At 39.9% G+C, this 260,892-nt stretch overlaps 4 protein-coding genes, 4 long non-coding RNA genes and 1 pseudogene across 11 annotated transcripts, besides 24 other annotated features; 3 read left to right on the top strand and 6 right to left on the bottom strand.

The window, feature by feature from the left end:
• Nucleotides 22,534–22,583: an enhancer, noted in NCBI's record as "active region_5448". NCBI's record gives its function as "activates an Ori minimal core promoter by ATAC-STARR-seq in GM12878 lymphoblastoid cells {active_cell/tissue: GM12878}" and the evidence as "EXISTENCE:reporter gene assay evidence [ECO:0000049][PMID:35858748]".
• Nucleotides 26,571–26,620: a silencer, noted in NCBI's record as "silent region_3864". NCBI's record gives its function as "represses an Ori minimal core promoter by ATAC-STARR-seq in GM12878 lymphoblastoid cells {active_cell/tissue: GM12878}" and the evidence as "EXISTENCE:reporter gene assay evidence [ECO:0000049][PMID:35858748]".
• Nucleotides 26,771–26,880: a silencer, noted in NCBI's record as "silent region_3863". NCBI's record gives its function as "represses an Ori minimal core promoter by ATAC-STARR-seq in GM12878 lymphoblastoid cells {active_cell/tissue: GM12878}" and the evidence as "EXISTENCE:reporter gene assay evidence [ECO:0000049][PMID:35858748]".
• Nucleotides 43,172–53,411, top strand: MMP7 (matrix metallopeptidase 7). Its single transcript, NM_002423.5, has 6 exons — nt 43,172–43,326; nt 45,936–46,162; nt 46,247–46,395; nt 48,855–48,983; nt 50,518–50,679; nt 53,115–53,411. The coding sequence occupies exons 1-6, from the start codon at nt 43,219–43,221 to the stop codon at nt 53,141–53,143; spliced, it is 804 nt and encodes a 267-aa protein (NP_002414.1). The 5' UTR covers nt 43,172–43,218; the 3' UTR covers nt 53,144–53,411.
• Nucleotides 62,485–62,654: an enhancer, noted in NCBI's record as "experimental_18559 CRE fragment used in MPRA reporter constructs". NCBI's record gives its function as "activates a minimal promoter by MPRAs in K562 erythroleukemia cells, with activity observed for both the introgressed and non-introgressed 11:102382081 variant alleles {active_cell/tissue: K562}" and the evidence as "EXISTENCE:reporter gene assay evidence [ECO:0000049][PMID:34662402]".
• LOC102723838 (uncharacterized) lies at nt 75,118–106,664 on the bottom strand. The gene is made up of 3 exons (NR_135076.1): nt 106,551–106,664; nt 80,055–80,139; nt 75,118–75,412 (listed from the first exon to the last, which is right to left on the bottom strand). It is a non-coding gene; the product is annotated as an uncharacterized LOC102723838 (long non-coding RNA).
• Nucleotides 88,132–107,228, bottom strand: LOC124902740 (uncharacterized). The gene is made up of 2 exons (XR_007062865.1): nt 107,154–107,228; nt 88,132–88,311 (listed from the first exon to the last, which is right to left on the bottom strand). It is a non-coding gene; the product is annotated as an uncharacterized LOC124902740 (long non-coding RNA).
• Nucleotides 96,969–97,018: a silencer, noted in NCBI's record as "silent region_3862". NCBI's record gives its function as "represses an Ori minimal core promoter by ATAC-STARR-seq in GM12878 lymphoblastoid cells {active_cell/tissue: GM12878}" and the evidence as "EXISTENCE:reporter gene assay evidence [ECO:0000049][PMID:35858748]".
• A 4,652-nt stretch (nt 107,229–111,880) lies between the features above and the next one.
• On the bottom strand, nt 111,881–121,000 carry TMEM123-DT (TMEM123 divergent transcript). The gene is made up of 2 exons (NR_135053.1): nt 120,870–121,000; nt 111,881–112,471 (listed from the first exon to the last, which is right to left on the bottom strand). It is a non-coding gene; the product is annotated as a TMEM123 divergent transcript (long non-coding RNA).
• Nucleotides 120,791–120,900: an enhancer, noted in NCBI's record as "active region_5447". NCBI's record gives its function as "activates an Ori minimal core promoter by ATAC-STARR-seq in GM12878 lymphoblastoid cells {active_cell/tissue: GM12878}" and the evidence as "EXISTENCE:reporter gene assay evidence [ECO:0000049][PMID:35858748]".
• Nucleotides 121,021–121,310: a silencer, noted in NCBI's record as "silent region_3861". NCBI's record gives its function as "represses an Ori minimal core promoter by ATAC-STARR-seq in GM12878 lymphoblastoid cells {active_cell/tissue: GM12878}" and the evidence as "EXISTENCE:reporter gene assay evidence [ECO:0000049][PMID:35858748]".
• TMEM123 (transmembrane protein 123) lies at nt 121,154–177,587 on the top strand. The gene is made up of 5 exons (NM_052932.3): nt 121,154–121,395; nt 125,051–125,107; nt 171,713–172,003; nt 172,227–172,380; nt 175,028–177,587. Exons 1-5 carry the CDS (start codon nt 121,296–121,298, stop codon nt 175,050–175,052), a joined length of 627 nt encoding a protein of 208 aa, NP_443164.2. The 5' UTR covers nt 121,154–121,295; the 3' UTR covers nt 175,053–177,587.
• Nucleotides 121,631–121,920: an enhancer, noted in NCBI's record as "active region_5446". NCBI's record gives its function as "activates an Ori minimal core promoter by ATAC-STARR-seq in GM12878 lymphoblastoid cells {active_cell/tissue: GM12878}" and the evidence as "EXISTENCE:reporter gene assay evidence [ECO:0000049][PMID:35858748]".
• Nucleotides 122,101–122,150: an enhancer, noted in NCBI's record as "active region_5445". NCBI's record gives its function as "activates an Ori minimal core promoter by ATAC-STARR-seq in GM12878 lymphoblastoid cells {active_cell/tissue: GM12878}" and the evidence as "EXISTENCE:reporter gene assay evidence [ECO:0000049][PMID:35858748]".
• Nucleotides 143,870–144,019: an enhancer, noted in NCBI's record as "active region_5444". NCBI's record gives its function as "activates an Ori minimal core promoter by ATAC-STARR-seq in GM12878 lymphoblastoid cells {active_cell/tissue: GM12878}" and the evidence as "EXISTENCE:reporter gene assay evidence [ECO:0000049][PMID:35858748]".
• Nucleotides 144,100–144,159: an enhancer, noted in NCBI's record as "active region_5443". NCBI's record gives its function as "activates an Ori minimal core promoter by ATAC-STARR-seq in GM12878 lymphoblastoid cells {active_cell/tissue: GM12878}" and the evidence as "EXISTENCE:reporter gene assay evidence [ECO:0000049][PMID:35858748]".
• Nucleotides 144,784–144,961: a silencer, noted in NCBI's record as "fragment chr11:102299689-102299866 (GRCh37/hg19 assembly coordinates)". NCBI's record gives its function as "represses an EF-1alpha promoter that drives an FKBP-Casp9 reporter gene in an ReSE screen in K562 erythroleukemia cells {active_cell/tissue: K562}" and the evidence as "EXISTENCE:reporter gene assay evidence [ECO:0000049][PMID:32094911]".
• Nucleotides 153,035–153,084: an enhancer, noted in NCBI's record as "active region_5442". NCBI's record gives its function as "activates an Ori minimal core promoter by ATAC-STARR-seq in GM12878 lymphoblastoid cells {active_cell/tissue: GM12878}" and the evidence as "EXISTENCE:reporter gene assay evidence [ECO:0000049][PMID:35858748]".
• A 17,661-nt stretch (nt 177,588–195,248) lies between the features above and the next one.
• Nucleotides 195,249–226,705, bottom strand: BIRC2 (baculoviral IAP repeat containing 2). Of its 3 annotated transcripts, none has more exons than NM_001166.5 (9): nt 226,543–226,705; nt 223,170–225,321; nt 222,976–223,075; nt 210,945–211,023; nt 210,203–210,251; nt 205,371–205,613; nt 196,169–196,423; nt 196,021–196,062; nt 195,249–195,929 (listed from the first exon to the last, which is right to left on the bottom strand). In NM_001166.5, exons 2-9 carry the CDS (start codon nt 224,062–224,064, stop codon nt 195,736–195,738), a joined length of 1,857 nt encoding a protein of 618 aa, NP_001157.1. In that variant the 5' UTR covers nt 224,065–225,321; nt 226,543–226,705; the 3' UTR covers nt 195,249–195,735. The 3 variants fall into 3 exon arrangements, with proteins under 3 accessions (NP_001157.1, NP_001243095.1, NP_001243092.1); NM_001256166.2 differs by having other exon boundaries at nt 223,170–223,918; NM_001256163.1 differs by having other exon boundaries at nt 226,074–226,545.
• Nucleotides 198,379–198,963: an enhancer, noted in NCBI's record as "H3K27ac-H3K4me1 hESC enhancer chr11:102245687-102246271 (GRCh37/hg19 assembly coordinates)". NCBI's record gives its function as "activates a minimal SCP1, AML or CMV promoter by ChIP-STARR-seq in naive and primed H9 embryonic stem cells {active_cell/tissue: H9 hESC(naive and primed)}" and the evidence as "EXISTENCE:reporter gene assay evidence [ECO:0000049][PMID:30033119]".
• Nucleotides 198,964–199,549: an enhancer, noted in NCBI's record as "OCT4-NANOG-H3K27ac-H3K4me1 hESC enhancer chr11:102245101-102245686 (GRCh37/hg19 assembly coordinates)". NCBI's record gives its function as "activates a minimal SCP1, AML or CMV promoter by ChIP-STARR-seq in naive and primed H9 embryonic stem cells {active_cell/tissue: H9 hESC(naive and primed)}" and the evidence as "EXISTENCE:reporter gene assay evidence [ECO:0000049][PMID:30033119]".
• Nucleotides 212,419–212,468: an enhancer, noted in NCBI's record as "active region_5441". NCBI's record gives its function as "activates an Ori minimal core promoter by ATAC-STARR-seq in GM12878 lymphoblastoid cells {active_cell/tissue: GM12878}" and the evidence as "EXISTENCE:reporter gene assay evidence [ECO:0000049][PMID:35858748]".
• Nucleotides 226,084–226,153: an enhancer, noted in NCBI's record as "active region_5440". NCBI's record gives its function as "activates an Ori minimal core promoter by ATAC-STARR-seq in GM12878 lymphoblastoid cells {active_cell/tissue: GM12878}" and the evidence as "EXISTENCE:reporter gene assay evidence [ECO:0000049][PMID:35858748]".
• On the bottom strand, nt 234,516–256,435 carry BIRC3 (baculoviral IAP repeat containing 3). 2 transcript variants are annotated; one of them, NM_182962.3, is made up of 10 exons: nt 256,348–256,435; nt 252,019–252,082; nt 248,557–249,458; nt 248,354–248,453; nt 245,789–245,867; nt 244,974–245,022; nt 242,678–242,920; nt 237,699–237,953; nt 237,118–237,159; nt 234,516–237,010 (listed from the first exon to the last, which is right to left on the bottom strand). In NM_182962.3, exons 3-10 carry the CDS (start codon nt 249,407–249,409, stop codon nt 236,817–236,819), a joined length of 1,815 nt encoding a protein of 604 aa, NP_892007.1. In that variant the 5' UTR covers nt 249,410–249,458; nt 252,019–252,082; nt 256,348–256,435; the 3' UTR covers nt 234,516–236,816. The 2 variants fall into 2 exon arrangements, with proteins under 2 accessions (NP_892007.1, NP_001156.1); NM_001165.5 differs by having other exon boundaries at nt 248,557–252,082.
• Nucleotides 253,453–253,562: an enhancer, noted in NCBI's record as "active region_5439". NCBI's record gives its function as "activates an Ori minimal core promoter by ATAC-STARR-seq in GM12878 lymphoblastoid cells {active_cell/tissue: GM12878}" and the evidence as "EXISTENCE:reporter gene assay evidence [ECO:0000049][PMID:35858748]".
• Nucleotides 254,184–254,263: an enhancer, noted in NCBI's record as "active region_5438". NCBI's record gives its function as "activates an Ori minimal core promoter by ATAC-STARR-seq in GM12878 lymphoblastoid cells {active_cell/tissue: GM12878}" and the evidence as "EXISTENCE:reporter gene assay evidence [ECO:0000049][PMID:35858748]".
• Nucleotides 255,134–255,183: an enhancer, noted in NCBI's record as "active region_5437". NCBI's record gives its function as "activates an Ori minimal core promoter by ATAC-STARR-seq in GM12878 lymphoblastoid cells {active_cell/tissue: GM12878}" and the evidence as "EXISTENCE:reporter gene assay evidence [ECO:0000049][PMID:35858748]".
• Nucleotides 255,444–255,643: an enhancer, noted in NCBI's record as "active region_5436". NCBI's record gives its function as "activates an Ori minimal core promoter by ATAC-STARR-seq in GM12878 lymphoblastoid cells {active_cell/tissue: GM12878}" and the evidence as "EXISTENCE:reporter gene assay evidence [ECO:0000049][PMID:35858748]".
• Nucleotides 255,789–256,988: an enhancer, noted in NCBI's record as "BRD4-independent group 4 enhancer chr11:102187662-102188861 (GRCh37/hg19 assembly coordinates)". NCBI's record gives its function as "activates an origin of replication core promoter dependent on BRD2, P300/CBP, MED14 and CDK7 cofactors, and independent of BRD4, by STARR-seq in HCT116 cells {active_cell/tissue: HCT116}" and the evidence as "EXISTENCE:reporter gene assay evidence [ECO:0000049][PMID:35650434]".
• Nucleotides 256,445–256,804: an enhancer, noted in NCBI's record as "active region_5435". NCBI's record gives its function as "activates an Ori minimal core promoter by ATAC-STARR-seq in GM12878 lymphoblastoid cells {active_cell/tissue: GM12878}" and the evidence as "EXISTENCE:reporter gene assay evidence [ECO:0000049][PMID:35858748]".
• LOC124902739 (uncharacterized) lies at nt 256,676–258,024 on the top strand. Its single transcript, XR_007062864.1, has 2 exons — nt 256,676–256,833; nt 257,347–258,024. It is a non-coding gene; the product is annotated as an uncharacterized LOC124902739 (long non-coding RNA).
• Nucleotides 256,815–256,884: an enhancer, noted in NCBI's record as "active region_5434". NCBI's record gives its function as "activates an Ori minimal core promoter by ATAC-STARR-seq in GM12878 lymphoblastoid cells {active_cell/tissue: GM12878}" and the evidence as "EXISTENCE:reporter gene assay evidence [ECO:0000049][PMID:35858748]".
• RNU6-952P (RNA, U6 small nuclear 952, pseudogene) lies at nt 260,090–260,197 on the bottom strand (annotated as a pseudogene).

Genomic DNA, 260,892 nt, shown 5'->3' with positions numbered 1-260,892 from the left:
CCCTCTTCCATTTAGCCTAGTCCTAAATGAAAGACCTAAGTTTGCCTTTGGGTCTTCTGTTTCTTTTCAAATGTTTATTGCAAAACACCTTAGATGTCCATTTCACAAAGCAAATGGCAAAAAAACTATGCAGTTTTTCATTCAGAATTCTGTGTATAATATTTTTAAATGCTCACAGGGTCTTCAGGGTGCTTTTATTTATATATTATCCAGATGTTTTTCTTTATTCCTGTTAGTTATTTTTCTTCTACAGACAATGATATTGAAGGTTCTTTGTGAATATTCATAGCTAAAATTACCCAATGAAGTGCCATTTGAGAGGAAATGCATACTGCTGGCCAATAGGTTGGTGTTTTAGACTACCATAATGGAGCTTAGAAGAGTCCAAGCCAAAAGATCGTCGGCATTTCTCCCCAGTAGGTCTGGGTAAAAAGTAGAAACAGCATCTTCTGATCATCTGTCATCTGCCAAGTCTCCTGTCTTTGGTCTCATTCCAATCCCTACGTGGCTTGTCAACATGATCAGTTTAAAAGGTATCCTGTTATACTCAAAATGTCATAATTTCAGGTTTGCTCCCAACACCTAGACCCTTGGAATTGAACTAGAAGCAGAATTGGGAAGCTTGCTGGTAAATAAATTACAATGGGAAATTAGTGAATGGCTTTGGGATCCAAAATAGGACTCTTTTTTTTTTTAATGCAACATCTCTTCATTTTAATGTCTTCTCCATTAGTCTTAACATTCTTTCCTTTAATCTAATGTATCATTTAACATGTTTGGAGATGAAAGTAAACTTTTGTTGCACAATGCAGCATGTTGTTCTGACAAGAGTTTGAGGAGAGATGAGAAGAGAAAACATGGGAGGGAGTTAATGAGAAAACAATTGCAAAACATCAGTTAAGAAATGTAACGCTTAAGTCCATCTCAGATCATTTGCAGTGAATGTCCATAAAAAAAAGAATGTCTGTATAAATAGTTAGCAATTTGTTTATTCTTGGAAAGTCCCAGGTCTGTAATGCAGTGATAAACAATGTGAGTTTTTGAGTTGGGTATTAAATGTGTTTACAGCTGCCTCTATAGAGAATGGATGTCAAAAGTCCCATTACAGCCCATTCCACTTGAACTGCAGACTGCTCAATGATTGTAGCATGTCACTTTGCCAGATTTTAAATGTATTTCCATATATGAATCAGCAATTTCTGTGAGTAATTTTATCAGTGGTTTCTTTTGAAATGCTTAATTTCTAAAATTAGTTCATCTTTACAAACAGCCAATTCAGCCTTTTTGAAGGATCTAGCTACCCCCCCATCTCTATCCTTAATATTCACTCTCAATTCACTAGAAAATAATTACTAAGCGCCTACTTTGTGCTGGCACCAACCTATGCTCAGCTGCTTTCTTGCATAAACTCCTGCCCTCAAGGAGCTTACATTCCATTAAAGAGACACACAATATTCAAATGAATAGAGATCTATAATGAAAGATAGTGAAAGTGCTTTGAAAAAATAAATAAAGCAGTGCAAGTAATAAAGAACGTTGGAGTGCCATTTTATAAAAATATGTTTAGGAAAAGGACATACTGGGTCCAGGGTATTCATGCAGAATAACTAAAGGGAGGGAGGAAGCTGTGGAAGTCTCTAGAAGTTTCAGGTAGAAGAAGCAATAAGCGCAAGACCTTGAGGTAGGTAGGAAGGATCTGCACCTGTTTTAGGCACACCAGGAAGGCCAGTGTGGCTGGAGACAGTGAGGGAGAAGGAAAGTAGAAACAGATCAGATCAGAGAAGCAGCTAACCAAGCTATGGAAGCCTTGCGGGTCCCTGTGATAAGAAGGGTTTTCAGCAGGTTCATAACATGATCTGACTGCTGAGTAGCAAACAGATTATAAAAGCACATGATGGATTCAGGGACACTAGACAGTGCCATTTGCCAGGGTAAAAATGATGGTGGCACTGACCAAAGAAGTGGCAGTGAAAATGCTAAGATTGTCAGATTGAGGAATATTTTCAAGGTAAAGCCAACAGTATTTGTATCTAAAGTGCATGCAGAATTTAATAAAAAGAGAAGGATCCACAATGACTCCAACGTTTTTGGCCTAAACAAGTGAAAGAGTAGTGGTGAAATGGAAAGACCAAAGTAAGAGCAGGTTTACGGGGGCTGGAGGTCAAGAGTGTAATTTTGAATTCATTGAGTTTGAGATGCCTATTACACATCCAAGGGGAAATGTCCATACATAAAAAGCTTAAGTAGGTAGATAGATATAAAAAGCTTGAGTTCAAGGAAGAGTTTGAGACCCAATAGAAATTTAGGACTTAAGCCTTAAATTGTTATCTACATTCCTTTTGATTTCCTCCACATTCTATGTGGAATTTAGGACAACGTAAATCATTAAAATATAAGAAGGCAGGTGAAAAATGATCTCAAGATTTTAATTATTGTCCGGTGTTAGTAAGCGCATCCTTTCCCACCTCAAGAACATAGTTTAGTTTTCAACAAAAGTTGCACACTTTTTTTGAAGTTTTTGTTTTTTAGTCTTCATTTTTCTATTTCTTGTTTCCAAAATCAAAGAAGAAATCAGAAAAGAAAATATAAAATCTTCAAGATTGTTCTGAATGAAAGTTGTTGAAAATCTTAAGGATTGTTCTTCAGGAACTAACAAGATCCTATGCTAATAAGTATTACTTATTAATACAGTAATAAGTAGCCTAAGAACTTATTAATACTTTAATAAGTAGCTTAGGAACTTACTAAGAAGGATAAAAGAATTTTTGAGATTTAAAAACATCTGTTTTATTCTTACAGTAAAAACAGTTCTGTTTGTTATCTCATCACGTCCTATAGAGAAAGTGAGTAGCAAGTTCCCTTAATAAAGTTTTCAAATAAGGCAGTTTTTTCAATTAATTTTTTAATTAACTTCTAATTTAATTGCATTATAGTTTGAGAATGTGGTCTGAATGATACAAGCTTTTTTAAATTTGTTGAGACTTACCTAAATTTGTCTTCTGACTTACCATATGATTACAAATTTTTGTAAATGCTGTGTGTTCAGATATACGTTTTCAGTAAGTGAATTTTCTTTTGCACAACTTGTTCTCCTCGGATGTCTCACTTATTTCCCCTGTGAGCTCACATTTTCATGGAATCATCAGTGTCCCCAGCTAGGAGAAGTGTGAAGGCCTGTATCTTTTTTGTTCCCTGCTTGATGAGCGCAGAGGCTGGGATGGGATTGAAGCACCTCTGGGCAGCATTCTTGGTAATGAGGTCTGGACTCAACCCCTGTCATTCTCATTCACTCTTATCAGTGAATCCTCCTCTCAGGGACCCCTCAGAAATTCAGTCTTAGGCTTTGAGTATTTCTGGGGGCTGCTACTATGTCTATAATGGCCTCCCCAGCCATGAGGAACAGTGAGTCAATTAAACTTCTTTCCTTTATAAGTTACCCAGTCTCTAGCCTGGGGAGGAGTGAAGGAAGGGATCTCTCAGGAGCTGGTGAGGCTGACTACACACCTTGTTATGGACATCCCATCTCTGCTGACATCCAACATCAATTTCACATTAATTTATTCAAAAATATTCATTGAATCCCTATTTGACCCTTGGGTTACATCAGGAAACAAAACAAAATCCCTTGCCTTTGTACAACTTCCAGTGTACAAGGAGAAGACAGGCAATAAGCAGTAGACATAATAAGTCATCAAATTATACAGCATGTTAGAAAATAAGGCTTATAGAAAACATAATAACTGTAGGGCAGTGCCCAGACATTTGAGAATCATGAGCTGGGGAGGTAGCTTGTAATTTTAAGTAGATCAGCCAGGAAAGCCCTCACTAAGAAGATATAAAATAGCTTCTTAATGAGAAAGAAAATCCATTTTCTTTTCTGGGTGGCTCTGTGTTCCCATCCAAATCTCATCTCAAAAGGTAATCCCCAGGTGTTGAGGGAGGTACCTGCTGGGAGGTGACTGAATCTTGGGGGTGGTTACCTCCATGCTGTTCTCATGATAGTGAGTGAGTTCCCACGAGATCCGATGGTTTTATAAGTGTTTGGCAGTTCCTCCTTCTATTGCTTTTTCTCTTTTTTTCCTGCCACCTTGCAAAGAGGTGTCTGCTTCCCCTTCACCTTCTGCCATAATTGTAGGTTTCCTGAGACCTCCCCAGCCATGAGGAAATGTGAGTCAATTAAACTTCTTTCCTTTATAAGTTACCCAGTCTCTGGTATTTCTTTATAGCAGTGTAAAAAAGGACTAATACAGCAAATTGTTACTGGTAGAGTGGGGTACTGCTACAAAGATACCCAAAAATTTGCAAGTGACTTTGGAACTGGATAACAAGCAGAGGATGGAACAGTTTGGAGGGCTCAGAAGAAGAAAGGGAGATGTGGGAAAGTTTGGAACTTCCTAGAGACTTGTTGAATGGTTTTGACAAAAATGCTGATAGTGATATGGACAATGAAGTCCAGGCTGAGATGGTCTCAGATGGAGATGAGGAACTTATCCGGAACTGGTGTAAAGGTTACTCTTGCAATGCTTTAGCAAAAAGACTGGTAGCATTTTGTCCCTGCCCTAGAGATCAGTGAACTTTGAACTTGAGAGAGATTATCTGAAACTAGAACTTACATTTGAAAGGGTAGCAGAGGATAAAAGTTTGGAAAATTTGCAGCCTGATCATGCAGTAGAAAAGAAAAACCCATTCAAGCTGGCTGCAGAAATTTGCATAAGTAACAAGGAGCTGAATATTAACAGTCAAGATAATGGGGAAAATGTCTCCAGGGCATGTCAGAGATCATCACAGCAGCCCCTCCCATCACAGGCCCGGAGGCCTAGGAGGGGAAAATGGTTTCATAAGCCAGGCCCAGGGTCCCCACTGCTGCTCTGTGCAGCCTCAGAACTTGGCGCCCTGCATCCCAGCTACTTCAGCTCCAGCTGTGGATGGAGGGGCCAAGGTATAGTTCAGGTTGTTGTTTCAGAGGGTGCAAGCTCCAAGCCTTGGTGGCTTCCATGTGGTTTTGGGCCTGCAGGTGCACAGAAGTCAAGAATTGAGGTTTGGGAACCTCCGACTAGATTTCAGAAGATGTATGGAAATGTCTGGTTGTCCAGGAAGAATTTTGCTGCAGGGGTGGAGGCCTCATGGAGAACCTTTGTCAGGGCAATGTGGGAGGAAAATGTGAGGTTGGAGCCCCAACACAGAGTCCTCACTGGGGTACTGCCTAGTGGAGCTGTGAGAATAGGGCCACTGTTCTCCAGACCCCAGAAAGGCAGATCCAACAGCTCACACTGTGCACCTGGAAAAGCTGCAGGCACTCAATGCCAGCCCGTGAAAGCAGCTTCAGAGGCTGTTCCCTGCAAAGCCACAGGGGTAGAGCTATCCAAGGCCTTGGGAGCCCAGCCTTTGCATCAGAATGCCCTGGATATGAGACACAGAGTCAAAGGAGATCACTTTGGAGCTTTAAGATTTAATGGTTACCCTGCTGGATTTTGGACTTGCATGTGGCCTGTAGCCCCTTTGTTTTGGCTAATTTCTCCCATTTGGAATGGGAGCATGCTATCTGATACTGTATCTTGGAAGTAAATAACTTGCTTTTGACTTTACAGGCTCATAGATAGAAAGGACTTGCCTTGTCTCAGATGAGACTTTAGACTTGGACTTTTGAGTTAATGCTGGAATGAATTAAGACTTTGGGGGACTGTCAGGAAGGCATGATTAGTTTTGAAATGTGAAAAGACATGAGATTTGGGAGGGTCCAGGGGCAGAATGATATGGTTAAGCCTTGTGTCCCCACCCAAATCTCATCTTGAATTATGTTCCCCAGGTGGGAGGAGCCTGGTGGGAGGTGATTGAATCATGGGGGTGACTTCCTCCATGCTGTTCTCATGACAATGAGTGAGTTATCAGGAGATCTGATGGTTTTATAAGTGTTTGGCACTTCCTCCTTCTTTTGCTCTTTCTCATTTTTTCCTGCCGTCTTGTGAAGAGTTGCCTGAATCCCCTTGATCTTCTGCCATGATTGTAAGTTTCCTGAGGCCTCCCCAACCATGAGGAACTGTGAGTCAATTAAACCTCTTTCCTTATGAATTACCCAGTCTCAGGTATTTCTTTATAGCAGTGTGAAAATGGACTAAAGCATATATTTTACCCAATATTGATAAATCAAATAAAAGCTTCAGCTATTTAAAAAAATTACTAAATCAGTCAGATCTGCCAAAGATTTCACGTTACTATGTAAACTTAAAGTCTTATCATTTTTTTGAGCTAACAGTCTTTGTAAAAAGAATTTTTTAAAAAATCAAGTACATTTAACATATTAAAAATTCAATTTTCTTATTTTCTGTGAATTGGGGAAATATTTGAATTATATAAGGGCTTACTTATCTCTATAAAAATAAGATGAGAGCTTCTTTAAAAGACATTATAATCTAATTTATAAATACTTTCTAGTATTAATACTTTCTGAAAGCTGAAAAACTTTTCCAACTCTTACAATTAAAGGGCAGTATCTTTCCCAATGACAAATACTAATACATATAGACACATTGATATGTAGAGAGCTTGTGGCTTCAGTCTTTCAATTGTGCCATGAGTCAAGAATAAACACAGAAATACAAACACTAACTAGGCTCGATATAAAAAATCTAGTCTTCTTCCCAGTGGGCACAACGTTCTGAATTGATTTGAGTTCACAAATAGATGAACATAAAGAAAAACAAACAAAAACTTACCAGATTCTCTGTTGTTTTTTACCCAACAAAAAAATCTTCTCCATCATGTACGGCGATCACCAAATGGTTACATCATAAAAACCAAATTCCCAATCATTGCAACAACCAATTGAGAATAAGTTGTTGACTATAGGCAAACCAGAAACAAGAACTAAACACAAAATTACTAGAGAGAGAGGGATAAAACTAGATAAACAGAGAGTGAGTTAGCAAAGCCAAAGTTCTACTATTACTTGGAATTTACTCTGGCAATCAAGAAAAGATGTGCCGACGTTAAGCAACCATTGGTAAACTTCTCCAGCAACACAGTGTAAGGTGAGAAAACCTTCTTTTCTGTAACCATCCTAGGTTCACAGTTGAGACCTCTTAACAAAAGACAGATTCTCAAGACAAAAATATACAATTTATTTAATATAAGTTTCACATGACACAGAAGCTTTCATTAAAAAAATGAAGACCAGAAAAAAAATGGTAGAATCTGCATATTTTTATATTAAGTTTGATGACAAGTGAACTGTCATGGAGAAATATATTTGGACAAAATGTATGATCTAATAGTAATAAAATGGGGAAAACAGCAAATCTTTGCAATCTCCTGATGAGTTCTTCCTGCCTGCTGCACAGACAAAACTGATTCATGGAGACCATGGCACTGCAGTAAAGAAAGAGTTTAATTGACACGAGGCTGGCCCTGCCATGCAGGAAACAGAATTATAATATTACTCAAATCAATAGCCCCAAAGGCTCAGAGTTTAGGGTTTCTGTGGAGTTTGGTGGGCAGAGGGCTAGGGAATGGGTGCTGTTGATTGGCAGGGGATGAAATCATAAGGGTGTGGAAAACAGTCCTCAAGCCCTGAGTCCACATCTGAGTGGGGCCACAGGTTCAGTTGAGTCATGAGTCCATGTTGGGTCTGTCAGAAAGTGTCTCAAAAAAAAATAATCTTAGGTATTACAATCGTGATGTTATCTACAGGAGCAATTAAGGAAGTCACAAATCTTGTGACCTCTGGCCACATGACTCCTGAGCAGTAAAGGATTATAGAAAGATGCCTACATCTTAGCAGAGTTCAGCCCACCACCCCACATAATCCTATTCTTGGGGCCTTTCATTAGTCTTACAAAGATGGTCTTTGGTCCCTAAACAAGGAGGGGATTTGTTTACTGAGGGATTATTCTCATCCTTGCTTGCAAGTTACATTATAAACAGGTTGGGTGCAGTGGCTCACGCCTGTAATCCCAGCACTTTGGGAGGCCAAGGCAGGCAGATTACCTGAGGTCAGGAGTTCAAGATCAGCCTGGCCAACAAGGTGAAACCCCATCTTTACTAAAAATACAAAATTTGCCAGGTGAGGTGGCGGGCGCCTATAGTCCCAGTTACTTGGGAGGCTGAGGCAGGAGAATGGTGTGAACCTGCGACGCAGAGCTTGCAGTGAGCCGAGATCGCACCACTGCACTCCAGCCTGGGCGACAGAGCGAGACTCCATCTCGAAAAAAAAATAAAAATTAGCCTGGCGTGGTGGCAGGCACCTGTAATCCCAGCTACTCAGGAGGCTGAGGCAGGAGAATTGCTTGAACACGGGAGGTGGAGGTTGCAGTGAACCAAGACCACCATTGCACTCCAGCCTGCGTGACAAGAGTGAAACTCCATCACAAAAAAATAAAAAATAAAAAAAATAAATTTCTCCCAAAGTTAAGTTGGCCTATGCCCAGGAATGACCAAGGACATCTTGGAGGTCAGAAACAAGATGGAGTCAAGTATGTCAGATTTCTCTTATTGTCATAATTTTGCAAAGGCAGTTTCATCTTGTTTGTACAGATTATTCTCAGTGTCATTTTATCTTCAAAGATAAGGACATTCCTTTCCTCCAGGTATTGGGAGGGCACCCGGCCTCTTTCTTCAGGGAAAGATCAGAAAATCCTTCCTAGGTTTCATGGTCTGCTTCAGGAGAGAAAGACTGGGAGGAAAGTGGAGTGAACTTCCTGCTTTTCAAATGTCTTCAGCTTAAAATATTTAATATGCCAAGGTGCTATATTTTGGAGTAATGTGTCCTGAACCCCATCAGAAGTTTACTTTGTCAGGAAAGCCCACTTGGGCTTTTCAGTGGAACCTTCAAAATTGCTAAACTATAATTTTTTACAAAGTAAAATCATGACTCTCAAACACATGTAAAATGAACCTGTGTCAAATAATTTGTTGATTTAATTAATTAATGAGGAAACAGAATTTGGAGAATGAGGAGAATTTGGAGATGTATACATGCAACTAGGAATGCTAAAATGGTTTTGCTAATAAATGCAAAACTGATTGATATCCCATAGGTCAGTAAACATTTTCAAGTTTTATCTCTATAATGTTTTATAAAACATAATAAAGTTTTATCTCTAAATGCAATATGCCTTTGCATTTCTGTGAACAAGAATCAATTGCGGCCGGGCACGGTGGCTCACACCTGTAATCCCAGCACTTTGGGAGGCCGAGGCGGGCAGATCACAAGATCAGGAGATCAAGACTATCCTGGCTAACACGGTGAAACCCCGTCTCTACTAAAAGTACAAACAAAATAGCCTGGCATGGTGGTGGGCGCCTGTAGTCCCAGCTACTCGGGAGGCTGTGGCAGGAGAATGGCGTGAACCCAGGAGTTGGAGCTTGCAGTGAGCCGAGATCGCGCCACTGCACTCCAGCCTCGGCGACAGAGTGAGACTCCGTCTCAAAAAAAATAATAATAATAATAAAAATAAGAATAAAAAAAAGAATGATTTGCATTACTGTGGACAGGAAAAACCTGCATTGTTATCAGTTTTCTACAACTTAGTTTCTATTTCTAGGGAGCTATAAAATAGCCTAGTCATCAGAGAAAGTCATAGGTGAGTCATCAGAGAAAGTCATAGAATCAGATACTCTCTGGAAGAGACTTACTTTCATGTATGTGTCAGGGCGATGAAAAACCAACACAGGTACCTTGTAAGCATTCCACTAGAGTTAGCCATTATTTGAAAGTAAGCTCTAATATTAGTTCCTAATATGCTGGGACTTGGGGTTTCAATTCTTTAATTTCCTTTTGAAGTAACTTCTACAATTAAAAACTATACATTGAAAGTTAAAATTGAACAGAAGAGAGTCCTCTAAGTCAAAGCACTGCTTTCTCTTCCCATTTTGAAAAACACTATTCTTCATAAAACTGGTTACTGGGTGAACCTACTGAGAGAGGGGACATCTGAGAGAAGGGACACTGCTTGGGTCAGGGCTTTTGAGGACAGGTGATATGGCTCAGAAGTTCATCTGAGCACCTAAAGGCAGTGCTTGGCATCTGGTAGTTGCTGTTCCTTCAGGTCTGGGAAAGTGCGGGTGGGTCCAGAGCCTCCAGGCAAGAACTAGAAGATATTCCTCTGTCTGTATTCACCCTGGAACCACCCTTCAAACCCACACCTGATAGGTAATCGGAGATGAGTACTGAGGCAGTACAATGCCAAAATAATGGGCTAAATAAAAAATTTTCATCAAGTACTTTTGGGTACAACCACAGTTTTATCAAAAACATAAGAAACTCTTGGCATTTGAGGTTTTGACAGTTGAGGTTTCAGCTTTTTGCAAGCACAAGATGTCCAAGGACATGAGTTTGCCATTTTGCTAAAGGGCAAATTTGGTGCACTTGCATCATGAGGATGGTATAGATGGGAGAAGTACATGAGCAGTAAATCCCTCTGGCCCGTGGGCATCCACATTATAGCATGGCTTACCCATATCCCTCACCAGTGTCAAGTTTCTGCTGTATTTTTAACTATCTTTCATATGCTCTACACTCTAGGGAACAGAAAAATACAAATACCATATAATTGGACAGGAGGTTGTTATTTAAAAAAAAAAAAAAGAATGCAAAGAAAGAAAGGGAAAAAAGACAAATTCCTTACCATCAAAGAACATTCATTTTCATTGGGAAGGCAAGATGAAATTAATAAAATGGTCAACACCAGAGATAACATAGCCAAGAGCTGAAGTAGTTCTATAAGAGAATTCCAGAAAAGTCAAGGGGCCCATGAGTGATTTTGGAGGAGTGAGGTTTTGAATTTCATCCTGAAGGAAGTACACAATTTGGGCAGATGGAAAAGGAAGAGTGGGCATTGCATAAATAAAAAGGGGAGTTGGAACAGGAAGATAGTACCAGGAAATGGAACTAGTTTAGAATGTGCATGGTGTAGAACAGGAAAAGGATAGCCTTTGGTGTCAGAATTAAAGTAAATAGAAAGTAAAATTTTTTCATAGGCGACAAGAAGAAAATAGCATTGAATAAATTCTACATTGTGCCAGCTTCTTTCATCTTATTATTTAATATAATCTTTTTTAAAAAATCCTTTATGAAGGAAAGATCAGCATCATACCCACTTTACAGATGAGTACACAAAGGAGACCCAAGGAGTTAGGGGTCGTGACCAGCTAAGATTTATATCCCAGTCCCCAATCCCTGTGACTCTCAACTCTTCTGACAACTCTTAGTGCTTTTTTTTTGAGACGGAGGCTCACTCTGTCTCCCAGGCTGGAGTGCAGTGGCGTGATCTCAGCTCACTGCAACCTCTGTCTCCCAGGCAAGCAATTCTCCTGCTCAGCCTCCTGAGTAGCTGGGACTACAGGTATGTGCCACCATGCCCAGCTAACTTTTTTGTATTTTTAATAGAGACGGGGCTTCACCATGTTGGTCAGGCTTGTCTCGAACTCCTGACTTCAAATGATCTGCCCACCTCGGCCTCCCAAAGTGCTGGGATTACAGGCGTGAGCCACTGCGCCTGGCTCTGCTTTTTCTAATTACACCTCATGGAGATGCCCCCAAAGAAGAGGTAAGTATTTGACTACGTTCTGGATGTTAAACTCCTGAGTGGCAGGAACTTATTGCCCAGCATTTAATTGATGCTAAATACTCATTAGATGGGTGAATCAAATTATAAATCAGCGGAGAATCCATTCTTAGAAGATAAATGGTATAAATACACAATAAAGGGGAAATCATCATAATTTTTAAGGGAATTATGAAGAGTTAGGACTCTTATATTGGGCTTACATTGGAAAGATCCTGAAAATCAAGCTGAAAAACTGGAATTTATTCCATAAAAAAAATGTAGGTTACAAAATGCAGTTTTTCACTGGAGCTATAAGATAAAGGTGGTGTTTAAAATAATATTTTAAATTAATTAGTTCTCCTCAAGGTAACTGAAAGGAACAATTACTTACATACCTTGTGTGAATATAGTGGACTTTCATATCTAGAGGAGGAGGAGGAGGACAAGGGAGAAGAATCACAAGGAGCAGGAAGAGGGGGAAAGGAAGGCAAAAAGAAGAATAAGAAGACAAAGAATAAAGTCAGGAAAGAGAAGATGAGCAGCAGGGGCAGTAACAGTAACAGGAGAAAGAGAAAGAGGAGTGGAAGAAAGTAAGAAGGAGGAGAAGAAACAGCAAGTGACAAACCACATCCTTCTCTTAGGAAAACATTGTAAGTTTATTCAACAGACATAAAATTACTCTGAGAAATTGCTTACAAAAGTTTACAAATGCTTTCAAGTTCTGTAGAAATCTCATTACAGACAGGTAGTAAACAGTTTGCAGGCAGGCCTTGGCCCATGGACCACATTTTCGGTAACCCTGGGCCATAGGACACAGCCATTCAAAATAATGTGCCTTCATTTCAAACTTGTCATCATATGAACAATATTATTCAGCAGGTTTCCAAACTGAGGATGCTGTGACTAAAAGTTATCATCTGTAAAGTGTGTTAATATTCTATACACTAGTTTTGTGAAATATTTTAAAATACCACAGAGAAGGAAAAGAAGGAAGGAGGAAAAAATAAAATTGGCGATCCATTTCATAACTGCACCAAAAATTATTTGAATAGGGCTTTTTCATAAAATATCACAACCAAGTGTCAAAATTCCACTGAGGAGGGAATAAAAGAACACTAGGTTAAATTTACCAGGTGAGAATTTAGTGAGGTGCAGCAGTCCCCCTTTATTCACAAGGGTTGCATTTCAAGACTCCCAGTAGGTGCTTGCAGTGGGGGGATAGTACCAAATCCTATATATACTATTTTTTTCCAATATATACATACCTAGGATAAAGTTTAATTTATAAATTAGACACAGTAAGTGATTAACAATAATTAATATTAAAATAGAACAATTATAGCAATTTACTGTAATAAAAGTTATTTGAATGTGGTCTCTTTCTCTCTGTCTCTCTCTTTCAAAATATCTTATGTTCATAAAAATAACCTACTGCGGTTGACCGTAACTGAAACTGCAGAAAGTGAAACCACAAATATGAGGGAGCTACTTTATAAATAAGAATGTTCTTTACAACGAAAACTGTCAAGTACTTCAATGTAATAGCTGTCATGCCAAGAAACCCTGCCTAGTAGCCTAGCATCATGAGACTTAACCTTGCCTATTAGGAAGTCAGCCAATTTCTGCCTAAGATTTAATTATTCTTCTAACAGAACCCAAACTTCTAACACAACCCAAACTCCAAAACATGACCACGTGGCTAATCTGCCTATGGTGTGCCAAGAACTTCAAGGCAGTAAAGCTTAGGAATTTAAGTACCAGAGAACACGAAACCACAGACTATTAAAAAATATAGTACAGACAGTCCCCAAGTTAAAATCGGGTGTGTTTCAAAACTTTCTTCATTGGCTCTTCAGAACTCAGAATACTTTTCCCATAATGATGATATTATAAACTAACAAAAGGCTAATACATGCATATGTAAGAGAACTACTGTGTACTAGGAATGAAAAAGTATAGAAAATTGCCAAAGTATAAACTTTTTAATGTTCAAAAATATATTTATGAGAATACATAGTGAGCACATTTCAAATATTTAAACTTAATGAGGGAACCATTAGGATGGTAAAGGCTGTTTAAAGAAGTATATGCAAGACTGGTGTATCGAATTAGTAAAAGAAAAGATGCTAAAATAAGATTGCTAAATTAGATACTGGGTAGATTAACAGCTCACCAAAGTGGTATAAAAATTATTTTAAACTGAGAACATCTTAATCTACAATCACCAAAAAATAAAAATAAAACATTATCTACACTTATGCAGGTACTCCCAAAAATACACCTGCCTTTGACACTACCCACACCCCTTCACCCAGGGAGTTTCCTGTTTCAGAAAATACTGACACTCAGCACCAGGAAGTATGAATTTAGCTGCCTATTAGCATCAAAAAGCCAAATAGAGCCTTTCATACTTTCCTATTGATGCCCTAAACCTCCCCTCCATTTTTGCTAAATTGGAATACAAACCTTTATCTCTGGCTACTAAACAAGTTACTCATTACTGAGTACTTCTGTAGGCACAAAAACTTTTGTTCTGTTAATCTATTCTTAGTTAATCCAAAGGCCTAGACCATTCAAACCTAAGAGGGTTAGGGGAAAGTTTTCCTCCCAACAGAGCAAAACCGGCTAATGTCGTAAAGAGCTATAAAATCATAACCTCTGGATTATGTTTTCTACTGAAGGGGTTCAAAACATGCTACCCTCAAAATATGCCACTTGGCATATTGCTTATTTCAAGCTAAAGTAAATTAAGAAACAGCCAATGCAGAAAAAGCTCTTCACTTCCCCCTCACCTGTTTAAAATAATGTATAAACTTCCCCTTCTGTAAGGAAAATTTACATTTACAAAGAAAATTTCTATTAGTAAAGGTATCCATACCAGGAAGAGAACAACTCTAAGACAATTTTTATTGCCTGAGAGACTCTTATCCACATAAGAAGGTAAACTATATTCACCCTACATTTCCTCCTCTCACCTTCCCATCATTTGCCTCCACCACTCCCCAGAAGTTCCAAAGCCCTATTTTTTCCTATAGCTTATGCTGACATATGTCTCAGTTATCTGGGTACTTCCTTGAGTCTCATTTTTAGTGGGATTCCCACGCATATGTCCATAAATTAAAGTTATTTTTCTCCTACTAATGTTTTTTATGTCCATTTAATTCTTAGACCAGCCACAGAACATAGAAGGGTAGAAGGGAGCATTTTTTCCTCCCCTACACAATCACACAGAAATCAATTTCATCTCTACCAAATGAAAATTATTTTCAACTCTGTAATGATAGATGTTAATTCCTAGAATCTAGTCCTAATCAATAGTAAATAGTAATTTTAACAAAAGAAATGACAGGATTTTTAGGTGCTGCTTTCCAGGTGGAAATTTCTGCGGCCGGCAGCACTCCTGCCCCAGCTTCACTCCACTCAGGGCTCACTGCTAGACTTGCCCCACATACTCGGCCCAGCAGGCTGTGCTGTGCTCATGCTGCCAACCTGGATCTCACACCCATCAAGGGCAAGCCAGGAGCACCAGCTGCTACAGCAGTAGGGGGCAACTCCAGGGGCCACCTCTGTACAAGTCTGCAGCTGGACCAGGAATACTGCAAGTGGCCTCCACCTTGGGCACCAGCATCTGGATGAGAGGAACATGGTGGTGCCTGAAAAACTCAGAGACATCAGCAACCGTGGAACCCAAAGGGGGTGTTACAGCTCCAGCTTGGGGAGTCCTGAGGTCTGGGCTCCAGAAGGGTTGCCGCTCTTCTCTCCCATGGACCAGAGAATGGGAGCGTGTCAATGCCCACAGCTCAGTGAGCCAGCCAGGAACATGTTACAGTCTTTTTTGCACCAATCATTCAGCAGGTCCCAGGTTCTTGTCCTACGTTCGAGAAGAATGAGTTATGCAGCCAACCAGAGGGTGACCAAGGCAGAGAAGAGTTTTATCAAATGGCAGAAGAGCTCTCCACAGAGAGGGTTCCCAAAGTGAGTAGCCCCTACCCAAAGTTGGGTAGTCCCTCCATGTGGCTGAGTCTGGGGTTTTTATAGGCTCAGAATGGGGGAGATGTGGGCTGTAGGTACCCTTGGAAAAGGCAACATTTGATTGATTAAAAGGAAGTTTTCAGAAATAACCAATCAGAAAAGAGCGGGCACACAGAAATAGTTCTCGCTTAGGTTGTGGACTCTATCTGGAACCCGGAGCCAGGTTTTCAGGCTTCAGGCTGTTTTTGGCTTGAGGGTCAGGTTTCACTGCAGACCCACCCCTGTCTGCCTAGGAATATGTCTGCCTCCTGCTGTTATCAGTAACATCATTCTAAAGCATCAGATGTCCCTCAGGTCAGCTTATTAGACAATGCTTTTATATGAGTTTGAAAGGACACAACTATCTCTACGTTTTCTAAGTCTGGAATAGTTTTCCTTAATGATAAATTTCTAAACAGTAAAATTCATTGAAAAATTTTAAAATTTATCCTAATTTAGCATCTTTTAAAATGTAGATTATTTAAATAAGATGGTTGGGGCATCATTATTTTTATTGTTTTCCTAAGTTGGGCTTATTGAGGTACATATGGTAAATTTCACCCATTTTAAGTGTACAGTTATGAGTTTAGGAGGTCAGGTAACCAACACCACTATCAAGATGTAGAATGTTTCCATCACCCAGAAAAGTTCCTTTGTGCCCGTTTGTAGTCAATTCCCTCAGCTTTCTCTAGTCCGTGGTAACTACTGATCTGTTTTCTGTTCGTATATTTTCTCTTTTCCAGAATGTCACGTAAGTAGAATCAGTTCTCATCAATGCCAATTTTTGCATTTGTGCTTTAGCTTTGGTTAGTCTATTCATTCTGCAAACATAAACATATCAGAAATATGCATATGCATTACACAAATAGGCAGAAAACTAGAGGCAGCATTTTGGTTGTTGGGTTTTTGTTCTTGTTTTTGTTTTTGCTTGAGACAAGTCTCATTCTGTCGCTCAGGCTGCAGTGCAGTGGTGCGATCATAGCTCACTGCAACCTCTGCCTCCTTGGCTCAAGTGATGCTCCCACCTTAGTCTCCTGAGTAGCTATTACCACAGGTGCATGCCCCCACATCTGGCTAATTTTTAAATTTTTTTTGTAGAAACAAGAGTCTCACATGTTTCCCAGGCTGGTCTCTTTCTCCTGGGCTCAAGCGATCCTCCTGTGTCGGCCTCCCAAAGTGCTAGGGTTATAGGCATGAGCCACCATGCCCAGACTAGAGGTAGCATTTTGAACTAATTAGTCAGAATGCAAATACAACTCTGTGAAATAGCTGAAGTATTGTCACTAAATTTTTATCAATAAAATATAAAGAGGATCATCCCTAAGAAAAAATCTAATTTAATAGTTGCATATAGCAGGGAATACAATTCAAGTAATACCTGCAATGTTAACTTAGTAAACTAAATCTCGTTAGGAAGATTCCCCTCCATGACACTATTATGGTCACTGTCCTCTGTACATACTGCCACGGCCACAGACACCACGTAAACCTGCCTGATACCCTTACCATCTTAGGCAGCAACCATACAGCCTTCAGGGATGAGCCCCAGGAAGAGGGCTTCCAACATGGAATTTCCCACCCTTGCTTTATTACATGGCTACTGCAGAGCCCAATATGAGAGAAGTCAATCAAGTGGTACCTGAAGGCAGCAAGTACACTACATTTTCTGAACTCTCTTGTCATGAATTTTTCATTGCCTCGGTCTAAGCTAGTCCTTGTACTGGAAAATAGGCTGCCTGGGAGACTTCCCAGAGCACTGACTATGCCCAGAGCACTGACATAATGACATAAAAGAGTGCATTTGTATTGACTGCCTTCCTACAGCAGGCAAAATGGTTGTCGCAAAGTCACATCTTTCCTTTTTCTCAGAGTTGGCAATCTCTGAAAAGTGGTTTGTGAAGCTCGCTCCACCTAGAAGCAGGGTGATATATGGGAAGAATATAAAGTTGATGGTCACTCCTCTATGTTCAAATCCTGTCCGACTTTATAAACTTGCTCAAATTACTCCTTGAGTTTGTTTTCCTGAATGAAAAATGGGGATGCTAAACACAGTAAACCGTTTGCAGAAATGGCCACAGTAATTCTTACCAGCCCTGTACATGTGCCCACTTAAATGTGAATTTGCCACTCCTTTTATATTGAAGTGGAATTTATTTTTTTATTCCTTAAATCTAAACTTCAATTTGGGCTTGAATAGGGCATTATCAAATGTAATGCAAGCAGAGGATTGAAAAATATGTACACATTGGAGCTTGAGTTGTCTTGCTGTTAGAAACCCTGAGACCACCATGTGAAGAATTATCAGCTAGTCTTCCAGAGAATGGGAGGTTATACAGAGAGAAGTCAGCCATTTAAGCCATTTTAGCTGCCTCAAAAGTCCCAGCCTTCCCAAACATCCCAGCCAACCATAGATACCCAAAAGCTAGATAAAATGTTTATTTTAAGCCACTGTGTTTGGAGTGATTTATTACATAGCAAAAGCTGATACAATAAAATAATGATTACTAATGTGCATAAAACGTGTTACATGGTGTTAGTTCAATAAATGACTACACAAATAAATATTAAGTGACTTAGTACAATTTAAGCTTGTTGTAGAAAAGGAAAAATTATCTCTACCACTGAAAATATTTCCTATCACATAATAGCCTCCTAATAATTTTTTGAATACATTGACAGAGACTAGTTGCCATTCTTTCTCACAGCACAGAATTGCTTTAATGTAATGAAGAATATATTTCAAGATCTCTCAAGGGCCTGTAGGGTAAAGAAGGAAAGCTTCACCTTTGCCCTCTGAAGGTTTGCTGAAAATAAACTGACAAAAGGCAGATTAATAGGAGAAAAAGTCATAAAAAATGTATTTAATGTGCATAAGCATGGGAGAATCACAGGAAAATGATTGCCCAATAATCCAATGAGGTCCGGATGCTTATATAGCCTTCTTCATACAGCACGGAGTAAATAACAAAGTTCCTTTGAGCTCGGAGGGAGGTGGTGAGAAGGCAAGGGGCAGAACTTCACAGTGAACAAAGGTAGTCTTATTATCCAGTTAAAGCTTCCCAGTTAATCTCCTGGAGCTGCCCTCAGAAGAATAGATGGAAAGTCTGTTTAGGCATGGTGATGACTCCCAGTATCTCCTCTTCTCTAGTGGTTAATCTTTTCTGGTTATTTCATGTGATTCTTAGGAGGGATATTTTAAGACAATTGCAATTCTCCTTGTAAGAAGCTTTCTTAGTCAGAGAAGAAAATTCCACAGAGTCCCTTCTTTCTTCATGAAGAAAAAGGATCAGAGAGACAGGGAGGAAGGGGAAGGTCAGAGAAAGACCTTGGTTCTGAGGCTTATTTCTAAGCTCCTTCAATTTTCTTTAATTCCAAGCACTCAACATGCCAAAGCACCATATTTTGGGGTATTGCTTTCTGTACCCCAAAAGGCCTCACAACTAAATTTTCAGTATATCTAATATTTTTTACTTAGATTTTCTGTTCTTTAAAGGTACACTGTGGTCTAGATCAATGTGAGTTACTAAATCCATATTGTTGGTAAAGTCTACTATTGCTATTTTATAATAGGATAGAAAAAGATTATAAAGTATCACCAAAGTTCTGAAATGGAAGTCTTAATGGAAAGGACTGCTTCTTTACCCAGGAAGAGGGTAAGTTTTGAAGAGTGTCTCTGTCTCTCAGAAATAAGATCCAAGGGGAAAAAGAAGTTCGGTAAGGTTTCCAGTAACTTCCAGCTATAACACAAAATGGAGGGAGTCAGGATGTTAGATAAGCCAACTGCTTTGTAAGATTTTACTTTGTTAGATTGGGAACATTAGTAGTTTTCCCAAGCTCGTTATCTATGCTATACTTATTTCTAAATAAGAATAAAACCCTTGAAATGAAACAAGCATGTATAATATACATTCTTTTTTGTTTGATTCCTTTTGCTCATCATTATGTCTGAAAGTCTTATTCATACTGCTGCATGTAGGTATAATTTGTTCATTCTCACTGTTGTTTAGAATTTAATTGTATGAATATATTACAATGATTTGTAATATGTTTGTCCATTCTGTTGCTAATGGACATTGGGTTGTTTCCCTGCTTTAACTGTTGCAAACGGTGCAACTATGAATATTCTTGTGAGTATCTATTAGTGAAACTCCATGTGGTAGAGAGCTTCTAAAACAGTTCTTAATGGTTCCTGCCTCTGGCTATTCTTGTCCTGTGTAATCCCCACCCTTGTGTGTGAAGTGGATGTAGTGATTCATAACAAACAGAATATGGCAAACATGATGGAGCGTTGCTCTCTAAGATTAGGTTATTAAAGGCCATGACCTTGGACTTGCTGGGGATCTCTCTCTCTCTTGCTCATTCTCACTCTCACTCTTCTTGCTTGCTTTCTCTGATGAAGCCGCTGCCTTGTTTTGAGCTGCCCTATGGAGAGTCTCAGTGGCGAGGAATTGAGGACAGACTTCTGTACGGACCTGAGGTCATCATTCCAACAACACATGAAGAGCTGAATCCTGACAACAACTTCATTGGTAAGCTTGGAAGTGGATTTTCCCCCAAACAGGCCTTGAGGTGACCACAGCCCTGGCTGACTGCAGCCTTGTGAAATACCCTGAGACAGAAGACCCAGCTCAGCCACACCTGAACTCCTGACCCACAGAACCTGCTATAATAAATGTTGTTTTGGCTATTACGTTTTGGAGTGATTTATTATTAGATAACTAATACGTATGCATTTGGGAAAGTAAAGGCCTAAGAGTATATGGAAGTGGAATTGTTTGGCCATAATCTATGCATACGTTCAGCTTTAATATATACCACTAAATTGTTTTCAAAAGCAGTCATTGTCATGTACACTCCCAACAGCAGTGTGTGAGAGTTTTTATTGAGTTCTACTGAATGATCTTTGTTATTAAGCTTTTAGTATATGCCAGCCACTAAGTGCCTTACATGTGCTGTTTCATTTAATCTTCACAACAGTTCAGTGAGGTGGGTATTACTGTTTTCTCCATTTTCAGATTAAGTGAACCTGCCCCTGTCATTTACTAAAAAGAGGCAAGCCAGGATTTTAACCCATGTCCAATGCTCTTAGCCATTAAGCCTCTCCTGAGACAGATTTCAATGCAATTATAGCCACAGAGAAAACACATGTGAAAAATAACCATCATAGCGCACTAAAGGAAGAGCAGCATTTCATCTTGTGCATAAGTTAACCATCAGCACTGCACAGGGCTGATGAGGAGAAGAGGCTTCCAGACGGAGTTAGCAAAGGAAGAAAGATAGGCAATTTGGAAGGAGGGAAAGGATGGCCCAGGAAGGCTGGGAGGTAAAGAATATGCAAGCAAGGTCAAGAGCTCTATGCATTTGGCTCACTCTGCCCTCTGCATTTCCAGCCTCATGCAGCGATGTCATCCTTAGCAGTGAGTTGTCTACTTTTTCCGTAGCTCTCCCCAGAATAACACAGACCCCAGGGTCTTAAATGAAGGAGTGATTTTTCCAGATATTTCACCTTTCCCAAGGGAGAACACTACTCAGTTGTCTCTCCTTGGAACTCCTTCTTTTGCTGTTTATTGTTTCTGAGTGTGATTTTTTCCTTTCTTCCTCATTCCGCTGGTGCTTGTCACCACTCTGATGGGAATTCCTCTTAAAATGCCGGCAGTCTCTTTGATAAGCCTCGCCTTGCAGACCTAAGGTAAACTCCTGGAAGGATGCCCTGAACCTCTGGCTGTCTACCCACCTTCCACAACCCACAAATGGAGTGTTTCTGTGTACAGATCATCGGTTTTCCCCTCTTAAAACACTTGGACCTCCCCTGAGGGAAGAAAACCCTGGGAAACTCAATCACCCTCTTTGAGATCCAAGACAGGGCCTGGCCTTACTTTTTGGTGGACACTTATCTGAGCCAGCTTATAGCGTTACATTTTAGCTCAAGCGTCTCCAGATTTCCGCCTTTGAGGCCACACATTTCTCTAATATCCAAATACAATGACAAAATCCCCCATCCTGACTGGTTCTCTCGTTATCCCCTTCCTGCCAAAACAACACCAGCACCCAAATCCTTCTGAGAATACCTCTGTTAGGGGGATGCCTGCATTCTCTGCATTGTGTACACCATCTCCTCTCCAAGCTCCACCCCTGAGCATTGTCATGATTGTCTGTGCTTGTCACCCTTCCTGAGTCTGGAGTTCTTCAATGTGGACACAGCTCCTCCTCAACTCCATCTCACCTCTTCACAGTGTTGATGAGGGCAGCAGTTTCAAGAGGGAGATCACAGCAGAGGAGAGGAAACAATTTACAAATGAGTATCAGACCTCACTCTTGTAACCTTGCCTGGCCGTTCTCATCTCAATATTGTTTGCTCCTGTTTCTCTTCATGGGCCCTAGTCCCTAACAGTTGCTGTGGCCTCTTTTCTCTCCTCTTGTGTCTCTTCTCCCTTTTCCTAATTCTCCACATTCAGTGACCCTATAATACTCCTTGGGACCACTATGAAGAAGAGAAAAGGCCTATTGCTTTATTACATCAATCAATTTTACTTCCTTTGCCTCCATTTCCTATTTCCTGGATCATGACTTTCATAATCCCAAAATGCCATAAATTATATTCTCAAGAGAAAACTGTTCACTCTAGTCTTCCAACTTCAGTGGTAGCCTGGATCTCTGAAATTATTATTTTTTTAACAGCTTCAAATTTCCAGTTCCAGTTTCTTAGCTTCTTGGTAAAAGTACCTAGGCTTTCCCCTCCCAGGAGTTCGTAGGTAGAAGGAGAACTGTTAACACTCTAGTCTCCCCGTCTCCCGGGAGGCAAACACAGGGGCTAAGGCTCTTGTTTTATCCTCTTTCATGGGTAATACTGTGAAGGAAGGGCAGGATTTCCAGCCCAACTGTTGTAGCCATGAGTGAGAAGAATGTCAATTGAGAAGTGAGAAGAAAGCGTCAGTGTACAGGGGATGTAGACTGCTAAGCAATGCATTGTGACCAAGCACCACATGCCTGAGACAAAGCAGCTTCAAAGTCTCCCTGGCTATCTGTGAAAACTCCAGACACAAGCAGGATTTTGCAGCTTGAGAGAGCTGCCTACACGTTCTCTGGACTCCATTGGAGCTGCTATGGTCAACGTGCTATTATAAGGGATTCATGCTTCACTCCCAGAAGGGCCCTTGATGACATCTGTCCCACTTTCTTGCATCATTCATCAGGCAGTGAAAGTTAAATAACATGTCTGTGATCCCACAGCTTCTCAAATAGAGTCTAAAACTCAGACCCAGCGTATGTTCCCAGAATCCAAAAGTAAAAAGGCAAATTGCTAGATGGGTGGAGACTGGGGTAAGGTGGCAGTGGCTACAGCAGGAGCTCACAACGTTAGGCAGTTAGTTATGTGATTCTGTTATTTGTCCTCCTTTACCTTTCCAATGACACACACCTTATTAATGCATCACTGGCTATGGGGTCTGTAATCAGGCCAGTAAGAGCTATGTGATTTGGAACAAATTATTTACTTCTCTAAGCCTCAGTTTTCCCAACTGCAAAATGGGAATAATAATTATAGAATTACTGTTACGAGAATTGAGATAATCTAGATAAAGATCTTAGCACAATGTCTAGTTCATCAAAAGCAATCATTTAATAATTGGTATAATATTAGAATAATTTGTATTTTTATGTTGCTTCTAAATCCCTAAGGACCTGCCCCATGTAGTGGTGCTATCCATCTTGTTACTTGGTGCCAGGTAATAAGAAATCTGGGTTCTAGTGCAGTTCTCCTGCTGATGAGCTCTGTGTTCTTGGATGACTTGCTGCATCTTTTCAGACTAACTAAAACTCAGTCTGTATTTTATAATCACCATATGCCAGAAATTCTAAACAATATCATTGACCAAATCTTCCTTCCCAACTAATCTTGTATAGGTCTATGTTCTAAACAAATGCTGAAGTGACTGTGGAATTTTGCTAATATATATGTATACTTCAAACTAGCACATATTTATCACTTAATAGATATTGTGTCCCACATGGAAGTTAGTTTGGAGGACTTCTAGCTATTCAGTTAGCCTCGGACAAATGAGGACTGAGCTGCACACACATCCTTTGAATGTGTGTCCATAATGGCTTCTGCTCACTCTGGCACAATTTATTCTGCCAATTCCTGTGCACTACACATGCCTGCATTTAAACAGTTGATTCAAAATTAACAATAGAAGCATGGGATTATAAAGATGGGAAAACAGATCTTGAATTTCACCAATTTTGCCATTGTCTGTGACACATAGAGCTTTTATTTGTATTTAAAATTTTTCCATTGTAGAGAGAATATGAAAATTGCATGATAGCGTTGTGATTTCTGGAATTGAGGCACATGGGATTTATTATGACTTTGACAAATTTAATCTTATGTTTAAGACTTTTCTTAATTATTTATATATTGCTTATTCCATGTGAAGAAACTTTTCAAAATTAAAATTAATAAAAAGTGTGTTCTTCAATTAACCATGAGTCTAAATAGATTGACACATTGTTTAACATAAATACATAAAGATCAATTATGATGAAGTTCAGGCTCAAAAATAAAAACTGTAACATTATTTATTACTATGATGATTGCTAGGGGGCATACATTTTTTCCTTTTTTCAACATTAATATAATTTTCCCTTTTGTACTTGAATATGTATTTTATTTTCTATTTGTTTTCCTAGCATGCTTATCTATAAAATGTTCACTAACTGAAAATTTTGCTTCCTCCATTCTTTTTCAGTTTATATATATATATTGAGACAGGGTCTTGCTCTGTCTAATTTTTGTATTTTTAATAGAGACGGTGTCTCCCTACGTTGCCCAGGCTGCTATCGAAGTTCTGAGCTCAAGCAATCCTCCCACCTCAGCCTCCCAAAGTGCTGCAATTAGATGTTGGGCCATCCCACCAAGCCAATAACTTCCTGATTATTATACGAAATAACTTTGTTGTATAGAGAATGGGCTGTCAAAAGATGGTCCAATCCATGGGCCGTATATGCTAGGTTTGCTGCTGCCTCTGCCAACCAGCAGTAAAGGGATTGGACTGGTTCCAGGGTTGAAAAGGAGTGGTCCCTGGGTGAAAGTTAACCTAAATGTATGTGTGTGTGTATGTATATATATATATATACACACACACATATATATACATATATATATATATAGGCATGGTGTTTGACCACACAGTAGTGTTCTTTTAAAAATGTATTTGTTTTAATTAGTTGATACTTACAAATCAGGGTTCTCATGCAACGTTAACATTTTCTGACATCTCTTGAAAAATCAGACAATTCCATCACAATCAATTAGAGCTGAGTAGCAATTGCCCCACTCAGCATGGCTGTGGCTCTCCAGCTGAATGCAGTCACCACTTCTCCCTTATCACCACCCTGACCCGGAGGCTGACACTTGGACACTTGGTTGCCAATTAGCACTTGGTTTGCCATGAACTACTGTACAAATTGAAGGTGTCCCCAACTTGTTCTGTTCTCCCTTGAGGCTCAGGGAGGCCATATAATTTCCCCCAGATTACTCAACCACCTCAGATCTTCTGAGGTAGAATTCCCAGGTTCTTTCCAGTGCACTACCTGCCTATTGCATGCGTGCATGCATGTGTGTGTGTGTGTGTGTGTGTGTGTGTGTGTGTGTGTGTCAAAGAGACAGTACCACCTCATAGCCCATGTCAGTGCAACAGCAAGAGGTATACATAGAAGACTTGGTCTCGGCATATTGAGATTTTATTTTTCAGAGGAATCTTTGCTGGATCAAGTTATGAGCCATATTTTTCTGAGTCCTCTATCCCTTGCTCCCTCCATTTCTCCTCCCTTCCGCTTCTCCTTCCATTTCTCCTCCCCTCCCCTTCTCCTTCTTTCAACAAGCACATGTCCTTAGCTGCTTTATTGGGCACCTATGATGCATCAGGTACTGCCTAATCACTATAACATTCATTCTCACAACATCCCTGCACATACGTCTTCTCAATTCTATGCACAGTTCTCAAACTGCATGTTGAGAAACCTGAGCTGCAAATGTGAACCCACAGAATACTTCAAATTTTCAAGGGAAATACAGTGACACTCGATGTTTGCTGGACACTTCACAAACTGCTCGAAGTAGTTCACAATTTCAATAGTAGATGACGCTATATTCCATTAGATATCACTGAATTTTGCAAAGCTGGGTTTTCTGCTGTTGCTGTAATAAAAAGCAAACACTGTGAGGCCGGGTGCGGTGGCTCACGCCTGTAATCCCAGCACTTTGGGAGGCCAAGGTGGGCAGATCACGAGGTCAGAAGTTCGAGACCAGCCTGGCCAACATAGTGAAACCCCTTCTCTACTAAAAATTAGCTGGGCATGGTGGCAGATACCTGTAATCCCAGCTACTGAGGAGATTGAGGCAGGAAAATCACTTGAACTCGGAAGGCAGAAGTTGCAGTGAGCCAAGATCGCGCCACTGCACTCCAACCCAGGTGACAGTGCGAGATTCCGTCTCAAAAAAAAAAAAAAAGGAAACACTGAATGAAAATCAATTGACCTTATTCCAAAAATCAAGAAATTGTATGGTATCCAAAAGGCACACAAATTCCATCCATAAGGAATTGTGACTATTTAAGAATAAAATTAAAATTTATTTTTTCTTTCAGTTTATGGGTATTTTTTTTAAATAGCTACCAAGTTGTTGGGACATACTTAATAAGTTGATTTAGACCTAATTAAATAAACAGGACCGTTAATAAACAGGATTGTTGGTCATTTTTCTGGCCTAAGGGCACTATGAAAAAAATCACTAAGACCCGGGAGGCCAGAAACAAGAAAGTTTTAGACCTTCTATATTAACATGTTTGAGGTAAGAAATTAGGCCCAGGGAAGTTAATACCCTACCCACATCTAAATTTTGAGATTTCAATCCAGAGGTTCCTTATTTCAAAGTCCATGTTGTTTCTACCACCCTACATTGCCTCCTGCATGTCAGGCCACAAACCAGTTCTGTGAACACAAACCAGGGTCATGATCGGTCACCGCCTCAAGGGACTCATAAATGTGGTCAAGTGCGTTGTGGGTGCTGTACCAACACCTCCAGCATCATGCTACCCACACACATTATTTATAACCAACCAGGAACTTCAATTCTGCTTCCCCAATTCTCTGTCTGGCTCATAAGCATACTCCAAACACAGGTCCCTAAGGAAAAAGAATGTCCCTTATACAAAATAACTCTGCTAATAATGTATGGCAATGTGACATCATTTTAGGCAATCTGTGATGAGGCTACACATGCAGGTTGGGGAAGTTCAGTCAATGAAGCAGGCCCTGAAAAAGAAGAACTGGTGGAGTTTTGTATTTACCAAGCAGAACACTTCTAATGGTACAAACACCTTAGGAAATTCTCAGACTGAAATAACTAGTATGTAACATGATGTCAGACTTCCTTCCAAGGAATATATAAAACATTAGAGAATTCTTTCCTTCACCACAAATGAATACAACTTCCTCAAAACAAAAAAGTAGGCAAAAGAAAATCCTGATGGCAAAAGTATTGAATCGATTATTAAATGCCACAAAAAAAAATGTAGTGGCATGCTATATAATTTAATCATGATTTGCATTGAGAGGAAAAAGACCAAAAATAATCAAATGCAAATTATCAAAAAAAAAAAAAAAAAAAAAAAAACAGCTATTGAGTTTAAGGAAACGTAGGAGACTCTTCACATGACCAAGTAGCCAAACCTCTCACGTCACCTATGTCTTTTGCACCAATAGCTCTTCCCCAGCCCATACTTTCAGCCCTGTGGGAGTTCCCTATGACTAATGTAGGGTAGAAAAAATATTATTCCCTCTACCCTCCTAGGTTCTCTGGCTGAGGCCCTAAAAATTAGACCAACAAAGACAAATTCACAGTAAAAAGACAAACGTTGATTAACATGTGTTTACACAAAGGAGCATTCAGTGATGAGTACCTCAAAGCAGTAGTAAGAACTTGGATTTAAATAGCATCTTAACAGAAGAACAACAAATTTTTAGAGAAATGACAAAACAAAAGAAAAGGGCTTTGAGTTTCTATAGCTGCAAATTATGTGAAGGGAAATGCACAAGGGAACTAACTAATGGAAGATAATAGCTAGTTTACAAATTTATGTCACACTTTTAGGCAAATAGGGAAAAGGCAGAGAGCTTTTCTTGTATCTGCTTCTTCTCAATTGCCTTCAGCTTAATATGATCCTTATGCCAAAGTGGCATGTTTTGGGGTGGGATATTATGCTGCCCCTCATTCACTAAGTAGGAAGAAAAAGTTCATGCCTGGCTGACTGAAAATAGGCTACTGCTGCACTTTCACCTCACACAGGGGGACTGTGAAAGGTGATGGGGAAGAGTACTGCTTCCAGTAAGCAGAGCGCTGAGTACATTTGGTGTTGATGATGATGATGATAAGCAGTCACCAACCCGGCATGGCGGGGGAAGTGAAGTGATCATAGTTAAGAGTGCACATAGATTACTGGGTAATCACAAGTTGCTGAGCTGGTTTGTCACATTCTGGATGAAACAAGATACCAAGATTATAAAATCAGAGACAGAGATGTTTGGGAAAGTAGCGCCTGAATGAATTTATGGAATTTTAAGCATAAAATGTGTGGATCTTTGTGTCTCAGATCAATGCCCAAAACAGAACATCTCCTGAGGAGGAAGCACTGAACACCTGTGTGGATAGGATGAGGCATCCACTGGGGGTCAGCCGGCCTGTGTCCTCAGCTACCCAAGGAACAACACTGGGTCCACAAACTGCATGGCCATGGTAATAGGCATGGAGGCAACTCATGAGCCCTGCTACAGTTGACCTAGCCTCTGCTGCTGCGGCTGCTGGAGGTCTGACTTGGCAGCATTAAGGATTGAATCTAAACCCTCAATATGGTACCATCCTTCAATGGCACCAACCAGTCACTTGGTTACAAGTTAATTAAGTCAGAGCCCTTCTACCTTGTAGGGGACAGCAAATCATGCTTATTAGGACTGACAAGGATTACAGGCATGGGTCTGCCTTCATTGCCCTCAGTGCATCCGTCAGAGAGCCCCTGCTAAATGTTTAAATCCTCTGTATATTTCTTTACCTCAGCAAATACCTTTACCATTGTGCAGCCCACATTGCCTTCCAGTTTTGTATGTCTGTAAAATCCAGGTCTTATTCTTCATGAGTTCCCCATTCCTACCACAGGGCCAGACCACATAGCATAAGCTTTACAGATATTTGGTAAGTAAATGAAAGAATAAAAAGTGCATGCAGCTGGGCACAATGGCCCATGCCTTTAATCCCAATGCTTTGGGAGGTCAAGGTGGGAGGGTCATTTGAAGCCAAGAGTTCAAGACAAGTCTGGGCAACATAGCAAGACTGTTTCTACAAAATAAAAAAAAGAAAAATAGCTGATTTGGTGGCATGTGCCTGTACTCTCAGCTACTCGGAAGGATCCCTTGAGCCCAGGAGTTTGAGGCTGCAGTAAGCCATGATCACAGCACTGCACTCCATCCTGGTGACAGAGTAAGATGCTGTCTTTTAAAGAAGGAAGGAAGGAAGGAAGGAAGGAAGGAAGGAAGGAAGGAAGGAAAGAAGGGGGGAAGGAAGGGAAAGAGAAAGAGAGAAAGAGAAAGAAAGACAAAGAAAGAGAAAGAGAGAAAACTCATGCAAATACCCAAATGAGGGATACTAAGAGCTGTAAGTAGGGCAGTAGCAGTGGGTTTGGAGAATCCTCTGTCCTTTGACTCTGAGGGCATGCCCCCTCACAGTTACCACACCAAGAGTGGGGGAGCCTTTCATAACTATAATGGGCTCAGGATACAGGGAGAATCAGAACAGGTAGCAATTTGGTTGGCGAAACCATTATATTATATATTCATTATTAATAGCCATGATTATCACAATGACACAAAAACCTAGTGTTAGAAATCTCGGCAGGGTGCGATGGCTCATGCCTGTAAACCCAGCACTTTGGTAGGCTGAGGCAGGTGGGTCACCTGACGTCAGGAGATCAAGACCAGCGTGGCCAACATGGTGAAACCCCATCTCTACTAATAATACAAAAATTAGCTGGGCATGGTGGTATGCGCCTGTAATCTCAGCTACTCAGGAGGCTGAGGCAGGAGAATCCCTTGGACCCAGGAGGTGGAGGCTGCAGTGAGCCAAGATTGTGCCACTGCACTCCAGCCCAGGCAACAAGAGTGAAACTGCATCTCAAAAAAAAAAAAAAAAAAAAAAATCTGTCATTCTGTCATGTGTCTCTATAGTCCTAGCACCTGGCATGAGACATATACTAACTATATGTTTGTAGAATGAATGAAAAATGTCTGAATTACTGAATGAGGAGTAACATGGAATATTGAAAGGAAAATGAGCTTAACAGAGAAGCAGGCTTGAATTCATACCCAAGCTCTACATGTGTTAACTACATAACTTTTGGGATGAAATAGATACAATCATAACCTCCTGTATCACACAGAACTTATTTGGTTGAAAGTGTCAGAAAACCAGCCCAAACTATCAATAACAAACTAAAACTGTGGGAAATTTTATTGACTTGCATAATTGGGAAATCCACGTAGTGTAACTTCCATTAGGTCTGATTGAAAAAAGGGATTCAAACTCTGCTACTGGGAATCTAATGACCTCTGCTTGGTTTTATTTGCATACAGATTTTCTCCAGGTGCTAACAAGATGGCCACTATGTGTTCCAAGTTTGTATAGTCCTTATAACTCACATTGCAGAAAAAGAGCAAGACTGGCTGGATGCAGTGGCTCATGCCTGTAATCCCAGCACTTTGGGAGGCCAAGGTGGGAAGATCGCTTGAGCTCAGGAGTTGCATATCAGCCTGGGCAATATGGCAAAACCCCGTCTCAACTAAAAATACAAAAATTAGCTGGGAGTGGTGGCATGCACCTATAGTACCAGCTACTCAGGAGGTTGAAGTAAAAGGATTGCTTGGGCCTGGGAGTTTGAGACTGCAGTGAGTTGTGATCACACCACCGTACTCCAGCCTGGGTAACAGAGAAAGACCCTGTCTCAAAAAAAAAAAAAAAAAAAAAAAAGGAAAGTGACCTTCTCTCAGGCATTGTCTACATCAACCCGGGAAGCAAATACTGTATGTATCACGCATGGGGCAGAAGAAATGATATGAGACAGCTCCTGCCTCAAGGATTTCAGAGTCTAGACAGATGTGCTAAGGTGTAAATTGTGCTATAGTGAGAGACATGCAAATATTGAAACATGAATAATGTTTCCTTGGGACATGAGAGTGATTCAAGAGGGAGCAACATCTAACATGTTGTAAAAGACAAATGAGATTCTCCAGACAGTTAATTTTTCTGGTTAGGGTGCAGTGGGTAGGGAACTCAGGAAGGAGAGTAGGAAAGGCACAGTGTGGCGAGTTCAGGAAGCCAGATGTAGCTTGGTATAATTAAAGCATTAAGTGAGAAGAAGTGACAGAAAATGAGGCTGGAGAGGTAAATGGTTATCAGATCCTAAAACTCTTTTAATGCCACATTAAAATAATTTTGTCTTTATTGTTAGGTTTCAGCTTCACAAATGTAGGTCACTTATACCTTCAAGGGTGAATGGGAGGTGGAAAAAGGGTCGGTAATGGAGAGACAAGGTAAGGGCACAGAAAAGTGGTTCAGACCCTTAACCAAAAGTGTTTAAGAGCATAGAAGTGATTAAGTCTAGATTTCTAGACTCAGGCATCAGATTTTGTCTGGTTTTAAATCCCAGCTCCAATATTTAGGAGCTCATGAGACCTTGAGCAAGTTACTAAATCTCTCTGTGCCTTGTTTTCTTCATCTGTAAAAATGAGATTAACAATAGCTACCTCATAGGATTGCAAAGATTAAATACTCATAAAGCATTAGAACAGTGCCTCAAAAAAAAGTTCCTGAAGTATCTGTTTGTTAATTCTTTTATTGTGTTTTTGCTTAAAGACTTAGTAATGGAAGATTTTTTAATTAAAGATATTATTAATTAAAATGCAAAATTGGCATGAATTATTAAAAACGAAGCCTAAGATATCAAAGAATTTTCCCCACCTATGGAGAGATACTTCATGCCACACCCTTAGGATAGCCAAGGGCACCTGAGTAGAGAGGTTTGAGAGGCACAATTATAGGCAACAAAAAATTAGTAACAAGACCCTCATCATGTAATAAAGGCCAGAGACAGACTAACACGTCCCTAGGCATTGGCAAAGCAGAGGGTAACTGAATGAAAAAAGTAGGGAGATGGGAACAGTTAGGAAGAGCTCTTTTTCTCCAAAATGACTCTTATGTATTCCCTGATGCTTGACATCTCTTGAAAAGGAGATGAGCATCCTCGGTTATAGACATAGAATTAAAATCTAAGTGGGAGTGTTAATGGAGGCTAAAGATCTCACTGAGGCATAGATAACCTATATAGATCCTAAGAGCTGATGAAGGAAGAATGAGTCTTGGGGAGCTTGGAAATTGAAGAGAGGAGGGATAATACACTTCAAGGAATGACTAGGATGTGACATAGTGTTAGACTTCCTTCTGAGGAATATCATTCAGTTCAAAGAATATTTTAACTTCCATCTTGATTTCATTGTTGACACAATGATCATTCAGGAGCAGGTTATTTAATTTCCAGGTATTTGCATGGTTTTGAAGGTTCCTTTTGGAGTTGATTTCCAATTTTATTCCACTGTGGTCTGAGAAAGTACTTGACATAATTTCAATTTTCTTAAATTTACTGAGACTTGTTTTGTGGCCTATCAGATGGTCTATCTTGGAGAACATTCCATGTTGCTGAATAGAATATATATTCTGCAGTTATTGGCTAGGATGTTCTATAAATATCTGTTAAGTTCATTTGTTGTAGGGTATAGTTTAAGTTTATTGTTTCTTTGTTGTCTTTCTGTCTTGATGACCTGTCTGGCGCTGTCAGTGGAGTATTAAAGTCCCCCACTATTATTGTGTTGCCATGTATCTCATTTCTTAGGTCTAGTAGTAATTGTTGCATAAATCTGGGAGCGCCAGTGTTAGGTGCATATATATATAGAATTGTGATATTATCCTGTCGGACTAGTCCTTTTATCGTTATATAACGTCCCTCTTTGTCTTTTTTAACTGCTGTCGCTTTAAAGTTTGTTTTATCTGATATACGAATAATTACTCCTGCTTGCTTTTGGTGTCCATTTGCATGGAATATCTTTTTCCACCCCTTTAATTTAAGTTTATGTGAGTCCTTATGTGTTAGGTGAGTCTCTGAAGACAGCAGAAATTTGGTTGGTGAATTCTTACGCATTCTGTGTCTTTTAAGTGGAGCATTTAGGCCATTTAGAGTCAATGTTAGTATTGAGATGTGAGGTACTGTTCTATTCATTGTGCTATTTGTTGCCTGATTATCTTGGTTTGTTTTTTTTTTTCATTGTGTTATTGCTATATAGGTCCTGTTAGATTTATCCTTTAAGGAGTTTCTATTCTGGTATATTTCAAATATTTGTTTCAAGATTTAGAGCTCCTTTTAGCAGTTCTTGTAGTGCTGGCTTGGCAGTGGCAAATTCTCTCACTATTTGTTTGTCTGGAAAAGACTGTATCTTTCATTTATGAAGCTTAGTTTCACTGGATACAAAATTCTTGGCTGATAATTGTTTTGTTTAAGGAGACTAAAAATAGGACTCCAGTCCCTTCTAGTTTATAAAGTTCCTGCTGAGAAATCTGCTGTTAATCTGATAGATTTTCCTTTACAGATTACCTGATGCTTTTCCCTCACAGCTCTTAAGATTCTTTCCCTTGTCTTGACTTTAGATAGCCTGATGACTATGTGCCTAGGCGATGATCTTTTTATGGTGAATTTCCCAGGTGTTCTTTGAGCTTCTTGTATTTGGTGTCTGGATCTCTAGCAAGGCCAGGGAAGTTTTCCTTGATTATTCCCTCAAATACGTTTTCCAAACTTTTAGATTTCTCTTCTTCCTTGGGAACACTGATAATTCTTAAGTTTACATGTTTAACACGGTCCCAAACTTCTTGGGGGCTTTGTTCATTTTTTTTTTTTTTTCTATTTTCTTTGTCTTTGATGGATTGGGTTAATTCAAAAGTCTTGTTTTCAAGCTCTGAAGTTCTTTCTTCTGCTTGTTTGATTCTATTTCTGAGACTTTCCAGTGCATTTTGCATTTCTCTAAGTGTGTCCTTAATTTCCAGTTGTGACTGTTTTTTATTTATGCTATTTCACTGGTGAATTTTCCTTTCATATCCTATATCATGTTTTTGATTTCTTTAATTTAGACTTTACCTTTCTCTGGTGCCTCCTTGGTTAGCTTAATAATTGACCTTCTGAATTATTTTTCTGGCAATTCAGAGATTTCACCTTGGTTTAGATCTATTTTTGGTGAGCTGGTATGATCTTTTGGAAATGTTAAAGGACCTTGTTTTGTCGTATTACCAGAAGTGTTTTTCTGTTTCTTTCTCATTTGGGTAGACTACATCAGAGGGAAGATCTGGGAATCAAGGGCTGTTGTTCAGATTCTTTTGTCCCACGGGGTGCTCCCTTGATGTGGTATTCTCCCCCTTCCCCTAGGAATGAGGCTTCCTGACAGCCAGACCTCAGTGATTGTTATTGCTCTCCTGGGTCCAGCCACCCAGTGTAGCTACTGGGCTCTGGGCTGGTAGTGGGGAGTGTCTGCAGAGAGTCCTGTGATGTGATCCATCTTCAGGTCTCTTAGCCATGGATACCAGCACCTGCTCTGGTGGAAATAGCAGGGGAGTAAAGTGAACTCTGAGGGTCCTTGGTTGTGTTTCTTGCTTAGTGTGCTGGTTTTGTGTTGGTTGGCCTTCAGCCAGGAAATGGCACATTCAAAAGTGCATCAGCTGCAGTCCTATAGGGAGGATGCAAACATGCCCTAGGGACACCTGGTTAAGTATTCAGGTTTCTCAGGTGGTGGGCAGGGCCATAGAGCTCCCAAGAGATTATGACCTTTGTCTTCAGCTACCAGAACAGGTACAGAAAGACCACCAGGTGGGGGCAGGGTTAGGTGTGTCTGAGCTCAAAACTCTCCTTGGGTGGGAGTTGCTGCAGCTACTGTCAGGGATGGGAATGCGGTTCCCAGTCTAATGTATTTATATTCCCAGGGGGATTATGGCTGCCTCTGTTTAGTCATAGGCTTCACCCCACTCCCACTCAGCCTTCAGTCCTAAAGACTAGTCTCACTCCCACCATGTCCCCTCAACAGCACTATTTCCAGGCAGCCGGTGACCAGGGCTGAGAACTTGCCCCAGATCATGAGCCTCCTTGTTGAGAAAGCAAGCCGACTCACAGTTTTTTGGCGTGTCAGGGAGTTTGCAGAGGTGATCCAGTTCCTTCAAAGGGTCTGTGGATTCTCTCAGCTTTCCTGATATATTCCTGCCATACTTCTTGGAGCAAAAGTTCATGATGTGAGTCTCCACATGCTCTGTCCATCAGAGTGGGAGCTGAAAGCTAGTCCTGCCTCCTACCTGCCATCTTAATCCAGTATCCCTGGCTTAATTTTTTTTTTGTTATTTGTGTAGAGACAGGAGTCTCCCTATGTTGCCCAGGCTGATCTTGAACTTCTGGGCTCAAGTGATCCTCCCACCTCAGCCTCCCAAAGTGCTGGGATTACAAGCATGAGCCACTGTGCCCAACTTGAACCCAGTCTTAAACCTGCAAATTCCCTCAGCCATAACCACATGAGAAAAATGAGTGAAGATACCACCCTTGCTGAACCACAGATCTGGCCTCAAAAGAACCAGAGAGTGTGGTGGTGTGGTCCAGCCAGAGTCCAGGGGCTGCCCTTTCGACAGATTAGTTAGTGGCAAGCTGATTCGGTGTGTTGGGTATCTCTATCCCTCCTCCTCCTGAGTCAGCCCAAGCTCTAGGTGCTTGGATTTCTTCAAAAATTATTGCTGATTTTAGCTTTGTAAACTGCATAAAGCTATGGATATAAACAATACAATAAAAAGTCCCAATAAATATTTTGGCTCTAAGCATCAATCTAATTCGTTTTCAATATTAATCTAAACATGAGAAAAGAGAGGACAGGGAAGGTCAAATATTCTTAGAGTAACTCATTGAAAGACAAAAATATTCTCAGATAGTCCAAGTAATTACTCAGAGAATTTTTGCCATCACAGTTCTAGGCATGATCTGAAGTAAATTATTTGCTTCTATTTTTTTAATCATGAAATAAAATATAGTCATAACTATGATTACCTCTATACAAACTCTAAGGGGAATTCATGTTATCTGATGTAGCTGAGCAGCTAAGTTCTTGTTTCACCAGTAGGCACAGAGTTTCTCTAGAGAAATAACTGTCTTTGTTTAAACAACAACAACAACAAACCTAACTAACTGCTTGACAATGGAAAGGAAGGCCTTGAGTGCTTGGATTATAAGGAGACAGCCTAGAGATTAGTAAAGGGCCCCTAATTTTAAAAAAGGAATGAAAGTTCATTGGAAGGACTGAAGGAAAATAGAATAGGAAAAGCCAGGGCAGGATCAGAAGATCTATTTGGTGAAAGATTTTTTTTTTTTAAGAACAGGGAAGCTTAATATTAATTTTTAAGTTATCTACAGTATGATCCTGGGCTGAAACTTGCCTCTCCCTACTCCCTACTCACCAGTAAAATCTATTATACAAAGCTACTTCTGTGAGTCTGTATGGAGGAGGTCAAGCATACAGTTACATCCCACTTCAGAGTTCAGGCTGGGACAAGGATTATTACTTCACTTTCTTTCTGAAGTGTAACTTGTAAAAATTGGCACTGATGGAAAAAATATCTAGCCCCATTTGAAAGTTTCCCTGCCCTTCCTCTTGCAAGCAGGGGAGAGGTACTTAGTTAACTAACGTCTAAATTCTTCATAGGCTGCAGTTTGGGGGGAAACGAAGGAATAGACAGAAAGGAAGAATAAGTGGTTTTGATTTTGCTTCCTCCCTTTGGTGGTGGAGAGAGCTAGCTTCTGATAGCATGGCATCTGAGGAAGGCTGTAGTCTCTCAGACCATCCTCTCCTTCACTGTCCTTTCCTCTTTATGCTCCTTCTTCCTGTAGTTCTAGAACTTTCCATCCACTGATGCATGAGCCCCAGGGCAATGGCAGCTGCACTGAGAGGCAATGTTGCTGCAGCAGTTCACACTTGCCTTGCAAAAGGCTTAGATGTCACCTTGTTATTTGCCCCTCACCCAAATAGAGGGAGGGCCACCCATATCAACAGGTGTGTCCACTAAGGTGCTCCACCACCTTCCCTTTCTCTGCATAAATCCTGCTGTTGAATATAAAATGTTTCCATTTGAAATTAAAATCCTGTTACTTTTCCTATCTGATTTACCCTATTTCAATTTTCGTGACTTTTTCCCGTGAATTTGTTCCATTGTTCATACTGTACACCCAAAGATTTTATTGACATAAAGACGATGTGCTTTTCTTGTTTAAAAGCTTAATAGCTTCTATAGTAAGGAGATTAGTTTGGTTGATTATTATAACAAATCACATTGAAATATTTAAGATAGTTACTTCCTTGTGTCTCAGAAAACATTGGCATCAATAAAAATTATTGGAACAGAATCATTTAAACCTTGTATCTTTCCTTTATACATGTCTGATCTCCACGCTAGGTTCACAGATGGGGAAAAATGATATTATATTACATACAAACTTTCAGCATAATAATGACAACAATGACATCAATACTAGCCAGCATTTACTGAGCTTTTACTGTGCTTCAAAAACACTGCTAAGTCTTTTATACACTTAATCTTCTCATTTAATCCTCACCACAACCCTAAGGAAAAGTACTATTTCCATTTTTCGGATAAGGAAGTTGAATTTCATAAAGGTTAAATATTCAGTCACTGTAACACAGAAGGAATCTAACCGGGGCTGAATAACTCTCCTTTAACATAATTACAAGTTAAGTCAGTCTGCTCAGATCACCAAAGCAGAAAATCACACTACAGCAAGAAGAAATCAAAGGTATGAAAAGGAAAGCTATCAGAATCAAAGCATCTGGAACAATGACCTAAATATAATAGCTAAAACCATAAAACTCTTAGGAGAAAATGTAGAAATAAATCTTCGTGACCTTGGATTTGGCAGTTGATTCTTAGATGTGACACCAAACGCATGAGCAACCAAGGAAAAAAATAGATAAATTGGACTTCATCAAAATTAGAAACCTTTGTGCCTCAAAAGACATTATCAAGAAAGTGAAAGACAACCCACAGAAATTTGCAAAATGTTTGCAAATCACATATCTGATAAAGGTTTGATATCCAGAATATATAAGGAACTCCTACAACTCAAAAAAAAGACAAATAACCCAATTAAAACTATAAGCAAATGACTTGAATAGACCTTTCTCCAAGGATATACAATGCACAACAACCATGTGAAAAGATGTGCAGCATTATCCATTAGTCACTAGGGAAATACAAATGAAAACAACCATGAGATACCACTTCGTGCCTACTTAGATGGCCATGATCATTTTAAAAATTAAAAATAAGATAAAAAATAACAAATGTTATTTTGAATACAGAGGATACAGAGAAATTGAAATCCTAGTACATTGCTGGTGGGAATGCAAAAGGGTATAGCCACTATAGAAACCAGTTTAGTGGCTCCTCAAAAAGTTAAACCTAGAATTACCATATGACCCAGCAATTCTACTCCCAGGTGTATACGCAAAGTAACTGAAAACAAAAATTCAAACAGGTATTTGTACACCAATGATCATTGCACAATTGTGCAGAGCAGCCAAAAGCTGAAAACTACCTAAGTGCCCATGGATAGATGAATGAATAAACAAAATATGCTATATCCATACAATGGAATATTATGTAGCCATTAAAAAAGAGTGAAATTCTGATAAATGCTACTACAACATGAGTAAATCTTGAAAACATTGTGCTAAGTGAAATAATCCATACACAAAAGGACAACTATTGTATGTTGACATTTATAGGATGTACCTGGAATAGTCAGATTGATAGAGACAGAGCAGAGTAGAGATTACTAGTCTGGAGGGAGAGGGGAGAAGAGAGCTATTCGTTAATGGATACAGAGTTTCTCTTTGGGATGGCAAAATAGCTCTCGAAATGGATATTGGTGATAATTATATAACGTTGTAAATGTACTTAATGAAACTCAATTGTACACTTAAAATGGTTAAAGTGGTAAATTTTATATGATGTATATTTTACCAGTTAAGAAAACATAGTTTCCTTCCTTAAAAATAAGTCACTCATAACCTATGGACCAGATCACTCTCATTAGCTCCAGACCCAATTTCCAGCTGAAACCTTGAACCCGATGTCCAGGATGTCCATGATGTCTTTACTTTCCCACGACCACATCTGTTTCCCTCACAAAATCAACTCCTAGTTTCTTTTCCTATAAGCCATGTTTCCATATTAACAGCTTGACCACCCACCAAGTCTATTAGGCTCAGATCATCCTTGATTTTCTTCTCATTCCTGCAGCCAATCATCTCCCCAGTTTTGGTTTTGTTTTGTTTTGTTTTTATCAATCCTACCTTCTACATACGTCTTGGATTTCCTTCCTCTTTTTCATCACTATGGTCACAATCTTAGTTTAGGGACTCATCTTCCCCCTGTCTCACCTGGATTATTGTCATAACTTTTTGCTTGGTCTATCTGCCTCTCCAGTATCCCTCTAGAGGGCATCATCTCATCTTCCACAATCTGTCTTTACAACCACCAGTAGCATTTTCTTACAGCATTTCAAATCTCATCATGCTGCTTTCTTCCTTTAAAACATTCCCTGATGCCCTTGGGATAAAGTCCAAACTCCCTGGCACACGAGGCTCGCTCTCAACAACTTGACCCCCACCTGCTTTTCCAACCACTCACCATCCCGGACCACAGCCACATTGACTGCTCGCTCTACTGTATCCATGCTCTTTTCCCATGTCTTCTTCCTGGAATGCCCTTTTCCAAGGGAACTCCTATTTACCCTCCAAAATCCAGCCAAAATGCCACCTCTTGTATGGATTACTCCTCAGTTCCCACAAGAAGGATTAACTGTTCCCTTCTCTTTGGTAGCTTTGCATATTATAAGCGAGTGTCATTTTGTTTTAAAAGTATTTACCTCCCGATATTGCCACCCTAGAGCACGAGCTTCTAAAGGCTGGAACTGGGACTTGATTCCACTGGGTCTTTTTTCCTAATTACAATTTAGATGAACAAGAGATTTCTTTCTCCTTATTCAAGAGTGAATATTGAAGGAAGTCACTAAAATTAATTTAAAGTGTTTGTAATTTCTAATGCTCTTTGAATTGCTAAAAGTAAACAGAAATGTAAAATACAAAATCTAGAAAATACCTTTTTTAAGACTTTATTTTTTTAAAGCAGTTTTAAGTTCACAGCAAAATTGAAAGGAAAGTACGGAGATGTCCCATATACCTCCTGCCCCCACACATGCATAGCCTCCCCCATTATCAACATCCCTCACCAGAGAGGTACATTTGTTTCTGTGTGTGTGTGTATTTTTTTTGTTTTGTTTTGTTTTTTTGAGACAGAGTCTCACTGTATTGCCCAGGCTAGAGTGCAGTGGCGTGATCTCGGCTCACTCCAATCTCCACCTCCTGGGTTCAGGTGATTCTCCTGCCTCAGCCTCCTGAGCAGCTGGGATTACACGCACCTGCCACAACACCTGGATGATTTTTGTACTTTTAGTAGAGACAGGGTTTCACCATGTTGGCCAGACTGGCCTCAAACTCCTGACCTCAGGTGATCCGCCTGCCCCGGCCTCCCAAAGTGCAGGGATTACAGGCGTGAGCCACCGTGCCCAGCCTATATTTGTTACAATTGATGAACCTACACTGACACATCATAATCACCCAAAGTCCATTGCATTTGTGTTCACTCTTGATGTTGTACATTCTATGTGTTTGGACAAATGCAAAATGACATGAATCCACCATTACAGTATTGTACAGAGTAGATGCACTGCCCCAGAAATTCTCTGTGCTTTGCCTATTCATCCTGCCTATCCCACGTCCAGCCCACACAACTACTGATATTTTTACCTATTTTTGCCTTTTCCAGAATGTTACATAGTTCGAATCATACACTAAGTAGCCCCGCAGATTGCTTCTTTCACTTAATAACATGCATTTAAGATTCTTCCATGTTTATTCATGGTTTCACAGCTCATTTCTTTTTAGCACTGAATAATATTTCATTGCCTGGATGTCCCGCAGTACATGTATTCATTCACCTACTGAACGACATCTTGGTTGTTTCCAAGTTTGGGCAATTATGGATAAAGCTACTATAAACATCTATATGTATGTTTTTGTGTAAACATTTATTTTTATCTCCTTTAGGTAAACACCAAGGAGCACCATTGCTGAATCATATTGTAAAAGTATGTTTCATTTTGAAAGAAACCATCAAACTGTCTTCCAAGGTGGCTGTACCATTTTTCATTTCCACTAAAACATCCTGCAATTGCCACTGTCAGCGTTCTGGATTTTGGCCTTTCTAATTGGTAAGTAGTGGTATCTCATTACTGTTTTGATTTGCATTTCCCCAATGACATATGATGTGAAGAATATTTTCATATGCTTATTCACTATCTGTATATCTTTTTTGGTAAGATGACTGTTAAGGTTTTTGGCCCATCTTTAAAATCAGATTGTTTGTGTTTTTATTGTTGAGTTTTAAAAGATACTTGTATATTTTGGATAACAGTCCTTTATTGGATATGTCTTTTTTTTTTTTTTTTTTTTTTTGAGAGAGAGAGAGAGTCTCCCTCTGTCACCCAGGCTGGAGTGCAGTGGAGTGATCTCAGCTCACTGCAACCTCTGCCTCTGAGGTTCAAGCAGTTCTCGTGCCTCAGCCTCCTGAGTAGCTAGGACTACAGGCACGCATCACCATGTTTGGCTAATTGTTGTATTTTTATTAGAAACAGGGTTTTGCCATGTTTCCCAGGCTTGTCTCAAACTCCTGACCTCAGGCAATCCACTGGCCTCAGCTTTCCAAAGTCCTAGGATTACAGGCGTGAGCCACCGCGCCTGGCCATGGATGTGTCTTTGCATTCATTTTCACCCAATTTGTGGCTTGTGTGCTCATTCACTTGAGGAAATGCCTTTTGATTTTAATTCAATGCAAATATTACCAAAAACGTGATATAATTCCATTTTTAGCTTATTCAAGTAAAGTTCATAAATATTCATTATTCTACAAATATTTATGGTGCACCTTATCACATGTCAAACTCTGACTAAGGATACCAATTACTCTAGTTAAACTGTGACCGTACAGAATCAAGACATCTCTGTAAAGAGAGCAAATTTAATTAACTGATCTGAAAATTTTACCTTTGCTGGCTCACAGTGCTCAATTACCATGTAATTGAAGTGATATGTGATTAATTAAATTTTTTAGCTCCAGCATATTTGGAGTGTTTCCCATGATGTATTAGAGTCAAAAGCCATGGTGTTCTCCCAAGTAATGTATAATATAATAAAAGAGACAGACCTATTACAAAATGAATAGGCAGTGCAGTGGGATAGAAAAAGCACTGAGCTACTATCTGTGTGAGCTGGGAGAAGTATAATAAGTTAAATTATCATCTTGGCCTCACTTTCATTTTTGGTAAGAATGGAGTCATTGGGCTAGAATCTGTAGGTAATGGATTCTTACTGCTATACGTAGAATAACCATTTTGTGTACTAAGGACCAATGCAGCCCTACCTGTAGCTGGGCAGCAGCCAGAGTCAGAGTGATTGGAAGAAAAAAATTGGATCTCCAAGTTGAAGGTCTAGCCTTGGAAGAATCTGTTACTATAAAATGAGAAGCAGAATAAGTAAGCCAGATGAAGAGTTAAACCCGTGCTTGTAGATTTTTGTTGGCTTGGTATTTTTTTGTGTTTAATTCAAGAAGAATTAGAGGCAGTGTTCCCCATTAAGAAAAGACATAAACTGATTAAAAGGAGACCCAAAGAAGGGAATTATCACTGCTCTGCTAAGGGACGTGGAAGGTGAGGGGACACAGCACAGTTGTATATAGAGTGGCCACTAATCCAGCCACACAGCAGCATTTCCATCTGCCTCCTGCCATCTTTCCCCTGTATGGAGAACCACAGGATTTTGGTGATGTTCTATTTCTTGACTTTGGTGACGGTTACAGTATTTGCTTAATTATTATTTCATTATTTACATGTTTTGTGCACTTTTCCAAACCTTTTAATTGTTAAGAATATATGGTACCATGTATTTAAGAATACATGGTACCATATAATAAGAATATATATTTAAGAATATATATTATTCTTTAAGAATATATGGTACCATAATGTCCTGAATGATACCTATGAGAGCAGTCATTTGACTTTGGCAAAAAAATGAGGTTTCTCATGGAGTCAATTTATGCAGCAGACAGAAAAAAAAATCCTTTGAAAGACAAATACATTGTGTGCTTCCTGCCAATAACGATGTAATACTTCCTCGTTTTAGTTAATGAAAAATAACACATACTTTCAAAGTTCTGTAGACTCTAAAAAGAAAGAAAACACTCAAATGAGTCACCTATTTCCACATTCGAGGCTGAGAAGCTATATAAATTTCTGCAGTCACTAGCAGAAAACACCAAATCAACCATAGGTCCAAGAACAATTGTCTCTGGACGGCAGCTATGCGACTCACCGTGCTGTGTGCTGTGTGCCTGCTGCCTGGCAGCCTGGCCCTGCCGCTGCCTCAGGAGGCGGGAGGCATGAGTGAGCTACAGTGGGAACAGGCTCAGGTATGTCACAGCCCACTTACTTAGGGTTCCATTCTTTTGCCATCTGCATTAAGAAATGTGTTTTTCAATTATTTCCCTTCCCATGTTAGCATTGCAGTGGAATTTTCTTTGGGGTGGTTCTTCGGATTATAAAAGCAATATATGTTTTCATCAAGTAGCCATTAAAAGCAGGTTTCAGAATCTGCTCAAATCGGGCTTGAGTTCCAACCCTCCACTCACTATGTAGATAGACTCAGGAAGGTCATCAAACTTCTCTAAGCTTCAGGTTTCCAATTTGGAAGTTGGAGATAAGAATGGTATCAACCAAATGAGGGTGTTGTGAAGCATTCAACACAATACCTGAAACATTGTTTAAATTAAGTTCTTATTTTTATTTATTATAACTTGAGATTCTTTTTCTATAGTATACAGAATATTGCCTCTTAAGATACAACCTGTAAATATACTGTTTGTGTATTTACAATACTGTTTGTAATGGAGATATCTGAAGTCAGAAAACATGGGTAGAAATTACAACTCTCCAACAAGTCAATGACAATAGACAAGGCATTAACATCTGACTTTGTTTTCTCATGTGTCCAGTAGAAAAAATAATATTATGTGTTTTATACCTCATGGGGTATTCTAGTAAGTAAATGAGGTGATAACAAAACCAACTAGCATGTATGTAACAATTGTAGATTATAAAGTACTTATATAGACATTGTGTCATTTAATCCTTAGTTCTATAAAAAGAGGAAACCAAAGTTAAACTGATTAGTGTACTTATTAGTGGTAGAGATAGAAATCAAGGACAAGTGCTTCTGGTTCAAAAATCATGTTCCTTGCAATATGCTTCTTAATAAGCAGTCTAATAAATATAAGCAGTCTACTAATTATTATTTGGTTAACTAATGGGATGATTACTTATAACTATTATTTGTAAATTTAGGCCTTAAGCATAAGAAAAGTCAATTTTTAATTCACATTAACTTAGACTTTTAAAAAGTTCCAGTTATAATAAGTTAGATTGAACCACATAAAGTTACTAGTATTTAACTTTTAAAATCTCCAAAACAGTAGTTTTATATGGTTCCACCTAATGAATTCTCCAGAAAGAGTACTCTGCGTTTAGTTTCTTTACTTAGAGTGAAGGTTGGCAGAAACTTAGTCTTCACTTGGAGGGATGTTAGCTAGGTTTAACAAAAAAACAGGAAAAGTCATCTCAACAAAGCAGAGAGATTTCTTCCAGAGGGTGTCTTGGTAAAGTCTGTAGCTCTAGAAGGGATTAAATGGGTTATTTGTTTTTAAATAAAGGATCAGTTATCAATTGTCATGGATGAACAATAAGTATTTGTTGTATTTAATGAGACAATTGTTGGTAACAGGAAAAAAAGACACAATATTAATAAGATTTCTTACATAAATTGCATATTCCTGGGCGGTCCTAAGACAGGTAACCATTACCATCTACTCCAAATAAACTGCAAATTAGTGAGCCAATGTTTAAATCATTTTAACAACAATATTATCAGGCATCATATAACCCTACACATGTTTCTAATGTATAGAAGTCAGAACACTTGAGTTCAAATACTGGTTCCTTCAGTTACTCACAAGGTGATCTTGTGCAATTTATTTCACTTCTCTGAGCTGTGTTTCTTCATGTATAAAATAGGGATAACAATGCCATACTTGTTTCATAGAGTGGTTATGAGGTTTACATAAAATAAATATGTAAGTGCCTGGCTCTAGTAAGTGCTTAAAAATGTTCCTGTGAGGTTGCTATTGTTGTTAGTTCATTCACTTTTGTTGTTGTTGTATTTGTGCTGCTGGATTCCTATCCTCATATTCAGATACTGAGAAACTTTAGAGAAATTCCCAGGAATCCAACCTTGCATGGAATAAACCTGGGAGTCCTACTGTATACTGCAATCTCCCAAAGTGGGTTTGACTAGAGATTTAACAGCAGAAAGAAGGGCTGGGAATGGAATGAGCAGAAAGAGGGAAAAGAGGACCTAGGAGTCAGGAAAGTCAAGTCCAGTTCTGCTACTAATTTAAGGTGTGAACCTGGGCACATAAATCATTTAGTTGCTATAAGCTTTGGTTCCTTCACCGGATTATTAAATTGAACTATTTAATAATTTCCTAATATCTTTTCCCAGAGCTAAAATTTTAAGACCCTTTAACTTTTAGCTGGAACCGCATCTCAGCTGGACTTTAGATAGGGCTGGTTGACCTCAGATCTCCCCCACAGGGTCTATGATAACACAGAGAATGTCCCAGTCGTACCCCTGAGGACAGACTGGTACATGCTTCCTGATTGCTCTTACACACTTCTAGGCTTTATAAAGTGTACAGTGTAATTCTCCCCAAAACATTTAAATGGATTTTTTAAAAATTGAGGGATTCTTTTCTTTTGCTCACGAAATGGCACGCCAGTGCTTCATTAGCAATATTAAATTTTCTCCTCACTAATGCACACTTATTTTTCTCTGTGACTATGTAATTATTCTGTCTTCAAATCATTATTTGAATTCACAGGAACCAAAGGCAAGAGATATATAGGCTTCTAAGATAAAAGAATATAATAAACAAGAACTATAGATTAATTACTCTCTTTTCAATAGGACTATCTCAAGAGATTTTATCTCTATGACTCAGAAACAAAAAATGCCAACAGTTTAGAAGCCAAACTCAAGGAGATGCAAAAATTCTTTGGCCTACCTATAACTGGAATGTTAAACTCCCGCGTCATAGAAATAATGCAGAAGCCCAGATGTGGAGTGCCAGATGTTGCAGAATACTCACTATTTCCAAATAGCCCAAAATGGACTTCCAAAGTGGTCACCTACAGGTTAGTTTTGCTCTGGCTCATTTTGGCAAAAACAATAAAGCCTGTTTCCTAGGGGTCAAACATTGTTTTCTTGTTTGCTACTAGGATCGTATCATATACTCGAGACTTACCGCATATTACAGTGGATCGATTAGTGTCAAAGGCTTTAAACATGTGGGGCAAAGAGATCCCCCTGCATTTCAGGAAAGTTGTATGGGGAACTGCTGACATCATGATTGGCTTTGCGCGAGGAGGTAAGAAAGATTCCTGTAGGCTAATCCTGTGTCCTGTTTTGTTTGTTCATGGTTTATATCAGTGCTCTTTTCTTATGAAGATTAAAATCCTTTAATGAGATATGATTGGTAGATAGATAGTTAATAGATAGATTTAGCAATATTATTATAATTTTTATAATCTGGTAATATAGAGCCACTTTTTATAGCAGCAGTTGGCAAACTATGATGCATGAGCCAAATCCAGCCCACCTTCTGTTTTTGTAAATAAAGTTTTACTGGAACACAGTCAGGCTCCTTCATTTCCCTATTACCTATGACTGTTTGGGCTCAGGCTGCAACTGTGACAGAGATCACAAAGCTTAAACACTTGTTATCTGACCCTTTACAGAAAAAGTTTGCCAACCCCTGTTTTGTAACGTGAATTATTATTTATATATACAGTCATGCACTGCTTAACAATGGGAATACACTCTGAGAATGAGAACTTTGGCAATCTTGTCACTGTGCTAACATCATAGAATACACTTACACAAACCCAGGTGATACAGCCCACTATCCACCTAGGCTACATAGTATAGCCTATTGCTCCTAGGCTGTAAATCTATACAGCATGTTACTATACTGAATACGGTAGGCAACTGTAACACAGTGGCAAGTATTTGTGTGTCTAAACGTATTTAAACATTGAAAAGGTAATGTATTGAGCTATGACATTATCACAACTACTATATCACTAGGCTATAGGAATTTTTCAGCTCCATTATAATCTTATAGGACCATTGTATATGTGATCTGTTTACTGAAAGATCATTATGTAGCACATGACTATATGTTTACAATATATCTACCTAACATCGATATTAAATCAACAGAAAGAGTCGCAGCTTCCAAAGGCCTCAAGAGTCCCCTGAGAAGTGGTATATGACCTGTTGCTAATGCCTTTCATGTGGCAAGGAAGTAGGAAATGGAAACTTTCATATTAAAGAACTTAAAAATATATAACACAGCAGGGTGTGGTGGCTCACGCCTGTAATCCCAGCACTTCGGGAGGCCAAGGCAGGTGGATCATCTGCGGTCAGGAGTTCAAGACCAGCCTGGCCAATAGGGTGAAACCCCATCTCTACTAAAACAAAAATTAGCTGAGCATGGTGACGCATGCCTGTAATTCCAGCTGCTTGGGAGGCTGAAGCATGAGAATCGCTTGAACCTGGGAGGCAGAGGTTGCAATGAGCCAAGGTCACACCACTGTATTCCAGCCTGGGCAACAGAGCAAGACTATGTCTCAAAAGAAAAAAAAAAAATATATATATATATATTTTTTTTTTTTACGTGGGTTTTTCTATATGTAAAACCCATTTTTTTAGTATATGTGTTATATATGTGTGTGTGTGTATATATGTATATATAAAACCCATATACATAAATTGTTCTTAATTGCTAGTGTTTCATGGTGCAAATTTAGAGAAAAATGTTGCCCATTTCAGTCTGTTCTATGTGGAATGGTCCGGCTACTGTAGCTGAAATTTGAACTTCAACCCACAATATTGACAACACCGAAGAAAATGTTATGGGAAAGCACTAATCATGGCACTACAAGTTTTTTAAGAGCTAGATAAACTGGACTGGCCTCATATCACCTCGAAGATAACCAGCTCTGCATCACACATTAAAGGACTATAAAAAGCCATTTTAAGAGATCTTGAGCATGGCTCTCTAAGAGACTATTTACTATGCCCACGAAGAATAAGCTAGGTTTTTAAGAAAAAAAAAAAAAAAAACCTATGAAATGGTGCACAAATTACTTGCCAAATGTGGTATTCATATTCATTCTCCCTCCCACCACCCTTTGGCCGAGCAAAGTGGTCAAATTTAACAAAAGCTTAAATGCAACCTTAAGTTAGATATAACTGCATTTTAAGTCCTGTATCCAGTAAGCTTTCAATATATGGTGATTATCAGTGATGAGCAATGGTTCTGTGAAAGGAAAAGTGTCTGGGCCAAGAAAGCACCCAAACTACCCTGTGAGTGCAACCGACAGCACATAACAATGTCAGCTACTTGCACTGGGCTGCCTTTTTTTTTTTTTTAATTTATTTTTTGAGATGGAGTTTCACTGTTGTCACCCAGGCTGGAGTGCAGTGGCGCGATCTCAGCTCACTGCAACTTCCGCCTCCTGAGTTCAAGCAATTCTCCAGCCTCAGCCTCCCAAGTAGCTGGGATTACTACTTGGTGGCATGTGCCACCATGTCCAAATTTTTGTATTTTTAGTAGAGACGGGGTTTCACCATGTTAGCCAGACAGGTCTCAAACTCCTGACCTCAGGTGATCCGCCCACCTCGGCCTCGCAAAGTGAGCCACCATGCCTGGCCTGGACTGGGCTGCTTTTTCTAGCCTCAATAATCGTATAAACTGAAAAATAAAATGACTGGAGAAAAAAAAAATCAGTCACTAAGAACAATCACTCCATTTTCTTTCAGCTCATGGGGACTCCTACCCATTTGATGGGCCAGGAAACACGCTGGCTCATGCCTTTGCGCCTGGGACAGGTCTCGGAGGAGATGCTCACTTCGATGAGGATGAACGCTGGACGGATGGTAGCAGTCTAGGTATAGCATCTCATGTCTCTTCTACTCCACATCCGTTTTAAAATCCTGGACTTACACTAAGTTAAATAATTATATTAATTTATAATAAGTATTGAGCCCTTGCTAAGTGCCAAACACTGTACTATATGCCTGAAATGCATTATTTCATGTAATATACTCATAATGCTACACACAGAAGATGGACACTCAGGCTATGGAGTCAAGCACCACTGATCCAATTTGCTGTACGTCTACCAATTACTCTGTGTCATTGGGCAAGTTATTGAATTTCTCTGAGCCTCAGTTTCCTCCTCTGTGGAATGGAAATATAAATAGTTCCCACATCAAGGAGTCTTTAAATTAAATGAGATAATGCTTATACAGTGCTTGGAATGTATTAATAATTAATTAAATTATAGCTCTTTCTTCATATTTCCAAAAAATACATGCCCCAAATGGAAAAGAAAGAGAAGTAGAAACTATGATATTTGAGAAGTATATGCAATTCTGGAATTATTCACTATTTTCCAGAAAGAACCAACTCCATGATTTAGTATATCATATTTATCATTTTACATAGTAGGATATTATAGGCACATGAGAGAACTAATGGAGAAGAGCTCTGGCATAAATAATCCCAATTAGAGACAATTTTTTTAAGGCTACCAACTGGCCCTAAAAGGGAAATTTGTACTTGTGTTTGGCAAAAGGAATTCACCATAGCTTGCTGTCTTGCTGTGAAAATCTATGTTAAATTGTGATGCTGCCTCCCATTTGCATCTGGCATATTCTTTTCATTCTTCTTTCTTCCCACTTAAGGTAGGTTAAAGGCAGCTTCCTTCAATTCAATGCAACGCCACCAGAGCTCAGGCCACTCCTCAAACGCACGGGCTCACACCTTCCACATACTTGCAAAGCCTTTCAATGAGTATGAGGGAGAACAAAGGATATATGTAATACAAGTTAATGAATCAAAATCAAAAACAAAGCCCAGCATTGCCTAGAGACCCTGCCTTTCAATCTTCGCTTTCTCAAAGCCACCATTCTCTCTTCTGATATCCAAAGTCACTAACATTTATTGAATGGCCGTGACTTCCCAAATATTGAGAAACTCTAGCTATCATGACAAATCTAGAGGGCAGAAATTACTGTCTCTGTTTAACAGATGAGAAACTGAGACTCAGCAACATCAATTAATCTGTCCAGAGTTGTCCAGCTAGTAAGTAGTGGAGCTACATTTCAAACCTAGGTCTTAGTGCTTTTAAAACCTTTGCTTTCCACTGCAGAGTATTGCTGCCTGAATGAAAGAAGCAAATAAAAAAAATTACACATTTTTAATAAGCAGAAGTAGTGATGAGATTAAAGCACTCCTATTCTGATTAACCTTCTAACCCCTCTCCACTTTTGAAAGCCTAGAAACAAATAAGTAAGCTACCGTGGGCTAAAACTTGGGTATTTTTCTTTAGTTTTTTTAAATTATGATATCATATATATAATATTACATAATGTATGTAGCTATTTTTATCATTACTGTTTGTCACTTCTTCGGTTGTAGGGATTAACTTCCTGTATGCTGCAACTCATGAACTTGGCCATTCTTTGGGTATGGGACATTCCTCTGATCCTAATGCAGTGATGTATCCAACCTATGGAAATGGAGATCCCCAAAATTTTAAACTTTCCCAGGATGATATTAAAGGCATTCAGAAACTATATGGTAATATTTATTATTTCAAATAAGAGGATTTCCCATTTTCTTTTTAGAGTGGGGTAGGAAAAGAAAGGCTGGGAAATGGGTATTTACCTGGAAAACCACACTGGAACTCATATCAAAAAGCCTATTGAGGGGAGGAATTGGGGACCTTAGATACTTAAAATATAACTAGGCTGTAATATACTATGAAGATGTTGATTGTGAGTTTCAGTAACATAGTATCATGTGGTAAAATTATGCAAATGATATTGTCCAGATTTTCTTCAAGCTGCCACCCACTGCTCTTCCTCTCTCAGTTTAAATAGTTTAGGAGAGTGTCCCCTGTAGGGGTGGACTGAAGGGACAAAACACCTTTCTTCATAGCTGCCCACTCCTAAGGATTCAATCCTAGATAATTATAAGTGACCCTGCTCTTCCTGTTTGCACGTACATGTAGAGAAAGCGGTTAACCACGGACAGAAACTGCTTATCATTCCTGGTCTTGATACTTATGTATATCCCTTGCCCCAGTCTATGCTTTTTTGGTTTAATCAAGTTCCAAATTCAGTTTTTTTAAGTGCACTGATTTGGATTTACTGTATTGAGTCAGCCAAAAGTAGTATTTGAGAAAGAAATCAAAGGACAAGAATAAAAAGCTCTGTCTCTGGATAAAGATAAGGAAAGTAAGATTCAAAGAGGCTAAGTGGACTGTCCAAGGTCATGTGACTGTCGAGTGCTTGAGCCATGATTCCAAGTGAGGGCTATGTGACTTCATACTTTTTCTACGACATATTCCTGCCTATCACTACCCAGTAAGCTTTTTATCCTAGTAAGAATAAAAGAATACAGAATGACATCTTTAAATCAGCAGATATAACTAAACCTAGCCAGTAAAAATATCAGGATGAAGAGAATACACTGCAAAAAGATCACTTAAGATTCTTCAAATGATCACGTGAGCAATGAAAGTGCTTCCACATAATAGAGGACTGTCCTCAGGGGAGAAATATTCCAGTAAGACACTGGATTTAAGATATCAGTTCAACCTAGCATTTGCTATAAATCAGCATGTCCCAAACTGTATTCTCAGAACACTAGTCCTACAGGGTGATTCCCAGAAAAGGAGGCTATGGAGAAATAAGTTCAAGAAACACTACCTACTGTATTTCAGGTGTATAGACTATTAGAGAGTATGGAGTATTGAACAAATGTTTAACTCAGTGTTTCCTAAATTATAATCCTTTTTATGGGTCTCAATGAGTCCCATAAACTAGCACTTCAGAGAACACACTTTGGAAAATGCTGTGTAACTATTCCCAAAAGTTACGACGTAAAGAACCACTGCTGTCCAAAAGATTCACAAAATGCTGACTATTGTTCGTAAAGTTATCATGAACAAAACTGAAAATACTATCCTCCCCTTACATAAAACTGTGGAACTCATGGAATATTCTATAGCAGTCTATAAATATTTTAGAACCCTAAGAAAAATACAAAGAGACTAAAGAAGGTCTGAGGCATGCTGATTAAATTTAACAGGAAGAAAAGAGACTAGTGCATTAAAACCTTAAGTATTAGACAAAAGGGCATCTCTGGTCAGAGTTGGAAACAAGTAACTTCTGGACAAATGGAAATAGAATTTAATTATGTGGGCTGTATATGTAGGGAGTTAATCTAAAAAGTAATATGAGCAGAAAACATAGATTCCAAAGAAAGTGATTAAGATACAAGATTCCTAATGCTATACTCAGAATGATAAAAATAATAGCTGGCTGGGCGCGGTGGCTCACGCCTTTACCCAGCACTTCGGGAGGCCAAGGTGGTTGGGGATCGCTTGAGGCCAGGAGCTCGAGACCTGGACAACATGGTAAAACCCCATGTCTACTAAAAATACAAAAATTAGCCGGGCGTGAAGGTGCATGTCTGTAGTCCCAGCAACTCAGGAGGCTGAAGCATGAGAATTGCCGGAACCCAGGAGGCAGAGGTTGCAGTGAGTCAAGATCACACCGCTGCAATCCAGCCTGGGCAACAGAGTGAGACTCCATCTCAAAAAATAAATAAATAATAGCTAACATGCATTGAGTACTTGCAGTATCCCAAGACTTCACATGGATTAACTCATTTAATTCAAGAATTCAATGAGACATTATTATCCACATTTTACAGATTTGTAATCTGATGCTAAGAGAGGTTAAGTAGTAAACTACCTAAGGTCACACATCTAGTAAACTGGTAGAAACAAGATGCAAAGGTACCTGAGCCCTGGGCCCACACTCCAGTCAATCCTGCCTTCTTAGCCTCTGGAGGTTGTTCTTCAGAATCTTTGTCCCAGGGACAAGAAATGGTCTGAGTGAATAATAGATTATACTTTCTGTGACATTTCCTTTGCCTGTATAATCTTAGGATGGTTTTTATGCATTTTCTACATATCAGAATGTTCTTTTTTTTTCTCTCAATAGGAAAGAGAAGTAATTCAAGAAAGAAATAGAAACTTCAGGCAGAACATCCATTCATTCATTCATTGGATTGTATATCATTGTTGCACAATCAGAATTGATAAGCACTGTTCCTCCACTCCATTTAGCAATTATGTCACCCTTTTTTATTGCAGTTGGTTTTTGAATGTCTTTCACTCCTTTTAAGGATAAACTCCTTTATGGTGTGACTGTGTCTTATTCATCTATACTTGCAGTGGGTAGATGTCAATAAATGTTACATACACAAATAAATAAAATGTTTATTCCATGGTAAATTTATTTATAGTTTGGAGCACTCTTTCTGTGAAGACATACTATACAATGAAACGAAAGACTAAGACAAAAAAAGAATCCCACCACACTATTTTGAGGTCTTCCGCAGCACCTCACCCTTCCACCCAAGAGGGAAGGTGGGAGCTCCACCTCTTTATTGTTCATTAGTGTGGCCCAAAGTTACACTAATTTCCCCTTACCTTTGTGGCCCGTGCTCTCACACTGAGTCCTCTGGAAAGTCCAATTCTTCCCACAAATGTCTGAGAATTTCCAACAACTTAAGACTTACCACCTCACGGTCACTTCCAGCTCCAAGTTCCTACCTGCCCCTCACCTCCTGATTTTCCTGCAACCTCTCCTGCTGCAGCCACTCTCTAGGTTCCCTTCCCTTTTCCCCATGCCAACGCAGATGTTGGTCTCACCCTGTTCTCTTTAACTTTCTACAGACCAGTGCTACAGGCTTTAATGAGAATGTAGATGTTGCTGGAGATTTGCATAAATAGTGGAATTTTCTACTGTGCAAGGGTCATGAAATTGAACAAAACTAAAATTGGATATTATGGATATTATCCCCATCCTTCAAATCCTTTTTTTTTTTTTTGGAGGCAGTGTCATTGTTACCCAGGCTGGTGTACAGTGGCACGCGATCTCGGCTCACTGCAACCACCGCCTCGTGGGTTCAAGCGATTCTCCTGCCTCAGCCTCCCAAGTAGCTGGGATTATAGGCACATGCCACCATCCCTGGCTAATTTTTGTATTTTTAGTAGAGATGGGGTTTCACCCTATTGGCCAGGCTGGTCTTGAACTCCTGACCTCAAGTGATCCACCAGCCTCAGCCTCCCAAAGTGCTAGGATTGCAGGTGTGAGCCACCGCACCCAGCCCAAATCCTTTACTTATCCCCGATCAGGAATTTCTCATTGGCCACCTGCTTCTGCAGGCTGCAGCCTCTTGCCACCTGTCTCCCAACTCCTCTTGTCTTTAAACCCCACTCCTTCTCACTTCCCCAGAAACTCATTTTCCTGATGTCCTTCAGCTCAGGTCCTCCCTTTCCACACGTAGAAACCCACTGTGTTTCTCTGGGTGAAGCACTCTCTATGCAAGGTTTAACCTTTTAGCAGAACACGGAGCTGGCAAGGGCTTTGCTGTTTCAGCCTTCTCTTTCTTCCTCCTTCTCCACACTCCCAACACCCATGAATGGCTTTCTCTATAGGGAGATGAACAATTGAAATTTACTTTCTTACTGATAAAAATTATCCTTCCCACACATACCCTAAAAGCAGATCAATATCCCGAAATTCGGAACTATCCTGCAGCCTTAGGAAGCCATTCCAAGAATAGATCAAATGAGAGGAGAATCCACAATCCAGGCAAAAAATTAAGTATATGTGAACAAGCGTTCAAAGACCCTTTTAAAACATAAGGAAATATATAAATATGATGCTAGAATGAAAAGGAAGTTATGTCATTAAATTCAAGTTCTTCATTTTGTAGAAGACAAAACAGAGATTAAATGATTTCCCTAAGGTTCACAGTAAGCAAAAGTGGTGATTTAAGCATTTTGTTGTTTGTTTAGCTCTTTGTATTTTGATTTTAGACAGCAGGAGGCAGTATCTACCTTGCAGCTAAAGTGGATATCTATTGTTCTTACCTGCCCAGCATCCCATCACCCTACTTCTGGGGACAAGAAACTGCCTCTTCCCTTTGTGTACAATCTTCATGAGATGTCACATAGGTTGCCTCAAGCTGCCTGGGCTGAGAGAAGAGTACAGGACCCAAGCTTGGCCTATCAGACACTCTCCCAAAAACACTGGAGGGGTTATAGGTGGATTCATCCTGGCCATGGGGCTCTGGAGACACTGCCTAGTGAATCCTGCACCCAGACAGATTCCCTGAAGCTGCCCTGGGCCCTGTCCTTCTCATAGCTTAGGTGTAGGGCTTCTCTTCCAGATTTACAACTGACCGCACTGCCTTCCAGTACATTTTGTCTATTGCTTAAGTTATCCATAGTTAGTTCATTTCTGTGGTTTGCAAATTCTGGCACAGTAGCTTAGTTGGCTTTCCTAGGGTATCTGCACACACGGGCTCCGTTCTGTATTTCACCACATATTATCCTTCAATCTTGACAATGAAGTAAGCTCTAACAGAGCATAGAAGTAAATAAAATGTTCTTTTTCTGATCAAATAGCATAAAACTAACTGGTAAACAAAAATTTTTCCTAGCAAATAAGGACCCATTTTTTTAATTGTGGTAAAATACATGTAACATAAAATTTGCCATCTCAACCATTAAGTGTACAGTTCAGTATTGTTAAGTATATTCACATTGTTGCACAAGAGAAAAAGTCCTTAACCTCAGCACTATTTGCATTTTTGACTATATAATTCTTTGTTGTGTCCTATGTATTAAGAATACTAGGCCAGACATAGTGGCTCATGCCTATGATCCCAGCATTGTGGGAGGCTAAGGTGAGCAGATTGTGTGAGCCCAGATATTAAAGACCAGCCTGGGCAACATAGCAAAACCCTATCTCTACAAAAAATTTGACAATTAGCCAGGCGTGGTTGTACGTACCTGGGCTCCCAGCTACTTGGAAGGCTGAGGTGGGAGGGTTGCTTGAGCCCAGGAGGTCAGGGCTGCAGTGAGGCATGACTGTACCACTGCACTCCAGCCTGGGCAACAGAGCACGACCCTGTCTCAAAAGAAAAAAAAAGAATGCTTACAGTTAACCCTGGCCTCTATGCACTGATGCCAATAGAATATCCTCAGTTCTCTCAACCAAAAAAGTCTTCAAACAGTACCAAATATCCTCTAAGAGGAAAAATAGCCCCCAGTTGAGAACCACTGAGCTAAAGAGAATAAACTATTTCATTGTATTATACTTAGTATCCCTTCTACCATTTTCACCCAGGACCCTATCATACTCTAATTCTGTACCATCCCATGAGAAAGGAAAACCAGTAAAAGATTAAGGTGACATTGCCTGTTTTTGACACTTATTTGAGGAAAAGATTGTCATATTTTAAGAAATAAAAAACACCTGAATTCCAGCTGGGCACGTGGCTAACGCCTGTAATCACAACACTTTGGGAGGCTAAGACAGGTGGATCATTTGAGGTCAGGAGTTCAAGACCAGCCTGGCCAACATGGCAAAACCCCCTTTCTACTAAAGATACAAAAATTAGCCAGGTGTGATGGCAGGCACCTGTAATCTCAGCTACTTGGGAGACTAAGGCATGAGGATCACTTGAGCCCAGGAGGCAGAGGTTACAATGAACTGAGATCACGCCACTGCACTCCAGCCTAGGTGATAGAGCGACACCCTGTCTTAAAAGAAAAAAATCTGTATTCCAAAGCCAGGGTACTATGTATTTATAGAAGTCCATAAGACTTGGGTGTATTTTGTAAATTACTTGTTATTTTTCTGGTTTTAAAGTCAATAAACTCCAGTTTAAGAAAGAGGTCTTAGCACATGAATTTGTCTTCCCTCCCTTCAAAGATTTCTTTTAAGCAGTAGTGAAGGAATAAAACAGAGCAGGAGGAGGTCTGCAATGGACAAGGGATTTCAATTAATTTCTGTAAGATCTAATACAGCTAATAGACAAAACATACCAGCCTCAGCCTAGGATGTACAAAGAGGCCTACAGTGAAAATGGGAGTTAAAATTGTCCAACTCCTCAGAGGCTTTGAAATCTCAGTTAGAAGGTTTAATGAAGGCAGGGTGAAAAATGGTATTAGGCGATTAACTGTGTATGAGTACATGTGTATAAGACAATTAACTTCATTTCATCCCTTTAACAAAAATGGCAGAGAGCCAGATGTTCACTTCCAGGCAAAATATCAAAGGGTTCTTTGCTAAACAAGTTTTTTAAAAAAATTGAGAGAGAACAGGACATTTAAATTGGGTTCTGTGCCTCTGAACAAAATAACCATATTTTGGCTTTGAGGCTGGGAATAGGGAAGGCTCCATCCATCTGCTCATCCTAACTTAAATGTACGAGTGAACAAGAACATCCATGGACACCAGGCTCCTAGTCAGCTTTCTTGTTGCATTGTTCTGTGGTGGACAGGTCTAGGCAAATCTACCCACAAAGGCTGAGGAAGCTGTGGGGCTGAAGAAAGAGGCTGACAAATCCAGTTTCTCAGAAAGAAACATTTAATAGTGACTTACAAACAGAAGCCTTATCTTGGGCAGCCATAAGACGAGAGGGTGGATTCCTGCACCATTACCCGCAGAACCAGTACTCACATGCCATAGGGAAAGGGTATACATGCTTCAGAAGGGACAGGTAGGACAACCATAGCACAGTAACGTCAAGGTTGTTTTGACCAGAAATTTATGGTAAGTACCTTCTCTTACACAAGGAACAATAAATAAGCCGGAAATCTTGGAAGCCTTCACAGAACTGGGGTTAATGACAAGATAACATGGTGGATTAACATCCAAGATGGAATTGCTTTAGTCTCCACACCCCTTATTTAAATGAGATTGGGAACAAAATAACAACTCATTGAAAAAGGTGGTGATACCAAAAAAATTCACCCCAGAAAAAACAGAAATAATTTACAGAATAGAAGAGGTATGAGAAAAAAAAAATAGGACATTCTCACAGAAATTTGGGACGACATTACACACATAAAAAACAGTAACCAGCCAGGGGCGGTGGCTCACGTCTGCAATCTCAGCTCTTTGGGAGGCCAAGGTGGGCAGATCGCTTGAGGTCAGGAGTTCGAGACCAGCATGGCCAACATGATGAAACCCGTCTCTCCTAAAAATATAAAAGTTAGCCAGGCGTGGTGGCAGGTGCCTGTAATCCCAGCTACTTGGGAAACTGAGGGAGGAGAATCGCTTGGACCCAGGAGGAAGAGGTTGCAGTGAGCCGAGATCGTGTCACTGCACTCCAGCTTGGGAGACAGAGTGAGACTCCATCTCAAAAACAAAACAAAACAAAACAAAACAAAAGTAATACTAAGATTATATTAAAAATTATCAGAGAATAAGCTGAAACTTTTGAAAATTGAATTTATGATTGTCAAGAGAGAAGTATAATGTAAAAGAGTTGGAAGATAAAGAAAGCCACTCAGAATGAAGAGCTGAAAGACAAAAAAATGGAAAATAGGACAGAAAAAGGAAGAAGAAAAGATCAATTCAGGAGGTCCAATACCCAATTCTGTCAGCTTTGAAATATGTCAACTTAACTAAGCTAAACTTTATTTCCCAGAATTCCTTTCTCTATGTTTCTTGTTAGGGCTGGCCACAAGAAAAATCTACATGGAATTTGGACCATGGAAGTAAAGTAATACTTGCTCTACCAAGGTTGATATGAGTCTGGTGCTGTTGCAGCTCATGCACAATTTCGTGGTTCTGCTCATTCACATTGTGAGCACAAAACACTGCAGGCCCAGGGCTCCAGCTCCCACATTATCTCTTCCTTCAACTTCTCCAACTCCTGAGTTAGGCCTGAGTGTGGATCCACACAATAATACTAGTATCTTCTATGGGGCACACACAGAAGCAAGGTTAGAGACCTAGCAACAAGGAGAAGCCATCACAAGCACCTGTGATAGAAGGAGAAAAGTTCCAGCTTGTTACTCATTTCACAGGTCCCAGGTGTCCTGCTCTCCCCACTTTACTTCTATCTTTTAACTGCTAACACCTGTCCTGTAACTTCAAGTTCAGCACCAGATGCAGAAGAAACAGCCAAATCAAGATCGTTTTACCAGCTCCCACAACGGTATGAGTATAAATCCCTATAAGTCCCTTATTTTACATCATTCTTAGTGGTTCTGCTCCTCTCATTGAACCTTGTCTGCTACAACAGCCAATAAGATTTCCAAAAATGAAGAATAGACAAAATAAAGAATAGACAAAATAAAGAAAAGAAAATTATCAAAGAAATAATTGGACATTTTCCAGTCTTGAGAAGGGTGAATGGTTTGGAGAAAAACGAATCTTCAAACGAAAGAGCCAACATCACGTTAAAATTTTAGAACACCAAGAATAAAGAGATTTTAACCATGCCCCAAGATTTTTTTTTAAAAAAAAAAAGGACTCCAACAAAATAGAATTAAACTGACATCAGATTTCTCATCAGCAAAAATGATTCTAAGCTAGACTGAATTAAGGTCTTCAAAACCCTGAGGATGAGTTATTTTTTTCCTAGAATTCTATATATACCCAGCCAAACCATCTATCCAGTGTGGTTGTGGGTTGAATTGTGTCCCCAAAAAGACAAGTCGAAGTGCTTATCCCTTGTACCTGTGAAAATGGGACCTTATTTAGAAATGGGGTGTTTGCAGAGGTAATCAAGTTAAAATGAGGCCATACTGAAGTGGAGTGGGCCCTAAATCCAATGACTGTTGTCCTAAGAAAGCCATGTAAAGACAGAAGAACACAGAGACACACAAGGAAAACGCCAGGCAGTAACAGAGGCAGAAGCTGGAGTGATGCAACTACAAGCCAAAGAACGCCAAGGACTGCTGGCAACCACCCAAAGCTAGGAGAGAGACATGGAACAGATTCTCCCTCAGATACCAACTTGGCTGACACCTTACTTTTGACCTCACCTTCGGAACTGTGAGACTTATTTTAAGCCATACAATTTATGGTACCTCTTTATGTCAGCCCTATAAAACTGATATAAGTGTGAAGCCAACATAAACTCAACTTGTACGACAGGAGTTCAGAAAGTCTATCCCTTGTGTACATTTTCTGAGATAACTAATTTAAAATATATTGCAAACACAAAGGATGAAATCCAAGAAAGATGATGTGAGATAGGGAAATGATGGAAAAAGAATCTCTGAGTGATAGCTGTGCTCCAGGGCTAGAAAGCAACCAGTCCAAATTACAACAGTAAGTCAATGGGACCTAAAAAAAAAAGATGGTTTTTAAGAAAAAATGAAATAGCTACTAAACAATACATGAAATGGTGAGTGAAAATCTGTAAAATATATAGGCTGTGGTGAAGGGACATAAACTTCATCTCCCAATGGAGAAAAATGACAATCAGATATCCAAGGGAAAATGAGGAATTATAATAAAAATCATGATCCAAATATAAGGCCACAAACTCAAACGTGACAGGAGTAATTCTCAAAGAGTAATCAGAGTAATTACTCAAAGAGTAATCAGAGAAGTTGGAGAAAGGATAGCACATTTGAACTGAAGGGAAAATTCTCCTGTGAGAGGCAGGGGTCATGTCGGAACCAGAGAGAAGAAGTATGGTTGTAGCTCACTGCTCAGCCCTGAGCTGAATAATGTTGACACGGTGATTAATTTAAATGCTCTTTATTGGTTGTTTAGTATTCATAATGAGCACACTGATAAAGCTCAGGCAATTTAATGATGGATAGAGAATGAAAAAGTTGTATCAATCATGAAAATGTAACAATATGGGAAGTTGGGAGGTGAAGGGAAGGGAGAGATGCAGAGAATGCCAGAGGCTTTGAGAGCCTCCTATTACAGGGTGGGGAATGGAGAGATGCCCCTGAAACTAATGGAACAAGAAGCAAAGATTTACATAGATCATGTAAAGTTACAAGCAAAACCAATAATGATATAACTCTCAAAATTGGGGCAGAAAGGAAGGACAGCAGAGAGTAGAACTAGTGAGCAAATTCTCTGAGTAGAGAACACCTAACACTGATAAAGAAATAGTGATATAGGCTGGGTGTGGTGGCCCATGACTGTAATCCCAGAACTTTGGGAGGTCAAAGCGGGAGAATCACTTGAGCCGGGGACTCATTTCCAAGTCATCAGTTCCCTTCTCTAACAGTCTTTCTTCTCTAATAAGTATGTCTGACCTATAGCAGGCCTTCATGCCAACTGTGTACTATCCCATCTCCTGTCACAGCTGTTTGGAGCAGGGGCAGACACCTGACCCACGCAGGACCAACATGGCAACGTGGTGAAACCACATCTCCACATAAAATTTAAAAATTATGGCCGCGTGTGGTGGCTCACGCCTGTAATCCCAGCAGTTTGGGAAGCCAAGGCAGGTGGATCACTTGAGGTCAGGAGTTCAAGACCAGCCTGGCCCACATGGCGAAACACCATCTCTACTAAAAATACAAAAATTAGCTGGGCATGGTGGCAGGTGCCTGTAATCCTAGCTACTCAGGAGGCTGAGGCAGGAGAATCGCTTGAACCTGGGAGGCAGAGGTTGCAGTGAGTCAAGATCGCACCACTGCACTCCAGCCTGAGGTATAGAGCAAGAACCTGTCTCAAAAAACAAACTGACCAGATAGATAGATAGATAGATAGATATATAGATAGATGATAGATAGATACATATAGGTAGATGATAGATGATAGATAGATAGGTAGGTAGATAGATAGATGATAGATAGATAGATAGATAGATAGATAGATAGATAGATAGATAATTAGCCTGGCATGGTGGCACGCACTGTAGTCCCAGCTACTTGGGCGGCTTTAGTGGGAGGATCACTTGAGCCCATGAGGTCAAGGAGGCTGCAGTGAGCCGTCATCCCACCATAGCAATCTAGCCTGGGTGACAGAATGAGCTCCTGTCTAAAAAAAGAGAAAGAAAGAAAAGAAATAGTGATGTAAGCATATTATTCAATAACATGGAGGTAACTATTTTTAGACAACTAAAAATAAAAGAAAATGTATTACTTCTGGTGGGGGAAGGAAAAAGAGAAGTTGCTTTTCCTTCTGGGAACACTTTTCCCTGTGGGTTTCATTTTCTAATTTATATAAAAGTGTTGTTTTTATTAAAAATTAAATAAATGCAATATATGTCCATGGGAAAATTTTTGAAAATAAAAATGCATACAAAGAGGAAAAATAAAATAATTTAAAATCAAACAGAAATAATTACTGTTGACATTTTGAGATATTTTATTTATAAAAAATGTGAGGAAACAAGAAAGAGGAAGGCAAGAGTGTTGCTCATATGGTATAATTACAGGTGTGCTAAGGAGAGACTTTGATATCCAATGCTTCCTCCACTTCTAAGCAAATGCCTGAAAATTTATTCCACAATTGCAAACACATTTTTGAAAAAAAAAAAAGGAAAGAAGTAATATATAAACACAAATTTATACCAAGAAGAAAATAACTGATACTGATCCTCTCCTGAGGCCACATGAATGGGATGAAATTATGATTCTCTGAATGGGGCAGAAAAGACAAAAAGATCTTACATGGAAATGACCAAGACAAATATCATCCAATTTATGCATTTTCTTAAGGCTGAATTTAAAATACTTTAGGGCTGCTAAAATTATAAACTAGTCTTTCTGTGATTGCTGTTCCAGGAGACGAAATCATCTTTGATGTGCCAGGAGATTAAATCTTTTCTGATTTCCATATATGTCTCCTTTTATCATTGCCTAGCTAAACTCTCCTCACCCTCTCAAAACCCACTTTTATTCTATGGTTAATCTGTGAATTTAGGATGCTGGAGAAATGGGTGAATTTCCACAATTATTCAGCACATTGCCAATTTCACAGATTGTAAAACATACATTTGTACATGTTTACACTGCTAAAATAAGATGGCATCTTACAATAGCTGCTGGCAGTTCTCCTGAAGAGGATTTGGTTTTGTTTATGCCAAACATATGGGGCTCTATCAACCTGACATCACTTGATATTAAATCATTTGCTTGAGATTGTTTAGGCCACACTGTTTGTGTGAATTCCATCAGCAAACCTGTAGGAGTGCCAGCTTAGCATTCATACATTAAGGCATTATGATGTTTTTTCCTCCAGTTCCTCAAACTACAATTGACATAGTCATTTGTCCTTGCTGGGTTTTCGTTTGTTTGTTTTTTAAACACAGTCTTGCTCTGTTGCCCAGACTGGAGTGCAGTGGCATGATCTCGACTCAGGGCAACCTCTGCCTCCTGGGTTCAAGCAATTCTCCTGCCTCAGCCTCCTGAGTAGCTAGGATAACAGGCGTGTACCACCACGCCAGGCTAATTTTTGTATTTTTAGTAGAGATGGGGTTTCGCCATGCTGGCCAGGCTGGGCCTTGCTGTATTTTTGGTGTAGCAGGTTTATTTCTCATTTATCTTTGTACCACAAGATTAGTCATTGGTGTCTGAGCTTCATGTCAGTGTTTCCTATCAGACTCTACTTCTTTAACATCTCTTCTTTTTTAATGGCACACAAAGAAATTGTTCATCCTACAATAGATGATATTTTATTTCTTGGAAATGTGCTAATTGGAATACCAAGTTTAGATACAGTACATGAAAAGACACCAAAGTTTATACAACAATCTGTTCTTATTTTAAATGCCAATTCTCCAGAACTGTTGGTTGCCTGTCAGTCTCTTAAGAACAAACATAAATAACTCACTTTCAAGTCATCAGCCCCCTTCTCTGACAGTCTTTCTTCCCTGAGGAGTATCCTGACCTATAGCAGGCCTTCATGCCAGCTGTATACTATCCCAACTCCTGCCGCAGCTGTTGGGAGCAGGGGCAGACACCTGACCCAGGCAGGACCAACCAGGTGCTTTCTCCATAGGGAATTGTGGAATTCCATTCACTTACTCATTCAATATGTACTGATGGTTTACCATTGTCTTAGTCTGTTTTGTGTTGCTATGCAGAAATACCTGAGGTTGGGCAATTTATGAAGAAAATAGGTTTTGGCCAAGCCAGGCACAGTGGCTCATGCCTGTAATCCCAGCACTTTGGAAGGCCAAGATGGGCAAATTACTTCAGGTCAGGAGTTCAAGATTAGTCTGGCCAACATGGCAAAACCTTGTCTCTACTGAAAATACAAAAATTAGCCAGATGCGGTGATGCACACCTGTAATCCCAGCTACTTGGGAGGCTGAGGCAGGAGAATCACTTGAACCTGGGAGGCAGGGGTTGCAGTGAGCCGAGATAGTGCCACTTCACTCCAGCCTGGGTGACAGAGTGATTCTCCCTCTCAAAAAAAAACAAAAAGAGATTTATTTACCCCATAGTTGTGCAGGCTATACAAAAAGCATGGCGCCAGCATCTGGTTGGCTTCTGGTGAGGGTTTTTGTGCTAAGTCTTAACACGATGGAGAAGGTCAAACAGGAAGCAGGTGTGTGTGAAGCAGGGCCCAAAACTGAGGGACATCATGGTTTTATAACAACCTACTCTCAAGGGAAATAATCCGTTCCCCTGTGAACCAATCCAGTCTCCCAAGAACAACAACTCATTCACTACTGCAAGAACAGCACCAAGCCCTTCAAAAGGAATCTGCCTCCATCACCCAAACATCTTCCACTAGGCCCCACTTCCTGACACCACCACACTGGGGGTTAAATTTCAACATGAGATTTAGTGGGGACAATCTGTATCCAAACCATAGCAACCATTTTCCAGGCCCTGTTCTAACCTGAAAGACACCATCCTGAACAGAGCAAGCCCTTGTATGCACATAGACCCCACAAAGTAACCACAGTGAATAGAGAGGCCTAGAGACTGGGAGCTCTGAGCTGAGTCTCGCTTGTGGTGAGATCCCACAGGAAAGATCCCTATATTTCAAATAAGCTGCTGAAGATCCCAGAAATACTGTAAAACTTTTCTTTCCCACGCCCTGGTTGTTCATTGGTTTCTTTAGGATTTCATAAAGCATTCTAATGTTCTTCCAATAAATTATTTTTTGGCCATGCTAGCACAAAAACAAATGAATCTAACTATAAAGGGAAAAAATAGAATGTAGTAGTATTCCTCTCCTTGTTGGTGTTATTCACCATTTTTGCCATGAAACTTTCCAGAAAAATAGAGTCCAACAATGCAGAATGAAGACCAGATCAAAGGTGACTGAAGTGGTATATAAAAAAGTAAGTTAATTATTTTTTTCTCCCAGTGCCAACCTAGTGTGAAGCTAACCACAGCTGTTCTCACATCGTTGTTGTTGTTGTTGTTAAGTTGTTGTTGTTGTTGTTAATGTAAAAATAATCATATGAAACAGAAAAAATATTGAACTATGTCTGAAGTTCTGTTTTGATCCTAATTATGCTCTAACTAGTAGGGAGGACTTGGGCTTTCTTCTCTTAGCTACGGATCATCATTTATTTTAATTCCCTTCCTTTATAAAGCAAGACTTACGATCCTTCTAGTTCTAAAATTGAACGATCAACTAAAAAGATACTATTTGTTGATAATCTTTTATGATTTTAGAATCCTTTACATGTCAAAATATTTTGTTTCACCCTGGAGTAAATTTACGAATGCTACCAATTCTATTATGAAAAGCAAGGATATGAAGGAAAACGTGTGTTATCAGAATCACTCATTGGGGCTCTACAAGGGAAACAACCTAGCTTACAGAGTTTAAAACTGATATAAAAGGAGCCACTTCTCTTCACCTGGCTACTTCTGGAGTTCTTCACCTCTCAGTCTATATGTCTTGACGTCCAGAATACCTTCACTGATCTCACACTCACCTAAACCTGCTTAGATGCTCCTCTTAAGAGCTGCCTCGGTAACTAACATTTTACCCCTCACATTCATCACTTACCTCATTGAATTAACAATCTTCTGTTTAATTAAGGAGTCCACTCTAGATTGTCAGCTTCTTAATGGAATTGGATATATATATATGTGTAAAAACAGTTATTTCGGAAATTAAATGAAAGCTTCACTAACATAAACTTCCATTAAGGTTATATTCAAATTATTAAATCATTCAAGTCACTCCCAAAATACAGAAAATTGAGTTATCCACAGTACATAATTAGATCAATGCCTAAGAAATTAAGGAAAAAGAGAACTTTAAAAAGAACCACAGGTGAGGATTCTAGGAAGATGGCAGAGTTGGAACTACCAGAAATCTAGCTCCTCACCTAGATGACAATTGCACTGGAAGAATCTGTCTGATGTAACTATGTTAGAACTCTGGAGTCAATGCAAGGCTTCCATCTTCCAGGGGACAGCTTAGATAGTAAATTGTAGTGAATTTTGGTGAATTTCAGCTCTTAATACAGTAGCGGCTACCCATCCCCCACTCTAAGCCCAGTGGCAGGCAATTGTGCACCTGTTCCTGGAGCAGCTTTATATAATACAACTTTCATACAACTTTGAGAGCCAGGGTGGACGAACAGGACCCTGTCCTGCAATTATTAGGTATTTGTGCTCTGATCTCCAGATTGCTGCTTCTGATCACACAAAGAGGTTATGGCCATTGTTTTTGCATCTCCCTCACTGTTGCAAGCTCTCCCCAACTGACTGAAATAACTTCCAGGGGATTTAAACGGCCAGCACTTTTTCCTCCTTCATTTTTCTCTTTTTCCCCTTTTGGGACCAGACACTGAAGACACAACCTTAACAGACAACTGCATATACAAGGGAAATCAGAAAGCCATCATGCATGCTCTAGGGTAGGCTCAGGCTCAGAAAAGACCTGAGAAGACCTTAAGTTTATACTTCATGCTGATCCTTGGCACAGAGACCACCTATAAGAATACAAAAAAAGGCCGAGGGTGGTGGCTCACGCCTGTAATCCCAGCACTTTAGGAGGCCGAGGCAGGTGGATCACGAGGTCAGGAGATCGAGACCATCCTGGCTGACAAGGTGAAACCCCGTCTCTACTAAAAATACAAAACAATTAGCTGGGCGTGGTGGCGGGCGCCTGTGGTCCCAGCTACTCGGGAGGCTGAGGCAGGAGAATGGCGTGAACCTGGGAGGCAGAGCTTGCAGTGAGCCGAGATCACGCCACTGCACTCCAGCCTGGGCGACAGAGCGAGACTCCGTCTCAAAAAAAAAAAAAAAAAAGAATACAAAAAAAAAAAAGGCAAGGCAAACCCTAGGGATGGGAGAGAATCTGACTTCCAGAATTACCATATCATTAGATTCAAATGAGATCCTTTGGAGGAGAAGAGGCATTCTGGTTTTTGAAATATATGTATTGCTATAATGCTTGGAAAGAAATAAATACAGAGTTATTTCTAATTAAAAACAAAAATAAAGGAACACAGGGAAACCCTGGGTGGTGTTAGATATTTCTATTACCTTGATTGCGGTGTTGATATCATGGGTGTTTACTTATGTCTAAACTCAACCAATTGTACACATTAAATATGTGTAGTTATCTGTGTATCATTTATAACTCAGTAAAGCTTTTTAAAAATAATTTCAGGTGGCATAAAAGAGCTACCACAAACAAAGTCTTATTGAAGTTCCTTGGAGAAACCAACATTTACCTATGAAGAAAATGAAGAAGCATAAATTAAAAAGCAGTAATTCAGAGTTCTATATACCTGTCACCATGAACTTTCTGATGTTTCTGGTCATTTTCCGTAAACTGGAGGCCATTATCCTTAGCAAACTAACACAGGGACAGAACACCAAATACCACATGTTCTCACTTATAAGTGGGAGCTAAATGATGAGAACACATGGACCCATAGAGGGGAACAACACACCCTGATGGAGGGTGGGAGAAGGGAGAGGATCAAGAAAAATAACTAAAGGATACTCGGCTTATCACCTGGCTGATGAAATAATCTGTACAATAAATACTTGTGATGCAAGTTTACCTACGTAACAAACCTGCACATGTACCCTGACCTTAAAAATTAAAAAAAACAAACAATTAGTTTATATTTTCTTTTAATTTTTACATAAAAGAAATTTCAGGTGATTCCTTTGGCAAAGAGGAATTTTTGATTTCATTCACTAGCGGATTGAAGAACTTCTTTCTGTTTCTAATCAAAATGAAAAGGGATCATTGAAATTTCACTCAGGCTTTTCTTTTTGCTGAGGCACTGACAGGGTTCTTTGAACTGATAGAACAGACCTTAAACCAACTAAGATCAAAAGAGACAAAGAAAGCCATTACATAATGGTAAAGGGATCAATTCAACAAGAGGCGCTAACTATCCTAAATATATATGCACCCAATACAGGAGCACCAAGATTCATAAAGCAAGTCCTTAGAGACCTACAAAGAGACTTAGACTCCCACACAATAATAATGGGAGACTTTAACACCCCAGTGTCAATATTAGACAGGTCAACAAGACAGAAAGTTAACAAGGATATCCAGGAATTGAACTCAGCTCCACACCAAGCAGACCTCATAGACATCTACAGAACTCTCCACCCCAAATCAACAGAATATACATTCTCTTCAGCACCACACCACACCTATTCCAAAATTGACCACATAGTTGGAAGTAAAGCACTCCTCAGCAAATGTAAAAGAACAGAAACTATAACAAACTGTCTCTCAGACCACAGCGCAATCAAACTAGAACTCAGGATTAAGAAACACTCAAAATCACTCAACTACATGGACACTGAACAACCTGCTCCTGAATGACTACTGGGTACATAACGAAATGAAGGCAGAAATAAAGATGTTCTTTGAAGCCAATGAGAACAAAGACACAACATACCAGAATCTCTGGGACACATTCAAAGCAGTGTGTAGAGGGAAATTTATAGCATTAAATGCCCTCAAGAGAAAGCAGGAAAGATCTAAAATTGACACCCTAATATCACAATTAAAAGAACTAGAGAAGCAAGAGCAAACACATTCAAAAGCTAGCAGAAGGTGGGAAATAACTAAGATCAGAGCAGAACTGAAGGAGATAGAGACACAAAAAAAACCCTTCAAAAAATCAATGAATCCAGGAGCTGGTTTTTTGAAAAGATCAACAAAATAGATAGACCGCTAGCAAGACTAATAAAGAAGAAAAGAGCGAAGAATCAAATAGATGCAATAAAAAATGATAAAGGGGATATCACCACTGATCCCACAGAAATACAAACTACCATCAGAGAATACTATAAGCACCTCTAAGCAAATAAACTAGAAAATCTAGAAGAAATGGATAAATTCCTCGACACATACACTCTCCCAAGACTAAACCAGGAAGAAGTTGAATCTCTGAATAGACCAATAACAGGCTCTGAAATTGAGGCAATAATTAATAGCTTACCAACCAAAAAAAGTCCAGGACCAGATGGATTCACAGCTGAATTCTACCAGAGGTACAAGGAGGAACTGGTACCATTCCTTCTGAAACTATTCCAATCAATAGAAAAAGAGGGAATCCTCCCTAACTCATTTTATGAGGCCAGCATCATCCTGATACCAAAGCCTGGCAGAGACACAACAAAAAAAGAGAATTTTAGACCAATATCCCTGATGAACATCGATGCAAAAATCCTCAGTAAAATACTGGCAAACCGAATCCAGCAGCACATCAAAAAGCTTATCCACCATGATCAAGTGGGCTTCATCCCTGGGATGCAAGGCTGGTTCAACATATGCATATCAATAAATGTAATCCATCACATAAACAGAACTAATAACAAAAATCACATGATTATCTCAATAGATGGCAGAAAAGGCCCCGATAATATTCAACAACTGTTCATGCTAAAAACACTCAATTAACTAGGTAATGATGGAACATATCTCAAAATAATAAGAGCTATTTATGACAAACTCATAGCCAATATCATACTGAATGGGCAAAAGCTGGAAGCATTCTCTTTGAAAACCAGCACAAGACAAAGATGCCCTCTCTCACCACTCCTGTTCAATATAGTATTGAAAGTTCTGGCCAGGGCAATCAAGCAAGAGAAAGAAATAAAGGTATTCAAATAGGAAGGCAGAAAGTCAAATTGTCTTTGTCTGCAGATGACATGATTGTGTATTTAGAAAACCCCATTGTCTCAGCCCAAAAACTCCTTAGGCTGATAAGCAACTTCAGCAAAGTGTCAGGATACAAAATCAATGTGCAAAAATCGCAGGCATTACTATACACCAATAACAGACGACAGAGAGCCAAATCATGAGTGAACTCCCATTCCAATTGCCACAAAGGGAATAAAATACCTAGGAACACAATTTAAAAGGGATGTGAAGGACTGCTTCAAGGAGAACTATAAACCACTGCTCAAGGAAATAAGAAAGGACACAAACAAATGGAAAAACATTCCATGCTCATGAGTAGGAAGAATCAATGTCATGAAAATGGCCATACCACCCAAAGTAATTTATAGTTTCAATGTTATTCCCATCAAGCTACCATTGACTTTCTCCACAGAATTAGAAAAAAACTACTTTAAATTTCATATGGAACCAAAAAAAAGCCCACACAGCTAAGACAATCCTAAGAATAAGAACAAAGCTGGAGATATCACACTACCTGACTTCAAACTATACTACAAGGCTGTAGTAACCAAAACAGCATAGTAATGGTACCAAAACAGATATATAGACCAACAAAACAGAACAGAAGCCTCAGAAATAACCCCACACATCTATAACCATCTGATCTTTGACAAACCTGATAAAAACAAGCAACGGGGAAAAGATTCCCTATTTAATAATCGTGTTGGGAAAACTGGCTGGCTATATGCAGAAAACTGAAACCAGACCCCTTCCTTACACCTTATACAAAAATTAATTCAAGATGGTTTAAAGACTTCAATGTAAGACCTAAAACCACAAAAACCCTAGAAGAAAACCTAGGCAATACCATTCAGGACATAGGCATGTACAAAGACTTCGTGACTAAAACACCAAAAGCAATTGCATGCAACAAAAGCCAAAATTGACAAATGGGATCTAATTACACTAAAGAGTTTCTGCACGGCAAAATAAACTATCATCAGAGTAAACAGGCAACCTACAGATGGGAGAAAATTTTTGCAATCTATCCATCTGACAAAGGTCTAGTATCCAGAATCTACAAGGAACTTAAACAAAGTTACAGGAAAAAAACAACCCCATCAAAAAGTGCGCAAAGGATGTGAACAGACACTACTCAAAAGAAGACATTTATGTGACCAAAAAACATAGGAAAAAAAATCTCGTTATCACTGGTCACTAGAGAAATGCAGATCAAAACCACAATGAGATACCATCTCATGCCAGTTAGAATGGCAATCATTAAAAAGTCAGGAAACAACAGATGCTGAAGAGCATGTGGAGAAATAGGAATGCTTTACGCTGTTGGTGGGAGTGTAAATTAGTTCAACCATTGTGGAAGACAGTGTGGTGATTCCTCAAGGATCTAGAACCAGAAACACCATTTGACCCAGCAATCCCATTGCTGGTTATATACCCAAAGGATTATAAATCATTCTACTGTCATGTGTGGTGGCTCACACCTATAATCCCAGCACTTTGGGAGGCCAAGGCAGGCAGATCACCTCAGGTCAGCAGTACAAAACCAGCCTGACCAACATGGTGAAACCCCGTCTCTACTAAAAATACAAAAATTAGCTGGGCATGGTGGCAGGCACCTGTAATCCCAACTACTTGGGAGGCTGAGGCAGGAGAATCACTTTAACCCGGGAGGTGGAAGTTGCAGCAAGCCGAGATCACACCACTGCACTCCAGCCTGGGCAACAGAGGAAAACTCCCTCTCAAAACAAACAAACAAAAAAAATCACTCTACTATAAAGACACATGCACACGTATGTTTATTGCAGCCCTATTTACAATAGCAAAGACTTGGAGCCAACCCAAATGTCCATCAATGATAGGCTGGATAAAGAAAACGTGGCACATATACACCACGGAATACTACGTAGCCATAAAAAAGAATGAGTTCATGTCTTTGCAGGGACATGGATGAAGCTAGAAACTATCATTCTTAGCAAACTAACACAGGAACAGAAAACCAAACAAAAAAAAAATTCTGAGAAGAAAGCACAGGGCAAGTGCTTCATGATATTGGATTTGACAATGATTTATTGGATAGGACACCAAAAGCCCAGACAACAACAACAAAATGCACATACTGGACTTCATGAAAATGTAAGAATTTTGTGCATCAAAAAACACTCTCAACAGAATAAAAAGGCAACCCAAAGAATGGGAGAAAATATTTGCAAATCATATATATGATAAGGAATTAATATAGAGCATATATAGAGACCTCCTAAAATTTGACAACAAAAAAATTTTGATTTAAAAATGGGCAAAGAACTTAAATAGAAGTTTCTACAAAGAATATATACAAATGATCGATAAGCACATTAAAACATGCTCAACATCACTAATCATTAGAGAAATGCAAATCAAAACCACAACAAGATACTGCCTCACTCACATCCCCTAAGATGGCTTCTATTTTTAAAAGCTGAGAATAAGTGTGGGTGAATATATGAAGAAATTGGAACCTCTGTGCACACTTCGAGGGAAAATTGTATAGCAGTTGTGGAAAACAGTACAGTGGTTCTCCAAGAAATAAAAGCAGAATTATCATATGATGCAGCGATTCCACTTCTGGGAAAGTACGCAAAAGAATTGAAAGCAGGGTCTCAAAGACACAGTTGTACACTCATGTTCATAGCAGCATTATTCCCGGGAGCTAAAATGTGGAGGCACACAAGTGTCCACTGACAGATGAACAGATAAACAAAATGTGGTATATATACACAATGGAATGTTAGCCATAAAAAGGAAGAAAATTCTGGATAAAACTTGAGGACCTTAGGCTCAGTGAAATAAGCCAGTTACAAAAAGACAAGCACTGCATGACTCCACTTACATGAGGTACTTAGAGTATAACATTCATAGAGATGGAAAGTAGAATGATAGTTTCCAGGGCCTTTGGGGGAAGGGGCAATAGAGAATTATTGTTTAATGGGCATACAGCTTCAGTTCTGCAAGAAGGAAAGTGTTCTGGAGATTGATGGTGGTGATGGTTGTACAAGCATACGAATGTACTTAATACCACTGAACTGTACACTTAAAAATGATTAAGACATTAAATTTTATGTTATATATATTTTTCCTCAAAAAAAGAGAAAAATTTACAATGAAAAAAGATCATAATATAAGTTAAAATTCAATTTGTAAAATACTATGTATTGAATTATCAGTTCTATTTTTTAGTATATTTTAAACATATTTTTTAAATGTATAAATATAGTATAAACATATGTTTAGGTGTGGAATGATAAAGAACAAAATAGTATGCATGGTCATATCCAGGTTTTCCTTATATGTGTTTTTATAATGGACAGGAATTTATTTTGTAATAATAACACCATAAAATATTTTTCAAAAGCACATAAAAAATAATTATCACAAAGTTTCTTTAGGCAAAAAGTTTCCTTAATAAGGAAGAGAAAGTTAGAAACAGGATATCTCATCTGAAAAATGAAGTGTGACTGTTAGGAAGAAACAATAACACAAGTTACCATGGAATAAAAGTGTCTTTTAAAAATGTTTGTATTAAAAAGGAACCAGCTATTTATCATTGCAGAGTTAATAATTTAGTGAAGAAATTATAGCTATTCCAGGTTTAGTTTTATTAGGCTGAAAGAAATCATTTTTAATAACACATCACCGTTGTAGAACTTCTTTTCTTCAACTTCATGTCTTCTGGAATGTTCTTGACAATAATTAAACTATATTTAACCACACATAGCAATGCACTTCATGTGACTATAGATGAACAAACTAAGCCATTGCTAGGGCTTGAATGTTTGTCTCTTCCCAAACTCATGTTGAAACTTAAACGTCATTCTAACAGTATTAAGAGGTGGAAGCTTTAAGAAGTGACAAAGCTGTGGGGGCTCTGTCCTCATGAGTGGATTAATGCCATTATTGCAGGAGGGAGTTTGTTATCATGGGAATTATAAAAAAACAAGTTTGGCTCACTCTCTCGTTCTCTCTCGCTCGCTCTCTCTCTCTCTCCCTCCCTCTTGCTTTCCACCATAGAATGATACAGCAAGAAAGTCCTCACCGGATGCCAGTCCCTTGATTTTGAGCTTCCCATCCTCCAGACTCTGCAGATGTCAATTTTTGTTCTTTATATATTACCCAGTCTGTGGTATCTTGTTATAGCAGCACAAAACAGACTAAGACAGCCACTGAAAAGGCCAACTCATTTTCTCCTGGTGTTTAGATAGGATGGCATAGACTACTAGATGCCTACTCAAACATTCATTCTCCACTTCTTTTTTTTTTTTTTTTTTTTTGGAGAGCCCCAATTTTTAGCTAAGAATATTGCCATTGTAAATCAAAGACCATTTCTCAAACTTTCTTAACAGCAAGTATACAGGAATGTGATGTGGGATATCTAGGAAAGCTTAAAGGGACTCTGTTGGTCTTATGCTTTTCTGCTTTTCTTACATTTTGCAGCCTGAAAAGCTAGCAAATTTTATTTCTCTTTTATCTAACAGTCCAGCAGTGCACAGACCTGGGCGGGTGCGGGAGCTCTCCTCAATATGAGGCTCCCAAGCTTGCTCTGCTTGTCTCTGATTTCCAGCCAGCAGTCAGAAATATAGAGAGAAATGAAATTCTATTTTTTAAGCCACTGCATATCTACATCCCCTTGTCAAGAAGCTTAGCTCATTCTCTACTGATGTTAGTCCTCAAAGGACTGCATGGAGCAGGGGCCACTGCTGGTATGAAACTCCGGCACAGAGCTCTTCTGTAAAAGTGAAATGAACTATCTTTTCTTTAAATCATTAGGTTCTGGGGTCTGTAGCCTATTCTAAATAATGCATATAGCAAATAGATCAGGCACACCTATCTTGCACCAGCAGGAAGAAGGCTATGAAATCTGAACAGCCTTCTACAAGCACATATTTCTAACACTTGCAAAAAGTAGAGAATAATGAGTAAAGGACAATAGACAAAGAATTGCTCACAGAAAATGGAACAAGTTCTAACCAAGAATGTATTCCATTGCCAGGGCAAGGAGTCTGTTTTTCTGCCCATTAGAATTTCGCCATTGTTATAAACCACTGAGTCCTGCTCATTTCCCATTTCCCAATTTTCCATTTGTGAAAGAGAGATTTTATTGCAGATATACCATTCTACAACATCATTACATACTGGATGTAGGTGTGGGAGGCAAGAGCCACCCTGTCACTTGATGGAGAGGACAGCACATCACCCAGAGATCCTGGACTTGGAGATGGATGCAGCACCCAGACAGGACTTTGGGTTGTTGGTATGTGGTGATTACGCTCCACTGCTGAGAAAAAATGGTGAGCCTGGCTACATGGAGGGCCAAAGGAGTGGGCTGTGATGGATCACTATTTTCTCCAGTATCCATTCTCCTCTTCCTTTCAAAAATAGAAACACCAAGTTTTAGTTAAATACATGGCCAAGAGCTACAGACCAGAATTCCCCAGCCTCACTGGTCTCTTCCTCCAACCAAGTCTAGGCCAACAGAATGTAAGCAGACGTGAGGTGTGCAACTCCTGTGTTGCCTCTGTAAAAATGAAGCATCTGCTGGATGCAGTGGCTCATGCCTGTAATCCAAGCACTTTGGGAGGCCAAGGCAGGTAGATCACCTGAGGTCAGGAGTTTGAGACGAGACTGACCAACATGGCAAAACCCCGTCTCTACTAAAAAGACAAAAATTAGCCAGGCATGGTGGCAGGCGCCTGTAATCCCAGCTACTTGGGAGGCTGAGGCAGGAGGATGGCTTGAACCTGGGAGGCGGAGGTTGCAGTGAGCCAAGATCATGCTGTTGCACTACAGCCCACCAGCCTAGGCAACAAGAATGAAACTTCATCTCAAAAAAAAAAAAAAAAAAAAGCATTGTCCCCAGGACATTCTCATTCCTCCTTCCCAGCCCCTGGAAAATGGCAGCTGCTGGACAACTAGGAAAGCCTTAAATAAGTTGAAATTTTAATTTACAGCCAATAGTTCAGGTACACAGGCTGGTACCAAACTGTAAAGGAATGCTGAACAATAAGGATAATGTACTAACTCTGTAATCTGTCTCTGTCCATTCCATTTTAAAATTCTGAGATATCCTCTTTTTGTTACGAACATAGCCTTTCTTTTGTAAAATGATGGTAATAATAGGCCATAGATTATTTTTGATGTTCTTGCTTTACAAAATAAGTGTCAGCATCCCAGTTTTTAAAAAATGATATTAATCCATGAAATCCAAAAATCTGGGAACCATCACAATAGGATACAGTGACAAGGAAGTCTTTAGGTACAGAACTTACAAGATCAAATATATTCTCTAGGAAGTCAACTAAAACGTCAGTCTAGTGAGTTATGAATTCTACTATCCATAATCCTGTCAGAAAATGGTGGGAGAGCAGCGCTAGCAAAGACTATAAAAACTATTTACTAAGATAGCAAAGTACCATTAAAGAGAAATTCCTCCTTTCATGTGATTTTCTTCACTATTATTTACAAGTCTGTTTACAACATATTTTTAGAAGACATAATTAATATTCAGATATTTCATCAACAATGAAGTCCTTATAAGTAAATCCAGAGAATTACAATTTGTTCTGAGAACCACACAGGGAATGTGATTTCACTATCATTCTTAGTCATTCAACAAGCATTCATTGAGCCAGGAACTTGGGGAATGAAGAAGGATACAAAGATAAAAAAAAAACACATAGATCCTGCCTTCAAGAATATCAAAGTCTGATGAATAACATGGCTATGTAAAAAATAACTATAACACATTTTGGCTGGGCGCAGTGTCTCACACCTGTAATCGCCGCACTTTGGGAGGCCAAGTGGGGGGGGGGCGGGTGAATCATTTGCGGTCAGGAGTTCGAGACCAGCCTGGCCAACATGGCAAAACCCCAACTCTACTAAAAATACAAAAATTAGCCAGGCGTGGTGGGGCACACCTGTAATCACAGATACTTGGGAGGCTGAGGCAGGAGAATTGCTTGAACCCAGGAGGCGGAAGTTGTAGTGAGCCGAGATTGCACCACCACTGCACTCCAGCCTGGGTGACAGAACAAGACTCCGTCTCAAAAAAAAAAAAAAACTATAATACATTTTCAGAGTTATAATAGATGATATACAATGTGAGAGGGAGAAAGTCCTAACACTGGGATTCTATAAGTTGATTTTTTGTTTGTTTGTTTGTTTGTTTGTTTGTTTTTTGAGACGGAGTTTCACTCTTGTTGCCCAGGCTGGAGTGCAATGGCGCGATCTCAGCTCACTGCAACCTCTGCCTCCCGGGTTCAAGCTATTCTCCTGCTTCAGCCTCCGGAGTAAGCTGGGATTACAGGCACGTGCCACCACACCCAGCTAATTTTGTATTTTTAGTAGAGGCGGGGTTTCTCCGTGTTAGTCAGGCTGGTCTGAAACTCCCAACCTCAGGTGATACGCCCACCTCAGCTTCCCAAAGTGCTGGGATTACAGGCGTGAGCCACCGCGCCCGGCGTGGGATTCTGTAAGTTGTTTTCGTGAGTTTCTAAGCTACATTCTATCAATTCTAGCATGCCGCACACAGGTCCAAAACTCCAGTTTGACATAAAGTGTTTGGGATAAGCAGAATCTTTCTAACAGGCTTGAGGACCTCCCCCCCCACCACCACAGCCTGGAAATACTTTATTTTCTTGTGAGATAGCCTAAGACTCTTCTTGCCTAATCTTTCTTCCTTCAGATTCCAGACCTGCATCAGAGTCTGAAAGCTCTCCCTACCTAGTCCACTCCTTCACCCGTTATCCTTCACAGGTGTTTCCCCAAAAACCTCTTTTATGTCGAATCCGATCCTCTTGGTATCAGCTTTTAGAGAACTTGAATTAACAGAAGGAGTGTCCAGTTATCGAACATTGCATAAAAAGAACCCTAAACCGTAGCTCAAAACAACAATCATTTTATTATGTCTCATGATTTGGTAGGCCAGGAGTTCAGGCAAGGCTGCCCTAGGTGATCCTTTTGTTCTGTGGGGCCGATGGGCTGGTTGGGAGGGGCTGGGATGGCTTCAATCACACGTCTGCTGCGTTGCTGGAGATAATTGGAAATCTGGGCTCAGCTGGGACTGTCAACCATACTGCCTGCTCATGGCATCTTCTCCACCATGGAGGCTGTATGACTTTTAAGATCTAGCCATAGAAGTCATATAACCTCACTTCTGCCATACTCTTCTGATAAAAGTAATCAGAAACACAACCAGAGTTAAAATGAGGCAATATACACCTCCTCCTTGAAGCCGGGAATGCCAAAGAATTTGCTGTTATGTTTCTAAATCGCCACATGAGGGCACCCTTTCTCTTATGAAACCACTAAGTTTCATCAACTTCAGGAGACTATCATTCAAACCAGAAGAGATGTATTAATTCTAACCAAAAGAATACTTGCTACCACAAAAATGCTGTATGGATCAGCAAACATACGTTCTAGTTTATACCCTCTTTTGTCATTACAGTTCAATTGTCAATGCCCCAATCAACAAAAAGGGAATTCAGATCTAGTGCTTTACACTCCAGATGACGTGAATCTAAAGACCATGACCCTGGTGACCACATTAGTTTCTTTAACGGTAAAGTCTGTATTTCCTACAAGTATAGAAGGCTGTCATGAAACGTAAACCCTGGCCACTGACTCTGATCATTTTTGGTGTGCGAAACTGTTACTCCTTTGGTTACTAGCAAGCATACAGAGGAGAGTAAATTGCACCTGAGCCTAACCTCCGACTAAGGGGCTGCTGTGACCTACTGTTGCCTTTTGGAACTTTAACTGGGGAGGTAAAAAACATGGAGTTATGATTACCAAAGGATAATGAGTTAAACTTCAAAGGAATAACTCAGTCTTATATCCCTGTCATCTTTTGCTGAGGCATCTTCATAAAGACTAAGCACGTTACGACCATGCAGCAGTGACTTTCCTTGGTTACAAAGCAAGAGTGGATTTGCCATCCTAGTCGTTGATAATGGTGAACATCAAGTTTGTTTTGTGTGCACGCATATGTGCTAAACATTCACTTGAAAGATACCTTGAGAACTACTTTGGCATAATACAAATGCATTTGACAGGCTTTTTTGTCTTGCCTCTCAAATTAGCAAATTTCCCTAGCCCTGAATAAAACCAAGCAACTACAGTATATAGAAAAATTTAGGAACCCTAAATAATGGATTGAAATTCTATTCAAACTTAACACCTAATTGTACTTTTTTAGTTATCAGTAACTAGACTATGTCATTCAGGGATCAATCTACCTCAAAGTAAATAGATTAAAATATCTTAATCTAAGAAATCATTCAGTTATAAAAGATATGATTAACCTAGCACTTTTTTTTCAAGTTTTTCCTCCTCTACCATAATTTTGATATGAAAAGTGGAGTTCTTGGCAGAAAAAGCAGAGTCTATGTCTGAATCATTCAGAGAAACAATGGTTAGCACAGTTTAGCACATAAAAGTTGTCCAACAAATATTTGTTGAAGCCAGGCGCTGTGACTCACGCCTGTAATTCCAGCACTTTGGTCAAGGTGGGTGGATCACTTAAAACCGGGAGTTTGAGACCAGCCTGGCCAACATAGCGAAACCCCATCTCTACTAAAAATACAAAAAATTAACTGGGTGTGGTGATGCACACCGGCGACAGAGTGAGACTCTGCCTCAAAAAATAAATAAATAAAATAAAATATTTGTTGAATGATCGGTTGAATGAATGAATGGATAAGTGGTATTTATTTGTGTTAACTTACTCAGTTAGGATTTTCATTTACACAGCTTCCAGAAGGTAGTGGTAGAAATTAAAAATAATAGGTAAGATAGAGGCTAATTTAAATTTGAAATAGCTATATGGTGTCTATTCAGCTTGTTAACGATTAATACTTAGATGTTAATTATAATTTACTTAGGACAGATTTCCTTTGAACTTCATTTCTTACGTGTCCATATCAGACAATTAGGTCTTTTTAGGTAAACCCCGATATTCTGGTTATCTTAATAACCATTACATCACCAACAATGATTAAAAGGTATTACCTTAATTACTTTCAGGCAAGGAATTTATCCACTTTGTTCAGCAGCAAGAAGGGCACATGACACAGAGTAAGCACCCGTTAAATACCTGTTGAATAAGGCACTTAATTATTAAACTCCATTTCTCAATGTGAGTACATAACAAAGAATGTGCAGCCATCCCTAATCCACCCTACATACCTACATTCTGATCACTACAGCAACCCTGAAAAGTAGGTATTATTTTATTCATTTCATAAATTAGGAAATTCTCACGGCTGGGATGTGACAGCACTTGCATTTGAAGCTATATTTGTATGTTTCCAAAGTCTTTTTAATTGCCTCCCCAGGCGCAGTGGCTCACGCCTGTAATCCCAACACTTTGGGAAGCCGAGGTGGGTGGATCACCTGAGGTCAGGAGTTCGAGACCAGCCTTACCAACATGGTGAAGCCCCATCTTTATTAAAAAAGAAAAAAAATACTAAAATAAATTAGCCTAAAAAATTAGGTGGTGGCAGGTGACTCTAATCCCAGCTACTCGGGAGGCTGAGGCAGGAGAATTGCTTGAACCCAGGAGGTGGAGGTTGCAGTGAGCCAAGATCGTGCCACTGCACTCCAGCCTGGGCAACAGAGCCAGATTCTGTCCCGAAAAAATAAAATAATAATAATAATTGCCTCTCCGATAAGATAATCTTAAGGACATATACATATAGAAAACAAAAACAAACAACAATTACTGGATATCTGACTTTGTGTCTGGACTTAGTCATTTGCCTCGTGATTGTCCCTGATAGCCATGTTCAGGGACAATCTATTTTCATATAGAATCATCCATCAGGGCCCCGTACTGCCTTTTGGCTCCAAATTCTGCCTCTTGGGGTTTTCCTATTAATTGTTGTCAACACAAAGACCAGACCACCATTCCCTATTCAGCCTGGGTTTCCTGTCTTTTCACAAACCAATCATTCAGCCACCAACAAATAACCAGTCCTTGGTTCTTTTTTTAGTAGAGACGAAACCACACTCGGCTAGTCCTTGGTTCTTTGAAGAAAGACTATGCTTACCTGAAATAACAACACAGAATTGAGCTCTAGGCAAATTTGTCCTCATAACCCAATCACTTTCTCTGATGTGTCCTCAGAAAATGCAAAATATTTTAATACTGGCCTGATGATCATAATTCTTCTCTACTCCAAAATCCTAAAGATATTCTATGTTTTATTTTTAGTTGTTGAGACAGGGTCTTGCTCTGTCACCCAGTCTGGAGTGCAGTGCAGCCTCACTGTTGCCTCAACTTCCCAGGCTCAAGTGATCTTCCCACCTCAGCCTCCTGAGTAGCTGGGACCACAGACACATGCCACAACACCCAACGAATTTTTGTATTTTCTGTAGAGACGGGGTCTTATTATGTTGCCCAGGTTGGTCTTGAACTCCTGAGCTCAAGCAATCCTCTCACCTAGCCTCCCAAAGTGCTAGGATTACAAGCATGGGCTACCATGCCCGACCTATATATTTTTTTCTAGCAGTTACAATCTTTCATATTTAAGTCCTTACTTATTTTTACATCTCTCCCTTAGGTAGGAATCTAATTTTTATTTTTCCATAAAAACTAATTTTTTCTCCAAAATAGACCAAATTCTCATGTGCCTGTTTCTGGGTTCTATTCTGGTCTATTCGTATGTTCCTGTACCAGTACCACATTGGTTTACCTACTACGGCTGAGTAATATGTTTAAATATCTGGTGGAAAGGGGCTGTCCCCTCTTTTTCTTTTTTTTTTTTTTCTGATTGTCTTAGGCAGGGGTTAGGGAATTAGGGTTCATGGGCCCAACCCTATTCACTAACTATTTTAGTAAGTTTTATTAAAACACCACTACTCTAATTTGCTTCTTTTGAACACTGCAACAGCCAAATTGGGTAGTTGCATCCAGCCACCAAAGATTAAAATGTTTAATATCCAGTCTTTTGTAGAAAAAGTTGACCAATCCCTGGTCTTAATTTACTCATGGACATGTATACTTTTACATGAATTTCAGAATCATTTTGTAAACATTCCCAGTTCCAAGTTATTGATTGTAAGGAACAGAAACTGATTCCAAATTAATACAGAAATGAATTTTATTGGGAAAGATATCAGAGAGCTCAAAAATCAGAAAGAAGATTAGAGAAACAGGCTCAGAAAATGGGCAGGAACCATGGGAGGCTTGACAACAGAGAAGGCTACACTGCTGCAGAGAGCCTGGTTAGGACACCACCAGGATGCTGCCACAGAGAATGTTCTTGCAAACCGTCCCTGCATCACCCTACCACTCACACAAGCTTCAGAGTTCCAGAAAGGAGAATGTTATGTCCAAGTTAGGATTACATACTCATATCCTAGTCTCCAGAGAGAAAGAAGGTTCTGATTCTTCTCCTACTTCCACAGAGAGAGGCAGGGCTCTGCCCTCTATCAAGACTTACTCAATGGAGGGTTCGTTCAAAATATGAGAAGGCACATTCTCCCTAAAGTAGCTATAATTTTGCTTGGAATTGTCCTAAATTGAGGGAAAATGGTTATCCTTAAATACTGCTGCCTCATTCATGAAGATGATTTTTCTGATTATTAATTCAGGTTTCTTTTTGCCCTTTGGTAGAGTTTCAAAATGTTCTTCTGTGGTAGTCTTGTGAGTTTTTGTCTATTAAGTCTTGATATTTTACCGGGATTTGGGATTGTTTTAGACAGTATCTTCTTTTCTATTATCTTTTTAATTTTATTATTTCTAGTACTGAAAAATGTTGCTGACTTTTGTATATTGATCTTGCAATCCCCAAGCTTCTTATTACTTCTAAGAGTTTATTGATTTACTTTAATTTTCTATGTAAATAGTCATAGCAGTCATAACACTTGGAAATGACAATTTTATTTCCTCCAATCCAATCGTTATATTTCTTAGTGTTCTATGTCATGTTATTACATTGGCCTGAGCCTCCAGTGTGAGGCAGAACATTATGATAGCCAGTATTCTTGAATTATCCCTAATTTTAAAGCAAACATTTTTCAAGATTTTCCAGGTAAACAGTAAATACCTTTTTATCACATTAAGGAAATTTCTTTCTGTTCCTAGTTTTCTGCTAATTTAAATTGTAAATAAATATAGCACCTTATGGAATGCTTTTTATGCTCTGTTGAAATGTTCTAGGTATTTCTTTCTTTGGTTTCTTAATATGGGAAATCACATTAATAAATTTTTCAAATGTAGAATTATCTCCTTGCGGTCCTAAGAATTAACTATAACTGGTCATGGTATGCTATATTTTTAAATCATGATATATTATTTTAGTAATTACCAAATTCAGTTACCTAATGCATATTAGTATTCTTGCATTTCTGTTCAGAAGTGAGAACTATCTGTAATCTACTTTATTGCACTACTCTTATCAAGTTTTGATATTAGGGTTATATTGGCTTCATAAAAGGAATTAGAAGTCTTTTTTTTTTTTTTTTGGCAGAGTCTCGCTCTGTTGCCCAGGCTGGAGTGCAGTGGCATGATCTCAGTTCATTGCAACCTCCACCTCCTGGGTTCAAGCAATTCTCCTGCCTCAGCCTCCTGAGTAGCTGGGACTACTGGCATGCACCACAACGCCCGGCTAATTTTTGTATTTTTAGTAGAGACAGGGTTTTGCAATGTCGGCCATGCTGGGGAATTTTTAAAAGTTGAAATGATTACAAAGATTACAATTTGTTCTTTAAAAAGTTAATACAAATAAAAAAATAGCCAAGTTGACTGACCACACAGGAAAACTCTGGTTTTACTTATAGTCCTGAGATAATTATTAATAGTTGCCCCTTTCATTCTCGAAATATCACTATTGGACAATAAATTATCCGCTAGGGTAAACCTACAATAACTGACATGGATTTGATGTCACATACTTGCTCTATTACTGTGATAAATTCCCCTGGCCTCTCTGAGTTTCAGGTTTCCCATCAGCAGAATGGAAACTGTGACATTTACCTTCCTGGGTAGTTTGAAGAACAAATGAAATAAAGCAAGTAAACTGACTAATTATTTTTAAAAGTTAGTTAATTTCAGCCGTGGGCATCCGCAACAATTCACAGATTAAAGCAAAAATTCAGCACCCAGATTCAACCCCCAACAGAATTCCAAAGCCTTCTTGACCAGAAGCAGGAAAGTTCATACGAGGTTAGACCACTAATGCCCAGCCCCCACCCCTGCCACCTGCAGCCCTATCTACTAGGTAACTGGGGATATTCAGGTTTGATCTATGGACCCTGAATGCAGGCTCATTGCAATGCTCCATTCTGAAAATCAGGGAAGTCCAAGTTTAAAGACATCATCTTCAGCCACTCCTCAGACCCATCATATGTCCTGCCAATTGTCTCATTCATCAAGTCCTTCTCCTGGGTATTTCCTTGCACTTGTTTATCCTCCTCTCCACAAATATGTGGCAGGGTGTAAATGCTCACTATTTCAGTACAAAATCTTAACTGTTTTTGTTTTTCTTCCCTTTTTTTGATGGACAAGAAAGTGAAATGCAAATATTTTCCCTCACTTTGGATTAGTAATCCCTCCCTTTCCTGGAGGAAAGAGGAACATGTTTTTCAAGTTATGAATCTGATGAATTATAAAAGCATATGGTGAAAGAACAAGAGGGAGAAATATCCACCCAAACTAGAGATGACTTTAGAGGTCCTGAAGAGAAGAGATCTGTAGGTCTAGAAGCAAGAGGACCCATTCTCTGCTTGGGTCATTACTATGGGAAGCAAGACTCCAGGCAGGAGGTACTCAGTTCATCTAGGAAAACAAAGCCCTAGGCAATGGGTTGCAGAGCTTTGCCGAATAGTCCAGTGTCCTAAATATGTCACGGAAACTGCCAGATGCTGCCAGACCTGCCAGTATTGTGCAGACACAGACAATGGGCATGTCAGCATTGACTGATGTGGGAGATGACCAGTGACTAAGGAAGGCCTCCGGAGCCTTGGCAGAGTAAGGGAGTGTGACTGAGGTGGGACCCAAACCTACTGGAGTGATTTACATTCACCTTCCTACCAGCCTAATGCGTGGCAGCTTGGAGTCAAAATTAGGTGGATTCATAGGTCATAAACGTTATACTTCTCTCACACTTGAGCTTTCCGACTTAAGAGTCAAACATTATAATACAGGAGATTCCTAATTCAGGGTGTAGATCTAGTAGTTGAGAGACTACCCCCGGAGGAAAGATTTCTCTGCTCACCATTCCTTGGTTACCCTTCCAGATTTATTTTGGCCACACTCCAACCATGCTTCAGCCTCTCACACCACACTGCTCACCAGCCTCAGCCTTGATTGTCAGCCCCAGAAGCTGGGCCAGGTTTTCAGGGTTGGGCTTCAGTATCTCCTCTCTTGCCCTGTCTTGATCTGGTTCATCTCAAGAACAAGACACTTGCAGGATGCAAGGAGTTTCACCTCTTCAGTTTCACCTTTCAGAAGCTCTGGGGTGGCTGTGTGCCCCCCTGTGACTCTCAAATCTGTATCTTCAGCCCTGCCCTCACTACAGAATAGCAACTCGTATGTATGAGAATTCTACTGGACATCCCCTTGAGATTCCTACATAAAAATCAAGAATCAGATACTAAAAACGAACCTATTAGCTCATGCTACCCTGCCCTTTGATGTCACCATCTCAGTGATTAGAACCACGACCCAGTTGCTTTAATCAAAAACCCAAAGTCACTAATTCCTTTAAAATGTTCTTAATTCACTATCTTCTCCAGTCCCATTGCTGCTGAGTTAGGTCAGGGCCTCATCATCTCCTGTTTGAATTATTACAACAGCCTCCAGTTTGTCCAGTTTCTATATACACTCCACAAAGCCAAACTGATGATTCTAAAACACAAAGTGACGGTCAGTCCCCTTTTCACACTCTTCAGAGATGCCCTACTACTCTTGTTGTATGTCTTACAAATTATGACCCCTGGCCAAATCCAACCTGCAGCCTAATATTGTACGGCCCTCAAGCTAAGAATGGATTTTGTATTTTTTTAATGCCTGCAACCAAAACAAAACAGGAACATCCAATGGTGGCCATATCTGGCCTTCAAAGCCTAAATTATTTACTAGCTAGTCCTTCACAGAAAAAGTTTGCTACCCCACTAAAATTTAGATAGCCCCACTCTGGCCCTCCTATAACCACTTCCCCCCCTCACTCAGGACAGGAGTCTGTATGGGTCCAAAGGGCTGTTCTTCCCAGAGCCTGTGTCCTCCCTACTTACAGACAACACTCCTGGAACACCCAGCCCAAAGAATCTGAGTCTGCTTCCAGACCCATGAAGCCACCAGGCTGCCAAGGCTCATTCTTAAGCCTTAGAGGAGGCCAAAAGGCAGATGTTTTCATGAGGATAGGACATAGCTTAGACATGCAGGCTGGGCTATTCACAGATGTGTGTGAGGATCTTTAGGTTGGAGGAGAGGAAACAGGAAGACAGCCAAAAACCTGTACTTCTGCTCTTGCCCTGAACCTCACAAGTGTTACGACAAGCCTGCTTAGGATGCAATACTTTAAAATTCCCTTGCATGGTAGCTAAGGCTCTTCATGATATAGTACTTGTGGACACTGCACTCAAGACAAGTGTGAACTAGGCTGACTCTTCATACACCATGCTGTTTTATCAGCTCCCATGTACTGGCCTTCCTTTCATTGCCCATTCTCCTAGTGGAATCTTCTCATCTTCAAGACTCAACTCAAGGGTCAACTTCTCCATGAAGCCTTTCCTACTCTCTTATAACTGAAACGCAGGTTCAGTTGCTCACTGCTTGCAGAGTCCAATGAACAAGAGCAAGGTCTGGTATAAAAAAAGTAACTTTTATTCCAAAGCTAGTTTAAGGGAAGAAGTATAGGCTTCCTGTCTTAATGTTATTGCTTTGCTTTTGGAGCAAAAAGCGGACACTTTAAAAGCCAGGGGAGGAAGCAAGCAGGCAGGGAGGGTCCATGTGATAGCTTGGTACCTGATCTATCAGGCAGTTGAGTTGGCATCTTCATAGGCAGAAATAGGTTGTAAAGGTGGCTGAAAACTCTCCAGGTGGGAGAGCATTTCCTGGCGGGACTTTGGGTTATAACTCAACAGTTATCTCTCAAGGCAGCCTCCTGGTGGATGAGAGGCTATAATTGCATTTCTAAAGAGCTAAGTAGGAAGCAGGAGAAAGGAAGAAAGAGAAAATAAGAGAGAGAGAGAAAATAATTAAACTATCTCTTAGAAAAGTAGGGGTTATGGGTTACATTTCTCTCATAATCTCCCATCTTTTCTCCTCATTTAGTCTTAGTAGCCTCAATGCCCCTATGAAAATATCTATCTGAGCACCTGTGACACTATTATACCTAGTTCATTGTGTCTGTTTTCCTCCATTAGGCTAGACTCTCATTGAGGACAAACACTTGGTCTAATTTGTCTCTATAACCTAGTCAGTGTAGTTGAATATACACATAATATATCCTCAATGACTGTTGAAAAAATTTATGAATAAATGAATATGTATGATCAGTAAACCTTACCACATCCTGGGATCCCTTCTTAAAGTATATAGATACTTATATACGCCAAGTGACCATGGGGTCCCATTTTTGTCCATACTAAATTAGAATCAAACTAGAGTCATAGAACTATAAGGGAGCAAAATTTTATCTCTACTCCCTGGGGTTTTTCAGCTGGGTCTGAGAATTAAGTTGACATAAGACAGATCAACAGAAGAAAAGCACGCAAATTTGTTTAATACAAGTGTTATGTAGCACAGGAGTCTTCATGAGGAAATGAGCACCCAAAGTCACAGTTAGAGTTGAACACTTATATTCTGAATTTAACAAAAAAAATTCAAAAACTTATGAAAATGTGACAAAGTTAAAGGGCTTGATCTAGGGTAGTTAACGGGGTAGAAAAGAAACTAGGAAGATAAGGGTTAGTTTAACAAGGTTTGATTGTACAGATTTCCCTCCCTATATTTTGCTTCAACTTCCCTTCCTCAATGATAAGAATAACGTTTCCTTCTGGTATAGGGAAAACACCTTTCACATGGGAATTTCATCTCCTGCTTTCAAGAGATAGAAAGAAAGAGTGATCTTGCACCTGCTGTTTTTCAAGTACCTTTATTTCATAATAGTCAATATGCCAGAGGAGCATATTTTGAGGCAGCATGTTTTTAACTCCTTTATTTCTCCCATCTGAAACTTCCCTAGAAGTTTCATACATTAAAAGCTGAGCAGGTGGCGGTGGAGAGAAAAACTGGGTTAGTAGCTGAGTGGCAAGAGATCTGCAAAGGGAGAGAAGAACATAGATTACAAGTATGAATCATCAGGAAAGAACAAATCTAAGGACATTTCATCATATCCCATTAAGCCAGTCTCCCATCCCTAGAAATAGGTCAGTCCATTAAAATCGTGAGCCTCATTTATCTGATGGGGAGAATTAATATTTATCTTGCCCTTTAAATGGTGCCAATTAAACACTATTTGTCCTAAGTTCTTTACATAGAAGCAGCTTTCTTCACCAATGATCAAGCAAGCTCCTCCTAGTCTGACTGTTAGTGAATCTAGTCCCTGACAATTTTGGAGTGAAATAGCATGATCACAGCTCACTGCAGCCTTGAACTCCTGGGCTCTAGCATAAATTTAACTTCTGATTGGAGTGCTTCCAATGTTTGCATAGTAATACTGAACTCTTGTGCATTACTATAGAAAGACTTAGAATGGCCTTTTCCAAAAAGTAAGTTCCAAAGCCCAGGAACAAGATCTCAATACTGAAGAGAACTTAGAATTGTGATATACAAATGAGTTTTCCATAATGTCACTTCTGGTACATTTGTGTGGCACTACTTTGTCAACAGCTGAGCCCACACTTGTAATCTGACTGGCATTTAAAGTGGAGTATCTGGCAATGGGAGGCATCGGATATTCGAGTCTGCATCATCCTGACCATATAGATGGGAATACCATATATACTTTGTTGCCACATAAGATAAAAAGACCAGTGTTGTTCATGGATGAGGTTAGAGTGGAACTTGTGACCCACCAGTCTGGGGTTTGTTATGTTTTGACACATGTCATGTTGGCATCTGCACATCCCCATCTTCCTATGTCCCTGTTAGTCTGTAGGAGCAGAACTGCTGCAGAATACCTGATATAGGAGTCCTGCAGTTTGGCTTTGGCAGCTATAAGGTGTGGTTTTGTCATCTGACCAAGTTAATCTACATCTTTGGTTTATTCATATATAATCTTTGGTTTTTGGAAGCCCAGTTAGGGGCTGAACTACCCTGCGTTGCACAGGGCTGGCTTGTAGGCCAGCTATGACATCCAGTGATTTGACAAGTGCTTGTATCACAAGAGTCAGTGCCAGGACCATCTGTGACCTTCATGAGAGGTTGAAGATGTCACCTATAGAACAAACCACAGGATTTGGTTCCAGTATACCCTTGGTATGTCACCCAGGAAGGGTCCAGCACCACGATTATTTTCCATACAAAGGAAAAAATGTCCCTTTAATGACTTACTTGAGCAAAGGAGAGCCTTCAAGCTTCACAGAGATTTTTCTCTATCAAATTAACTCACCAAAAGAAGTAGAAAGATATTATTTTCTTTTCTCTTTTTTTCTTTGAGACAGGGTCTCACTCTGTCACCCACGCTGGAGTGCAGTGGCATAATCACAGCTCATGATAGCCTCAGCCTCCTGGGCTCAAGCAATCTTCCCACCTCAGCCTCCCGAGTAGCTGGGACTACAGGAACAGAACACCACACCCAGCTAACTTTTTGCATATTTTTGTGGAGATGGGGTCTCACCATGTTGCCCAGGCTGGTCTTGAACTCCACTCGCTTAAACCTCCCAAACTGCTGGGATTACAGGTGTGAGCCACTGTGTCCAGTGATATTATTTTCTTGGTCATGGATACCATACCCTGTCATACATCCATTTGCCAAGTTGGTCCACCAGGCACTTGCACTGGCAGAAATTAGTTAGGTTATTTTGCATAATCTGGATGGCACTGGCATAACCAGCAATCAGATTAGTTAATGTGGCCAAGTTTGGAAAACTGGTGTAAGGGGAGTTAGGTCTGCACTTAACCTGTTGAGAAAACTGTCAGGGTTAATAAAAGAGAGACACAGTTTCAAAAAAAGGTCATAGTGGAGGATCGGAGGGCCAATCGAAGAGACAGAGACAATAATCTCCACAGTCAGCCCTTAAATAAAAGGCCAATAAGTCAACACGATGGAGGGATTGGTGAACAGGTCTGTTCATAGGTAGTCTGTGGTGAAGGAAGAGGGTTTGTTTGTTGTTTTCTGATCTCTTGTTGTTTTTATATTTATTGAATTTGAGAGGCTGAAAAGAGGAAGAAAATATTAATAGGTGTAAGCAAAGTTGCTTGATCTGTGATCTTGGGAAAAACTGTCTACTTCATGATATTGTTTGCTTCCTGGGCCTGGGTCTCGACTCTGGAAATCCTTACTTAAAGGTCACCTGTAGGGATGGTCTTCCAATTGCCCTGGGAGTGGTAATCTGGGTCTGGTTTGGCATGACTTGCACGAATCCAGGAGGATTTTTCTTTTATTTTGATAGCAGTGTAGGTGGTCAGTGGTACTTTGCAAGGACATTCCCAGTTAGGTGACAGCGTATGTTTTCTTCTAAAAGCCTTGATGTACTCTGATTTCCCAGTCAAAAGGTTTATAGTAAGGTCTGTCAGTCAGCACAAGCCATGCCCCTTTTACCTGTTGATGATATGCTCTAAATGTAATAGGGTCTGTGTATATCTAGTCATAGCGTCAAATTGTTCACTGAAGTCCCTGTAATGTTCATTCAATCCAGAAATGGAAGGTTTAGAGCTGCCAGTAGGCATGGGGCAACCAAACACTATTTCAAAAGAGGTTAATCCATGTCTTCTATTTGGAGTATTCTAGATTTTTATAAGGGGTAATGGTTTTGTTTTTGTATGTTTGTTTGTTTGTTTGCTTGTTTTTATGGAGTCTCGCCCTGTCTGGAATGCAGTGGCGCGATCTCAGCTCACTGCAACCTCCACCTGCCGGATTTAAGCAATTCTCCTGCCTCAGCCTCCCAAGAAGCTGGGATTTCAGAGACAGGGTTTCACCATGCTGGCCAGACTGGTCTCAAACTCCTGACCTCAAGTGATCTGCCTAGCTCGGCCTCCCAAAGTGCTGGGATTACAGTGCTGAGCCACCGCACCCTGCGCATTTTTTTTTTACAAGGTGTAATGCTTTCAGCCAATTAAGTCCAATTTCTTGACAGACTTGTCCTAAAGTTACTTTTGTGTCTCAGTGTTTACATTCCACTTGCTCTGAGGATTGGGAATGATATAGGGTATTAAATTTCAATGAATATCCTAGAACTTTTGCAAACAACTGTTTTATTTCTGCTGTAAAATAAGTTCCAGTGGTCTGATTGAATCTATAATAGAACATCCAAATGAAGAATGATCTGTTATTTATTATTTATTAATTGATTAATTTATTTTTGAGACAGAGTCTTGCTCTGTCTCCCAGGCTGGAATGCAATGGCACGATCTCAGCTCACTGCAACCTCCATCTCCCAGGCTCAAGTTTCCTGCCTCACCCTCCCAAGAAGCTAGGACTACAGGCATGCACCACCACACCAGGCAAATTTTTGTATTTTTTGTGAAGATGGGGTTCTGCCATGTTGGCCAGGCTGGTATCGAACTCCTGACCCAGATGATCCACCTGCCTCAGCCTCCCATAGTGTTGGGATTAAAGGCATGCGCCACCAGACCAGGGTAATTTTTGTATTTTTTGTACAGATGGGGTTCTACAATGTTGGCCAGGCTGGTATCAAACTCCTGACCCCAAATCATCCACCTGCCTCAGCCTCCCAAAGTGCTGGGATTACAGGCGTGAGCCACCACGCCTGACCTGTTATTAATTTCTTTACCACTGTCATGGTGTCAGCACATCTAGTCAGATAGCGTTCAATCCATCCACTAAACATACAGACAACAATCAAACAGTAAGAAGAGCCTAAAGCCTAATGTCTTAGAGGACTTGCTGAGGCACGTTGGTCTCCTCCAAAAATCTGATGGGATTTATTAGAAGTGCACTGAGAATAATTCAGTTAGAAATTTTGTAAATACCAAGGCAAAACCAATTATCTTTTCATTCCTTAACTATCCTCTGTCTGTACATATGTCCCATCTGAAGGGAGATAAGTGCTTCAAGCCAAGAAGTTAAAAAAAGGGGGGCCACAGGAACTCCATTGGCCCCATGTATAATACACCTGATAATTATCTGACATTCTTTTGTATTCATTTGTGGGTTTTTTGTTTGTTTGTTTGTTTGTTTGTCGCACTGTGCCCATTCTCTGGTAATCAATAACACCAGTAAGCAATAAAGGCAGGTTAATAAAGGGTGGAAAAGAATAGGAGGGTTCTTTGGGGCTGCATTCTTAGTGGCCTTCTCCACCCTCTCGTTCCCTAGAGATATACTATCAGTCTCCTTAGGGTGAGCTGAACAATGAGCAATAGCAATTTGAATAGGGAGGTGAACAGCCTGTAATAGAGCAGCAATTATATGCTAATTGGAAATAGGATTATCAGCAGAAGTTAAGAATCTGCTGGACTTCCAGATTGCCAATAGTGTGGCAGACACCCAAAGCATATCTGGAGTCAGGGTAAATAGTGGCAATTTTTCCTTTTGCCATTACACCAGCTCTAGCAAGATCTATACATTCGGCAGCTTGGGCTGACTTTACAGTGGACAAAGAGGATGCCTGAAGTGTTTCACAAGGGAAAACTATGGCTTCACAGTTATGTTTCCTGGAAATGTCATCCACAGAAGCCATTACAAAATAGAAATAAGTCTGGATTGTCTAAAGGAGTATCTAGGAGGTCTTCTTGTGGCTTTGAGACCTTTTCTATAGCTGCAAGGCAAACATATTGAATGGAGTGAGGCTCTCCATCATCAGGCAGGGGCAGTAGAGCAGCTGGATTTAAAGTGTTACAACAATGCAACATGATGGAGGAGCTGGTAAACAGGGCCTGTGCATAGGTGGCCTGCCATCTGGAGAAAGGTGCTGTATCTTATGAACTTGTAAGAGAACAGGCAGCATGGGGAACATATGGATGAATGAAGGAGTGTAATATCAGAATATGCTGGCTTTGTCAATTATTAGGGTGGTAGCTGTGGCTACTGCACATCGGCATGGGGGTCCAATTGACATGAGAAATATGCTACAGGGTGTATCAGAGAGGCAAAAAAATTGTTCCAAATATCTGCAGCAATCCCATTGTGTCATGGTGAGATGGGCGAAAAGGTCTGTCAAAATCAGGTTAGCTGAGAGCAGGGGATGTGGATGTTAATTTTAAGGCTCCGGAGGAGATTTATGGATCTGCAGGCCAAGAAAATGGGCTCAGAATTAATATCTGGGAGGAGGGTATAAAGGAGCTTAGCAAAGGCAACAAAATTAGGAATATATTGGTGGCAATAACTAGCTGCTCCTAGAAATTTACATAGATGTTTTTTTGGGAGGGGAATGCACAAAACTGACTCTAGGCATTTTGGGGCGAGCTTTTGAGTGCTCTGAGATATGACAACCTAGCAATTCAATCCTACATAAGTAACAGTTATTTGCACCCACTGAAGTTTAGGTTGGAAGGCTTTATGGCCTCTGTTGAGCTAGTGCCTTTAGGAAAATGAGGGAGTCTGGAAGAGTGGGTTGCTTAGTTCAGTAACAAACTAAAAGATCATATCGGAATAATGAACAAGAGTAGAGCCTTGGGTAAAGGACACAGAGTCTAAGCTGACTTTAAGGACTCGGGAAAACACTGAAAAGGACTCATGGTATCCCTGACCTATATGAGTTCATGTTCATTTTCTCCCTCTAAATGTGAATGTAAAGAGAAATTTTGAGTCAGGGCGCAATGGAATTGAACAGAAAATTGAGCAGATGTCAATCATTGTAAATCAGGCTGTATCAGCAGAAATTGAAGTAGAAATGTCAGCTGGATTAGGGACTAAGGGGTGGTGAAAAATCACAAAGGAGTTTATGGGCTCTTAGATCTTGTACAAATCAATAGATTTTATTCCTGTCTGAATCAAATGTTCCTTATTTCTTTACTGGCAAGATTAAGGTATTACAGAGTAAGGAAGGAAATAAAGACAAGAACACCCTCTGTAAAAGACAGTCTATTATAAGTTTGTTGACCTAAAAGGAAGAAGCTGAGGCAAAATTAAAGAGTTTTTCTGTGCCAAGGCTGAGGATTGCAGCCTGATTCCAGGTTGCCTTGGCAAGCCTTTGGGAGAACAAAGGAAAGGCTCAAGTTTTTAAAGAAAAAGGACGAATCAGGAGAGGGAGTGATTACAAAATACGTTCATCAAGAATTCTCACTGATTTACAGAAACACATTGGTTAGTGATTGTCTATACGTTGTTAAACTATAGGGTATATGACATCTTATGGCTGTATGGCATCAGTTAGTCTATAGCTCATATAGCACATATAGCTTCAAGAGGTAATTCTTTAGCTCAAGGGCGAATGAAACCTGACTGCTGTTATATTATAAATACCTCTCTGGGCCTGATAATTTAAAGGAGTTTGCATTCCTTAGATAAAAAGGGTTTTTTTTTTTTCTTTCTTTCTCAGGTTTAATTTCTTGCTCTGCATTTTGTGAGAGGGCATACTGAGCTACTATCAGGAAAGATTTATTCTTTTCCAGGCAATAACTACAGGCTCCACACACAGTAGCAATTCAATCTCATTGGCATGTGAGGCTGGGAGATGAGTTGAGACATCTTTAAAGGTTGCTTCCTCTTCAGAGGATTTAAAATCAAGATGAATTTCCATTAGGGAAAGGAGGAAGTCTAAGGCCAGGGAAATAAAAATGCTTCTCTCTTTACATTGTATAACACATCTCCACCTAACAGGTTTGTTGGTGAGGACTCAGAAACTAGAAAACCTTGACTGAAAACACTCCCACAGGGTTGACAAGCATTGCATATTGGTTTCTAGAGAAATACAATTATAATTCAGCATTAATCAGGCTGCACTTTGGCCCACTTCCTTGTTGCTGAAAGGCACATAGCACTAGAATCTGAGCATCTGCAGATGTAACCACATTGTTCCTCTGGATAGGATTGCTGACATTAGGGTTGTAAGACTGTTTAAGAGTTGATTTGCATCCCCATTATTCCTACAGACAGGATCTCTGACATAAGAATCATACGTTTTGTTTCATACCCTGAATTCCAGCATAGAGGAATGGGATCAGCATGAAAATACAGCTTCTTCAACTCCCATGTCATTAGTTTACCCTGTACCCTTCAACCAATCAACAATCTCCACACTTTGGCCTACTCCAAAATCCTTAAAAACCCTAACCCCAAAATCCTCAGGGAGGTGGATTTGAGGTTTCCTCTCATCTCCTCGTTTGGTGGCCCTACAATTAAACCTCTTTCTCTGCTGCCCCCAATATGTGTCTCCGCATATTGATTTGCTGTATACATTGGGCAATGAATCTATTAGAGTTACATGATGGGTGTTAAGAAGGCCTAAGGGTATTGCAGTGGCCTGATACATGGGCAATGAAATACGTTGCCCAGAAACTCCAATAGCTTGAATAGAAGCAGAGGTGACAGGGAGAGAGATCCTCTGAGCAGATGGTAGGGACAGTTGCACCAGTGGCAATTAAGTATTACAGTTCCCAGCTGGCCCTGTGGCCCATGTCTATAGTCTGAGGCTGAGACAGGAGGATTGCTTGAGCCCAGGAGTCCAGTCTGTGCAACATAGCTAGAGTTTGTCTCTTATAAAAAAAGAAAGAGAATTTCAGTTCCCAATCCTCTACTGTAAGTTTAATAGTGGGATCTAGGGGGTGACTGAAAATTAGCTGACCCCATCAATCGATGGGGTATTGTCCCACAGAAGAGAGAAAGCTGACCTTGTGAAGGTGCTGGGGTCTAGGGAGATTGTTATTTAAGCTTTCCTTTCTCATAAGTCTAGGACAGCTGTTTTTCCAATGCCCTTGTTTTTTACAATATCTGCAAACATCTGAAGACAAAGCTCTGTGGTTGGGGAGAAAGGTGAGTGGGTTTTGAGTTTTCCCTGGAGTTATGATTTTGTTTTTGTAAAGAATCAATTTTCAAAGCAAGTACTATTGACTTTAATCCGTTTTTCCTCTTATTTTCCTGCAAGTTATTTTTAAAGAATTGCATAGCTCCTTCTATAATAACATTCAGAGAATGACCTGTCCAGCCAATGACACTATTTTGGATTTGCCTCTTTGTATCAGGGTGATTTCTAACCAAGGCAGAATTTAAAAATTGTTCATGTCCTAGGGCTTCAGAATTTAATGCAGTGAACCTTTCAAAAGTTTGTATAAATCATTCCATATAGGCCTTAAGATGTTCCCCTTTCTTCTGAGTACATAATTCAACCCTAGACCACTTCACCTTAGAGGAAAAGGCCTCTAATATTGTCCCTATCAGGCCCCATAACTCAGCCATTTCCTGGTCAATTGTAGGAGGACCTGGGAGAAGTTCTGGCCACTTATTCCCTCTAGAGGTAAGACATTCATTTGGGGGCTTTCTGGAATGTCTGATAACCACAGTATAATCATGGGTGTAAAGAACACCCCTTAGTAGCCAGTGGAGGTTCCTATGAATGGGGTTATAAATGGCCACTAATCTTTCTAACTCCTCTCTAAATTTGATAGGCTCTTTCAAAAGTGGAGACAAAAGGGCTTTGTAATTTAGAAGATCTGTTTCTGTCCAAGGGACATGAATTCTTTGCAGTAGGGATCCAGGATATATTCACAGGAGGCATTGTATAGGAAGGTCTGTGGCTGAGGAGTCTGATTACAGAACACCAGGAAGTAGGAGGAGTTGTAAGGTACAGCAAAGCAAGACTAGCTGCACGTACCAGGGCCTGTGCCAGGTTTATTTTCTGGCTGTCAGCATTGACACAAGTGACCTGTATACTCTGAGCCTAGAGATCAGGCTGGAGTGCTCTCTGAAAATTTTGCAAGGAAAGGAAAGATAAAGCAGGCAGTTGATGTTTAAAGGATTTTCTAGGGAAGCTGGAGTTTTAGAACTTACATAAAAATTTGTGGAGGAGGTGGGACTGGATTTGGAGGAGAGTTTAAGCCAGTGGCCCAGAGATCAAAAGATCTTCTGGAGGATCAGGGACTGGAAGTTGGAGATAAAGGGGTATATAGGAACTGAAATTGTCTCCTTGCAAGTTTCACCCATTGTTCTTGGAATACATGTTTGCCTTCTTCACATGAGAGATTCCATATTTTTCAGAGAAAAAGATCTCATACTTCTCCCACCCTGAACCACTTTTCCAAGCTCCGTTCCTCCAATTCTTACTAACATGTTCCTAGACCTTTCACCATCTCCTTACATGCCCTGTTCTCAACATCCTTCTGATATTGAACAAAATATTCAAGAAGAGCTGTGAAACAGATGAGTACAACATAATTGAAACTGATAGCCTTAGGCCTATTCTAACAGTGTAAACATTTCAGAGCTCAGGGAATCCCTAAAGATGATCTAGTCTAAGCCCTTTACTTCACAAATGAAGAAACTGAAGTTAATTACTCATCAGAGCAAGGCACAAGACAGGCTCCTGGTCCAGTAGATAGTCAGGAGTGGACCCAAGCCTGGAATTTCAAGTTAATTATCTTATTCTATTTGAATTCTTATTCTGATGCAACACGGAAAACCCCCTGTTAGATCTGCAAGATCTAGCTCCCTGCCAAAGACTATTTATTCTCTCTAAAGAGATGATGAAATTATTTTAGAAAGAGGGCCAAATGTCCTATTTGAGAGGAATAATTTATAGTCATTTTATCTGTTTCTCATGAATTATCAGCTTCTTGGTAGCCTTTTAAAGAAAGGGTTAATAAAATAGTTTACAACTTGTTAAAAGAGCTATAGAAAATTATATTAAGTTCTTATATAAACTCTTTGTATGATACTTAAATTTTTTAGGTCAAACATAAACTGAATCTCAGTAAAAATTATAAGACAGAGGCAATTCAGCTTAAACCATAAGTGGTCCATGTCATACATCTTTTATCTCCTATAGAGAGAAAAATAAACTTAAGACTAATTTTTTAGAACAAGAAAGGATAACCCATTTGCATCCCTATTTATCACTTCCTTTCACTGTGTTCACTTTTTTCAGGAAAAAGTAAACCAAATCAAGTAGAAAATGTCAAATTTTTAGTGAAGACATTTAAACACTTCAAAAGGGTGAGCAGTTACATTCCTTTTAAAGAATTCTATCTTAATATTGATGAGAGAATAGTTAAAAAAGGATCATAAGGCCTCCTTTGCATGTAATATGTATAACGTATAGTGAGACAATTTGTAAATAATCTAGTGAAAAACTGGTTTTACTAATCTGTTTCCCTAAAATAAATCTGCCTATTTGTAATTGAGAACTTCCTGGAAAATGAACAATAAACACATAAAAGTTTTACTTTTATGTGCATTACAAACTTCGGCTGTCAACAATTTGCACAAATTATTTTGGGAAGAATCTTCTTATATACTCTTCCCTCTGAAAGACTGGTAATTTAAAATAGGAAAATGCACAATCATACAGTGTTAGAATTGCATTAGAGAGTCACATAGAGACCACTCTAGATTTTTTTTTTTTTTTTTGAGATGGAGTCTCACTCTTGTGGCCCAGGCTGGAGTGCAGTGGTGCAATCTCGGCTCACTGCAACCTCCGCCTCCTGGGTTCAAGCAATTCTCCTGCCTCAGCCTCCCGAGTAGCTGGGATTACAGGCATGCGCCACCATGCCCGGCTAATTTTTGTGGTTTTAGTAGGGATAGGGTTTCACCATGTTGGCCAGGCTGGTCTCGAACTCCTGACCTCAGATGATCCACCCGCTTCGGCCTCCCAGTGTGTTAGGATTACAGGCATGAGCCACTGCAGCTGGCCCACTCTAGATTTTTATCTTGAGAATTGCAGATAACCCTATTGGGTCAGTTTTCTTACACTGTAATCATCCTCACTTTTGATACTTCCATCTACTTCAGTGGTTTTCAAAGTGTGGTCTGGTAGCATAGACAACACCTGAGGACTGGTTAGAAATGCAAATTTTCAAGTCTCACATTAGACCTACTGAATCAGAAACTCTGGCGGAGGGGGCAGCCCCCATATTTTCATAGGTCTGCCAGGAGATTCTGATGCATGTCAAAGTTTGAGGATCAATGCTAGTCCTCTATAGCAATCCACCACATTTTGTTCCTTTATCCTTCCAAAGTTTTTACCCTTACAGGAACTATATCACCCCATAGAGATAAGAAAGGAAAAAGCAGCCCCTGACAACTGAAAGCTGGCCTGGCACTCATATTTAGGCCTTGGTGTGGAACATAAACAGTTTCACTGAACATTAACGTCAGACCAGAGCACTCTGTGATCATGACAAAAACAAGAGCACTCCATCACGATGTCTGAACAGAAAAACAAACATGTCCAAACCACAAAAATAACCAAAATATCCCCCATCCTAGCTAATATGAGAGGATCTTGCCTCTGCCAATTAAAGTTTTAGACTCAGTTTATTCCTGCCCCCTTCAATAAGATTTGTTAAAATACCCAGTCATAAAATTGCCTCTACTCCCTTGATAGCAACCAATCCTGGCAAAGCTCCACTTCTCAGTATCACCTAATACAAGCCCAAATCCTAAAATAAGCCTTTCTCACTCGCTTCTACTAAGATGTCCCAGGATGTGCAATCTGCCTTGCTATAAACGTAACCACCTAATGGGCTTGTTACAGTAGGTAACTAGTCAGACATGAGCAGGGCAGCAGAGGACCCCCCACCCCCAACACCACCGGGAATATCAGGCAACCATCAGGTGATGGTCAGGTGGTTGTTAACCATCTCTCTAAAATGATAATTGGTCACAGCCAGTGCCAGGGGAAAGGCAGTTCCCCAATAGGTAGAAAAAAATCTGAAACTGGTGATCAGCAACTTTCCAATAAGATCTTAGGAACTGAGCAAATGGGTCCAAGCATGTGAACTAAGAGGCAAAATGGTGGAGCTTAACTGCTATAGGACCTTCCTCTAGGAACACTCTACTGGTAAGGGAAGAACGACTTAAGTGAGCATGCGTGCAACTCCAGTAAACACACTGTGTATGCAGCCTCTCCCAAGCACTGGCAGGGCACTGCGCATGTGGAGAGCACGCCCCAAGGTAAGAATCAGGGCAGAAGTAATGCAAGGCCCTGGAAGTATGCCAACATATAAAAGCAAGTCAAAAGGTCAAACCCTGCACTTGATCTTGAAACCGCCTTTGCAAAATTATGACTGAGCCAGTGAAAGAGATCTAACTTAACAGACTCCATCTTGCTTCTAACCTCCAAACCGTCCTTGTTCATTCCTGGGCATGGACTGAACTAACTATGAGAGAAACTTAGTTTATAGTTTATAGTTTAAACAAAGACAGTAACAGCCCTTTCCTAAAGCGGACCTCCTTCTTGCCTGGGGACTAGACTGCCTTTGTAGGACTAATATTAGCCACAAGATTATAAATTATGGTTTAGGAGTCATGCAGCTGGAGGCTACAACATTCTGACCCTCCCTAAACTGCTCCTAAGATCCGTGCTTGAGATGTTTTGCAGACCCTGCACTTGATGGATCAGCTGGCACCACCCAGATCAATAAACTGGCTCATCTGATCTTGTGGTCCCCACCCAGGAATGGACTTAGTACAAGAAGATGGCTTCGACTCCCTATTATTTTCCATCTCTGACCAATCAGCACTCCTGGCTCACTGGCTTCCCCCCATCCACCAAATTATCCTTAAAAACTCTGCTCCCCCAGTGCTCCGAGGGACTGATTTGAGTAATAATAAAACTCTGGTCTTGGCCGGGTGCGGTGGCTCATGCCTGTAATCCCAGCACTTTGAGAGGTCGAGGCAGGAAGATCATCTGAGGTCAGGATTTCGAGACCAGCCTGACTAACATGGAGAAACTCCATCTCTACTAAAAATACAAAATTAGACGGGCGTAGTGGCGCGTGCCTGTAATCCCAGCTACTCGGGAGGCTGAGGCAGGAGAATCGCTTGAACCCGGGAGGCGGACGTTGTGGTGAGCCGAGATCACGCCAGTGCACTCCAGCCTGGGCAACAAGAGTGAAACTCTGTCTCAAAAAAAAAACAAAAACAAAAAACAAAACTCTGGTCCCCCGCACAGGCAGCTCTGTGTGAATTAGTCTTTCTCTATTGCAATTCCCCTGTCTTGATGGATCAGCTCTGTCTAGGCAGCGGGCAAGGTGAACTCCTTGGGCTGTTACAATCTCTCAAGTCACCTGTTTGGCCCTCTTCCAAGTGTACTTTATTTCCTTTCTTTCCTGCTCTTAAGCTTTTTAATAAACTTTCACTCCTGCTCTAAAACCCTCCTTGGTCTCTCACTCTGCCTTATGCCCCTCCGTGGAATTCTTTCTTCTGAGGAGGCAAGAATTGAGGTTGCTGCAGACCCATATGGATTTGCCGCAGCCAACATGCTTTGGTGCCGTGTCACTAGGATACATTCTGCTGCTAACAGGTTCTTCCCGCCCACTGCACAGACAAAACCAATTCACTGTGACCATGACATTGCAATAAAGAAAGAGTTTGACATGATGCTGGCCACCACACATGGGAGACAGAGTTATTACTCAAATCAATTGCCATGAAAATTTGAAGGCCAGGGCTTTTCAAGTATAGTTTGGCAGGCCCTGTTGGTGAGGGTTGGTGGGTCCAGGTAGACCCATTGGTCATCAGAAATGCAAAAACCTGAAAAGACATCTCAAAAGGTCATTCTTACATTCTACAATGATGATGTTATCTGCAGGAGTAATTGGAAAAGTTGCAAATCTGTGACCTCCGGAATAACAGCTGGTAATGTTTGCGTCTATCCCTTAGCCGAATTCAGGCTCCTCACAGCCTCCTAACCTAGTGGCCTTTCATAAGCTTTACCAAGGTGGTTTAGTTTTGGTCAAAGGCTATTATCATTTAAACTGTAAACTAAATGTCTCCCAAAGTTATCTTGGCCTAAGCCCAGGAATGATTAAGGGCAGTTTGAAGGTTAAAGGCAAGTTGAAGATTGGTTAGATCAGATCTCTTTCACTGTCATTTTCTCACTTAAAATTATTGCAAAGTGATTTCACAAACCCAACTTGATCAGTAATAGGTGTGCTCCTGTTGGTCTTTGGCTGGAGGGCATTGACAGAGGATTATTACAGCAGCTCCTGGCCAGTGCTACTTTAGAGCAGTGCCCTTCCATGAACAGCTGGTTCCCAGTCCAAGGCAAGTACAGAAATTAGGAGTTGTCAGAAGAATTGACAGCAATTTGACAAAGTAATTTTATGTCTGTTGGTTGGATCCAAAAATAGAACACTAGGCTTGTGTTTCCCTATGCCAGTTTAAATTTCATTTAGCTAGTAAGTTTTAATTGTATATTACAGATGACCTGCAGTAGATTAAAAAAGAAAGAAAGAGGCGGGGCGTGGTGGCTCACACCTGAGGACTTTGGGAGGCTGAGGCAGGTGGATCACCTGAGGTCAGGAGTTTGAGACCAGCCTGGCCAAAATGCAGAAACCTCGTCTCTACCAAAAATACAAAAATAGCCAGGCATGGTAGCACATGCCTGTAATCTCAGCTACTCGGGAGGCTGAGGCAGGAACCTGGGAGGCATAGGTTGCGGTGAGCCAAGATTGCGCCATTACATTCCAGCCTGGGCAACAAGAAAGAAAGAAAGAAAGAAAGAGAGAGAGGGAAGGAAAGCAAGCAAGCAAGCAAGCAAGCAAGCAAGAGGGAAGGAAGGAAGGAAGGAGAGAGAAAGAGAGAGAAAGAGGCTCCTCATCAGAAATAGTTTGAAAAGCAATGTTGTAAACCGTGTCCTAACACTATCCTATTCTCTAATGCTTTTCTTTCCAACACTGCTATTACATTAAGATTCTTAAAATTCTGCTTTTAATGTGTAACATTCTTCTCAAGCATCTTTAACATTACAATCTCCTCTGTTTTCTAGTTGAAGATGGAGAAAACTAATATATTTTGAGTACCTACCACATGCTATAAATTGTGCAAATCTAAATATACTCCAATACCCATGACTTTATTTTTTTAAATTGTGTTAAATAAATTTTATCGTGTATGTGTATTTAAGGCATACAACATAATGTTGTGGGATACATATAGATAGTAATATGGTTTCTATAGTGAGGCAAATTAACATATCCATCATCTCATGCAGTTACCCATTTGTGTGTGTGTATGTTCACGAGGAGCTAAAATCTACTCATTTAGCAGAATTCCTAAATAAAGTACAATTTTATTAACTATAGACTTCATGTTGTTCATTAGATATCTAGATTTGCTCATCCTACACATCTGCTACTTTGTAAACTCTAACCTACCTGTCTCCATTTCCTCCCTCCTCCCAACCCCTGCCCTTCCCCTGGTAACCACAACCACAGTTTTTTTTCTCTCTGTATATTTGACTTTTTTTTTTTTTAAGATTCCACATGTAAGTGAGATTTTCGCTGGTGGAGGGTGTCAATGCCTGAAGGGTTGAAGATCAGGAGCAATGACTGGATTACAGAATGAAGAGGACTTACTGAACAATTCGCTTCCAAAAGAAAAGGGAGAAGAAGAAATCCAAGAAGACATCAGCACTTTCACCTTTTATGTCTTCTAGGTTTGACAGGGGTCTGCTATTCCACCCTCAATTCAGGTGAGTCTGTTAGCAGCAGTGAATCTGAATCTGTTTGGGTCTGCAGCAACCTCAATTCTTGCCTCCCCAGAACAAAGAATTTGACTGAGGGGCATAAGGCATAAGGACAGATCAAGGCAAGTTTTAAAGCAGATGTGAAAGTGTATTTAAAAGTTTTAGAGCAGGAACAAAAGGAAGTAAAGTATACTTGGAAGAGGCCAAGCAGGTGACTTGAGAGATCAAGTGCGTGGTTTGACCCTCAACTTGGGGTCTTATACGTTGGCATTCCGCATGCGCAGTGACCTGCCAGCACTTGAGAGGGGCCGCTTGTGCACTGTGTTTACTGGAGTTGTACGCATGCTCACTTGAGGCATTCTTCCCTTACCAGTCGAGTGTTCCTAGAAGGTCTTACACCAGTTAAACTCTGCCATTTTGCTGCTTAGTGAACATGCGTGAACCTGCCCGCCCAACTCCATCGGGAAGATGCTGATCACCAGTTTCAGGTGTTTCTACCTATTGGGAGACTGCCTTTCCCTGGCGCTGGCTGCAACAAATTGTTATTTTGCAGAGGCAGTTTAACAACCGCCTGACCATCAACCTGATGGTTGCCAGACATTCCTGATGAAGGGGGGCCTCTCCGGCCCTGTTCATGTCTGCCTAGTTACCTACTGTAACAAGCCTTGGCTCCAGGTCATTTGTGCTTCTCAAGGAAGAAAACCAGAGTTTGCTTTGGTAAATGTCTCCATGGTAAAAGCCAACCTCTTTGACCTTTTTGTGTTTCTGCTTTCACTTACTTTTTAGCCTCTGAAAAATCCTAACTTCCTCATCGATTTACTGAAGTCTTCTTCATTAAATGTCATTTTATATTATACTTTCTCCAGTGTTTTTATGCATTTTCACTGTGGGGTCAGCCAAGAAAAATGACTCACTGACTGGTAGTTCTATTTACTGTTCATCTGGAATTTCACTGTTTTCATTTCAAAAATGTCTTCTTTATTTAGTGTGTTAAAGCAAACTAAACGTGGCCTGAGAAGGACTCCATACCTCTATATTTGAGTCCTTGTGGATGAACTGCTACCTAACTTAATAGGTAGGCAAGATTGAAAACCTAACTTAGGAGTTATGTTCCTGTAACAATCGCTGAGTCTTGGCCAATCCCAGCAGCCATGGCTCAACCAGTCGTTTACTGCTGAGTGTTCAAACTGTGTTCAAATAAGGCAAATGCTGAACTGTAACCAATCCAGCTGTTTCTGTACCTCACTTCCAATTTCTGTACATCACATTACATTTTTGTCTATAAATTTGTTCTGACCGCGAGGCACTCCTATGACAGAGGTACTGTCAGAGGTGCTTGAACCTGAGCAATTGTATCTTAAATAGGGGCTTGATAAGATAACGCTAAGACCTGCTAGCCTACATTCCCAGTAAGTTAAGGCATTCTTAGTCACAGGATGATACAGGAGGTCAGCACAAGATTCAGGTCATAAAGACCTTGCTAATAAAACAGGTTGCATGCAGTAAAGAAGCCTGCTAAATCCCACCAAAACCAAGATGGTGATGAGAGTGACCTCTGGTCATTCTCACTGCTACACTCCCACCAGCACCATGGCACTTTACAAATGCCGTGGGCATGTCAGGAAGTTACCCTACATGGTCTAAAAACAGGAGGCATGAATAATCCACCCCTTGTTTAACATATAATCAAGAAATAACCATAAAAATGGGCAACCAGAGGCCCTCGGGGCTGCTCTGTCTATGGAGTAGCCATTCTCTATTCCTTTACTTTCTTTGAATCTCTTTCGATTTAGGCTAGAAGTCCAATGCACTTATCCATCGCACCACAGAGCCTGCTTGCTATTCCTTTACTTTCTTAATAAACTTACTTTCACTTTGCCGTATGAATTTGCCTTGAATTCTTTCTTGTGTGAGATCCAAGAACCATCTCTGGAGTCTTGATCAGGACCCCATTCCGGTAACAGTACTATTATTTTCCTTATATTACAGTTGAAGAAATGGAAGTTCCAAGAAACTAAGGGACCTAGGCTTGTAGATAGAGGAGAGGACAGATTGAAGGTCATGCTGTCAGGTGGCACAGCAAATGTATAACCAGGAAGATATGCAGCCATGCATCTCTGGGGTCAGCACACACTTGTGTCTCTTGAAGTCATGGGTTTGGTTCCAGGGTGGCTGTTGTTTTTGGCAGCTGTATAGGACACTAAGGACACCCTTGTCAATTGAACTCTCCCTATTTTACCCAAGAGGAAATAAATTTGTGGTTTGTGCTCCACAATTAGAAGTGGCAGAAATAAGATCAGAAGCCTTACCTTCCAACTCTTATCAAGTGTTTATCCACCGTACTACACAGCTTCCTTAATCCTGAAGTCAGACATTTTATTGGTGTTTTATAAACTATCTGAGCAAACCGATGTGGGAGATACACAGATTGTATTATTTATATAGAAATCCAGCAAGCTGAAAATTGTTCTCACCCTGGGTCAGTTTGTTATTGTAACATTTACAATTTACAGCAAGCAATAAAACAAGATAATACAAAACAAAATAATCTGAACAATATGAACCCTGAACGAAGTAACAAATGTCCAGTTAGATTCTATTATAATGCCACCATTATTAGAGCCACTCCAGCTTTCTAGTATGCCAGAGGGCCATGTGAACTAACTGGTTCTACAAGAAAAAAAAAATGTTTTAAGTGTGAGTAAAACTTCCTCCATCTGCTAAGGCATACTGATCTTCTGTAAACAGGTACAATAAAATATAATATAAATAAAAGCCAAGGCTTCCCTGAATGAGAGTGTGAATTATCACCTCCCATTTTCAGCTCATCTCACCAGTCTCTTGTGTCTCAGGCACCAGCAAGCCACCTGTTGGTCCTTCCCAACAAGGCTATGCAGGAGGACAGGTCTCTGGATGACCTTGACCCACCCAGATTTCTTACAGAATGCACTGAGAATATGACATCCTGACATAAGGAAAAAGGCCCGGAACCACCGGGCTATATTCTGCAACACTTGAGCTCAGCAAGCCCCTTTGCACCCAGGATATAAAAGCCCAGGGTGGTGTGCTTTCGGTGTCCTTAGCTGTATTGTGACATGGGGTCTGTGCAGATAAGACTCCACCCCACTCTGGACGGCTTTCCTGAGCTCTGGAGGACCAGCTTGTCAGGGATCCTAGGCTTTGGTTTATCCTTGCTGCTTATCTGTGAGTATTAAATCTGTTTGCCTAACTTGGTATGTATGAGTGTTCTATCCCACCAGACTCATACAAGTGGTAGAGAACCTTTGCAGGCTAACCCTTATTAACAAGAGTGAAGATCAGGCCTTGAAACAGATTCAAATCCGGACACACTACCTCTAAGACTCGGGTACTCACATGTTCTAGCTAAGTATCTAAGTACTCCACTTAACCCACCTGCGATAAACTTGAGGTTACACAAGGAAGGAAACCTGCCATGTTCACTTTTGTCTCGCTACCACCTACCACAGCCCTAATGCATACTAGGAGGACAATACCTATCTTTGGAATGCTGTCACATTAGATAATAAAGGACTCAATGAGTTAATGGATGTCATGGTGACTAAAAATCAGGGATAGAATGGTTCACATGTAGCGTATTCCTCCTGTGGTCACAGACAATGTCTGTGTGGAAACATTAGAAGATTTCAGTTCATCTCAAACCCCAGATAAACCACTAGTGAGATATGGCTGATAAAAATGGCACAGCCTTAAGATTGACTTAACAGGAGTATGGTGCTCAGAAGAAAGAAGGTTAATAGGGGAGTCTTCACTCCTGTGTCACTTCCCAGGCATTCTAAATGCTGTGCTCAATCTAATGGGAGCTGGTCCTTCTTTTGTCCTTTCTCTTCACATTGTTTATCTTCCACTTCGAAGAAGGCTTTCCACCCCAACTTTTCTCTCTCTACCATCCTTCTTGGAGTTCTTTCTGGTTCCACAATAACAGTCCCCACACTCTCAACTTATATCTGTTTCCCTGGAATCCCTATTACAATGCTATAGCACTTACCTTTTTGCTTAATCTTTTAGCTATTTATATACACATCTTCTTCAACACTGCAAAGCACTGCTCAAAAGAAAGCAATTTTCATTATCTTTTGTTAGATTTGCTCCATGTATGTTTTATATCTATTACTTCTCTTTGCATCATTAGATTGTAACCTCTGCATTTCTTTGTAAATTACATGTTGCCCCTAGCTAGTTGTTCTGAACAAAGAACAAATGTTGCTAATCTGGTGATCTACAAGCCATAATAAGAGGAAGCTGACATGTTAGAAAGGAACAAGAACATACACTCCAAGACAGGAATGAGGTTTTGAAACATCCCTTAGTATATAACTACATACATGTATTTTCTAGTTACATTATTTTCATGTCCACAACTTGGTAAGCAACTCAGGATATAAGCAGATAATTCCCGGAAAGGAAATAAAAATGGCTAATAAACATAGGCAAAGATGTTCCATCTCAGTGATTAAGAAGGGAAGTTCAAATTAAACAAAATGAGACACCGTCATTTGCCCATCACATTGCCAAAAAGTATCATCACATTTATGTTAGTAAAAATCAGAAATAACTGAAATATCTGTCAAAAGTGAAATGCTAAAATGAATTACATCCATGCTCTGAATACTTCGTAGCCATCACAATGAAACATATACATTTGTGTATACATATGGAAAAATGATTATGACATACTGTCAAATTTTTTAAAAGCAAGTTGAAAAGCATGTATTTTCGGGAAAAACCCATATGTTCTATGTTTCTATGTTCATATAAATACATATTCAAATATCTACGTAATTGTAGGTGCAAAACCTAAAACTAAAACAAAGACACAAACAGAAACAAAGGTCTGGAAAGAAAAACACTCAAGTGCTAACTGTGGTTACCCCTAGGGAAGTAAAACAGGAAGGATTTTTTCTTTTTATTTTAGATACTTCTGTGCATTTTTTTGTTCAAAACTAAAGTAATACTTTTGACTTTCTTTGAAACGAAAAATAAAACCAATAAAATTTGTAGTCATAAAAGTAGTTATAAAATGTTTTAACTATTCTAGACAACAGTGACCCAACTTCAGGAACTGCCTGCATGAGTAGTCTAAGTATTCTTTATAACTCTATGCTTGCAAAATTATTTACACATATTTGTGTCAGTTACAGAAATCTGAAGCCCTATGTGGTAGCCTAGAAGAGTTGTTTCTATATTGCAGATGAGGCAAGAAAGAAACAAAAAGAAAACAAAATTTAATACTTTATAAATTGACAACCCAGGGACAGGGCCCTCAGAAATAATTTACCTGATTCTTGTTTTATGTTAGGGATCAGACATTCAAATGCAAGTATTAGAAATTAAGAAGCCAGCTGGGAATAAAACAATACGGAGAGTACAGAGAGTTCAAATACTGCATAAAGGGAGCAGCCATTTCATAACTCCTGTTGAAAGGATCGGTCTGGTATTACCAGATTGTTCAATGTTTCCAGAGAAACCAGGAATCAGAATTTTTATATCGATACTCTCGGGTTTTAAATTTTAGCAACCAAGTTTTTAAAATCCTAAATGCTGTGTTGATAAACACTGTGAAAGCCACACAAAACTTAACTCCCGGCTGGATGTGGCCTGCAGCCTCCTGTTTGCTATTTTGGGTTTTCCCATCTTTGAAGCATTCTAGTGGACAAATTCTAACACAAAAGTCCCCAACCTTTTTGGCACCAGGGACCAGTTTTGTGGAAGACAATTTTTCCATGGAGAGGTGGGGGATGGTTTCAGGATGAAACTGTTCCACCTCAAATCAGGCATTAGATGCTCATAAGGAGTGCACAACCTAGATCCCTCATGTGTGCAGTTCACAATAGGGTTCGTGCTCCTATGAGAAGGTAATGCTGCAGCTGATCTGACAGGAGGCAGAGTTCAGGCGGTAATGGCTCGCCCACTGCCACCTCCTGCTGCGCCGCCCGGTTCCTGACAGGCCACGAACAGGTAATGGTCTGCGACCCAGGGACTGCGGACCCCTATTTTAACACATCCTTCAAGACTCAGATCAATTCCCTCTTCTTACAGTAGCCCTTTGCCTGTGGTATTATAGACTATTAGAATTCAAAGGCAGGTGGATTGCCTGAGCTCAGGAGTTCAAGATCAGCCTGGGCAACATGGCGAAACCCCATGTCTACCAATAATTATATATATATATTAGAGTTCAAAGATATTTCAGAAATATCTTATTAAATCTCTCATTTGTTGTAGTAAGATATATAACATAAAATTTGCCATATTAACCAATTTTAAGTACACAATTTAGTGGCATTAATTACAGATGCAATGTTGTGCAACCACCACCACTAGCTATTTCCAAAAATTTTCTGTCACTCCAAACAGAAGCTCTGTACCCATTAAACAATAACTTCAATTATTGCCTCCCCCAGTCCCAGACAACTTCTAATCTACTTTGTTTCTGACTTTGCTTATTCTAGGCACCTAACATAAATGGAATGATTCAATATATTTCCTTTTGTGTCTGGCTTATTTCAGTTAGCATAATGTTTTCGAGGTTCATCCATGTTGTAGCATGTATCAGAACATCATTTTTTCATGGCTCATTAATATCCCATTATATGTGAATACCACAATATCACATTTTCTTTCTTTTTTTTTTTTTTTGAGACGGAGTCTTGCTCTGTTGCCCAGGCTGGAGTGCAGTGGCGCGATCTCAGCTCACTGCAAGTTCCACCTCCCGGGTTCACGCCATTCTCCTGCCTCAGCCTCCCAAGTAGCTGGGACTATAGGCACCCACCATCACACCCAACTAATTTTTTGTATTTTTAGTTGAGATGGCGTTTCACTGTGTTAGACAGGATGGTCTCGATCTCCTGACCTCATGATCCACCCGCCTCAGCCTCCCAAAGTGCTGGGATTACAGACGTGAGCCACTGCGACCGGCCCACATTTTCTTTATCCGTTCATCTTCTGATGGACAATTGAGTTGTTTTTACCTTTTGGAGATTGTGGGTCACGCTTAAAACATTTGTGTACAAGTATGTGTTTGAATCTCTGCTTTTGATTCTATACCTACGAGAATTACTGGGCAGGGTATACTGGGTATACTGGGTATTACTGGGTAATGTATACTGGGTAATTCTATATTTAACTTTTTGAGGAACAACCAAACTGTTTTCATAGTGACTGTACATTTTACATTCCCATCATCAATGTATGTAAAATGCTCATTTTTAAGACGAAGAACCCATGGGCAACGCCAGTGAGACAGCTCAATCATAGACACAGGAAGTCAGCTGCAATGCACAGCTGACATCAGAAACCAGGTATCTTGACTCTCAGTGTAGACACAGCCCTCTTTCCAAGGTTAAATCCATTAAAATTTAAACCAGATGATTAGGCAAATGGCTGGAATGTTTACGCAAAGACCTGGTCGCTACAAATAGATCACTTGATATGTTTAGAAGAAAGAATTTGAGTAAGTTCTAGACTTTTTTCTCCATCATGGAATATGGTTTTCTTTTACCCTTTTCTTCCTCAGGCCTAGGCTCTAAAAGTAGATTAGATCATATTTGTTTTTAGCCTCGTATCTTATTGTAGGATAGTCAGAAAATGTCTTTTATCATTATTAGAACTATAATTCTAAAATAACAGCTTAAAAAATTCCTTGAAATGTCATACATATTATTTCAGAAAAGCTGAAAAACTCAGAAAAGTAGAAAGGAAAAAAAAAAGATCACTCAGAGAATGGTCAACCAGAAATATGACTATTAATCTTTACCTTTTTTCCAGACTTTTTTTTTCTAGGAATGGTATTTTTGTTTGGTATATATTATTGGAATTATAAAATCTTAAAGCTTACGGCAATTATTACGTTTTGGGGTGAAGTTTAAAAATCAAATAAGGAAAAATAGATATTAAGTTCTACATTTAGTTAGTACTTCTTCCTACCAACTTACAGCCCTCACAGTCTGGTGACAGTTTTGGTGGAGTGCTATTACTTACTTGCCCACGTGGAAATGGGTCATTTACTTAAATATAACACCTGCAGGGACATGGCCACACATTATACTATTTTGCTTTTTCTTCCATGCCTTATACAATGCTGCACATACAATAGATGCTCAGAAAAAAGCTTTTGGATGATTTTTATTGATTTCATGCCATTATTAAGGTTAATACCCTCAGAATCTCCATAGGCAGTAGTAGCCCAACCCAGGCCCTGCAGGGCCCAGTCTTGGCGACTTTCACATTCCAAGAAACTTGGTTTAGAAATCAAAGGTAATTTAAAAGTTATTTGAATCTTTACTGTCATTGCTTGAAGAATATTAAAAAGAATTCAACTTGTAACCTATAATGGTAGTCTTAAATCCTCCTTGGCCCCATTCTTCTTCTTTTTTTCCCCCCTTTTCTTTTTTCCCTTCATTCCTCTTGCTTCAGTATGTCCATGGCTGACTTAAAGCCCCCCTCTCAAAATCTCTGCCAAAATTCTCTCCGAACTTGATTCCTTGTGATTCTTGGTTTTGCTTTTCATCCCCCTTCCTTTGGCTTCTATTCCTTCTTTCTTCCCACCAGGAAATCACAGCCCTTGGCATCATCTTGGCACTCACACTTGTTTCTTCACTCAGCCCTTTTCTCCTTGGTCACTGATTCTGCTCCATGAGCAGTCAGAAATGGAGCTGGCAAGCTCAGCCTCTCAGCTGGAGACACTGGAGTCAGGGCTGAAGGGAGGAGAGAGGAGAAGATCACAAAAGCTTATCATCTAAAGTCCTTTCTTTTATTCTCATTACACAGTGAAATTCTAATATATTTACTTATTGGGGGTGGGCTACATGAAAGGTATCTGGAAAAAATATGTGGCAATTATAAGGGTAAAATGACAAAATTTTCTTTGAGGAGGGAGAACACTGCCTACCCATCCTCCCCTCTTTAGGGTGTCACCCTGACAACATAATAGTTCTGACCTTTTGATTTTACATGCAAGGTCATGGGCCTTCTGACCTTTGAAACTGTCAACACTTACCTCTGGGATTTTGCTGAGGTTTCTCATCGGTACAACGATGGGTGTAATGAGACATCACACAGTACATCCTTTTGTCTCTCATAGAAATAAGAGGTTTCAGGCCAGGCGTGGTGGCTCACACCTGTAATCCCAGCACTTTGGGAGGCCGAGGTGGGCAGATCATGAGGTCAAGAGATCAAGACCATCCTGGTCAACATGGTGAAAACCAGTCTCTACTAAAAATATAAAAATTAGCTGGGCATGGTGGCGGGCCTGCAGTCCCAGCTACTCAGGAGGCTGAGGCAGGAGAATTGCTTGAACCTGGGAGGCGGAGGTTGCAGTGAGCAAAGATTGCGCCACTGCACTCCAGCCTGGGTGACAGAGCGAGACTCCGCATTAAAAAAAAAAAAAAAAAAAAAAGGAGGCAAAAGGCAAAGTATACCTGGTATATGACCACTAGACTGGTAAGGGAAAAATGCCACAAGTGAGCGTGCATACAACTCCAGTAAACACAGTGCACATGCGGCCCCCCTCAAAAGCCAGTAGGCCACCGCACAGGCAGACAACCCCCACAAGGGAAGAAAAAAGGGAGAAGTAATGCAGACCCCAAAAGAATGCCAACATATAAAACTCCAAATCAATGGTCAAACAGTACACTTGATCTCTCAAGTTGCCCACTTGGCCGTCTTCCAAGTGTACTTTATTTTCTCTCATTCCTGCTCTAAAGCTTTTGAATAAACTTTCACTCCTGCTCCAAAATTTGCCTCATTCTCTCACTCTGTCTTATGCCCCTCGGTCAAATTCTTTCTTCTGAGGAGGCAAGAGTTGAGGCTGCCGCAGACCCATACGGATTCACCACTGCTAACACAAGTAATACTCAAAATGCAGTATTCCTGGGTGAGAGCAAACTTAGGGATCATCCAATAGCGCTTACTTCCCTCTTGACCCATGTAGATACCAACAGATGATCACTGAAATATTGTATTCAATTTGGCTAACTCTGTATGCGTTCCTGATGAAGGTTGCTATAAGAGATTCAGAAATGACAGAAGGACAGTAGGACAGAATTCAAAAAGTGTGGGTTAGTATTCCAGGATATGGGATGTGAAGCTACCACTCACCCAGTTGCTCAAGCCACAAACCTAAGAGGCTTAATTTCTCTTTCCCTCAGCCATCATATCCAATTGACTCTACTCTCAATCCACATCCTAAATCCATTCACTTCTTCCATTGTCACCACTTCTACCCTAGTTCAAGCCCCCAACAATAGCCTCATAACTGGTCTGTTTCTACTCTTGTTCCTCCACAGAAGCTGGTGTGATGTTTTTAAAAATATATAAAGCACAAGATGACTTGCCAACTCTCAAATGGCTTCTCATCACATTTTGTTTTGTTGTTCTTGTTCTTTCCATACATCATATTTAAAATAAAATCTAAATTCCTCATCTGAAAAGGCCCAGATCTTCCCTTGTACCTCTCTGTTCTTATTCACTGAGCTTCAGGCACATTGGCTTTCTTTTTATTCCCCCAACACACTATGCTGGTTGAAATGTACTTCCCCCTTGTTTTCACATGGCTCCTTCTAAGGACTCAGTTTAACTGTTACCTACTACAGAGGACTTCCCTGACTGCTTATTCTGAAGTCACCACCCAGTTGTTCATCACATCAGTGTGTTTTCTCAGCACTTATTTCTAGTTGTTTCTTGTGTGTGTATATGTGTGTGTATTTGTGTGTTCAACTGCTCAATTTTTGTTGAATGAATGGACTGGTAAGCCCTACTTCTCCAATTTTTTAGATGAGCAACAGAAAATATTGAGCAGGGGTTAAGACTAACAACTTTCATCTTTTTTTTAACCTTCTCCACAACAGCAGTTTTATCTTTTGTCAATTTCTCTGTCATTATTAGCAATGAAACTTTCCCTATGGAAAGTGGTTAGGTTCAGAGGCAGCAAAGAGGAATGGCCTGGAGACTTGCAACTCACTCCATATGTAGACTTGAAGAAATAAGAACACCAAAGGATCGGGGTGGAGAGCAGTGGCTTTAAACAGAGAAATAAAATAGGCTGAGTTCCTATAGCCTCCTACAGAGAAGACACAAAAAAAGTCAAAGTAGGAGCTGATAAATAACGGGATTTAATTAACACTGGAAAGGCCCATGAGGCTTCCCTACATGCTCCCTACAAAACCTCTGAACTCACATCTCTCCTCTTCCTACTGTCCTCAGAGCACAACATAATCCTGCCTAGAACTGACACTGAAAACTCACATCACCACCTCTCATCTGGCCAAATCCTTCAGATTCAGACAAAGCTCCCCCACTCCCTTTCTGAGAAGTCACCCTTACAAACTTCAGTCCACACAGAACTCTCTCTTTCTGATCTCGTTTCAAGAGGAAAATCCAATTGCATCAGAGTTCATTGTTCTCTGCTTATTTTTTTGTTTTGTTTGTTTGCTTGCTTTTGGAGACAGAATATCATCATCACTCAGGCTGGAGTACAGTGGCGCAATACTGCTCACTGCAGGCTTGACCTCCCAGGCTCAAGTGATCCTCCCACCTCAGCCTCCTGAGTAGTTGGGACCACAGGCACACACCACCATGCCCGGCTAATTTTTTATTTTTTGTAGAGATGAGATCTTGCTATGTTGCCCAGGCTGCTCTTAAACTCCTGGGCTCTTGTAATCCTCTCAAGTAATCCTCTTGACTCAGAATCCCAAAGTGCTAGGATTATAGGCGTCAGCCACCATGCCTGGCCTGTTTGCTTTATCTTTGCCTTTACTTGTTTTATTTTCACTTTTGCTCATCTGAATCTAAGAATCCTGTAAGTGTTGAACACAAAATACTCAATAAATTTTTTTTGATTAATTATATAGATTCACACTCTGTCTGCAGTTTCTACTGTAAAGGAGGAGACAAGAAGGAAAAAACCTAAAGGTGAGGGAAGAAGAAAGTGCAAGAAAAATTGGGGCTCTAGAATACAAGGGAAAGGAAGCAGAGGTGCAGGAATGGGGAAGATACCCAGCAAATGAGCTTTCATTGTGAAGACTTAATCACAGTTTATAACATGTTGTCAATCTGCTAAAATGGAAGTTGACAGGAAATTGGCAGAAACAGAGAAATGGACACAGGCCAATTTACTCTCTTTTGTTAAATCTCTCCAGTGCCTTGCCTTATTTGCAACTACTTCAGTCTCAAAGCCAGGCAGATTCTGGTTCTTTCCTTATGCAAATATTGATTATTAACAGACTAATTCATACATAGCTAGAAGATAATTATCTGTGCACATTAAGCCAGATGAGCCATCCTCTATCACCTGCTTCTTTTTAAAAATGAATCAAAATTTACTGTGGGATATAAGTAAATCTCACTGAGAAAACATGAAATCTCTCTATCTTTTTACAATCATAACAAAAGCAGCTTTTACCATTCATTTTTAGAAACCAACTCACATTTTTTCCCTTAACAACATGTGTAAATTTATTGTTCTATTTTTGGGGGTGGGGGTGTACTTTTTTTCAATTGTGGTTATATATACATAAAATGTATCATCTTAGCCATTTTTACATGTACAGCTCAGTAGTATTATGTACATTCAAACTGTGTGTAACCATCGGCCCCCATCCATCTTCATAACTCTTTTTGTCTTGCAAAATTAAATGAAAACTCTGTACCCATTAAACAAAGCTCCCCATTCTTCTCTCCCCAGCCTTTGGTAGCCACCATTCTATAATACTTTCCGTCTCTATGGGTAGAAACCAACTAACTTGTAAAGGACTCACTAGTGTCTATCATTTTGTGAGGCAGATAGACTTGTGTTATTCTCTATTGTTTCCCAGCACCTAGCATAATGTCTGGTACATGTCATGTGTTCAATAAATGTTTGCACACTGACTAAGTGAATGAATGATAGTTCCAACTCCTGGTCCGCCCTCAAGTGACCATAAGTTAAAGACTCAGACATACAGGAAATACAGGTTGGATGCAAAGAGAATATTATTGATGGAGAAGGACACCAGCATTTTGCTGCTCTATTTGTCTCCACCCAAAATTCATTCCACAAATATAAACTGAATGCTTCTATATGATGGAAGTGCATTAGAGCCTCAAATACAAAGATGAACACATAGACTGTGCCTCCAATGTGTGCTTTCCCACGACCACTTCATAGCATTGATTACACTCTAGTATAATCGTGTATGTACCTGCCCTGCCACTATACTGTAAGCTCTGGCTAGGACATTGTCCATCATATAGTAAGCACTCAATAAATAGTTGGCGAATCATCTAATGGAGACTGTAGCCCACTGTGGGGAAAAAGACCCACAATCATACAAAGTCAGGATCCTTAGCTGTACGAAAGAAAAGCTGCTGACTCTTGCTGATATAGCAGAAAAGGATTATATTGAAGATATTGGGTAGTTCTCAGGTGTGTTGGAAGGTGTAGAGATTCAGGACTGGGGCCATTCCTCTGGGAATAATGCACAAAACCACTGCAGAACTAGCCCAGCAAGAAAACTATCACCATTGCAGCTCTCTGTCAATACCACTATTACATCAGAAACTCCATGTTGCAACCACTGAGAAACTAACGTCACTGCTAGTGCTGCCAACTAAGGCAGCCGCCTGGCTATTAGGGCAATTCATACCAGCAAGGCAAGGAGCTCCATAATGAGCCACTTTCCTCTGGTTGCTTATACCTGAATTTAAGTTTGATATGGATGAGCCTGACTGGCAAAGCCTAGGTTATATTCTTGAACCCAGTTGTAATGGAGGCTGGGAAACTGAGTTCTAAATAAAAGAAAGTAGGCTGGGTGCGGTCGCTCACACCTGTAATCCCAACACTTTGAAAGGCCAAGGCAGGTGGATCACTTTACTTCAGGAGTTCAAAAACAGCCTGGCCAACATGGGAAACCCCATCTCTACTAAAAATACAAAAGTTAGCAAGGCATGGTGGCACATGCCTGTAGTCCCAGCTACTCAGGAGGCTGAGGCACGAGAATCGCGTGAACTTGGGAGGCGGAGGTTGCAGTGAGGTGACATTGTGCCCCTGCACTCCATCCCGGGCGACAGAGCAAGACTCTGTCTCAAAAAAAAAAAAAAAAAGGAAGTGATTCGTATGACATGAATCCAGTAGCAATATGCGATAGGCACTTGGCCAAAATATGCATTCACTTTTTTATTCTCATGGAACTTGTATTTTTGTAGGACAGACAAAAAATAAACACATAAATGAACATAATGATGGATAGCACTGGATGCCACAAAAAGAAACAGAGCTGTAAACTAGGGTATTCAAGAAGGGCTTTTCTCAGATGAGCAGTGTTGAAGGATGTGAGGAAGCAGCAAGTACAGAGGCTCCGGGATGGAAACTGACTTGACATTTCTAAAGTGCTGCAAGGAGGCTGGAGCTGAGAAGTGAAGGAGAGGGTAGAAAATGAGGTGGTAAGGGCAGCCATGGACCATGTCACGTAGGCCTTGCAGGCCATGGTTTCAGACTTTGTTAAGTGGCAAGGGAATGGCATAATCTGACATGTTTTAAAAGAATCACACTGGCTGCTATGTGGAGAATATTTTATAGAGAACAAGGTTAGAGACCCAGTTGATCAATGTATGAGCAGAGGGATCCAAGCACTAAAATCTGCCCAGATGGGTGGGGAGATGGGATATGAAGGGAATCTTGAGAGAGGAGTAGAAACTGCCTAAGAGAAAAGGTTAGAGGGCATCTTGGGCAAAGGGAAGAACAGGAGCAAGAACACAGGGGCGTGGAAGGCCCCAGCATATTTGGAAAACTTTGAGTGCTCTAGTGAGGTTACAGAGAGGGATCCAGACATGAGGCTGGAAAGGAGGAGAGACCTAAATGGCCAAGGGCTGTTCTTTTAACTTTTCACATCACCAAAGTAAAATGTTGGTACAGTGATGGGGGCTGAACCTGAGGCATAACTGGGGCTACAACTTCTCTGGGAGGCTAGTCCTCCCAATAGAGTTTCCAAGAGAGCAGGAAGGCCACACAGTTCCTTGCTCTTTCCCCTCTCCTCAGACTAGAAAAAACATGGGCAATCCACAGTACTGAGCTGTTAGTATCAAAGATGGGCACACCCACTCACTGTGGTGTGGCAATCAGATAGCAGAGATCTGAAGGTGTCTCCAACAGGTCAGTACCCGGGAAAAACTGTCCAAGTAAATAAATATCTTGTTCTCCACACTGTCTTAGTCCGTTTCTGCTGCTATAACACAAATACCTTAAATGGGATACTTTATCAACAAATTTATAAACAATAGAAATCTATTTGTCCCAGTTCTGGAGGCTGGGAAGTTGACAGAGCAAGGCCTCAACAGATTTGGTGTCTGGTGAGGGCCCTCTGCCTCACAGATGGCGTCTTCCTGCTGTGCCCTCACAGTACAGAAGGGTGAAACAAGTTCCCTCAGGCCTCCTTTACAAGGGCACTAATCCCATTCATTAGCAACCAAATCACCTCCGGAAAGCCTCACATCTTTTTTTTTTTCTCTTGAGACAAGTCTCACTCTGTCTCCCAGGCTGGAGTGCAGTGGCGTGATCTCGGCTCACTGTAACCTCCACCTCCCAGGTTCAAGCGATTCCTGTGCCTCAGCCTCCCAGCTACTCGGGAGCCTCCCGAGTAGCTGGGATTATAGGCACGTCCCACCACGCCCAGATAATTGTATTTTTAGTAGAGGCGGGGTTTCACCATGTTGGTCAGGCTGGTCTTCAACTCCTGACCTCAAACGATCTACCCTTCTCAGCCTCCCAAAGTGCTGGGATTACAGGCATGAGCCACTATGCCCACCCAAGTCCCACATCTTATTATCATCACCTTGAGGATTAGGTTTCAACACATGAATGTGGTGGGGATATAAACATCCAGACCTCTTATTCCACCCCAGATTCCCAGGCTATAAGTACACTGAGCCTTAAAGGAAGTATTAGCTGTGGGTTGGTGAAGAGAATTCCAGAAGGAAAGAACAACGTATGCAAATGCCAGGAACCAGAAAGCACCCTTCTCCATGGGCAACAGAACCAAGGCTGGAAAGACAGGTTGGGCCTAGATTGGGAAATGCTTGGATAATGGGGTAGTCACCAGAACGGTTTATTCCTAAACCAGATTCCCCAGTTAAATAGAATAACCAAAATCGAAATGTGCAATGCTTGCTTTTTGTCCATGATAAGCTGCAGGGGAAACATTTGCAGGTTGGCTGACTGAATCCACAGATGGAAGTCTCTGTAAATTTAGGACAGATTGTCTCAGTTAATCTCTAGGACCAGTCAGACCTCTGTAATGATGGATTTGCCTGACATGAGAAAGTTCTACCTCTCATAACACAGTTTTCAAAAGTTAACTGCAATGTGGCCTTTATGTGATGAAATCTGGCTCAGGTGCCAAAGATCTGCAACATTAAGACCTTTGCAGGTGGGGATTCACTGTGATTTTAGGTTCCTTGGATCCTTCAGTCTTCTACTTCAGCTGAGGGTTCCCACCCAAGCCAGGACTCAGCCTTTGTTATTCTCATGCATTAGCCACAGGTAGCTATGTCACTTCAGAGTTCTGAGCACGATGAAAATGCAGACTTTACAAGCACTTCAAGTCAAGACAAGTGATTAGCATTGGCTCCAAGGGTTTAAAAGGAACTCAGCCAAAAACTGTTCAAAACTGGCCATTTCATCTGAACTGGGACAGCAGGGCACAAGGAGAGAAAAGGCTGGTTGGATTAATGCAGCCCCCGCTTTCCATGGCTCTACTGTATTTCACTGAGAGTTGCTACCAACTCCTGCGCGCGCCCCCACCCGCCCACTCCACTAATCTCGTGTCTTAATCAGAGATACAGGGAACCCGTGGAGAAGATGAAGTACAACTGGGATAAGAAGATCGTAGGTGTTTTACGTTTGAATTTAAGCAACAAATCTGTCGAGCTGTTTTTCTCCACTTCCCCCTTAGGCTGGGTCACGCGAGGGGAAAGCTCCGACCGCCCAGGACTCCTTAGAGTGAATCCCATCCCCTCAAGTTCCTCTCCAGAATCTCCCCCTCCTCCCGCCTTTGCCCTGCAACTCCTCCCTCTCACTCTGAGTCGCACGCACCCCTGTCCCCTCCCTGCCCGCAAAACTACTCTTCAAAGGCTTCCTTCCGGGCACCGCGAAGCCAGCGTGCTCAGCATTCAGGGAGGCAGCGGCGCTCGCCTTCATCCAGGACAACAAAACTGCCATTTCCGAAGAGAAAGGAAACGGCTCGCGGTTTCTGGGGTTCCCAAGCGCGCGCCTGCGAGGGAGGCCGCGAGCCGAGTCGCCACGCCCAGAACCCCGAGCCCGCCCCCGCGCCACCCAGCCCGGCCCCGCCGCCCCGGCTGCGCACGCGACGCCCCCTCCAGGCCCCGCTCCTGCGCCCTATTTGGTCATTCGGGGGGCAAGCGGCGGGAGGGGAAACGTGCGCGGCCGAAGGGGAAGCGGAGCCGGCGCCGGCTGCGCAGAGGAGCCGCTCTCGCCGCCGCCACCTCGGCTGGGAGCCCACGAGGCTGCCGCATCCTGCCCTCGGAACAATGGGACTCGGCGCGCGAGGTGCTTGGGCCGCGCTGCTCCTGGGGACGCTGCAGGTGCTAGCGCTGCTGGGGGCCGCCCATGAAAGCGCAGCCATGGCGGGTAAGTGGCTGCGGGGGTCGTCAGCCCCGTTCGTGGGAGGCAGCGCGCTGCCGAGGCTTGGGTTCCCAAGTTGGGCTCTGGTACAGAAAGTTCCGCGTGTGTCTGGCCGAACGCTCGGGGCGGACCCAGAGGTGACCGGGCGGGGTGGGGGAAACTGAGGTTTGGACCAGTCACCCGCTGGCCCCGGGGCCGCCTGCTGAGGAAATTGCCTGGTGCTTCCCCTCTCGCTTTTTGGATGCGGCGGTCGCAGGCCGGGACGGGTGCGCATAACCTGTTGAGTTACCGCAAGTTGGTTTTTACAGCCTTTCCCTGAAGTTAATGTTTGCCGAGGTTAGAGTTTCTAAGGCTTCCGTTTGTAAACAAGATTAGCTGAGTTGAAAAATATGTCTACCTAGGCCCGCGGAAACGTCTCCCAGTTAGTCGGGGAGCTTTTCAAGCGTCCCCCAGGCATTTCAGCGTCTAATATTATGCAGTATTATCCAGATGAATTACAATCTTTAGGTCCCCCTGACGCTCGAAGTTAGACTTCGGGGCTCTTGGAGCTAGTTGGGAGCTTTTGGGGAGCGCGCCCCGCCCTCGCGGTAGTTGAGGCGGCCGCCCCCATGGCGGGGCGCTCTCCACCCCTCGTGTGCCATAAACACCCGGCCGAGGCGCGCGGCAGCTGCGCAGCGTTAAGGGCACAGCTGCACGGTCGCCGGTGGCCCTTGTCGTCGCTAGTAAGGTCGTAACAGGATGATGTTGACTTTGCTTTTCTGTGTAGGGCGGAATTTGTTTCGTTTTAGGCCCTTGGCCCTTTGGAGACTTCAAACAGCCCTTTTTGGATGAAACCAGGAAGTTGGGATTTGTTGTGTAAATACTGTTTTCCTTTGTCAACTGTTAGAGAAGTCAGGTCCCTAGGTAATGGTCAGTAAACTAGGATAAGTTAAGTAACCCAAGGTTTTCATGGTTTTAAGTTCTATCCATCCACTGTATATGTTAGCCTTAGGTTCGTTTTATCCAGCAAAAGAAAAAGGCAGTTTGTAAATCTGGAAGGTTCAGGCACAACACTTGCTTTTTCTGGAATAACCTGGGTGAATTAACAATTTTTCTTTGTTTTGCTGAAGTTTTTTTGTTTGCTTAATTGTGCGTGTGACAAACTGGCTTCGCAGACCTAATTTTGAGATCATTTAAGAAAAAAAGTGGTAAAATCATGTCCATCGTGTATCTTGGTCCTAATTTTATACCAATTATCTCATGAGGTGAGGTCTCCATTTTTAAAAATTTGTTGCTGTGTTTGTGAAGATAAGCCTTACTGTTTCAATGAATTACCGATTAGAGAAACTGTGAGTGACCATGCTTTTCTTTCTTTTGCCCTGATAACACAGATTTTTTTTGCCCTATTTTAGCACTGTTTGTTCTGTTTATTACTTAATGTCTTACTAGAGGTTAGTCCCATTTGCAAAACTTGAAATGCTCTACAGTAGGCGAGCCCTGAATTCATAAACTAGTATAACCAACCAGAGGTGGAATCTGTTTCTACAGACTATATAATGTCACCTTGCAACTAGACTAAAAGGTATACAATAGAAGATTTCTCAAAAAAGCTAGTAACTGTTAATCGTAGTCTTCATGTATAGTGTAATCTGTATACAATGTCATTACGAAGTATAGTGATTTTTAGCCATCATACTAAAACTCTTAATGGCTGATTTTTACTGGGTACATATTCTGTGCATCCCACGCTATGCTAATTTAGGTCCATAAATCATCCCATTGAATCCTCACAGTATCGTCCCCATTTTATAGATAAGTAAGCTAATTTATGGCAAGTAAAACAATTAATACATGTTTGGTTTCAGATCAAAATCCAAATTTTCAATTAACCATTTCACCACTAAGCCGCGTTAGATGATGATGGCTCTTGAAGTAGATAATACTTTTATTCCACAGTATTACCATTGCCTAGAATATTGTGGGAGAAGATAAAAACATTATTGAAATTCTGCTTTTAAAATATTCTTCACAGTCAGCTGCATAGCTTTATAAATATCAGTTGAAGGAGGAGGGAGACTATGAGCAAGTTTGCAAATCAGCAAACAGGATTTATTGTAGTATTCCAATGAATGACATTAACATTAACAGGATGGGAGGGGCGGCTGTTAGTCATTACTCTTAGTGGCAAGTGACAGAAACCCACCTTGAACAACTGTGGAAAGAAGGGACTTTTTTGACTTGTAACTGAAAAGTGCAAGGATTGAGGTGGCTTGAAAATGGCTGTATTCAAGTGTTCAAATAAGTCGCCAAGAAATTAAGAAATCATCGCGTTAAGAGCGACAATAGCAGGGAAACAAAAACAGGCTGTTGTGTTAGCCCAGCCAAAAGATGATGGTGAGTGGCAATGGAGATAAAAGGGTGGATTCTAGATCTATGGGGGGTTGGGACTAATCACTTGCTGATGGATTGGAGGGTGGGATGAGGAAGAGAGAAGAATCAAAGGATGACCTCTTGGTTTTGGGGTTGAGCAGCTGGTAATGCAACAATTGGGAAGGTTGGGGGAGGAGCAGGTTTATAGTAGAAAATCAGTAGTTCCATTTTGGCACTCATATCTGCAGGCTTAGGAATCAAACTATCTGGTCCAATTCCAGTCTCTGCCACTTTGTATCTGGGCGGCCTTCTCTGGGCCTCAGTTCTTGTCTGCAAAACAATACTCCTAAGAATTGTTGAGAGGGTTAGATGAGCTAATGCACATAACCCTGGCTTGTGGTAAGCACCTAATAATGTTGGCAATTGTTTGCTATCTGCTGCTAAATACATCTACGTAGTCTGTTGACCTTGATCTTTTTCAAGTTAATCTTACACTGTATCCTTTTGTGATAAATAGATGATAGTCCCATCAAGAAGAAGAAATTCTCACAAAGAAGAAATTTGCCCAAGAAGTAAAGATAAATCCTTCAAAGTTACTGCTTTTCTTTGTACTTGGAGGATTTTTTTTTAAGTGGGGGAGAGTTCATCTTTGTGAAAAGGACACAATAATACACTTGCTCTCTCCCTATGTGTTATACATATTTAATCTTCATTAGACAAAGACTCAAAACGAATAAAGCACTCTGAAAAGTTGCTTAATTGGGACATAGAAATCTCTTACATTTTTTCCAAATCTAAAGGTGTACTAATTTAAAAATTAAAACCCTACTGAGAAGGTGCAGTTAAATAAGAAAATCCTATTTTATCCCTCCATTGTATGAAATTAGGGGTGTTGGTTGGGTGGTGCAAGACCTAGAGATGCCTGTGAGTAGAATCGGCCTCTCCTGAAATGGTCCACTCCACTCAGAAGAGCAGAGTCCTCAGTGGCAGAAATTGGCCCATCTGTCCCCAATTGTGTGGGTAAATGAATTTTGGCAAAGCTGTTGCATTCGGTGGCTGGTATATAGTAAGTACTATGTAAGTGTTTGTTATGTAAGCTAGATGTTTATCTTGAAAAACCTGGTAATACAGTCCCTTTTACTGACAGCTTCAAGATATGTTTCATAACAACAGGGGCCAAAGTAGAACTTCCTGTGGAATAATCTACCCTCCTGACACCACTACCCCTACTCCCGCTAGGCAGAAAACCACATACTGCCAGTATTCTTAGTTAAATGTTCTTTCATAACAGGATATTTCTTTATTTTTACAGCATCTGCAAACATAGAGAATTCTGGGCTTCCACACAACTCCAGTGCTAACTCAACAGGTGAGTTTTAAAAGATTAAAAAAACAAATTTTCATTTGTCTAGGGTACATGAAGTAATAACAGCCAGGGAAGTAGGCATAAGCTGGTTCACTGACCTGTTTTAACCCTGAGTTCTTCACCCATGAATCCCAATAACCTGCCCTAGTGCCCTATAGTAGACATCAGTAAGTGATAGTTCACTGGATTAATCTTCCTCAGTCTTGTAAAGATGTCAATAAATTCTAAAACAAAAAGTGTATCGGAATTTCATGTTATGAATTTTTGAAGCACATTTTTAGATGTGAGGGTTTTGTAGTTTGCCTGTAGATATGAAATGTCAGCACAGAAGTCTGCAGGTCCTATTGATGAAACAAGTCACTGTAAACTAGTCAGCCATGGCAGCCTTAATATACCTCTGCTGACTCTAAGGAGACCCTACTTACATTTCACCCATTAGGCAGACTCAACCCAAACACTTGGTGAGGCCCTTACCCTGTGATTTTAGTTTGGGACAAAGCCTTGGGCCTCTGAGTTCACTAACATGGAAAGATGCAAGAACCAGGCTGATGTCATCAATATCAGTAGTAAATCATCAAGGTACGTTTCTTGTAAACAATTTTTAAGTTATCTTCTCACTGCCCTTAATCTTCACAGTTGACTGAGTTGGAAACTAGAAAAAGGTACACCAATCCTATCACTAACTTGTTTTGTTTACTTTTAGTCAGGGAATATTTATGGACTCTAATGAGCTAGCACATCCTAGGTTCTAAGAATACAAAATGGACCAAGCCTTAACTTCTAGGAGTTTTTGTTCTTTTGTTTTTTATTTTGTGGCAAAATATACATGACATAAAATACATAAGTAACCATTTTTTTAAAGTGTAAAGGTCAGTGGCAGTAAGTACCTTCATGCTGCTTTGCAACTTGCTGGAGTTTTTATTCCTGTGGGGCATCCCAGTGTTTCACTTAGTTTATGTTCTTGGTTTACTGCTGTTCTTTGTTTCATTATCTCTGCCTTTTTGACTGGTGTCTGGTGGTACGTAGTCAGGACATACTTTAATTCTAGTTTTAGTAATTCTACAGAAAACGTTTTCATTGAGAGGAAAAAAAGTCTAGAGGGATTACTCCAAAATGTAATAGTGGTTATCATTGGGTAGTTGTGAGAGGGTCTTAGTTAAAAAATATTTTATTACACTATTAGATAGCTTTTCCTTTTGTCCTTTATTGAATCTAATTCTGCACTACTGAACTTTTAACCTTGGGTAGACAAAGGAGGTAGAAGAAACATAAAGACAGTAATATTAGCAATAGACACCATTTTTGAATGCCTACAACTTATAAGATACTCCTCATACATTTACTAATTTAACAGTGGTGAGGTAGGTGTCATTTCTGGTTTACACATGGGGAAATTGAAACTCAAGAGTGGTTAGGAAATGCCCAAGATCACATGACACTAAGTGTCACATTCAGGATTTGAAACCCAGTTGTATTCTAAAACCTATGTCTCTTTATCACACTGTCTGAAGTGTGGTGTGGCCTTACTTTTAAAACATGCTTTTCACTGTGAATGATTATTAAAAATCAACTGAATACTTTGAGGGCAGCTCCAGAGTCAGTGGGATGATTTCAAATGCCCCTTCTAGCACAGGGAAATTTTTTGAGAAAGAAGAAAAGCATTGCCTCAAATTTTTCTAGAAGGAGAACAGATAATACAACTATTAAAAATGTTTTTGCACAATGTGTTTTACGCCTCATAACTGTCGCATTCCTCTTTGTATCTTGAAAACACTTTTGAAACATGTTAAGTTTGTGTATTTTTATAGGATGGATGCTTAACTGTTTTTCTTTTTAGTTACATAGACCATTGTTGAAGCTTTGTTTCTTTGAACATACTGTTTACCAATTTATTTGGTGCTATTTATTTAGTGCAGTTTCTGTGGCGCCATATTTCCTCTCACTAGGAAAATAGCATCTTTGGCAAATTCCATTATGATGTGTATTCCAGGAATGTACTGTTGGAAAAAGCGGAGACTGCCTGCAGTACTCCTTAGAATGTTGGGTGTCTATCACTTTTATAGGACTCACCACGTTGGAATTTCAGAGAATCTTTTTTTCTCTTGTTTTGGTCTCCAAGTTCCTTGAGAGTGAAATCTATGATTTATTCATCCTAACATCTCACTCTATGCCTGGTGCATAGTAGGTATGCAGGATATGTATGTTTTTGGTTGGTTGAACTCAATTGTGGAGCAACATAGATATTTTGTAATTGCTGACTTGCCTTATCAAAACACTAATATATACATTTTGCAGATGTGTACTGGTTTATGCTCCAATCCTATACATTATTACAGCTGTTTTTCTGTTTATACAGTAATATAGGTACTTGAAGTCAATAGGAATAAAGGTTGCTTTCCAATGTACCACTGAGTTACATGTAACAGTTCTATTTTTTTATGTCCTCTAATCATTATTTGAAGACAGCTGTACTTTTGACATTCTTGTCTGCAGGGACTTGTTTGACACACTTTCAGCTTATATAGAAAATAATTTCCCCTTATTTCATTTGCAGTCAGAGTATTTAGATTCTGTGGATGGATGAATTTACACTTTATAGTGCAAGGAAGACACATGCCCAGATTATTTTTCATAATGGGTTTGAGCAAGGATGTAAGGAAATGTGGCATGGTCTAGATTGGAGTGCACATCTCATCAGTAACTAGAACAGCAGCTCAATATCATTCAGGATACAGCCGTCTCCTTGATCACATAGCATTGATACTTCCCAACAGAGGGATCTGAGAGGATTGGGTTACCATCATCCAATCTGAAGCTCTTTTCTTGGACATAACTTGCACCAACTCCTTTCCAAAGCCGTTTATCTCTTAATCATGTATGTTCCATTTATTACGATTGCCATTAGTTTGGTTATTCATCCTTGGCCTAGTCATTTGGGCCACTCTAGTGAGGTTAGTTTTGTCCATATTCATGGCAGGGATGGGTAGTTGTGAGAGGGTCTTATTTTAAAAATGTTTTATTACACTATTAGGTACCTTTTCCTTTTATTCTTTATTGGATCTAATTCTGCACTACTGAACTTTTAACCACCATTTTGAGCACTTGGACCTGGCTTGCATTTAGATTTCTACAGAAGAAGGCAGTGGAAATTTGGGAACAGCTTATTCTGTATTCCAATTTTTACCCCCGATTGCAACAATGAAAGTCTTACTGAAGTGGAAAGAATTTATCAGGTATATAATCCTGTATGTCACACTACCTTCTTCTGTTTACTTTAGATAAAATGTTTTATGTGTGAAAAGAATATTAGATGGAAACTTTCTGTGAGTTTGTAAGTCAGTCAAAGACAGGAACCAATTGGCCTGACAGGTTGCTTTAGTTGCAAATGGTGATACAGATGAATGATTGATTGACTGATTGATTGATTCACTGATAGATGCAAATGTTGATAGATACAAACAGTGATAGATACACAGAGAGACATAGAGATATCAATACTAGTTTTTAACTAGAGATTGGATGTAGAAAAGAATTTTTCTAACTAAAGAATTCATAGTACACTTAACTGCTTCAACTCCTCAGAAAGTTAATTGTGTTCAACTCATGTTTTTGAGATTGCGTCTGAAAATTGATGGTAATTTTTTTTTATACTTCGAGTTCTAGGGTACATGTGCACAACGTGCAGATTTGTTACGTATGTATACATGTGCCATGTTGGTGTGCTACACCCATTAACGCATCATTTACATTAGGTATTATCTCCTCATGCTATCCCTCCCCCCTTCCCCCCACCCCACGACAGGCCCTGGTGTGTGATGTTCCCTGCCCTGTGTCCAAGTGTTCTCTTTGTTCAGTTCTCACCTATGAGTGAGAACATGCGGTGTTTGGTTTTCTGTCCTTCGGATAGTTTGCTGAGAATGATGGTTTCCAGCTTCATCCACGTCCCTACAAAGGACATGAACTCATCCTTTTTTATGGCTGCATAGTATTCCATGGTGTATATGTGCCACATTTTCTTAATCCAGTCTATCATTGATGGACATTTGGGTTGGTTCCAAGTCTTTGCTATTGTGAATAGTGCTGCAATAAACATGTGTGTGCATGTATCTTTTATTTATTTATTATTATTATACTTTAAGTTCTATGGTACATGTGCACAATGTGCAGGTTTGTTACATATGTATACATATGCCATGTTGGTGTGCTGCACCCGTCAACTCGTCATTTACATTAGATGTGTCTCCTAATGCTGTCCCACCCCACCCCCACCCACGACAGGCCCTGGTGTGTGATGTTCCCCACCCTGTGTTCAAGTGTTCTCATTGTTCAGTTCCCACCTATGAGTGAGAACATACGGTATTTGGTTTCTTCCTTGCCGTAGTTTGCTGAGAATGATGGTTTCCAGCTTCATCCATGTCCCTGCAAAGGACATGAACTCATCCTTTTTTATGGCTGCATAGTATTCCATGATGTGTCTGTGCCATTGTCTTAATCCACTCTATCATTGATGGACATTTGGGTTGCTTCCAAGTCTTTGCTATTGTGAATAGTGCCACAATAAACACACGTGTGCATGTGTCTTTATAGTAGTGTGATTTATAATCCTTTGGGTATATGCCCAGTAATGGGATGGCCGGGTCAAATGGTGTTTCTAGTTCTGGATCCTTGAGGAATCGCCACACTGTCTTCCACAATGGTTGAACTACTTTACCCTCCCACCAACAGCGTAAAAGTGTTCCTATGTCTCCACATCCTCTCCAGCATCTGTTGTTTCCTGACTTTTTAAATGATTGCCATTGTAACTGCTGTGAGATGGTATCTCGTTGTGGTTTTGATTTGCATTTCTCTGATGACCAGTGATGATGAGCATTTTTTCATGTGTCTGTTGGCTACCTAAATGTCTTTTGAGAAGTGTCTGTTCATATCCTTTGCCCACTTTTTCATGGGGTTGTTTGATTTTTTTCTTGTAAATTTGTTTAAGTTCTTTGTAGGTTCTGGATATTAGCCCTTTGTCAGATGGGTAGATTGTAAAAAATTTTCTCCCATTCTGTAGGTTGCTTGTTCACTCTGATGGTAGTTTCTTTTGCCATGCAAAAGCTCTTCAGTTTAATTAGATCCCATTCGTCTATTTTGGCTTTTGTTGGCATTGCTTTTGGTGTTTTAGTCATGAAGTCCTCGCCCATGCCTGTGTCCTGAATGGTATTGCTTAGGTTTTCTTCTAGGGTTTTTATGGTTTTAGGTCTAACATTTAAGTCTTTAATCCATCTCGAATGAAATTTTGTATAATGTATAAGGAAGGGATCCGGTTTCAGCTTTCTACATATGGCTAGCCAGTTTTCCCAGCACCATTTATTAAATAGGGAATCCTTTCCTCATTTCTTGTTTTTGTCAGGTTTGTCAAAGATCAGATGGTTGTAGAAGTGTGGTATTATTTCTGAGGGCTCTGTTCTGTTCCATTGGTCTATATCTCTGTTTGGTACCAGTACAATGCTGTTTTGGTTACTGTAGCCTTGTAGTGTAGTTTGAAATCACGTAGCATGATGCCTCCAGCTTTATTGTTTTGGCTTAGGATTGTCTTGGCAATGTGGGCTATTTTTTTGTTCCATATGAACTTGAAAGTAGTTTTTTCCAATTCTGTGAAGAAAGTCATTGGTAGCTTGATGGGGATGGCATTGAATCTATGAATTACCTTGAGCAGTATGGCCATTTTCACGATATTGATTCTTCCTGTCCATGAGCATGGAATGTTCTTCCATTTGTTTGTGTCCTCTTTTATTTCGTTGAGCAGTGGTTTGTAGTTCTCCTTGAACAGTTCCTTCACATGCCTTGTAAGTTGGATTCCTAGGTATTTTATTCTCTTTGAAACAATTGAGAATGGGAGTTCACTCATGATTTGGCTCTCTGTTTGTCTTTTATTGGTGTATAGGAATGCTTGTGATTTTTGCACATTGATTTTGTATCCTGAGACTTTGCTGAAGTTGCTTATCAGCTTAAGGAGATTTGGGGCTGAGATGATGGGGTTTTCTAAATATACAATCATGTCATCTGCAAACAGGGACAATTTGACTTCCTCTTTTCCTAATTGAATACCCTTTATTTCCTTCTCCTGCCTGATTGCCCTGGCCAGAACTTCCAACAGTGTGTTGAATGGGAGTAGTGAGAGAGGGCATCCCTGTCTTGTGCCAGTTTTCAGAGGGAATGCTTCCAGTTTTTGCCCATTCAGTATGATATTGGCTGTGGGTTTGTCATAAATAGCTCTTATTATTTTGAGATACGTTCCATCAATACCCTGTTTAATGAGAGTTTTTAGCATGAAGGTTGTTGAATTTTGTTGAAGGCCTTTTCTGCATCTATTCAGATTATCATGTGGTTTTTGTCGTTGGTTCTGTTTATATGCTGGATTACGTTTATTGATTTGCATGTGTTGAACCAGTCTTGCATCCCAGGGATGAAGCCAACTTGATTGTGGTGGATAAGCTTTTTGATGTGCTGCTGGATTCGGTTTGCCAGTATTTTACTGAGGATTTTTGCATCGATATTCATCAGGGATATTGGTCTAAAATTCTTTTGTTGTGTCTCTGCCAGGCTTTGGTATCAGGATGATGCTGGCCTCATAAAATGAGTTAGGGAGGATTCCCTCTTTTTCTGTTGATTGGAATAGTTTCAGAAGGAGTGCTACCAGCTCCTCTTTGTACCTCTGGTAGAATTCGGCTATGAATCCGTCTAGTCCTGGACTTTTTTTGGTTGGTAGGCTATTAATTATTGCCTCAATTTCAGAGCCTGATATTGGTCTAGTGAGGGATTCAACTTCTTCCTGGTTTAGTCTTGGGAGGGTGTATGTGTCCAGGAATTTATCCATTTCTTCTAGATTTTCTAGTTTATTTGCGTAGAGGTGTTTATAGTATTCTCTGATGGTAGTTTGTATTTCTGTGGGATCAGTGGTGATATCCCCTTCATCATTTTTTATTGCGTCTGTTTGATTCTTCTCTCTTTTCTTCTTTATTAGTCTTGCTAGTGGTCTATCAATTTTGTTGATCTTTTCAAAAAGCCAGCTCCTGGATTCATTGATTTTTTTTTTTTTGAAGGGTTTTTTGTGTGTCTGTCTCCTTCAGTTCTCCTCTGATTTTAGTTATTTCTTGCCTTCTGCTAGCTTTTGAATGTGTTTGCTCTTGCTTCTCTAGTTCTTTTAATTGTGATATTAGGGTGTCAATTTTAGATCTTTCCTGCTTTCTCTTGTGGGCATTTAGTGCTATAAATTTCCCTCTACACACTGCTTTAAATGTGTCCCAGAGATTCTGGTATGTTGTGTCTTTGTCCTCATTGGGTTTAAATAACATCTTTATTTCTGCCTTCATTTTGTTATGTACCCAGTAGTCATTCAGGAGCAGGTTGTTCAGTTTCCATGTAGTTGAGCGGTTTTGAGTGAGTTTCTTAATCCTAAGTTCTAGTTTGATTGCACTGTGGTCCGAGAGACAGTTTGTTATAATTTCTGTTCTTTTACATTTGCTGAGGAGTGCTTTACTTCCAACTATGTAGTCAGTTTTCAATAAGTGCGATGTGGTGCTGAGAAGAATGTATATTCTGTTGATTTGGGGTGGAGAGTTCTGTAGATGTCTATTAGGTCCGCTTGGTGCAGAGCTGAGTTCAAGTCCCGGATATCCTTGTTACCTTTCTGTCTGGTTGATCTGTCTAATGTTGACAGTGGGGTGTTAAAGTCTCCCATTATTATTGTGTGGGAGTCTGAGTCTCTTTGTAGGTCTCTAAGGACTTGCTTTATGGATCTGGGTGCTCCTGTATTGGGTGCATATATATTTAGGATAGTTAGCTCTTCTTGTTGAATGGATCCCTTTACCATTATGTAATGGCCTTCTTTGTCTCTTTTGATCTTTGTTGTTTTAAAGTCTGTTTTATCAGAGACTAGGATTGCAACCCCTGCTTTTTTTTGTTTTCCATTTGCTTGGTAGATCTTCTCCATCCCTTTATTTTGAGCCTATGTGTGTCTGCACATGAGATGGGTCTCCTGAATACAGCAGAGTGATGAGTCTTGACTCTTTATCCAATTTGCCAGTCTGTGTTTTAATTGGAGCATTTACCCCATTTACATTTAAGGTTAATATTGTTATGTGTGATTTGATCCTGTCATTATGATGTTAGCTGGGTATTTTGCTCGTTAGTTAATGCAGTTTCTTCCTATCATCGATGGTCTTTACAATTTGACATGTTTTTGCAGTGGCTGGTACGGTTGTTCCTTTCCATGTTTAGTGCTTCCTTTAGGAGCTCTTATAAGGCAGGCCTGGTGGTGACAAAATCTCTCAGCATTTGCTTGTCTGTAAAGGATTTTATTTCTCCTTCACTTATGAAACTTAGTTTGGCTGGATATGAAATTCTGGGTTGAAAATTCTTTTCTTTAAGAATGTTGAATATTGGCCCCCTACTTTCTTCTGGCTTGTGGAGTTTCTGCCGAGACATCCGCTGTTAGTCTGATGGGCTTCGCTTTGTGGATAACCCAACCTTTCTCTCTGGCTGCCCTTAGTATTTTTTCCTTCATTTCAACTTTGGTGAATCTGACAATTATGTGTCCTGGAGTTGTTCTTCTCGAGGAGTATCTTTGTGGTGTTCTCTGTATTTCCTGAATTTGAATGTTGGCCTGCCTTGCTAGGTTGGGGAAGTTCTCCTGGATAATATCCTGAAGAGTGTTTTCCAACTTGGTTCCACGCTCCCCGTCACTTTCAGTTACACCAATCAGACATAGATTTGGTCTTTTCACATAGTCCCATATTTCTTGAAGGCTTTGTTCGTTTCTTTTTACTGTTTTTTCTCTAAACTTATAATCTTGCTTCATTTCATTCATTTGATCTTCAATCACTGATACACTTTCTTCTAGTTGAATCAGCTACTGAAGCTTGTGCATGTGTCACGTAGTTCTTGCACCATGGTTTTCAGCTCCATCAGGTCATTTAAGGTCTTCTCTATGCTATTTATTCTAGTTAGCCATTTGTCTAATCTTTTTTCAAGGTTTTTAGCTTCTTTGCGATGGGTTTGAACATCCTCCTTTAGCTCGGGAGAAGTTTGTTATTACCGATCGTCTGAAGCCTTCTTCTCTCAACTCGTCAAAGTCATTCTCCGTCCAGCTTTGTTCTGTTGCTGGCGAGGAGCTGCATTCCTTTGGAGGAGAAGAGGCGCTCTGATTTTTAGAATTTTCAGCTTTTCTGCTCTGGTTTCTCCCCATCTTTGTGGTTTTATCTACCTTTGGTCTTTGATGATGGTGACGTACAGATGGGGTTTTGGTGTGGATGTCCTTTCTGTTTGTTAGTTTTCCTTCTAACAGTCAGGACCCTCAGCTGCAGGTCTGTTGGAGTTTGCTGGAGGTCCACTCCAGACCCTGTTTGCCTGGCTATCACCAGCAGAGGCTGCAGAACAGAAAATATTGCAGAACAGCAAATGTTGCTGCCTGATCCTTCCTCTGGAAGCTGGGAGGTGTCTCCCAGTTAGGCTTCTCGGGGGTCAGGGACCCACTTTAGGAGGCAGTCTGTCCGTTCTCAGATCTCAAACTCTGTGCTGGGAGAACCACTGCTCTCTTCAAAGCTGTCAGACAAGCAAGTTTTAAGTCTGCAGAAGTTTCTACTGCCCTTTGTTCAGCTATGTATGCCCTGCTCCCAGAGGTGGAATCTACAGAGGCAGGCAGGCCTCCTTGAGCTGTGGTGGGCTCCACCCAGTTCGAGCTTCCCGGCCACTTTGTTTACCTACTCAAGCCTCAGCACTGGCGGACGCCCCTCCCCCAGCCTCGCTGCGGCCTTGCAGTTTGATCTCAGACTGCTGTGCTAGCAGTGAGCAAGGCTTCGTGGGTGTGGGACCCTCTGAGCCACGTGCAGGATACAGTCTCCTGGTGTGCCATTTGCTAAGACCATTGGAAAAGCGCAGTATTAGGGTGGGAGTGTCCCGATTTTCTAGGTACTGTCTGTCACGGCTTCCCTTTGCTAGGAAAGGGGATTCCCCAACCCCTTGTGCTTCCCGGGTGATGCAGTGCCCTGCCCTGCTTCGGCTTACGCTCTGTGGGCTGCAGCCACTGTCCGACAAGCCCCAGTGAGATGAACCTGGTACCTCAGTTGGAAATGCAGAAATCCACCTATCTTCTGCATTGCTCACACTGGAAGCTGTAGACTGGAGCTGTTCCTATTCGGCCATCTTGGAACCCGTTGCTGGTAATTTTTAACATCATCCAATTTTGTTTAAAGGAATGAAATGTAGGAAAATAATGCAATATTATGCTCACTTACTCAGTGAACAGCTGTTAGTTTGGACTGCCCACTCCGTTAGTCACTGTTTTAGGCACAAGGCATGAAGTGGTAAATAAGATGAATAAGTTCCTGCTCTCATGAAGATAATATCCAGGTGGAGAGACGTAGACTATAAGGAAGTAAACAACTAAAAAGATGATTTTGGGTTGTGATTAAAAATAAATAAACTGGGCACGGTGGCTCATGGCTGTAATCCCAGCACTCTGGGAGGCTGAGGGGAGCAGATCACTTGAGGTCAGGAATGCGAGACCACCTGGCCAACATGGTGAAACCCCCTCTCTACTGAAAATACAAAAATTAGCTGGGTGTGGTGATGTGTGCATGTGATCCCAGCTACTTAGGAGGCTGAGGCAGGAGAATGCATGATCCCGGGTGGCAGAGATTGCAGTGAGCCGAGATTGTGCCACTGCACTCCAGCCTGGGTGACAGAGCAAGACTTTGTCTCAAAAAATAATAATAATAAATAAACAGGGTAAAACACCTATCTGCCTCCATGCATAAAGAGGGTGATGTGGAAAAAAGTGACTAGGAAGGGCTGTAGATTGGTTGGTCAGGGAAGCCCTCTCTGAGATGGGGTCATCTGAGCTGAGACCTGCATGACAGGAAGGAGCCAGCCCTACAAATGCTAGGGGGAGGAACATTCCAGGCAGAAGCCCTGAAACAGGATGAGGAACATGTATTTCAATAAAAGAATTATATTTTGAGCCATCAAAAACAGAGCAGGCCCCAGCAGACAAGGTCAGAAATGTGGATTCTGACGACTTAGAATGTGGATTCTTGTTAATGTCTCTGGGTCTTTTTAAATTCTATAGTGATTCTAAACCACTGTGCACTCTCATACACCCTGTACTCTCAAGACAGCAGATACAATAATAAATTGGAACTGCACTGGTGCTTTCTTTCCTGAAGTATGCCTCCATTCTTAAAGTTGTAAATAGGACCCAAATTAAATGCTTCCAATTCAGATTAAGGACTACTGCTATTCTTTATTGCGATGTGAACTATGAAAGGGAACATTTAACATTTTAAACGTAAAAAAAATTTTTTTTTTTTTTTTTTGAGATAGAGTCTCATTCTGTCACCCAGGCTGGAGTACAGTGGCTCGATCTCAACTCACTGAAACCTCCGCCTTCTGGGTTCAAGCAGTCTCCTGCCTCAGCCTCCCAAGTAGCTGAGATTACTGGTGTGTGCCACCGCACCCAGCTAATTTTTGTATTTTAAGGGTTAAAGAGATGGGGCTGGGCTGAGTAACCAGCCTGTCATGTAAATTCTGGGAAAACCCAGGAAACACTGAATTTGCCTGTGGGATGGTGGGAGTAGGGAGAAGTCATGATGAATGGGTGTTAGAAGAGATAAACAGTGAGGGAAAGTACACAAACTGAAAAAGCACACAAAAATCCCAAAAACGAAGTGCACAACAGCAACAAAACTAACAGGAAAACAAAACTTGGGGGCATTTTTAAAATATTTGGTTTTTTTCCTTTTCAAGAACAGGAAAAACAAAAGATGGTGTAGAACATAAAACATAGGCCAAAAAAAGTAGACCTAGGCCAGAAAAATCAACTACCAAACTCTGGGTTCCTGTTGTTTTTCCATAATGCAGCCATCTGGCTCACAGTGGGTTCAGTCTAAATTCTAGTGTGAATAGGAGAATGAATTCAATTGGCATTTAATACTTGACATTCTTTTTTATTGTCTTTCTTTTGCATTAAATACTCCTTTTTCACAGAGAGCAGGCAGGCTTGCTCTAGATTCCCATGACTTCCTTCTTTCAGACTAAAATTGATGACTTACCCCATCATGTTGAGTAACACAAAGATTTCTCACGAATAATTTTTCCCAGATGTATGAAGTTCTTAGGAAGAAACTTTGAGTTAAGCAGTAAGTAGAGTTAAACAATAATTGGTACTGAACGTTAACTGCATGGCTCTTCATCTCTTTGTGTGTCCGTGTTTTTTAAATACATAATTTTGTTTACAATCTTATTAGTGAAGTAATTCATGCACCAGTCTTCTTGGCTTTGAATTACATTTATTTATAAGGAGTTAAATTGAGGCTGGGTGCGGTGGCTCACGCCTGTAATCCCAGCACTTTGGGAGGCTGAGGCGGGCGGATCACTTGAGGTCAGGAGTTTGATACCAGCCTGACCAACATGGCAAAACCTTGTCTCTACTAAAAATGTAAAAATTAGCCAGGCGTGGTGATGCACGCCTGTAGTCCCAGCTACTCTGAAGGCTGAGGCAGGAGAATCACTTGAACCTGGGAGGTGTAAGCTGCACTGAGCCAAGATCATTCCACTGCACTGCAGCCTGGGCAATAGTGGGAAACTCCATCTCAAAATAAAATAAATAAAAAATAAGGAGTTAAACCAAGAATATTTTCATAATGGCTTTTGGTTTCTTCGTTTTGTCTTTTTGTTAAGGAAACTTCATGCATTTTTTTTTAAATACCTTCACTGAGATGTAATTCACATACCATGTAATTAAATTTATATAATCACACACCCCATTTCAAGTGTACAGTCCAGTGATTTTTAGTATATTCACAGGTATGTTTAACCATCACCACAGTCAAGTTTCGAACAGTTTCATCACCTCAAAAAGAAACCCTGTGCTCTTTATTTATCACCCCCTTATCCTACCTGCTGTTCCCCCACCAGCCCTAAGCAACCACAAATCTACTTTCATTTTCCCGTTCTGGACTTTCATATGAATGGAATCATGTAGTGTGTAGTCTTTTGTGACTGTCTTATTTCCATACTTCATTCTCTTTTATGGCCACACAATTCACGCTATGGGTATGTCACATATGGTTTATCCATTCATCTGTTGATGGACATTGGAGTTGGTTCCACCTTTTGATATTATGAATAGTGCTTCTATGAATATTTGTGTAAACACTTTTGCGTGGACATATATTTTCATTTTTACTGGGAATATACCTAGGAGTAGAATTGCTAGGTCATATGGTAACTTTGTTTAATGAACTGCCAAACTGTTTTCCAAAGTAGCTACACCATTTTAGATACACACCAGCAGTGTATAAGGGTTTTATTTTCTTCATATCCTCACCAGTCCTTGTTGTTGTACGGTTTTTTCGTTGTATCTAACCTAATGTGCATGTGATGTGTTTTTGATTTGCATTTCCTTGATAACTAATGAGTTGAACATTTTTTCATGTGATTATTGGTCATTTGTATATTTTCTGTGAAGAAATGTTTATCCAAGTCCTTTGCCATTTTTTAAATTGGGTTGTCTTTTTGTTAGCTTGTCTGTGTCTGTTATTTTTTGTGATTATAAAGATAATACAGGTTCTAGTGGAAAATTATTTATTTATTTTTATAGAGATGGAATCTTGCTTTGTCGCCCAAGCTGGTCTCAAACTTCTGGGCTCAAGCAATCCTTCTGCCTTGGCCTCCCAATGTGCTGGGATTACAGGTGTGAGCCACTGTGCCCAGCCCGTTGTAGAAATTCTGGAAGCAAAGTATATATTTTTAAATAATTATTCAATGTACTTCCACCACAAAGCTATTGTATATTGTGGTGACTATAGCTCACAATATGTTGTATACTTGAAAATTGTTAAGAGAGTAGATTTTAAGAGTTCCCATCACACATTGATGGCCAGTTGATTTCAGACAAAAGTGCAAGAATACACAATGGGAAAAGGATAGTCTCTTTAATGAATTATGTTTGGAAAACTGGTTATCCACATGCAGAAGAATGAAATAGCACCCTGATATCAGACCACATGATTTCCATATGGAAAAATCAACTCAAAATGAGTTAAAGATTTAACATGAATCCTGAAGTTGTAAAACTACTAGAAAAAAATAGGAAAAACTACACAACATTGGTCTGGGCAATGATATTTTAGATTTGGCCCCAAAAGCACAGGCAACAAAAACAAAAATAGACAAGATTACATCAAACTGAAAAGCTTCTGCATAAAAAGGAAACAACAGAATGAAGAGACATCATACAGATTGGGAGAAAATATTTGTAAGCCATTTATTTGTTAAAGGGTTAGTATTAAAATATATTAAGAACTCAACTCTATAGAAAGAAAATAAATAATCCAATTTAAAAATGGGCAAGGAACCTGAATAGACAGACATTTCTCAAAAGAAGACATACAGATAGCCAATAGTTACATGAGAAATTGCTGAATATTAAGAATCATTAGGGAAATGCAAATTAAAACCACAATGAAATGTCTTCTCACACCTATGAGAATGGCTATTCTCAAAAAGACAAAAGATAACAAATGTTGGTGATGATGTGGACAAGGGGGACCCTTGTACACTGTTGGTGAGAATGTAAATTAGTACAGCCATTATGGAAAACAATATGGAAGTTCCTCAAAAAATTAAAAATAGAATTACCATGTGATCCAGCAATCCCACTTCTGGGTATTTATACAAAAGACTGGAAATCAGTATGTCAAAAAGATGCCTGCACTCCCATGTTCATTACAGCACTATTCACAATAGCCAAGTGTATTTATCTGTTCTCGCTGCTATAAAGAAATATTGGAGACTGGATAATTTATAAGGAAAAGAGGTTTAATTGAGTCACAGTTCCACATGGCTAGGGAGGCCTCAGGAAACTTATAATCATGGCAGAAGGCACCTCTTCATAGGGTGGCAGGAGAGAGAATGAGTGCCAGCAGGGGAAATGCCAGACACTTATAAAACCATCAGATCTCATGAAAAACTGTCACGAGAACAGCGTAGGGGAAACCACCCCTATGATTCAGTTACCTCCCACCAGCTCGCTGCCATGACACTTGGGGATTATGGAGATTACAATTCAAGATGAAATTTGAGTGGGGACATAGCCAAACCATATAATTTTACCACTGGCCCCTCCCAAATCTCATGCCCTCAGACTTGATGCCTTCCCAACAGTCTTCCAAAGTCTTAACTCATTCCAGCATTAACCCAAAAGTCCAAAATCTCAACTGAGATAAGGCAAGTCCCTTCCACCTATGAGCCTGTAAAATCAAAAGCAAGTTAGTTACTTCCTAGATACAATGTGAGTACAGGCATTGGGTAAATACACCTGTTCCAAATGGGATAAATTGGCCAGAACAAAGGAGCTGCAGGCCCCATGCAAGTCTGAAATCCAGTAGGGCAGTCATTAAACCTTAAAGTTCCAAAATGATTTCCTATGACTCTGTCTCATATCCAGATCGTGCTGATGCAAGAGGTGGGCTCCCATGTCCTTGAGCAGCTCCACCCCTGTGGCTTTGCAGAGTACAGCCCCCTTCCCAGATGCTGTCACTAGCTGGCGTTGAGTGTCTGTGGCTTTTCCAGACACAGTGCAAGCTGTTGATGGGTCTACCATTCTGGGGGCTGGAGGACAGTGGCCCTCTTCTCACAGCTCCACTAGGCAGTGCCCCAGTGGGGACCCTGTGTGAGGGCTCCAGCCCCACATTTCCCTTCTGCACTGCCCTAGCAGAGTTTCTCCATGAGGCCTCCACACCTGCAGCAAACTTCTGCCTGGACTTCCAGGCATTTCCATACATTCTCTGAAATCCAGTCAGAGGTTCCCAAACCTCAATTCTTGACTTCTGTGCACCCACAGGCTCAACACTACATGGAAACCACCAAGGCCTGGGGCTTGCACCCTCTGAAGCAATGGCCTGAGCTGTACTTTGACCCCTTTTAGCCATGGCTGGAGCTGAAGCAGCTGAGACGCAGGGCACTATGTCCCCAGGCTGCATAGAGCAGGGGGCCCCTGGGCCTGGCCCAGGAAACCATTTTTCCCTCCTAGGCCTCCAGGCCTGTGATGGGAGGGGCTGCTGTGAAGGTATCTGACATGCCCTGGAGACATTTTCCCCATTGTCTTTTGGTGGTTAACATTTGGCTCCTTGTTACTTATGCAAATTCCTGCAGCCGGCTTGAATTTCTCCTCAGAGAATGGGTTTTCTTTTCTGTCACATCATCAGGCTACATATTTTCCAAACTCTTACGCTCTGCTACCTCTTGAATGCTTTGCTGCTTAGAAATTTCTTCTGCCAGGTACCCTAAATCGTGTCTCTCGAGTTCTAGTTCCACAGATCTCTAGGGCAGGGGCAAAATGCCACCAATCTCTTTGCTAAAGCATAGCAAGAGTGACCTTTACTCCAGTTCTCAACAGGTTCCTCAAATCTGCATCTGAGACCACCTCAGCCTGGACTTCATTGTCCATATCACTATCAGCATTTTGGTCAAAGCCGTTCAACAAGTCTCTAGGAAGTTCCAAACTTTCCCACATCTTTTTGTCTTCTGAGCCCTCCAAGTCTCTAGGAAGTTCCAAACTTTCCCACATTTCCCTGTCTTCTTCTAAGTCCTCCAAACTGTTTAAACCTCTGCCTGTTAACCAGTGCCAAAGTCGCTTCCACATTTTCAGCTATCCTTAGAGTAGCACCCCACTCCCAGTACCAATGTACTAGATTAATCTGTTCTTACACTGCTTTGAAGAAATACCCAAGATGGATTAATTTATAAAGAAAAGAGGTTTAATTGACTCAGTTCCACATGGCTAGGGAAGGCTTCAGGAAACTCACAATCATGGCAGAAGGCGCCTCTTCACAGGGTGGCAGGAGAGAGAAAGTGCCAGCAGGGAGATGCCAGACGCTTAAAAAACCATCAGATCTCCTGAGAACTCACTCACTATCATGGGAACAGCATGGGGGAAACTGCCCCCATGATTCAGTTACCTACCACCGGGTCACTGCCATGACACATGGGGATTACAATTCAAGATGAGATTTGGGTGGGGACACAGCCAGCCCATATCACCAAGTTGTAGAATCAACCTAACTGTTTATCAGCAGATGAATGGATAAAGCACATGTGATACATATACACACAATGGAATACTATTCAGCTTTAAAAAAGCAAATGTGCAAATTCTGTCATTTGAGACAACATGGATGGAACTGCAGAGAGTAGAATGGTGGTTCCCAGAAGCTGCAGGGTGGGGAAAAAGGGGAGATGATGGTTAAAGGATACAGAGCCTCAGAGAAGAGGAAAACTTTCTTTTTTCTAGTTCTATTGCACAGCATAGTGAATATAGTTTATCGTGTATGGTACCTTCCAAAATCGCTGAGTAAAATTTCAATGTTCTCACCACAAAAATAAGTATTTGAGGTGATGGATATGTTAATTAGCATGATTAAATTATTCTACATGTATTCATAAATCATAACATCACTTTATACCTATAAATTTATACAGCTGTAATTTGTCAGTTTACAAAGATAAGTATGTGAGGTAATGCCTATATTTATTTAGCGATTCCACATTGTGTACATATATCAAAATATCATGTTGTACACCATAAATACAGTTTTTTTTTAAGTATCCCACCGACTATTTTTAGTTTTTCTTTTTTAATCCAATGACATAAGCACAGTTTCCTAAAATGGGAACTGACCCTCTCCTACAAAACATTTCATTATGGTTATATCTTCATGACATGAAAACAACTAGTTGAAAAGTGATGACTTTTTTAGTCTATTACCTGACTGTTCAGTAAGAATTGGTTTGACTACTTTTTTCACCCCACATTGAATTTGGTTCACTAGTTTAGTGGTCCCTCCCCCATGTCATCCCCACCCAGTATGTGTATTATGTTGTATTTTGGGGAAGATACAAAGAGAAAAATTGCTTTGCTGTTAATTGAATTTGGGCAAGCTACTTAATCTCTGCCTTCTCACTTCCTGCTATGAAATAGAGCTGATTATAGAAAGATGGCTGTCTCATGCGGCTAAGAGAGTATAGCCATCTCATGGGTTAAATGAGGTAACATGTAAAGCACCTGGCACAAAACCAGGACCTAAATAAACGTGTTTTTCCTAGCTCTGTGGCCACACTTACCTTTTTGGTTCCTCCTTTCTCTGCCCTCTCTGCCATGAGACCTTTGCATGTTCTGTTCTCACTACCTGAAGAGCTCTTCCTTTCATCTTTGCCTTTTTCTGGCTACCAGTTACCCTTTCAGCCTTTAGATTGCTCAAGCTTGTTTCCTCAGGTCCAGTCCTAGACCTCTAGGCTTATAACTGGGATACCAGCCTTCAGAGGAGTTTGTGGTTTACTGGCTTATAGTAATGTAATGTGATGCTTCATCTCACTCTGCCTCCCCAACTAGAAAGTCAGCTCCTTCAGGGGGAAGGCTGATTTTACTCACCACCACCTTCCCAGCACCCAGTGCTGTTTTTGTTGAAACAGTAAAGGATATGCGAATGCTATGGGAGGAGTAAACCAGTTTTTGAGTTTTTTGCTTGCTATACCAGCCTTAGTTGTGAGATGGAGCCCCTTGGTCAAAACAAATCACCACCTGCACTCTGGTCTTCTCACTTAACAGGGGAGAATTGCCACAGTTGTCTTCTGTGGTCCCGGGCAACTCTGTTCTTTGCCTCTTTGTTTCCATAAAGATGAAGCCCATCCAGAAAAGGTACTCATGCTGGCTGGGAGAGGTGGCATGGGGAAGGGGATGGACAGAGCAATTTGGAAGATCAGAGAGGCCTCTGCCCCTACGAAGGGCCATGCTTGCCACCAGTCTTCCTGCTGTGTGGTGCTCCCATCGCACAGGCTGCTTCTGGAGATGCTCGGGTTGTTCAGGCCCTGTGGCTTTTGGCAAGGCAGGAGCATCTGTGCTTCTGCTGACATAAAAGAGGGTAATAAAAGTGACACAGGAAAGCGGTGTTGTGAGGCTTTAGTGATGGTGGAGCAGTGTTGCTGAAGTCCCTCAGGGAGTTTGGATTTGATTGCAGTGAGTCTGGCTACATCTGAAGCCTATAATAGTTTACAGTACAAGATGCTATGTATAAGATGTCAAACATTTGCTTGGTAGAATGCTATGATTGTCAGGAGTTTACTTTTGCACTGAAAATAGTCTTGTTGGTTTGGTGTAAGTAGAGTCACATTGCAGCACACACACAGGCATTCATGCTTTTATGTTTGTTAATTGTAAGGAAATGTTTTCTCAAGGCAAGAGTCAAAGGTTAGCAGAGTGCCAAAGACCTTCTCAAAGAGGAAAGTCTCATTTTAGAAACTTCATTTTGTACGCCAAAACTTGCCTTTCAGTAGTCTCATGTAATGTTTTTGCTGACATGAGTTGAAAAGTGCATTCTGTTGTAAAGGAGGAAAAAAACTGAAGAGGAACCGTAAGCGTGATTATGAAGAAGAGAAAAGAGCAGGAAGAAAGTAGACATCATCCCAGATTTAAATTTCATATTGTTAAAATCATTTGGTTGCAAGCAGTAGAAATTTTCTATAACTAACTTAGATAAACAAGGACTTGTTGGACACCTGCTGTCCAACATTCACAAAACCTAAAGAAGAAAACTGAACTAGATCTAGTGTGGCTAGGGATTTCAGGGACAGGAATTAACAAATCTCCTGAGGAGGCTGCCATCAAAATGACTGTGTTAACTGTTGTCCATCCTGGTGTATTCTACTCACATTTCAGACTCCTGCGAGAGGCTGATTGACCTGGTTTGAATCTCGTGCCTACCCACTCGTAGTCCCTCCAGACCCCAGGGGGTGAGCGAAGGGTGTTTGCCTGAAGGAAGAGTGGAACAGGAGCTGGGCAGGGAAAAAAGAACAGATGTTCATTCTACTGGCCACATAGCCACAGTCAGTGGTAATGATTTTCCCTGGCCAGACTTGGTGGCCAGTAGTTACTAGTCTCCTTTCTCTTCAGAAACATCTGCTCTTGTCAGAGTTATAGCCTATTCTTGATGAGCTGCAGCAAAAATGTACCACTTAAATTGGAGATGGATCATTTCCTGAGGATCTCAGAATATCTTTTTCAGTTAGCTTTATAAAGTAATTGTCCAGATGGCCATTTAATTTGTGATATGGGATAAAGTAATCTAGGGGAAAAAACACTTCTTTAAAATGACTTTTTTTTTTTGGGGGGGCCGGGCACACTGGCTTACACCTGTAATCCCAGCACTTTGCGAGGCCAAGCTGGGTGGATCACCTGGGGTCAGGAGTTCGAGAGCAGCCTGGCCAACATGGCAAAACCCCGTCTCTACTAAAAAATAAAAAAAAAAAAAAGCTGGGTGTGGTGGCAGGCACCTGTAATCCCAGCTACTTGGGAGGCTGAGGCAGGAGAATTGCTTAAACCCTGGAGGTGGAGGTTGCAGTGAGCTGAGATTGTGCCACTGTACTCCAGCCTGGGTGACAGAGTGAGACTCCATCTCAAAAAAATAAAATAAAATGACTTTTTTTAAATTGTGAAGAATATAGGTTAAGATTATATTGCAGTAGTAACGTAATAATATATTCAGGATAAAAAATTGAAGTTAGATCTGAAATATCAACATCCTAAACTAAGAAAAACCTTTTAAATTAATGTACTCTTGTTTTTTTCTTCTTAGCTAATAGTAAATAACGATAGACTCACACTCCCAGGAAGGGTGAGGAAGGGACAATTCAGACCTCTCTAGACTCCATGCATGGCCTGGTTAAATCACTTTTTTTTATCAGCATCTCATTTTTCCTTCCAGCAAGTTTATATCCTCATTGAGGAAGAGTGTCTTGCCAGAAGATTATTGTGATAATTTTTATAAGATATGTATATTCTTTTCTGAATCTCAGAGTAAATATTCTTTGTCTTCCTAAATGAACTGGTAGAATGTTTACATTTTCATTCTATTTCTGTAGAATTTTTTTTTTTTTAATTGAAACAGAGTCTTGCTCTGTTGCCCAGGCTGGAGTGCAGTGGCGCGATCTCGGCTCACTGCAACCTCTGCCTCCCGGGTTCCAGTGATTCTCCTGCCTCAGCCTCCCTAGTAGCTGGGACTACAGGTGTGTACCACCACGCCTGGCTAATTTGTGTGTTTTTTAGTAGAGACAGGGTTTCACCGTATTGGCCAGGCTGGTCTCGAAATGCTGACCTCGTGATCCACCTGCCTCAGCCTCCCGAAGTGCTGGGATTACAGACATCAGCCACCGCACCCAGCCATTTCCGTAGAATTTATAGCCTCCCTGTTGCAGTGAGCTGAGATTGTGCCACTGCACTCCAGCCTGGGCGACAGAGTGAGACTCTGTCTCCAAAAAAAAAAAAAAAAAAGAATTTATACCCTCCCTATTTCTTCTCTCCCACTTCTGCCTTCTCTTCCACTTCTGCCTTCTCCCCTTGTTCCTCATAGTCCTTGGGCATGTGCTACTTCAGCAGAGACCTGGGTCCTCTTTTGTGAAATTCAGTCAACAAAAAGCTCAAGGAACAAGTTAAGACTGAAGACTGATCGAGTTCATGTAAGTGTGGTAGGATTGCATGGTGCCATTTGATATTAAAAGGCATGTATTGTTTAAGAAACTAAACAAAAGCCAACTGTGTTTGAACAACAATGTTTGTCAGTGAGCTAGCTAGATATGGAGGATAAAGATATGTATAGTGTGTTCCAGCCACAGACTAGATTGTGAAAAAGAGAACCAGCAAAAAAAAAAAAACCCGCAAAACAAAAAACCCTGCAACTTAATCTCAGAGTTCTCTCCTGTAATAGACAGTAATACATTTATAGTTAGAAAACTTCAATTTGGTTTGGCAATATCCCAACTATAGAACTTCAAATAACTGATATATATACCCAGACACAAAACTTTTTATCAACTGAATAGCCAGTTGTGGATTTTGAGCAATAAATGGGGGGGGGGGGGGAACTACTTTAAAAACATTAAGCCATGAGTTTATTCAATCTGTATCTTTGTCTTCTAGTAAGTAAATTTGCTTTCATTGTTAAACAGCAGCAACAAAGGGACACCAAAGATCTTTGCATACCTTACTTGGTTGTAAACTTTTTGAAGTCAAAGGTAATTTTTCTAACTTCTTTGCAGTAGCTAAAACTTACATAGCAGCCTCTTTAAGCAGGGAAAATTATTGTAAAGAAATTGCTCTTAGATAACTTTCCACTCAAGGGTTTTAAGCTTTTTGTTTTGTTTGTAAAATCTTTTACGATGAGCACTTTGTAAGTCTACTAGTTAGCTCAAAGCAGTTCTCCTTGAGGACCCACATCTACTCCAGGCTGGGAGACAGAGCGAGACACCATCACTTAAAAAAAAAAAAAAAGATAATAAATATAGAGGGAAATGAATTGTGATGCGGGCGTAAAAGTGCTGTCTGCATCGGCTCCCTTCTATTACTGCTTCCTAAAGTTGTTGTGAGGATTAAATGAGTTAATGTAGGTAAGCATTCAGAACAGTGCCTGGCACATAAGTGCTATGGATGTGTTAACTGTTATTATTGTTAAGAACGATCTAAACACAGTGGTCAGGAATGGCAAAGTCAAGAGTTCTGATAGGATACTATGGTTATTTAGACTCAAAAGCAAAGCTGCCAAAATCCAGCTGACCTTCCTTTTGATATTTAGAGGAAATTCTGTTACCTAAGACTGATATTTCATTATAGCCACTCAACAAATGTTCATTTGTACATTCTATGTGTTGGGCACTGTGCCAGGTACTGGGGGAGCTACAGAGACATGACATAAATATCACCATGAGGTGCTTAAAATTTAATTGGAAAGTTAATAAGAACAAAAATAACTATAGTAAAAGGCCAGTATGCTAAGTACAATAATAAAGGTGCAGATAATGTAAGTGAGCACTCAGAAGAGGGAGAGCTTACTTTCAGTTAGGAAAATCTCGAGGGCCGGGCACAATGGCTCATGCCTGTAATTCCAGCTCTTTGGGAGGCAGATTGCTTGACTCCAGGAGTTAAGACCAGCCTGCACAACATGGGGAAACCTGTCTCCACAAAAAATACAAAAATTAGCTAGGTGTGGTGGCACATGCCTGTAGCCTCAGCTTCTCGGGTGGGTGAAGTGGGAGGATCAACTGAGCCTGGGAGGTTGAGGCTACAGTGAGCTGCAACCATGCCACTGCACTTCTAGCCTGGGCAACAGAGTGAGACCTTGCCTCAAAAAAAAAAAAAAAAAGAAAAAAGAAAAAAAAAAAAACAATCCTGGAGGAAACAGTGCTTGACCTAGGTCTGAGTGGATGTGGCATTGATAGATGGACAAACGAAAAACAGACAATGCTTTTTATCAGTATCATTGGAGGACACAACATGAACAGTGGTGAGGGGGAAGGAAATGGGTCTATGCTCAAAAGAAGGTCCAAGCCAACCATCTTTATTATTTGCACATAACCTGTTATAAAATGATACTGCTCGTGTTCATAACAGTGGACCGTAACCATCTGTTGAGCATGATGCTGTTGCCAAGCGTTGTTGTTCAAGGTGTTTCATCCTTGTTCTTACATTCCATACAATAACCATATGAGTTAAGTGTTATTTTAGCTATTTTAGAGATGAAAAAAGAGCTACACAGAAGATGACTGTGCCACAATTTCAGCACAGAACTGGTTGGCGTAAAAGCCTCTGTTTCTTTCTGATATTCCTGGGTGCTGCTTGGAGATCACAAGTATTTGATTGACAGATATTAGACACATATGCTATCATCTTGAGAATAGAAATGGATACAAATTAGGATATTCTTCATTCTTGCTTCTGTATTTTCAACAAACAGGTTTTCTGCCTCTAGTGTTTCCTGGAAACACCAAATAAAAACATATTTTTGTCTTTGACCAAGAGTGTGCTTCTGAAAAACTTGCTCAGTGAGCATGCAATCAGTACAGCATTGGGTGTTCTGGAGGGAACATTCATTCTGGCTGTAGTGGCTTGAGGACCCATATCTACAAGCTTTGACCCGCTCCCTTTTCTGTGCCAGGTAAATAGTCTTATCTATATAAATCAAATTTGAACTCTTAGAATGAAACTCAGGGTCTTCTGTGCCCTGACTCCCCTCGCTTACTGAGTTTCTTTTTTTTTTTGAGACAAGGTCTTGCTCTGTCACCCAGGCTGGAGTGCAGTGGTGCAGTCTTTGCTCATTGCAGACTCCGCCTCCTGGGTTCAAGCGATTCTCCCACCTCAGCATCCCAATTAGCTGGGACTACAGGTGTGCGCCACCACGCCTGGCTAATTTTTTGTATTTTTTAGTAGATGTGGGGTTTTGCCATGTTGGCCAGGCTGGTCTTGAACCTCCTGGCCTCAAGTGATCCACCTGCCTTAGCCTCCCAAAGTGTTGGGATTATAGGCGTGAGCCACTGTGCCTGGCCCTGAGTTTATTTTCAAATCTGTAAAATGGCAGTAAGTGTACTTCTATAAAGTATATGGAATACTTGATAAAGTATTCACTGCTTTATAAATACATGATAAAGTATTCACTGCTTTATAAATACTGTTTTTATAATCATAGTCTTGTGAGACAGTTACATGCTCAGAGGTTTCTTTATAAATACGTAGGGGTCTTTGTTCCTACACTTGAGTGGCTTCAGATGGCTTATATTAGCTTTTGTCTCCTTTTTGGTGACAGACTCAACTGTTGTGTCTTTGTATTGGCATTATGCCTCCCTCTAATAGCCCACTCCTCCCTCAATTTGCTGCTTTTAATCAGCAGTCAACTAGGAAACCACATAATAGAACTTGTTAGCAGTGTGTCTAAAATTAAAGTCATTTTGTTCTTTTCTTTTACAGGAGATGATTTTTTTAAAAAAATCTGAATTTGTTTAAAACTTTTATATATTTTTTAAAATCTTGATAGCCTTTTAAAAATTGTAGGAGTTAATAATGCACGCACTTAATATTTTAAGTAATGCAAAAGTGTATAAAAAAATAAGTATGCGTTCCTCCCTCCCTTTGTCTTCCCAATACCTCCCTAGAAATAATCACTGTTAGCTGGTGTGACTGTACAAAAAAGGCATACACATAATATTGTACAACTTGCTTTTTTGACTGAACTATGAATTACTGATTTTTTGTGTTAATACATTTTTGGTTATCTATTGATACATAGCAGAACCCCAGAACTAAGTGGTTTAAAACTACGCTTATTATCTCATGGTTCCTATGTGTCAGGAGTTTAGAAGTAGCTTAGCTGGGGTCAGATCTGAGGTTGCAGTCATGAAGGCTTAACTGGGGATAGAGAATTTTCTTCCAGTGTGGCTTGCTCACATGGCTGGCTATTGGCAGACAGCCTCAGTTCTCTATATGAGGTTCCCCATAGGGCTGCCTGAGTATCTTCACAGCATCATGCCAGGCTTCCCTAAAAGGGAGTGGACTTTAAAGGGAGCTGGGAGGGAGCTATCCTTATTATGACCTAGCCTCAGAAGTCGTATAGCATCATTTCATTCTGCCCTGTTCTCAGAAGAGAGTCTGGTTAGGTCCACCCACAAGAGAAGTGGAATGAGGCTTCACTTTTTGAAGGGGGGCTTATCAAAGAATTTATGGGCATATTTTAAAACCACCACAGTATGTATAGCTGTATCTCATTCATTTGCATGTTTGCACTGTGTTACATAGTAGGGATATACCGTAATTTTTCCTTAGCCATGCCCCCATTTGTGGTTATTTTTACTCTTCTAAACAGTGCTGCAGTGAACATAAATACACACCTTTAGCAGCTTGAGCTAGGATTTAGCTAGATTCTTAGAAGTGGGATTGTCGAGTCAGTAGGTGTTGGGTTCTGAGGGCCTGAGAGGTAGCTCTCCTGTAACTAAAAAACCTCAATGTGTACTAACATGTTTTATCTTTCAGCTCTGTTCTGGGTAGATTGTTCAGAAAGGTATTGGAGTTAATCATTGCATGATGCCAGACTCATGGAAACATAAAACATCTTAAAACATAGCTCTTAGGATAAAAATTTTAAATACTGTGAGAAATGAATGAAATAGAGCTAAAGATGTCAACATGAGTGAAATTCATAAACATAATATTGAGTGCAAAAAGCAAATACATTTTGCATGATGCTATTTATATAAAATTTTAATGTATGAAAAGCACGGTATTATGTTGCTTAGAAATAGATTGGTGTGAAGTAAAAATAAAGAGAAATGTGTGAGAATGATAAACCCAGAATTCAAGATAGTGGTTATTCTGAAAGGGATGCAGTTGAGGAGGGGCACACTTTTTGGGGATTTCCTAATTGGCAGAATGATGAGAACACAGATGTTTGTGTTATTCTCTTCACTTTTTTTTTCCTTTTATTTGGAGATGGAGTGTTGCTCTGTCAACCAGGCTGGAGTGCAGTGACACAATCTCGGCTCACTGCAACCTCCCCCTGCCAGGTTCAAGCGATTCTCCTGCCTCAGCCTCCCGAGTAACTGGGATTACAGGCGTGTGCCACCACACCTGGCTAATTTTGTATTCTTTAGTAGAGACAAGGTTTCGTCATGTTGGCCAGGCTGATCTCAAACTCCTGACCTCAAGTGATCCACCTGCCTTGGCCTCCCACTGTGTTGGGGTTACAGGCATGAGCCACCACACTCGGCCATTCTTTCCACCTTTACCATCAACATTAGTGATGAAGTGTGTACACTGTATTGATTGATGATGATTCTAGTGCAGTGAAGATAGTGGTAAAATTAATGCCTAATCAATATGTACAGTTAATATCAAATACGCCAGACTCTAGAATTCAGGTAGATTTTTGTTAAGAAACACTAAACTAATGACAAGAGCACCAGGCTCAGAGCAGCTCAAAGACCTAAGTTAAAGTGTCTTCACTGCCACCTCCAACAGCACTTCAGGGCATTTATTTAACCTTCTGGGTCAGTTTTCTCATCTGCAAATTGGGAGGAGCAAACCCATCTCCCATTGATGTTCTACAGATCATGCGAAATTTTTTAAAAATTAAAAATATGAAAAGCATCTAGCATGGTGACTGCACACAGCATATGTTCAATATTTGCTTCCTCCTTCCCCAGATTACTGCCATCTTCAGTTTGGTACCATTACTAACATTAAACAATATGTGTTTTTAGTAACTGGCGAAGTTTCCATTTTTCCTTTGTCTTGCAAGAAAACATGTTCAGTATTAAATATTAAATTTTCTAGTGCCTTTACACAATGAATTAAAATTATTTACTAGTATACTAAACTGTACAGTTGTCATCTCTAGGGATTTCTTTTGTGCTGACATTCGAGCAGACAGTTTTTTTTTTTGCTGACTGAATATCTCTTTGTTGTGGTGCTTTGAGCTTGTTAATGACCAAATTCTTATGTGGCAGCTGCACATTACACATGCTTATTCCCCGTGTTTAGACCATAAATCTTCTGTAACTGAGTGACAGCACCACCTGCACAGCCTTTCAGGGTTGCAAATACAGCTCTAATAATGTTATTTCAAAATATTCCAGATGTGTTTTTTCACACATTTTAGTCCCGCTGTGACAATAAAATGATATTTTAGAGTATGAGAAGTTGTTGTTGTTATTATTTCATGTGGATTTTATAATGGAGACAGACTGATAGTATGTCTTGTATGCAGGTTTATAGAACATGGCATATCAAGAGTATTTGGTACATACCCAGTGGAGGTTTATAAAATACTTGGAGTAATTCTGAGCTTGTTTATGTTGTTATTTTTCTGCCTAAAGTCTGTTTATCCCCTAGTTTTTTTGTTGTTGTTTTCTTTCGAGATGGAGTCTTGCTCTGTCACCCAGGCCGGAGTGCAGTGGCACCATCTTGACTCACTGCAACCTCCGCCTCCTGAGTTCAAGCAATTCTTGTGCCTCAACCTCCAGAGTAGCTGGGATCACAGGCATGCACCACCCCACCTGGGTAATTTTTGTATTTTTGCAGAGACAGGGTTTCACCATGTTGGCCAGGCTGGTTTTGAACTCCTGACCTCAAGTGACCCACCCGCCTTGGCCTCCCAAAGTGAGCCACCAGGCCCGGTGGCCCCCTAGTTTTATCATTCTTAGTCAGCAATGTGTTAAAGGTTAACAGTGGAACATTGACACATTCACTCATCTGTCCTAACCAAAGCTTCTTGACTTTGTGATACTGCTCCTTGTGACTGGCAGCCTAATAGTGATGAAGTGCAGGGACTCCTTAGCCAACCTGAGGAAGTCTAAATCTTGGCTCCTCCCCTTACTAGTTTGTGACCCTAGGCAAGTTACTCAACCTCTTTGTGCCTTAGTTTCATCTGTAAAATGGGGATGACAATAACATCTGCCTCCTAGGGTTATGAAAATTACAAATGTTTATAAAATACTTAGAACAGCGTTCGGTGCAGAATGAGCACTGTTGAAGTATTCTTTGAATACTGCTGGGACAGACAGATACCTATAGAGCACACAGGGCTCAGCTTTTGTGAGCTCATTCCAGGTCAGATCTATGCCTAGACAGTAAAAGACATTTGCTGTTCTCTTAGTCACGTTAGTAATACAAACTGATAAGAATAGTGAGGAATATAAAACATTAACAATGATGCTTTCCCTTTGGCCAAACCTAACCAGAAGCCTTGGGGGGCAAGGGAGCCTGTCAGTGCAGTCTGTAAGTGTCACCTCTCAGGGCAGAGAGCAGGCTGGATGAGGATGGGGAAGGGATCTGGAGATGCAAATAGTTTCTAAGACAGAGTGTCTTAACTCCTATATAATTCATGTTTGTGCATATTTTTATATAAAAACCATTCTTCCCCATTGCCTTCCAGTATACTTTCTAAGTTTCTACAGAACGAAATTTGGCCTCAGCATGTAACTGGAAGGGAATATAAAAGTTCTGAGTTGCTTACAGTGTATTTCCTGGATTAATATTTCAAGGCTTAAAACAAGGGAGAAGCAGTTCATTTTCTGCCTAATCCATAAAAGCCATTCCAAGCATGGGAGAAATGTTGAAGAGCTGATGGATAGAATTGATAATGCTGCCTTGCAGCTAGAAATGCAGGCAGAACTACCCACCCCATCTTAATACCTCTAATCCACACTAATAATTTGTGTTCCTAAATAGAAAAATTGAATTCTCCTTTTAGATTAAATAAATCTGTTCCTTATTCAGCCATCTCATTATTCTTCTAATAGAGACCTATTGAGCTCACTTTACTATTTATGTCTTCAAGGGTATAATGCTAGTGTGGAATATACTGACTTTTAAAAGTAGTTTAAAAAATGCTTTTAAAAAGCCATTGTCTAACAGACTGGACACGCAGTTGCCCTGGGGAGTTTAGGTAGCTGAGAGCTGATGAAGGAGGAGACTTTCTAGTTCTCTTGGTGATTTCTTGCTAGAGTACCATTTAAAACTCCTTCTGGAGGTTTGTGAAGGAACCTTTCTTGCCTCACACCATTGGATTAATTTCATGTCCAGGCAGGTATACAAGGTACATGATTAACCCTGGTTTGACAATTGATGTTGATAGCTAAAAGTACTTATTCAGGATATGAGGAAACATGAATAAGGATTGAAATTAAATATGGATGAATGAATGAATGAACGTTTTTAGTACAACGTGTACCTTAATTTTTAGAATAGTAAACATGAAAAGCCATAAACTTGAATGCATGCACTTTTTGTTTTTCTTTTATTTTAGGCTCGAGGGTACATGTGCAGATTTGTTACATGGGTAAATCATGTGTGACGGGTTTGGTGTACAGATTATTTCATCACGCAGGTAATGAGCGTAGTACTCAATAGGTAGTTTTTCCATCCTCATCCTCCTCCCTGGTCCTACCCTCAGGCAGGTGTTGGTGTGTTATTCTTCCCTTCTTAGTGTCCATTGTGTACTCATTGTTTAGCTCTCACTTATAATTGAGAACATGCAGTATTTGATTTTCTGTTTCTGTGTTAATTTGCTTAGGATAATGCCTTCCAGCTGCATCCGTGTTGCTGCAAAGGATGTGATTTCATTCCTTTTTATGGCTGTGTAGTATTCCATGGTGTATATTATTAATACCACATTTTCTTTATCCAGTCCGCCACTGTTGGGTATCTAGGTTGATTCCATGTCTTTGCTATTGTGAATAGTGCTGCAGTTAACGTATGTGTGCATGTGTCTTTATAATGATTTATATTTTGGGTATATACCCAGTAATGGGATTGCTAGGTCAAATGGTAGTTCTATTGTAAGTTCTTTGTGAAATCTTCAAACTGCTTTCCACAGTGGCTGAACTAATTTACATTCCCACCAGCGGTGTATAAGCATTCCTTTTTCTCCATGGCCTTGCCAGTATCTGTTATTTTTTTATTTTTTACCATTCTGACTGGTGTGAGATGCTTTCTCACTGTGGTTTGATTTGCATTTCTCTAATAATTATGTTGAGCATTTTTTTAATATGCTTGTTGGCTGCATGTGTATGTTTTCTTTTGGGAAGTGTCTGTTCATATCCTTTCAATAAGGGTTGTTTTTTGCCTGTTCATTTAAGTTTCTTATAGATTCTAGATATTAGACCTTTGTCAGATGCATAATTTGCAAATATTTTCTCCCATTCTATAGGTTTTCTGTTTACTTTGTTGATAGTTTCTTTTGCAGTACAGAAGCTCTTTAATTAGGTTGCACTTTTCAACTTTAGCTTTTGTTGCAGTTGCCTTTGGTGTCTCTGTCATGAAAGCTTTGACAGGGCTAATGGCCAGAATGGTGTTTCCTAGGTTTTCTTCTAGGGTTTTATTTTTTTTTTCTGCTTCCCTCCCTTCCTGTCTTCTAGGGTTTTTATAGTTTTAGGTTTTACATTTAAGTCTTTTTAATTCATCTTGAGTTGATTTTCATATATGGTGAAAGGAAGGGGTCCAGTTTCAATCTCCTGCTTATGGCTAGCCAGTTATCCCAGTACCATTTATTGAATAGGGAGTCCCTTCCCCATTGCACTTTTTTTTTTTAAACTTTATCAAAGATCAGATGGCTGTAGTTGTGAGGCTTTATTTCTGGGTTATCTAACCTGTTCCATTGTTCCGTGTATCAGTTTCTGTACCGATACCATGCTGTTTTGGTTACTGTAGTCTTGTAGTATAGTTTAAAGTCAGGTAGCATGATGACTCTAGCTTTGTTCTTTTTGCTTAGGATTGCTTTGGCTAGTTGGGCTCTCTTTTGGATCCATATGAATTTTAGAAGAGCTTTTTTCCACTTACGGTGGTTTGATATCAATAGCACTGAATCTGTAAATTGCTTTGGGCAGTATGGCCATCTTAATAATATTGATTCTTTCTCTCCATGAGCAAGGAATGGTTTTCTATTTGTGTTATATCTGATTTCTTTGAGCAGTGTTTCATAATTCTCGTTGTAGAGATCTTTCACCTCCCTGGTTAACTGTATTCCTAGGTATTTGTATGTTTGTGGTGGGGGAAGGGAGTGCTGCTGTGAATGGGATTGCATTCTTGATTTGGCTCTCAGCTTGGGCATTATTGGTGTATAGAAATGTTACTGATTTCTGTACATTGATTTTGCATCCCGAAACTTTGCTGAAATTGTTAATCAGATCTAGGAGCCCTTGGGCAGAGACTGGGGTTTTCTAGTTAGAGAATCATCATCTGCAAAGAGAGAGTTTGACTTTCTCTTGGTTACCTGTTATGACTTTTTCTTGGTTTCCTGTTATTTCTTTCTCTTGTCTGACTGCCTAGGACTTCCAGTACTGTCTTGAATAGGAGTGGTGAGAGTGGGCATTTTTGTCTTGTTCTGGTTCTCAAAGGGAGTGCTTCCAGCTTTTGGCCACTCAGTATGATGTTAGCCGTAGGTTTGTCATAGATGGATCTTATTATTTTGAGGTATGTTTCTTTAATACCTAGATTGTTGAGGGTTTTTAACATAAAGGGATTTTGAATTTTATTAAAAGCCTTTTCTTTGTTTACTGAGATGATCGTGGTTTTTTTAGTTCACATTATGTGATAAATCACGTTTATTGATTTGCCTATGTTTAACCAACCTTGCATCCCAAGAATAAAGCCTACTTGATCATGGTGGATTAGCTTTTTGATGTGCTGGTGGATCAGTTTGCTAGTATTTTCTTGAGGATTTTTGTATCTATGTTTATCAGGGATATTGGCCTGAAGTTTTCTTTTTTTGTTGTGTCTTTGCCAGGTTTTGGTATCAGAATGTTGCTAGCCTTATAGAATGAGCTAGGGTAGAATCTCTTCTTAATTTTTTGGAATAATTTTATATTTTATTAATATATGTCTGGTAGAACTTGACTGTGAATCGGTCTGGTCCAAGGCTTTTCCTGATTGGTAGATTTTTTTTTATTACTGATTTTATGTCAGAACTCATTATTGATCTGTTCAGGGTTTCAGTTTCTTCTTGGTTCAGTCTTGGGAGGTTGTGTGTTTCTGAGAATTTATCCATTTCTTCTTCCAGGCTTTCCAGTTTGTATACGTAGTGGTGTTCATAATAGTCTCTGAGGGTTTTTTGTATTTCTGTAGGGTTGGTGGTAATGTTTCCTTTATCATTTCTGATTGTGTTTATTTGGCTCTTCTCTCTTTTTTCTTTATTAGTCTAGCTGGAGTCTGTCAATCTTATTTATTCTTTCAAATAACCAACTTTTGGGCTGGGCATGGTGCCTCACACCTTGTAATCCCAACACTTTGGGAGGCCAGGGTGAGTGGATCACCTGAGGTCGGGAGTTTGACACCAGCCTGGCCAACATGGTAAAACTCTGTCTCTACTAAAAATACAAAAATTAGCTGGGTGTGGTGGCACATACCTGTAGTCCCAGGTACTTGGGAGGCCGAGGCAGGAGAATCACTGGAACCCAGAAGGTGGAAGTTGCAGTGAGCTGAGACTGCACCATTGCACTCCAGCCTGGGCAACAGAGCAAGACTCCATCTCAAAAATAATGATGATAATAATAATAATAATAATAACAACCACCAACTTTTGGTTTCATTGATCTTTTGTATGTTTTTTCACATCTCAATTTCATTGAGTTCAGCTCTGATTTTGGTTATTTCTTTTCTTCTGCTAGGACTGGGGTTGGTTTACTTTTGTTTTTCTAGTTCCCCTAGGTGTAAAGTTAGGTTGTTAATTTGAGGTCTTTCTAACATTTTCATGTGGGCATTTAGAGCTGTAAACTTTCCTCTTAACACTGCTTTAGCCATGTCTCACAGATTCTGATATGTTGTGGCTTTGTTTTCATTAGTTTCAAAGAATTTTTTTATTTCTGCCTTAATTTCATTGTTTACCCCAAAGTTAGTAATGAGCAGATTGTTTAATTTCCTTTAAGAGATCTTCCTGGTACTGATTTAAATTTTTATGCTGTGGTCTGAGGGTGTGGTTGGTATGATTTTGAGAATCGTAATTTGTTGAGAATTGCTTTATGGCTGAGCATTTGGTATGTGTCATGTGCAGTTTTAGAGTATGTGCCTTGTGCAGATGAGGAGAATGTATATTCTGTTGTTGGGTGGAGTGCTCTGTAGATATCTGTTAGATCCATTTGGTCAAGTGTTGAGTTCAGGTCCCAAATATCTTTGTTAGTTTTCTGCTTCAGTGATCTGTCTAATACTGTCAGTGGGGTTTTGAAGTCCGCCACTATTGTGTGGTTATCTTAAGAGTCTATAGGTCTCTGAGAACTTGTTTTATGAATCTGGGTTCTCCAGTGTTGAGTGTATATTTATATGGGATAGTTAAGTTGTCTTGTTGAGGTAACCCTGTATCATTATGTAATGCCCTTCTTGGTCCTTTTTGATTGTTATTGGTTTAAAGTTTGTCTGAAATAAGAATAGCAACCTCTGTTGTTTTTTGATTTACATTTGCTTGATTTTTCTTTATCCCTTTATTTTGAGCCCGTGGGTGTCATTGCAGGTGAGACTGGTCTCTTGAAGCTAGCTTACGATTAGGTTTTGCTTCTTTATCCAATTTGCCATTCTGTACCTTTTAAGTGGAGCATCTAGTTGGTTTACATTCAAGGTTAACATTGATATGTGTGGATGTGATCCTGTTACTGTGTTGTTAACTGGTTTCTATGTAAACTTGGTTGTGTAGTTGCTTTGTAGTGTCATTGGTCTGTGTACATAAGTGTGTTCTTGTGGTGGCTTGTAATAGCCCTTTATTTCCATGTTTATCCCTCTCTTAAGGACCTCTTCTAAGGCAAGTCTGGTGGTAATGGATTCCCTTAGTGCTTGCTTGTCTGAAATGAATTTTATTTTTCCTTTGCTCATGAAGTTTAGCTTAGCTAGATACGACATTCTTGGTTGAAATTTCTCTTCTTTAAGGGTGCCGAATATAGGCCCCCAATCTCTTCTGGCTTAGAGGGTTTCTGCAGAAAGGTCTGCTGTTAGCCTGATGGGGTTCCCTCTGTAAGTTACCTGCCCCTTCTCTCTGTCTTTAGTATTTTTCCTTTTGTGTTGGCCTTGGAGAATCTGATGACTATATGTCTTGGGGATGGTTGTCTTGTATGGTATCTTGCAGGAGTTTTCTGAGTTTCCTGAATTTGAAAGTTGACCTCTTTAGTGAGTTTGGGGAAATTTTCATGGACAGTATCCTCAAATATGTTTTCCAGATTGCTTGTTTTCTCTCCCTCTCTTTCAGGGATGCCAGTGAGTTGTAGGTTTTTGTCTCTTTACATAATCCCATATTTCTAGGAAGTTATCTTCATTTCTTTTCATTCTTTTTTGTTTCTTTGTCTGACTGAGTTGATTGAAAGAACTAGTCTTTGAGCTCTGAGTCTCTTTCCTCAGATTGGTCTCTTCTGTTGTTAATACTTGAAATCCTTGTCATGAATTTTTCAACTCTATCAAATCAGTTAGGTTCTTTCTTAAAATTGCTATTTTGTGTTTCAGCCCTTGTGTCATTTTACTGGATTCCTTAGGTTCCATGGATTGGGCTTCAACTTTGTCCTGAATCTTGATCTTTGTTGCCCTCCAGATTCTTAATTCCATGTCTGATGTTTTAACCATTTCAGTCTCATTAAGAACCATTGCTGGAGAGGCAGTATGGTTCTTTGGAGGTAAGAAGACACTGCAGCTTTTTGAGTTGCCAGAGTTCTTGCGCTGGTTCTTTCTCAGCTGTGTGGGCTTTGAAGTTGCTGTCCTTTGAGGCTTTTGCTTTTATATTCTTTGATGCCCTTGATTTGACTGTGGCATAAGTTGGGTTCATTTGACTGGCTTTATTTCAGAATGCTTTCAGGGGGCCAAGGCTTAGCTCAGCACTCCGGGGCTGTGTGCTCTAACCCTGGAGGTCTGGGACCAGGCCTACAGCTTTGTTTTCTGGCCCCTCGAAGTTAAGCACCTGCCGTGCTGGAGGGACTTAGGTGTTCCTGGTCCACTGGCAATAACATTCCAATGTGGGGGTGCCAGCAAAAGCACTTTGCCAGGACGGTGGCAGCAGGGTCCATGTGTATGTGCCAGTGGTGATGGGGTGGTGGGGTCCGTGCACATGTACACCAGTGGTGCATGCACTTTTAATTAAACTTATCTAGCTAGAGGAACCATCTCGAGATGGTTTCCAACAGTTTTGACAGAGCAAGTTTTTCCAAGTTCTTTCTCTTGGTGTGGATTAACACATACCTTAATAGAAACTTCTGAAGTATAAGTCTCACATTTAAGAGGAATACAGCCTTCAAAAGTTCTTAAATTTCTCTGAAATGGAAACATTTGTATGAGTTGCTGGAAGATGGTGTGCATTTTTTAAGCTTACTCTCACATCAAAAGTTCATTTTACCTTTCTTTCCAATATATGCATTTTTGCTATAAATCTCTCTAAGCATAACTTGAGTTGCATCCCACAAGTTTTTAGGTCATAGGTTCCTTATCAAAATATTTTTAAATTAATTTTTTTACTTTATCAATAATTGAGAAATATGTTACTTATTTTCTCATCCTTTGGGAATTAGCGTGTGAAGATTTCTGTAGTTTTTAGGTACATTGAAGGTATGTGAAGAAGTCAGATTTGTTAACATTGTTGAGAACCTGTCATTTCCTTATGAATTTCTTGGGGTCTGTTCTTTTGCTTAGAGATGTTGACAAAAGTCCAACTCTATAAAAAGTATCTACTTTTCTCCATCAGGTCTATCGTATTTTGTTTTATATATTTCTCATCTTGTATATGAAATATATTTTCCTGTTAGATTAATCCATTTATGAGATGTCTTTTCTTTTTAAAAAATTTCTAGTGATACTTTTCACCTTAAAGACTTGCATATGATATTAATAGAGTTGTTATCTTTTTTTTCTGGCCAGTAGTTGTATTGTAAAATTTCTTTTCTTTACTCTTACTTTCAATACTTTTTAGCATTTCTATATCTTATATTTAAGTTGTATTACTTATAAACAGTTAAATCCAGTCTCATAATCTCTGTCTTTTAAATGGCCTGTTGATTCTGTTTGCTTTTGTTTTTGAAATGGAGTTTTGCACTGTTGCCCAGGCTGGAGTGCAATGGTACGATCTCGGCTCACTGCAACCTCCGCCTCCTGGGTTCAAGTGATTCTCCTGCCTCAGCTTCCTGAGTAGCTGGGATTACAGGCATGCGCCACCATGCCCTAATTTTGTATTTTTAGTAGAGACAGGGTTTCACCATGTTGGGTCAGGCTGGTCTTGAACTCTTGACCTCAGATGATTCGCCTCCCTTGGGCCTCCCAAAGTGCTGGGATTACAGGCATGAGCCACCGTGCCTGGCCTCTATTTGCTTTTAATATACCTTTAATATGATGTATAGACTGGTTCTTGAACATGAGTAGAATTTCGCAGAGCTGAGAATGGGTGGGAAGCAGCCCAGGCACCTGAAGTAACATAACAAAGCAACAGAAATAAAAATGAACTGCCTGCTAGGGGATAGGTGGTAGATAGATCTTCCTCCTGGGGCAGAAGGGTAGGCAGCAGAGGGCAACTGGGGCCTTGTCTGTAATGGTGAAGAGTTCAGACATACCTTGGGTGCCCCCCAACTGTATATGCTCCAGACTGTGCTAGGCACTTGCACACGTTTTCCCAGAACTGTGTCTGACACTTTGATAGAATGAAATGAAAATATAAGACATCGTTCTTACAATTAATTCATTTGAAAAGATAAACAAGACCTGGGAAAATACTGTTTCTCTATAATCATACGGCACTTCCGACACCAGATGTGTGTTTTTTTTTTTTCCCACCTCTGCCAGTTCTCAGACATCAGCTGAGTGTCCTACAATCCAATTCAGTTCTGACTCTATCTACTACCTATCTGGATTTAGTGTCAGATCCCACCAGTTAAGGTCTCAGCCCACAAGACTGCCCTCAGTTTAGATGCTAATTGCACGTTCAGCTCTTGTACTCCTAATTAACTATAAATCAGGCTTTCCCATAACCCCCTCCTTGGGTTAGATAATTTGCTAGAATGGCTCCCAGAACTCAAGGAAACACTTTATTTACATTTATTGGTTTATTATAGAGGATATAACTCAGGAGCAGCCAAATGGAAGAGATGGTTAGGGTAAGGTCTGGGTGTGGAGGAATGGTGCGCAGAGCTTCGATACGCTCTCTGGGAACACCGCCGTCTCAGCACCTCCATGTGTTCACCAACTCAGAAGCCCCTCAGATCTCAGTACAGGAGTTTTTATAGAGCTTAATTTCTAGCTTTCCCAAAGGTTGATGGATGGGGCTGAAACTTCCAACCCGCTAATCACCTGGTATTTCTGGTGAGGAGCCCATCCTGAGGCTATCTGTGGGCCCTATGCTATGGCAGTTGATTAGCCAAAAACTCAGGTTTGAGCAAAAGGGGGGGTCCTCATGAATAACCAAAGACGCTCCCATCATTCAGGAAAATCCCAAGGGATTTTAGAAACTCTGTGCCAGGAACCAGGGACAAAGACCAAATATATTTTGTATTGTAACACACAAGATACATTAATTTTTAAAATAATAATAAAAGTTCAGAAAAATGAACAGTAGGTGTTCGATAGAAAGGAAATTGCCTGAGGAGGAGGTGAAAATCAAACTGGCCCCTGGCATACATATTGTAACTGTGTTGTTTCCTTCTTGTCCTTACTAGACCACCCTCCATGCTGATAAGGATCACGTCTCTTCTGTGTGTGCAGAGCCTCCTAGCATAGTTCTCGGTACAGAGAAGGTACTAAACCAGCCTATGGAAAGACATGAGGGAGGAGCAAGCTGTCAGCCTAACAGGGGTGTGATAAGGAGGAATAGCAGAGTGAATTCTGCTCCCTGGAGAGCAAGGATGCCAGGATGAGAGGCTTGGGGAGTTTTGAGCAGGAACAGAGGGAAAATATCAGTCTAGCCTGATGCTCTTGTGGCTGTGATTCATGCTTTTTTTTTTTTTTTGTAACTAACAGGGGTTATTGTGGATTGAGTCTGTGGAAACGGAATGGAATGGGCAAGACCTATGGGAAAAGCGTAAGGAAGCCTGGACACTGTCTACAGTGCCCCGTCAACTTTGCCCATCTGGTAGTCTCATCCCCTAGGAAGCCAGGCTGCTTTTCTCACCCTCTCTGCTCAGCTTCTTTGCAGTTCAATTCCAGTTCTGGGAATGAACAGGATCACCTTTCAGGCTATGTTTCCTTACACAGACCTGAACTATGTCTCGGTTGTTAGTTCTCATCGTCCTTAAGACAGGTCATTATCACTTTAACTGGAAGTGCCTCTTTCATTTATTGCCAGAGGAAACAAACATCCTATTTATGTTCATAGATATTAGTGGAATGAATGATAGTTTAACTAAAATGTGGTAGTAAATTTACTGCAGATATACTGTAACTTATTGGAATCCCTAGTTGTTACTTTTCTGTGATCATATACAATTGTTTTTCCCTTTTTAAATTTTAGTTTTTGAGTTTAAAAATTCAGGAATTTATAAAACATTTTCAGAAAATGTACAGTTCTTTATCATGATGTGACTTTTTTTAAGCTCAGTTTTCTCTTAGATTTTTTTTTTTTTTGAATCTAGATTTATCTAGTTTGTTTGTTTGTTTGTGACGGAGTCTTGCTCTGTCACCCAGGCTGGGGAGCAGTAGCGTGATCTCGGCTCACTGCAACCTCTGCCTCCCAGGTTCAAGCAATTCTCCTGCCTCAGCCTCCCGGATTACAGACGCCCGCCACCATGCCCAGCTAATTTTTATATTTTGAGTAGAGACAAGGTTTCACCATGTTGGCCAGGCTGGTCTCGAATTCCTGACTCGGGTGATCTGCCCGCCTGCCCGCCTGGGCCTCCCAAAGTGCTGGGATTACAGGTATGAGCCACCACACCCGGCCTGTCTAGGTTTTTTAAAAGATCTTTTTTTTTTTAATCTAGATTTTCAATAGTGTGGATTTTTGATCTCCAGGTAATTTGAATTCAGAAGAATGTTTAGAATGAATCTGTTGACTCCGTGCAATGAGGAAAGGCCTCTTTGCTTTCTAAGCAATGAATGTTTCTGGAATTACACTGATATTTAGTTGATGGGGTAAGGTTGTAAATTCTATAGGAAAGAGATTCTCAAGGTTTTCATGTTTTAAAAAATTCCCAGAACCCCATATAAGAGTTCTTAAATTTACTCAAGCTGCAGACCATTCTTAGAATCACAGACCCCTCAAAATAACTATGGCACCAGAAATTTATGGTTTATGTCTTGAATAGCTTAGTACTTTTGACAACTATACTAGGAAATGAAAAGCTGCTACTGTCCCATTTAAAAATAACTGAGATTTTTAAAAATTGGATGTGTATTTTCAACTCTGGTTTAAGTGTGTATTTGATGCCCTGATGAAAACAAATTGTCATCCTTAACTTTGAGATATTTAGGTTAAAGGAGAATAATATTATTAAATATTTAATAAATATTTTTGGACTCAAGGTTATAGGAATAAGGTTAAGTTATTTCAACACAGCAGAGATAGTCGGAATGAATCCAGACTTTGAGGAGTACTTTTACTTGAAACTAGAAAAATGGACTGCTTCACAGTGTCCTTGGCCTTGTTGCAATATGGTGGCTGTCTGGTATTAACAGAAAAAGGTCTGGGCCTCACTTTCTTCTTTTTGGGTGTTTGCATTGATAAATCAAAAATATCCCAGTAGTGTGTTCTTCCATAAGATGTTACTCGGATGGTAGTTACGGTAACCATGGGAGCTCGGATATCTCACAGTGCCTACTCCTCAGCCTCCCATAGGGAATTGTACAGTGCAGCTCTGTAGGGGAGTTACATTTAATGAAATTAATGGTTATAAAGAATTAATTGAGCACTTCTCAGGGACTGTGGGAAGTACTTAACACAGATTATATCAGTGAATTCTCCCAGACTCTTGTGATAGCCCTGATTTATAGACCAGAAAGGGTAGTGAATCTCAGAGAGATTAAGTAACTTGCCTAAGGTACCCAAGCAAGTAAATTGCTGAGCTGATCCAGAGCTTGAGCTTATACTCACCATGCCTAGGTAACATTACCAGGCTTGGTAAAAAGAAGAGCCAGCAAATGGAAGCTCTAATTCTAATCACAGAAAAATTAGGAGTAATAATTTTACCACCAAACAGGAATGAAGAACTGATTGGGCTGTTGGAATATATTTTTTACAGCAGTGCCAGACATCACTCATAGCCACGTGTGCATTCTTTGTCGTCTTTCACTGTGGGCTGAACACTGCAGCTGCTGGGAAGGAAGGTGCATGGATGGTGTTATTACAGCCCTTTGCTTCATTTTTCCTGTAATTATGTTAGTTGAAACCAGGAGTTAAATAGAGAAGTTCTTATATCTCTGATTGACATCTATAGATAATCTCAACTTTCATTAAAACAAGTTTTGTGAGTGGTTTGACAAGTATTTATGGACTTACTTCATATCATGGTGACTAGTTTCAAAGATCTGCAAAAGGAACCAGCTCAATAGAATCACTAGTGCCAGTTGTACCGTTGCACAGAGACATATTTTTTATAAATGAAAAAACCTTTGAAGCTGAGTGTATTAATTTGCTTGGGCTGCAGAAACAAAGTACCAGAAACTGGGTGGCTTAAACAACAGAAATTGATTGTCTCACAGTTCGGGAGGCTGGAGTCAGAGGTGAAGGTGTTTACAGGGTTGCTTCCTTCTGGGGGCTTTGAGAGAATCTGTTCCATGCCTCTCCTCTGGCTTCTGGCGGTTTGTGGCAATCCATGGCATTCCCTGGCTTGTAGAGACATCACCATGATCTCTGTCTTCATCTTCACAGGGTGTTCTTTGTGTGTGTTTGTGTGTCTGTCTCCAACTTTTCACTTTTAATAAGGTCACCAACCATAATGGATAAATAAGCCTAACCTAATGACTTAATGACCTTTGTAAAGATTCTCTCTCCAAATAAGGTCACATTCTGAAGTACTGTGAGTTAGGACTTCAAAGTATGAATTTGGGCAGGGTGGAGAGGGGAACAATTCAACCCTTAACACTGAGCATGGACAACTGTATGTCACACACAGCCTTCCCCTGGTGGCTCTACCCTCCCAACTGCACTAGCTGAGGTGTTATAGATAGAATGTCCAATTCACTGAATAAGTTCTATTTAGTAGGGTGCAGCTCCTGTCCAGAATAATACCAAAATAATAAAACTCTACAGTGATTCAAAATTGAAACTTGTCCCTTCTGCCAGCCCAGGCCTACTTCGGGCTTAGAAGCCTTGCAGTGGCAAAGCTAATGTTGTTGACTTCCTTGTTCCACCTCTTCTCCTCACTTCTGCTGTTTGCCACCCTTATGGAATCAGGCCTAGAGAGGCTTAAGGGACAAAAGCTGTTTGGTTGATGGCTGGGATGTTTTCATTTGGCACAGGTGCCCTCTGGATGGCAGATGTGTGGTTCTCATTGGTAGGTTCCTGGGAGATCCTCCTGCTAAGCCTCCCCCTTCAGCTCTTGGTGCAGTGGGCCTCTCCTCCAGCTGGCCCTTGCTTTTGGTGCTCCACCCCCTACTGGTGACCTCCCCCTCTCTAAGCTGTACTCTCTTGGGAAGCTATCTTTTTTTTTTTTTTTTTTGACGGAGCCTCGCTCTGTTGCCCAGGCTGGAGTGCAGTGGCGCAATCTCAGCTCACTGCAAGCTCTGCCTCCCAGGTTCACGCCATTCTCCTGCCTCAGCCTCCCGAGTAGCTGGGACTACAGGCGCCCGCCACCATGCCCGGCTAATTTTTTATATTTTTGGTAGAGACGGGGTTTCACTGTGTTAGCCAGTGATCGATCTCCTGACCTCGTGATCTACCCACCTCAGCCTCCCAAAGTGCCGGGATTACAGGTGTGAGCCACTGCACTCGGCCCCAGGAAGCTATCTTTTTTAAGGCAATCTCATGTCAGTTATCTTCCATGGAGTTTGATTTGGTCCATGGGAAACAAGAACCTTTGCTGTTAGTGGAGGTGTGGTCTACTCCCAGTGCAGCCTTTTAAACTTAGCTGATGGGTAGATAGAGCTCAGTCACAGTGTCTCATGTTTGTTAAGGCTTGAATCAAATCCTACTGTCTGTGTCCATCCAAGTCCAGTAGATGCTTGTCCAGCTCTTCAGGTAGTGCCCTAGAAGCCTTCCCAGGCTGGTGTAAGGTGGAGGATGGCATTCTCCTCTTTACCCCCATAGACAGAGGAGGGAGTGGACACCCTGCACACTGACACCCTCCAGCAACATATGCGCCTCAGATTCTTCAACCTTAGCTTATCGGAGGCTGGAGGAGACTGAGTGGCTAAGATGGGCAGACTTAGATAAAGCTTCACCCCTTGCAAGTCCCACAGGGATGGTCCATTCTGCATCTCTTTGCAGGTGTTAACTGTGCCACTCCTAGAGGTGCCAGTCAGCATTTCAACAGTTAAGGGAGAGGGAAGAAGACCAGAGTTGGGATGGTATCATTTGCAGAGGAAAACAAGTGACTATTTACTTATTACAGAAGAAGATTGGGTCATCCAATGTGAATTTGGAGAGCATCCTTGCATTTCATTTATGCTTAAAAGCATCAGGAAACACAGTTTAATGCAAAATTTCCTTTTGCCTGTTTTGTCAATTCATAGAAATCGACAAAGAAATTGACATAGAAATTGACAAAATTTTTTGTTTCTTTAGCACATTTGGATTGACTTAGCGGAGAACTAACCTATTATAGCTTCCTATTTTGGCCCATGTGACTTTGTACAGTATCTTTGAAGAATGTTTTATTATACCAGAGGGCAGGGGGAGGGGTGTGTGTGTGTGTTGAATCCGAAAGCAGCATTGTGTTCATTGTTTTATTCTGCGGGATCATTCTATTCTAAAGATAGGATATAAACGTTGGTTCTTTGCTGTATTTAATTTCATTGCAATAGAATCCATTCAGCATTTTTAAATAAAAGGTGATTATTTTAATGTTAAATTCTATTACTTATATCTCTATAGAACATTCAGACTTGAATAAGAAAAGATTAGTTCAAGTTCATTTGAACTTAGTGCATTTGTATTACCTACTTGGATATTTATTATTTATTTGCCTATGTAGTATAAAAGCGTTAATTCCTTTGGCCTTATTAAGAAAATAGATCAGGCCGGGCACGGTGGCTCACACCTGTAATCCCAGCACTTTGGGAGGCTGAGGCGGGCAGATCACAAGGTCAGGAGATCAGATCGAGACCATCCTGGCTAACAAGGTGAAACCCCGTCTCTAATAAAAATACAAAAATTAGCCAGGCGTGGTGGTGGGCGCCTGTAGTCCCAGCTACTCAGGAGGCTGAGGCAGGAGAATGGCGTGAACCTGGGAGGCGGAGCTTGCAATGAGCTGAGATCACGCCACTGCACTCCAGCCTGGGCAACAGAGCAAGACTCTGTCTCAAAAAAAAAAAGAAAAAAGAAAATAGGTCATACTCAGTAGAAGAGATCACAGAGACCCAAAGTTGAAGAAAGTAGTAGAAATTCCAGTAGTAAAACCCGATATGCAAGTAAGCAGCACTATTAAAACCAACTTGTTTTGACAGTTAAGTCAAAAATAAATATAGCTGGGGCCGAGCATGGTGGCTTAGCCTGTAATCCCAGCACTTTGGGAGGCCAAGGCAGGCAGATCACCTGAGGTCAGGAGTTCAAGACCAGCCAGGCCAACATGGCAAAACCCCGTCTCTACTAAAAGTACAAAAATTAGGTGGGCTTGGTGGTGCATGCCTGTAATCCCAGCTACTAAGGAGGCTGAGGCAGGAGAATTGCTTGAACCTGGGAGGCAGAGGTTACAGTGAGCCGAGATCGCAGGCACCGGCCCTCCAGCCTGGGGGACAGAGCAAGACTGTTTCAAAAATAGTAATAACAATAATAAATACATATAGGGGCCAGGTGCAGGGGCTCACACCTGTAGTACTAGCACTTTGAGAGGCTGAGGTGGGCGGATCACCTGATGTCAGGAGTTTGAAACGAGCCTGGCCAACATGGTGAAGCGCTGTCTCTACTAAAAATACAAAAATTAGCCAGGCGTCGTGGCATGTGCCTGTAATCCCAGCTACTGAGTAGGCTGAGGCACGAGAATCGCTTGAACCCAGAAGGCGGAGGTTGCCCTGAGCCGAGATCATGCCACTGCACTCCAGCCTGGGTGACAGAGTAAGACTTTGTCTCTAAGTTAAATAAATAAATAAATATCAATCTGTCTGTCTTTCAAGAATAAGGCCAAAATAGTTGTGGAAGATAGGATAATATATGAAGTATCACTTTTGGTACTTGACAACAGTGGCGGGGCAAGGAACCTAAGGCATTGGTACTGCTCTCACTGGGGGAAAGGAGAAAGCAGGTCCAGTGGTTAATTCTGTGTACCTTAAGTATGTGGACATATATAATAAAATGGGAGTATAAAGGTGTCTTAGTACATTTTGTGTTGCTATAAAGGAATACCTGAGACTAGGTAATTGATAAAGAAAATGTTTATTTAGCTCAAGGTTCTGCAGGCTGGGAAAGTTCTGCAAGCCCTGGTTTCTGGGGAGGGCTTTTATAAAGCTGTGCCACAACATGGCCGAGAAGGTCAAAGGGGAAGTGGGTAACTGCAAAGATAGAAAACCCGAGGAGCATCCTGGCTTTATAACAACCCCCTTTCATGGGAACTCATTTCCACAGGAACTGATCCAGTTTTGCCAGAATGAGAACTCACTCACTACCACGTGAAGGGCATCAAGCCATTTATGAGGGATCTGCCCCCATGATCCAGACAACTCCCACTAGGCCCCACCTCCCAAGACCGCCACATTGGAGATCAAATTTCAATATGAGTTTTGATAGGGACAAACAAACCAAATCCAAACCATAGCAGTAGGCAACATAGGAAACCAAAAAACCTGAAAATAAACTATGAGACAGGAAATGAATACAGAAATATATTACATCATATTAAATGGACAAAGACATATTAAAAGCTTTCATTCCCTAGACATTGTATCCTAATAGGTACCTATAGTTGTAAACGTTAGTTAAATTGTCGTGTTAAAAAGAAGATGCAGTATGAAATAAAATTAACACAGAAAGGTTTGCTTCTGGTTATAGGCCATATTTTATGCAAAAAGAAGGAAACCTTTGCTGGATGAAAACAAAAGTAATCGAAGTTTATTTTAAGGAGTATTGGCCGGGCACGGTGGCTCATGCCTGTGATCCCAGCACTTGGGGAAGCTGAGGCGAGCAGATCACTTGAAGTCAGGAGTTCAAGACCAGCCTGGCCAACATGGTAAAACCTTGTCTCTACTAAAAATACAAAAATTAGCCAGCATGGTAGCAGGCACCTGTAATCCCAGCTACTCAGGAGGTCAAGGCAGGAGAATCACTTGGACCCAGGAGGCGGAGGTTGCATTGAGCCGAGATCTTGACACTGCACTTCAGCCTGGGTGACAGAGTGAAACTCCATCTCAAAAAACAAAAAAGAAGTTAAGGAGCATTAACAAGATCTGTACCTATATGTTTCTGTTTACATTATACCCCCCAAAAAAGAAAAACTCAGTTGCAGGTATGAGCAAAGGTATTGTTTGAGTTGTGTATTTTAAATCACTAATTTTTCTTTTCATACAAAATTGGCTTTTGGACTTGTAAAACTTTCACAGATAGTTTTAGAACTGTCCTTCCAACTATGGGAAATTATTATTACCAGTATGACAGCTAGCCACATTCTGTGATGGTATCTCACTTCCTAATGCATAGTGGGAAGTTGGCTTTACTTTTACAAAAAATAACTCACTTGGACTTCCCATTCTACCAGGAGGGTTAGAAACATGCAGCTACTGATTTATTGTCCTCAAAGCCCCTTGGAAGGTATAGCAGAGAACTGGAAATTTAAAAACCATTTTTATATTCATTAGTTTATCCATCCATTCAACAGATATTTGTTGAAAGCCTATTATGTGATATGAAATACGTTGAGATGTTCAGACAGAGATGATTAAGACATGTCCCTGCACTGAGGGAACTCTGTCTTCTGGGTTGTTTTTTTTTTTCTTCATATCTTCCCCAAAATTTCTAACTTTATATAAATTTAGACTTGGTTTCTGTTGAGTCTTTTACTAGTTTGAGACATTTTATTGCAGTATAGTGCAAAGTATTAATGGGCTAAGTATGTTAAATGCTGCTGTATTTGTAAGATCTCTTGCTTTGTCTGTGACCATGAAAGTCTCAGTGAAATGGGATCTTATTCCCTAAATCATAGCTCTGGTTTTAATGTTTCTTGATATTATTGCAGAGACTCTCCAACATGTGCCTTCTGACCATACAAATGAAACTTCCAACAGTACTGTGAAACCACCAACTTCAGTTGCCTCAGACTCCAGTAATACAACGGTCACCACCATGAAACCTACAGCGGCATCTAATACAACAACACCAGGGATGGTCTCAACAAATATGACTTCTACCACCTTAAAGTCTACACCCAAAACAACAAGTGTTTCACAGAACACATCTCAGATATCAACATCCACAATGACCGTAACCCACAATAGTTCAGTGACATCTGCTGCTTCATCAGTAACAAGTATGTATTAAAGCTGACCTTTTTTTTCCTATGCTGCAAGTAGTTAAATGCCACATTTAAGTCATTATTCTGTCTGGCAAAAATAATATAGAAACTTTATATGCCTAGATTTCCCTTAATTCCTAATTAAATGTTCTTAACACAGAAAATCAGAGAGCTTTAATTACAATGTTAAAAAAAAAAAAATAACGCTAAAGCCCTTTTTTGTTTTCTTTTGTTCTAGTCACAACAACTATGCATTCTGAAGCAAAGAAAGGATCAAAATTTGATACTGGGAGCTTTGTTGGTGGTATTGTATTAACGCTGGGAGTTTTATCTATTCTTTACATTGGATGCAAAATGTATTACTCAAGAAGAGGCATTCGGTATCGAACCATGTAAGTTTTGAATGGCCAGGACTTTTTAAAAAAAATTGTTGGTGCACATCTTTAATTATGATAGAATATCAAGCCAGTGCTCATCTCAGGGATGAATAATTGATAGATTTATGAGTTATATTCCCATTAACCCTTTTGGCCCAAAGTAAATTGTTTATGTACAAGCTTGTGATTATAATTATTTGCAAATGAAAATGGATGTATATACTTAAAAAAATGTATTTTACTAGTGTCAAACACACTTTACAGGAGACCAAAGTTAACCTACCCTGAAATTTTCACTTACTCATACCAATAATCGTAAGAAATACCAGTTCCCAGCAGGCTTTTGACTTAGTATGTCTGTGTCTGTTGTGGTACTAAATAGCATCCTTGGTAAAACCATGGCTTTTGTTTTCCACGACAAAGACAAAAAAAATTCCTCTGACAGCCTCATTATCCCTGAAAATTTAAATGAGTGGTTAGTATAAATAATATAATTTATCATTTTACCTGTAGCAAAACTCTCTTTTTAGATGTGCATTATCAACAAGACCTAATCCATGTTTACTCTACATGTAGCTCTATAGGTCTGATGGTTTGAGGATATATCCAAACTTTTGTTGCTCCAATAGTCCTTTTTGTTTTTGTTTTTTTGAGTCTTACGTGTTGTCTTAGTTCATGCTGACACAACAAAGTATCATACAGCTGGGTGCCTTAAACAGCAGACATTTAGTTCTCACACTTCCGGAGGCTTGGAAGTCCAAGATCAGGGTGCCACCATGGTTGAGTTCTAGTAAGGGCCTTCTTCACATGGCAGAAAGAAGGCGAGCTAGTTCTCTGACCTCTAATTGTAAGGGTATTAATTCTGTTCACGAGGGTTCCACCCTCACGACCTAACTACCTTCCCAAGGCCCCACTTCAAAATATCATCACACTGGGATTAGGGTTTCAACATACTCATATTGGGTGACACAAATGTAAGAGCTAATTCACTTTTTTTAGTGTTAATGTATATAAATACCATAGAACAGATGACTGTTTTCCAAAATTTGCCCTGTGGGTTAACATTTGACATACATGTGTCCCACACACACAGTTCCTATATCAAAAAGTGTGGGAAATGTTCAGTTGACTAAAGTAAACTAAGACAGTTTACTATAAGACTTCTCTAAGCCTTTAAAATATTGATATACATTATGATTTTCCAGGATGGAATACAGTATGAACTGTTTCCCAAATTTTTAACCAAAATACTTGTTGAATGAATAAATCCCTCCCCCTGCCCCTCTTCAATGGGAGCTAACACTGTCTATCTCTTGGAACTAGTATTGTGTGGAACACATTTTGGGAAATGTTGGAATAGGCCATTGGAATCTTCCAGTTTTGACACTACATATGATTCAGTACACATAAAAGTAAATCAAACTTCTTGATAGATTTTAAGAACATGGAAGTTTCCCAGATTTTCAGGTTACTGACATAAGCTCTAAATAAACATCGCATCATAAATGAAAATTGGATCTAACAGTTATATTACTAATACTTAAACAAAAATGATAATTTAAGAACAGATTTTTTTTTTTTTTGAGATGGAGTTTCCCTCTTGTTGCCCAGGCTGGAGTGCAATGGCACGATCTCGGCTCACTGCAACCTCTGCCTCCTGGGTTCAAGCTATTCTCCTGCCTCAGCCTCCCCAGTAGCTGGGATTATAGGTGCCTACCACCACGCCCAGCTAATTTTTGTATTTTTGGTAGAGATGGGGTTTCACCATGTTGGCCAGGCTGGTCTCAAACTCCTGACCTTAGGTGATCCTCCCACCTTGGCCTCCCAAAGTGCTGGGATTACAGGCGTGAGCCACCATATCTGGCCTTAAAAACATATTTTTAAAAGTTATATTTAAAGTTACGTTGCATATATTTATCATATCAAACTCACTTTAGCTTCCATGATCACATGAGATCAGACACATTCACAGTGGCATGGCTGTAGGCTCAAACTGATTTTAAAAGAATATTAAGGTGGTGGTTTGTCAGATTAAAGGCATATTCAGAAACATTCTTTTTTAAGGTCAATACATGAAAGAATACATAAAAGAAACCATGACTAAACAGAGTGCTTTGCAGTGGCTCTGTCACCCAGGTTGGAGTGCAGTGGTGCGATCACGGGTCACTGCAACCTCAGCCTCCTGAGCTTAAGTGATCCTCTTACCTCAGCCTGCTGAGTAGCTGGGACTACAAGCATGCAATGCCACACCAGGCTAATTTTTAAATGTTTTATAGAGATGGTAGTCTCACTGTTTTGCCCAGGCTGGTCTCAAACTCCTGGGCTCAAGTGATCCTCCTTTCTGACCTCCTAGAGTTCTGGGATTATAAGCATGAGCCACTGTGACCAGCTAGAAAGAAATATTTAATAGGGACTTACAAATAGAAGCTATGTCTGTGTCTATGATTGCAGCAAGACAAGATGGTGGATCCCCATGCCATTAACCCCCAGATCTTTAACCACTACAGTATATTGGATACTTAAGGAACTTTACACAGAACACTGACCATTTTGATTGTGCAGCTTGAAATTGTTCTAATCCTACTTTACTAACAAATAGGAACATAAGTAGTTTTGACAGAAAAAACAAAACAAAGTAATTGTAACTTTTAATATATTACAGAGATGAACATGATGCCATCATTTAAGGAAATCCATGGACCAAGGATGGAATACAGATTGATGCTGCCCTATCAATTAATTTTGGTTTATTAATAGTTTAAAACAATATTCTCTTTTTGAAAATAGTATAAACAGGCCATGCATATAATGTACAGTGTATTACGTAAATATGTAAAGATTCTTCAAGGTAACAAGGGTTTGGGTTTTGAAATAAACATCTGGATCCTTATAGACCGTTCATACAATGGTTTTAGCAAGTTCATAGTAAGACAAACAAGTCCTATCTTTTTTTTTTTGGCTGGGGTGGGGGCATTGGTCACATATGACCAGTAATTGAAAGACGTCATCACTGAAAGACAGAATGCCATCTGGGCATACAAATAAGAAGTTTGTCACAGCACTCAGGATTTTGGGTATCTTTTGTAGCTCACATAAAGAACTTCAGTGCTTTTCAGAGCTGGATATATCTTAATTACTAATGCCACACAGAAATTATACAATCAAACTAGATCTGAAGCATAATTTAAGAAAAACATCAACATTTTTTGTGCTTTAAACTGTAGTAGTTGGTCTAGAAACAAAATACTCCAAGAAAAAGAAAATTTTCAAATAAAACCCAAAATAATAGCTTTGCTTAGCCCTGTTAGGGATCCATTGGAGCATTAAGGAGCACATATTTTTATTAACTTCTTTTGAGCTTTCAATGTTGATGTAATTTTTGTTCTCTGTGTAATTTAGGTAAACTGCAGTGTTTAACATAATAATGTTTTAAAGACTTAGTTGTCAGTATTAAATAATCCTGGCATTATAGGGAAAAAACCTCCTAGAAGTTAGATTATTTGCTACTGTGAGAATATTGTCACCACTGGAAGTTACTTTAGTTCATTTAATTTTAATTTTATATTTTGTGAATATTTTAAGAACTGTAGAGCTGCTTTCAATATCTAGAAATTTTTAATTGAGTGTAAACACACCTAACTTTAAGAAAAAGAACCGCTTGTATGATTTTCAAAAGAACATTTAGAATTCTATAGAGTCAAAACTATAGCGTAATGCTGTGTTTATTAAGCCAGGGATTGTGGGACTTCCCCCAGGCAACTAAACCTGCAGGATGAAAATGCTATATTTTCTTTCATGCACTGTCGATATTACTCAGATTTGGGGAAATGACATTTTTATACTAAAACAAACACCAAAATATTTTAGAATAAATTCTTAGAAAGTTTTGAGAGGAATTTTTAGAGAGGACATTTCCTCCTTCCTGATTTGGATATTCCCTCAAATCCCTCCTCTTACTCCATGCTGAAGGAGAAGTACTCTCAGATGCATTATGTTAATGGAGAGAAAAAGCACAGTATTGTAGAGACACCAATATTAGCTAATGTATTTTGGAGTGTTTTCCATTTTACAGTTTATATTCCAGCACTCAAAACTCAGGGTCAAGTTTTAACAAAAGAGGTATGTAGTCACAGTAAATACTAAGATGGCATTTCTATCTCAGAGGGCCAAAGTGAATCACACCAGTTTCTGAAGGTCCTAAAAATAGCTCAGATGTCCTAATGAACATGCACCTACATTTAATAGGAGTACAATAAAACTGTTGTCAGCTTTTGTTTTACAGAGAACGCTAGATATTAAGAATTTTGAAATGGATCATTTCTACTTGCTGTGCATTTTAACCAATAATCTGATGAATATAGAAAAAAATGATCCAAAATATGGATATGATTGGATGTATGTAACACATACATGGAGTATGGAGGAAATTTTCTGAAAAATACATTTAGATTAGTTTAGTTTGAAGGAGAGGTGGGCTGATGGCTGAGTTGTATGTTACTAACTTGGCCCTGACTGGTTGTGCAACCATTGCTTCATTTCTTTGCAAAATGTAGTTAAGATATACTTTATTCTAATGAAGGCCTTTTAAATTTGTCCACTGCATTCTTGGTATTTCACTACTTCAAGTCAGTCAGAACTTCGTAGACCGACCTGAAGTTTCTTTTTGAATACTTGTTTCTTTAGCACTTTGAAGATAGAAAAACCACTTTTTAAGTACTAAGTCATCATTTGCCTTGAAAGTTTCCTCTGCATTGGGTTTGAAGTAGTTTAGTTATGTCTTTTTCTCTGTATGTAAGTAGTATAATTTGTTACTTTCAAATACCCGTACTTTGAATGTAGGTTTTTTTGTTGTTGTTATCTATAAAAATTGAGGGAAATGGTTATGCAAAAAAATATTTTGCTTTGGACCATATTTCTTAAGCATAAAAAAAATGCTCAGTTTTGCTTGCATTCCTTGAGAATGTATTTATCTGAAGATCAAAACAAACAATCCAGATGTATAAGTACTAGGCAGAAGCCAATTTTAAAATTTCCTTGAATAATCCATGAAAGGAATAATTCAAATACAGATAAACAGAGTTGGCAGTATATTATAGTGATAATTTTGTATTTTCACAAAAAAAAAGTTAAACTCTTCTTTTCTTTTTATTATAATGACCAGCTTTTGGTATTTCATTGTTACCAAGTTCTATTTTTAGAATAAAATTGTTCTCCTTCTAAAAGTTTTAAGTGTGTGATTTTGCTTCATTTCATTAAACTCAAGATAAATAGAAAACACTCAAAAGGGCAGATTGCAAGTGGGGTTGTCTGGGTAAGGAGCAGCAGCACCACCTGGGAACGTGTTAGAAAATGCAAATTCTTTGGCCCCAACCATGTTGAGTTGGAAATTCTGGGGTAGAGCTCAGCGATCTGATTGTGTTTTTAGAGACAGGGTCTTGCTCTGTCACCGAGGCTGGAGTGCAGTGGCACAATCATAGCTCACTATAACTAACTTTGAACCCCTTGGCTCAGTTCAAGCTATCCTCCAGCCTCAGCCTCCTAAGTAGCTAGGACTACAGGCATGCACCACCACACCCAGCTATTTTTAAAACATTTTTGTAGAGACGGGGTCTTGCCATGTTGCCCAGGCTAGTCTCAAACTTACAGCGTCAAGCAATCCTCCTGCCTTGGCCTCCCAGAGTGCTGGGATTACAGGACTCACCCACTGCACCTGGCCAGCAATCTATTTTAATGACTCTACCATGTGATTCTGATGTGCACCAAAATTTGAGAACCACTACTCAAAGGATTTTTATTTGCAGCTGCTGCTTTATTCGGCTGGACAGAATTTTAAAATTTGGTATACTAATGGTAGAAAATCTACCATTCTCTAGATAAATCAGTTACACATCCATTAGTGTATAGTATGGTATTTTCAACAGGCTTTTTCTTCTTTAAAAGTAGATATAATTTAGGCTGGGTGCAGTGGCTCACACCTGTAATCTCAGCACTTTGGGAGGCTGAGGCAGGCGGATCACCTGAGGTCAGGAGTTCGAGACCAGCCTGGCCAACATGCGAAACCCCATCTCTACCAAAAATACAAAAATTAGCCAGCTGTGGTGGCGTGTGCTTGTAATCCCAGCTACTGGGGAGGCTAAGGAAGGAGAATCGCTTGAACCCGGGAGGTGGAGGTTGTAGTGAGCCGAGATCACACCACTGCCCTCCAGCCTGGGTGACAGCAAGACTACGCCTCAAAAAAAAAAAAAAAAAAAACAACTAGATATAATTTATATCTGAGAATGGATTTAAATATTTGTTATAAGACAACCAAGGTAAAATGATGCTGTCTTAAGAAAAAAAAATTTTTTTCTTTGAGTTTTGCTCTTGTCACCCAGGCTGGAGTGCAATGGCATGACCTTGGCTCACTGCAACCTCCACCTTCCAGGTTCAAGCGATTCTCCTGCTCCAGCCTCCCTAGTAGCTGGGATTACAGGTGTCTGCCACCACGCCCAGCTAATTATTGTACTTTTAGTAGAAATGGGGTTTCACCATGTTGGCCAAGCTGGTCTCGCACTCCTGACCTCAGGTGATCCATCCACCTCAGCCTCCCAAAGTGCTGGGGTTACAGGTGTGAGCCACTGCACCCAGCCAAAAAAAAATTTTAAGTACCCTCCTATAGTCAAGCTCTGATGTCAGATTGCTTGGGGTTAAGTGCTTCCTCTACTACATACTAGCTGTATGACCTTGAGTAAGTTACTCCTCTTATCCTCCATGTCATCTGTAAAATGGGGATGGTAACAGTACTTACTGCACAGGGTTATTGCATGAGGATTATATAAGATACTTCATGTAAATTATTTAGGATACTGTCTTGCACAAGTGCTTTTAAAAAGTCTTATTAATCCCGACAAAGCCAATTTTCTGATACCCAAGGGGGAAAAAAAAAGTACCCTCTTTGGATATTTCTGCCTCCCTCCTCACTTTGCTATGGCTTCACAATGGCCACAGTTTACCCCCCCAACAACTTTAGGTGTGGGTATGTGTCTTGCTTTTAGTCCATAGGTATGAGAGTGGATGTAATAAACATGATGTCTGTTCTGGGGGTAAAAAGGCCCTCCTAACTTTCAGCTAATCACTTTTTTAAAATTACATTATACCCACCAAAAAATGCACAAATCAGAAGTATATGGAAATTTTGGCAAGTGATGTCACCAAAATGGTGGAGGAGATAACAGCCTTCATGCCCCGTCAAAAGAAACAAATACACACTGCTATCCACAAACCAAAATAGCCCTGGAGGGCTCAAGGGCAATTGTCTTAATATATGTATATATGTTTGTATGAATTAATGAATGGCAGGATCTCTCACTGTGTCGCCTATGCTGGAGTGCAGTGGTGTGATCATAGCACACTGCAGCCTCAAACTCCTGGGCTGAAGTGATCCTCCCACCTCAGACTCCCCAAATAGCTGGGACTCAGGTGCCACCATGCTTGACTAAGTTTTTGGTTGTTTTTTATTTTTGTTTCTGAGTAGAAACAGGGCCTCACTATGTTGCCTATGCTGGTCTCAAACTCTTGAGCTCAAGCGATCCTACTGCCTCAGCCTCCCAAACTGCTAGAATTACAGGCATGAGCTACTGCACCCAGCCTCAAGGGCCCATTAAAAAATGTGCAACAACCTAGTGGAGAATTAAAAGAAAAAATGCACATAAAAAATTGCTTATGAGATCAGAATTCCTGAGACACCAGAAGATGGCTAAGAAGAAAGGCAGGCACTATCGATATCAGTCATGTGGCCTGCTCTGCAGAGGATACCACCTTCTTTTGCCACAAAGGTAACCAACAGCCATGGCCATAGCAAGCTAGTTTGCACTCCAGAGCCAAGATCTCTCTGCATGTCCACACTCCAAACACCAGCTCAGCTGCCATTGAGAGCCCATGCTCCAGGCCCTGACTCCAAGGCTGGGCTGTGCACACCTATACCGCAAACAGTAAAGCCACTGCCATAGTAAGGGAGTTTACACCCTGGGCCCCAGAGCCAAGGTTTCTCTATGTGTTTACACCCTGGAGACCAGCTCAGTCATCACAGAGGGCCAGGCCTTGCCTCCACACTAAAGCCGCTGTAGCTGTGTGCACACTTGTGCTCTTGTCCCTGCCTGTTTCACAAGCTCCCATACTTCACCAGCAGGGTGTCTGTGCCCTGGGCACCAGTGCCATTACCACCCCAGAGCTATAGTCCCTTTACACATGCTGCTCTGTGGGCATCACTCATCAGACACCAGTTCCATTGCCACCTCAAGTGGGCTTGCATGCCAGACCCAGTGTCAAGAAGGATCCCTTTAGCCACAACTTCCCTGGTCGGGGAAAGAGAGATCAAGAGGACCCTACAGTCATCATCACCAAGCACCCCAACAGCCCTTACCACTGCTGCAAACACTGACAGTGTTGGTTGCTGAGGATCCCTGCAGTTTTCAACAGTGATCTCAGCTGAAAGAGCTACAAGGAGACTACACTGTTGCATCCTCACAGCTGCCAGAATCACTGCACCTCACCCAGCCAGTGCCCTCACATCCCCCTCTCACAGGGGAAGTCTTTCCTTAACAAAACCAGTCTTAAAAGTCTGGAAGAGGTGACTGCTGCACCAAATGCTCAAACATCAACGTAAGGTAAAAAGAAACATGAAAAGCCAAGAAAACATCAATATCAAAAGAACACAATAATTTCCCAGTAGCTAATGCCAGAGAAATGGAGAGCAACAAACTACATAACAAAGAATTCAAAGTAATCATTTTAAGGAAGCTCAGCAAACCAAGGAAATACAGAGGAACAATTCAATGAAATCAGGAAAACAAAATGAGAAATTTAATAGATTGAAATAAAAAAAGTTCCATAGCTGCAGAGTACAACAAATGAAAAATGCAATAAAGATACCAGGTTCAACATGGCTGACTAGATGCAGCTAGGATGTGCCTCTTCCACAAAGAGGAACCAAAATATTGAGTAAATCACATGAACAGATCTTTTAAGAGAGAACAGGCTGGGTGCAGTGGCTCACACCTGTAATCCCAACACTTTGGGAGGCCGAGGCAGGCGGATCACCTGAGGTCAGGAGTTCGAGACCAGCCTGACCAACATGGAGAAACCCTGTCTCTACTAAAAATACCAAACTTAGCCAGGCGTGGTGGCACATGCCTGCAATCCCAGCTACTTGGGAGGCTGAGGCAGGAGAATCACTTGAACCCGCAAGGCGGAGGTTGCGGTGAGCCGAGATCGCACCATTGCACTCCAGCCTGGGCAATAAGAGTGAAACTCCGTCTCAAAAAAAAAAAAAGAGAACACTGAAATTCAATAGAAGATGGGAGACACTGGTTAAAGAGGGAAGTAATAGGACTGCGTGCTTGGCATCACCAAGTGCCAGGACTGGCCCCAGACCAGGACCCAAGGAAAGGGTGAGTGAAGGAACTGTGGGGTACCACATTCCTGCCACAGGCCTCTGAGATCTTAGCTACAGAAGAGTTCCATGACCTCACAGACCTTTAGACTGGCAGAGGGAGCTAGGGAACTACGTGGAGACCACACACACACAGGTCACTTGAACTCATATAGAACCCCAAAGGCTTCTATGTGCTGGACAACTTAAGCAAAGCGTGACTCTGGGCACCAACCCCCAAGACTCTATGTCATGCCATAAGCTGCTGCAGCTGCTGCTGTCTGCCAGGCCAGGGAATGAGCACGGCCCAGGCACTCTCACTCTTATATGCCACAAAGACAGGCTACATCTGAGCATGCCCCATGCCTGCTCATCCCTCCCAAGACTGCCTGCCTGGCCATTCCCATGGCTTGTTGGGGAGGGAGGAGACAGGGGGAACCTGACCCCACAGTGTAGCCACCATTGCCCCATCTGAGTGTTTTGTTGGCAGCCTGGGGGCAATTTGCTCCTCCCTATCACAGCTGTTACTTGAGCCCAAGGGGCCAGTGGACAAGTCTGCTGACTTGGTACTTGTTCCCCAGGACTCAAGCACACCATCCAGGAGCATGGAGATTTATGATCTGATCTCAAGCAGGGTAGGAGCCCCCACTGTCAGAACCACAAAGAGCATGGTGTGGGTTCACGCAGTGGCAGGGAAGCATGGTGGCCCGCCCTCCATAAGACTAAAACAGAAAGGGTACGGCCTAATAACAATGGTTTCTGCCCCCAAGGAGTCACATGGCCTGTGGCTAGGCAATTTGAATGCAGTTGGCTTGGGACTAGCATAACCATTCTGTTCTGCTGCTGACAGCTAGATACTGGAGACCTACCAGCTCAGGGGTGTGGGAGCTGGGTGGGTCCCACTGCAATGTGGTACAGTGAAAACCCTGGGCTGTCCCAATTCCCCTGAATGGGCTCTGTAGCACAGGAGAGGCACCTCCCGGCCTCTCTGGAAGATTGCCCCAGTGGCCTGGAAGCTGACCCTAGACCCTTGCCAGCCACCTTGGCAGCAGAGCCGGGATGGGGACCACTGGGAACCCCATGGGCCCACTCATTGCCCAAGAATTCTGATACCTCTCCTGATTAACAAAGGCGAAGTAAAAATTTTACACCATCTCAACTACCGGGCGCCTGCAAGTGCCAGCTACTGGCTGGGAGGTCAACCTCCAGGGCCCATCACTTCTACTGACACCACTGGACAGTGCTTGGCCGCCTCTTTCCTGCAAGCTCCACCTACTGGCCCGTAGAGTGAACTGCACAACCCAATGTAATTCCTGCTGACTGAAGCACACAGCTCTGGAGAACGAGATAAGCCTCCCAACACCTCCACCTTCCCATCTCTGTAGGATAAAGTGAACCCGCTCACACACACAGTACACCATTACTACAACCTAAAAAACAACCAGCATTTGAGAAAACCACTACATTAAGGCTATTATTAATACAGAGCTTTGGCCCCCTAGAAACAAAGAGAAGCAGAATATGCACTTACCTTGCAATGCCCTACTTCAGAAATGAAGGAGAGATAAAGACTCTCAGACAAAAGCTGTGGGGGTTCATCTCCGCTAAACCTGCCTTATAAGAAATGTTAAGGGAATTCTTCCAGCTGAAAGAAAAGGATGCTAATTATTAACAGGAAAACATGAATATGAAATTCACTGGTTAAAAAGTAAGTACACAGTCAACTCCAGAATACTCTAATACCATAATGGTGGTTTGCAAATCAACTTATATCATTAGTATGAATGCTAAAAGACACAACTTTAGGCCAGGCATGGTGGCTCACGCCTGTAATCCCAGCACTCTGGGAGGCCAAGGCAGGCAGATCACCTGAGGTCAGGAGTTCGAGACCAGCCTGGTCAACATCGCGAAACCCCATCTCTACTAAAAATACAAAAACTAGCCGGGTGTGGTGGCGGGCACCCGTAATCCCAGCTACTCAGGAGGCTGAGTCAGGGAGAATCGCTTGAACCCGGGAGGCGGAGGCTGCAGTGAGCTGAGATTGCGCCACTGAACTCCAGCCTGGGCGACAGAGCGAGACTCCGTCTCAAAAAAAAAAAAAAAAAAAAAAAGGCACAACTTTAAAAAATAATAATAGCTATAATAATTTGTTAATGGATATATGATATAAAAATATAAATTGTGACATCAAAAACAAAATGGGGAGCATGGAGTAAAAGTATACAGTTTTTTTTAATGCAATGAAAATTATTAGTCTGAAATATCCTGTTATAAGATGTTTTATATAAGCCTCATGGTAACCACAAACTAAAAGCCAAGAGTAGATGCACAAAAAGTAAACAGTAAGGAATGAAAGCTTGCCACTAGAGAAAATCATCTAATCACAAAGGAAGACAGCAAGAGAGGAAGAAACAGAGGGTCTGCCAAACAACTAGAAAACAATGAACAAAATTGCAGTAGTGAGTCCTTATTTATCAATAATAATCTTGAATGTAAATGGGTTAAATTCTCTGATATGGTTTGTGTATTTGTTCCCTCCAAATGTCATGTTGAAATGTGACCTCCGTTATTGAAGGTAGAGCCTGACGGGAGGTGTCTGAGTCACAGAGGTGGATTCCTCATGGATGGCTTAGCATTATCCCCTTGGCGACAAGTGAGTTCGTGTTCTGAGTTCATGAGAGATCTGGTTATTTAAAAGAGTGTGGGACTTCCCCCCTCTCTTGCTTCCTCTCACCATGTGACATTTGACTTCACCTTCTGCCATGAGTAAAAGCTCCATGAGGCCCTCACCAGAAGCTGAGTAGATGCCAGCACCATGCTTCCTGTACAGCCTGCAGAACTGTGAGCCAATTAAATCTCTTTCCTGTATAAATTACTCAGTCTTAGGTATTCCTTCATAGCAACACAAAATAGATGCACACATTCTCACATGAAAAGACAGAGCAGCTGAATGGGTAAAGGAAAACAAGACCCAACTAAATGCTGCCTACAAGGACACACATGGTTTGAAAGAGAAGGGATGGAAAAAAGATATTCCATGAAAACAGAAACCAAGAGTGCAGAAGACACTATAGTTTTATCAAATAGAATAGACTTTAATTCAAAAACTGCAAAAAGAGACAAGGTAAGTAAATGACAAAGGGGTGAATTTGCAAGAGGATGTAACAATTGTAAATATATATGCTCCCAATGTCAGACCTCCTAAATACAGTCGTACCTCAGTATCTTGAAGGACGGGTTCCAGGCCCCTGGCAGATACCAGAAGACATACATATTCAAGTCCCATAATTGGCCCTGCAGAACTCTGCAGATACAGATTTTACATCCCACGAATACCATATTCTTTATATAGGTTTGGTTGCAGATGTGAAACCTGCTGATACAGGGGGCGAATTGTATTTACTGCAAAAATCTGTATATAAGCAGACCCACGCAGTTCGAACCCGTATCGTTCAAGGGTCAAACTGTATGTAAAGAAAGAAAAAACGCGTTCCTTTCTGATCTGAAGGAAGAAATAGCAACACAGCTGAAGAGGACGTTAATACCCCACTTTCAACAATGGACTTACCATCCAGACAGAGTATCAGTAAGGATATATTAAACTTGAACTACGTACATCAAACCAAATGGCGCTAAAAGACATATACAGAACATTCCAACTAACAGCAGCAGGATACAAATTCTTCTCAAGCACACACAGAACATACTGCAGGAGAGATCATATATTTGACCACAAAACAAGTCTTTATAAATTTAAAAGACTGAAATAACATCAAGTACCTTTCAAACCACAATGTTATATAAATAGAAACCTAAAAGGAATTCTAGAAAATTCAGAAAGATATGGAAATTAAACAGATGCACCTGAATAGCCAATGGGTCAAAGAATTAAAGGGGATATTTAAAAATGTCTTGAGACAAACAAAAGTGGAAACCCAACATACCAAAACTTACAGTATGCAGCAAAAGCAGATCCAAAAGGAAAGTTTACAGCAATAAATGCCTACGTCGAAAAAAGAAGAAAAATCTGATATAAACAACCTAACCTATCACCTCAATCAACAGAGTAATGAGACAACTTACAGAATGGGAAATAATATATGTAAACCATACATGTGATGAGGGGTTAATATTAAAAAATATATAAGTATCTGAAGCAATAGTAAGAAAACAACCCTATTAAAAATACAGGCAAAGGATCTGAATAGCCATTTTTCAAAAGAGGACATACAAACGGTCAACAGATACATGAAAATATGCAAATCACGAATCATCAGGGAAATGCAAATTAAAATCATGATATCTCACAACTGTTAAAATTGGCTATCATCAGCTGGGTGTGGCGGCTCATGCCTGTAATCCTAGCACTTTGGGAGGCCGAGGTGAGTGGATTGTCTGAGTTCAGGAGTTCAAGACCAGCCTGGGCAACATGGCAAAACCCTGTCGCTACTAAAAAAATACAAAAAAATTAGCTGGGTGTGGTGGTGCACACCTGTAATCCCAGCTACTTGGGAGGCTGAGGCACGAGAATCGCTTGAACCTGGGAGGTGGAGGTTGCAGTTGACCGACATCATGCCACTGCACACCAGCTTGGGTGACAGAGCAAGACTCTATCTCATTAAAAAAAAAAAAAAAAAAAAAAGGTTATCATCAAACAGACGAAAGATATCAAGTGTTGGTGCATACGCAGGCAAAAGGGAACCCTTGTATGCTGTTGGTGAGAATGTAAATTAGTATAGGCATTATGGGAAACTTGTGGTGGTTAAAACAACTCCATATTGGATGCTAATCCACCATGTTGACTTCTGATTAACCCCAGTTCCGGGAATGCCTCTAAGGTTTCCACTTTCACTTACTTTCTGTAAATCCTGTCCTTAGGTCAAAACAGTCTTGATGCTCTCATAAACACATACTTACCATAAATCTTGCCCTTAGGCAAATTCCTTATGATAGAAAAGCCCTGGGTCTAGGGGCTAACAGTACAGGGATCCACCATCTTACAGTCACTGGAGACATGGCTTCTATTTGTAAGTTCCTATTTTCTTTCTGAGAAACTGGATTTGTCAGCCTCTTTCTTTGGCCTCACAGCTCCTCAGCTTTACCTACTCACTATGGAACAAAACTATAGTATGGAGATTCCTCAAAAAATTAAAAATAGAACTACCATATTATCCAGCAGTCCCACTTATGGGTATTTACCTAAAAGATCTGAAATCAGCATGTTGAAGAGATATCTCTACTCCCATGTTCATGAATATATAAAGAAAATGTGGTATACATACACTATGTAAAACTATTTAGCCTTAGAAAAGAATGAAACCCTGTCATTTGTGATAACATGGATGAACCTGGAGGGCATTATGTTAAGTGAAATAAGCCAGGCACAGAAAGACAAATACTGCATGATCTCACTTATGATATGGGAATCTAAAAAAGTTGAACTCATAGAAGCAGAGACTATAATGGTGGTTACCAGAGGCTCTGGGGACTGGGAGTTCATCAAAGGATATAAAGTTTCAGTTAGACAGGAAGATTACATTCAAGAGATCTACTGAATATCATGCTGACTATAGTTAACAACAATATGATGTAGACTTGAAAACTGTTGAGAGTAGATTTTAAGTATTCTGACCACAAAAGAAAATGAGGTAATGCGTATGTTAATTTTCTTCATTTAGCCATTCCACAGGGTATACATATGTCAAAACATATTATACAATATGTAATAAAGTTTTGTCAACTTTAAAAGTTTTTTTTTTTAAAGTACATAGCACAATGAATCATCACAAAGTGAACAAACCTATCTAACTCCCGCTTAGGTCAAAGACTAGAACATTACCAGCACTCCAGAAGTGCCCCTGGTATTCCCAACCATTCTTCCCTAGTTGTTAGATAACAACTGACTTTTAACACCATAGATTAGTATTGCCTGATTTAGAACTTTATAAAGCAGAATCAAGCTTCTTTTGCATATGGGTTCATTGCATTTAATTTCATAGGAAAACTAAATTTCTGTTCTATGCAAGGAATCAATATATGGTATATACAATCTACATTTTCATTAAATGTTTATAGCCAAAACCAGTTTTCATTATATCCTCTGAAAATGCTTCAAATAAATGTTTATTTTTGATCCTTGCAAATGTTGTGTATGAGAGTGCAGAGAAACCAACAACTTCTGAAGAAATAATGCATACTAAAATGAAACATTTGATAAATACAAACATTTTATGCCTACTCTGCTATTGTGTGATCATACAGATTAGTGGGCTTGTAGTAGAGGTTAGAACCCAATTTAACAGACATCTCCGGATATAAGCAGCTGACAACCTCACAAAAAAGAGGAAGACAAGTTGGAAATCTAAGATTAAGACCTGGAAGATTTCTATTGTGAACATAAAGAACTCAGCTTCCTTCTCTTTTCCTGCAGCTATACCCATCCATCTGATACGGAAGGGGGCCAGGGAAGTGCTGGAAAGGGAAGGGCTTGGTCCCTTCAAATGATATGGAAGTGGGGAAGGGAAGTGCTGGGTAGAAGAGGGCGCAGTCCCTGGCTAGGGTTCCAACCCCACGGACCTAGGTGAGGACAGGCATTTTTGTTTTCCTCCCCAAATGTTGCATTTCCCAAGACCACCCTGGCCTGCCACAGCCCCATCCTGTGCCTATAAAAACCCTGAGACCCTAGCAGGCATGGAACAGGAATTAAAAGAAATGAAGGAATGTGTAAGCAGAAACTCAGTTGTATGTAAGAAAACCCAGTTCCCCCTGAGAAAGACAAAGAGAAAGAGCTGGAGTCCTTTAAAAATTAACTGCCTGTTTTTCTGTGGCTAGTGAGCCTTATCTCTCCTCCTTTCCCAGGCATTGTGAAGACCCTGTTTCTCTGGCTGTGCAGCTGCAAGGTCAATAGACAGATAAACTCAAGTCATAAAACATGTTTTTCCTTGAAAAGTAATAAATGATGTAATGCATGTCTCAATTAATTAAATAACTGTCTTTGTTTCTCGCTTCTGTAATATGCTTCCCCCTGAAGAGATCTCCCCCCACCCCAAGAAATGCTTAAAAGGTAACTTAACTCTTTGTTCAGGGCTCAGTCCTTTGGATGTTAATCCGACTAGGCCAATGCATCTAAATAATGAATATCCTCCTCAACCCCATCGGTCTCTCTGATTCCTTATCAATCCCGCCACAGGCAGACAAACAGGCAGCTGGATGTCGAGAGGGGGCACATGAGCAGAGGAACACACAAGCAGCTGGACGTCAAGAGGACATTGAGGGGAGCACGCCAGCACACCAGCAGGCCATCAACCAGCGGAATGAGGTGGAGAGTTTGGCTGGGGCAGTTGAAGGAGAGCCCGGACCGCCGAGCGGCCAGACTCCAGGGGAAAACCATCTCCCTTCTGGCTCCCTCATCTGCTGAGAGTTACTTCCACTCAAAAGCTTACACTCATTCTCCAAGCCCATGTGTGATTCAGTTCTTCTGGTACACCAAGGCAAGAACCCTGGGATACAGAAAGCCCTCTGTCCTTGAGATAAGGCAGGGGTCTGAGCTAACACGAGCCACCTACGGACAGCTAAACTAAAAGAGCACCCTGTAACACATGACCACTGGGGCTTCAGCTGTAAAAATTCACCCCTAGACCCTGCCATAGGGTCAGAGCCCTACAGCCTGCCCATTGGTATGCTCCCCTAGAGGTTTGAGCAGCGGGGCACTGAAGAAGCGAGTCACCCTCATCGCATGCTCTGCAAGGGGGACAAGGGAACTTTTCCTGTTTCACATCCTAACCCTCTTCCTTCTCATCTCAGGAAAAGATGGCCTTTCTGTGCAAAAATATCTAGATTTATCACCTCCCAGCTACTCAAAGACTTTTCCCCTTTCTATTAAAACATTAATCATAATCACTTTAAAAAAAATTTTTTAAGAACCAGGTAAAGTGCCACCTCTTTTACACAGAACTTTTACCACGCTTCAAACCTGTTCGTTTTCTATTTTTCTTCTATTCCTTGTTCTCTGCTGCTAGTGCTGCTGCTTCAAAAAGTTGAGAGGAAGGCATGTATCAAAAGGTCTCTCAGGACATGTTGTTCTATCCTGTTTCTCTGCTGTGGGATCAGGAATGGAATTTCCAGGAACCTCCAGTTCTCTGCACCCAAGGGTATATAAAAGGAAAAAAATCAGCTGATAAGGAACACTTCCTAACTCATTCTATGAGACCAGTATTACCCTGATACCAAATCTAGACAAACATACCACAAAAAACTAGAAACCAATATCCGTTACAAATACAGATGCAAAAATCTTCAACAAAATACTAATGGTGCTTTATGAATGTGGCTTCAAGCCTAAACAACTTGCCTTCCCAAACCCCTTTTATATGGAAATCCAATTCTGCCACTACATTGTTCTTTGTGAATAATACCTAAAATCATATAACTCCTCTGCTTAAAAACCTACAGCTCTTCTTTACCTAAAGAAAGAAGTCTAGATAGCAAAACCCATAATTTGTAGTCCTCTTAAGCGTGGTCCCCATCCTATCTTCCCAACCTTGTTTCCCATTATTCACCTTCATCGACCCTACAACTACTTTTTGCAAAAATGATTCAGGCATTTTTGTCTTTCTTCGTTTTTCCCTCTTCCTGGAAAATACTTCCCTATAACTCCATTCTCCAACTTTGCATATTTTAACCCTATTTAATCAATACCCAATTGAGATGCTATTTCATCTGAAATTCTTTTAAAAAAAGTCCCCATAGCACTTTATCTGAACCTCTCTTATGGTACTTATTTCCTACTTTGGATTAAAATATCTCCAAGCCTCAGTAAAACAAGAGTAGTATGTTTTAATTCATAGGACAACTCCCTGTTCTCTGACAATGCTTGCTCTTTTGCACCTCTGTGCCTTTACTTTGCCAAACCTATCACTAATCTCTAGACCTGATCCTGTTTTTTCACCTGTGTGTGTAAAAGATTTTCCAATATCCTGAATTGTGCTATACTACGAACTACTCTAACAACCAAAATAGCCTCAAAAATGGATACTTTAAGTAATGAATTCTGTCTGAAACAGAGGTTGTACATGTACTTGTCAGAAATACTATAAGGAGATTTTATATTATCAAATAGGACAGAGAAAATATCTTAGTGTCCATGTAGCTTTGAAGCTGAAATTATGACTTCTATATTTACAGAAAAATAATTCGGTATTTGCTTGCTGTCATGGAAAAATAAAGATATTCAAGACCTACTACTGAGTGAAAAAGCAACCTTAAGAACATTTCTATAACCATATGTATGTAGGCATGTGTGTATATACACACCCCCACACAGTGAATACATACCAAATTTAACAGTGATTACTACCAGGGAGGGGACTGAAAGTACTAGTGGGGAGAAATTAAAGGGGATTCAAACATTTTACCTTATATACTGATTGTTTGAAACTTTTACAACAAATATCTATTCTAAAGTATTTACCTGCCTTAAAACAAAACAAAACAAAAAAAAAAAAACTGATTGGAACACAATGCTATGACTCAGTCTATCCAGGTCTGATATGAAACAGGATGCTTGCTACTTGGGAATCAGACCTATGACACCGTCTTTAGCAGAGCCCACTAATGAAGAACACAGAAGTCATGTGCAGCTCTACATTAGACCCTACTACAGCCCTGTGAGGAATAAGCAGGACAGAAATTCACCCTCACAGAAAAGCTGAGGACCAGAAACAGTTGTAAAGGGCTTGCCGAAGACCTCATTAAACGGCAGAATTAGACTTAGAGGCAAAGTCTTTGGATTTGAAATTCAGGGCTCTTTACCTATTACCTTTCATTATCAGAGCTGCTAAGGCTTAAAAGCTCCAAGGACTCGATGGTTAAAGCCTATCTGGACACCATACCAGAAAGATAACAGGACCTAACACAATAATCAATTATTACCATAGTCTTTCCATTTCTACTAAGCTATCTAAATCTTCTTCCCCTGAATAATCACGCATATCCCAATGGACCAAGTAGGCAAAAGAATCTATTATGGACTTGTGGGGCTCAATAAATAACATCCCTTTTAGGCAAGTTTAGAACCAATAAAAGGAGTCATCACGTGACAATGAAAACATCATGTTTATCATTGATAAAAGATCTGAAGGATGATGCTTTCGTGTAGATTTCCTAATATGAATGCTAGAAGGAAACAAACTTTACCAGTCACTGGCCCCTGTGACGCCAACATCACAGAAGGACAGAGTATGCTCTCTTCAGACAAGCTGCCTCCCAAAGAGAAAGAAGAAAGAAGGGATTGAGCTACTGGGCATATCCATGCTTCTCTCCCAAAAGCACCAAGACGATAAGCGCAAGGGAAAAAAGAGTTCCTTCTATGTTGAAGAAAACCTAACAGATAAGACTAAGTATTCTCCCTTAATACAATGCTTCTTAGATTCATTTTTTGTTTTTTTAATCAGTCTAATGGTTTTACCACACACCAGTGGTTCTTAAATGCTGGTCCACTGACCACCATTGTGTCTGCACCAATCACTGCAAATGTCAGCACAGTGAAAATAGCAAATAGCATCTTACTTCTGTTTTGTTGTTGCCTCCCACGTTCAAACAATTCTCCTGCTTCAGCCTCCGGAGTAGCTGGGATTACAGGCGCCCGCCACCACGCCCAGCTAATTTTTGTATTTTTAGTAGAGATGGGGTTTCACCACATTGGCCAGGCTGGTCTTGAACTCCTGACCTCAAGTGATCAGCCTGCCTCGACCTCTCGAAGTGTTGGGATTACAGGCGTGAGCCACTGTGTCCCGCCAGCATCTCAGTTCTACTTTTAATTTTTTCAGAGCACCTAAAAGGGTTGAAAGAACTGCTACTATCTACTGATAGGTTTCTTTTACATATAGTAGGGGATACTCATTGAAATGTTACACCTCTAGAAAAAATTTAGGTGTGTCTTTAAAGCTGACCATTCGTTGTCCTTTGACTTATGGAATGGCAGTCAACAAGCAATGAGTCTCTTAGGTTGCTAGTGTTGAGAAGAGCAAACTATTCAGCTCTGGTACTTGAGCTCTTTTAAGAAAAGATGTGGGAAACAAAGGAGAAGCCTAACTAATAATCATACAATTCCTCCCATTTAGGTTAAGACAGGGAAGAAAGAGATCCAAACACAAGTTAAGAATGTAGTAAACTAAAGTATGGGCTGGATGTGGTGGCTCACACCTGTAATCCCAGCACTTTGGGAGGCAGAGGTGGGTGGATCACCTGAGGTCAGGGGTTTGAGACCAGTCTGGCCAACATGGTGAAACCCCGTCTCTACTAAAAATATTAGCCAGGCGTGGTGACGGGTGCCTGTAATCCCAGCTACTCAGGAGGCTGAGGCAGGAGAATCACTTGTACCCAGGAGGCGGAGGTTGCAGTGAGGTGAGATTGTATCATTGCACTCCAGCCTGGGCAACAAGAATGAGACTCCATCTCAAAAACAAACAAACAAAAACTGAAGTATGGTTTAGCAAGAGATTTAAAAAAAAAAATGTAAATGTTCTGGAGCCACTTCCACCTGGACTGTATACAATTCACACTCTACCACTTGTTATCTCTAGCAAATTACATGGTTTCACTGGGCCTCAATTTCCACATTTGTATTATAAAAAAGAGATAACATGTTTCCTACAGTTTTAAGGATTATGGAAGGCAATAAAAAACCTAACAAAGCATCTGACATTCATCTGTCTGCTCAACATAATGAGCACCTGCTAGGACACTGATTATCATCATTAAGAGGGCAAAAAAGATAAGAGACTAAAACCCTAATCTCAAATCCAGGTCCATTTGAGAAGTTTGCAAGCAGATAAAGTATAAATTACACTATGTTTAGTTATATTTTTTGCATTATTTTTACTGAATGTGAAAAACACAGACGTCTTTAAACTGACTAGCTGAATAAAGCCAAATAAGGTAACTCTTTTATAAATAGATAAAAATCATAAGTTGCTACAGTTATACTAGATGGCAGCCCATGTTAACTTTTAAAAATGTAAGTATAGCTTATTAGGACAGTTTGTTAAAAAAGCACAAGCTAAGGAGCCAGGCAGATCTGTGTTCAAATCTTACTTTGCAAAATTGCTGAAAGGATCAGAGCCGATGTGCTTTAAAGTATCTATTAACGGCAGTTTGTATTACTTGGCTAAGGCTGCCACAACAAAGTACCAATGACTGGGTGGCTTAAACAACAGAAATTTATTTTCTTACAGTTCTGGAAGCTAGAAGTCCAAGATCAAGGTGTTGGCAGGTTTGGATTCTTCTGAGGCCTCTTCCTCGGGTGTCTTCACATAGTCACTCCTCTGTGCATCTGTATCCTAATCCCCTTTTCTTAGAGAACACCAATCATGTTGATTAGCAGTCAACTATATCATCTCATTTTACCTTATTTGCCTCTTTTAACAACCCTATTTCCAAATACAGGTACATTCTGAGGTACTGGCAATTAGGACTTCAACATACAAATTTGCGGGGAACACAACTGAACCTACAGCACATCTCAATTGTTTAACGCATTTAGCACTGTATCTGGCAAATGGGATCCTTGATAGAGTAGCTATTATAAGCAAAATAAGAAAAAAGAGAATAGTTTTTAAAAAGATGTAATAGTATCCTGTGACAACAAGGGGGATTAGTTTTATGACTTAAGACATATTGGGCTGTTCTGACTAAAGGACTTCTAATTTGATTCCTTGACGGAGCTAATTATCCCTTTGGCAATCACAAGTCCAGGATGAGAGGCAGAGAAAAGTTAACGTTTTAACATTGTTCTGAGTCTACTGAATTTGAGGGGGAGGAAAGAATTCCCTCTTTATATTCCCTCCATAATGGCCGGAGAGAGTTTCTCTCATGAGGTCTTGAACCTAGGTATATGCATTTGGACTTACATACATGTATCAGCATATCAGGATGGAAACAAAGGCAAGAGAAGAGACTGGGGTACACAGAAATTCTTACTCACTCTTCCCATGTGTTCTCTAAAGGAATCCAAAAGAGTTGTGAGGTGAGAAGAAAAATGGAGAGTTTTTACTATTAGACTTCCTTATCTACCTGGCTTCAGAAGTCTGCCACAGAGTGAGATCTAAGAAAGGTCAAATATGACTGGACCCAGAAAGGAGGTACTAACCATTCATTGCCTGTATGCCTCCTCACCCCATCAACACCTATGCAACAAAGCAATTACACTACTGTCTGAAAATAATGCCTATTTATCTAATTTAAGAGTTTTCTGAAATTAATGTTGGATTCATTTTTCATCCAACATTGTATCTATAACATACAAAGCAACAAGACACTGTCATCTAAAGAAATTTCACAGATAACATTATTTTAACAACACTTAATAATTTCTCATGAATGCAATTTTTTACTTAATAGCTGGCATTTGAGTACAAGGAAGACACATGAAAATTACTTTTTAAATCAGGAAAGAAAAAATATTCTGGTAACACAATCTTTTTAAAGCACTTTATTGAGATGTTTCTCACAAACTAGGGGGAGAAATAAGAGAAAAATCCTTATTTTAAAACACAAGTGAAAAGCACCAAAGACAATTCGGCACCATAACTCTGATGAACTCCAGAGTTCCTGGTTTCCAGTTCTTTTCTACACTATAATTTAGTATTCAAAGCTTTCTGAAAGAACAACAAATCCAGTAACTCCTGAAATGATGCATAACAAGCAGTGACACTACTCCCTTAGGTACACATACATACTAATATAGTTCACCAAACATAAATCTTCCCTTGTAAATAAACAGATTAAGATTAAATATATGATACCATCTTTTCAGAAACAAGATTATTAGTACCAAAGCAGACTAGAACATGAATGTTACTAATTGAAAAACTCATAATTCCCTTTTTACTTTAGATGGCTTCAAGTGTTCAACAATATTTTAAAGACCTTTTTATGCAGGTTAAAATATAGACTATTTTTCTTTAAGAGAGAAATGTACGAACAGTACCCTTGATTATACCCCTGCAAATAGGGCATTTTCTTAGAGAAGGGGCACATTCCTGGCATACTACCAGATGACCACAAGGAATAAATACAACAGAAACTTCTTTGTCCATACACACTTTACAAGTTCGTTCTTCTTGCAACCTCCTCAATTGTTCTTCCAGTGACAGACCTAATAACAAAAAATAACTTTAGTGAAATTGTTTCCACTTCATTAAAAAAAAAGGGTAATAGTTCATGTTGGTTTTAAATCTTTGTTTTACCTGAAACATCTTCTGTTGGAATATACTTCATATTCTTATCCACTGAGGAAAGAAAACATAAAAACCATTACTCTACTAAATACAAAACTGAGCCACCGCATCTGGCCAGTCCTAAGAATTTCTAAAATAATTTTCCCAACAAACTCACCAAATAAGTTCTTATACAATGTAGAGTCAATTTCTTTTAGACAGTTTTTGAAGATGTTGGCCGCAGCATTTCCTTTAACCAAAATGGTATCAATCAGTTCTCTCGCTTGTAAAGGTATCTGTGTTTTTTGTTTAATAATATCATGTTCCTGTTTATTAATTACATTGGCCTTTAAAAGATTATCCAGGATAGGAAGCACACATGTCAATTGTTGAAAGAGAGCCATTCTGTTCTTCCGAATTAATGACAAATCATCTTCATTAAAAAAAGAAAAAGAAATCCATTAGATTTTAAACTCCTTTAACTATACTCATATAGTCACTAATAACCAACCCTACAAACAATTTAGGCACTAAATAAAGTTCAAAAAAGAACAAAGTAACTTGTTTGCATTTGTAAGTTTGTTGTTTGGAAAACTTCCAGAGGAAGTCTCTGTTTAATTTTTAAGTCTATATATTTACATGTCCTAGAACTCCGCTTTTACTTTATTTTGTTGCAAGAGATTTGTAGAAGACAGTAAAAATTTCCCCCCACCATATATAATAATACTCTTGTATTTCCATTATATCATTTTACTTTTGTAAGCACTTTCATAGTAATTTGTCTCATTTGATACAGTGATCCTGTCAATTAAACAAGGCGAGTATTACTGCCTCTCATTTTTACATAGGGAGAAAAAAGACTCAGAAAAGAATGAGTGGCCTAAGATCACAAGAAAGAATAAGCTGCAGAACCAGGCATCCTAGACCAGTGTTCTTTTCAACACCCCATACTTAAGACGTGGTATTGTAGTATTGTAGGGTTTGAGTTGCCAAGTCAAAACAGACCTAGGTTCCAGTGTTGGCTAGGCCCACTCACTAGCTATGTGTCCTCATCCTTCCCCATACACCTCAGTTTCCTCATCTGTAAAATATACATAACGGTACCTTCCTCAAAGTTGTAAGGATTGAATAATACATGTAAAGCATCTGGCACAATATGTGGTACATAGTTAACTACCATTATTATTTTATAAATGTCTATGTTTATAGCAATTAAAAAAAACTACCTAAGAATCAAGCCTGACCTTTTTTTAAAAAGCCAATGTTTTTCCTTTAATATCGCATCACATAAAACTCCACAGTTAATTTATATTTATGGAATATGGTAGTTCCTTCTTTTGGTATCTGAATCATTATAAAATTTGTCTATTTTCAGACTTTCAAAAAAATTTAAAAAGTACATCTCTACAAAGTACCAGTTTAATGAGAAATAAATTATAAAAACAGAAGCCTATCTTCTTTCCCCTTTTACATCTCTCTAGAAGTGAACTGCTCTATTAATCTCAAAACTATAAAATTCCATTCTGTGACAACTTTTTCTTCTACCTAAATAATTCCTCTCACTGCTAACCAATTTGTTCTTCACCTTTTCAAGATCTCCATGTCATTCCCAATTCTACTTGCACAAGAGCTATCTCCTGGCTTTGCTTCAAACCTCCTATTCTAATCTAGGTAGCAGTCAGGTATTTCAATGAAGTTCTCTATATTAGCACCCTTAACTCATCTTCCGTATTCCTTACTTGCCCTTTCCCCTATTAACACTGCCAAATCTGTAATTCAATACTATTTTCCAACCCATACAAAGTATGAGAAAGTCATAAATCTAAGGTGACAGTGATTTCATATAACCTTAGCTGGATTTCATTACTACTTAACAATCCTTAAATTGACTTTTCTTAGGCCCTTTCTTTCACCAAGTCCCTCCCACTTCCCAAGTCAATCTACCTAATGCTTAAAAAAAAAAAAAAATTGACGTGCTAGGAGCTGTGTTAAAGTGTTTTATTTGCAATATCTCATTTAATTCCTACAGCAACCCTATGGGAGTCATACTATTATTATCCCCATTTTACAGATGAGAAAGCCGATGTCTGGTTGAATAAATAGCCAAGCTAGTAACTGATAGAACTGGAATTTTTTTTTTTTTTTTTTTGAGATGGAGTCTGGCTCTGTCACCCAGGCTGGAGTGCAGGGGCACGATCTCGGCTCACTGCAAGCTCTGCCTCCCGGGTTCACGCCATTCTCCTGCCTCAGCCTCCCGAATAGCTGGGACTACAGGCATCCGCCACCATGCCCGGCTAATTTTTTGTATTTTTAGTCAAGACGGGGTTTCATCGTGTTAGCCAGGATGGTCTCAATTTCCTGACCTTGTGATCCGCCCGTCTTGGCCTCCCAAAGTGCTGGGATTACAGGCATGAGCCACCGCGCCCAGCCTGGAGCTAGAATTTAAACACAAATCTGTTTCAATGTAGAAGTCCAGACTTTAAATATTTTGCTACACGGTCATGCAATAAGGTACTCTTAAGTTATTCCTGTCTTTACTTACAAGCTTAAAAAGAAAGCATCTTCCAACGCAATACTCCAATACATATGCAACCTTCGCCTCTCTGCTGGCCCTTTAACCCTGTCTTTTGCACACTAGTCTCGCCAGCTAGTGTATATACTCCTTGACAGCAACCACTGTGATTAGGCACAGTATTTGGCACTGGTGCTCATGCTCAACAAATATTTATTGAAGGAGGGGAGGAGCCAAGATGGCCGAATAGGAACAGCTCCGGTGTACAGCTCCCAGCGTGAGCGACGCACAAGACGGGTGATTTCTGCATTTCCATCTGAGGTACCGGGTTCATCTCACTAGGGAGTGCCAGACAGTGGGCGCAGGCCAGTGGGTGCGCGCACCGTGTGCAAACCGAAGCAGGGCAAGGCATTGCCACACTTGGGAAGCCCAAGGGGTCAAGGAGTTCCCTTTCCGAGTCAAAGAAAGGGGTAACGGACGCACCTGGAAAATCGGGTCACTCCCACCCGAATATTGCGCTTTTCAGACTGGCTTAAAAAACGGCGAACCAAGAGATTATATCCCACACCTGGCTCGGAGGGTCCTACGCCCACGGAGTCTCGCTGATTGCTAGCACAGCAGTCTGAGATCAAACTGCAAGGCAGCAGCGAGGCTGGGGGAGGGGCGCCCGCCATTGCCCAGGCTTGATTAGGTAAACAAAGCAGCCAGGAACTCGAACTGGGTGGAGCCCACCACAGCTCAAGGAGGCCTGCCTGCCTCTGTAGGCTCCACCTCTGGGGGCAGGGCACAGACAAACAAAAAGACAGCAGTAACCTCTGCAGACTTAAGTGTCCCTGTCTGACAGCTTTGAAGAGAGCAGTGGTTCTCCCAGCACGCAGCTGGAGATCTGAGAACCGGCAGACTGCCTCCTCAAGTGGGTCCCTGACCCCTGACCCCCGAGCAGCCTAACTGGGAGGCACCCCCCAGCAGGGGCACACTGACACCTCACACGGCAGGGTATTCCAACAGACCTGCAGCTGAGGGTCCTGTCTGTTAGAAGGAAAACTAACAAACAGAAAGGACATCCACACCGAAAACCCATCTGTACATCACCATCATCAAAGACCAAAAATAGATAAAACCACAAAGATGGGGGAAAAACAGAACAGAAAAGCTGGAAACTCTAAAACGCAGAGCGCCTCTCCTCTTCCAAAGGAACGCAGTTCCTCACCAGCAACGGAACAAAGCTGGATGGAGAATGACTTTGATGAGCTGAGAGAAGAAGGCTTCAGACGATCAAATTACTCTGAGCTACAGGAGGACATTCAAACCAAAGGCAAAGAAGTTGAAAACTTTGAAAAAAATTTAGAAGAATGTATAACTAGAATAACCAATACAGAGAAGTGCTTAAAGGAGCTGATGGAGCTGAAAACCAAGGCTCGAGAACTACGTGAAGAATGCAGAAGCCTCAGGAGCCGATGCGATCAACTGGAAGAAAGGGTATCAGCAATGGAAGATGAAATGAATGAAATGAAGCGAGAAGGGAAGTTTAGAGAAAAAAGAATAAAAAGAAATGAGCAAAGCCTCCAAGAAATATGGGATTATGTGAAAAGACCAAATCTACGTCTGATTGGTGTACCTGAAAGTGATGGGGAGATTGGAACCAAGTTGGAAAACACTCTGCAGGATATTATCCAGGAGAACTTCCCCAATCTAGCAAGGCAGGCCAACGTTCAGATTCAGGAAATATAGAGAACGCCACAAAGATACTCCTCGAGAAGAGCAACTCCAAGACACATAATTGTCAGATTCACCAAAGTTGAAATGAAGGAAAAAATGTTAAGGGCAGCCAGAGAGAAAGGTCGGGTTACCCTCAAAGGGAAGCCCATCAGACTAACAACGGATCTCTCGGCAGAAACCCTACAAGCCAGAAGAGAGTGGGGGCCAATATTCAACATTCTTAAAGAAAAGAATTTTCAACCCAGAATTTCATATCCAGCCAAACTAAGCTTCATAAGTGAAGGAGAAATAAAATACTTCACAGACAAGCAAATGGTGAGAGATTTTGTCACCACCAGGCCTGCCCTAAAAGAGCTCCGGAAGGAAGCACTAAACATGGAAAGGAACAACCGGTACCAGCAGCTGCAAAATCATGCCAAAATGTAAAGACCATTGAGACTAGGAAGAAACTGCATCAACTAACGAGCAAAATCACCAGCTAACATCATAATGACAGGATCAAATTCACACATGACAATATTAACTTTAAATGTAAATGGACTAAATGCTCCAATTAAAAGACACAGACTGGCAAATTGGATAAAGAGTCAAGACCCATCAGTGTGCTGTATTCAGGAAACCCATCTCACGTGCAGAGACACACATAGGCTCAAAATAAAAGGATGGAGGAAGATCTACCAAGCAAATGGAAAACAAAAAGAGGCAGGGGTTGCAATCCTAGTCTCTGATAAAACGGACTTTAAACCAACAAAGATCAAAAGAGACAAAGAAGGCCATTACATAATGGTAAAGGGATCAATTCAACAAGAAGAGCTAACTATCCTAAATATATATGCACCCAATACAGGAGCACCCAGATTCATAAAGCAAGTCCTGAGTGACCTACAAAGAGACTTAGACTCCCACACATTAATAATGGGAGACTTTAACACCCCACTGTCAACATTAGACAGATCAACGAGACAGAAAGTCAACAAGGATACCCAGGAATTGAACTCAGCTCTGCACCAAGTGGACCTAATAGACATCTACAGAACTCTCCACCCCAAATCAACAGAATATACATTTTTTTCAGCACCACACCACACCTATTCCAAAATTGACCACATAGTTGGAAGTAAAGCTCTCCTCAGCAAATGTAAAAGAACAGAAATTATAACAAACTATCTCTCAGACCACAGTGCAATCAAACTAGAACTCAGGATTAAGAAACACTCAAAATCACTCAACTACATGGACACTGAACAACCTGCTCCTGAATGACTACTGGGTACATAACGAAATGAAGGCAGAAATAAAGATGTTCTTTGAAACCAATGAGAACAAACACACAACATACCAGAATCTCTGGGACACATTCAAAGCAGTGTGTAGAGGGAAATTTATAGCATTAAATGCCCTCAAGAGAAAGCAGGAAAGATCTAAAATTGACACCCTAATATCACAATTAAAAGAACTAGAGAAGCAAGAGCAAACACATTCAAAAGCTAGCAGAAGGCAGGAAATAACTAAGATCAGAGCAGAACTGAAGGAAATAGAGACACAAAAAAACCCTTCAAAAAATCAATGAATCCGGGAGCTGGTTTTTTGAAAAGATCAACAAAATAGATAGACCGCTAGCAAGACTAATAAAGAAGAAAAGAGAGAAGAATCAAATAGACGCAATAAAAAATGATAAAGGGGATATCACCACTGATCCCACAGAAATACAAACTACCATCAGAGAATACTACAAACACCTCTACACAAATAAACTAGAAAATCTAGAAGAAATGGATAAATTCCTCAACACATACACTCTCCCAAGACTAAACCAGGAAGAAGCTGAATCTCTGAATAGACCAATAACAGGATCTGAAATTGTGGCAATAATCAATAGCTTACCAACCAAAAAGAGTCCAGGACCAGATGGATTCACAGCGGAATTCTACCAGAGGTACAAGGAGGAACTGGTACCATTCCTTCTGAAACTATTCCAATCAATAGAAAAAGAGGGAATCCTCCCTAACTCATTTTATGAGGCCAGCATCATTCTGATACCAAAGCCGGGCAGAGACACAACAAAAAAAGAGAATTTTAGACCAATATCCTTGATGAACATTGATGCAAAAATCCTCAATAAAATACTGGCAAAACGAATCCAGCAGCATATCAAAAAGCTTATCCACCATGATCAAGTGGGCTTCATCCCTGGGATGCAAGGCTGGTTCAATATACGCAAATCAATAAATGTAATCCAGCATATAAACAGAGCCAAAGACAAAAACCACATGATTATCTCAATAGATGCAGAAAAAGCCTTTGACAAAATTCAACAACCCTTCATGCTAAAAACTCTCAATAAATTAGGTATTGATGGGACCTATTTCAAAATAATAAGAGCTATCTATGACAAACCCACAGCCAATATCATACTGAATGGGCAAAAACTGGAAGCATTCCCTTTGAAAACGGGCACAAGACAGGGATGCCCTCTCTCACCACTCCTATTCAACATAGTGTTGGAAGTTCTGGCCAGGGCAATTAGGCAGGAGAAGGAAATAAAGGGTATTCAATTAGGAAAAGAGGAAGTCAAATTGTCCCTGTTTGCAGACGACATGATTGTATATCTAGAAAACCCCATTGTCTCAGCCCAAAATCTCCTTAAGCTGATAAGCAACTTCAGCAAAGTCTCAGGATACAAAATCAATGTACAAAAATCACAAGCATTCTTATACACCAACAACAGACAAACAGAGAGCCAAATCATGAGTGAACTCCCATTCACAATTGCTTCAAAGAGAATAAAATACCTAGGAATCCAACTTACAAGGGATGTGAAGGACCTCTTCAAGGAGAACTACAAACCACTGCTCAAGGAAATAAAAGAGGATACAAACAAATGGAAGAATATTCCATGCTCATGGGTAGGAAGAATCAATATCGTGAAAATGGCCATACTGCCCAAGGTAATTTACAGATTCAATGTCATCCCCATCAAGCTACCAATGACTTTCTTCACAGAATTGGAAAAAACTACTTTAAAGTTCATATGGAACCAAAAAAGAGCCCGCATTGCCAAGTCAATCCTAAGCCAAAAGAACAAAGCTGGAGGCATCACACTACCTGACTTCAAACTATACTACAAGGCTACAGTAACCAAAACAGCATGGTACTGGTACAAAAACAGAGATATAGATCAATGGAACAGAACAGAGCCCTCAGAAATAACACCGCGTATCTATAACTATCTGATCTTTGACAAACCTGAGAAAAACAAGCAATGGGGAAAGGATTCCCTATTTAATAAATGGTGCTGGGAAAACTGGCTAGCCATATGTAGAAAGCTGAAACTGGATCCCTTCCTTACACCTTATACAAAAATCAATTCAAGATGGATTAAAGATTTAAATGTTAGACCTAAAACCATAAAAACCCTAGAAGAAAACCTAGGCATTACCATTCAGGACATAGGCATGGGCAAGGACTTCATGTCCAAAACACCAAAAGCAATGGCAACAAAAGCCAAAATTGACAAATGGGATCTAATTCAACTAAAGAGCTTCTGCACAGCAAAAGAAACTACCATCAGAGTGAACAGGCAACCTACAAAATGGGAGAAAATTTTCGCAACCTACTCATCTGACAAAGGGCTAATAACCAGAATCTACAATGAACTCAAACAAATTTACAAGACAAAAACAAACAACCCCATCAAAAAGTGGGCAAAGGACATGAACAGGCACTTCTCAAAAGAAGACATTTATGCAGCCAAAAAACACATGAAAAAATGCTCATCATCACTGGCCATCAGAGAAATGCAAATCAAAACCACAATGAGATACCATCTCACACCAGTTAGAATGGCAATCATTAAAAAGTCAGGAAACAACAGGTGCTGGAGAGGATGTGGAGAAATAGGAACACTTTTACACTGTTGGTGGGACTGTAAACTAGTTCAAGCATTGTGGAAGTCAGTGTGGCGATTCCTCAGGGATCTAGAACTAGAAATACCATTTGACCCAGCCATCCCATTACTGGGTATATACCCAAATGACTATAAATCATGCTGCTATAAAGACACATGCACACGTATGTTTATTGCGGCATTATTCACAATAGCAAAGACTTGGAACCAACCCAAATGTCCAACAATGATAGACCGGATTAAGAAAATGTGGCACATATACACCATGGAATACTATGCAGCCATAAAAAATGATGAGTTCGTGTCCTTTGTAGGGACATGGATGAAATTGGAAATCATCATTCTCAGTAAACTATCGCAAGAACGAAAAACCAAACACCGCATATTCTCACTCATAGGTGGGAACTGAACAATGAGATCACATGGACACAGGAAGGGGAATATCACACTCTGGGGACTGTGGTGGGGTGGGGGGAGGGGGGAGGGATAGCATTGGGAGATATACCTAATGCTAGATGATGAGTTAGTGGGTGCAGCGCACCAGCATGGCACATGTATACATATGTAACTAACCTGCACAATGTGCACATGTACCCTAAAACTTAAAGTATAATTAAAAAAAAATAGAAAAAAGAAAAAAAAAAATTTATTGAAGGAATAAATGATTACTCAAAATACTTGTTTTGAGAGGCCGAGACTTAATACTATCTGGACGAATACAAAAATCAGTTTTCCTGTTATCCTTGGATTGGGCAGGTGGTTCTCATCAAGCCCCAGAATTTCATTGTAAGTTCTATTTTGTGTATGAGGATCACTTAGCAAGGATTAGGGAGTAAAGTATCCTATTAAAAATATGATTTGCAGAAACTTAAAAAAAAAAACAGGTTGAAAAAAGACCTGCATCCAACTTTAACATCTTGCTTTTTCAAAACAATTTAAATTTGTTATGTATGAGAAAGAAATGGAATACAGCTCAAGAAAGAGCTTATTATGCTAAAATTCTCTGATTGGCATAAATCAGAGAACCTCATCCGAAAATAAATGTATAGAAAAAAGCGGCAGTCAATGGTTCTCAACTAGAAGCAATTGAAAGGGGTAGAAAAGGAGGGATGGTTTCGAAATGACTGGAGGACTGCTACCAGCAGTTAGTGGATGTGAAACAAGCATGGTGTCCTGTAACATGTGAGACAGTCCTAAGAGCTCCACTGAGAAACAATGCAGGTGACTAACATCCCCAAATACCTGATGCCATTTCTTCAGCTTGTTTTTCCTTCTCCTCTTCTCTTTTTTCATCTTCAGCATTAAGAAGTGCTGACACAATATCATTAACTGTTTTATAGTTCTCTCCAGTTGTCAGGATTTTACTTTGAACTGTTTGTTTCACCAGGTCTCTATTAAAGCCCATTTCCAAGGCAGATTTAACCACAGGTGTATTCATCATGACAGCATCTTCTGAAGAACTTTCTCCAGGTCCAAAATGAATAACTATTTGAAAAGAAACATGCTAATATTAAATTCCACAAACATAAACCTATGGAAAAAAGTATCATGGCACAATCTTTATTCATCCTTTACTCTCATATTCTGGTAAAGGAGATGAGCTATATGCATCGATTACCTATAACTCCAATAAAAGTTTGAACTTCATAATGGTCAAATGAGAATACAATTAATATGCTATACTTTTTACAAAACCCACCTCTCTGGCTACATCCTAGACTTACTTAATGAAAGATTCTCTAAGGATAAGAATTAGGAATCTGTATCTTTTGAATATTTCCCAAATGATTCTGATGTATAGTCATTTCTGGAAACCAATATGCTATACGAACTTAGAAGTGAGAAATAATCTTCTCCAGCCAGGAAAGTGGGGGGAAATCACAAAGACTTCATGGAAAAGTGGCGCATTAGAGTTTGGACTTGAAGGATGGACAGGGTCTAGACAAGTGGATTGCTGAGGTAGAGAGAATAACATAAACAAAAATGGGAAGTATAGTAAAATAGAAGATCAGTTCACCCAGAAGATGTAGTGAAAAAGTATGGCTTCAGAAGTAATTAAGGCAGTATGATTTTAGACAGTGACAGATGCTCTGAAGAAAAAAGTAGTGTAAGGTCATTAAAAGAAACCAGGAAGCAGGAAGTCATTTTAGATAGGGTAGTCAGGGAAGCATTTTCTGCTAAGAGTCAATGCTAGCCCATATGATACTTTTATGAAAAAATACAAAAAGACATAATTCTTCAAGACACTACTGCCATCTTCTGGAAACTTATAATAAATATACAACGTCAACAATGTCCCCTCTTGTTCAAACACGCGTGGAATCCGTGTCCGAAGAAATGGCACCAGAACAAAGATTTAAATAACAAGGAATGAGCTCTATTTCATTTTTAAGCGCATGCCTTGAGGAAATACTTTATGTTCAAGATAAGAGACACATTAGAGGATCATTACAGCAATATTTACAGCAGAAAAAAAAAAACAGAAAATAACAGGAATAGCTCTCAATAGGGAATGGATAAATAAAATGCAATATATGCTGGACTACTGTGAAAAAATTTAAAAATATACAAACGAACTAAACTGGTATATACCTAGCCCATGCTACTGAGCTCTGGGTATTAGAAGTTAGAAACAGAACTGTATGTAAGCATCAGAGGGGAATTTGGCATTGCCTACAGCATTTAGTTTTCTTTCCCTTATGAAGAATGTATACATCTATTACATGTAAAATTATTAATACTGGGGGGAAAAAGGAGTGAGCTATGGAAATATCTCAAAGAAGTCTTCTAAGCAAAGAGAACAGCAAGTGTAAAAACCTTAAATTGAGGGAAAAGCTTGACATGATCAAGAAACAGAAAGAAGGTGGTAGAAGGTAAAAAAAGGAGGACAATGCCCAGATAAGCAGAGGCTTCCTAAGAGTTTATATTTTATTCTAAGTTTGGTAGAATATTCTAGGAGTGTTTCAAGCATGCAACTGATAAAACTTGACTTGTGTTTTCAGAAGATGACTCTGGCAGCTCGGTGGAGATGTTACTTTAATGGGGTAAACCAGAATCAGGAAGACTTGTTAGGATGTTAGACACAGATGACGGTAGTTTGGATTAGGTTAATAGTGGTGGAGGGCCGGGCATGGTGGCTCATGCCTGTAATCCCAGCACTTTGGGAGCCAAGGCGGGCGGATCATGAGGTGAGGAGATCGAGACCATCCTGGCTAATCCAGTGAAACCCCATCTCTACTAAAAAAAAATACAAAAAATTAGCCGGGCGTGGTGGTGGGCGCCTGTAGTCCCAGCTACCTGGGAGGCTGAGGCAAGAGAATGGCGTGAACCCGGCGGGTGGAGCTTCCAGTGAGCCAAAATTGCGCCACTGCACTCCAGCCTGGGCAACAGAGCAAGACTCCATCTCAAAAAAAAAAAACAGTGGTGGAGATGGTGAGATGTAGTCAGATTTGGCATATGTTATGAAGACAGAAATGAAAAGACTTCTGATAGATTAAATATACAAACTAAAGGAAGGAGAGGAATCAGAGATGATGCCTAACTTGAGCCAACTTTTAATGCTGGGAAATGAGTACCATTAACTGAGATGGGGAAGACCAAAGAAGGAACAAATCTGAGGGATGAAGAATGGGGAAGAAAATTTCCGGTTTGGTCATATTAACTCTACAATGTCTGTTACAGCCAAGTAGAGATTTAAACAGTTAGCTGGACATTCCAGCTTGGGGCTCAGGAAATGGAGAAATAAATTTAAGCTGAGCTATGAGGGGTACTCCAACATTTTGAAGTTTGAAAAAGGAGCAGCCAACAAAGGAAATTGTTCAGGACCAACCAGGGAAATAGAAAACCAAGAGTATGGGGTCTGATAAGTCAAGCAAAAAATGTGTCTTAAGAAAGATGAGGCCAAATGCAGTGGCTCATGCCTGCAATCCCAGCACTATGGGAGGCCGAGGCAGGCAGATTGCTTAAGCTCAAGAGTTTGAGACCAGCCTGGGCAACATGGTGAAACCCTGTATCTACAAACACACACACACACACACACACACACACTTAGCTGAATGTGATGGTGCATGCCTGTAGTCCCAGCTACTTGGGAGGCTGAGGTGAGAGAATCACCTGAGCCAGGGAAGTTAAGGCTGCAGTGAGCCATGATGGCACCTAACCACACTACAGCCTGGGTGACAAAGTGAGACCTTGTTTCACAAAAAGAAAAAACAACGACAAAGCACCCAGTGATTATCAAATGCTAATTAACAGGTCAAGTAGTGGATTTGCTAACACGGCAGTCCCTGGTTACCATGACAAGAACAGTTTCTAGCAGAACAAGTGAAAGAATGAAAGGTGAGGAAGTAAAACAGAGTTAAGCACAGATAAATCTTCCTAGGTATTTTGTTGTAAAGGGAAGCAGAGTAATAAGGTAATAGCTGAATGGGGACATTCATTCATGGAAATTTTCCTAGGATTAGCAAAAGTACATTATGTTTATATGCTAACATGAGTGATTCAGGAGAGGTGGAAAAATTGAAGACTCGAGAGAAAGGGTATGTCACTGCCAAAGTAACCTTCTTAAGTTGACAGTAGGGGATGGAATACAGAGGACAAGTAGAAGTAATGGCCTTAGAAAAGGGCAAGGACAATTCATCTTTTATGAACAAACAGAAAAGTACAAGGATAAATTATGTAGCCTAGTGGTTTTGCTGGTGAGGCAATAAAGCAGCTCTCTTTTGGATTCTATTTTCTTAGGGAAGCAAGATTATAAACTGACAGTAAGGTGGGAAGAGAGTGTTAGAAAATTATCAAGACAGAAAACAAGAAACAGTCATTTTAAAGATTGACAAAGTGATTTTATTAGGACCTATGGTAGAACTGCAGGGCAGCCTACTTAATAGCAGTGGTTATAAATTTTAAGAACAGCCCACACTGCTATCTATCTTTTCTAGGTCTATTACACGGGAGATAGTTGTCATGTACCCAGGTACTCTCCTTCCTATTTTCCAGTACTCTCCTTCCTATTTTCCAGTCAAATACTACCAAATCCTTCATCCAATCCTCCTGAGCCATGGTTTCTAAGACTCATACATCTTGGTCACCTTTCTCTGGTCCAGTTAACAAATCTGCCAATCTTTCTTGAAATGCTGTGCCACAAACAGAATGGCCCTTTGTAGATGTGATTGGCACATAAAACGGGATTACTACCTTAGCCATTTTAGACACAATAACATATGTATATTACATAAATTGACAGATGTGGCTAACATTAAGCTCTAATCAAAAGCTATACTATTTCCTGCCCTTGCACTGAAATACAACATACCTGACTTAAATACCTAACATCTAGTCCAATTCTTGAATCATATGTGAATTGACGTTTTCCAAATCATGCCAACTCACAGCAAACTCTTCTTTTCTGGAGGGTTTATTATTTGCACCGCTTATTTGGCATTGCTTTGAACTATTTTTTGTTTTTCTTTTGCTTATGTCTCATTTCTCCAGTTGGAATGTCAGCACTAAAAGTGATAAGTATAGCACTAGAACAAAAACTAGTACACTTTTAGGGTCCTCCACAGTGTCATTACACTCTCTCTCTCTCTCTCTCTCTCTCTCTCTGTGTGTGTGTGTATATATATATATATATATATATATATATATATATAATATTTATTAGCTGACTTCCCAGTATTTTTCCCTATGGCTTCAGAAACTCTTTTAAAAAATACATACTTTCATTCCTACCTTTTTTTTTGGAGATGGAGTTTCGCTCTGTTGCCCAGGATGGAGTGCAATGGCATAATCTCAGTTCACTGCAACCTCCACCTCCTGGGTTCAAGCAATTCTCCTGCCTCAGCCTCCCGAGTAGCTGAGACTACAGGCACATCACACCCGGCTAAGTTTTGTATTTTTAGTAGATGGAGTTTTACTATGTTGGCCAGGCTGGTCTCGAACTCCTGACCTCAGGTGATCTGTCAACCTCGGCCTCTCAAAGTGTTGGGATTACAGGCATGAGCCACTGCACCCAGCCTATTCCTAAAATTCTTATAAAAATTTACACTCTATACTTAAAATTATCTCATACATACTTGGTGGGTCAGCATTTTCTTCTCCAGTGGTATCTGAAGTTGACAACAGCTATGAAACAAGAGAAAAGTTAATAGGTAAAAGCAGATATCCCCAACAATCTGAAAAGAACAACACTAAAATAAGCTTACTTTAAGTAAATGTATATGTTCTTTTGAGAACTGAGTGATTTATGACCTTTGCTTTGCTTTCTTTTACCCTAATCACATAGATTTCCTTAAATTTCATGTCATCCCAAATTAGAAATCAAGTATTTCTCTAGTTTCAGGAAAGTAGAAAAATGTATCAGTGGTTTCTCATTTCATTTGGAAAATAAGATTTTAACTGGGTTACTCTCCAAGGGTCTCAGCTCCTAACAAGTTATTTTTTGTTTGTTTTTCTGGAAAACAGCAAAGAGACACTAAAGATCCTTCTCCAATCCCATCACAAATTTGTACAGTGGCAGCATAAATGATTTTTCAAAATAGTAAAAACAAAAAAACAATCTTTTTTAAAAAGCCCTCAAAAATCAAGTTGGTTACAAAAGTAAAAACCAAAGATGTCATTAACATGGATGAAAGTATGTACCTACAATTAATAAAAGAGAAATAAGCATAACTTCTAATATAGGTTGGTACAAAAGTGATCACGGTTTTGGCCATGACTTTCAATGGCAAAAATCATGATCACTTTTATACCAACCTAATAATATTTTTGTTATTATAAAGCAGAATTCAATGTTGTTAATTTTAAAAATGTATTTACCTGTTCAAGAAGATGAGGATATCTACCTTGAATCTCATCAACAAACTCTTGGCCTTTCATTCGTATCAAGAACTCACACCTAAAACATATGAGGAAAATTATTTTTTAAAATTGTTTCATATCAAATATAACCTGATCATTCTAGAAAAATGGCTTTCAAATCTTTCATTGTACTCCATAGTAAAAACATTTTACGTCACAACCCAGAACACATACATATCTAACAGGAACAAAATTATCATAAAACAATATACATCCTTCTGTGTGTTATATATCACGGTATTTTCTAATTCAATCCATTAACACAACAACAAAAAGAAAAGCGTCTGCACCTACAAAGGGGAACAAGTTGACTCCTGAAGAACACTATTATACACAATCTATTTTGTGCTTAAAGTGAACTACTTAACAGTTTCAGATACTATTAACTCAGTATTCCTAAAATGTGATCTTTCACAATACAATAACTGCTCATTTTTCTTCAATGTTCACTCTTCCATTACATTTGAGCCAGAATCCACTACCTTCCCTCCAAAAAATATGGAATCAAATATTTTTATCTATATATAATATGACAGTGTTTCTCAAATATTTGTTTTTAAACTGATAGGGCTTCTCAAAGATGTTCCAAGAAGTTCACATACCATCTATATCTATTCTATTCCTTTTGTTTCTTCAATAAATGATACTATACAACAGAATATTCATATGTTAAAAAAAAGGAACACTGACCTATGCCCATATTATATGCAAAAATAGTAAAAATGGATCATATACCTAAATATAAAACCAAAAACAATAAAACTTCTAGGAAAAAGCCTTGTCTTTATTTGTCTTTACATTGGGTAAAGAATTATTAGACAAAAGACCAAAAACATATTCCACAAAAGATAAAATTGATAAATTGACATCATCAAAATTGAAAACATCTGCTCTTCAAAAGACAATGTTAAAGAAATGAAAAGCCGCAGACTGAAAGTTTGCAAGAGTGACATCAGCAAGACAGCAGACTAGGAGACATCAGCCTTCTTCCACCCACAAAAAACAACAAACAGACAGCTATACACAAATACAGCTCTGGAAGAACTCACTAGCCCAATCAGCCTACAGCAATAAAGGGAAAAAAAAAAAAAAGGGAGAATAACCACACAGAAAGGACTGCTGGGAGATCTGCTTAGCAGAGACATCTGGAGATGGCTAAGAACAAGGGGTGAGGGCTACCTGTATCAGTCATGTGGTGAGTGCCATTACAGTCCTCAGTGGCAAAGACTGCTAGGCTCCTCCCCAGAGCAGGTCCCTGGAGACCTCCAATAACCCTCAAGATAGCCACAGACTTCCTGCAGGTTTCACAGTGAAGGACCCTATAGTGTTCATTGATGCCAACCCCAGTAGCCTACTTTGCAGAGGACACTGACAGCTTTCACCATTAAGGTAACCAGCACCCATTGCTGCTGTGAACCCCCTGGAGAGGGAGACACTACTGCACTCCTCACCCTGAAAAAAAGCAGCTCTTGCACTGCCCAGACAGTGCAGCCCCTAACCCCCACATATGCCCCAGACCCCAGAGCCACAGCTGCTTCACATGTACCTTCATGTAAGACCTTTGCTCTGTGGCTGCTCTAATCACACACTCTCCAGATCCCAGCTCTCTGGCTGCTCTGCACACCTGCACTCCGCACCCAACTCAAAGGCTGCTCTACGTGCACCCACATCTGAGGCACTAGAAGCACCACTGCTGCAGGCTAGTCAACATCCTGAACCCAAGACCCGCTGTCTTTCTGCAAACACTTGCACTCCAAACCTTGGCTCTGTAGCTGCTCCACAGGTGTCCACGCCATCAGAGACATCAGTGCTGCCACCTCCACCAACACAACAAGCCCAAAGCCAGAACCTGTGCCAAGAAGAATCCCCTTGGCCACAATGTCTCCCATGGGAGAAAAAGTGATGAAGAGGTCCCCAGCAGCCTCTGCCACTATAGACTAAAAAAAGCCTTGCTGCTGGTATGGATACCTGCAGCCTTGGATGTTGAGGACCCCTGCAATCCTCACTGACAATGATCTGGGCTAATGGAGCTGCATGGAGTTCACAATGCTGGGCCTTCCACAGAGCCAGAACCACCACACCTACTGGCTGGCGCCCTCACCCTCACCCTCACCCACAGGCAAAGATCTTTGCCCACAAAAAAAAAAACAAAAAAAACACACTAATCTGTAATGTCTAGAAGTAATTCGTCCATCAAATACACAGATAACACAAGGCCACAAGAAACAGAAAGAAAAAAAAAAAAAGAAACGTGACATTAGCAAAGAAACTCAGTAATTTTCCAGTAATCACCCACAAAGAAATGGAGATCTATGAACTAACAGATAAAGAATTCAAAATAATTGTTTCAAGCAAACTCAGTGAGCTACAAAAGAACACAGATAATGAAATAAAAAAATATATACAAACAAATGAGAAATTCAACACAGAGATAGGAATAATAAAAAGAAACAAATTCGGGAGCTGAAGAACATAACAACAAAAAATGCAATAGAGAGCATCAATAGCAGACCTGATCAAGCAGAAGAACCTGTGAACTCAAAGGCAGATCATGTGAAATTATCTAGTCAGAGGAGAAAAAAAGAAAAAAAAAAGAATAGTGGAGAAAGCCTACCTGAATTATAGGACACCATCAAGCAAAACAATATTTGCATTTTAAGAATTCAAGGCCAGGCACGATGGCTCACACCTGTAATCCAGCACTTTGGGAGGTTGAGGCGGGTGGATCACATGAAGTCAGGGGTTCAAGACCAGCCTGGCCAACATGGCAAAACCCCGTCTCTACTAAAAATACAAAAATTAGCTGGGCATGGTGGTGCACACCTGTAGTCCCAGCTACGTGGGAGGCTGAGGCAGGAGAATCACTTGAACCTGGGAGGTGGAGGTTGCAGTGAGCTGAGATCATGCCACTGCACTCCAGCCTGGGTGACAGAACAAGACACCATCAAAAAAAAAAACCCAAGAAAATGAAAAACAAACCCGAGAATTCAAGAAGGAAAAGAGAGAAAGGACAGAAAGCTGATTTAAAAAAAAAATGCTGAAAACTTCATAAATCTAGGGAAAGATATCCAGGTACAGGAAGTTCATAGGACCCCATAAAGATTCAACCCAAAGAAGACTTCACTGACACACATTATAATGAACTGGCAAAAATAGAAGATGAAAGAGAATTTTAAAACTGTAACAGAAAAGAAACTCATCTTCTACAAGAGAAACCCTATAAGACCACAAGTGGATTTCTCTGCAAAAACCTTGTAGGCCAGGAGAGAGTTGGATGATATATTCAAAGTGCTGAAAGACAAAACTACCAGACAAGAATATGTATCCCAGCAAAGCTGTCCTTCAGAAATGAAAGAGATATAAACAGTCCCAGACAAACAAAAGCTGAGGGAGTTTATCACCACTGGACGCGCCTTACAAGAAACGCTGAAGAGTTCTCCAAGCTGAAATGAAAGGACACTAATTAGCAACATGGAAACATATGAAAGTATGAAACTCACTGTTAAGATAAATATATAATCAAATTAATAATATACTAAATTTGTAATGGTCATGTGTAAATTACTTAATTCTAAAATACAGGTTTTTAAAAAAAAGTATTAAAAATAACTATAGCTTCAATAATTTTTTCATGAATACACAATATAAAATGCAAATAATGACATCAAAAACATAAAATATGTGCAGGAGGGTCTGAGTAACAGTACAGTTTTTTAATGCAATTGAAATTAAGTTGTTAGTGCTTGAAACAGACTACTATAACTATAAGATGTTCTATGTAAACCTCATGATAGCCACAAAGTAGAAACCAATAGTAGATGCACAAAAGATATAAAGGAATCAAAGCATACCACCACAGAAAATCATCTAAACACAAGGGAAGACAGCAAGAGAGGAAGAAACAAATAATCTGCCAAACAATCAGAAAACAATTACAAAATGACAGAAGTCTTTACCCATCAATAGTTACCTTGAATGTAAATGGGCCAAATTCTCCTATCAAAAGATAAAGAGCAGCTGAATGGATAAAGAAAACAAGATTCAGCTACAGGTTGTCTACAAGAGACTCAATTCACCTTTAAGCACATGCATGGGTATAGGAAAAAAGATATTCCATGCAAATGGAAACCAAAAGAGAGCAGAGGAAGCTAAAGTTTTATCAGATAGGGCAGACTTTACATCAAAAACTGTAAAAAGAGTCAGAGAAAGTAATTATATAATGAGAAAGGGGCCAATTCCACAAGAGGATACAGTATCTGTAAATATATATATGTACCCAACATCAGACCACCTAAATAAACAGAGAAAATATTAACAGATCTGAAGACATTAATAGATAGTAACACAATAATACTAGAAGACTTCAAAAATCCTACTTTCAATAATGGATGGGTCATCCAGACAGAAAATCAGTAAGGAAATATTGGACTTCAACTATACACTGGATCTAATGGATCTAACATACAGGTTGAATATTCCTTATCTGAAATGCTTGGGACTAGAAGTGTTTTGAATTTTACATTTTTTAGATTTGGGAATACCTGCCTTATGTTTACCAGCTGAGCATCCCTAATCCAAAAATGCAAAACCAAAAATGTTCCAAAGAGCATTTCCTTTCAGCATCATGTTGGTACTCAAAAAGTTTTAAATTTTGGAACATTTTGGATTTTGGATTTTTGGATTGGGGATACTCAACCTTTATACAGAACATTCCATCAAACAGCAGATAATACACATTCTTCTTAAGCACACAAGAAAAATTATCCAGCGTAGATCATGCAGCAGGTCACAAAACAAGACTCAACAAACTGAGGAAGACTGAAATCCTATCAAGTATCTTTTCAGACCACAATGGTATGTAACCAGAAATCAATAACAGAATGAAAGTTGGAAAGCTGACAACTATGTGGAAATTGAACAAAATACTCCTGAATAATCAATGGGTCAAAGAAGAAATCAAAAAGAAAATTTTAAAAAATCACAAGAAATATTAAAATTGAAATGCGACATAGCAAAATGTATAGAACAAATGCAGTTCTAAAAGGAAAGTTTATAGCAATAATCGCCTATATTTAAAAAAAATCTTAAATAAACACCGTAATTTTACATCTAAAGGAACTAGAAAAAGTTAGCAGAAGGAAATAACAAAATCTCATGAAATAGAGACTACAAAAACAATAGAAAAGACCACTAAAACTAAGAGCTGGATTTTGAAAAGATAAGTAAAATCAACAAAGCTTTAGTTTGACTAGTAAAAAGGAAGACGAAAATAAATAAAATCAAAACCAAGAGATGTTACCATTGATAACACAGAAACGCAAATGACCATAAGAGACTACCATGAACAATTATTCACCAAAAAACTGTATAACCTAGAAGAAATGGATGCATTCCTAGAAACTTGTAATTTATCAAGACTAAAATAAAGAAGAAATAGAAGATCTGAAAAGACTTATAACTAGTAAGGAGATTGAATCAGTAGTCATAACTCTTCTGACAAAGAAAAAGCCCAGGAACAGATGACCTCATAGCACAGTTCTATCAAGAAGAAGAAAGAAGAAGAAAGGAAGAGGAGGAGAAGAAGGAAGAGGAGGAGGAGGAGGAAAGAAGGAGGAAGAAGAAAGAAAAGGGAGGAGGAGGAAGAAGGAAGAAGAGGGAGGGAAGAGGGAGTAAGGAGGGAGGAGGGGGGAATACTTCCAAACTCATTTTATGAAGCCAAGCATTACTCTGATACCAAAGCCAGACCAGGACAACACAAGAAAAGAAAATTATATGCCAATAGCCCTGATGAGCACAGATGCAAAAATCCTCAACAAATACTAGCAAACCGAATTCAGCAGCCTACTAGAAGAATCATATATCAAGTGAGATTTATCCCTGAGATGCAAGGATGGTATGACATATGCAAATCAATAAATGTGATACCACACATTGACAAAATGAAGGATAAAAATCATATAACCAGCCAGGTGCAGTGGCTCACGCCTGTAATCCCAGCAGTTTGGGAGGCCAAGATGGGTGGATCACCTGAGGTCAGGAGTTTGAGACCAGCCTGGTGAAACCCCATCTCTACTAAAAATACAAAAATTAGCTGGGTGTGGTGGCATGCACCTGTGGTCCCACCTACTCGGGAGGCTGAGGCAGGAGAATCACTTGAACCCAGGAGGCAGAGGTTGCAGTGAACTGAGATTGCATCACTGCACTCCAGCCTGGGTGACAGAGCAACACTCCATCTCAAAAAAAAAAAAAAAATTAATAATAATAATAATAATATAAACATCTCAACAGACACAGAAAAAGCATTTGACAAAATTCAACACCCTTTCAGGATAAAAATTCTCACCAATTTAGCTATAGAAGGAATATACCTCAACATAAGGACCATAAATGGCAAGTGCACAGTTAACATCATACTCGATAATGAAAACCTGAAAGCTGGCCGGGTGCAGTGGCTCACGCCTCTAATCCCAGCAATTTGGGAGGCTGAGGCAGGTGGATCACGAGGTCAGGAGTTGGAGACCAGCCTGGCCAACATGGTGAAACGCCATCTCTACTAAGAAATTACAAAAATGAGCTGGGTGCAGTGGCACGCACCTGTAATCCCAGCTACTCGGGAGGCTGGGGCAGGAGAATCACTTGAACCCAGGAGGTGGAGGTTGCAGTGAGCTCAGATTGCGCCACTGCATTCTAGCCTGGGCAACAGAGCAAAATTCCATCTCAAAAAAAAAAAAAAAAAAGCTTTCAGCTTTTCCACTAACATGAGGAACGAGACAAGGGTGCTTACTCTTGCCACGTCTATTCAATATAATACTGGAAGGGTTAGCCAGAGCAATTAAGCAAGAAAAAGAAAAAGGCATCCAAATCAGACTGGAAGAAGTCAAACTCTCTGTTTGCAGATGACATAATCTTATATATATAGAAAACCCTAAAGATGCCACCAAAAACAGTTAAAACTAATAAACCATCCAGAAGTTGTAGGATACAAAACCAACTTACAAAAGTCAGTACTAACAATGAACTATCTGAAAGAGAACTTAAGAAAGTAATCCCATGTACAACAGCACCAAAACAATAAAATACTTAGGAATAAATTTAACCAAGGAGGTAAAAGAGAAACACAATGAAAAACATATGACACTGATAAAGGAAACTGAAAATGACAGAAATAAATTTTTAAACAATCTCGTGTTCTTAAATTATAAGAATATTGTTAAAATGTTCATACTACCCATAACATTCTACAGATTCAATATAATCCCTACCAAAATTCCAATGACTTTTTTATCACAGAAATAGAAAAACCAATCATAAAATTTGTACGGAACTTAAGGCCCAGAATAGCCTAAGCAATCTTGAGAAAAAACAAACAAAAAAAACAACTGGAGGCATCATACTTCCTAATTTCAAGCTATATTACAAAGCTACAGTAATCAAAACAATATGATACTAGCATAAAAACAAAGACATACACCAACAGAACAGAGAGCCCAGAAATAAAGCCACATATACAATCAATTAATCTTTGACAAGGGCACAAAGAACACACAATGTTGAAATGATAAGTCTCTTTAACAAACGGTGTTGGGAAAACTGGATATCCAACACCGTTTTTATGTAAAACAATAAAACCAGACCTCTATCTTATACCACCTACAAAAATTAACTAGAAATGGATTAAAGACTAAACATAAATCCAGAAACCATAAAATTCCTTAAAGAAAACGTAGGCTAAAAAGCTCCTTGGCACTGGTCTTGGCAATAATGTTTTGGGTATGACACCAAAAGCACAGGCAACCAAAACAAAAATAAACTGCGACTACAACAAGCTAAAAAGCTTCTGCTCAGCAAAGGAAACAATCGACAAAATAAAAAGGCAACCTACAGAATGGGAGAAAATATTTGCAAATTATACATTTGATAAGGAGTTAATATCTAAAATATTTAAGGAACTTATACAACTCAATAGCAAAAAAAAAAAAAAAAAAAAACCCAAATAATTCAGGTTAGAAAACGGGCAAAGGACCTGAACAGAAATTTTCCCAAAGATATACAAATGGCCAACAGGTACATGAAAAGGTGTTCAATGTCACTGATCATCAGGGAAATGCAAATTAAAACCAAAATGAAATATCACCTCCCACCTGTAATGATGCCTTATTATCATCGGAGACAAGAAATAACAAAAGTTGGCAAAGATGTGAAGAAAAGGGAACCCTTGACCATTGTTGGTAATTTACTACTGTCATTATGGAAAACAGTATAGAGGTTGCTCAAAAAACTAAAAATAGAATTAGCATATGATCTAGCAATCCCACTTCTGTGTACATATCTGAAGGAAATGAAATCAGTATCTCAGAGATATCTCTACTCCCATGTTCAAGCAGCTATATGGAAACAACTTAAGTGTCTACTAAGGGATGAATGGGGGATGAGCCTGGCTGGGCGTGGTGGTTCACGCCTATAATCCCATCCACTCCGGGTGGATCACTTGAGATCAGGAGTCTGAGACCAGCCTGGCCAACATGGTGAAACCCCGTCTCTACAAAAACAGAGTAATTAGCCGGACATGATGGCAGGTGCCTATAATGTCAGCTACTCAAGAGGCTGAGGCAGGAGAATCGCTTGAAGCCAGGAGGTGGAGATTGCAGTGAGCCTAGATGGTGCCACTGCACTCCAACCTGGACAACAGAGTGAGACTCCATCTCAAAATAAATAAAATAAAATAAAATCCTACCATCTGCAACATGAATGAACCTGGAAGGCATTATGCCAAGTGAAATATGCCAGAGAAAGACAAATACAACTGGCCCTTGAACAACACAGGTTTGAACTGCACATGTCCATTTACACCCAGATTTTTCTCAACCAAATGCAGATCACATTTGCAGATGTGAAACCCACATATTTGGAGGGCTGAATTTTGGATGCACAGGTTCTGCAGAGTCAACTTCTGGACTTCAGTATGTGCGAATTTTGGTATACATGGGGGTCCTAGAACCAGTCCTCCGAGCATACCAAGGGACAACTATACTGTATGGTAACCAAACTCACAGAAACAGAGAGTAGAATGCTGGTTGCCAGGGATAAGGGGGTAGGTGAAATGGGAAGATGTTGGTTAAAGAACACAAACTTTCTGAGGATCTAATGTACAGCACATGGTGACTATAGCTAATAATACTGGACCTTATACCTGAAATTTGCGAAAGAGCATCTTTTAAGAGTTCTCACCAAAAAAAAAAAAAAAAAAAAAAAAGAAAGTTACTACATAAGGTGATGGATTTACTGAGATTAAAGATTATTCCCAGTTGAAATGTGGGCTGGGCTCAGTGGCTCATGCCTGTAAGCCCAGCACTTTGGGAGGCCAAGGCAGGCAGATCACTTGAGGTCAGAAGTTTGAGACTAGACTGGCCAACATAGCGAAACTGCGTCTCTACTAAAAATACAAAAACTACTGAGTGTGGTGGCGTGTGCCTATAATTCCAGCTACTCGGGGGGCTGAGGCTTGAACCCAGGAGGTGGAGGTTGCAGTGAACTGCCATCTTGCCACTGCACTCCAGCAGTGATAGGTGATGGAATGAGACACTGTCTCAAAAAAATAAAAAAAAGGAAAAAAGAAATGTGTTGTTTTCAGAGAAGCATTTACAAAACACGCCCCTACATCTTCTCCCTTAATCATTTAAAACAAAACACAAGTTACAAAAATAAAGATTTTGATTTTGTTTTATAAGGTACAAAATGTAGCAGTTCCAACACTGGAATTTGGAAGCTGTTTTTGTCTTTGATACCACAACATGGATTAAATTTCAAATTAATGTATATAATCCCATAGAGCCCAACATAATTAAGTCATTTAAAAGTCTGATAAAACATGCTTTTTAATTTTAAACATAATTAATAATTTAGTCATTTTTCAGTGTAAAAAAGTCAAAATTTATCTTGATATATTATTAATATTAATAACTTTAAAATACAACTTTTAACAATGTACTGATCCATAATAAAGTATTTGTTACTTCAAGTTTCTTTTTCATCATATATCATACAAAATGACGAAAACTTTTTAAATTTCCTGAAGGGGTTCAAGAGATTCTTCATTATTGTGAAAGACACTCACAGGTAAAAACATAATCTGTGATGTATGATTCCACTTATATATGATGCCTAGAGTAGTCAAATTCATAGAGACAGAAATAGAATGGTGCGGCAGGGGGCAGTGGCTCATGCCTGTAATCCCAGCACTTTCGGAGGCAAAGGTGAGCAGATCACTTGAGCTCAGGAGTTCAAGACCAGCCTGGCCAACATGGTGAAACCCTGTCTCTACTAAAAACCCTGTCTCTACTAAAAATACAAAAAAATTAACCAGGCATGGTGGCAGGCACCTATAATCCCAGCTACTCAGGAGGCTGAGGCAGGAGAATCGCTTGAACCTGGGAGGTGGAGGTTGCAGTGAGCCAAGATCGTGTCACTGCACTCCAGCCTGGATGACAGAGTGAGACTCCACCTCAAAAAAACAAACAAGGGCTGGACGCGGTGGCTCACGCCTGTAATCCCAGCACTTTGGGAGGCTGAGGTGGGTGGATCACGAGGTCAGGAGATCGAGACCATCCTGTCTAACATGGTGAAATCCCATCTCTACTAAAAAGTACAAAAAATTAGCCGGGCGTGGCAGCGGGCGCCTGTAGTCCCAGCTACTCGGGAGGCTGAGGCAGGAGAATGGCGTGAACCCGGGAGGTGGAGCTTACAGTGAGCCGAGATCGCGCCACTGCTCTCCAGCCTGGGTGACAGAGTGAGACTCCGTCTCAAAAAAAACAAAACAAAAAAAAAAAAAAAGAGAAAGACAATGGTGGTTGCCAGGATGTTGGGGAATGGGATAATGGTGAATTAGTACTTGATGGGTAGACAGTTTCAGTTTGGGAAGATGCAAAGGTTCTGGAGATGGATAGCGGTATAATCGCAGAACGGTTAAGAATGTACTTAATGACACACAACTATACACTTAAAAAATGGTTAAGATGGTAAATGTTATGCCTATTTTATCACTATTTTAAAAAATTATCTAGGCCAACCCCTCCTCATTTTACAAACAACGTCCAAGTTCACATAGCTACTCAATTACAAAGACAATTTAATTCTATTTCTACTAATAACACTGCCCCTAAATTATTTCTAGGCTATAATAAAAAAAGACACTGCTAGAGACAAAGTGGCTAAAAGGAGGTAAATGACAAAAAAAAATTGTACAGAAAAAATAATTTACAATTACAATTAAAATGGGCAGTCAGATATGCTTTTTTCTTTTTTTTTTTTTTTTTTTTTTTGAGACAGAGTCTTGCTCTGTTACCCAGGCTGGAGTTCAGTGGCACAATCCTGGCTCACTGCAGCCTCCGCCTCCTGAGCTCAAGCGATTCTCCTGTCTCAGCCTCCCGAGAAGCTGGGACTACGGCCACGCGCCACCACGCCCAGCTAGTTTTTGTATTTTTAGTACATACGGGGTTTCACCATGTTGGTCAGGCTGGTCTCAAACTCCTGACCTCAGGTGATCCACCTATCTCGGCCTCCCAAAGTGCTGGGATTACAGGTGTGAGCCACCACGCCCATCTAAGATATGCTCTTAATACATGGACTTTTACATTTGACTTATTCCTGCATCCATTCTATGTCCCTTCTTGTTTTCCTGTTCTTACCTTTTTCTAACGTCTTTTTAATCTATTTTATATGTCTTTGTAATCCTTAAGTACTCTTTAAAAGAAATGGGAAATAAATAAAATGTACGGTCATACTTGTAACTGACTTACAAAAGTACACAGAAGACTGCAGAATATTTTTCAACAAAATAATTAAAGTTAAAATGTGATCTTTTAGAAGGATAATTCCCCAATGGCATAAAAGAGGCTTTGTTATAATTTAAAGGTAAACAAAATCATGTAGGCATGCCTACTTCTTTTAAGCACAGAGTTTTTTGTACAAATACCTTTTTCAAAACAATTACCTTGGAAACCACTTGGCATGTTCTACCCATGGATCATCTCCAGATTCCCAACACCTCAAGCCACCATCACAACAAAAGCATTTGACATCATCATTGCGACCTTCAGGAAAAAAAAGACTAAATATTGAAAACACGTATGTTCTAATATGTAAATTAAAATAAAATGATAAAATGTATAGTTATTTGCTTCTTACCCACATAATAAAAACCAGCACTTGCAAGCTGCTCAGGCTGAACTGGAACACTAGATGGCCAGTACATAAATGTTCTCATTCGAGCTGCATGTGTCTGCATGCTCAGATTTGAAATGCTAAACCTCAGAGTTTCTAGAGAATTTTCCAAAAATGGACAGTTGGGAAAATGCCTCCGGTGTTCTGACATAGCATCATCCTTTGGTTCCCAGTTACTGAGCTTCCCACCACAGGCAAAGCAGGCTACCCTATCTCCAGGTCCTATATAATAAAAACCAGCTCTTGCCAATTCTGATGGTGACAAAAAAGTTAATGGCCACATATGGTAGGTAAGAAATCTGGCTTCTTCAGTACTCATTGCATAACTGTAGGGGTTAGTCCTCGATGAAGAGATGTCTTCAACTGCTCTAGAATTAAGAGGGTTTGGAGAAAGGCTGGAGTAAGAACCACTGAACAAGCTACTATGTTCCAAGGTGGGAGATAATGAATGTGCAAAACTGTTTCTCATTGGAGACGTATTCTTAGAGGTGGATCCCAGACTAGCTGAAACCAGATTCTGAATAAAGCTACAGCTAGGATATAGCTGTTTATGCTTTTGAATAGGACTGTCTCCTAGTTTCCAGTTATCCAGCATCAGGCCACAACAGAAGCATTTGACCTTGTCATTCACACCAGTATAATAAAAACCAGCACGAGCAAGACTCCTTTCTGAGACAGGCACCCCGGCGGGGAAAGTTGAATATGTAGACATTCTGTAGAGTTCACAGGAAAAGTCATACTTCATTTTTTGTTTGTTGCTGTTTGTCCAATCTGACAAGATCGTGCTATCTTCCATTATACTCTTAATGTTTTGATACGAGGGACCTGGGAAAAGTCTTTGGGAGGCAGTTTTGTGCATGAGTAGGTGACAGTACTGTTTGATAGCTAAAACATTCACATGAAATTTCTTCACATGAACTAAGATTTTTACCACAAAAAGAAATCAATGATAGACTCTTATGTAGAATTTACTACACTTTCTTTACTGGATTTATCTCAGTTTATATTCAGGTAGGATGAGTATCTCTCTGAATTACCAAGATACTACTTAGAACACAACTCTTTGGGGTTGTAGTAACTCTTTCAGGTAACCTAAGTGCTATTTGTTCATAATCTTGAGTAATACTAACTTAAAGCCCTGAAAGGTGGATGCACTTCTGAAAATATTAAAACTCCTTGATTTTTCACAGAGATTTATATTAACAAAATTCTAAGCAACTATAGAATACCTAAATTATGCCTTTTATTTATATTTGGTTACAAGCTATGAAGCCTGAATAACAGACCAATTACTGATTATGCCACAAGGTAAAAAATTATATGCAGGCTTCTTTCCCTATAAGCACTTTAACATGACAACCCAAAAAATCTCATTTTATTCCAATAAACAAAAGTAATTAAAACCTTCATATGGTCACACTATTTAAAAGCTAAGTTCACACAGCTTATCATCATAGTATTTACTTAAGTGGGCTAAATTACTTCAGCTGACAACTTTTGGGGGAAGTCAATACCCACAAGCTTTGTTGAACCTGTGCCTGCTATAGTGCTTGATGTCAAATGAATTTGGCTTAAAGTTCAAAAACTGTAAACTCTATCTTTGTTAAATATCATTTGTATTTGTTTCCATTTCCTGCAGCATCATGTTGACTTTCTTCCTAACTTTGTATACCACTATTATTCTTGATCAACTGAAGGTATTTTCTCCATAAACTTAGTTAGCCATAAAATTTCCACAGCACACTTTTTACACTGCATTTAAAAACTAAATAACCTGTTCATCATTTAAGGACTATTCAGCTATAATTATCAGTCATGTTGTAAACATTAATCAATTTATCACAAGATAAAACTTGTCCTTTCTAGTGTTATCAGAAACGCCTAACAAAATATTGTACTACCAAAAAAGTACTGCTTAGCATAAAGTATCAGTAATCAACTCTACTAGCCTTCTTTCTGAAAACTCTTCAATGTTTTAAAAATATAATTCATACACAAAATTACACTCCATAGAATTCAAACTATATCCCTTTATAAAGTTTCGAGATCTCCATAATGGGATTTATTACTGCAGGGGGACAAAATAGGGATAGGGAGATTCTTCAGGGTTGTAAATCTGAAAAGAAAAAACAAAAAGTATTTTAGAAAACTGTATGTGCATGCCAAATAGAACTTACATACTCTTCAATTTATTCAGTAAAGTCTAAGAATAATTCACACTTTAGATAATACATCTTAATTCCAGCAATTTGTCACAACTTTCTAAATGAAAAAGCTATTAATTAAAATAAGTAAATGCAACATACTCCCCATAGCACTAACTATACGTGTCTTTAAAACGCACAACTTCAGAGACAGATGGAAATTTTCACACAGGAAACATTTTGTCCTTGCTCTCCTCCCCTTTTCTGGCCTAAAGGTAACTCTGGCACTCTGCTGGAGGCAAAGGCACATTGGTTAAAAAGACAGACAGACACTCCACTACACCCTGTCAGCAGCAGTACAGCAGGAATTAAGACAGCAACGTTAGTTTGTAATATCAAGTCTCTCCACGACTAGGAAAACTGCAGTAAAATGCACCACGAGTTCATTAATATAAACTCTTAAACTCTGCCATTCCCTTACAATTTCAAAGCAACGACCACAGAAAGCAACTCGAAAACAAAACCTAACACAGTGGCCTGTGAAACAGTGGCTCCGGCACTACGACCACTGGCATGATTGCTTTAATTACACCCGGTCTTATATCCTATCTTTAAATGAAAGATTTTTATCTACGTGCACCGCACTGCTGCATTCTCTTTACGCAAATTGCAGCTGGGCAGGGGATAGGATGGAAGGGAAAAGAATAGAAACTATGGGATTTACCCAATAATTTCCCAGAGTTGCTTCTCACAATACACAACAGACGACTACTGGAATGACAGAGCGCAGTGGCAACTATGAAATATGAAATATCGCCGCCACCGAAATATCTTCGTTTCAATGTATTACATTAAAAGAACGCCGAGGGCTAAGTTTAAAACCTTGCAAAAACTGCGAGAAAACATCTTGGTCAAAGTCCAAGGGCCAGAAGAGTGGGCGGCGGCCAGAGGCTTGAAAACAAGTCATTTTAAAAATCGCTTTGACTGCAAGTCTCGAAGTTGGGGCTTCCGAATCCAATAAAACCTTGGCGAGAGTAGAAAGCAGAGAGCCCCCGGCGACCCTCGACCCTTGGCCGAAGGGCCTCAGGCCCCGTCCTTCCTCGTTCGCCGCCACATCAGGGAAGTGGGCCCCCGCGGGCCCTCGCGTCCCCACCCGCCCCACGCCGCCCGAGCCCGGAAGGAGCAGCACTCACCGCAGTGCGGGCGCAGCAAACACGGAAGCTGCGCGGCTGCCTAGAGGCCTCCGCAGAGCCGGGAATCAGCGGCGCCGACAAGGAGATACGGCCCGCTCGGCTCGGATCAGCCCGGGCGCTCCCGAAGCCCGCCGCCCCATCCGGGCTCACTCTGACGCACGATGACGTCAGCGCGCCCGGCCGAGGACCAGCGTTAGCCGCCGCGCGAGGGCGCCCGGGAGGCTGGGGCCGGAAAGCGGAACCGAGAGCGCTTTCCGCCGTGCGGCGATGAACCTCCGGGAAAGACGCTGGGAGGCCAGGATGCCCGGCGCAACTGGACGCTCATCGGGAGTCACGGGGTCGGCCCTCAGGGGAACGGGGACTATCCGTATCAACTCGGTGTTTGTTCGTTTTCTTCACCTTGCGGTTTGTGCCCTCTCCACATTTCCTCTCTGTGTCTACCATTCTCCTGGGGGACGTGGCAAACCGTGAGCCGCTGCGTTTGAGTTTTGGGAAACCCTGCGGAAACGCCCTGGCGCCGGTGGTTTTGCGCGTCCTACCCTGTGTCACCTCAGGGTTATGATCTGGCCCCTGGCAAGGCTCCCCAAGTGTGATGCCTCCCCCCGTCCAGATGACTGCATTTTGAGGATGGAGTCAGTCTGGTGGCATTTTTTGCTTAAGTAAACAATTGTAACCGTTTGTGTAGCATCAGCGTTCAACAGCTGCCTGTGCAAATCGAAAAAAGCGAAACTTTGGAAACTAGGAAGCATCAGATGAATAATTCTGAAGACTTGATGTCAACGGGAGTATCTTGTTTTTAAACTTTTGGTTTTCTGTTCTGGAGACAAACAGTTCATATGCACTAAAGAAAAAAGTGTCATTATTTCAGATGCTCATTGCCAGCAAAGAGAACTGTATTGCAAGTCAGGCTTCACTCCCAGTATTTTCTGAATGTTTCAATAAAATGAAATATATACGTCTGCCTGTGTATTGGTGTACATGCACATATAATTGTACATAAACCAGAGAGGAGCCCAATTTTTTTTAATGCTTAGGTAATAGAAAATTTGTAAATAAAAACCCTTGGCTTTTGCTAGTCATGGACCTTTTGTATCCCCCCGCCATACTCCCCCAATAGTGCCATAGACACAGTGTCGTGCAGTAAATGTTTGTGGTATGACAACCAACGAACGACTTTTGAAGTTGACGCTCTTTGCCCGTTGAATCCGATGCTTGCTTCTCTCTGGGGAACTCCAAGGGGCAAATATTTAAAAAACTTCCAAATAGCAAGCCACTTAATTAGGGAGCCGGGGGAATTCCAAGACCCTGAACCATTTCCCATTTCCTGTCTGTGTCATTTCTGCCTGCCAGTCAGTCACAGAACAGGAGGTCTACTGTTCCAATGTTAATAGTCAAAGAAAGTGAGTGTAACAGTTTGTAATACAGAGAAAAGAAATGCCATGGCTCCCAATGACTAAAAACTTCCAAAAATGCACCTGGGGCTTGGTAGTAGTTTAGTATTTAGTTCAAGTCACTATTTCTCGGAAGGTTTACAGAACATTCCTAACACATGTGGGAAAATATATATAGCAAGAATTGTTCATTCTGAACTCAAGATTATTTCTCTTTTTCAGTTCTTGTCCTGACCAAAGCAGTAAGATAATGAATATACTTAAGTATAGGGGAAAGCTTGCATTTCAAAAACTCAAAAGCCTTAGATATTTTTAACAAAAAATATTTGTAATATTTACATATAATAAATAGTACCTCATAACTTTTAATCTTGTATAACTTTGTAGTCTAGTGTTACAGCTAGTTAATTCAGTTACCTGTTTATTCAGTTAATTTTTTTTCATTTTGCTAGTATAAAGTTGCTGTTAATCTTAAAAAAATAAGCTATGTATGTCTGCTGCAGTTGCCCTTCTAACGTTTTTCACATTTATGTAGAAAAAAAATTTACAGTATTTAAAACAATTTTGAAGAAGAAAAGTAAGATTGGAAGGTCTTGTCCTACCAGGTAATGAGTTACAATAAAGCCATAGTAATTGAGACAGTCTTGTATTATTAAACGCCCTAAGATGGACAATTAAAGGAAGGAGATACAGAGCCCCAAGAAGAGACCCATATCTATGTATTTGGGAATTTGATATACTGGCATTATGTATTAATGAGAAAATGATTAATTACTCAATAAGTAATGCTGAATGAATGGTTATTCTAATGGAAAATAAAATTAGATCACTACCATATACTATTTAAAAATCTCTGCCGGATTTTTTTTAAAAACCCTCAAAAGTAAACAGCCATCATTATGAATCCAGGGATTTAAAGAAGTTTGGTGAGTTGTAATCCACTGTAGCTATTACCACTATTAGTGCTCAAGTTGTTTATTTTAGGCCGGTGAGAGTTTACTCAGGTTGGCTCCTGAGTCTTTCTGATACTTTCCTAGTAGTCTTTGCTTTCCAGGCTCATTTTGTGTATTTCTTACTCCATACCCATAATAAGCCATTACTCCTAAGTGCCCTGGATCCTTTAGTGGGAAATGATATTTAAAGAGCATAATCTGGATGTCTCCTTTAAGCTGGCGCTGCAAGGAACAACAAAGAAACAAACAAAAAATGTTTGTCGTGTTGTTAATGAGTTTGATTGTTTCTATACCTGTTCAATGGACAGAGCTGGTTAGTATGGGTTTGTTTTGATTTGGTTTTTGTCTTTTAAATCAAATATATTATGAACTCATTGATACTTCCGATTCAAATTCAGGAAGTCAAGGTTTTATTTAACCTCTTTGATTACACATCTGTAACTCCCTTTATTTTGAAAATCCTTGGTCTCCCCTCTACTTTTTCCTTCCTGCCCTATAAGTAATGACTTAAACACTTTTTATGATTCATTTTTTCATTTTAAAAATGTAATTATGCATGTTTATACCTACCCTTTTCTTAGATAAACAGTAGTAGCACATTTTCTCCACCTTTTTTCACTTTATAATAAATTCTAGAGATTGTATAATACTAACATATAGAGCTATTCCTCATTTCTATATAGTACTCCATTGTGTAGATGTGCCATAATATATTCAACTTGAACAATGTAATTCAGAAAGCAGCCAAAAACTGTTAGGGCCGTGTCAAAGACTAAGGAGCCAGCCTGAATAAGCTCCCCAGCCATAGATAAAATTAGTACCATAATATATTCAGCTACTTCCCTATGGATGGACATCTGGGTGGTTTCCAGCCTTTTGCTATTACAAATAGTGCTGTAATGAATAATCATGGGAACACATCTTATTTTAGGATATATTCCCAGAAGTTAGTTCAAATGGTAAATCCATACATAAATTTGCCTAATATGGCCACATACCCATCCATGAGTATGTTGGCATTTTGCAATCCAATCAGCAATGTATGTGAGTGCCTGTTTTTCCCACAGCTTCATCCGTGGAGTAAGTTGTCAGACATTTGGATTGTTGCCAACCTGTTAAATAATAAATAGTATTTCAGTTCAGTTACCATTTTTTATTGCTATATTATGAATGGGATTGAAAAACTTTTCCTATGCATCAATTGTATATGTAATGTTTTATTTATTTTTTAAGTTAGGTGAGTATAAAAGAATGTTAGGATTGGTTGTGAGGTATTGTTAAAGAAAAAAAAATTCTGACGTTTGTTAAAATGGTAAGGAAGACTTTATTCAGGACTGTGCAATCAAAACATTGTAATAGGGAAGCAAGATTGGGCTCAACTGGGAATACAGCAAGGACAGCTGGGGTATTTATAACCAACAGGTAGAGTAAGGAGGGTCAGTGGATAGAAAAGTACTAAAAGGAGACATCAGGGGTGGTAGGATTCTTGCTGAAGGCAGGCTAAGGGCTTATACTTCAGAAGTGGAGAATGAGGAACTTGATCAGATACCCAGAGTGGCGGGATCCTCACTAAACTGACAGGATTCTTATTAAGACTGAGGTAGGCCGACAATTACAGGTGGGGTAGGGCCCAAAGTCAAGGCCTAGTCAAGAAGAGGGCTCAGAAGAGGCTCAGAAGTTTGGTCAAAGAGATAGTCTTTGTCAGTATGTACACAAATGACATGCATATATTCCTGAATTTTTGAATTTTTTAAAAAATTCAAATAGGACATTAAGAACTTACAAATTTGGGTCACATCAGAACTTCCCTTTCCAACTTTTAGTCACTTGCAGGCATCCCAAGCATTATGTTTTCATCTGTTTAAAAAAAAAAAGTCACTTTATATTTCTGTGGTAAGACTTTGGGTTTTAATTTTCATAAAACCCTTCATTAGGGTTTTGGAACTAGAGAGGATCCAATAGCTCCCTTGATTTAATCAGTTTATTTTGTATATGAGCACTCAGCCAAGGTAATTGCTAAAAAGATTTTTATAGATAATATTGAGACTCTTAAAATCCAAGACAGCTTTAAAATGTTGGCATCTGTATCAAAAGTCAGGTTTTAAAAATTTACAGAAATATTATTTAAAGGCTTAATTAGTAAACCTTAATAATTTAATGTAAATTAGAATTTCAGCAACTCCAGTTTCAAAAATCAATGAATTAAAAGTTAGGAAAATAAAGGTGTTAAAGACGGCCTGAGTATATTGGGCGCATATTGTTTGCTTCTTCACGTCAGTCTGGGACCATTAGCTCAAAACTTACCTTATCTAAGCTCAAAATTTTATCCATGTAATTGCTCAAATGTAGCTCCGATGGGCCGGGTGCAGTGGCTTACGCCTGTAATCACGGCACTTTGGGAGGCCAAGGCAGGCAGATTGCCTGAGGTCAGGAGTTTGAGACCAGCCTGGCCAACATGGTGAAACCCCATCTCTACTAAAAATTACAAAAATTATCCGGGCATGGTGGTGCATGCCTGTAGTCCCAGCTACTTGGGAGGCTGAGGCAGGAGAATCTCTTCAACCCAGGAGGTGGAGGTTGCAGTGAGACATTGCACTCCAGCCTGGGATACAGAGCAACACTCCATCTCAAAGAAAAAAAAAAGTATATATATATATATATATATATATATATATATATATATATATACATACACACACACACACACACACACACACACACACATAGCTCAGATGGCCATGTTTTTAGCCATTTAGAGTCTGCCTGCTAGCCAAAGATAAAACCGTACCTGGCATCTGTTAACCAAAGATAAGACAAAGCATAGAGCTATAAAAGACCCCAAACCTCTGCTGCCCTTCCAAGTTCTCTAACTCAGAGACTCCCTATCTTATCTTGTAGCTGTACAACATCCTAGACAGATAAACCCCATTTCTGCTTCTCCCCTACCCCAGGAGTAGTTCCCTTGCCTTCTTCCCCTTCTGCATGGTGGCCATACACCTCTGCCTCTGGAAGGTGTCCAGCTGTGAGGGATGTCCTCCTTACATGCAGTCTGTCAAGCACCACCCAAATAAAGCTTGTTGCATGCTACTGCCACCTTGTGGTCACATCTCTTCTTTGATCAGCCCCAAAATCCTTGAACTCAGAAAAACCTTATGTTTAGGAGAAAATAGTCACAAGAAATACTGACAAACACAAGGCAGAGAGGACCTTGTTCTTCCTGTACATATTTCCTGTCAAGGAAGGAAAAAAGAATTCTAGGATCCCAAAAGCCGATGGAAGTCCAGGAAAAGCCTTTCCTATGGATTTCCAGAAGGCAATCATGCAAGGGACTAAGCCCACAGAGGCACAGAGATGTTAAATAATTGCCCAAGCTTACTCTGCTGTGATTGGAATCCGAAGACTGAACTTTCAATTCCTGTGCTACTGCCTCTCCTAAATTACAGTGTCTCAAATCAGATAATGAATATAGACACTTAGTACATTTGAGTTCCATAAATATCAAGCTGGGCGTGGTGGCTCACGCCTGTAATCCCGGCACTTTGGGAGGCTGAGGTGGGTGGATCACTGGAAGCCAGGATTTCAAGACCAGCCTGGCCAACATGACGAAACCCCGTCTCTACTAAAAATACAAAAACCAGGTGTGGTGATGCACACCTGTAATCCCAGCAACTTGGGAGGCTGAGGCATGAGAATTACTTGAGCCTGGGAGTCGGAGGTTGCAGTGAGCTGAGATCACACCATTGCACTCCAGCCTGGGCAACAGAGTTAGACTCTGTCTCAAAAACAAGAACAAAACAAAATACCAAAAGTAAATAAATGTCAGTTAATTGTTGTTATTAAGATTCTAATGCCTATATCTGTACCTTATGCTCTTTCCAGAGTTGAAATGCCATGCCTCCTCATCAGAAATCAGTTCCAATTCCCATCTCCTACATGAATCCTTTTAAACTAGGGTGATCTTTCCTCTCTAAAGATTCCTTTTGATATCTAAAGGCAGAATTTGGCCCATGATCTACTTTATCAATTATTCTGCCTTAGTACTTTATCAGCAGTGGTATTTAAAGAGGAAGAAATCTCTCACATTCCATGTTCACTCACAGGAAGCCATTCATTCATTCATTTACTCAATAAGGGTCTTTTCTGTCAGGCCCTGTGCTCAGTGCTACACATATAATGGTGAACAGAAAACATGATTATTGTCCTCGTGGAAAATTTGACAACAGACTATGGCATTAAAAACTGTAAATATAAATTGTGTTAAGTGTTATGAAGAAAAAGAACAAAGGGTCTACTAAAGAGACTATCAAAGGGATATAATCTAGATGGGAGAAGTCAGAGAAAGACAGTCTGAGAAAGTAACATGGAGGCTGACACCTGAAGAATGAGTAGGAATTTGCCAGGGAAAGAGTGAATGAAAGAAGATTCCAGTCAAAGACCCTGAAGCAAAAGAGAGTTTGACATATTTAGAAACTGATGAAAACCAAGGTGGCTGAAAGACAGTGAGCAATGGGTAGAGTGGCAGAAAATAAAGTTGAAGACTATCAAGGGACATGTTGACCTGAGGAGGAGCAGGAATATTGTGCAACTTGAAAAAATACCTGTTATTTGCACAGTACAAACTCTGCAAATGAGACCTTGCCTAAATCTTGACTCAAGATTTAGAAGTGGGCATGGTTTTTTTTGTTTTGTTTTGTTTTGTTTTTTGAGCTGGAGTTTCACCCTTGTTGCCCAGGCTGGAGTGCAATGGCGTGATCTCGGCTCACCGTAACATCTGCCTCCTGGGTTCAAGCAATTCTCCTGCCTCAGCCTCCCCAGTAGCTGGGATTACAGGCATGTGCCACCACACCCAGCCAATTTTTTGTATTTTTAGTAGAGACGGGGTTTCTCCATGTTGATCAGGCTGGTCTTGAACTCCCGACCTCAGGTGATCCGCCCACCTTGGTCTCCCAAAGTTCTGGGATTACAGGCATGAGTCACCACGTCCGACCAGGAGTGGGTGTAGTTTTTAAGAGATTGAGTAATACTGACCCACTGATCCTTTTTGTTTCAAGCGTACTTGTATTGCTTTTAAAATAGTGAATCTCTTAAACATCACATCTGTTTTGCCTGGAATTTTCTTTCTTTTTAATTATTTATTAAGACATGGTCTTACTATGTTGCCCAGACTGGTCTTGAGCTCCTAGACTCAAACGATCCACCTGCCTTGGCCTCCTAAAGTTCTGGGATTACAGGTGTGAACCACTGCATCTGGTCTTGAATTTTCTTAGTAACATACATAGTGTCTACTATGATGTGCAAGACAACAAAAGGAGGTGACATCTTCTCCAATAGGAGCTGAATATGGTTCAATCACATTGCCTGTGACCACAAAGGAACTTAATGGCTAATGGTATCAAGCGATATAAGGAAATTAAGAGAAAGGTTGGAATGGAAGCTATAATGAGCATGGCTGAAGTATGAAATTAAGCCTGCTGCAAAGTCCTGTATGATCACACTTAATATATTGAGGTTTAAACCCAATGACTGAAGACCACGTTGGCTGGTAGGTGGGGTTGGAGGCAATCAAATGGATTAATGCATGTCAAGCACCTGAAAACATCTGACATTTGGTCAGCAAATAGATCTACCATTATTATCTATGGTGATTTATTTTTTCCAAAACAAAATGTCAAAATAACACTTAGGGAAATAACATATTTGAATAAATGGGTTGGTTATAATAGCTATTTATTACCATAATGAGAAATGAACAAAAGTTTTACAGTGAGATGACAAAGTTCAAATATTATCTGTAGTATACAAGAACTAGATAAAAAAAAAAACACATGGTGCAAAAAGGGTGCCTACTATTTAAATACCCTATACCTGAGTTACAAATCACCTAAGCACAATTACAAATAATTCAGCCTAGCACCCATGCAGGACACTGGCTAGTACATGGGTAGCCAGCAGAGCCTCTTAGCAGAGGCAAAATCAATTGCATTTCAAGGAAATAAGTCTCCCAGCATCAGAATGCAGAGATGGATTCTTTCCTCCCCTCACTTGGTCCCTAATTGTTCTCTTTACAACACTAGCAGATGTTGGGGCTCAGAAAACCCAAAGTGAAGGCCTCAGAAGCAAAGTTTTTCTCTGATGTTATCCTGCCCTCCTGTCTCAGCCTCATTCTCCCTGAAGGCAAGCCACAGAAACTTGAATTCCTCTTCCCCAAGGTAGGTCATAGAAACTGGAACCATCTTTCCACAATGCCAGACTTACATCTTAAAGATAGTACTCTAATCTTTCCTCACCTAACTATGTAAGAGCTGGCCATAAATAAATTCTCTGACCTACCTTGCTTGATAGCAGGTTATAATATCCCCATCCCATACAGGCCCTGCCCTATATCCAGGAGGAAGGAATGCTGCACAGAGACCAAGAATAATCTGAACAGACAGGCCTTGCTGGGTCCCCAACCTGTGTCTATTCCCATTAGATCATATCCTTTTTTTCCAATCACTATTCTTCAGGGCTGTCCATTCATTATCAAACCTAAGCATAAAAATGCACAGTTTCCCCTGTAATTTTGGATCTTCATTACGAAGGCTCCCCGGTGATGTAAATCTGTGATTAAATAAATTTGTTAAGTTTTTCTCTTGTTAACCTGTCTTTTGTTATAGGATTGTCAGCTGTGACCCTTATGAAGGGGTCTTTCCCTTCTGCCCTTACAGAGCCATCTGCCCCTATACAGACATCTAGAACTGGTTTAGATGACTAGCCTTTGCCTGCCTTCCCCTGAGTATTCCCTATTACAGTCTTACTTCTGCTCTTGAAGACCTAATACCTCTATAAGAAGCAAAGGACAGAGTTATGACTCGGACGTGTTGAGTACCAATAACATAATGCAGAGGGGGACATTTTGTTGCACTGACAATATGAAACAGATTTATTTACCAGAACAACCTGTTGGTCCCAAGCATTGCTAACCAGTGTACTTTCTAAGTTTCAGAATTAATACCAAAGAGATAAGAATAAAACTCAGACCTTCTTCCAATAGGTGGGGCTGGCATGAGACTTCTTGAATGAATCAATAGAGAAGTGAATAAACAAACTTACTAAAGGGACTGTTTGATTCTTGTCTCAGGCATTCCATAATAGATTTTATGATGTGTTGACCCCGTGTTCTACAAGTGTCAATGAAGAAGCATCTTATGGGAAGGAGTATAAACTGTAGTTCAATATTTGAGAGGCTTTAAGAAGGTATGGAAAGAGTCTGGGAGTGACTAAACTATCCAATGTCATTGAAATAAAGCAATGAAGAATAAGAGTAATTTTTGTTGCTTTATTAAATTTTTTCTCACAGAATTCTTTATAAAAACACCATGTCCCTAAAATGTCATTCAACATATATGCACACCTTCGATGTATAGGACACTGATCAAAAAAGACAGAGAAATGTGTCCCTGGTGTTTTGTTTTTGTTCTGTTTGTTTTTAAAGGCAGGGTCTCAGTATGCTGCCCAGGATGGATTCAAACTCCTGGGCTCAAGTAATTCTCTTGCCTCAGCCTGGGACTACAGGCACATACCACCACACCTGGCTTCATGTTCCCGGTATTAGTACAATGCCAAAATATTTAAAATTCTTAAAGGTTAACTCAAATATCTTAAGTTTTACTTCACTTACAATTTCAATAATGCTGAAATTTTGATTGAATATTGTGTTTGTAGTGCTACCTCTTTTTCGTTCATAAGAACAAAAGCCTATCATTCTCTTAGTTTCTAAAAAATATATGTTCATATGGTTTAGATACATATATAAATATGTTACACAAAACAATGTTTTTTGAGTTGTAAATAAATAAAAATTTTAAGGAAACCAAATTAGGATAAAAGTTAAAGTTATAATACATTTAATAAATTAATTCTAAAGTTTAGACGATGTTTTGGTTCTTCTTCATGAAAGAAATGTACGAACTGTACCCTTGATTGTACTCCTACAAATAGGACACTTTCTTAAAGAAGGAGCACAATCTTTGCATACTACTAGATGACCACAAGGAATAAACACTATGGACACTTCTTTGTCCATACACACTTTACATGTTCTTTCTTCTTGTAGTCTCCGCAATTGTTCTTCCACTGGTAGATCTAGAAAGAGGAAAGAATTTTTAATAAAAGGCAGTTTGCTTCTTCAGTGAAAAACTAAGAAAATAAAGACAATGTTCTCTATTGATTTAAAATATTAGTACTATTACCTGAAACATCTTCTGTGGGAATATATTTTATGTCCTGTTGCACTAAGGGAGAAAAAGAAAAAGCATTACTATGACAAATAAGGTTAATATTTAGCTATGGAATCTATTTTAAAAATGAACACTTTAGACTATAGCCAAATACTCATTTCAAGGCAACAGAAGTCTTTAATCTTTTTATGTAACTAATATCTATAAATTAGATTGATTTTTTTTTGAGACAGAGTCTGTCACCCAAGCTGGAGTGCAGTGGCACAATCACAGCTCATGGGAGCCTCTATCTCTCAGGCTTAAGCCATCCTCCCACCTCATCCTCTTGAGTAGCTGGGATTACCAGGCATACACCATCACAAATAATTTGTTTTAAAAATTTTTTGTAGTGATGGGGTCTCGCCACGTTGTCCAGTCTGGTCTCAAACTCCTGGGCTCAAGCAATCCACCTGCCTCAGCCTCCCAAGGTGTTAGGATTACAGGCATGAGTCACCACATTCAGCCTGAATTATTTTCAGTAGTCATAAATTATTAATAAGAGCGTATTTTCAATTGACTTAGAAAATTTTTAAAAATAATTTTCTATCACTCACCAAATAAATGCTCATATAACACAGCTTCAGCTTCTTGCAGAGAGTTTCTGAATACAGTGGCTGCAATATTTCCTTTTACTAAAATCGTATCAATCAGTTCTCTTGCTTGTAAAGACGTCTGTGTCTTCTGTTTAATAACATCATGTTCTTGTTCATTAATAATTCCGGCAGTTAGTAGACTATCCAGGATTGGAATTACACAAGTCAAATGTTGAAAAAGTGCCATTCTATTCTTCCGGATTAATAATAAATCATCTTTATAAAAAAGAAAACAAGCATAAACATGTTCAAACTCTGCTCACAAACTTCCTTCCAGTCCTATATATATAGCAGGATAAAAACTATCTTTAATTCGTAATCAGTAAGGCATTGATGTTGATTGCTAGGTTTAGGGGTGTCTCATCTCCTTTGCTTAATAATAATGTTATTATAATTATAATCCAGGGTGCAGTGGCACATGCCTGTAGCACCAGCTACTTGGGAGGCTGAGGTAGGAGGATCACTTGAGCCCTGGAGTCAGAGACCAGACTGGGCAACATAGCAATACCCTGTCTTAAAAAAATATAATAATAATAATAATAATGCTACTTATAGTAAGGACTAACATTTAGTGAGCACTGTGTTAAGAACTTTACATGTATTGATTCATTTCATCTTCACAACAGCTCTTTGAGGTAGGTCCTAATAGCCTCATTTAACAAATGAGAAAATGAAGCTGCAGTGAGGCAATTAAGTTGCCGAAGGACACCACAACTAGCAAAAATCAAACTGAGGTAGTCTGGTGTCATGTACTGTGCTTTCAATCATTTGGCAATACTGCTAAGCCTTTAACCAAATGGAACTTAGAACCCATTAAAATTGACGTTTCAATTCAATCTAGTCAAATTGGGGAAAGACAAAATCAAGAGAATTAAAACAATTTTTTCTTAAAGTGTCATTCTTCCATAAAATTTCTTTTATTATTTATTTATTCATTTTTAAAACAGAGTCTTGCTCTGTCGCCCAGGCTGGAGTGCAGTGGTGCGATCTCAGCTCACTGCAACCTCTGCCTCCCAGGTTAAAGCTATTTTTGTGCCTGAGCCTCCTGAGTAGTTGGGATTACAGGCATGTGCCACTACATCCAGCTAATTTTTTGTAGTTTTAGTAGAGATGAGGTTTCACCATGTTGGCCAGCCTGGTCTCGAACTCCTGGCCTCGAGTGATCCGCCCACTCCGGCCTCCAAAAGTGCTGGGATTACAAGTGTGAGCCATTATGTCCGGCCCATAAAATTTCTTTAAAATTCCATTTTAAGTTGAAATTTTAATTATTTCCAGAAATTAGACATATTGCCATTACCTAAATATTTTATAGTAAGCAGGGAAAGGCAGTAACAGCATTTTGAATAATAAACCCTATTTGTCAACGACTACCTTCTCGTCCTACAAGATATCATCTAATTCTCCTTCAAGACCTAGATTTTGTATCCATTGGTAAAACATTTTATATTTTAAAACTGCAGTTTTATTATCTCTTTGGAATATAACTTATGAATCTAAGTTTATTAATTTTCATATAGCTTACCATAATCCATAAAGCTGTTTCTAAAAAATAACTAATGACAGAGGCTGAGCTATCTGAAGAATTGTTTTGGGAGAGAGGATTGTTAGATTTTAGATACACTGACTTTGTCAAGTGATAGGACTCATAAAAAGAACCATTTAAGAAAGAATAAAAAATGGAAAAAAGAAAACAGCAAAAATCAAAAACAACAACCAGAAAATAAAGATGATGCTTAGTCAAAAAGACAAGGCTAAAGACATATTTTGAAAATAATGGAAGCTCTGAGAATAAATGAGAAAAGGGTCAGGAGCTAGAATAGTGTCTGGCACAAAGTTAATGCTCCATAAATATCTGTTGAACAAATGAACAATCAAACCTTAGTTCTATAATTTAAAGAGTAGGAATGAAAAGTAATGGTGAGAGGGGTAGAAGACTTAGAACTTAATATATTTTGTTAAATTATTTCTATTAGCAAAGTAGGGATATATTAGAAAATAAAAATACAAACTTGGTGTTGAAGTATACTAGTTTTTCAATCTAAGATTTATTTTTGTAATTATACGTAACCTAATATAATGCATTCTCTGAAGTTCTTAAGATTTCTAAAATTTAATTGCTAGTAACTGAGAAAAAGTCTCATTTCAAAGTTGTAGACTATATTCTGGTTTGCAAGTTCAGAAGACTTGAGTAGCTGGGATTACCAGGCATACACCATCACAAATACTTTGTTTTAAAAATTTTTTGTAGTGATGGGGTCTCGCCACGTTGTCCAGTCTGGTCTCAAACTCCTGGGCTCAAGCAATCCACCTGCCTCAGCCTCCCAAGGTGTTAGGATTACAGGCATGAGTCACCACATTCAGCCTGAATTAAAACAATTTTTTCTTAAAGTATCATTCTTCCATAAAATTTCTTTTATTATTTATTTATTCATTTTTAAAACAGAGTCTTGCTCTGTCACCCAGGCTGGAGTGCAGCGGTGCGATCTCAGCTCACTGCAACCTCTGCCTCCCAGGTTCAAGCTATTTTTGTACCTGAGCCTCCTGAGTAGTTGCCTTTGAAGCATATTATTAATTTTGTTTTTGCTTTTCTTTCTTTCTTTTTTTTTTTTCTTTTAGAGAGTGTCTCACTCTGTTGCCCAGGCTGGAATGCAGTGGCATATGATCATAGCTCATTGCAGCCTCAACCTCCCTGGGCTCAAGTGGTCCTCCCACCTCAGCCTCCTGAGTAGAGCTGGGACTACAGACACATGCCACCACACCCTGCTAATTTTTATATTTGTTTATACAGACAGGGTTTTGCTATGTTGCCCAGCCTGGTCTTGAACTCCTGGGCTTAAGCGATCTGCCTGCCTCAGCCTCCCAAAGTGCTGTGATTACAGGTGTGAGCCACCACACTCAGCCATATTATTATTTTATTCTGGGAAAAAAAAAATCTTAAATTACCTCTTTATTTATATCCCTACTATTCTTGGGAAACTATAACGTAATCATTAACCTAAATGTGTTTTCATTCACTCACTCACAACACAGACTATATGCAGGCACGATACTAGGTAGTAGAGATATATATATAATGGTGAGGCAGAAACGCTAAGGGCTCTTTTTCACAATGTAAATTATTATATATTGTTGACTTGAAGTCATTTCTGGAGACTTTTCTGATTGTCTTTGAAAGAAATATAAATATTTTATAAGTGGATAGTTTTAGATTTTATGGGGTCTCTCAACAGTTGTGGAGATAAGTGTTCTCTTCTTTGAGCAATTGTTGGCTGATGACAAATGGCTACCACTAAGAAGGCTACAGGAAGGACATGCTTGCCTAATCTTCACAGAGAAAAGAGAATTTGATGAGGCTGGGCAAAGGTTAACCGTGACTGTATTGCTGCTACACTAGTGGTTTATAGACTGAGTAATTCACACTTTGGTGAATGTATGATGCTATATCACTATGGTCTGATAGGTTTGTCTGGGTTGGGTCAGAGAACAAATCCATCTTCATGGGCAGGGTTGGATTTATCCCTAAATGAAGTGGACAATCTGACTGTCAATCATCCTGTGAAGAAATAGATCCCAGATGGCCTTGCACAAGGATAAGGAGAAATCTTTATTCTCCTTCTGAGCTTTATGAATATTGGGGGGGCCTGAATTTTGATAAAGGAAAACATTATTGGGACATTCCTAGTGACTTGTGTAAACTTGCCAAAGCTACACAGAGATGAACCAGAAGCTAGGCAGGGGAGATTTATGAGGATGAGCCCGGGGGCACTAAGAGAGGTCACAGCTAGTTGCAGCTGTAAATCAACATTTGTGATATAATTCCCTTCCGTTTTCCTTAAGTCTCCAGTAAGAGCTTGTTAAAAGTTGCAGTCTGTTTTCAGCTGTGTTGAAGGGACTTATAGGTCTGGTCCATGCTTGGGAAAGGAGAGATCAGCATTTCTTTTTGTCTAGGACAGAATGATGATAGCAGTCAAAACAGCCAGATGAGAATGTATGTGCCCAGAAGAGTTTTTGTGAAGGGCAATAGAGAACATAGTGGATACGTTTAGTATGGAAGGACATGAACAACTTGTCCTAAGAGATTGTGAAACAGTATACTAGGACTTGCCTAAATAATCGACGGATGCTCTGGAAGACTCAGTTCTTGTGTGGACAGGTAGGGGACTTAATAGTAATTTGTGTATTAATGTATAGTCACAGGCTAAGACATGCTTTTATGCTAACATTAAAATTAATAACCATCCAGCCAGGCACGGTGGCTCATGCCTGTAATCCCAGCACTTTGGGAGGCCGAGGCGGGCGGATCACTTGAGGTCAGGAGTTTGAGACCAGTGTGGCCAACATGGAGAAATCCCTTCTCTACTAAAAATACAAAAATTAGCCTGGCATGGTGGCAGGTGCCTGTAATCCCAGCTAAGGGAAGGAGGCACGAGAATTGCTTGAACCCAGGAGGCAGAAGTTGCAGTGAGTTGAGATCATGCCACTGCACTCCAGCATGGGTGACAGAGTAAGACTGTCTCAAAAAAAAATTAATAATTGTCCCTGATCCCACCCTGATTTACTCCAAAGGGGAGTGAGCAACTAGCCTGGGATTAAAAATGTGCCATGATGCAACAAGGATTCCATTTTCAAAGCGTTAAGAAAAAAAAAATGTGCCATGAATGCATAATTGGACACAACGTCAGCTATCCAGAGAAAAAAATATGAATTAAGGAAAAACATGAAAAATACTTTTGTACATCATACATTTTTGACTTATGAGCAACTCAAATATATTTGAATATGAATAAATTTTTCAGCATTTGAATTCAGAATACTAAACATGAAAAAAACCTGACTGGATTGAGTATATTTTCAGATATGCTAGATGAGTATATTTTTCATAACATATAGACTGATATCAAATCCTTATGAAAATAGACTGTATTAATAAATCTACATACTTGATTCTTTTTCCTCAGTTGCTCTTTCTCTCTCCTCTTCCCTTATTTCATCTTCTGCATTGAGTAAGTCTAACACAAGATCATTGACTAGTCTATAATTCTCTCCAGTTGCTAGGATTTTTCTCTGAACTGTCTGTTTTACCAGGCTTCTACTAAAGCCCATTTCCACGGCAGCATTAATCACAGGAGTATTCATCATGATTGCATCTTCTGAATGGTCTTCTCCAGGTTCAAAATGGATAACTATATGGAACAAAGAATTTAACACATATTAGGATAGCCTTATATTTCTTAAAAATTGAAATTTGAAATGAAATCAAAAATTGAAAGGTTTTATAATATTAAAAATGTAAAACCAACAAAATGTATAGGCATTATTTTGTATGAACATTGTTAAATTTAAAATGATATACACGTTCAGTCATTAAATAACAACTTGGAATATTGTACTTAGATGCAAAATACACATTACCTGTCATAACTGGATATACATATGTGAGCAGGAGAAGGAAACAGAATGGCAGGGATTACCTCCCACTAGAATTGAGATTATTTTTCCCTATGTTGAATGAACAAATGAGTTTTCAATCAAGAATAATTCACATATTTTTCAGAGAGGCTATGGTTATAAAATATTGCTTCCTTGGAATTCATTCTCAACAGTGCAATCAGAGTGACTTTTTAAAAACACAAATATGATGTGTCACACTTCTTAAATTCCATCAACAATTCCATTGCTCTTAGGATAAAATCCAAAATAAAGTGTCTTACAAAGTCTCATACAATCTGAACCTTGTTTACCTCTTCAGCCTCATCTCTTGCCACTGAATCATTCACATTCTGCACTCTAGCCCAGAAGTCACAAACTGATGGCTCTAGTGTCAATTCTGCCTGTAGTGCTGACCACTCATACAGCTGGCCTGCTTCCCTGATTTATCTATTAGCAACTCCTACTTCTGGCCATATGGAATTTTGTTCAGTTCTTCAAAGGTGCCTATTCTCCTTTGTCACTTCGGTCTTTCATATGCTGTTCCCTCTGCCTGGAATACTCTTTTCTTCCATTTGTCACTCGGTTAACTCCTACTCTTCCCTTGGATTTTCTGCTAAGACAAGTACTTCCTTTGGAAAGCCTTTTCTGACCCTCCAAGTCTGGGTTAATTGTCCTATATGCACTCTCATATTACACTTTACTTTTGCTGCCATATCCCTTTCTCCTGTCTGTGTATTTGTCTGTTTCCAGTAGATACATGAGACCAGGAGTTATGTTTATCCTGTTCTGTATTCTTTTTTTCCTTTTTTTAAATTATTTTACTTTAAGTTCTAGGGTACATGTGCATAATGTGCAGGTTTGTTACATATGTATACATGTGCCATGTTGGTGTGCTGCACCCGTTAACTCGTCATTTAACATTAGGTGTATCTCCTAATGCTATCCCTCCCACATCCCCCTACCCCACAACAGGCCCTGTGTGTGATGTTCCCCTTCCTATGTCCAAGTGTTCTCATTGTTCAATTCCCAACTATGAGTGAGAACATGCGGTGTTTGGTTTTCTGTTCTTGTGATAGTTTGCTCAGAATGATGGTTTCCAGCTTCATCCATGTCCCTATAAAGGACATGAACTCATCCTTTTTATGGCTGCATAGTATTCCATGGTGTGTATGTGCCACATTTTCTTAATCCAGTCTATCACTGATGGACATTTGGGTTGGCTCTATCCTGTTCTCTATGCTTTCCTCAGAACAGGCGATATACAATATACAATAAATATATACTGAATTGAATTGAACATGAGATAATGGAGTAGAGGGGCTTGTACAAATATTAGCTCTGTTGCATTTTAGGTGTAAGGTGATGTACAAGTCATTTAACCTTTCTGAGCCTCAGCGTCCCTATTTAAAAAGGTGACTAACGTGTTCTATTCTTTCCCTTTCACAGAAAGAATATGTGAGCAATCTAATATCATAGTACATCTGCTCCCACACTGGCCCAAGAACAAGTGTTAGGCTGGATGTATGTAGTTTGTTAAAACTATACATGCCTGAGCCCCACCTTTAGATACTCAGATTTAATTCAGTAGGTCTGAAGTAGAAACTGGAAATCTGTCATATTTTTTAAAGTTCTCCAGGCAACTCTGATATGCACTGAAGTTTGGGAAATACCAACACAGTATATTTGAAAATGCATTCATCGTAAATTATAAATCAATATACAGGTACATTACTATTATCAACTTTCAATATTAACAGTACCAAATGACTCTATTTAAATGCATTCATTATTATCCATTGTACTTACTTGATGACTCTGCATTTTCATCTCCTGGGCTGTCTGATGTGGATAGCAGCTGCAGAAAAAAAAAATATATATATATATATATATATAAATTAAAATAGAAATCTTATCTTACCCATTGCAATGAAAATGACCCAACAGACATATTTTATTCAACTTGTTGCAAACCACTTGCTTACTGGCAAAATAATTTTTTAACCAAAAGCAATATTTCATTTATATTTGATAGTTATTCCCTAGGCCATAAACTAATAGAGTTTCAGTGTGTGTATATAATAACAAAACCCATTTTCATTAAGGCAGGAAACGGACTATATCTTTTCCATAATCCATGTGACAATCAATTTTCCTTTCATCCACAGGTCTTACCTACCCTGGGTCATCCTTTGGGATAAGTTGGACCCTGTATCAGTTTCATTGCTCATGGCTAGGATGGGTTTGACCATCAAACTATTATGTAAGTTATTTGCTTTCTCAAGGTTAGAAAAAGCAATAAAATTCTCTTTCTCAGATCTTTTGAAGGAAAATTTATATAGTGAAACTGTTAAATACTACTATCCCAGTCATTTTTTCTCGAAGTTTGATTTATTGCAACTTGTTTGAAAAACATCACAAGTGTCATTATCAGGAGACTACCATTTATGGATCTATTTTTCTCCAAAGAATAATACTTTCTAAAATCATGTCAGGTTTGATAAGAAAAAGAAAATGTATTTCTAAAACAACTCTTGTCTTTTCACTCAAATAGCACTCTCTGTAATTATCAGAAAGCAATTTCTCTGATGGCAACCAATATTTAAAAAAAGAACTTGCCCTACCTGTTCAAGTAGATGAGGGTAACTGGCTTGAACTTGACGGATGAACTCCTGTCCTTTAATTCTTATCAAGTACTCACACCTAAAATGTAAAGAAAATAAAATTTGAGGGATTATTTATACAAGTGAAATGAAAATGTAATAACATAAATTTCTCATCTCTAGGTGTTTATTCCATTTCAAATCTGGTTGTTTGCCTCAAATCACAGAATCATTTAAGATCATTTATTCTAAACTTAATGTTAGAAGAATAAATACATCCTAGCCCACTGGGAACTGATTCTATTGTATTGCTTTTAAAAAAAAAACTTTTTTTCTAAAACTAACCCATAGTTATCCTATGACAGGATTCAAATTTTTTGTGTGAATTTTTAATTGTTTTGTAAGATGCTTCTCATGACAGTCAACATTTTTCATACAGGTTGAATGTTTTACAAAATTAATATTTTTATATTTGCCAAGATACATTATGCTTCTGCTAATTTTTTTTTTTTTAGACAGAGTCTCGCTCTGTCACCCAGGCTGGAGGGCAGTGGGATGATCTCAGTTCACTGTAACCTCTGCCTCCCAGGTTCAAGTGATTCTGGTGCCTCAGCCTCCCGAGTAGCTGAGCTTGCAGGTGCCTGCCACCATGGCCGGCTAATTTTTGCATTTTTAGTGGAGATGGGGCTTTACCATGTTGCCATACTGGTCTCGAACTCCTGACCTCAAGTGATCCTCCTGCCTCAGCCTCCCAAAGTGCTGCGATTACAGGCATGAGCCACTGCACCCGACCACTTCAGCTAATTTTGAAAAGTTCTAAAGGTTTATCTTAATTTGGGCAGGACTAATCCAGCCATTTGTAGACTGGCTATTTCAAGTGAGTATAAACATACATATAATCAATTTACTCTTAATATATTGTGAAGTATAAATATTTCAAATGAGTATAAATGTACATATAATCAATTTACTATTCATTTAGCATATAGGGAATGGTCAGAGATATTGCAGTGAAAGGCAGGTTGATATAAGCAAGAGGAAGGTGATTACTAGTTATCTACCAAGGCTCAAGTGGACAAGGGTCAGGAGCCCCTCAGTCTACTGAGGTCAAGTAAGACCATCTCTCCTCAGAGCTCTTAGCTACTCTCTTCAACTCTTCTAAGATTCTTAAAACACACTGATGTTGGCCGGGCAAGCACCTCAAAGTCCTGAGGTCAGGAGTTTGAGACCAGCCTGGACAACATGGTGAAACCCTGTCTCTACAAAAATACAAAAATTAGCTGGGCATGCTAGCGTGCACCTGTAATCCCAGCTACTAGCGAGGCTCGAGGCATGAGAATTGCCTGAACCCAAGAGGCGGAGGTTGCAGTGAGCTGACATCACACCATCGCACTCCAATCTGGGCAACAGAGCCAGGCTCCATCTCAAAAGAAAAGAGGAAAAAAAGTAATCAAAATAAGTTAAGATGCCACATTTATTAATCGATATTAACCCATTTCCCATTTAGAAAAAAAACAGTGCAGCTTGTTGCCAGTGCAGTATTCTCAGGGCAAATGGGAAACGGGTTGAATAATAGCAAAAGTTTTGACCATGAAAAAATGTAATTGTAGGCCACATGATTTAGATGAAAAAGGAGAGTGTAAAAAACTTTTTGAAGCTGATATTTTAGTTAGTACATTAAGTTTCTTACCCACGTGATAAAAACCCACACTTGCAAGCTAATCAGGATTAACTAGAACACTAGGTGGCCAGTTAAACAATCAAAAGGGTAACACATCACATTAAAATGCTGCGTGGCGACTAAAACAGATGAGATGAGTCTATACTTACCCTGACCACCCAATTTAATATTGTAACCTGCCTGGCATTTCTAAACTCCTCTTTGTTCTTTTTATTGATTGTACTTATTTTCCAACATGCTATAGAACTTATTCAAGTTTTTATTAGTTGTCTGTTCTCTCGTGCTATAATAAAAACTTAGGAGACCAGGGGTCTTTGTTTTGTTCAACTGATTTTATGCACCCAGAACAATGCCTGCCAATAGGTGATCAATTATTATTGAATACCGAATGAATGGAAATATATCCAAGACAAATGTTGACTGAAAAAACTTCAAAACTAGATATAATATTTAACTTATGTAAAATGGTGTACATTTATTTCTATATGTATATGTATTTATTTCTATATGTATATGTATCATATACATTTATTTCTATATGTCTGGAGGGATGTTCACTAAAGTGGTAACCATGCTCATCCTTAGGCGGTAAGATTTCTGGACATTTTAATTTTCCTTCTCTGTGCTTTTCTACAATGTGTGACTTTGTTTTTATAATGAGCATGTATTATTTAAATATATATATATTTCTTTAAAAATTAAACAAAAATCCCCAAATCTATTTCTTCGTTGTCTTAAGTCCATCGAAACTTTTTAAGTAAGTATTTTACTAAGTAATCCATCCTAAACTTATTCACAAATATATATTTGGAACAGAGTAAAGTAACAACTGATTTCAGGTGAACACATATAAGCAATCTCATGATAATCACAAGAATTTGCAAAGAGAATTTCAAAACAATTACCTTGGAAACCACTTGGCATGTTGAACCCATGGATCATCTCCAGATTCCCAACACCTGAGTCCACCATCACAGCAAAAGCATTTGACATCATCACTGTTACCTAAAATTAATTTTAGACCAAAACTTATGAATACACATAATTTGCCCACTAAAATGTATAAAATGAAATATATTTTTTTTAATTAGCAGATTCAGTTTCTTACCCACATAATAAAAACCCGCACTTGCAAGCTGCTCAGGATTAACTAGAACACTAGAGGGCCAGTTAAAGAATGTTTTAAAGCGGGCTGCATGTGTCTGCATGCTCAGATTAGAAACTGTGTATCTTGAAGTGTCTTGAAGCTGATTTTCTATAAATGGGCATTTGGGAAAATGTCTCAGGTGTTCTGACATAGCATTATCCTTCGGTTCCCAATTGCTCAATTTTCCACCACAGGCAAAGCAAGCCACTCTGTCTCCAGGTCCTATGTAGTAAAAGCCTGCTTTTGCCAGATCTGTTGGCGACAGAAAAGTCAATGGCCATGTCTGAAAAGTAAGTAATCTGGCATTTTCGTTATTCATTGCACAGTGGTAGGAACTTCTCATCAAGGCAGAAAAATCTTGATTTGCTCTGGAGTTTACAGGATTTGATGGAGAGTTTGAATAAGAGCCACGGAAATATCCACTGTTTTCTGTACCCGGAAGTAATGAGTGTGTGGAATTTGTTACTGAAGAAGGAAAAGTAGGCTGAGAGGTAGCTTCCAAGTTGTTAACGGAATTTAGACTCTGAACGAATCTGCAGCTAGGATACAACTTTTTATGCTTTTCAGTAGGACTGTCTCCTCTTTTCCAGTTATCCAGCATCAGGCCACAACAGAAGCATTTGACCTTGTCATTCACACCAGTGTAATAGAAACCAGCACGAGCAAGACTCCTTTCTGAGACAGGAACCCCAGCAGGAAAAGTGGAATACGTAGACATTCGGTACAGTTCACATGACAAGTCGTATTTCAGTTCAAACGTGTTGGCGCTTTTCATCAAATTTGATAAGAATATGCTGTTTTCTACTATGTTCATAATGAAATGAATGGGGAAGAAAAGGGACTAGCCTTTCTCTAGGGAGGTAGTTTTGTGCATGGCTTTGCTTTTATCAGTTTTAATACTAGGCTGAAAAGCCAAAATGAAAAATTTTTTATTATTTTTATTTCTATGCATTTAGAGTTTCAACATGGAGATTCTAAATCCTATACTGATACATTTTAAGGAAGAAATACACAATTGCACCTTTGTATAATCTTTATACATACAATGTAAACATGATGCTACAGAGTAAGCTGTGTTGAAAATTAAAACCCTTCACAGAAGAGTGATGTGTATTAAGCCATCAGGATGCCATTTAATGGCAGGCATCTCCACAGGTAGGTCAACTTCTCCAGGCTACTAGAATGTTTCAGTGGCATTCAATCAACCCAAAGATGTAATGTGTGACTCATGAAGCTTCTTTTCATGGTGGAAAGCTCTGCTGTCAAGTGTTTCACAGCAAAAATATTCAGAATATGTTTATTTTGCTTTTTGGAAATTGTGAAATTTAGTGGCCAGGAAAAAAAAGCACAAGACCTAACTCAAAGGAGGAAAATAATACATTACCATATTTCACTGATTCTAAGATGGCTATTTTAAAACTTCTGTTATCAAGAAGTATTTCATAATTAATGACATCATATTTTAATTAGAAGCACTTTTATTTCTTAGAGGTACGTAAAATAATGGTAAGATTTACAACTGAAGACATTTTGAATTCAGTGAAATATGATATATCCCCAATTTTTCTCCAATTAGTCATTTTTTTCTTTCTACAATCCTTCTAATAAGGAGAACAAAACAATCTAAAATTTCTCTCCAAATAAAGAGATTTACTAGTAACAGGACTGGCTAACACATCTTAAAACCTGGTTTCAATATTAATTAAATAATAGTTATTTCCCATAGATCATCAGGAATATGATTGCTTAAGTATAATGATACTATTAGATCTTACACAATTAAATATTCTATTTAAAATAAATAATCAGAGATTAATGTGTTTGTTCATTTGGTCTTTTGGACTCAGTTTCATGCTGTTGAAGCAACTCAATGTTAAGTTTTTTTATTCTAATAGTATACTTGGCTAGAACATGGAAATGTCCTCTGTAATTATGGTAGACAACAGGTGCTGCAAAAAGAGACTCTGCCCAAACTACCAATAACAAAACTGAACTTCATTGCTATATTCAGGTTACTTTTGGAAAAACAGAATCATGATATATATTTCATTCCCTTTGTTAAAAATTTTCTTAAGATAATTTAGATATGGCTGTAAAATAAGACCTTTCAAAGATTTTAAATTTTTTGTCCCCCTCAAAGAACTAACATTGTAGAGTTATTCAACTTATCACCTCCTGAAAACATTTTTGAACTTTTGTTTTTCTAAATGTTTCTGAAGCCAACATCAAATCTACTCTGATAGTGGATTTATTTTTTAAAACAGTCAAAAGTTACCAGATGCCATCTGTAGGCTAAGATGGATAATCAAATTGCATCAATTTAGTTTTGGTCAGAAATTATTTCATGGATAGCATACCTTGAACCAGAATTTATCATGACAAAAAAAATAATAAATTTACCATTTCAACAGCAGAGACCTTGTCAAAATTCAGAATTTCTCAATTATGATTTACTAGCCATTAGTAAAGAGGTTCTGAGTCGATAATACTAGCAATGACCAATAAGCAAGTCACTGTGGCTTTTTTTTTTTTTTTTTTTTTTTTTTACCAGTGGTTTGCAAGCATGGTTTCCTGGATCTCACAGACGTTGGGCTTTTCAACTGCAGACTTCAATGCTTTGTTTCCAGGTGGCAGGAGAAACATCACATCTCATTACCAACAATTATTTCCCTCAAAGGTAAGTAATTGTATCTAACTTCAATATTCCTTTCCCTGGCCAAAAATTTTACACATTGTTATAAAAATCTTCTTTGTATTCATCACTGTCTTTATATTAATTTTCTAAGTTTCTTCATTTCCTAAAATGTAACCTTCAACCATCATTCTCATCCTCATCATTCTCAGCGGTAACAGCCCATTTAAACAAACTTTTGGACGTTTAAAATATCAGTGGCCTTGTAAATAACTGGATAATTTCTTGACCAATCATCACATTTATCTTTTTACTTCCTCTAAATTTGTTGCACATATCAAAAAGCTTTGTTCTTGATTTTTCTTTGTCACTGTAGAAGTATTTTAATGTGTCAAAACTTTCATCTGCATGTTTCTTTAATTTGCAGTGGATTGATTATTAGCTCTTTGTTCCAAATAACTGTCACTCATTTTAAAATCTTTCCCAAACACAGGTACTATTTCTATTCTACATAATGGGAGAATGTGCCAGTAGGAGACTGCCTGGCCAACTCTGAAAAAAATGCTTTAACAATATGCCCCAGCTAGAATCACTTTTCCTTTATTTCCACAAATCAAATTCAAAATCAAACTCATTATGGTATACCTTATATAACTCGATCATGTTTATAAAATTAGCATTCTTTGGATAGTAAAACACCAGTTAATACTTAATTTGTTTACCCATGCACAAAACTACCTCCCGAGATTAGACTAAGTCCCTTTAAGGATTTTAGGTCTCCATTTTGAGATGTTTTGATTTATAGAAGAAACTGAAAAAAAAATCTAGAAGAAGTCGTTTTCCTCCTTTGTAAACCTGTTCAAAAACAAACAAAAAGACAGTTTTAAAACTCAAACGACTCATGGATGGAACACAATGACTTTTTAAAAAATCATTTTCTCCAAAATAGAGTACTAGTAATTACTGATCGTTTACCATGTATCAGGTGCTTTACTAGGCACTGTAGAGGCCAAAAAGAGATAAAAAACAGAGGCCTCTGCCTGGTGCAGTGGCTCACGCCTGTAATCCCAGCATTTTGGGAGGCCAAGACAAGTGGATCACTTGAGGTCAGGAGTTCAAAACCAGCCTGGCCAAAATGGTGAAACCCCATCTCTACTAAAAATACAAAAATTAGCTGGGTGTGGTGGTACGCGCCTGTAATCCCAGCTACTCCGGAGGCTGAGGCAGGAGAATCATGTGAGCCTGGGAGGTGGAGGTTGCAGTGGGCCGAAATAGTGCCACTACACTCCAGCCTGGGTGACACAGCAAGACTCTGTCTCAAAAATAAAATAAAATAAAATAAAACCCAGAGGTTTCAAACTGGAAGACATATTATGTTTGGCTTACATAGAATTGCATTATAGTTCTTTACTAAGTTTTTATTTTTATTTTGAAATTTATTTATACTTAGAGAAAGCTTACAAAAATAATAGTTTCTGCATACTCTGCACTTAGCTTCCCCAAAGCTAACATCTTACCTAATTACAGTGCAATTAAAGAAACCAGAAAATTCACATTGTACCATGCTGTAGATTAATCTGCATGCCTCATTTGAATTTAATCCAGTTTCCAAATCCATTTTTTTCTTGGACCACAGTATTTTTAAATCTTACCATTAATTGCCAACATGTTTAAATGTAAGAGACTTCCCATCACATTCTAGATTCCAAGCTTCTCTTGAAACATCAAAAGATCTAGCAACACTGGGCCTATAGTCCTGCAGGGCAGCAATCAGCTAAAGCTGAGCAGCAGCTGTGCCCTTTAGAGAGGGAACATGTTCTCTTTGATTCCCTGACACTGGGACTGACTGTTCTGGTAGTCTCCACTAACAGTAACAGTCTAGCAATAACAGACTGTTGCTATTTGTCATTGAACTGGCACTATTGTTTTTCTTACAGCAGAATTATGAGAAAGTGAAATCAATGTAACACATGTGTCCATCAAAAGTAACAAAAATGAAAAGTAGAGAAAAAGGACATATGTTTTGAGAAAAATAGGATAATTTTTGTCTTTGTGGAAAGGAAGGATATTCCTTCATATCAAATACGTAAACAGAGTATGCTTTCATTTAAAAGAGACACCCCACAAGGCCTCATGCCATGGCTCACTCCTGTAATCCCAGCACTTTGGGAGGCTGAGGTAGATGGATTGCTTGAGCCCAGGTGTTTGAGACCAGCCTCAAACTGGGTGACTTGGCAAAACACCATCTCTACAAAGAAACTCAAAAATTAGCCAGACATGGTGGCACCTGCCTGTGGTCCCAGCTACTTGAGAGGCTGAGGCAGGAGGTTCACTTGAGCCCATGAGGCAGAGCTTGCAGTGTGAGACTGCATAACTGCACTCCAAACTGGGTGACAGAGCAAGACCCTGTCTCAAAAAAAGAGAGAGAGAGAGAAAGAGAGACACTGAGAGTTTTTCTCATTTATATCACCTCCATTTGAGTTTGCAAACCCCTTACACAAATCTTATCCTAAAGAAGCTTTAGGTCAGGCGTGGTGGCTCACGCCTGTAATCCCAGCACTTTGGGAGGCCAAGGAAAGCAGATAACTTGAGATCAGGAGTTCGAGACCAGGCTGGCCAACATGGTGAAACCCTGTCTCTACTAAAAATCCAAAAAAAAAAACCATCGGGCGTGGTGGCACGCACCTGTATTTCCAGCTACTCAGGAGACTGAAGCAGGAGAATCACTTGAACCCGGGAGGTGAAGGTTGCAGTAAGCCAAGATCACACCACTGCACTCCAGCAAGGCATATATTTGTGGAAATTTAGGCAACAACTATACAATAAATATACACAAATATGCCAAGATGTCAACCCTAGATCACTTCAACCTCTGTCCTAATCATTTCCAACACCTAGATGCAACCCTGCAGACTGGGACCAGCATCACTTAAGACTCCTCTGCCATCCCTTAGCAATAGGCTCAGCTCCCTAGCCCATGCCCTATGCACCTCTTCTAAACCTTCAACACCTTCCTCAAATTTCTCCACTGCACTCCATCTCATTTTCAGTCAATTACTTTGCCTTCTGTTTCTCAAAGAAAAGAGACATCATTGAGCAGGAACCTTCTCACGTTCTCATATCCAAGCCGTTTTGGCTCACAACCTACTTGCTGTCTCAGTTAAAGACTTGCCCCCTTATGGGATCCTACACTGTCCTACTGCCTCAGAAATCTTGTTCTTAATCCCATCCCCTCATTGCTTCAACTCTCATTCCTGTCACTCTCGACTGGCCTTTTTCCTTTCACATAACCATGCTTAAATCTATCTCAACTTTCAAATGAAAGAAATTTTTAAAATTCTCTTTCGGCCGGGTGTGGTGGCTCATGCCTGTAATCCCAGCACTTCAGGAGGCTGAGGCGAGTGGATCACGAGGTCAGGAGACTGAGACCATCCTGGCTAACACGGTGAAACCCCGTCTCTACTAAAAAAAATACAAAAAATTAGCCGGGTGTGGTGGCATGCACCTGTAGTCCCAGCTGCTCAGGAGGCTGAGGCAGGAGAATCGCTTGAACCCGGGAGGTGGAGGTTGCAGTAAGCCGAGACTGCACCACTGCACTCCAGCCTGGGTGACAGAGTGAGACTCTGTCTCAAAAAAAAAAAAAAAAAATCCTCTTTCAACCACACTTTCCACTCTAGCAACTACCCTGTATCACCCCTTCTCTTCACAGCCAAGCAAACTGGACATGTGTGTATGGTTAATGTCTCCATTTTCCCTCTCCCATTTACTCATTAAGTCAGCATCACTTAAAACTGCTTTCGGTGTTAATAACACCAATGGCTTTTTTGCTAAAACCAATGGAAATGTTTGCATCTGACACTGGGACACACTTCCTCTTAGAAATGTCCCATTCCCTGGGCTTCTCTGATACCAAGCTCTTGGGATTCTTCTTTCATTTCTAGTGGTTCCTTCTCAGATTGGCTCAGTCCCCAGCCTCTCCTCTTCTGACTCATTCATTTAACCTACCAAGAAGGCAACCTCCCCAGTCCCAGGGCTGTTGGGCATCCCTACCCTTTGGGCATGCAGCACATCCATTTTTCTGACACTGGAGGGCAAGTGTGCCTTTTCTTTCTGCCTCCCGCTAGACAGTAAGCTCTTTTAGAATGGCAACTATTAATATGTTTCATCTCTGTACCTGCCCTCCCACTCATAGCATCTGCAGAGCTTGGTATATGGGGTAGACACGAAGACTTCCCGTTGAAGAAGTAAATGACTGAGACCTGAGTGACCACAGTACTTCTATCAATTTTATATTAATGACCACAGAGTCAGCTCAGTGATTGATTAGTATCAGGCTTTGGAGTCAGACATCGGGGGTGCCCAATACCAAGCAGTCCGGTAACCAGAAGCATGACCTTGCACAAGTAAATCTCCAAGAGCCTCAGTTTCCTCATTGTCAAATGGAGATAATTATGGTACCTGCTTCTTAAGATTATGATAATTAAACGTGAAAAATACATGTAAAGTCTTCAGAGACAAACCTAGCACATAGCAGGTAGCAGTACTTAATGTTAGCAATAAATAATAGCAAATAAAGTCAATATTTAATATTATTGTTACGTTAGCATCAGGTACATGCCTTCGACAATGTATTGATCAGAGTAAGAGCACTACTAGGTTTCCATGCTGATCACCAGGAAGACAACCAAAAACTGCTGTCTTCCTACCACCGCTTGGAAACATGCGTCCATTTGCTCATTAAACGTTTTACTTCCTTCCTGTGCCAGAGCTCTGCCTTAGGCTCTGTCCTGAAATTTATTTGGCACCTGCAAAGGCCCAGTGATAACTCTTGGCAACCGAATCAAAATGCCACAACTTCACAATTCCACTGGCTCACTCCAAACGTGAAATAGAAATTGAGCACCTGGAACCTATCTAGAGCCTGCTTTTGGGCCCTGGTGTTTGATAACTGCGCCCCACCCACTGACTCTCAACCTCTGCAGCGCCCCGGGCTCTAGCCCTAAGCGCCCCTCGGCCAGCCGCTGGCACATCTCTTACACCAGGGGAGGCGCGCGCGCGCGCACACATACACACACACACACGCACACACACACACACACACACCAGCCTTCCTTGCCCACCTGCTGCCCAGAGGCCGACGACGCATGCACCAGCAAGGACAAGCCCAGTCTTTTCAAGCGACACCTGTCGCCTGGCCTTTTCCGTGCCGGAGGGCGCGAGTCTCACGCTGTCTTTTAAATGCGTCACCCAAATCCCCACCCCTATCTGTACCAGGCGTTCCGCACTCCTCCCAGTGGTTTGCATGTGCACTGGTGCTTTCCTTTTAGGACTTAGGGGAACTCCAGCGGTAATAACCACACACACTTCCTCTTAATCAGTGGCCTGGCAAACCCACTCGGGGATTTCCATGACCCAAAAGCATGACTCTTAACCGTGGCATATCTTCGCGGCATTTACTGAAAGACATTTGCTTCATTGCTCGTGGGTCAGAGGAAATCTTGATAACAACCCATATAGAGAGGACGATCATTGCTTAGCCTGCCTGGAAAAGGTCAATATGCCCTGTTCTCCACCCTCCATCCGCCATACACTTTACACGTAAAAAGGTTAGGTTTTTCAATCTTCTACTATAGCTGCAGAAGTCCAGCATTTAAAAAAAAAAAAATCGAAACTTTGTGAAATATTTCTATTTATTTTTACTTTTTGTTCTGATCAAGAAAGTAAGAGGTGAAAGGAAATGTAGGGGTATGTGAAAAAAATCATGCAGTTCTCCTTTGCAGTTTATTTTACCATTTTAAAGATTGAAATGGCTTGGTAAATTTTCTGTATGGAAATACTTTTGTTTGGTTTGGTGAGTTGTTTTTTTTTTTTTTTTAATAAGTAGGGTGGAGTTGGCTACTTAAAAAAATCCCTCCTTTATAGCCTTTGATCTCACAGGGCAGGTTTCTGAGTTGCAGTGCCATTCTCAGGGAAACCTGACATCTTTGAGTCTAATTGCACTGCCATATTTCCCTCAACGTTCTCTAAGCAGTAAATTTAAGCAACTTTATCTGAGAGCCATCCGTACCAGGGTAACAGATGGATTTGGAGAGCTCATCTGATTTTCTATCTTCCAGTAGATCAAAGACAATTACCAACCAGAGACAGAGCCCATAAAGATTATTGGAGACTTCATCGTTCTGTGGAAACAGCATCCAGTGCATTCTGCACGCAATTGGACTGAGCTGAGGCATCCTCTTGTTTAGGTGGACTTGGCTGTCCATAGCAGCTGAAGTTCCAGTTGGAATTATTTCAGAAAGACTAAGTGTATTTATCATATGGAGATTTTAATCCACATTTGAGTCTGCTTCAATCAAGACTTTCTAAGCCATTTTCAACTCACTCCTGAGATTATTGAAAATAATTTGCAGGCCTTACACATTTTTGATTATGTACTCACCAGAAGAATTTTGAAAAGCTCTGCATTCCCTTGCCCATTTTTAACTTAACATTAAAACATAAAGCTCTTGTACATGTCAAGAATCTACAAAATGTAAACATAGATATTTTCAGAAAAAATTGATAGAGCACTCTTTTAAATGTATTTGATGGATCCTAATACCATAGTAATTTGACATACATGATCATCCATGAAGCAATTATCAGGTCATCTTTAATAACTGAAAATATTTTATCATTGCCTTTTGTCATTGAACATTCCAATTCCCCTACAGAATGTTAATACATGTTTGTACTGAACATCTTTTATCATCTCTCTGTCACATATCTCTGAAACAAATACATATTAGAACTTGAAATCTATTTTTTTCTCTGGGATCATAAGGATCTAAGTGTTAAAAAAAAAAAAAATTCCTCTTTGACCAGGCATGGTGGCTCACGCCTATAATACCAGCACTTTGGGAGGCGAAGGTGGGTGGATCATCTGAGGTCAGGAGTTCAAGACCAGTCTGGCCAACATGGTGAAACCGGTCTCTCCCAAAAATACAAAAATGAGCCAAGTGTGGTGGTGCACGCCTGTAGTCCCAGCTACTTGGGAGGCTGAGGCACAAGAATCACTTGAACCTGGGAGGCAGAGGTTGCAATGAGTCAAGACAGTGCCACTGCACTCCAGCCCTGGAACAGAGTGAGACTGCATCTCAAAAAAAAAAAAAAAAAATCCTCTTTGATTACATTATCATTGATATTGTTTTCATTACTTTTAAAGCATAATTGGTCAATACAATATAAAAATATCGTAAATGTTAATAACTGCATTACAAATACAATTTAAGGGGGTGGCAGCTTGTATTTTAAGCAAGTTTTTCAAGTGTGCAGTCATGAATATTACCTATAGCTATAATATGTTAGGGTTCAGCACAGATTCTGTTCCTTTTTTCATTTCTACAGACATAAATGTTGTAAACCTTATTTCACAGAAGTAAGTAGATAAGTAGATAGGCCCAGAAGAAACATTATTATGGCAATTTTTTCACAATTTAAAAAATATGTTTTATATTCCAAAAATCATTTAGTGATCTCTAATCAAAATATGTAATTACTTATCAGTAGACAACTCAATTTTGTTGAAATTGGTGGTTTAGAAACCACTGAACTTTTGGTATCCAGATACAGTTGACAGAGTTAGCAAATTAAAACAGAGAACACCTAGTTAAATTTTGGTTTAATATAAACAATGAATGCATTTCCAGTATAAGAATGTATTGTGCAATATTTGGCACCTAGCTATACTAATAAGTTATTCATTAGTTATCTGAAATTTAGATTCAGTTTGGTGTTCTGTATTTTACCTGGCAACCCTATATCCAGATATTAGAGTCATTCATTTTCTCAACACTAATACAGATCGATTATTTCAAATCATCCAGGAGGTTTCTACACCCAGAGAAATATACGATTTTAAAACTCATGATAGGTGAGAGGTGAGCCTGTCTTTTAAGGGAAGACAGAGAACCATTGTGAAAAGGGAGATGAGAAGACAGAACAACCCTGGCAACCTTCACAGTTCTTGTTTTCAAGCAGATCAGTTTTGGGAGAAGCTACATATGGAAGTTGAGAGTGAGACTATTAATTCCTTAAAACTATTTGAGCTCCCACCTCCCTGTTGGTAAGTCTTTGTAAACACCCAGGGGCACACTTACCCCAGTTTAAAAACTATGGCTGGCCAGGCACATTGGCTCACACCTGTAATCCCAGCACTTTGGGAGGCTGAGGTGTGTGGATCACCGGAGGTCAGGAGTTCGAGACCAGCCTGGTCAACATGGCAAAACCCCATTTCTACTAAAAATACAAAGATAAGCGGGTCATGGTGGCAGGTGCCTGTAATCCCAGCTACTTGGGAGGCTGAGGCAGGAGAATTGCTTGAACCCGGGGAGGCAGAGGTTACAGTGAGCTGAGATCTCGCTACTGCACTCCAGCCTGGGAGAGAGAGCAAGAATCCATTGCCAAAAAAGTAAATAAATAAAAATAAATAAAGACCATGGCTTAAGAAATCCCTGAATTGACTGAGTCTCGCGTTTTTCAAACTGGTCATGAGAGCTAGGGTCAGGCCTAGTAGGTTGGAAGCAAATTAACATGTCTGCTTTGCAACATTTTGCACAATTAAAAAAAAAATGGTTTCCCTAGATAAATGTGTATGGGCAAGCACTGTATATATTTGTTCACTGCATTATTCTAGTACTAGTAGAGTGTCTGCTCAAAGGTGCTCAGTAAACCTTTGTTTACTGACTAACAAAAATAGAGCCAATCTATCCAAACTATCCACTTGGGCTTTCTCTATTCTAAACCTGCATCCACATCTTTAATGGTGTAACCTACCTTGCATTTTCTTTCTAACTCTTTGTATATCTCACATACTTTATTAAAAAAACTCCTCTTTTCCTTTCAACATCCAGCTGTTATCCTTGTGCAGGGGGCATGCTAATCTTCTTGGTAGGGTTCCAATTTTAGTATATGTGCTGCCAAAGCAAGCACAGCCTAAATATATTTTCTCTCCAAATACTCTTATTTTCTTCCAAGCCAGTGAATTCCAAGCTCCAAATACTCTTTTCACGACAGAAATACACAAGGAAACCTTTGAGGAAAGTGAAAGCTAGACACAAACTGTATAGCCATTACTATCTTCAGTTTTCTAGGTTTGTTTGTGGTTTTTTTGTTGTTGTTTTCTCATTTTTATTTTTTTGAGACAGAGCCTTGTTCTCAGGCTGAAATGTCACCCAGGCTGAAATGCGGTGGCACAATCTCAGCTCACTATAACCTCAACCTACTGGGCTCAATCAATCCTCCCATCTCAGCCTCCTGAGTAGTTCTGACTACAGTCACGGGCTACCATGCTTGGCTAATTTTTGTATTTTTTATAGAGACAGAGCCTTGCGATGTTGCCCTGGCTGGCCTCTTGGGCTCAAGTCATCTATCTGCCTTGACCTCCCAAAGTGCTGGGATTATAGACATGAGCCACCACACTTGGCCTCTTGGTTTTCCAGTTTTTTTCTACTGTCAGTGTATGAGCAAGGTATGAATGACAGAGTTTTTCATCCCATTCCTGGCTCAGAACTCTGACAATTCCTGAGAGCGGTATGCTCTCAATATCCTATTATCAAATAATCAATTTAAAAGTATTTTTCCCTTGGGGGAATTATTATTAAAAATATTTTTTCTCTGGAGGGAAT

Source organism: Homo sapiens, chromosome 11 (assembly GCF_000001405.40).
Source record: "Homo sapiens chromosome 11, GRCh38.p14 Primary Assembly".
Taxonomy (NCBI): domain Eukaryota; kingdom Metazoa; phylum Chordata; class Mammalia; order Primates; family Hominidae; genus Homo; species Homo sapiens.
Note: the sequence above shows the minus strand (reverse complement) of the source record. Positions and strands in the feature narration are given on the sequence as shown.

Bases quoted from the DNA above. Each gene is read 5' to 3' on its own strand.
- BIRC3 (NM_001165.5), bottom strand. From the start codon at position 249,409: ATGAACATAGTAGAAAACAGCATATTCTTATCAAATTTGATGAAAAGC. The intron at 245,868-248,353 runs GTAATTGTTTTG...TTTACATTTTAG, and splicing joins CATGCCAAGTGGTTTCCAAG to GTGTGAGTACTTGATAAGAA. The intron at 237,011-237,117 runs GTAATAGTACTA...TCCTCTTTCTAG, and splicing joins TCCCACAGAAGATGTTTCAG to ATCTACCAGTGGAAGAACAA.
- MMP7 (NM_002423.5), top strand. From the start codon at position 43,219: ATGCGACTCACCGTGCTGTGTGCTGTGTGCCTGCTGCCTGGCAGCCTG. The intron at 46,396-48,854 runs GTAAGAAAGATT...ATTTTCTTTCAG, and splicing joins GATTGGCTTTGCGCGAGGAG to CTCATGGGGACTCCTACCCA. The intron at 50,680-53,114 runs GTAATATTTATT...TTCTCTCAATAG, and splicing joins AGGCATTCAGAAACTATATG to GAAAGAGAAGTAATTCAAGA.
- BIRC2 (NM_001166.5), bottom strand. From the start codon at position 224,064: ATGCACAAAACTGCCTCCCAAAGACTTTTCCCAGGTCCCTCGTATCAA. The intron at 211,024-222,975 runs GTAATTGTTTTG...CATATGTTTTAG, and splicing joins CATGCCAAGTGGTTTCCAAG to GTGTGAGTTCTTGATACGAA. The intron at 196,424-205,370 runs GTATTTGGGGAT...TTTTTAATGAAG, and splicing joins AGCTGAAGAAATGGCATCAG to ATGATTTGTCATTAATTCGG.
- TMEM123 (NM_052932.3), top strand. From the start codon at position 121,296: ATGGGACTCGGCGCGCGAGGTGCTTGGGCCGCGCTGCTCCTGGGGACG. The intron at 125,108-171,712 runs GTGAGTTTTAAA...ATATTATTGCAG, and splicing joins CTCCAGTGCTAACTCAACAG to AGACTCTCCAACATGTGCCT. The intron at 172,004-172,226 runs GTATGTATTAAA...CTTTTGTTCTAG, and splicing joins TGCTGCTTCATCAGTAACAA to TCACAACAACTATGCATTCT.